The sequence below is a fragment of the Triturus cristatus genome, chromosome 4_2 (genome assembly GCF_964204655.1).
Source record: "Triturus cristatus chromosome 4_2, aTriCri1.1, whole genome shotgun sequence".
NCBI lineage: Eukaryota > Metazoa > Chordata > Amphibia > Caudata > Salamandridae > Triturus > Triturus cristatus.
The window spans coordinates 806048313-806336670 of NC_140586.1; the positions used below are offsets into that span (position 1 = coordinate 806048313).

At 46.2% G+C, this 288358-nt stretch overlaps 1 protein-coding gene across 1 annotated transcript; it reads right to left on the bottom strand.

Annotated features, from left to right (window-relative positions):
- Positions 1 to 25268: 25268 nt before the first annotated feature.
- On the bottom strand, positions 25269 to 156591 carry LURAP1 (leucine rich adaptor protein 1). The gene is made up of 2 exons (XM_085602753.1): positions 155491 to 156591; positions 25269 to 30980 (listed from the first exon to the last, which is right to left on the bottom strand). The coding sequence occupies exons 1-2, from the start codon at positions 155707 to 155709 to the stop codon at positions 30231 to 30233; spliced, it is 969 nt and encodes a 322-aa protein (XP_085458879.1). The 5' UTR covers positions 155710 to 156591; the 3' UTR covers positions 25269 to 30230.
- Between the last annotated feature and the right edge of the window lie 131767 nt (positions 156592 to 288358).

A 288358-nucleotide genomic window follows, 5' to 3' on the forward strand; every position in this document is an offset into this window, starting at 1 on the left:
CAGGCTCTCGCTGTCGGCGGTGTTGGCGACTTGATCGAAGCAAACAAGCCTTGGCAAAAGCAATTGTTGTGGAAAACGAAATAAGCTGATGGTTCTGACCAGCAAGGTCAGAGGGACTGGTCCTTTGGAGGGGAGCAAGGGCCAGTCTGGAGCAACCAGACCAGCGGTGTAGTTCTTGAAGTTCGTCGCCAAGATGGCCACTAGCCAGCGGGCCAGCAACCGGTTAGGCGCATCGAGTGGCAAAATGCAGAAGGGCCCCACGCAGATCGTGGAGATGCTGGAGGGCTCACCTTTGGTGCAGATGCTACTCGGGTGTTGGGCTTCTCAGATCCCAAAGCACAACTTGGAGGGAGCCTCGGTTGTTGCGCTTGCAGCTTGTCGTGGTCTTTTCAAGATGGCTGGCTCCACGTGTCTCGGTGCCTCCACAGGTTCCTTCTTTTCAGGGACTGTGGATCGGGCGGTGAGAGGTCTGGAGGTCCAGGTCTTGTCAGTCTCCGGGCTCGGGCTCCGGCGGGAGGCGGCGGTAAAGCAGGCGTTGATTCGCTGGATGGTGCTTGCGTTAGCAAGGTGGTCACTCCCTGACCACAGGGGAGATTGGCTTCAGTCCTCTGTGCGGCAGAGCGTCGAAGTTCCCGTCTTTTTCTTGTAGTTAAGTTGATTCCAGGATGTCTGAAGTCTTAGGACACAGCTCCTACCTTTAAGCGGATTCTAGGGGCCGGACTACCTGCTAGGTCCCTCCCTAAGGGTGGGACCAGGAAGGGGGGTGGTTACACCCCCAATCCTTTGTCCAGCTCGCCCCAGGCCCAGGACTGGTGTGCCCCAGGACCGGATTGAACTGGCATATGCACCGAGGCTCCTTGTGAGCCTCAGGCATGTCTGGTTTCTTTCAAGCCCTACCTGACCAATACACAAAATCCTGTCTGGGGTGGTGCACGCACCTCCCCTGGCAGGAAACCCTTTGTCCACACCTCCCAAGCTGGAAGGACTCCCAGCAGCAGGAGGACAGACTTGTGTCTGTGGTGGCAGCATCCATTTTGTGGAGCTGAGGCTATGTCTGATTTTACCTGGGTTTCAGGTACTGTAAATGTCGTGTCCCTCTAGAAGGGTGGAATGCTAACCCCGTCGCCAGAATTGGCGAGGGGTTAGTATTCCAATTCGTATGACACCTTACTCGACATGTTTTGATAAAGCCAAACCAAAGTTAGCATTTAACCGCGAGGTTGATAATGCACTTAAGAGTATATGGTATGACGATATCTGGAAACAGTAGAAGGAAGTGGTTCCGACCACTGCAGACAGGCTCAGCTCATGCAGAGCACCATGTCACATGGAACCAAGCACTCTGCCTTCAGGATTGTTAAGGCCTGCTATAGGAGTGACTTATAGGTTAACATGTGTCCCATTTAAGGTTAGGTATAGGTATACTACACCTAAGTAAGAGGTGGTTACACCAACTTACCCCAGCTGAGTGATCAGCCAGTTGTGTCAAATTTGTTAGGCCAAGCCTGGGGTGGCATAATACATGCTTCAGCTCCTGGCAGGCCTTAGATACACCAATGCCCTGGGTACCTAGTGTACACTGGTACAGGGGCTCACAGGGTGATCCACTTCCAATTGGTTATGCACCTAGGGTGCATAGTGTAAATTTAGTAGAGAGAACAGCAGGCTGGGGGTCTGATTGGCAGGCCCACAGCCTCAATATGTCAAAAACCAGTGAAGCAAAAAGCAAAAATTTGGGGTGACCATAGGATAGCAGACCCTACTCTCCTACACTCCCCTTCTTCTAAACTATCCTCCTCGTAGTCTAGTGGGATGTTCTCCCACTCCCCCTCTTCTTCTATTCTTGTGACCCACGTGTGCCTTGACTCGTGCAACCACCTGTCGATCATGGCCTCGGCTTTCCTTTTCTGCCCGCACCCTATCACCGCTGCCCTGGATGGCCCCTCTGCCCCTCCGGGTTGTCGCTCAGACGTGACCATCTCACTATGTACCACATTATCTGTGACAAGCTTGCGTGCAATGCTGCCCACCACAGCGTTGCCTTTTTGTCCGCCCACTGTCACTGCCGCTCTAGTGGGCACCTCCGCCCCACTGGGCTGTCGCCCTGCCGTGACCCTTGCAGACCTCTGCTCGTCAGTGCCACCATGGTCCCTCGACGTACTCCAGCTGGCCGCCTTGGACCCTGCCTTCACTTCTTCCTGATAGCAAGGAGCCGCATGCAACTCGCCAGCAATGTGCATGTCCCGCGCTCGCTGCTCCTGTAAAGCAAATGGAAGGTCCAGCATGCCATGGTTAGTGTCCCTATCTGTCTCTACCTGCCCGTGATCCGGGCACCACTGCCAATATCCCCCCATACCGTAGCCCTCCCAGGGAGCCTCTGGAAAACCCTAAGATCCCACCCCCACCCCTCCCCTGCCTGGCCCACTGAGTGTCCCCCCTTGTTGCCGGGCCCACCCCCCCTCCTTACCCCTTTACACCCATATACCTGGGACGGCGAGGCTCTCTCCCACCACCTCCCATGCCCCTCCTCTTTCCCCTCGCTCCATTCCAACAAGGAAACTGGCCCCCTCACTCCCCAGTCTGAACACTGAGGACTCTATCCCTCTCTCCCCCCCCAGGTACCCCACCCCCTCAACTGACCACTTGTCCCTCATCCACCAGGGGGCCCTGTCCAACCACCCTCTGATGTCCAGTGCCGCCACAGCTGCCTCTCAAGACACCCCTCACTGTCTTCCTCAACCCATAAAGCCCGGGGCACCCCAGACTCCCCCCCGGCAACCCTTGCCTGCCCTTAAACCTATGCCTCTCCCTACCCCCTCTTCAAGCCCCAGTGCTGCCCTCATGGCCCTACCAGCCTTCCCCTCCAAACTCTCCTTGCCCCCCCACTCCAGTGACACCTCCTGTTTGTCTGAGCCCCCCATGACCCCAGGCAGAATTTTGGCCATCTGTGGCACCCGCGGCGACAACCGCCGTGGGGCCCCCATTGCGCATTCCCTCATGCACTGCTCCACCCTTCCCTTCAACAAATGCCAGTGGGGGCGCCTCATGGTGCTCCCCCCACGTTTTCCCCTCTTCGCAGGGGCCGCCTTAGCTGTACGCCCCCCCCCCCACGTACCTCTGCACTTTTCTTCTTGGTGCCGCCTCGCGGCGACTAACAGGCCAAAATCGCAGCGGCCATGGCCCCCGCCGTGCGGCGGCTGGCTGTGCTCTCAACCGGGCCTCGATGAGGTCCATGCGGCTGACTTCTGCCAGGAGCCGCAAGGCCTCCTGCACCTTCGCGTAGTGTTGTGCCATGTTTATGCTTAGCTAATGGCAGATAAACTACCCTCAACAACGCTCTCCCTGACTCCCAAAAACTTTCCCTGTCTGGCGGTGAAAATTGGTAGCCGTGTCACCTTCCAAAATGGTGACACGGCTCCCGAGAAGGCCGCGTATATACCACCCGCCCCGGAGCCCAAATGCAGCCCAACGCGAGCCCAATTGGGCTCAGCCGCACCACTCAGCCCAAAAGCCCCGGGGGTGCGAGCCACCCTGCTGGTCGGCCAGCCCCCCAAAGCCCCATTGTACTTGGGCCAGGGTAAAGATAATTCAAAAGTGTAATATTTTCATGCTAGGCAACTCAGTCCCAAATTTTGTTCGACATAGAAAATATTAGAATAATTTAGATACAAAGGCACTTCTTCTTTTTTTCTTCTCTTTTCTTTTTCATCTTTCGTGTCCCTTGGTATATAATGAGAAGACAAATTTGTTCTCTTCCTCGCTGGTACATTTGGTTCTTCTACCATTAATCTCAATACAGGTGGCTTTTCACCTAACTAACTATTAACTCTCCTTCCTAATTGGCTCTCCATATGTTTGTCATTGTGACTTATTCAACCTGGATCCGACCTGTTTCGGACATTCCATTCCGTGTATTACCGAGTGATGAAGGCTTCATGGTTTTTTGGATTGGTTTTAATCTTAATCTGTTTGATTTCTTCTATTTTATACTTACGACATATTATTGTTTCCTAGCATTTTAAATATTGATGAATATATATATGCGGTAATTCTATTATAATACTGGATATGCTATCCCATACCTTTCGAAGATGGCGACCCCGATACTACATTAGTGATGTAGGCTTTATTTATTTTTTGTTTTTTGGATTGATTTCATTCTTGATTGGCTTTAATTTATTTACTGCATATTTACGACATATTATGAAATTTTAACATTTTGAGAATTACCCTACATATTGACAAACACATATATTTGAGATATTCCTCTTACAATATAGGATTTCATATCTCACACCGTTCCAAGATGGCGACTGGGAGAATACATGTTTTACTTGATAGTCCGTTTTCTAACTCTTTACGAGTGACGTTACTGCCGAGGGCAGGGCTTCGTATATATTTAGGACGATAATGGCGCCTGCTCGTTTACATGCACCCGATTTCAGATACTAGTCGGAGTACTCTCCGTGCCACAGGTATGTTAATTGGATTCTAGATGGTTGGCTGCAACTTTCTTAACTATATAATGCGTATTTTGGAGCCTTTGGGATGTGGCGATATTTTCCACTGTGTCCTCAAATTATAAGCATTTGAACTATGGGTAATTGAATCTAAAGGAATATTAAAGTGTTGGTCCGTATCATATCCGTTCGTTTTTTGCTAAACATTTATGTATAGACATTTTCATTATGAATTTTTGAAAGTAGCCTTATGTGTGTGCCCGTATATTGGTTAGAGTCCTCTTTTGTGTTTCGCTTATACTGAATTGCGGTATACATCATCTACCTAGAAGCTTTATGTAAGGAATACTATGTGTGGTGCCCCTTCTTTTTGAGTTTGGATTCTTTTGGATATCCTATTTATTTTACTTTATAATTTTTGTTTACATAATTTTTATTGTTACGCTGACCACTCACATTGATTGGGATATACTCCCGGAATCATACCAGAGGTATTTAACCAATTTTTTTTTTTTTTTATCTGATGTATCATATCTTAAGAAATAGTGCCTTAGAGGTTATTACCTCCGAGACATCTCTATATATGGGAAATTATGATATATAATTTGCATACTTGTTAATTAGATCGTGATTAGTATGTCTAATAAATTGTATTTCAGAATATACTTACCAATATTAGTTCACATTGATCTTGCAGATTACTTCCAATTTTTATCTGACATCACTTTGAGGAATCATGATTGAACTTTTATCCGATTTGTGACATTAATTTCTTGTCTCACATGCCACCAGGCAGAATAGATACTGTTAATGGTGAGTGCTAATTGTCGCCAATGTTTAGACGGCTTTACTTGTTGATATTTCTTTTGTGTGTGTGTATACACGTATATAGACTTTAACATGTTGACACAAGGGGACCCTAAGTTACTATCTGATGAATCCCTGTGTCCGTTTCGATAGCTATAGTCTATGTTGATCTTTGAAGTGTGACCTTAGTGGTCTAACCTGGTATAAGTTACTCTTCTCGTATCTTTCTTTGTGTTTGTAATTTGGTCCTGAATCACTCTTTTTATTATTAATTCCACTTTCCAATTTCTTAAATCCACACGTATCTTGATCATATTACTATATGGATTAACGATTTTATTCTTGTTACTTATATTCTTTTGTCTCCACGGTGGAGGTTCTTTTATTTGCACTATAGCGTTTATAATGTTACACAATAGGTGTTGACCTCTTATTCCATATTTATCCTTTACCCCTGAACCATTCTTTCTTGTCTGGGTTGTACTATGACTAATGACAAGGTTTCTGTTAAAACTAGTATACTTATCCGTTTGAGATGTGATTGTTAATGAGTGACACTCATGATACAAATTGAAACAAAGTTGTATGATCAGTACTTTTTCATCACTTTGTAGCCCTGAGGAAGTCTATTGGGTTATCCGCCCTTTGACGAAACACGTGTTGGCTGCAAACATCTATGATCAACTTGCCATTACGACTTACTATTTAACATCTACAACAACGGAAACAATAAAGAAGATAATCCACATACTCCTGGATGGGACTCTTTCTCTTGTGAATTGCTATACTTCAGATTAATCATTATTACGTTTGCTTGCTCGGGAATAAGCCATTGGTTGTGCATCTCCGTAGGGGGTTTAGGGGAGATCCAAGCTCTAGCTATTGCTAACCGTGCAGCTACCATCATTATTGTCAATATAGGGCCATTCCGCCAAGCATCTTCTTTATATCCTAGCATCCTTTCTGTTATTGAGAGCGTAAGGTCCCCACCTAGTCTATTTTGAATTGCCACCAAGATCTTATCCCAAAACACCTTCAAAAAGGGGCAAAGAACAAACATGTGTACAATACCTGCAGCATGTTGCCCACATTTAGGGCAATTCTGACGTATCCCTCCTTGAGTCACTCCCAATACAGTCCCGCCTTGAGACCATCTGGCAATCCTTTCTGGTGTATAATAGAGTAAGCACAATGTCCGAAATTGCTGCAACCGTAAGTTAGTCGAATGTACGGATCGGGCAATAGTATCTAAAGCTATCTTCATATTTTCAGTAGTAATAGCCTCCTCCAAGGTCTCACTCCATTTAAACGCAAATTTCTCACATCCTTCTGCCCTGTTTTGACACAGCATTCGATACGCCTTACTAATGGTTGCCTGCTGATTTTGAGCATATATAAGCTCCCACATGTCAGCCCCATTAACCCTCCGAATTTCTAAACTTCTAACTAAGCGGTCCCTAACCTGCAAACATTTAAAAAACAGACATTGGGGATGTTAAATGTTGCACGAAGATTCTCAAATGTCTTCATGCCATTACAATCATACAGTTGTCCCAAGGAGTGCACCCCATGTTTTGCCCATTGATGGGCCGTGCTGTCTTGGAAAAGTCCGGGCAACATTGGGTTTCCCCACAGAGGGAGTTTACTATGAATTGGGGAGAGAGAAAGTCTAGTTTCGATGCCTTTCTATATATGTACACAGTCCTGAATGGTCTTAAACCATACACGTTTAAAGTAGTTGGGGTCGTTAATACGATAGAGAAACATCTGGCTCTCTGCCCCCAAAACCAGCCAGTGCCAAAAATCTGTTACCTCAGGGTTCAAAAGACTCCGTAAACGCCCAACAAAAGCAGAAAAAAAAATAAAGTTTAAAATCTGGAAGGTCTAGACACCCTTGATTGTATGGGAGTTTCATTGATCCAATAGCCCGTCTTGCCTTCCTGTACCCCCATATAAAGCTACTAAGAATTCCGTCCAACTTCCTAAAAAAAACATTCGGGATATGCAGCTGAATGGACCTAAAAAGATAAAGAAACTTGGGGAGTATCTTCATTTTGATAACGTTGCATCTGCCCAAGATGATTAATGGGAGTTTATGCCACATCTTCAATTGTTTAGCAACTTTATTCAATAAAAAAACATAATTTAAAGAATGTATAAGCTCAATTTTAGAAGAAATTTGTGCCCCAGATAAGTAGCCCTCTCGTAAACCCCTTCAACTGATTCCTCAGGCTGAAAATTTAACAAAACTTGAGTTTTATTCCGATTTAATTTATATCCGGAAAAACGCCCAAACTGTTTTGCCTCTTTATCTTTATCTATGTTTTCTATAGCCTCCTTTGGTTTTTCCGTAAAAATAGCTATATCGTCGGCATATGCCGTCAGCTTAAGGGAACGCTGTTCAATATTCAGTGGGCAGATCAAATTATTAGCCAAAAGTGCTCAAATAAATGGCTCTATATAAAGAGCAAATAAAAGAGGAGAGAGGGGACAACCCTGCCTCGTACTGCGCCAAATGAAAAAAGGAATAGTTTGAACATTGGAATAATGTAGGTTAGCCCTCGGGTCCCAATACATATCCGCTACCAGCTTTCGGAAGTTTTCCTTAATCCCAAAAGCTGTAAGTGTTGTCCAAAGATAATCCCAGGCCACCCGGTCGAATGCCTTTTCTGCATCCGATAAGACCATGCCCAGTTGAATTTTTAATTTCCTAGCCGCATCAAGGGCAGCTATTGCCATATTTACATGGGAAGTTGTGTCCCTCCCAAAAATAAATCCATGGTGCTGGGGGGAAACCAGGCTGGCCATCATTGGAGCTAACCGGGTGGCCAATATCTTGGCAAACACTTTTGCATCTGCGTTGATTAATGAGATTGGGAGGTACGAGGCCCGTTCCTCCGGGTCTTTATCTTTCTTTAGAAAAAAAATTATATTACCCATGTTCCATGAATCAGGTACCCGTCCTGTCCTACCAATTTGAGATATGACATTGTGCAGTTCCGGGGGCGAGAAGGTTTTTAAAGCACTTGTAAAACTCCGCAGGGAGGGCATCATCCCCTGCTGCTTTCCCTAATGATAGCCCCCCAATTGCCTCCAAAACCTCTTATACTGTGATCTCCTGTTCTAGTAGGAGAGAATCTTTCCTCAATCAAGGTCGGTAGGTTACCCCGATGTAGGTAGTTCTGCATATCAGTTATATCCTAAATTTGGTAGGATGAGAGGCAATATATAAAAAACAAGTACATACAAATATGTAGAAACAAGCAGTTACAAGTAAGTAAATTCAAAATGTCTTTATTCTTTGTTGTGCTTCGCAAGATATGAACCAGCCAACGCGTTTCGCCCAAACATGGGCTTCTTCAGGGCAATGTGATATTATAAAGAAGCGTAATCGGTAGCGTGTTAATCCAGTAGATGCATCTGAGGTAAATCCTAGTATATATATTCAAAACTCATAAAAGAGTAAGGTTTGCAGAGTTTCATCATATAAAGACAAAAAATCAGTTATATCCTGCCCTACATCAGGAGAATCCAATTTCTGATAAAAAATAGAAAATTGGTTAGCTTTCTCCCCGGCACACCTATAAAGAACACCTCCCTCCCCTTTTATAGCCTTGATCTTAGTTTTAAGCCGATTATCCCTAAATTGATGGGCCAAAACTTTCCCAATCCTGTCCCCATATTCATACTGTAGTGTCTTATGTTTGGTAAAACACACTGCCACTTTTTCCTTTATAGCGGCCTTCTGCTCCTAAAGCAACAGATACAGACGATCTTGATCTGCTTTTTGATAGCGAACTGCCTCAGCATGCTGAAGTTCGCAAATAACGAGCTTTTGATAAGCAACTTTGGCTTGTCTTTCCCGTTCCTTATTCTGTTGGTAAATAAACTGCTGAATGGCTCCCCTTGTAAATGCTTTCATAGCATCCCAAACAGCCAAAAGCGAGGCCGAGCCCATATTGTCTGTAAAGTAGTCCGAAATTTGTTTACCAATAATTATGCCAAATTCAGAGTCTGTAGCCAAATACCTAGGAAACGTAAATGATCGAGCAATTTTGATAGCAGGTTTAACTCGAAAAGAAAAGACTATAGGGTTATGGTCGGATGTAATCTTAGGACAGATCTCTATGTCAGCCAATGCCAATAAAGTATCTGAGACCCAGGCCATATCAATTCTCGAATATTGGCGGTGTGGCACTGAGTAATACGTATAGCCTGGCTTGTTTGAGTGCAAAACCCGCCATGCATCCTGCAGAGAGTATAGTCTTGCTAATTGTAAGATAGAAGCTCTCACCTTCATCATTCTTGGAACAAGCGGCTGACTAGTGGAGTCTACACCATAAGTGATGACACAATTAAAATCCCCCATCAATACCATCTCCCCCTGCCATCCCACTAATTCTAAACAAATATTATCAAATATAGTTGGATCGTCAATGTTTGGGCCATATAGAACACAAAAAATATATCTTACACTATTAATTTCTAACTGAGCAATGGCCCATCTTCCCCTTTAATCTGCTAAGACTTTATGAACTTGGTACTCTAATGTTTTTGATACAAAAATAGCAGCCCCGCTAATTAACACATTCTGAGAGGTACATACAACAATCTCAAGCCCAAGTTGCTCAAGAAAGCGCTGGTCCTTATAAGCTAAGTGTGTTTTAGTTAAAAATACTGAATGGGGTTTATATGCCCTGAGCTCCTCTCGGACTAATTGCCTTTTAGATCTTCTATTCAGTCCAGATACATTCCAAGCTAAGCACCTAATTGATGCCATATCTGTTTAATATTTTCAACCTTCAAAAACATAATAGTATCCATTGTTCTCCCACCACCTTGAATACAACAGCCCCCCTTCTTTCGGACTTTTCCCCTTTTTTTTACCCCCTTACCCCCTTGGAGCATCCTCCCCTTCCCTCTTTAAGGCCATCCAGCCCATCCTCCCTGTTTCCCACAGAAGGAATCACCTCCCCCAACAGCTGCCGCTGAATATGGCAGCCAGCGTCTCAGCGCCCCACAGGCCCAACCCCCATCTGGCCCTCTATAAACAAACAGAAAAATAACTATGAAACGACTTACAACTTTATTATACACCTACTGCACCCCATAATATCCTAGCTTATTTTATAATAGAGTCCCGCTTAATTCCTATCTAGCCGCTACATCCCTACTAATCGTAAGAAGAAAAAAAGGAAGAAAAAAAAAAAGAGGGAGAACCTCGAATGAGTCGAAGGCAGAGCTAAACAATCAAGACAACCAATGTAGTTCTCCAGGTATTCATACTATTGATAATCAAACAGTCTGCCACTTTGTCAGCGCCAATTTGGCCTCCAAATCAGAGATAAAAAATAGTGGCTTTCCATCTTTAATAACTTTCAGTCTTGCAGGTTCCTGGAGGAACACTTGAGCCCCAGTTGCTTTAAACGGATCAATAAGTTGTCTCAGCTTTCACCTTCTTTCCATATTTGCCGGGCTTAAATCTGACCTAAAAATTATAGATAAAGAATCCACTGCCACTGGACCATTAGGACGTGCCTTAAAAGGCAACGCTTGTCTCAACAAAAAATTCCCGGAAAAAAAACAAAATAGAGCGGGGATATCGGGCATTAGCTCTTTGTATGGTTAGAGGAAGCTTATGTACCCTTTGAACTTGACAATCCCAGTCCCAGTCCGATAGATCGGGAAAAGCTTTCTGAAGGAGTTGAACCACAAAGCCTCGGGGTCTGGGTCTTCCTTGCCCTCCGGCACCCCAAACAATCTCAGATTATTGCGTCTTTGCCTATTTTCCAGGTCCTCGAGCTTAGCAAGGCACATATGGAGTTGTTGCTCGTGTGACTGAACAGTCTGTGCGACTGACGTAACTGTCTCCTCTGGTTCCGTAACTCTGCTTTGCAGCTCCATCACATCCTTCGTAACATTAGCGACTGTGTTTGTTACCTCATCAAGTGACATCTTAATACTTAAATAGTCTGCCCTGACCTGTGCGTGATGCGCCTGTGCCTTCCTTCTTTGTTCCTGCAGGGCTTGTAGTATTGCTGCTAGAGAGGGTTCCCTCCCTATACTTGAATCTCCTCCTATTTTTGTTTCTACCCTCACCGAGTTTGTCTGTACATTGCTAGCCCCCACCATACTTAATGCAGATGGGCGATCTGCACTAATTAGTGGGGAAGTCTGAGAAGTGTCTTGCTCCACACTAGCCTCCCTATTTTCACCAGAGGTTACACTTGCCATGCCTTGGGTCTTGATTAAACTAGTAGCAGACAGCCGTGAGATCATTGCTCTAACTTCCCCCTTGGCCTGTACCCATTTCCTTAATGGGCTATTTTCCGGTCCCTGGCGGGCACCCAGGATAGTACATGAGCCCCCCACTTGTGAGTCACTTGATTTCCTGTGAGCATTAGTATTTATAATGCCTTTTCCTCTCTTCTTTTGATTTGGTGCCGGTATATTATGAGCATTATATGAGCCCCTTTGTTGATTCTTTGACGTTGTGGGCTCCCCCTCTGGGCCAGGCTTATTTGAGCTTGTCTTCTGCGTGTCAGCTGTCTTCTGAGAGCGGTCAACTACACTATTCAGGTTGCCTTCATCCGCTTGTGTGTCGTTATTAGGCTGGCTTAACTGGCTGGTCTCAAGGCTAAAAACCTCACAGCTTTGATTAATGTTTCCGGGGCTAGCACAGTTACTCTCACTGTTGCTGGCACAATTACTGTCCGGCTGGCTAGAGACTAATCGCTCTCTAGCATTATCAGTCTCTGCCCCACTTTGTATGTCCAGACAACCCCTTTGAACCAGGCTTCCAAAGAGCTCCCGCTCTACAAAGGGTTCCTTTTCCCTCCTTTCAACAGTATTCACCAGCACCTTACTCCACACAGTGCCCGTGTCTTTTTCTTTTGTACTAGGGCTACAAAGTAGCGAGGCAAGTGCGATGGTATCAGCAGTCACGGTGCGGAGCTCACCCTCCACTTTTAGCTCTGCCACCTTACCTGCCTCTAGAAGCCGCGCTGCAGTCTTGCTGTTTTTAACAAATGCAGCTTTGGTCCCGTTCTCCGTGTTGCCTTCAGGATGTAGAGAAGGCTATAACCCCGCAAGGCGAGCAGCCCGAGTTGCTTTCAATGCATTCTTCGGCGGCGCCATATCCAGGCACGACCAATAGACCCCGGATGAGCAGGAGCAGTGGGAATACTAGACTCTCCACCAGGCTTTCCTCGAAGCCTGCCAAAGTCTACAGCTGAATATGAGCATCAACGGTACACAAAGCAGGATCCAAGGAATCGCTATAGGGGTGCGAATTACCCTCGGTTACTCCTTAAAGATAAGCGTCTTAATTACGGCATAGTATCAGTCAGTCAGACCGTGCGGGAGCTGGGAACCCTATGAGGCTGTAGTCCGCCATCTTCCTTCCCACTCCACCATCCTTTTCTATCAAAATAACAGACTAACATGTCCACTTATCAAATTTCATATGTCACTATACTTATTCACCACTAATCCTTTATGGGTTCTGAGTAGCATGCTACTCGCCGAAAAAAGCGCTTCAACACCTCATTAGGGGTAGCAGGCACTATATAAATGCAACCCTTTTTCCATCTTCTATCACTCCGCTATCCTTCTCAATCCAAATATCTGACATATACACCACTCAATTTACTTTCATATTTCACTATACTAATTCACCACTAATCCTTTATGGGTTCCGGAGTAGTGTGCTACTCGCCGAAAAGGCGCTTCAACACCCCATCAGGGGTAACAGCGCTATATATATATATATATGCAAATCTCTGTCCTTCTTCTGTCCTTCTGCTATCCTTCTCAATCCAAAAAAACGAGTAACATATCATCCACCACTCAAATTACTTTCATATTTCAGAATACTAAACCAACACTAATCCTTTAATGGGTTCCGGAGTAGCGTGTTACTCACCAAAAAAGCACTTCAACACACCAACTGGGGTAACAAGTGCCATATAAATGCAAACCTTTTTACTCTTCTGTCCCTCCGCTATCCTTCTGAATCCCAATAACTGACTAACCTATCCACCACTCAAATTACTTTCATATTTCACTATACTAATTCAACATTAATCCTCCTTGGGTTCCGGAGTTGCGTGCTACTCGACGAAAAAGTACTTTGACGCCTCATCAGGGGTAGCAAGCGCTATATAAATGCAATTACAATACAATTCAATGCCACACACCTAGAAGCATATGACTCAGCAGTCACAGTGAAAGCTCAGTGACAGTCTGATGACAGCAGGATTTTGTTCTCTAGTCCCCTCTGGAATAGGAAAATTAATCCATAACCTTTATGCTAGCTGACTGTTACGGCTTTTGTGAGACCATGTATTTGGATTTTTAGTGATAACTTGTCTTTATGTCATTTGTTTTTACATCTGGCATTGACTAACACCTTTTGTTCCAAACAAATACTTCCTAAAGACATACGTACATATACATATTCCACTCAGCCCTCTATTCATTGGTCTGCAGAAGTGCCAATCACATTTTGCTTCCACCCACCTCCGCATACAGCTTGAAGTGCAGTCAGCCCACTCCAACCATTAGATTAGCTCACTGTGAAAGGCAGCATGCTGGTTGTGCACAATAAACACATCAGCACAAAGTAATCCCCTTCAGTGACAGGGACTACTGACCCAGTGAAAGATACTAATTTAAGAATTATTTTTTCCTTTTTCAAATGTTTTTTTTGTTTCCTTGTATAATGGTCCTGCAGCTCTCAAGACACTGTTACAGAGTCCTAGCAACCACTTGCAGTGTGTCCATCCTGTACGCACACTGTTAGCAGCCGCAGTCTTGCAAAATAGCTTTCTAAACCATTTCAATATGGCCGCCCATGCATGCACATATGTGATGGCTGCCAGTATGTGCAAATGTCACTGCTCACAAGGGCAGCCATCTTTAAAAGCATTAGTAATAAAGTTTGCCCAAAACATTTCCACTTTAAAAAAGCATTGGCAAAGCTAGTAGGACTGCAGCCACCAGCAGGTTTATTGGCTTTGCCAATGCTTCCTTTATGTTTTTTTTCTGTATCAAATTAGGGTGAAGCACCACGTGGATGAGTAAGATCAACATGAAATGATATGAACACAGACTGTAATAGTTCTCAAGCAAAGCAGCATAGACCTTTTCCCAAGTGACTGTGAAATGGGATTATGCATGAGGTTGCGGAGCCGGGAAGCCGGGTCAGCCAGGGTGAAACCAGAAGCGAACGCCAGGCTTAAGTCCAGCTGAGCGACTTCTCTGGGCACAAATCTTTGTGTAAGTGGGCAGCCTGAAGTAGGAATGTGTAGGCGTTCTGGGGGCCCCCGGGACAGGGGGCATGTGCATACTGCACGGGTGGCAAAGGATACAGCGTCAGCGAGGGCACGTGGACGGATCAAATGCATATTGTTCTGCACATCAGTGCACAAGGCCCTACACAGCAAGGCCGACCCTTGGCACATCCTAAACTTGCAAATGACTTACTTTAGGAGACGTGAACGTCAAGAGAAAATACAAAAAAACACCAGACAATGAAAAGAATGCAAGAAAGTACATTTCCGGAGGGGAGTCGAGGGCGTCCCGTGTGTACTCAGCATTCCCTGCACCCTTGTCCCATGAGAGACGCCATTGAAGCTCCCTGCCCAATTAGCCGGGGACAGGCCTGCCTTTGTTGTGCGGCCCTTCAGTGCACATTCATCCCGAGTTTCCTCCTGCAGGAGAGAGCTGTTTGCAACTGCGTCACTTCATTATAACCAAACAAAAGCACAGAAAAACAAACAAGTAACTGTCTGGCAAAAAAGGGCTCTGGGAAGGAACTGTCGCAACGATAATTTTCATAAAAATGTACCTCATTAGGCGCGCCACAGCTCTGTTTTGCTGTGGGTTCAGCTAAGCTTTCCTGGCACAGTAAGTCCACGAGCAGGGATATTATTCACAGACTCCCCCTGCAGCCCTTTCCTGATCCTTTGAAAAACAAGGTTTGAATATTTTCCAAGTGCTAAAGAATTGAAAGCGGCCATTATGAAACAGATTAATTGCTCTATTTGTTTCCAAAGCATAATGATGCAGCGAGGGCGGCATGGACCCAATGCCACATGAGAAATGGAAGGGAAGCGGAGATTCCGAAAAGTAGCTCAGTGGGTGCAGCAATGCGCAGGACACACCCTCGAGTGCGAATACCAAGTGGTCCAATTTTTCCCTCTTCCATGGTTGACAACGGGAGCACAAATGATTCAGCTACACACTTGCCAGCATTCTGTGACCAAAACAAGATAACTTTTCAGGTTTCAAAACCACCAATTAGCATAATGATGATGACATGACGGAAATGACATCCTGCCACCTTAGGTCTGATGATGACATCACAGGAAAACAGACCCATGCCCCTGGAGCCAGGTTAAAGGAAGTGACTTTGTAGCTTTTGGTCCAGGTGACAATTCTCAACTTTTTTTTAAAAATACTCTGGTCCCAACTGAAAAAGAGTGCAGCTAATAAACAGTACTTTCGTTTGTGCACATAGGCTCTGTGATCAGATATTGCTGACGCTGGACATACAGTATTCAAGAAGCAGAGAGTAAACAAGAAGTGTACTATCTTGCATGCGCCACAGCTCCAGTGGCCTTGCATCATCGATTTTGAATCAAGGTATAGTGCCTATTAGGAATTATTTTTATTACATAGGTATTTGAAAGAAGAGAAGAAATATATATATATATATATATATAGACATATATATATATAAATCTTTCATTTTCTCCTCATATCAGCGTCAATATATGCTGGGTATTTAGAGAAGTCTGATCCGCTTATTCTTCATACGAATCCATCATCTATTTCAGGTCAACTTGAAAAGAACGTCTAAATAAGGTAGAGCCCTGATGTCATATTTTGGTCATGATCACAGAACTAGGAGGGAATATTTTTGTATTCTTATATTCCCCCTTCATTGTTAATATTTATGTATTTTGGGAAGACGAATACGCCTCTACCTTTGATTGACAGTGTATGGTATTAGTTAATTTAGCAGCCACATTGAGAGGAGATAGATCCCCTTATCCAATTTTGTCGCATCACCTTTCAGGTGGGTAGTAACCTTGAGTTACAATAATGAGTATGTGAAGGTATGGATGTGGAATGAGTTGGTTAATCTAATATTTTCACCTAGGCACTAGAATGGAACCAAAATTGTTATATAAATAAGTTTATTTTGTTCATGCAGTTATGAATTATTTTGTTCTTGTCATTTACATCTTAACATTGGTTAAATAGAAGCTGATATGTAATATATTTCATGTGCATTGATAAGAATCAATTGTAAAATAATTTTCCATACAATGTTTTTCGTAGATTGTGTTGGCAGATCGCTTCTGGTATCTATAAGCCTGAAGAAGGTGGTTTATCTACCAATCCCACCGAAACGTGTCGATTGGCTTTAAAAGTACATCCAAATCACCATCTGGTTTGATTAGGAGTAAATCAATTGTGGAACCAGTATTATCAACTTGAATATATATGTTTGTGGAGTACTTATACTTACTTGATTTGCCATATGTGTGATGTTCCTGTATATTTTCTACATTCTCCCAGGTTGTGTTTAACTATGTTTTTAATCAATGTTAATATCTAAAGTGTATTGACGTTATATTCATTGCTCTGTAAATCGCTTTTTTACTAGTGGTTTTATCTATTGAATTCGAATTGGATCTTTTATAAGAATAAAAAATATATGATACTTTTTATATTATATTGTTTTGGTTTCTATTCAGTGTTGGTGAATCGTATAGTGTACATGTGGTACCAATGTGTTTGTATGGCAGTAATAGGAATTTGTATGCTTAAAAGGAGCCCAACGGGATCTTACTTTTGCCAGGTGACAATAAAACATTTAAAGAGCAAATTAATACTTTACTGGAGGTCAAGGACGATTCTATGCAATAGAAACACCAAAGGCGGATATAAAACATTGTCGAAGACTTGAGTTGCACTCCAGCCTAAGGTCCAGCCTAAGGTCTGAGCAGTAGGCTCCTCTGTGCATATGCCAGCTCATACCGGTTCAGGGGCTACCTGTCCCTGCTCTGGCGCGAAACTGGACAAAGGGAAGTGGGTGTAACCACCCCCTACCCTGACCCTCTTAGAGGAGTGGTCCTAGAGCTAGTCCCTCCCCTATCTTCACTATAAGATAGAAAACTTTGCCATTGCAAATCAGATAATCCTGGACGACGCTCTACAAAGAAGAATCCTGGCCCTTTGACGTTCCACTACCTTTGGAAGACAGAAGAATCTCCCTTGGAGTCAAGGAGTGACTCCCCTGCTTGGCAGGCACCAAAATCAACGGTTGCAAACTTTCCCGCTCCCGTCGAAGTCCCTCCTGCCCCGGAAGTGGATTTCCTGACTTCTCGACGGCCATTGTGAGTCCCCAGCAGAGCTGTGGCGAGTGGACCACACGAGTGACGAGGAACAGCAATACCCGGGGACCGTGCACTATTGTCAAGTGCAATCCCTTCACGACGTTCAACGAACTTGTGCTTTGGACCATTTGTGGCCCAAGCTTCCAGCAGGTTTTGCAGCGAAAATCAGAGGCCTTCCCCATCCCGAGTGACCGTGGGCTCCTGTGAAGCATTTCCTGAAGAGGCGTCTTCGCGATCACTTGCCCGTTTGCAGACGGTACTCTATTTGTGAATGTGGCGGAGAACATTACGTCCGTCATCCTGATGGACTTCTGTCTACCAAATTTAGGGGTCACCTCTGGCCCAACGGTGATCTCTTTACCTTGACAGGAACTGCCATCAGGGTGGTTCCTGTCAAGGTACAAAAAACTTGGTGGATGGCCACCGTAGGTGATGCCTGGCCTCCACATTTTAACAAATGTTTTGTTTTGTAAAAACTAAATTACAGAGTAGGAATGGGTTGCTATAAAACAAAAAAAATTGTAACCTCTATACCAAGGGCGTTTAATTCCTTGGGAGTGGGGTCATTATTTGTTTATTTTCTGTCCACCGTAGGCAAAAAAAATCATAATGTCCACCAGAATGAGGGCAGGCGGTGTAATGACCTTCCTCCAATGGCCCATACTCCCTTGGGCCATCGGAGGAAGCTTTCCACCGACAGAAAGCTGACCGTCCTCCCGATCCTAAATGGTGCCATCATTCTAGCGCACGGGGTACTCCATCATGTTTGCTATGGACTATCCTCTCCGCTAAACTATAAATGCCCCCACCCCCAGGTATCAACATGTTATTGACAGTTTAGTGGGTGACAGCAAGATCAGGCTGGTTTGACACACTTGTGTGTCAAACCAGCCTGACCTTCAACTTGCGGTGCTTTATGGATTCACGTTATCCAGGCAGTTAAATCACAGGTGTTTGTATTATGTTATTTATGTTATGCCGCTTCTTTTACCCACACTAAAACATCACAGCTGGACCTGAGGAAGCTAGCAGGCCTGGCTCTCTCTCCTCTCCTGAGCATGGCGGACACACTCTAAAATCATTGCCACGGTCCAACCAGCTGCATGCGCTGCAACAAACTTTAAAACCTTGAAAGACTTTTCGGAAATGTTTTCAAAACAATGCTTTTTTACTTTTAACTAATCTACCTCTGATGCTCACGTGAAACAGGATTTGTTAGGCTCAAGCTCCCAGAGTTCAAGATATGCCAGTTCTTGTTGTTTACCTTACTGACTTCCATTGATATTGTACGGTAGGCCGGGCCACACATCAGTCTACGTGTCTCTGGGTTAGAGTGTGTGGTCAGTATTGCTTCCCTGTTGTTGTTCCTAGCCCTTTTCATCGTCTTGTTGATGGTGGCCATGGGATATTTTTACAACAAACTTGTTACTGAGTTGTTCTGCTTGAATTTTGAAATCAGATATCCTGCTACAATTTCTGCATAAACGTAGACATTGGCCAAATGGTAGGTTTCCTCTAAGGCAGAGCACGTGGAACCCGACAAATCTTAGTAAGATGCTTCTGTCTGTGGGTTGGTGATAAGTACCTGTCACTAGATGCTCATTGTCACAGAAGATTGTGACATCCAGGAATATGAACTCATGGTCACCGATAGGGTGAAGCTACGGCATGTATTCTGGGTATTAATCCAAGTCATGAAACCTTCAGCTCCACTGATTGTGCCAGCCATACAATAAAAACATCATTGGTGCATCTTTTTCAGGTACGCCTCTGTGTTTTGACCAGACTGTTGGTATCAAACACGTTTTGACTCAAAGGTGTGAATAGGCAATCCGGCTATGCTGGGGGCAAAAGTGCTCCTCAACAATGTTCTGTGCACCTAGAGATATAAAGTGCCATACAATTGAAAGAAATTGCATGTGAGTGCTAGTCCGGCACATTCTGGAATGAAGTGGCGAGGTGTCATATATTCCCATTGTTGTTCAGAAGGAATCTCCTGTAGGACTGCCAATGTTTCTTCTTGTGGAAAGCTTGTGTATAGAGCCTCTTTGTCCTGTCCAATGAGAAGGTCTTCCACGGGACTGAATGTGAGATCCAAAATGATGTTCAGAAAATCTTATGTGTATTTTAAAAACTATGGCTCAATGGGCATGACAGGCCTTCTGAACTACAACCACAGCTGTGCCTATTCAGTATATGAACTAATACTCAGTCTCCCAATAGCTGAGGAGTGCCCAGGTCTTCCAGTGTCCATGTCTTTCAGTGCTTGTATCTTCTATTGGCAATGCCCATGTCTCTGAGTGCCAGGTTTCCCAGTGCTTACATTTAGAGTTTTATAAAGCGCAAAATTGACCCGAATCGGGTATCAGAGCGCTTTACATAGCACCAGTTATGTTACATGAGGACAAACATTCATTTTGGTTAGGCATGGGGAGATTAAGTGATTTGCCCAGAATCACAGGATGTTCAGCGTCATTGCCGAGACTTGAACCCAGTTCCCCAGATTTGAGGTTGACCGCCCTAGCCATTAGGCCAACTCCTCTCCCCAAAAGTGTTTGTGTCTTAGAGTCTCTGGGTCCGCCAGGCTCATCCCCTCCCAGTGTCTGAATCCACCAGCATCAGGTTTTATCAAAGGTCATGTCACAATTACCATCCAGCGGTATTCGAATTATAGGAACATGGCCCTTACTTGAATGAAGATGGGAGAAGGGGAGTGTACAGCGCCTTCTTTTATTAGCTTTGAACTACCAGAGCAACATGTGAAGGTCAGAGGTGGATCCAATGGCCTGTGGAATGGGCATCACAGGCAGGAGATCAGAACAGACCATATAAAGAGATCTTAACATGAATGCAATTCCTGTCCATATTATTAATCAGATATGCTTGTAGTTTCACGGCACGTGCTATGGACTAAATGACTGGTTCTCAGTCCACCGATTCTAAATACCTCAAGTCAATTAATGTATCGTTTTATTGTGGGTCGCCCTGGGCAGTGATGCTACATAAAACCCTAAGCACAATGGCTATTAAAAGCTTTAATGTTATGTCATGGCAAGTTAAATTCTTTGTAGAACCACAATGCCAGTTTAACCATCTCTAACTGCAAATCATTTGCCATTGGAGGAGGACGACACGGCCCGCTTAGAAGGATGCTTGATGAATGGTAAGGTTTTTAGGTCTTTCCTTTTTTTTTTTTTATTGAACATCATCAAAACAAAATATATACATAAATTTACTTTAACATAAATATCTGATACAGCAAAATTCCTTCGGTTTAGGTTTTAATCTCTTAAAGTATATATAAAAATACAATATATCATTTGTATATATGAAAAGAAAAAGAAAAACATGGTGAAAGATCTTGAGAAGGAGACATAGAATCAGAGATGTATATAATTAATTATCGAGCAGTTTCCATATTCCCATCTAACACCATGTCTGTATGAGTATATGTCTACCCCCTTTTTTTTTAGTTTAGCCATCTGTTTTAAGTTTCCATTTTTCAAGTGGGGCCCAGATCCGTTTCCCAAACTGCCTTGTATTCCCACCTTTTTTTTTTGTATAGAGCTTTCTCTAGATTGTAAATAGCCAATAGTTTTGTAAGCCATTGTTGGAATGAAGGAGGGTTGGAATCTTTCCATGCCGTTGTAATACAAAGCCGGCTCAACGTCATTGCGATAAACAGAAATTCTTGATGGAGTATGTCCTGCCCTTCCTTTACCACACCAAGAACCATGATCTCATTAGTTAAATTAATAAAGATCCCCAATTCGTCTTTAAAGAAGTTTTCTATAGCTTGTTTAAAGGGATCTAGATTAGGGCAGGTTGCAAACATATGTATCGTGTCTGCCTCCAAACTCTGACATCTAGGACAAGAGATCCCACTCGTACCCCCCCAACGGGCAATTCTATACGGAGTATAATATAATTCATGCAGAGTTTTGTAATATTGTGCCTGTAAATTTGCGACTTTTAGAACAGTGTTTCCAAGTCTGAGTGATTTTTCCCCCTCGTTCCCAACTAAATTAAGTTTAGTTCTCCATTTTTCAAAAACCTTTTCTCTATCATCCTCCTTATATTGGCATAATGCACCATAGAGTTGAGAAATTGAGCATCCCTTCTCAGCTCGAACAAGTTCCATCAGGTCTATCCTAGTAACCTTACAATAGCCTGCTTGTTTTCTCTGCAGTACTGATCTTATCTGTAAGTATTTGAAAAAATCTCTCCGATCCAATTTATATAATTGCTGTGCCCTTTCAAATGTTATTAATCCTGACTGGTCCATAATATCTCCTATCATACCAACCCCAAGTTTATCCCATCGCCTCATAACTTCATCATGAAATACATCTGGAAGGAGTTCATTCAAGTATAAAGGGGTATAAAAATTCATTCTTCCTAATTTAATTTTCTTCTTAATAATTGACCATAGTGAAATGGCCGCCCCCAAAACCTTGAACTTCGTTCTTTTGTAGTAATTTTGTTCTTTATATGTAAGAAGTCCCTTGTTAGAATCCAAAACCAAAAGATCGTAAATGTCCGGAATACCCACGCTACTCTTCCAAATATCTTTCGTATTCCCACCGAGAAGTCCTTTACAATACTGAAGGACTGAAGCAAAATAATATGCCTTAAAGTCAGGAACTGCGAGCCCCCCCTGTTCTTTAGGGAATGCCAGCCTCTTTATAGCTCTTCGAGTTCTACCTTTTGCCCAAATAAATCGATTACACATCCCCTCTATTTCCTTGAACCAATTATTGACAAATAATAAAGGAATTGTGCGGAATAGATACAAAATCTTGGGCAGAAACAACATCTTTATAACATTACATCGCCCTATAATTGTTAGATGTAGATTGTCAATCCTATCTAAATCTAGTTTTGCCTTTTTAATTAATGGGGTCAAATTTTTCTCCACTGCCTTAGTTAGATCGGATGTTATAATAACCCCTAAGTAGACCGCAGACTCTATAACTCTATCATCATTAATTCTTGCAAATTGATTTAAGACTATTTGTGTTTTCCCTTGGTTCAATTTGTATCCTGACAATAATCCATATTTCTTAGCCTCCTTCTCAATTTCTCCTATTGCTATAGCTGGTGTTGATGATGTAATTGCTAAGTCGTCTGCATATCCCAAGATTTTGGTCTCATATCCATTCAACACAATTGGGGTGATATTTTTATTTTTTTCTATATGTCTAATAAATGGATCTATATAACAAGCAAAAAGTAGAGGGGAACATGGGCATCCTTGCCTGGTCCCACGCTCAATTTTTATTACTTCACTCAGTTCCCCCCCTACTCTCAATCTAATGCTTGAACTTTTATACAGGGCTTTTAATGCTCCTATACAGACTTGCCCAAAGTTGTATTTATTCAATGTTGCCCATAAGAAATCCCACGAGACCCTATCAAATGCTTTTTCAGCGTCAAGCAATATTAAGGACATAGGGTCTCGTGAGGCCGTCGTACCGTCCAACAACGTAAATACCCTTCTAATATGATCAGCTGTCCCCCTCCCCGGTATGAACCCATGTTGCCAGGGTGTTACTATCTTCCCAATTATCGTACTCAACCTGTTTGCCAGAATTTTAGAATAGGCCTTAGTGTCACTATTCATTAAGCTGATTGGTCTGTATGATCCGGGATCCATAGAGTTTTTATTCTTTTTTAAAAACACCACCATTGAAGCTTCTCCCCAAGACCCAGGAGGGGCAGCCCCATTTTGTATTAACCCCATTAGATTATTAATGTCTGCTTTTAGAATTGAAAAAAAATTCTTATAAAATTCTAATGGTATTAGGTCAGGTCCGACTGCTTTTCCTGACGGGAGATCCATGAAAGCTCTTTGTATTTCTTCCGGGGTGAAATTGATTTCCAGAGAGTTCTTGTCTTCTTCTGTAAGGTTATCTAGAGAGGAGGATTCTAAATATCCCTCGATTTCTATTGCTTCTGGTTCTCCATGATCCTTAGTATACAGTTTCTTATAGAAGTTCTGAAATACAGAGCAGATTTCCTTTGGTGTTTTTACTAGTCCTCCTGCCTCAGTAATCATTTCTGTTATCTGCCCCTGAGTAGCTGCCTGCAGGGTTTTTATCGCCAGGATTCGTCCTACCTGTTCGCTATATTCATGTTGCTCTTCTCTTCTAGCTAAGTATTTACCAGCTGCCTTTGCAGCATATACTTCACCCACTGCTGCTTTGGCTAAAGCTAATTTTTGCGTTGCTTTTGTCACATCTTCCTTCCCTCTTATGCTTCTTACCAGCTCATCCTCTAGTTTTGCTACTAAGTTTGTCTTCTTCTCCATAATTTCTTTTTCCTGTTTACTCCGTCTAAGAGAGTAACTTAAAGTTTCCCCCCTGATACCTGCCTTCATTGCGTCCCATACTATTTGAGGTGGCGCTGTATCCCTATTATTTTCCAAAAATTCTCTTTTTTAGGTCTTTCCTGAAGAAGGGGAGGGTAAACAGACATTCCATATGGTGGGGGTGGACAGGTATTTCCAAAGTTCAGAGGTCTGAACAGTGAGGTGGCCATCCCCATAGTCCACATAATTTGACAGTGAGACTTTGCGGCGCCTGTAGTGGGACGAGCAAAATGCCTCTGAAAGGAATGTACTAAGAAATTTTGCTGCACAAGTGTGAGATGAGGGGCAGTGGTGACAATACATCCACGGGTCAAACAAAACACTTTAAAAATAATTCTGAATTATAAATTATGGACTTCTCTTGGAGCGAGTGACCGCTATCAGACAACAGAGATCTGCAACTTTTCTATGCCGTAAACTTGGAATGTGCACTATGCGCTGGCGTATCCCACTGAATCGCAACATTTTTAATCTGTTAATTAAATATCAAGTTGATATATACAACTATTGCTTGATACACAACACTGAAAATCAATATGCAATTCAAAATGAATATCTTTAAGGAAGAGTCAAAAACCCTATGGTTGGCAGTGGCAAGAGCATATGATGGCCCTCTTAACATGAATCCTGAAAATTAGACTTATTTCACAACAGTAAGTATCAGCTACATACTATAATGAGCAAAGAAACTGTATCTTCCTCTAAAAAACACATACACAATGTTTTATCATCGAGTGCTTCATTTGTTACTTCAAATGTATTACTTTTAAATGGAGTAAAATTACTTTACATATTACCACATTTGCTGCTGGAAATACAGATAAAAACATATCGATCATTAATATTTGTTAAAACAAGTTTCTCTCATACATTTGGCGAAGTATTGCTAACAGATATGGAATATGTCTCATTACATTGAGATGCATTACATCGCGTGCTTTTACAACGCGGTCGTCACAACGACCGCGTTGTTACTACGTGATGCATTTACATCGCAAGTCATTACAATGACTTGTACTAGGGGGTGCGCTGGACTTAGAAATAGTATTAATTACTATTCCCACTCCAGTTTGCGCAACAGTAGGGAAGATGTTGGAATTCATTTCCAATACCTCAGTGCCCCCTAGTGCAAGTCGTTGTAATGACTTGTGATGTAAATGCATCACGTAGTAACAACGCGGTCGTTGTAACGACCGCGTTGTAATAGTAGCGTGACGTAATGACAGCGTTGTAAACACTGTTTAAACCAGATACGTTGTGTTCACTATTACACGAAAGAGAATTCAAATGAAATAGGAAGCAAAACTTATTTGAAAAAAAATACTAATTCTTAAGTCAAATGTTGATTCAAAGATGTTTTAATTTAATACAGACATCAAAGCTTTTGCTACCACAGCAAAGTACCTTTATTCCCCAGCAATGCCTACAGTACATTTAATATAGCATCCAATAGATTTCACAGTACTGGGGAGAAAGCGGAAATAACAAAGGCCTCAAAGCCAAACACCCCATCAATTTCCCTGTAATGTCCACAATGTTGGAGTCAATCACTGTTGAATGTGCTCATCCCAACCCTGACAAGTTGGAAAGATCCTAAGGGTTTAGTTTGCAAATACAATGTGAGTGGATAGGTTGAGGGTCACACAAACAACTATGAAATTCCTTGTAGTTACTTTCACACAAGCAAATGATTACTGTCGCTCTCAGAATCTTTGTTATGCTAATAATAAATATATTATTTGAGTAGGTTATAGGCCTTTCATGAAGAGAAAACGATTAGGCTTCGTTATCGGACCCTATGCAAGATTTGAGTATGCAGCATCAACACCGGGAAACTTAGAACTGCTGGTGGAAGTGGTTTTTAATTTGTCAAGCATAGGAGATTTTGCACAAAGAATGAGGTAAACCATGCAATAACATAAAAAGAGTATTCTTACAGGAAAGAACAGTCTGCAGCTAGTGGTGTATATTCCTATTGCCATGGTCCTCAATCACAAGCTGAAAAATGTTACTTTGATACATTTTTAGAGGAAGAATTAAATTTATGAAGAGAATCAATTTATATCCTTTCAAACTATTTAGTTCTCATTCCAAATTAAATAAGGTTTAAGTTTATCTGGAATGATGAGTCATTCATTTAAAGGAATCTTAACTAATAAATTTAATTAATTAAATGTCTTCCTGTACTACTGATAAAAAGACATTATCGATGTGATTTGTTTTTGGAAAGTAGCGCAATCAGGCCAGAGCACCGACTTGTCATTAGATGCAGACCTGAGGTACCGATTACACCTCAGAGTTGTGGCTTTAAAGAAGAAGAGATAACTTGGCCAGCGCACTTTATCCGAGAGAAGTGATATGGTTGAAAAAATCTCAATTGAAGCTCATCATTCTGTTCTTTGCGTTAGCCCAAGTACACCACTTTTATTGAAACTTGGTTCATAATTGAACCTCTATTCAAAGATCACAGCTTGGTTATATAGTTGGAAGGACACAGTGGGTGTTTATGAAGATAGTGGACAAAGGCCTGCATCTTAAGCCACTCCAGTTGCGTGCACTAGCCTGTATTTATGAAATCCATAAAATAAAGTACATCAGATAAATCTACACACAATGCATAAATACTGGCTGATTTGCTGCAAAATTGACCATAGAGATTCAAAGGTGTGCAAAAGTAGCAAAACATACAAAGAATCCATGTAGTGTATTAAAAAAAGTCAAAGTATTCACAAAGTGAATGATGATTCAAATGAAGGTTGAACCACAAAATCCACCTGGACACAAACCTAACCATAACTCAAATACAGGTATCACTGAATCACTTTTGAATTGCGATTATGTAACCTGAGCAACCATCAGAGCCCCGAGGAAGGCTGGAAAATGCAAATGGCACAGCATGCAGAGATATCCCAACCAAAATGATCAGATATTTATATTCAAAATGGCACACAAAGAAAATACTGATGCTAAGCAGAGGGAGAATTTGTAGGTTCACTTCGCCAAGCTGCAGCCGATGATGTGCACCCGGGCTACGGTCCATCCAGGGAACATAGCGCCATTTTACAAAACGTTACATTCTCAAATACAATGGACACACTCATCAACACAAATTAAGACCACGCATAGCAGAGCAAGTGCATTTCTGGATTGAACAAACACGAGGTACATACCAATGCCTCTAACTTGTAATACTTTTTCAGTCTCAATTTTTATAAAGAGAATAGACCCTCATTTTAGAACCATCTGAAGCCCCACCCACCCGTGTCGCCTTTTTATTGGTGAGTTATCAGACTCTTTGGAGTCGTCCATCTTGCAGAGTCTGGAAGTAAGGAGGAGTCCAGAGATTTCATCGCACATGCAGTCCTTTTCACCTGAGTATAGTAACAGGAATCCACCCAGCTGCGATACCCGTGTCATGACAGTACAAAGCGAATAATAGACACAAAAGATTTCAAGACAATAGAAAGTCCTGTTCTGGGTTCCAGTGCTTATTGTCATTTGGCAACCATTCATTTCATCTCCAGGACCATTTGTGCAATAACACCCTGAGATTCACTACTTCTACCAAGGAAGGCAAAATTATATATCATCAAGAATGTAATCGGAAATGAGCTTGTTATTGTCAAAGGTCTACGAGTAATACCAAGCAGCAGGATAAACAAGCATTGGCATAGCCAATAGGTCTCGCCTTTGGGACCTTATAAGTGTTTAGCCATGCAACAGTTGCATAACTAAATACTTATAAGGTCCCAAAAGCAAGACCTATTGGCTTTGCAAAGCGGCCGCGAAAGTGAATGTGATCGCAATCGCGATCACGATCAAACATGAAAGCGGCCACGCGGCCTCGAAAGTGAAAGTAATTGCGGTAAAGTGCGGCGCGCGCGCCCGCGCACATGCACGGTAGCTCTAGGCTGGCCTGGTAGCACTTTTTGGAGCCCTCTCAATAAGTCTCGCCAGACCAGCGCATGCGCTGGGTCAGGCGAGACCTAAAAAGCCTCCACCCCTACATCAACCAGCAACATACGCCTGCTGCAACAGCACATGTGACATATACTGCTAAAAAGAAATGAGAAAGGACCACAAAGCACACTGAAGCTTTTTCTTTCTTACACTGAAAATTGATTCAGTGGATAATAAATCTAACACTTGAAGAAAATTGAGATGTTCGAGACCTGCAACAGGGAATTGAGCTAAGCTTATAAGCGGGATTATCGTGACACAATTTCAATACTCCAAATTAGCCAATGATTAGAGTAGCCTATGAGGAATCTTGCCAGAAGGAAATGCCAACAATATTTTCAGCCTGTAAGGGGTCAATACTTGGAATAAAAAAAAGAGATATTTTTCTGTGGAGACCAGTGATGTGAAGGATAGCAAGAATTCCTCCATTGAGATACAAAATAATTGTTGCTGGAGGCAGGCTAATCCATGGGTTTTTCATTCAGAACATCTGTAGATGTCTCTGTTTGATTGAAACGCAATTTTTTAAAATTAGTGCGTGTGATGCGGGCAGATCATACAACTTAGTGTTCTACTTGAAGGACAATGTGGAGGTCATATAGTTTTGAAAGATTTCAATTAGCCCTGGATTTAGGGCATTGTAAGGGGTTAACGTCCCTCCGCCCCATGTAGAGCATATTCTGGTCAATTTATTATTTATCAGTTCTGTAACTCTTTCTGAACCACCTATGGAAGATGGATAGCAGAAACTGAAAGCATGACCTTTTTGGTGTAATGAGAAAAGGTCAGATCGCTTACTGTAACCATGGTCAGTACTGTGGGAGTACTATGTAGGCTTCTAAAAACAAAAATAGAAAGTTTTGAAAAGATTTGGATCTGAAAAGCGTAGCCACTTACCACCACCACACTGTGGCACAAAGTAACTGAGTATTGACTGATGAGAGAAAAACTGTGACTTAGAGCACGTGCAGCAGCACCAACCAATCAGATGGGAAGGACAATGTTAAAGAGAGATGTTCCCTGTGGCGCCAGCAATGCAGGTGGTAGATGAAGGCATTGCGATCATCTGCAATCCATGAGAAATGTAAGGAAAGCAGGTGGGGCCTGTAGCCATCTTGGGCCCCACCTTCAGATTAAAACCTTCAATATGTTTAGGCAAGAAGGGCTACTAGCCATGCCTCAGCACACACTGCCTATCCAGGGTACAGATTTTCCAACAAAGGTCGGGAATCAGGAAGACGACTTACTACAATGTGGAAGGGTTTCTTCCACTTTTAGAGGCCATCTTCCCAAGATGGATACCACCCTTGGTAAGTGCTGTGTGTGTTGCAGATGCACATGGAGATGCGAGCTTTGGAAATGAAACCAAACTGGGTGCATTTGTGACAAATGCCCCAAGCCTGTCACTAGCCACTGAACCTTAGGCAGAAGCTACAGTGTTTGTGTAACCCTTTGTTTATTGATGACAACGATTAGAAGCAAACACTGGTAGAAACTCCAACAATTCTGCTTCTGCCATTAAAACAGACATTACTTTTTGTTTAAACGATGCTTGATCAGTGCGCACTGCAAGAGCTTTCCAGCTCTATGGGACATCAGGGCTTCCCCATGCTTATCGATTCTCTTTCTGGAACAAGAAGAACAATTCAAAGGAGAATTAGGTCTTAGAACCTCTATTTTCAATTGGGCAGCATATATTAAAATTATTTTACAATGTCACCCTCAACACAGAAGTGTAGTCAGCTTCTGAAACACCTGGACCTGACCAAGAATCATTCTAACAACAATCGTTCCCTGCTTCACTTTCAATGTAGATTTATATTAGCGTTTAACACGTGACGCCATTCGCAAACTATAGCCATTTTGGTATGCATAATGTTACAGCGTCAAAGAGTCACCATGCCGTTTTGAGAGCCTTTTCTCTTTCAAATCCCATGGACATTGAAATATTTGAATTCAATTTTCAATGCTTGCAGAACATTTCCGCAGGGCCCGATGTCCTGCCTCCGGGAACTGAGCCTCAATGCACGGAAATCTTGGCGACATGTTTAGTTTAGCCATCATGTGTGCAATACGGACAGAGGCCTTCAAACATCCACCAAACAGGCGGGGGATGCCTGCACTGCTTTGAAGGTATTTCCAAGGCAGCAACCACCATGTTTGACTGGATTCAGCAGCCCTTGCATAAACAAATAGAGGTCCACCAGACCAGCTTTGTAAAATTTACAAGAAAGTTACATCATCTTGGGACTGCACCCATCGCCAGTGGGCATCGTATTCGAGATGCAGTTTACCGGTGTTGGGTTTGTGTTTCTCAAAGTCAACTTTCCCATTTTTGTACAGCTTTCCCGGCGGACTGCACCTGCCTGCCATTCGCACTACAGGTAACTTGGTGTCCAGGGCATGATCAAGAGCAGGTGCTGGCTTGCCACACACACCATTTGCTATGGGTGGTTGTTGTGAGTCATGCTTTGCTGTGTTGTTTGACTCCACTGGGTTTGTGTCCTTGATTGTCTTAAAGAAGTTATCAGGCCTTAAGAAGTTCTGGACAATACCAATCTTTTCTATCTTGGAAGCACTTCCCCCTGTCATACTTGAGCTGTTTCCATCTTTGTCTCTTTTCTCCAATTCTTGTTCAACATTTGTCAATGGAGCACCCGATCGGTTTGGGTTTGATGACATTAATGACTCCGATGTGCTGTGGCAATATTCGTCCATATCATCGGCAAGTGTGTCCAAGTAGCTGCCAATAGAAATGCTGTCTAGCCTCTCATTGGGGTCTTGCAAGCTGCTCCAGCTTCCACGCCTGGATGTCTCCTGACTTTCCACCAAACTGTACTGACTACTCGTCAGGCTGCTGCATCGGCTCGTTAGGGTCCCCTTCTCCTCCATGATCCACTTCACAGCCTCAATCCCTTCATTGACAGCCACCAGCTGCTGAAGGATCCTGACATCAATGGCTCTCAGGTAAGCCTAGAACAACAAAAAAGAACATGTCAAAAAACTGAGGAGAAATCAGGTCAGTCAATTCAGCTCTTCAAATGTCAAATAAACAAATGCTATTCAGGTTGTGTGAAGGATCGACAGGATTAATAACAACACTGATCCATTTACCCATAGAGCAAACGCTGTATGAGTGGCAATAATGCCTACAAATTGGATCGACCACTACTGGAGAGACTCGACATATGATCTAATTTGCTAGATTACTCATGCAAAACTTGTGTGACCGTGTTGTATGTACTCTGTATTGTATCACAGCTGTCATATTCACTCAGTTTATTTACTACCCACTGGCTTCTGACTAGCAAAGAGTTTAGAAAATATGATAGAATTTAGTTATGGAACATTTCATACAGCTTCTTCCTAACATTATGATAGAGACTATGGAAGAGGAGAATTATAAACATTAAGGGAAGGGATAATGTTACTGCATGCAGCAGGGGATGTTTTTCTTTCCTATTTACCATCAGGACCATCAGTAGGTGCTGGCAGAGGGCTCAATATTCCCAGGCCTTTCAACATGTCAGGGCCCTACACTTTTGTGGCAACATTTATTTATAGACTTTATAGACAAGCTGCCCTATTTATCAGTGTCAATCAACGAACACAGCTGATATGCTGGACCTATACTGTGTTTTTAGGTCTCGCCTAGGCAGCGCTTGCGCTGTCTCTTTGAGACATGCAGTATTCATGATTTGGCCATACAGTTCTGCCCAATTTCCGCCCATCTTTTTAATTGGCTCCTGTCCCTGTCCTTTGTAAGCGGTGGCTTTTCATTGGTCAATAGGCTTAGTACCGCCGTTTCTCTTCTTGTAACCTCCCGTGAGAACACCCCTTATTACATGTGTAGTTACTCCATAGGTTTATATTACAGCCTCAGAGCACTATTTTCTTAAAGGGCTTCAGGCAAGACACATGCTTGGTCCTAAGCAAGGCTAGCAGTGGTTACTTTACTCACTAGCACATCTCACAATAATAGGAGACCTTCTGTAAAATTCCCTTCATCAGCTCCACACAGAGTACAACCTAATCCAGAATGAATATTATAATTCTTTTGCCACATTTCATCGCTACTAATTGTATATATATGGACATAGCTATTTGAATGTACTCCTGGTACTGTCTTGCATGCAATGCATTATGGGTAGGGTGGATTGATCTTATGCAGGGTGCAATACCATATGTGACCAAAAGAGGTCCCATTGAACCTCTTTTGGCCACGGACCTCTTTTGGCCATATATGGTACTGTACCCTGCAACATGGCTAGATAAAAAACATTGGCATTTATAGTGTCAATAACTCCAACCTTGAAGGGTGCAGTACCATAGGTCTTATGGGACCTCTTTTGGCCGCATATATTACTGCACCCTGCTAAAAGGCTAGGTACAAAACATTGCCATTTATATTACCAATAACTCCAGCTTTGCAGGGTGCAGTACCATATGTGGCCAAAAGAGGTCATAAGGGATAAAAAACACTGGCATTTATAGTGCCAATAACTCCAGTCTTGCAGGGTGCAGTACCATAGGTCCTATGGGACCTCTTTTGGCCACATATGGTACTGCACCCTGAAACATGGCTAGGTAAAAAACATTGGCTTTTATAATGCCAATGACTCTAACTCCAACAAATGCAAGACCAATTGCATTTCCAATGCAATAGGTCTCACATTTGTTAAAGTTAGCTGTTGGCGTTGAAAATGACAATGTGTTTTACTTTTTTTTATACTATCAGCAATAGTGCTATGCAAATATAATAACTCCAATGAAAATAAAAAAGCTTTGTTATTTCAACGCCAACAGCTCTAACTTTAACAAATGCAAGACCTATTGCATTGCAAATGCTTGTTTTGTTTCCTGCAGGATATATCTAAAAATGTTGAAACAGGTCCTCGTCCTATGAAGGTCCCCACCACAGTTTGTTACTCCCAGCGCTCAAAACTCCTGAAAAGATGTTATATCATTAAAGGAGGCTGAAAGTATCAACTACAATATATTAATGAGCTCGAAAGAGGACTAAACAAGCCTGGGAATGATACAGGGATTTGAGAAGATGTCTTTTCGACCCAAAAAATGGGCTTGATGGTTGTCAATTGGAGCCTTTAAAATACTAGTTCCTATAGATTAAATGTTCTTAAATTTTCGAAAATACAAAAAGTCACTTGTTTTAAACAAACTTCATAGTCAGTCAGAGATCATCATGCAGTAGTGACGGTGTCCTTTTTCGTGAAATTGTGAAAAATTGAGTGCAGAAATTTACAAAACCTCGACTGTGTCCATGTACTGATGAAAATGGGGAGAGGGGCAAGAGGAATGCTGTTCAGACAAAAAGCTATTAATATCCAAAGTGCAAAGCCACACCTGCAAAAAACAGAGGTTTCTCTCTTACCTAGCACCTCTGCTCTTTTGGAGGCTCTTACACAGCCTGTCGCTTTTTAGGTCTCGCCTGGCGTTAGCAGCGAATGCGCTGCTTTCGCCATGCGAGGGCGTTTTGCAATCAATACGGATTCAGAAGGGACTTGAAGCCCCGTGCCTGTTTCCCATTGGCTCGAGTCATTGTTTATGGTAAACGGTGACGTGTGATTGGAAATCTGGCTTCTTGGTTACCTCCATGTCCACTTTTAGGATAGCCCATGTGGACAGGCCGAAACCATCTTTGTTCCCGTGACTAGGAGGGTCGCGCGCTTGCTTGTTTTTCTTTCTCTCTCTCATTCCCCTGCGAGCTCGGGTCGTTGTCCTAGATGTGGCTTTCCGTAGACACTGTTTATATATAAGTAAACATTACCAACCCAGCACCAAACTGATGGCACGCTCTGCGTGGCATTTGCTCTGGACAAAACACGGTTATGGATATGAAAGCGCTCTTACCAGGCTCACGCGTGCTGAATATAATGCGGAATGATAGCTGGCAACAGACGTTCTGGTTTATTTAAGGAATGTGTATCACCCCAGTCACTCTGTACGTGTGCATTTTGATTGTTATTGTCGCAGTGTTTTTATATGATACCAAGTTATTAAATAGTTTCATGTGTGAACTTCAGCGCAATCTTTCAAAATCATATCATGTTTTTTGTCACAATTTAGTTGCCCTGTGTGCTTTCACGTGCTTTGCGCTACAAGCAAATTTTCTCCTAAAACTTCTAAACGGGAAACCCTTTCCTGTAAGGAGACTTGAAATCCTACGACATGTTGAATATTATTATTGACTGGTGTACTCTTTCGCCTTTGTTACATATGTCTCCATAACACTGAGCGCCGACAACGTAAGAGGTGTGATACCCACTGTTATTTAAATGGCTAGTTTGTGTTTGAGGAATGTGACTGGACATTTACGCTCTTACTGCCAGAATCTCAAGACCGTAATCTGCTTAATATTGCACTGACCAGTAGTGGTCCAGGCAGGGAGGTCCCTTTGCTATCAGTTAGACATGATTAGCACTGTCCAATGATTTGGGCTGTTCAGTGAACGTTACGGTTGTATAATACATTGTTAGGTTTTGTTGTTATGTTTTTCGCATTGTACAGCGCCAACCCCATTGTGGCGCTTTTTTTTTTTATCTAGATGCTCTTTCATGCTGATTAGGGAATTCTGGTAATCACTCAAGAGGAATCATTGTTTGATAGTGTCTGTCATTTGTTGATGTTGAGGGTGGGGTTAAGAATTTTGACAGTTCTTTTGCAAACGCTTTGTGTCAGTTTAAAAGTAAAGCAAGCGTGATCTAATAAACTCTTTGTGGTGTATTATGTGTACTGCTTGGTATGCTAAAGGAGTTTATATTTTCATTTTGATTTTGGGCTATCATAGGTTTTTCGATTGCCATTTGTACTGCCAGAGAACAGTTCTAGTTATAAAAGTAACACATGGTAGGTTGGTATTCTTTGATGCCGAGTTCTGTTTATTGTAATAGCGTGTTTTTTAGGTTTATAGGTGGTATGTGACAATGCCATTTTTTTGCTGCCAACGTCTTTGGAGTTTTTTGCATGAAAGTGATAGACTTATGTCTGGTGTGTGACCGCATCATATTGCTTTTTTCTCTTTTCACTTTCAGCCATAATGCACAGCGGCAAGGCCAATACTGTACAGGAGGTCTTAAAATATGGGCAAAAAAAGCTTTGTGACATGGCCAATGACAGGGGGAGTAACAAGGACACATGAAGGGGTGTGAGGTACAGGGAAAGCAATAGGAAAGCGGAAGGTGTAGGATCAACCAACAACTATGTGGGAGGGGGTGGAAAGGACAGGGCAACCAATCACATTGCCAGAGTGGGTGGGAGGGGCAGGAGCAAGCTGCAGGTACTCTTTTTGAGTGCTAGCCTAATAATAACAAGCATTTGCAATGCAATAGGTCTCGCATTTACGCGAGTTTAAGCTATTGGCATTGTAAATGACAATGCCTTTTATTTATGTTTTTAAAACAAAATCAAAAATAAAAGGCATTGTTATTTGCAATGCCAATAGCTCAAACTCGCATAAATGCGAGACCTATTGCATTGCAAATGCTTGTCAGTAAATGCAAGTGAAAATGATGCTGTAGAAAGCACTAATGCACGTATGTTTTCAAAGTTATCTTAGGTGGAGAACCCCCTCAAAAATCCACTCGAGGAAAGCAGGCTCAGCGTCTTTGGCAGTGGGTGTGGCCGGTGGTGGAAATGGCCAGCACCAGGAGTGGAAGCGGACGGCGCCAGTGATGGAAGTGGACATCACCAGTAGTGGAATGGATGGCACCAGTGGTGGAAGTGGACGGCGCCAGCAGTGGAAGTGGACGGCACCAGAGATGGAAGTGGACAGCACCAAAAGTGGAAGTGGACGGCACCAGTGGTGGGAGTGGACGGGCCAGTGATGGAAGTGGACGGTGCCAGTAGTGGAATGGATGGCACCAGTGGTGGAAGTGGACGGCGCCAGTAGTGGAAGTGGACCGCACCAGTGATGGAAGTAGATGGCACCAGTGATGGAAATGGACGGCGCCAGTGATAGAAGTGGATGGCGCCAGTGATGGAAGTGGATGGCGCCAGTAGTGGAAGTGGACGGCGCCAGTGATGGAAGTGGACGGCGCGAAAAGTGGATGTGGACGGCACCTGTGGTGGAAGTGGATGGCGCCAGTGATGGAAGTGGACGGTGTCAGTGATGGAAGTGGATGGCACCAGTGGTGGAAGGGGTCGGCGCCAGAGGTGGAAGTGGACAGCGCCAGTGTGGGAAGTGGACAGCGCCAGTGTTGGAAGTGGATGGTGCCAGTGGTGGAAGTGGACGGCGCCAGTGGTGGAAGTGGACGGAGCCAGTGGTGGAAGTGGACGGAACCAGTGGTGGAAGTGGATGGAACCAGTGGTGGAAGTGGACGGCGCCAGTGGTGGAAGTGGGCGGTGGACTGCTAAGAAATTATTTAGGCACTTTCACCTATTTTTACACATGAAGCAACTTCATGGCTACAGACTCAGCAGCACACCAGGAGCCAACATGCTGTGGGAGTGTGGAGGACAACAGTGTTGCCTTTTTCATTCCACGTTAAAATGGAGCGAGATGAGGGAGAAGCCACCTTCAGCCAAAGTAGTGCAAAAAGTGGCTGACACTGTGCCTCTCTTTTCAACATGACAAAGCAAGTTTTTGCATCGAGCAAATCCTCATTCCACGCGGAAGCATAATGCATCCAATGTAGGCATAGGCAATGGGCAGAGAGCAGCTTGTCACCCCAACATGCTAAAAGGGTAGGGCTGGTGCTTTCAAAGCCGCCTTCCACACTTATAGCAGCACTTACACAGTTTACAAATACAGTAAGTGTGGGAAAGGCACAGCAGGGGCCTGTGAAATACTTTGTAAGTGCTACAACCAGTGTTATTGCCCACTCAAGTGAAACTGCTGTTTGAATATGTTGGATTTATAAAATCTGAAGATCAAAACATCAAATATAGTTTCATTGGCCCTAAATATTTCTATGCGCCTACCGGAAAGCTCACTATCTCATATTTTGAGATACACTTTTCGACACTGATATATCACAGTCTGCTTTGTGTTGTTAAATTCCACCAGACTGGGATGCAACCTGTTTGCTTGGCTCATGAATTTGCTAACTACTTCTACTTTCCACTTTCTCTTTGCCTCCTCACTCTGCCAACAGCACACTCCTCTCTCTCTACCACTCCCTCTCTACATAGCATCCTATTTAAATGATCCGCTTCCCAGTCCAGCAATGATACCAAAATACTCCAGATGACAGAGGAAGCTAGGCTAGAATCCAAGTGTCCGGCTGAAATTAATCAGGACCACAACTCCCATAATGCACACAGTGGTGAAATGAAAATCCATGACAACAGCAAGGTGCCAGTGGTGTTGCCTGGTAACCATACCTTCCTGTCTACTGTAACTCTTCTTCTTTGTGCACCTTCCTCTCTCCCACTCCCCGTCCTCAGTTTCCACCTCTGGTGCAGGATCTCATCAAACATCTCACTGCGCACATGTAGAACGAGCTAGCCTGTGCCTTCACAGACCTGATCCTGTGCCTTCAGAGACATGATCCTGTGCAACCACATTCTCTTATCCATCCACTGCCTTAGGCTGTGGAAGCAGTGCAGGACATGCCCGGTCCAATGTGTGGTCAAAACGTGGCTCAACCATTGTTATCCCGGATCACCATGTATGAGCCAAGAGTAACTATACTTTGTCCAAGAGGGTAGGATCAGAGAGTGGAGTGGCAGGATGATCAGCTGCTTTTGGGGTGGCTCCATCTCTCTAATGCCTCTCCACTCACCTCCACCTCATACAGATGAGGCACAGTAGGAAGTGGTGAAGTAAGAGAGATAACCACTGTGTGGATCCTGAATAATGCATGCTAAGCATATGGGTAATGCACAAGATGAGGGCATACATTATCCACTAAATAAAGGATGTGAATAATACACCAGTTAAGTGGTCTAAAAATGCACAGCATGGCCCAATTGATTTATCGGGCCATTAATGATTCACCAGATAGGAGTCTTCTCAAAGACTCACAAGTGTTGACCTGGTTATTAAAAGCGGATGGGTCTGGTTAATGCAAAAGAGAACACAATATCCAGCATGCACTGAGGCTAAACTAAAGCAATCACATGCATGTACTGTGGCATGAGGAAAGCATTCACCTGTATGCACCATGACCTGAAGAAAGCAATCACCTGAATGCACCAATGTATGTGGAAAACAATCAGCAATCCCCTACATGCAACAGAACCTCAGAACAGAAATCAACTGCATGCCCCAGGGCTTGAGGAAAGCAAACCCCTGCATACACAAACACATGGGGAAAGCAATCACCTACATGCAACAGAACGCCAGGGCAGAAATCACCTGCATGCCCCAGGGCTTGAGTAAAGCAAACACCTGTGCACAGAAACGCATAGGGAAAGCAATCACCTACATGCAACAGAACCCAAGGACAGAAATCACCTGCATGCCCCAGGGCTTGAAGAAAGCAAACACCTTCATGCAGCAAGCAATCACCTACATGCAACAGAGCCTCAGGACAAAAATCATATGCATGCCCCTGGGTTTGATGAAACCAAATACCTGCGTGCACCAATGTATGGGGAAAACAATCACCTACATGCAACAGAACTCCAGGACAGAAATCATCTGCACGCCCTGGGGCTTGAGGAAAGCAAACACCTGCATGCACCAAGCAAACACATGCATGCACCAAGCAATCACATGCAACAGAGCCTCAGAACAGAAATCACCTGCATGTCCCAGGGCTTGAGGAAAGCAAACACCTGCATACACAAACGCATGGGGAAAGCAATCACCTACATGCCACGGAACCTTAGGACAGAAATCACCTGCAGGCCCCAGGGCTTGAGAAAAGCAAACACCTTCATGAACCAAGACCATACAATATATATATATATATATATATATATTGTCTAGGTACATAGATGTGGAGTTAAGAATAGTAAATCTATACTTATCAACCTTCTTGATCCCCACCAATCGGGGTTCATAAAAGGCTATAGCACCGAGACCGTGATCCTCAACATCACAGACGATATCCTCAAATCCATTGATACCGATCAATGCTGCCTACTTATTCTCCTGGACCTATCGGCAGCCTTTGACACGGTCGATCACCAATTACTCCTCAAGGCCCTACAAGAAAGGGTAGGTGCTGATGAGGTGGTTCTACGCTGGTTCTCCTCCTTCCTGCACAACCGTTCGCAAAGGATAAAAATCAAAAACGTTACCTCCGACCTACACCCTGTCAGCAGGGGCGTACCCCAAGGTTCAGTGCTCTCACCACAACTGTTCAACATATACATGGAACCCCTCACCACCATACTTAAAAATGCCAACATCCCCTTCCACCTATATGCAGATGACACCCAGAACTATCTCGAAACCTCCTCCTTAGATGACATCCTCAAACTAAATGATACTCCCTAGACTCTAAACTCGACATGGCCAATCACATTAAAAACTCCGCAAAGAGTGCCTTCCCCAATCTGAAGCTACTCAACAAAATTAAATCATTCATCCCTACAAAAGATCTCAAACAAGCCACCCAATCACTGGTGCTATCCAGACTCGACTATGGGAACGCAACCCTCACCAGTACAACAAAATCCCACCTAGCTCCCCTAAAAACAACCCTCAACGCAGCAGCCAGAATGGTCACTGGAATCAGGAAATACGATCACATCTCACCAGCACTAAGAGAACTAAAATGGCTCCCAGTCGAACAGCGTGCTAATTTCATGACTATGTGCGTCACGCAAAAAGCCCTACACACAGGAAAACCGGAATATCTGGCCGCCAAACTCAAGAGGGCTGGTCAGACAAGAAACCTCAGGAGCTCCAACACCCTACTTCTCATCCCTATGAAAACAACACAAACAAAAAACCGCTGCAAGTTCCTTCGCCAGAAACGTGCCAAAAATCTGGAACTCCATCCCAGCAGATATCAGAACTATCTCGTCCTTCACAAAATTCAAAAAACACCTAAAAGCCCTCTTCCTCAACCGCTCCCTCACAAATGGATAACCGCCGCCTTAACACAAACCCCGACTCTATTGCTCTCTGACTCTGTATCACAAAGACCACTTACGTTCAACCAAAGACGATGTGCAATCCACGAGGTTACCTCAGTACTCACCACTACCTCAATACTGCACAACACACTTGGACATCCGAAGCATGATGTATAACAATGCTCTATTATATAACTCTTGCGATAAACTGTTGTAAAGCGCTCCGATACACCCGGGGCCGGCCAGCACTTTATAAAACTCCTTAAATAAATAAAAAATAATTCTATTTGCCTTTAACTTCTTGATATTTTGGTCCTCAATATTTTTGACACGATATTCGGTCCACATTATATTTTTGCTTCCGATGTTCTGTCAGTGAATCGAATTTGCTGAGCCAAACAGACCAACTCAAAAAAATACTATCTGGTGTTTAGTGGAAAAGAAACATTCTCCAGTTATTTAGAAACTATGTTCTCACCTTCAAATTTTGAAACAGCCTTGATAATGGAGACCCTAACAAATCAATATCTAAGGTGTCCATATCCATTCAGCAGGACCTGGATGTGAAACAACATGATCACATGAAACCTGTTCTAAAGGGGCTACATTCGCTCTCTAAAATGAAAGAGGAATTTTCTAATGTATTCACCATGTTTTACAGGGTTGAGATCACCTGCCAAAGTCGTTTGCTCTTCATCTTCCAACTTGATGTCTAATGTCTTCCAATCTTAACGATTTCGATCTTGGCGGATGGGTTAATCCATCACAACAGGGACAGATATCCTGTCTGCTGAAATATAAATCCCATTACATCCTGTGGCATTAATATTTCTGTGGATGAGATATCCATCATTGTTGTGATGGAGTAACCTTTCCAACAAGATCCAAATCAGGTCCGTAATGTCTATCTGTCAGAATAATGACTTATGTGGACGGCTCATCTCCGTGGGACTGTGATTTTCTCAAATTCATATCACTCAAAACCCATTCCTTTAACCAGAATTCTGGAAGCCCCCTGCCATGCCTGCCTCCATTCTCCTTTACTAATGCCTGTCTGTCAGATGCTTTGAACCAGTTTCTATCGCTTCATTCTGCAGACTCTCCATCAATGATTTAACACTTTTATATCAGCATACCAAGGCGATGGATTCGTTTAGTTGATAATACCACTCAGAGTGATGTTTGGTTGTTATTCAGAACCTTTTCCACTTGCAAGACTTCCTTGAATTTTCTGCTGCATCTAGAAAACACTGTGTGGAATCAGAAGGTTAGATTTTAAGTTTCAGTCTAATACAGTGTTCTGGTGCACAGGAAAGATTAGGTTTTTTCTAGATCTTGCTTTCATTGGGTAAGTTAATTAGACGGTGGTCTGACCAAGATAACTGCTGAGAGCCGATGAAGAGGTGTTGAGTGATCATGAAACACAGGTCAGGGCAATGTCATTTTGAGAGAGATGGGAGAGGGATGAGCTGGTGGAGGCCTTGAGTATCCATTTGTTCAATTGTGTTTTGGCTATACAAGTTGGGAGGGTCATCTACCAAGATATTCAGTAATGGGCTGACTCTATCAGCCTACAGCTGTAATTACACACTTCACTGGTGATAAAATGAACTGGGGCAGAGAAAGGGTGCCATGGGTCCTGATGACAGAAACAAATTCATCCCCACAAGCCAACGACTGAACATCAGACTAGTCCACCCACCTCTCAAATGCCTCACCCCGTTCTCTGCACCCCCTCCGTCTATTATGTCTCCTTTTCCCTCTATATTTTATGGGAACCAGATCACCCAAGACTTTGCCTTCCAGTATCCGGGCCAGACTGTTGTCTTGGCTTCACACCTCAGACTGACTCATTCACCTGACAGTTTTCAGAGGCCATTGCACGTAGTCAGCACGATCTCTGCTAATCTGTTCTGGTTTGAGTGGCCAAAATGGTCGAACTTCCAGGTCTTGAGATCCCCCCTAAACTGCTGGAGCGATGGGGAGGCTCTGAGGTGCAAGGGGGAGGTCGTTCTAGGCCTTGGCCGCCAGAAGGGAGAAGGAGCGGCCTCCACTGTTTGTCCGGCGGATGCGTCGGGTGGCTGCTAGGGAGAGGGATATGGAGCGGAGTTTCCAGGTAGGTTGGTGGAAATTCATTTGATTGCTGAGATACCCCGGTCCTTCGTTGTGTAGTGCCTTGTAAGCGTGGATGAGGCTCCTGAACTGGCATCTCTTAGCGACTGGTAGCCAGTGGATTTTTCTGAGGTGAGGGGTTATGTGCGATCATCTGGGGAGGTCAAGGATGAGTTTGGCTGCTGTGTTCTGGATAGTCTGAAGTTTAGTCATGAGTTGGGCGGTGATTCCTACGTAGAAGGAGTTGTTGTATTCAAATCTGCTGCTGACGAGTGCTTGCATGACTGTTCACCTGGTGTTGGGTGGCTACCTTTAAAACCACTTGTTACCACAGTCTTACAGTCTGTAACAATGTTAATAGCAGCTATGAGTACTGAGTTTACAGCAACAGGATTTTACCCCATCACCTCCCTGTTGTCCCACCTAACCACAATAGAAAAATTGACCACAAACGTATCTTACTAGCTGCACCAGCTGAACCGGTGTGTCTAATACTAGGCCGGTTTCAGGGGGTGAAGGCGCCTGCTGGGGGATTAAGGCACCAGATGATCTGTGCGCGTCCAGCACCTCTGGGTATATGCTTCCAATATTTTCCTCAGGTGGCTGATGAATGCACTTTCTAAAGAGATCTGTTAGTAACACCTGTTCACAAGTTGCAATAATCCTAAAGCATCTCTGAGAGTTCACTTCCTGCCTCACAGTAATGCGTGTAATCTGTGGATCACGTTCGAACCCAGAGCCGGGTTGCGTGGTCACCTAAGGCACTGAGGGAGGAGAAGAGGTGACATGTGGGACCGGGAAAGAGGAAATAAAGGGAACAGGATGAGGGATTGACAGATGCATTGTGGATCCTATTACGTCATCATAGGCAACAGTGATGCATAAGAGCACGTTGTGGGTGGAACAGCAGAAGTAGGTCAGCTGTGTTCATTTTTTACATATTGTTTTATACGAAGGGAACATAGCGAACTGTACTGCTCTACTCCAATGACATTATTTCACTGGTTGTCTGCTGCAAACAGAAACGCCTGCGGTTTCTCGCCCCTCAGAGATCCCACGGGCAAACATTCAAAGTTGCTCGATTTACAAATTTAGGGCACTTTTTATTAACTACACAATTTACACATGGGGCCACTTGTATTTTGGCTTCCGCGCCTTTTCTCTGTCCCAGTCCGACCCCGCCACGGTGGATTATCCTGAGGCGCAGAATAAATCCCTGGAGGTGAGAGATTGTTGCCTTCTAACGAGGTATAGTGCCTGTGACCTCGCACCACTGGGGTTACGCAACACTTTCACAAATAGAAGCAAAGTCTCTCATCTGTGGAAGCATGGCAGGGCCCGGGACACTGCCCCGTGCTCCGCGGATTATCGTGTGTTTGACGGACATCACAGCCAGGTCGGCGGGGGAGGGAGGGCTTCGGGGTCAATGGCCTCGGAGAACAGAGCCCTTCTTTTCATACATACTTCGGCATGTGGGTTTACATTTTTAAAAACACATTTTATATTAATGACACAAACACCGTCCTCTCGTGACAGGCTTGCGGTTTCGAAAGGTGTGGCGCAGATGCCCCGAATTAAGAACAAGGCACCGAGCAGGCACAGTGAGGAGAATTCTTATTTCGCAGTAAAATATCAGCATTGTGTGAGTCATGCGGCATGTCTGCTCTGGTGAATGACAGGCCAGCTAGCGAGACGCCACGTCAGCGCGGGTCTATGCTCCATTGAGCATGACGCAGCAACAAGCCAGGATCCTCTGCTCCTGCCCCCGAGGACCCCTAGTTTACTTCAAATGATCAATTTCAAGCCTTTTTGTAGAGATTCTGCGCCGCCACTAGGTGGCACCCCGAGGCTGCTGCATTACCTTACCCTATGAAGCACTGACCCTGCAGGGGGAAGCTTGGGACGAGGGCTGCAGCTGGAAAATATACTCCCGGAACTCGGCATCAATAGGGGAGCGTGACTGGGGCAGGACGGGGGGCAGTCCTAGGTTAGTTTATGATGACAGATACTGAGAGATGTAACTGCGTCCCCGGGAATATGTAATTCAGAAATCTATCACCTACAAAAGCAGGTTTCCATTGAAGTCTGTCAGGCTCTTAACAGGGTTAGCCATGTATAGTAGAGTTTTTAGACCCCTGAGTGACAATACCATCATGTCACAGCAGTGTTTGTAAACAATTACAAGCAATCGTCAGCATTTCTGCTATACCCTTAATGCAAAGCACCAGCGCTTCTTATCTAGACTATACTATGTTACTGGGGCAGAATAAGTTCTTCTCAACTGGACAGCGGTGTATGAGGCAGCCAGTACCATCACCAGTCAGCCGGGCTCCTGTACCTTCCTTCTCAGCAGGCCGGCTTTGCTTCACGCGAGGCACACCCATCCCTTCTAAGCAGGGCTGTCCATCATCTCACAAGTCAAGGTATGACATCAGAAGCCCCCTACTGTAAACACCCACAATAGCTCATTTTTAGGTCAAGCCTAGCGCAGCGCGCATGTGCAGCCCTAGGAAAATGACCTTTTGTAATCACTCTGGACTTTTCACAGTGTTTTTTTTTTTTGAGCATTTTTTCTATTGGGCTTTGCGTGCGTCTTTGTAAAAAGACAGCAAGCAATTGGGCAAAGGCGGGTGCATGTCCCACCTTTCCCAGGAAAAGTATCCACCCACGGCCTACGGCTTGCGGTTATGAGCAGGGGCGCCATCTGTTCGGGGTCATGTCACCATCTGTTTTTAATTAGCGCATTCGCCGCACTGCTGTGCTCACTCGCCCCCGCTTCTCTCTCGTGCCATTCTTTTTAACCAACTCTCCCTTCACATGCCACATGCACATGCACAGCCCTGCCAATGCTCTGTTTGCAATGAGAAACTTGTGCATTTGCGGTCATGCTAGGCCAATTGCTGTCGACTTGTAGAAGGAGGAAGGCAGCAGAATCGTGTTTGGACAGTGGTGGCCGAGGCCGAGGTAGCGAGGCCTCTGCTTACACACACGGCTCCTGATTTTCTCTACTGTGCTCGCTTTCCGATTTGGTACTGGCATTATATAATGCAATCTTAACTTTAAGGCAAGCACCATATTAATCTTATGTTTGACCTCACAACCGCAGGTTCGAACCCCAGTGCGTCTGCTCAGCCTTTCATCCTACTAGAGGCCGACGGACTAATTAACATTCATTTGATTGGCTATATATATACATATGTTACTCTGCACCAAGATGCAGCATACTCCAGCCCCGCCTTCACTTGCACACTGGGATAACTCACTTTCTCCTCCTTTCAATTCTGCAACTGATTTTCTCTACTGTGCTCGCTTTCTGATTTGGTACTGGCATTATATAATGCAATCTTAACTTTAAGGCAAGCACCCTATTAATCTTATGTTTGACCTCTTAACCGCAGGTTCGAACCCCAGCGCGTCTGCTCTGCCTTTCATCCTACTAGAGGCCGACGGACTAAGTAACATTCATTTGGTTGGCAGTAAACATCTGTTACTCGGCACCAAGATGCAGCACACTCCAGCCCCGCCTTCACTTGCACACAAATATCAACGTTTCATAATAAGTTAAGCACAAATATGGCTGGGGCCCTAGGGGCGTACCAGACCATATACTAAAAAAGAGGTTTAGGAATGTCGACTTGCTAGGGGACAAGGCCTAGGGCCTGTAGAATCGCTGGGGCTTCACTAATCCACCCAAGGCAGGTAAGTAAAAGACCCACGGGAGACACGTGCAGTGTGAGAACACAGCCGCGGGTTCCCTATTGATTTCAATAAAGCAAGTTGCGGTTGGATTTTTAAAGTTTTAGGGTACTTCGAGGAAGTCTACAAGCAAGTCACTTACATGGTAAGTAATTCGAGGGGCAACACACACAGGAGCACCGGAGTGCACGAGTTACCTCACCCAGGGAAGCCGGGTGCATAGGTGTCTTTTGGTGTCGGGTCGCGTCGTCGTTTTCAATGGAAGCCGAAGAAGTTTTGCTGCTTGTGAAGACTGGAGAAGTGTCCGGTGGAATCCAAGGCTAGATTCAAGATGAAGAAGACCTGAAAGCAGAAGCGACAGTGTTCACAGTCACTTACCAGTGACCCGGGGCCAGGAAGATGGATGCCCACGGAAGTCGGGTGATTTCAGGTGATCAAGGGTGTTTTGACTCTTCAGCCACGAGGTCCAGGAGGCATCGATAATGACCAGGAGCTGGATTCGGAGTGTCCCATGAAGTCTGCAGCTTACTGAGGTGTCGGCAATCGGATTGGAGCCAGCAAGCTTTGGCAACAGCAAGTCTTGTGGAAAATGAAGAAAGTCAGCGGTGCAGACCAGCAAGGTCTGAGGGACTCACCCAGCGAGGGTAAGTGAGGGCAGGCCTGGAGCAACCAGGGGAGCCCTTTGGTTTGATGAGAAAGTCTTCAGGGGACCCACAAGCCAACGGGCAAGGGATCGCGAAGACGCCTCGTGAGGATTCACTTAACAGGAGCCCACGGTCACTTGGGACGAGGTAGGCCTCTGATCTTCTGTGGAAATCCTGCTGGAGGCTTGGACCACACTTGGTCCAATGCACAAGTTCGTAGAACGTTGTGAAGGGATTGCACTTGAAAATAGTGCTAACGTGCACTATTTTCAAGTGCAATCCCTTCACAACGTTCTTCACGGGTATTGCTGTTCCTCGTCACTCGTGGGGTTCACCCTCCACAGCTCTGCTGGGGACTCACAATGGCCGTCTAGAAGTCAGGAAATCCACTTCTGGGGCTGCAGGGACTTCGGACTCCAGCGGGAGCGGGAAAGCTTGCGACCGTTGATTAGAGATTTTGGTGCCTGCCAAGCAGGGGAGTCACTCCTTGACTCCAAGGGAGATTCTTCCGTCTTCCAAAGGTAGTGGAACGTTGTAGGTCCAGGATTCTTCTTGTAGAGCGTCGTCCAGGGATATCTGATTTGCAATGGCAAGTTTTCCCTATCTTATACTAAAGGAAAGGGAGGGACTAGCTCTATGACCACTCCTCTGGGAGGGTCAGGATAGGGGGTGGTTACACCCACTTCCCTTTGTCCAGTTTCACGCCAGAGCAGGGGCAGGTAGCCCCTGAATCGGTTTGAGCTGGCATATGCACAGAGGAGCTTACTGCTCCCCCAGTGCAGGACTTCAAAGCACTCTAGGAGTGCACCCACCCAGCCCCAATACACTAAATCCTGTATGGAAGGTGGTGACACCTCCCTGTGACAGGATGCCTATTGTTGGGCTTCCTCCACTGTGAGTTTCAGTCAGCAGCAGGAGGGCAGCCCAGTGTCTGTGCTGGTGGCATCCATTTTGTGATGTCAGGGCTCTTTCAGATTTCTACCGTGTTGCCACAGTGGGTACATGTCGTCCCCTCTAGAAGGGTGGGATCATACTCCCACACCAGTTACTGGTGTGGGGGTATGATTCCAAGTTGTTTGACACCAAACATGACCTGTTTTGATTCAGTCATTCCAAAGTTAGCATTTACAGGTAGGTTATAATGCACTTAAGAGTATATGGTTAAACCGCATCCACAAACAGCCACAGAGAATAGACTCTGCCAGCTGCAGAGGGGTCCTGCTCATGCAGAGGCACCCCCTCACATTGTAAACCAAGCACCCTGCCCTCAGGATTGATAGGGCCTGCCTTAGGGTGACTGATAGGTTTATATGTCTGTGTATGGTGAGATATAGGGAACCTATACCTCAGTGAGGAGTGCTAACACTACCTCACCCAGGCTGCAGTAGCAGGCCTGTGGTGTCAGATTTAGTTTGCTTCCCAGGGGTGGCATAATACATGCTTCAGCCCCTGGTAGGCCTGTGAAGTACCTATGCCCGAGGTACCTAAGGTACCATATACTAGGGGTTCAAAAGGTACCACAGTATCCAATCACTAGTGCATCTAATATGCACTCCAAGTTGTTTAGAGAGAAGAGAGAGACTGGGGCCCTGATTAGCAGGGACCCAGCCTGACTATAGCTAGAAACCAGTGTTAACATCAGAAAAAAATTGGGGGCAACATAAGTGCAGATCCTACTCTCCTACACTACTGTTGCACTCACTGGAGTTAGAATAGTAATTATTACTCCTATACTATCCAACACTTACTTTAAATGCGATGTAATGGTATGCATTGTAAAGGTATAATGTGATGTAATGGAATGCGTTGTAAAGGTAGTTTCTGAAAATGTGAAGTAATGGCATGTGATGTAAAAGAATGTGTTGTAAAGGATGTTGCAATGTAAAAACTGCATTGTAAAGCCATGCACTGTAAATGTATGCGTTGTAACCTCATACATTCATTTCCAGACCTTGCCGCTTTCATTAGAAGGGGCGTCCCCTTCACCCACCTTCACAAGAGTGTGCTTTCATTTTCTCTATAACACAAAGGAACAGAAACAAAATCAATTACAGTGACATCTTACTTTTCAGCGGAATCGTCAGCACCGTCTAATGAGCGGGCCTTGGCCAACAAGCCTACCCTGGAAGGCAACAAGCAGCTGCTACAGTAGTTAAAGCTCCTTAAAGACCACTCATGTCTTGGGGAGGAAGGGAACAATCCTCGTGGGGTTTCAGTTAATAGTTACATTGTGATGCTTAACCATTTGTTGACCAGATGATCATGCTTCTGGTTAAACAAAACAGAAGAACGTTAGCAATCAACATTTTATCCAAACTGTTGTGGAGAAAAACCAAACATCTACAGCAGGCAGGGACAGGCAGTGAGGATCATAGTATTAGCTCTCAGCTGAGCCGGGAGAGCCGGCCCTTGAGGAATGTTTTTATATTGGATACTATAATATTCACTGCACTCTAGAACCTCCTCCCATAATCCTTTGCAGGGCCTTTGGTTGGGATTGTATTTTTGGGGTGGTCCTAGGAGGATGGGACCACCACCGAATCGTTCAGCATGATGTGCTCTTTGTGTTCAAGGCGTCGGCTTGGTTCTCTCCCTAGGTTAAGGAGGACCTCAAAATCATCACCTCTCTCACTGCTTGCTATATTTTCATTTTCACTTTTGTGAGTTGACTATATGCATTTTAGCATGTAGAGATAGAGATACTTGTTGTTTTACCAAAGGTATGTGAGGTTTCCGTTTTATTAATTGGGATGAGACGTTACGGAGCAGAGACGAGCTCCAAAGGAGTTTCGTTTCAGCAAATAGGCTTTGATCTTCTGTTAGTCTCCCTCTCTATAGTGTCCAACAACTCTATTAGATGTTCTGCTGTCACAGGTCTCCAGGCCCTAACACTGCCTTTTAACCCCTTCTATGCGGCGCAAATTCCGCCGCGGTGCTGACCGTTTCTTGCGCGGGCGGGCTCATGACGGAACGGTTCCGTCATGAGCACAGCTCAACCGACGCTCATGACGGAACCGTTCCGTCATGAGCATGGAAGGGGTTAAACAGCTGGAAAACCTCAATGTCGCCGCATCCTAAGATCGCTACATCTATAGGCAAGCACAACTCAATAGTCACATCAGTCACAGATTTGTGATCACTACGTGGTACAATCCATACCCAAGTAGGTTTTTGTGTTATAACAATCCATTGTACAACATCCCCAGTTGTGCAAAAAAAGGACTGCTCTTAGTCTAATCATCACCTCAAAAGCCAGAACTCGTCTGAAGTACAGTTCAACCAGGCAGCCAATCCCTTATCACTTGACAGTCCGGAAGATGAGGAGGGCCGCTATCCCAAATTCTTCTATCTCAATCTGCAAAGGACTGAGTCAGGCAAATGGCTTTTTGGAAAGAAACAGGCTTCTTTACCACCACCATCAACTCTGCTTCACTCCCTTTCAATAGTCACACGAGCCTGCAAGTTGTTTACTAAGAAAAACCAATAGACCTAGTTTAAGAGAAAGAGGCGACTTTCTCCAGCAGTCCCTCAAAGACCATTACCACAATGGTGGAATCTAAAGAAGTTGATCTTCCTTCACTAAACAATTTGCCTATGTCAAGGATCCTCGTGAAACTGATTAAAGGCCCACTGCTCCTCAGCTCATATAATTATTGCAATGGTCTGTGTGCTTCCAAGCCCTGGTAAAATCTTCATCTTGCTCAAGGCTTCAGAAATCACTCCAACCTTGAAGGAAACTAAGCTACATTTGGGAAATACCTGTCCAGTTTCCAGCAAAATTAAACCAAAAAATTGAACTGCTGGAATTAATGAATACGTGGCTAACACTCGTGTAATAGAGAGTGGCAACTTCATATGCCAAAATTAAGGTCAAATTATTTAAATTAATTCTGTGTAAAAACAGAATTTCTTCTAATCACAACCTTTGGTTCTCCACCATCCACTAAGCCATGGTGGATGAACCAGCTCAAGCCATTAGGGTTTTCCTCTTTTTTATGACTGCAAAATATTGAAGGTTCTCATGCAATCTGGAAGGGCGCACTGGCAAAGTCAGCACTGCACTGTAAGATGTACTTTTTTTAAAGAGAATTATAACTAGGGTCCCTCAAGCTGGTTTTAAACCTGGGTCTCAAGCAATGGCCTTTTTACATCCAGGAGACAAAATACATTCCTGACAGGTCCACCTGGGGATTCAGACTCAGTAGCTTCACGTGCATCCATCCATTGTGCATAAAGCATCCCAGGTGGAAATGGGAAGCCGCTGATCTTGCTTTAGCCGAAATCCAATGTATCGGCAGAGCGGGGGGGTGAACCTTCTCCTACATCGCAGCCAAGACCTGGAACAAACTCCCACTTACCATCAGACCAACTCCCACACTGCAAGCTTTCAGGAAGAGCCTCAAGACCTGGCCCTTCAGATGAGACAAAGCTGCGTGAAACCGCCCTCCCAAACCCCCCAGCACCTTGAGACCCTCGTGGGTGAGTAGTGCACTTCACAAATCCCTGATTGATTGGTTTATTGATTGAGAAACTGACCACAAAAGATCACAATTGAGTAAGCCGTGCTGAAACCCCCTGTATGAAAGAATCATAACATTAAAAAACACTCAAACACCGACACTAAACTAATAGATGAATGAAGTTCATTGCCACCGACCTGAGAACCACTCTAAGGTGCCCACCCTTGGCCTTCCTGGTAATACACATGTGTAATTTGTGAAAAGTTAAAAACACCTTTTGCATGATGATCTTTGGCCAGAATCGGATCAGGTAACTTTACAAAGGCGCCGTCTCTTAGCATCTAAACTTGCAGGTATATTTCTGCACCTATGTGCATACGATGATAGATTTTGTATATTTCTGCACTTGTGCATACGATGATAGATTTTGTAAATTTCTGCACCTATGTGCATACGATGATAGATTTTTTATACTTCTTCACTTATGTGCATACGATGATAGATTTTGTATATTTCTGCACTTATGTGCATACGATGATAGACTTTGTATATTTCTGCACTTGTGTGCATACGATGATAGATTTTGTATGTTTCTGCACTTATGTGCATGCGATGATAGATTGTGTATACTTCTGCACTCATGTGCATACGATGATAGATTTTGTAAATTTCTGCACTCATGTGCATACGATGATAGATTTTTTATACTTCTGCACTCATGTGCATACGATGATAGATTTTGTCTACTTCTGCACTTATGTGCATACGATGTTAGATTTTGTATATTTCTGCACTCATGTGCATACGATGTTAGATTTTGTATATTTATGCACTTATGTGCATACGATTTTAGATTCTGTATATTTCTGCACCTATGTTCATACAATGATAGATTTTGTATATATCTGCACTTATGTGCATACGATGATATTTCTGCACTTATGTGCATACGACAATAGATTTTTTTTATTTCTGCACATATGTGCATACGATGATAGATTTTGTATATTTCTGCACATATGTGCATACGATGATAGATTTTGTATATTTCTGCACTTATGTGCATACGATGATAGATTTTGTATACTTCTGCACTTATGTGCATACGATGATAGATTTTGTAAATTTCTGCACTTATGTGCACACGATGATAGATTTTTTATACTTCTGCACTTATGTGCATACGATGATAGATTTTGTCTACTTCTGCACTTATGTGCATACGATGTTAGATTTTGTATATTTCTGCACTCATGTGCATACGATGTTAGATTTTGTATATTTCTGCACTTATGTGCATACGATTTTAGATTCTGTATATTTCTGCACCTATGTTCATACAATGATAGATTTTGTATATATCTGCACTTATGTGCATACGATGATATTTCTGCACTTATGTGCATACGATTTTAGATTCTGTATATTTCTGCACTTATGTTCATACAATGATAGGTTTGGTATATTTCTGCACTTATGTGCATACGATGATAGATTTTGTATACTTCTGCACACATGTGCATACGATGATAGATTTTGTATACTTCTGCACTTATGTGCATACGATGATAGATTTTGTAAATTTCTGCACTTATGTGCATAGGATGATAGATTTTTTTTATTTCTGCATATATATGCATACAATGATAGATTTCGTATATTTCTGCACTTATGTGCATACGATGATAGATTGTGTATATTTCTGCACTCAATGTGCATACGATGATAGATTTTTCTTCGTCAGTGTTCCTAGGCTAATGTAAAAAAAATTATATTTAAGTCCATTTTCCACAGGGTTTTTGTGCTTTGAAGGGTATCGGTTGCACTTATTGGGCCAGAATCCATCTTAATTTTACTGCACCACTAGAAAGATAACATTTAAAAACCACTATTTCACGTGGTATGTGGTGTGATCAGTATCGGGTGGAACAATAGATTAACTTACAAACCTCTGAAGCTTCTCTGTTCCAAACAAACGATCCAACGTTCTAAAATAGGACATCTTTGAGTGGGTTTTTTAATTCCGTCTTTATGCGCTTCTGTTCCATGGCTCGCAAAGCCAACCACAAGACGGCTGCAGGTGATTTTTGATTTTGGTTTCACAATTGTGATTACACAATATCTGAGGGAAGACACAACAGGTTTTCAGAGGCGGCCTGGATCTGGTCTGAAAATGTGCAACTGTCAGGGCGCCCTAACTAGCATAAATGGGCCACTCTATCTTGTGACGTGTTTCTCTATAGTTCCTCCATTCTGACCTCACTGAAGGAATCTCTGAGTGAAGTGCTATCCTGGTCAGACACAAATCACCCAAGCAGCCAACAAGCACCCTTTCTAATCTCAAATTCCAGGCATCTTCCTCTTAAGCATAGAATGCATGCCCTTTTTAACTGATGAGGTGATTAATCAGAATCTGGGGGGGTCCACTCACTGAAAAGGCTCATTTTATGGCATCGGTGTGCCAGCACCTGTTGCCCATTTAAAGATCCTGTATTCAGTCAGGCTGGCAAAGCTCTGAGCCGCCATCCAGCCTCATGAGATGAAGATGCAGCAGCTAAAAATGGCTCCTTCTTCTCTTTAGTTTGAATCTTGCATTTTCCACTCTCCGGCACTACGCAACCACCACTGAACTTTGTGTCACTCATTCAAAGACCTCTCATCTCTCCGTCACAGACTCACCCTCACTTACCACCACTCATCTAGTTCACCTTCCTCAATCCTCTCCTCCACCTATTCGCTCCTCCTTGGCTCTTACCTATGCATGATCCTACATTGCTTCCCTTTTTTACCTCCTCATCTCAACCACCAGCTCTTACCCATTCCCCACACACTCCTCACCAACCCCACAGATACTACCCAGGGCTCGCCTTCTCTCTCACTCACCTCCAGTGCCATCGAGCTCTGTCCCTAACTCCCCCATACTCTCACCCCCTCCTCTGACCATAGCAAACAGTTAAAACACAATACAACGGCATAGCCAATGCAATCATCCGTGGAATACACACTCATACTAGGGGCATCAACTTCCAGCACTGAACCCTACCCTAACCGCATCAGAAAAAGCAAACATTAGAAACACAAAAGGCACCGCTATATAACCAGATCACAAACGCAATAAGCAGAACCAGGCCTCTCTTACAAGGAGCAAAACAGAACAAATTTACCAACCCCAAAACCGCCCTCCGTGACAGCAAAAAAACAGTCCTGACGCTTAGTAAACCAACAGAAACAACATAAACTTTGTCACCCTCATTCTTGAAACCCATGTGTAGTCCAATTAGTAGACAAACTTCTAACCAGTCTCTAAATATGGCCTTTGGGACAAATTAACTGCATAGGCTACTGCGACAGAACGTTTAGCCTTGGGGGTGCATCCTTTTTGAAACAGAGGGGCAAGTTTGAGAACTCTCTCCCGGCAACAGTAAGACCCCCTCATCACCTCCAGGAGTTCCAAGGAGTTGCAAAGACCTTGCAGGTCCAATACAAGTGAGCCAGCAATCCATGCAAAATCATCAACACAGGCTTCTCCCATATGCACACACCTCACACCCATGTGACAGAGAAGTGTTGCTCTATCTACCACACACCCTTCTGCTTTACTCCCATGCCTAAGCGCCACAACAAGACAACTGGAGCACCCCTCCAACCGACAAGGTCAGCACCCAACGCTACCCCCATTGATCACACAATGAACATACACTCACCCAACCGTATATGGCAAGGAGGGTAGCCTCTTGCCTGACTGGGACAGTGCTTGGAGGCAACACTAGAAGTACGAAGCGTTATACATATGGTACAATGCAATACACATTGACAAGGTATAGATACGTGCAGGAGCTAACACTCTAAACAGCCTAGAACTAATATGGCTATATCGAGCAAGCTTGCGAAAGTTTACACAATTGTCAGATGAGCTCTGCACAGGCACCGCTAACATCACAACATATTACTACTTTTCAGATTATTTTCAATAAACTTTTGTGATTAACAAGTAACTAAAGCACCATTTTTATAATGTTCTGTTATCTGCTGAATACTGTGCTGTGGAACTTCTGAATTTTCCCATAGTATAACCCAGCGCACATTACCCCACAATTTGTTCTGCCTGCCACATAATTTTTGAATGAGAATGTAACTTTAGATTGGCATGGAAATGGGAGCAGTGCTAATGGCATGGATCTTAATTAGCCCAGGGCCAAGCATCAGATCGTATTTCACCCAAGTCTTCAAATTCCTGTGACAATATGGTGACATTCACAGGCATCCCTTTAAAACCAAAAGACCCCGAATGCCTTAGTAGTAAAATACAAAACCAGAAGTGGGTTTTGAAATCTCACATTTTGGTGAGCTGTGAGGGGTTGTGAGAAAGAGGCTACCCACCCAGTATCCTTTTTTACTATTCTCTGATTGGGCCACACTGAAGTTGCCATAGTAACATCTCATCGTCCTGTGTGAGGAGGGGGGCGGAACAATAGACCCAGAAAGGCGCCTTCTAAGCATTATTGGAGATCAAGATGAATGAGTAGGCAAAGTCAAGACAGGTCAGGCGCGGCCGAGCCTCAGAGGAGCGAAAAGGCGCATTAGATACAAAAGCACCAGCGCGGACACACAGACACGGCCTTGGGGGAAGGAGAGGTCTTTTCAAGGTCATATACAATGTCATTTTGTTCACTCCGTTTTTTTTTTCTTTTACGTCTTTGAAGGCCCTTTTTGGCGGGTTACATAATGTGTTAATCAGCCCCATGATTTATGGGGCGAGGATCGAACCTGGGAAAAGAGCTTCATTTGTAAAGCTAAACTGGTGTGAATAATAGGATAATTTCTACAAAATGCACTTTTAAAACTATTATGAAATGTGAAATAAACACATGCACCTTGCTTAGACTCACAATGGGACATGCGTTCCAAAGGTAGTTATGTTTCCTGAATTCCGCAGCGCCAGACTTTAGGAAACAACTCATTTTGGCAGCAGTGAGTGTCACCCTGGCTATCCCCGTTCCTGCAGACATCACATCCTGGCTACAGTGCCATTTCCGGTGCCTGGTCTGCGGCCATTTTATTCTTGTGATTAACGTACTCTACACAAACAGAATTGTTTTCATGAACTATTTAGCATTTCGTGCCAGTGCTGGGTGAAAAGTCAGCAGCATATGGATAAAGGAAACGTCCCCATTGGTGACTGACGTCACTTAAAGTGACTGATCTTTTCACGCCTGTTTTATGGATTGAAGTGAATATCAGCCGTTCCTGGTCTGTGCATGCTTGTGTCTACGGTTTCCTGAAAGCAGTGGCAACCATACAGCTTGGCTGGCACACATCTCTTTGTAGTTTTGGGTGAGAGAGTGGCTTTTATGAAAGTGCGGGGAAGGGTCTAAAAAGAAGCAGACATGGTGGAGGATACAAGCTGCACACGGTAATGTTTAGTATGTCTGAGTTCCAGGCTTCGCTTCCTTGAGTTATCTCACTTATTTACACAGAGCTATGTCTCAGAGTAGGTGCCGCTTCATAGCGCTGCGTAGGAAGGCAGTGAAGGTTCTGAGGGGAAGATGGTAATAACAGAGACAATAACTAGTTAATAGTCAGATATATTCCAGAAGAATGTGCCCTGAAAGTTTTCTCTAAAGAGGAGCACCCCGCAGTGTGCTCTGTGACAGCTGAATATTTTTCCTTCCAGGCGCTATACTTACTATGGATTATTAGGCGTTTCTGGGGGGAAAATGGGTTTTGAGAGTCTATAGCACTGAGTGCACTCTAGCAGGCATCGGGGTGCACATTTCCACGAGCCTGTGGGCTAGGCACATGGTTTTGAAGTCAGTCCTGCTTGAGTTCTCTTAGTAATGGTGCCAGTGAATTCCTTTGTGAACATGTCATTCAAGCTGGGCGGCTGGTTCCCACTGTTTGTGGTTTATTGGGGATTTTTAGTAACCACAGGTACAGGGGGTTGCATTAAGCGAGCTTTGAGACTATGACGCATACAGTTTTCCTTTGTAGTGTGGGGATGAGAGCGCTAATATTTCTGGCCAGCCATGGCGCTTGGAGCGGTGTCCCAGGGGCTGGGCCAAGTCTAAGGATGGGATAACATTAGCTGCTCTGCCCACAGGTAAGGACTTCGAGTCTTCTTAAATGAATCTTGGTGTGACCTTAGAGGATGGAAATGTGCGGGTTTGTGGACTTTTGTAAAAGAGAGAAGGTAATGATGAAGCTGGACTCCTCTTAGGAAGCAGCAGGTTTGTGGAAGTCAGTCTTTCCAGTCAGATGACTTTGTTCCAGGAGAAGCCCTTGCAAAGAAAACTAAGTGTTTGAAGGATACTGCAAGGATCGGCGGGGCCACATGCTGCAGTCAAGCCTCTGAGGGATAGTAGAGACTGAGCATTTCCACCTGAGACAAGGAGTAGATGTTCCCAGGTATAATGGAGGGATAAATCTCAAAAAGTGGATAGGCTGAACCCCCAAATGTCAGATGTCCAAGAAACGACTTACATCAAGGTACTGACAAACTTAGAGCTGCTGCGGTGTACTCTCACACACTGAGGAGTAAGTGAAGGTTTGAAACTGAATGAGACTGACTGAGATCAGACGGTTCTATTGTTTAACACATTAAAATGGATGACGCACGGCCATCTTGAATCTTTAAGCTAAAGGCAAAATATGAGGTAGTTTGTTGTGTTTCCATGTGTTGCATAAAGCCCTTACGCACCACAATAAGTTCACTCTCAGCGCACGTCTGTCGCAGGCGCATGGCCTGTTTGTTTATACGTCATCAGGAACAAACCAACAGCGTGCAAACTGTAGGGTGGACCCAGGCATATATATGTGGCGACAACACCTTGAATAGTTATTATGGACATACCAGTAGTTCTATACACTTATCAGGAGCTGCAGCAGGAGACGACAGCACAAGTCAGAGCAGAAGCGGAGCCCCGCCCAGCCACTCTCACTAACTCTACAAAAATGGGATGAAAACTTGACAAACACAGACCTGTCTCTGCTTTTCATATCACTATAACCATAGCAGAAATTAGATTTTACTATGAATATAGCAGAAACTGTAGCAAAATGTGTTTTTCCATCTAAAATGCTGCACTGTTCTTCAACAGCACGCTCTTCACCCACAGGTAGTTTTTAGGTCTCGCCTGACCCAGCGCATGCGCTGGTCTGGCGAGACTTATTGAGAGGGCTCCAAAAAGTGCTACCAGGCCAGCCTAGAGCTACAGTGCATGTGCGCGGACGCGCGCGCCACGCTTTACCGCAATTACTTTCACTTTCGCGGCCGCACAGCCGCTTTGATGTTTGATCGTGATCCCGATCGCGATCACTTTAACTTTCGCGGCCACACGGCCACTTTGCATAGCCAATAGGTGTCGCTTTTGGGACCTTATAAGTATTTAGTTATGCAACTGTTGCATGGCTAAACACTTATAAGGTCCCAAATGCGAGACCTATTGGCTATGCCAATGCTTGTTATAATATGGTACTCTGCCCTGCAGAAGCCTGGCATGCATCCCACATATGGCTTTTCATATCCCAGATTCATTGTGCTCAAGGTCCTTCCTGTGAAATTTGAAGTGAATTCATGAGCTGAACTTGACTCTTGATTATCTGGGAGGCTCCATGACTCGCAGGCGGAGAACCATATGTACATCACAGGTGTATACATATATTCACAGGTCAGCTCCTGGGAGGCCCACTCAGACCTGGATCACAGGCACAGGAACAACTTCAGATTTTCTGTGATATTACCTCTCAGTGGAGAATGCACTGTTCTGGCTGATTATACAACCAATCTGCATAAGGCACTGCTGTTTGTGCACATCCATCCTTGTCCTCTGAAGTCAACAGTTCCGGCCTTAAGCTGGTGCCCATTCACCATCTGAAACTTCAGGTCCTCGGAGCCAGGCCCAAGTACACGGCCCACATCCGGCCCCACCAGGCATGCACCGGAGCAGTTACTCGGTACAGCCGTCCCAACAGCAGACACCCTAGGCGTACACCAGCATATGAAGTACTCCGAAGTCCCCTTGCCTCTGTGCCAGCTGTCCAGTGCTGCAGCAGCCTGCAGATGTGGTGCTGAGATGAGTAGTAGGAGCCGCGGGTGGGTGGGGGATCTCTATAAAATCCTCACAGCAGGAACAGTGCCTGAGAAGAAGAGGGATCCTTGGCAGACTCTTTCTGGTCACCAATTCCTGACAGACATTGCTCTCTGAACACATTTCCTGGCCACTCCCTACTTTCCCCTAATCTGGCAGCATTCAAGGGACCCGAGTGTAGTAGATGTTGACCCCCCCCCCCCCAGAGACAGATGCATGAACCCTGTCAATCTTAAAAAATGTAAAGAACAATACTGTAATTTTTAGGTCTAGCTTGACAGTGCAGTGGTCTCCAAGACCGAATGCTACAATTCTTTAAAAAGCACATGCTCTGCCCAGAGGAGTAATTCTCTCTCGCCTTAAGCTACTGGCTGCTGGGTGTACTGTCCCGCCTTCTAAGCAGTGGTTCCTTTGGAGTGCATGAAGGATTGCTTTACATCTAAAAAGATCATTCAATCATCAAATTGGTTGTCACATTCACTTCTTTATCTCCTATATAAATTCTAAACTGAAAGCAAACTTTTTTTGCTACTTTTTTCCTAGCACTGGTAAAGCCAGTAGGTCTGGCTTTCATGTGCTAAACAGAATTTGAGCATACATCGCATGAAAATAACCTTACTCCATGCCCGTCTTTACATGCATTTGTACATTAGAATCAGATGTATTGGCTGTGCCACTGCTTGTTTATGTATGATGTACGCACTTCCAGGCACATACTTAGCTAGTATCAAAATGTCCCAATGGGTCTGACAATGTTTCTACAGTCTTTATTGTTAATATCTTTAAGAATCTGACTATACTTCTATGCCGATGATATTCTCCTCACGTTAAAAGATCTCCCTCACTCTTTACTATTTAAGATCATTGATGGTTTTTTGACCCACTCTGGTTACAAAGTGAGCTGGGATGAAAGTGAGGCTCTTCCGATTTCTTCTGGTACCACAAAAGCATACATTGATGGGTATCCCTTTTGTTGGAAATCACCCCAATTAATATATTTGGGAGTTCTGGTTCATAGAGGTTTGTCAAATATGAACTCAGACAATATCTCACCCCTTATAATGCAAACTGAAACTGATTTTGCAAAATGGTCTCTCTTGGGTTTTTCCATGTGGGGAAGGGTGCAAGCCATTAGGATGGTTACTTTATCTCGCTTTAGTTATATACTTGGCATGCACCCAATTCTTGTTGCTTTATCTACACTTCGTAGAATAGATGCCCGAATTCGATCTTTCGTTTGGGGATCCACATGCCCTCATCTAGCTGCTTCTAAATTACTGGCTCGCCGCTCTGGGATTACCATCCTCAGAACATTATTCTTTAGCTTTACACCTCTCACAATTAGGTTACTTACCTCTGGATAGGATAGATCCTCCACAGTGTCTCACAACAGAACACTCCTTATTCAACCGAAGCGATGGCCTTTAGTTCCTTTATGGACCTAAAACTCCACTTTCCTCCGCCCCGCATCCAGTGGTGCAAGCTACTTACCAAACGTGGAAAAAAGTACTTTGTCTTCTCTGAGTCGCCCACCGCTTGCACTTTAAAGCTCCACTTTGGGGCAACTGAGAGTATCCGAATAAATGGTCAAGTGCTCCAATGGTCTCCTTGGAAATCAAGAGGCATCCAAACACTTGATCAAGTTATCCTAAACGGACAGCTCAAATCCTTTGATTGACTTAGTGAAGAATTTGACCTCCCATCACACCAGGCCATGCGCCACTCGCAGTTGCAGCTCTGTCTGAAAAGATGTCTTGGTTCTCCTCCCTGGACTTTGAATCCTTCACCAATTTTAGATTATCTTCTCACATTGGGTCAACATAAAAGGGTGTTGTCAGGTCTATATGGAGTTCTAATTCATCACCTATATTCACAACCACTTCTTAAAGCTCTCCAAGAGAAATGGCAAGAGCATTTACACATCACGATTGAAGAAGATGACTGGTCAGATTTGTTGGAAGCCCTTGACAAAGGTACCCGAGAGGCTCGGTGGATGTTCTATCTTTTCAAAACTTTGCACGATTGGCATTGCACACCTCTAAAATTGCAAAGAGCAGGACTACTGCCACACTCTAAATGTTGGAGATGTCCTAGAGTCAATTGTGACCTTCCTCATATACTTCGTGAATGTCTCTCCATGCAGTGTTTTTGGACATATGTAGGGGACACTCTGCAGGGTTTAATCTCTTCCCTTAGCACTCCTCTCACTCCTTCCATCATTTTATTACATGATTTTAGAAGTGTTCCAACCATTACACGTCTGCAACGTCGTCTTTTGCACACCGCACTTTCCACAGCTAAAAAATGCATTCAAAGGCATTGGAAATCGTCTAGTCCTCCCTCACAGGAAGAATGGATGGTAGCAATGATTCAAATGGATTCCCATGAACGTGTTATATATAGACTACAGGATCAGGAGGAAACTTTCCAGCAAGTATGGGCTCCTTTTCTCTGTGATCCCTGAATTCATCCCACTTTCCTCATACCCCTTCAACCCTATATCTCTGCTTTCCTCTTTTCTCTTTTTTCCTATATTCTTACTCTATCCGGGTAAGGAGTCTACTCTTTTCCCCCCTCCTTATACCCTATTCCGTTTATCTATATATATTTATATGCATATATATATTCTTTAATTTTTGTTTATCCATTTAAGAATTCTTTATCACATTCCCCTCCCTCTTTTAATCTTAAATTCATGTCATTCATTTTCTCTTCTATGGACTAAACTTATTGCCCCTTTATAATTTTCTTTCCTTTTAATATTGAATTATCCCCTTTTTATGACCACTCTATATAAATTCATGTTATTCTATGACATTATGATATTTTGTATGTACTCACGGTTTTCATGCATATTCAATTTTTCCCAATAAAAAATTATGAAACAAATGAATCTGATTGAACATGGCGTGTTGAATGAGAATCCTAAATTTCTACATGTTGTCCACAGGTAATGGCCGTTGGGGTGGTAAATAATATGTGAATGCCAATGCAGGTGATAATGCTGTTGTCTACCTTACTAGCGGGCAGAGTCACTGCCCTGTTCCTGAAGGAAGACATTTTCACTTTTAGAACCATGTTCCTCGAGGAAGCTGTGACCTCAGACGTGCTGTTCATGCACCCTCAAACGTGTGGCTGCAGACAGTGGACGAGCAAGGGCCTCTGGGAGACATAGTCCAGAGAGCAGAGAGGGCAAAATGTGGGAAGAGAATGGAATCCTGGGTAGATCAGAGGGAGAGCAGAGACCACAACTAATTTATTTGTTGTGTAGGAAAGGGAACAAAGAGCTGGTATTAAGAGTGGAGCGTGGGCTGGTGTACGGTCACACCTGTAAGCATGCGCGCTGCCGTGCTCTAAGAGCTGTAACCTTGTGGCCATGTCTACCTGCCTCTCCAGCACACCACGCACAGGTGATGTCTCAGATTTAGTACACATCTCTTCAAGCCACAGCACTACTCTGTGCTTTCCACACAGCCGCTGAACCACAACAACCCTGTCCTAGCAAGCATAACCTCAACTTCAGAAAGAAAAAAAATCTCCTGGGAAGGAACACCCCAAGACAACTTTTATTCAATCTTGAAAGGTATGTCTGTAATCCTACACCAAGGTTTAGGAGAGGGCAGCTACAAACGACAACACATTCAAATTGTATGCTCACTTGGGTGTCCTAACCATGATCAAGTGTGGCCGTGAACCTATCGCATAGCTGAAAAAAATCACTAGGGAGTGGGGTGAAGAGAGAAGACACACAGGGCATTTAAAGACACAAGAGGTTTGGTACAGAGAGAGGGTACAGTGACACAAAGGTTCACATGGGTAGAGAGGCAGGCAACGGGTCATTGAGAAAGAGACTGAGGGTTAATTAGTACAATCTGCTTGCCCGAGGTGTAGGACAGTGAGGGAGAGAGGAAGAACGCAGACCAATGAGAAGGTGGAGACAAAGGCAGTGAAAGGGTAGACAAAAGAAGATGAGTAGAATAAAGGATGGACAGATGGAAAGGGAAGAAGAGGGTGGACTGGTCAAGGTGAAGAGTAGGGAGATATATCTCATTAAAAAAATAATAGGTTCTATTTGACCTATTTCCCCATTCGAGAACACCCTTTTATTTATAAAATTGTCCTCAAAATTGAAGAATTCCCTCTAATCTACTTTAGAAATAGTTATAAACAAACAGTGATCCGGCACTTCACCCAGTGATACATATGTTTATAAAAGACACATTTTCAAAGACAAATCAGCAGGTCATTGTATAACTTCTTTATTCAAAATTCTTCTTTAAAAATAACACGAAGTAGCCAACGCGTTTCGTCCATACGGACTTCTTCAGGGCAAAAATATATTCTTGATGCGTCCCTTTTTGATCTTTAAATGGGTTTTTTTGAACGAAAAAAGGCGTAGAGATTGCGGTGTATCAATCGCTTCCAATAACTCCCTCAGTTGGAATTGTAAAATAGCAAATCCTGAGCACTATAATGGTAAGCTCAATGTTATCATCCATCAGTAATAAAGGTATGGTATTCGGACCTATCGTAACTTGTAAAATGACAACATTCCGGTCCTTGGCTGCCAACGTTCAGGCCGTATTTCGTGTGCTACTTTAGAACTAGTTAATGGCCGTCTAATAAATGTAACTACATTTGTTGTTGTTAATTTTCTTTGTGTGCAGATCAAACTCATGAAAGAGCTTCAAAGTAGAAGCAGTGGGAACGAAAACAGAAATAATTTTGAAATTGCATGGACAGCTAAAAAGCATGAATATAACTGAGAAAACAAGGGTTTAATGACATGACAGTTAAGTGCAAATGCACTATAAAATAAGCATTGGCAATTCCAATCAGTCTTGCTTACCTTTACATACAAGTCAGGGGTAGTAAGCGGAATGTAGAAGCAATAATAATGCAATACAATATATAACCCTCCCGGCCCTAATACCATAACACTCAGTGACCCCATAGTCGACTGTAGTTCATACAAACTGCATAATAATTCCCTTGTACTGCTTGACACTTATTCACTCGCATAAGTCAGAATTACTAAAGGTCATGTCCATCACCTAGTATTTACTGTACCAGTGCACAGCAATAAACGACCCACCACCAACTTAACAGGCATGGAATAATTGAAGAGATCTGCCACCCTGAGCTGGCCAAGGAGGACTTTAAATGACTCTACCACTGCAGGTCCCAACCCGCTACATATTATGACCGCTTCTTGACACCTCACGATTACAATCAGATATGGGAGGATATCAATCAAGTCCATCCCAGCAGCTCTCTCCACCATTTCTCCCTTCAACGTATGCCTGTTCAGGACCACAAACTTTAAACAAAATACCTCAGAATGGATGAACGTGATCAGCTAAATGGAACTATGATCATAAGAAATACCATAAACCAACCTGCAGAGCTGTTCAAAGCTGCCAGCTCACTGAAAACCATAAACGATGTGACTGTTTTACACTTCTTCACCCACCAAACTGCTAGCGTGCTGCATCCCATAACACGATAACCGCACCTGGGTGGGCACTGCGCACAACACGGACACTTCCCATATTGAATCAAAAGAGCGACAACACAGTTCCAGCCCTGCACCTTATAAGATGTTAATTGTTACTACTATAGACTAGTGCTTCAGCACCCCACATAGGAGTAGTAAGCACTACATAATTCTTGCAATCGATACAAGTGAGACCAATTAGCATTGACAATGCATTTTAATAGTAGTCTGTCAAGCTCAGTGTTATCATCCACATTTGTGCTGCAGTTTTTCTATTGGAGGCTGCCTGCACCAGCCCATTTCTCCTGTTAGCACTGCCTAAAACAGAATTAACTACTAACCATTAAAGTGGGGAGAGGATGTGGCGAAATGGCCAGAGCTACGACTTCGGAGCTGAGGAACCAGGTTCGAATCTAAGCATCGGCTCAACATCCTGAGATTCTGGGCAAATCACTTAATCTCCCCAGAAATGAATGTATCCTTAAGTGGTGCTCATTAAAAGCGCCATTGCTGATGATTAAGTGCCGTTGCTGAGCAGCGGAAACCACTGGCTCAAATTAAGGACTGCCAAGTGCCCACCAGGTGAAACTGAAAGGCAGCAAAGTGTTGTTGTTTAAACATGGCTCAGTTTGCAAGGTTGCATTTAGAGCAGGAAGTAGAGGTGGGCAAGCTAACAAATTAACATGGTGAAGCAAGCCAAGGATCCGGCTTGGTGCTAAGATCCGAGCCAGAGCCGAGCCAAGGGTCCGGCTTGGCTCTAAGAGACCGTACACGAGCAGTGCCCTGTTTCCTCTGCAGCACACCACAAGTAAAATATGATAACGTTTCTTGAAATTCTAAAAAGTGTATTACTTTAACATGTGGAAGCTTTGACATTAATATGTTACATTTTAGCACAGCCCTGAGAGGTACTTATTAACAGTTCCTCCATGGACTCCTTCCGTGGCGACAGTGCCTTTAGTGAGCTGAGAGGCAAGACAGTGGTCATGTGCACCCTGTATATGGACCCGATTCTTGACGACAGAGCAACATTAACACAATATGTTTTTCTACAGCCAGCGTCGGATTGGAGTCAAAACTAGGCCCTGGCACCCCAAAAAAGTGGCCCCATTCATGAATCACACTTTTTGCAAAACATTTGTTGTTGGTCAGTGTCACAGGGTTAGTTTTTGAAGCTCTATGGGGTAAAAGAAGAACCTGCCAATCAAAACTTTGATAAAGTGATGAACGTTCAAATCAGACTTTAGGGGAAAATCAAGCCTCCCTCTGAAACGGAGAGACTCGCCTGCCAGGGTGCAGAAAACATTGAAAGGGACGGTTCCACCTCTCTGCCCTGCGCTCAAACATCGGCCTGGTCTGTCCGGTAAGAAGGAAGCGAAGGATGTAGTCTGGCCACGCTACCTGGCTTGACCAGTAATAAGCCAGTCATGCAGCCAGGATGGATGACACAGAGCCACCTGGTCACTGCTTTTGTTTGCTGGCGAGGCTGCTCTGCTTTCCCCATCACACCTGTGCCCACCCAGCAGGGAAGGCAAAGGGCACAAACCTGTGATCCCCACATGCCTTCCCTTTAGTGAAGTGGGCTGGGCCCTCTGGACGGGCCTTTGAAGACGGTGAAAATTGCATAACTGCACAAAAATCGGACACCACAATGGGCAAAAAAATGGACCACACTTGACCCTCATGCACCAGCACATCACGCCCGACTGCCAGTGTTCCTCATGTGTTCAGCTCATACTCTGATCTCACATATTTGAAAGTGCTTTCATATGCAGTAGTGCAGAAAAAGGAGGGTGAGGAAATAAAATATTTGCCCAAGATCACACAATTTGGTTAAATGGGGAAGCAGGGATTAATCCCATGTTTTCTGATTTCACTTCTTACAAATCAGCCACTAAATCAGTATTTGTCTCTCCTCTTTACTTTAAATGTTAATGCTATACATTTAACTCTTTGTGCATGGGTGTCGAGGGAGGGAGAAAGGCGGGGGGGAGGAAGCCACATGAAAGCTTGGCTCATTTTGGGCTCAAGGTTCCAGGAGGACCTCGAAAGGAGCCAGAGCCAGGCATCTAACTCACGCCTGGCTCGAGCTTTCACTGGCTCGCCCACCTTGAGCAGGAAGAACAAACAATTCTATCGACAGTGAAACCAAAAAGAACCTGTACAGAGATCAAGTACAGAAAAATTGGAAAGCAACAAAATGAAGCAAGGCAACTGAGATTGATATCGAATCTTGAGAAAGGATTATGTCTGTGGAGTATGGTATACAGCTCTATCTCCAGAGAGACGGCTGAAGTTGCCAGTTGCGAGACAACAACAAAAAGGTTCTGTCCATGGGTGGCACACGTGTAGACTGACCCTGCCACTCAAACTCCTACAGACCTATCATGAAGGAGCCCACTGGTGAAGAGAAAAAGAAACAGTTCTCATTACTCATTCCTGCATCTCGAACAATCACCAACAATGGCCATTTCTAGAATATTACGTTGTGTGTTGGTGGCTGCTTGGGTTTTGTGATCTGTTGTGACCTCTCTCACTGGATGGCTCATATAAGACAGAGCTGGAGTTAACTGAATGATGCCTGAAGAGATTGAAAAACATAAGGCTCTTAAATGTTCTATTTCTAATGAGCATCTTGTACGTATTTTAATGTACCCCATTCACTTCATGCAGAGGACTATACCAGCAGGTGAGACTGGGACAAGCAGGGATACAGGAAGAGCATTAATGGACATGGATGGCCATATTGAAGCAGGTCTCAGCTCTGGTCATGAACTAAAGTGTGGCCCTCACGTTGGTACCTCCTCATAAAATGACAGCAATGGGTCATGTTGATAAAAGGTCATTGACTACCTTATAATATGTAAAAAAGAAAATAAGTGCCAGGGCTCTCGGCAGAAGGCCACTACAGCTTGTACCCATATTGCCCCTGCCAGCGCAGCCAGTGACAGCACCAACACAACTACTAAGCATCACATAGTTACAAGTGTGACATTTTAGACAATTCCAGGCCCCCAAAGCTAAAATAATGGCTTGGGTGGCAGATATTAGTATTTTTTTTAAAAAGTTTATTGAATTAATAAATAACTGTTGTTGGGCAGATCTCTAAATTAGACAAAAGATGCCACCATGTGGCAGACTGTCATAAGTGCCTGTGCTGACAATTAAGTGCCGGTGCTGAGCACCTGAAACCACCAGCTCAAATTAAGCACTGCCTCTACCACATGAGTGTTGATTAAGGAATGGGACAGACCTCTCTGAATGATATACGTGTTGCAACCTACTGCTTTCTCTACCAAGATTAGGGTTACCTAAAGTAATAAAATTTGTTGAAAGCTCAATTATCTTTTGTGTGGTGTGGGTAGATCTTAAGACTTCTTCCAGGTAATGGGCCTGTTTTAGACAAGGTCTGTGGCTATCTTTTGGCATGAAGTACACATCCTATGCAACAACGTGCTTAAGATTTATCAGCCAAAAGTGATTGACTGTTTTATTTGATCTTGGAGACAGAATGCTGTGAGCTCCACAGATGATGTAGTTTCCTGGCCGGGAAAGAAGGTACAACACTGAGTGCAATATCAAAATGTCACTTGGCTACTTGGTTCCTTAACTAAACAAGCATTTGCAATGTAATAGGTCTTGCCTTTGCAAAAGTTAGAGATATTGGCGTAGTAAAGACAATGTCTTTTACCGATGTGTTTTGGTTTGGAGTGGAGTGGACATACCAGAACTGAGATTAAACATATAACGTTTGGGCGTAAAAGAGGTCCGTAATAGACAATGTGCTTGAAGCAGATCCCAACAAAGATGGCGTATGCAAGCCACTGGCATGGCAATGGTGCCCTGGTCCCTACTGCAAGACAGGAATATGGCCCCATTCCCGAAACGAGAGGCGCAGTGTGAACGGGAACCTGAGGTGCAAGTAGAGAGCTAACAGGAAACAGAGCCTGGAGAAGGTAGGAAGCACAACTAGTAGAGGCTAGAACAGCTGAACAGAACACGAGACGGGACAGGGACACACTCAGTTCCAAAAGTAGAAACCTACCTTTGATGCACTGCAATACCAGTGGTAGCGCAAGTTAAATCACACACACGTGTTCCCATTATTTTCTAACAACTTAGCAGGAAGTGGCATCATATTAACTTTTACCACCAGCCAGTAATGTCATGTCCTTTTGACAATAGCGAAAGTGATATTATTGGGGAAAAAATAACGCTAGAAAAGCAGTATGAAAACAACAAAAAACTAAGAATGTGCAAAATTGCATAATTTTTCTACACAGTATTGCCCAAAATTACACTTTTAGAACAAAATGCAGTTTGTCTTTAATTTGGTAGGTTTTATTCCCATGAGGCATTACTTTGTGCAAAAAGTCATCCAAAATTCCAGCAGAAGCAGTTTGATCACAAAATATGCATAAGTTAAATATTTTCTGTGCAAACCATTCTTCAGGGGAAAAAGTGTATGTATAAATTATACAAGGGAACATTTTGGGAATTTCAACAATGCAATGCCAGGAATTTTCCCAACACAGTTTTAATTTCACCTAGGCCTATTGCACTAGACGGTTTCTATTTTGATGTCCATCCTATATTAACAAGGGAGATGCTGTAATGTGTTTGGGATGGCGCAGTGACCAACCAGGGGTATAAGCAGTGGTGGCTTGCACGGCTCACAGGTGGGGGCGGGGGTCACGCGTGGAGAAGGGGGTCAATAATAAAAAATAAATAAATTATAACCTACCTTTCGCCGTGTCAATGTCGTCTCTGCTCCTGCCTCCGACAGGAACAGGAAGCAGACAGCCAGGCTCCCTCCCCTCAGCTAATTACAACGATGCAGTGCAGCGCTGTGATTGGTTGGGATGGCGCCGGGCCAGGGGCTAGTGCGGTGGGCATGTTCTACTGGCAGGCTGCAATGCAGCCTACAAGGAGAAGGGCAGAATGCGCACGACTGGTTTGGGTGGCCCAAGAGGGCCAATCAAACAGTCTTTGCGCACTCAGGAGTGGGCAAACCACTGCGCCACTGCCCTGCTCGAACCCGCAATGCGCAAAGCAAACATAAAATGGTAATAACTGAAAGTTATTACCATTTTATATTATGGCTTTCTCTCATCCGCCCTAGTGGAGGGACCACCCATGGGCATAAGGTATGGTAAACCCAGGAAATCCTAACGCGCAGACACCGCCATCATAATGCCATGCATTATTTTTACTTCTTTTAGGTATATCATAACATAAGACCCATCATAAAATCATAACATAAAAGCCAACTCTAAAGAACAAAGTTTAATTGCAGTACGTGTATGGGACCCAACTGAAACAAGTCAAAACAAGGCTGTCCTTTAATGAAGCACAAGTGCACTAGATATCAACCCAAATCAAACTGAGATATCAGTAACTATGAAAACAATGTGTGCTGCACTTAAACACCTCTTCTTGTCATAAACAACACACATTTGTCGAGTCCTTCCAACACAAGAAGTTCAGCTGCGGTTAATACATTTTATTGTTTCGAGCTATGAGACGCCGCGGCGTCATATTAGTATATGTGTAACCTAAATCAAAAACATCAACTGGAATCCTGCTTCAAGTATTGTAAACTTCAAATTCAGCCACAAAGGTAAGGTACAGGATAGAATAAAGAAACAGTAATTACAAGATGAACAGTCTGTTAGAAAAAAGCGGTGCTACCGCATGACAGCGCAATTGCATTATACGGGCCTTGATGACATCACCTACGTCAACTGTATTCTCTTTCAATCGCCATTAATACCCGGACACATTGTTTTATCTGCATTCCACAGTGTCAATGCACTGCCTCCTTAATTATGCATTATTTACCACGACAGCAGGAGTGAGCCAGTTCCAGTATGGGTTTCAAGTTGCACCCTCGAAGGGTCAGGTACTGCACTTAATATTAAGTCTCTGCTTGAGCATTGGATGGGCTTTACATTTTTTAAGTGACTGCCAGTCAGCTGGCTGTGCCATTGCTTTTTCATTTTGGCAATTTTTTTGTAAACTAAGATACAAAAAATGTACAACATGATGGAGGAAAAGAAAATATCTTCAGCTGTCATGTAACTTTAAACTGAAGTCAGTATTTTCAATATATATAAATTTAAAGGTTTTATTTTCAAATACTTTTCACTTGAGAGGCTATGAAAAGAACTTAAAACGAATCTACTTTTTACAGAGCTCAGGATTGAAACAAGCGTAAGAGCCATTTGATCTTCAGCCAAAGCCCGGGGATCAGGTTCACAGGCCTCCAGGAAAAGAGACATCTTTTTCAGTCATGCTAAGTACACTTTCTGCCTAACACTCCAGATAAGTGAGTGCAGTAGCCAGCCCTTTCTCCAGTGCCATAAAAGCATTTGTGTGCCCAATGCCTGCACTTTCATGCAAAATGTGGAATGCAGGAGATGAAACCAAAACAGCCCTTAAAGTCTGCTCCATATTCGGTCTAGTGTCCCAAATATACCTGCTGCTATGCTTTTACACACACGCTGGGAGTAGGTGGGGAGCAACAATGAGAATGCGGTGGGTGTTTGCGGTGAGAAGTAGCAAGCAAGGAAGATTGCTAGAAAACACATGCACTCTCATTGAGCGCAGTGGAGGAATACAAGTTATCTAGTTGAAAAGATGGTAAAGAGGCTATGCTCTGGGGGAGAGACAAGCACAAGAAAAGGAAGGCAAACCACTGAATAAGAAGCAAGCAAATGAGAATGTAAATGACGGAAACTAATGGTAAGCAATGGGTGAGCTGTAAGCCCTCTGCAAGGTTTTGGTATGCTCCACAATGCACAATAGGTCTTTTGCAACCAGGCTCCAAAAAGTCGGCCAGTAGGGGAAACCTAATCAGCTCCTCCAAAAAGAGATGTATTTTATTTATTTTTGCAGTTTTATAAACGCAATCTCATACTGCTCAACATTAGCACAAATTACATTACACAAGGTCACATTCATTTTTTATAGGCATGTGGAGATTAAGGGCCAGATGTAGCAAGGGTTTACCGTTCGCAAACGGACCGATTTGCAGAATTGGCTCGTTTGCGAATGGTAAAAAGCCTTTCGGGATGTATCAACCCAAAAGGCATTCGTAAAATAGGTAATCGCAATTTTTGCAATGCAAGAAGTATTCTCAGAATGTGACTTTGCATTAGGGAATCGCAAATTACCACCAACTTCAAGTTGGTGGTAATTTGCAAATCCTTAGAAAAAAGCACAAGATTGCATTTTTCCAAGTGCCATGTGGTGCATACATGTGTGCACCACATATGCACACTTATCTTTTTTAGCGGTGCATCACGGGGCCTTATGTCCCCCTGGCACCCTTGCAATTGCATTCACAATTTGCGATTACCTATTTGGTCACTGCGAATGCCTTCCCAATCATTCCTATGGGCCTCTAGGCCCATAGGAATGAATGGGAAGGCATTCCCTAATTTGCGATTCGCTAATAGGGAATGTTAAGGATTCGCCCAAAAAACATGAAAATCCTACATATATTGCATTTTGCAATTCTAAAATAGCGAATCTGTAAAATTAGCTATTTAAGAATCGCAAAAGCAATTCTTGATACATCTGGCCCTAAGTGATTTGCCCAGAATCACGGGATGTTGAGCCGACGCCGATACTTGAACCTGGCATACAGTTCCAAAGTTCCAACTTTGGCAGCTCTGGCCGTAATTCCACATCCTCTCTCTTCCAGTAACTGGAAGCTTTAAACTTCATTCATCACTAAAGCAGAACAGTCATGACTAGGCTGCAATCCATTGGCGTTCCTCAGAACATAGCCATGTCAATTGCAGTGTGATGCTCTGACGATACCTTTATGATCATGCTAGAATTCCCTCCTCAGTGGGGAGGTATCTCCTCCTGAATTTTTACTTCTCTGCCTGAAAATATTTTATCGATTACACATCCAAAATGTTAATATCACAACCACGCCTGCACCAGTCCCAGGTGAATGTCACATGTAGAATTCACCGCTGCAAAGGAGGAAGCAGTGATGTCATGTGGGACAAGAGGAGGCACCAGCGTGGATCTGGCCACAGTAATGATTGGGCTTGTTCTGCATATTACTTGTCTAAAGTTTCCTGCCTTGTTAGTAATACAATTGAAACAGGCTGACTCTATTCCTCCTGCACTAAGACGAAGGCTTGAGCTTTGACCATGGAACATAATCAATGTCCCAAAGGGTTGTTGGTTCAAACCCTCCATCTTCATTAAAGTGCTGCTCATGCGCAGTAATCCTTACAAACAACCATAGCCTAATTGTAGCTAAAATCTGTAATGTCTTCGTGTGTCACCACCCTCCACCCTTTTGCTTAAGTTCCAATTAGATATGGGACAAATAGATATTTTTACCTTTAGGGTGACTCCACTACTCCATTCAATAAATACTTTTTGTATCATAAAACCGTAAAAGATAAAACAATCAAAAGATCAAATATATATAAATTGATTTAAAAAGTCTATTATATTAAGGAAAAATAAACATCAATAAAAGTAAATGAATGATCTGATCAGAGTGAATTATACAAACAAAATTAAAAAGCTAAAGAAGATCCCACATTGACAGCACATAAGAAAAAACAAACAACAGTTGTGTAAGTCTAGCAATCGAGTAGCATGTGAAGATAGATGATGGCTAGTCTGACCTGTCTAAAGTTGAACTGCATAAGCAAAAGAGTAGGATGCCACTTGCTCAGCTGTGTGTAAAAACTACAAAACATAATAAAGTGATAAAGTGCAAAGTGTTTTGAGGGCAAGAAGAGTCATAGCTACAAGCTCTAAGGAGGACACGGGTAAGACCAACATTTAGGAACAGACCAAAGAGAATGTATCAAATGTATCCTGGAATGATTCAATAAAAAGCAATGTCAGCTGTTTGGAACAAACGTCAGGTAAGGCTCAATTGAGGGTACAGTTTTTAAGAGAATAATAGATTTAACTGATAGTTTGTTACATTCTACTTCTTCTCGAAGAACTACACAATGTTTTAAAAAGGACATTCTGGCCCATGCCACGTGTGATTTAACAATGACATCTGGTTTATGAAAAAAACCTGGATGACTCAGTTCAGAAAAAGAAGAACAAATACAATTCAGCCCAGGGATTTTGTGAGGCGAGTCTAGAGTAAGGCTTTCCTTTATAATGTAACAAATGTATCCAGTATCAGGTATAAGCTAGATCGAAAGTGTGAGAAGTTGGCCTGGCATATGCTGGTCACTAGTTCTAGTGGCCACCTTGTACCAGTCCAATTCGACTGTTAAGGTGATAGGTTAAAGACAACCTTTAAAGAAAGCTATCCTAGTGATAGCTGTGGAGAGCAGCCTTCAGGCTAAGTCTTGAAGGATTGTTAAGCTTATTGCTTTACCATAGATAACCTCTTGAATAACCAAATGAAAGAGTAGTCCACACAGGTATATATATAAAATATATGTATTTAATTCTAGGAATAACCCCACTAGTCTCTTTATGAGGCTAGAGGTAAAGATACAATTCAAACAAGCATTGATAGCTACAATAAATAGCACTGGAATCACAAGGCCCCGGGGGGGACCAAACCATATATCAAAAAAGTGGTATAAGAACCACGACAATTCTACAGACAATGCCTAGGGCATTTAGGGTCGCTGGCCCCTTGTGAAACCACCCAAGGTAGTGAGGAAGGGGACCCATGGGAGACGCGTGCAGTGACTGAAGTTACTGTCGGGATCTCTATTATAGCCTATGGAGAATGTCGCGGTTTGATTTTACAAGTTTAAAAACACTTCTAGCAGGAGTTCAAGTTCAATACCTTAGAGTTAAGCTTTTGAAGGGCCCACACCCACGAGAGTACCGAGGTACCACTGTTACCTGCCCCAGGGACGCCGGGTGCATAGGTCGTTTTCGATGTCGGGTCGCGGGCTGATTTTCAATGGTAAACGTGAAGAACTGCTGCTAGCCACAAGCGTCGTCATTTGCGTGAAGAATGAAAATGTAGATCTTGTAGAGAAAAACCTGAAAGCAGAGGGGACAGAGTCTGGGTCACGGCACAGTGACCAGGGGGCTCAAGAGAAGGAGCCCTTCAATGTCGGGTGCTTCCAGGCGGAAGAGGTGTAGCTTGGATCGTCAGCCACGGGGTCCAGGAGGCTTCAAAGAAGGCCAGCTTCTGGAGGGCGACTGTCCCACGAAGGATGAGGGTTGCTGCGGTGTTAGTGTCCGGATTGGATCCACTAAGCCTTGGCAACCGCAACCCACGCAAGAAACACAAAGCAGCTACTGGTGCAGACCCACATGGTCTGAGCGAGGTCTCCAGCGAGGAGACTGAAGAGCAGGCCTGGAGCAACCAGGGGAACTCTTGGAATCGAAGATTGTCCTCCGCTAGGGCCCACAAGTCGAGAGACACGGGACCGCGGAAGGCAGCAATTTGTCGTGCGTAAAGGTGCGCCCACGGGTCGTCAGAGCGGACTAGGCCGTCGATCTTTGGCACAGATGCTGCAGAGAGGTTGGCTCAATAATGGGCTAAATCACAACTTCCCCACTGGTCGGGGTCGGGTGCTATGCAAGAGGTGGCCGGTGTCCTGGGGTATTGGGGATCTCGGCACCCACGGGGTCCACGGTGCAGAGCTTTGCTTGGAAACCCACCTCAAGGTAGGAAAGAGTTGTTGATGTCCGAAGGAGCAGCGAGGTTCCAACCGGGTCACTTGCAGTGTTTCAGGTGCCTGCCAAGCAGGGGGGTAACTCCTTTACCCCAAGGGAGATTTCTTCAGGTAGCTGTGTGGCAGCAAGTCGAAGGTCAAGACTGTGAAGTTCAAGAATAATCTGAGGCTCTGGGGACCCAGTATTCACCTTTATATAAAGATTAGGGGAGTGTCCAGATCAGGGTCCACCAATGAGAGGTCTACACCCTCTCCCCTTTGTGTGTTTCCCGCCAGGGCAGGGGACAGGATGCCCTTAAACCAGTTCCAGGCGGTGTATGCAGAATGTAGGCACTGGAGAAGCCAACGTGCAACTCTGAAAGGTATCCTATGGTGCACCCACCCAGTTCCAATCCACATAGTCTGTCTGGGGAGGTGGGAACACCTCCCTGCGACAGGATGCCTATTGTCCAGCTGCCGTGGCTGGAGTTCTGCCCAGCAACAGGCAGCCAGAGTCGTGTGGGTGGCAGGTAGCATCCATTTTGTACTTCGAGTGCACTTTTAAATTGGTGTCTAAATTCTGCCGCTTTTCCCATATCGCCCCTCTTGCAGGGGGGAATCATGCCCTAAGTCCCATGGCTGGATTTGGGGTATGATTCCTACATGTTTGACAACAAACACGATGTGGTTCTGTGTAACCATTTTCAAGTTATCACACTATCGCGATAGACTTATAATGCGGTTAAGAGTATATGGTATGGCTACACTACAAACAACCCAGTAATGATTTTACGAAGGTTGCAGAGGGGCCCTACTCAGGTAGGGGTCCCCCCTCACACATATCTCAGCACCCTGCCTTGTAGGATTAGCAAGGCCTGCTCTAGGGGTGACCTAGGAGGATATATGTGTTGTATTAAGTGGGATACAGGCTACCTATATCCCTGTAAGGGGTGCAAGCACCACCTTAATCAGACTACAGTAGTGGTCTGGTGGTGTCATTTGGTATGGCTGTCCCAGGGGTGGCACAATAAGTGCTGCAGCCCCTGGTAGGCCTCTGAGGGACCCATGCCCAGGGTACCTAGGGTACCATCTACAAGGGGCTGGTAGGGTGTCCTCAGTATCCAATTGGAAGGTACCTAGGGTACTCACATCAGTTTAGAGAAGAAGCAGATAGGCTGGGGTCCTGGATAGCAGGGCCACAGCCTGGCTAGTGTCATAAAACAGTCAAAACATCAGCAAAAAGTTGTGGGTAACTATGCAGTCGATACCACTCTCCTACAGAAAGTCAGGGTAAAAGAGGGTGGAGTTTGATAAGATTGATTTGGAGAACCAATCCAAGCTCTTTATGAATTTACAATAAGGATGAAATGGGTTGAAGGATAGAATATGTCTGAGGAACTGATTCTCCCTAATTTATATAACTGGTGAGTTCATAAAGCCCCAAATGTCTGACCAAAAAGAGCGATAGCAACACGTTTGACTCGATAGATTTTCAAAATGTCCACAATAGGCTTGTTACCTATCCTTGAGGTAAAATCAAAAACTGAGGACATAGATTCACAGAACAATTGTCTTCTATTAGTTAATAAATTGGACCATGAATTAGAAGGCTCAAAAAGTTCCTCCCAGATAATGGAAAGATCAAGCCTTAGTAATAAGGCGCTCCTTTATTTTTAACATTTCCGTCTCGGTAGATTTGGACCCCACAATTATTATGGGTAACTTTTTAAAATTTGCCCTAAGATCCAAATTGTGCATGAATGAAAGGAAAGAATCTAACAAAGATTTGAGCCCATCAGCTGTCCTGGACAGTAAAATTGCATCATCACCGCAGAGTGATGCCGGTCCAGATCGACCACTCATGACCAGTTAATCCTCCCCATCTGAGACCAGTATATTATCTCATTGATTTATGTAGGAAATAAAAAGACATGGAGCCAAAGTACATCCTTGTCGAGCTCCCCTCTTTAAGTTAAAAGAGCGTGCTCTCTACCTGGCTTTATCTTACACTTGCTGTGAGATCCAAGTAGATATCCTACAGGACACTAATGATGCTAGAGTCTACCCCTAAAGCCATCAGTGTGGACCAAAGTTTGCTGTGATTCACATGAACAAATGCTAAACCAAGGTCCTTAAAAGCAGATGTACAGACCACTGTTTAGCCAAGGGGCTTCGCTAGTCTTAATCCCAGGATCTCTGATTAACCCATGGGAAACGGACACATCTTGCTAAACTTGTGAGACCGAAAGCAATATGGCGCATGCATTGAATGGTCTGTATTTATGCAAGAGTAGTTGTTTATTTTTGGCCAGGAGCTGTGCTACCAAGACAGCTCATGAGCGTGCGAGTTGAGTGACCCAATTGATGGTAAAAGAGCTGGAGTGGGTGGGAGGTGGTCTTTATAGACTTGGACTTTGGAATTATGTGGTAACTGAGAGTCAAATGATGTGGTAGGGTTGAAAAATCATTTTGCCGGAAAAGGAACATTATGTTGTATAATGTGGCATAATCTATGACACTATCATTTCATTTTTTTTGACATTTTAACACTTGTTACTACTATATGGGCAACGATGCGCAACACTAGACCCAGGTCAAAACCTGAATACATCAACCAGTAAATGGAAAGGTCCACGCTGAACCTTGGCAGAGGGTCTGCATTACACAGAAACACATTCTGGTCTGTTTTTGGTGACTTTTGATCCATTTCAGCTAGGAGCATTTTTAGTGAAATCTGCATATTATGCAGCAAATAGTGGACAGTGAGGTACATGCGCCAAATCCATAACTATGTGGAAAACACCACAGCTGCAGATCCACATATTTCCAGTGGCGCTAGACACTGGAATGTGACTAGAACAAAATCACAGCAAAGGCGAAATTGAACCTCACTTTAGGAAGATGCATCCAAAGAATTGTTGCCTGCAATAGCCATTTGGTTATCCCTGTAGCAACCATAAACAAGCCCCTGATATGAATGCCCATTTAATGCCACTGATGCCCAAAAATAAAAAAAATAAAACAGCAGGTACCTTTTAGGAAAAAATTTGGCAGACACGATCAAAAGCCATTTTTGAAAAAAGCATTTGAAAAATAAATACAGTGGGCGGGATCTTTAAGAGTAAGAGACTGGAATAAAAAGGAGGCTACACACAATATTTTTCATTTATTTTAAAAGAAAGTTGTGATTAAACCCACTGCGGTCTATGAAAAGATATTTTAGGGGCGCTTCATGCCAGCATATTTTTTGCAGACTGCAGTTCATCATGAACAAAGCTCACTGTAGAATTTTTCTACTACACCTTGGAGAAAAATCACAAAATAATTTATGAGCACGGGAAATAATACTACAGGAGTACTTGTTTATGTATTCTTACATGCCTTAGTGAATTGGCCCAAATCGCTAAACTCCCTATCAGTAAAGGTGCAAAGATGACACTCTCCTTTCCATGTGTATTAATTCTGTATGAAAATTAAATTGTTCCCATTTTAGGTGCTCTGGGGCAAATTCACAAAGGTGTGTAAGAGTGTAAAAGAGTACCACAGTTGTACTTCTTTAGGTCATCCAAAATTCCTTTGTAAATATACCCCATAATTTGTTGACTCGGCTGAGATAACGACCAAACGGACTTCAACTTTGAAAAATCCCTGGCTTACCAGCCACTTGTACAGCACCTGTCGCAGAAGGCAATGCAACCCATGTTTAGCAAATAATGTGGTAAGACTGTAAACACAAGTAATTGATCTGATCTGGAGGTTTCATAAATGGCTCTAAATAAACATTTGAAATATATCAAACTTGAGAAGTATCAGATGTATTGTATTGTATTGTAATTGCTTTATATAGTGCTTACTACCCCTGATGATGCGTCAAAGCGCTTTTTCGTCGAGTAGCACGCTACTCTGGAACCCATAAAGGATTAGTGGTGAATTAGTATAATGAAAATATGAAAGTAATTTGAGTGGTGGATATGTTAGTCAGTTATTTGGATTGAGCAGGATAGTGGAGGGATAGAAGTGGGAAAAGGGTTTGCATTTATATAGCGCTAGCTACCCCTGATGGGGTGTAGATGTAAATTATTTTATATGCATCTCCAATATATTGACTATTGACAAGCTACTGTGATCCTTTGTATTCGAGCAAATTTGAGTCCACACTTGTAATCCCTCCTACCAAAGAGCTTGCGTAGGTGAGAGTTGTTTCTGAGTACAAACACACAAACTTTGGAATACACTACCTAAGAGGGTAAAGGCTATAAACAATTATCGAGAATTCAGAAAAGAAATAAAGGCCTGGCTCTTCCCAAATAAAACACAACTCAGCCCATGCCAAAGTCATGGGCTGGTTTGTATATGCTGCTTGTGATCCTATCTCCACACTCTTTGCTTGCAGCCATATGAGTAACCTGCATAGACAGGCTGCCGCACCACGTCTGGAGCACACTCTCTGGGCTTCAAATACAACACCAAAACTAGGCACTGGCAGACCCGACTTCCACCAACACCTTTCTTTCATACATGTCCTACAGATGTAGTAATTACTGCTTTGGAGCCTCAACAAGAGGTAGGAAAGCACTATAGAAATCCAACAATGCAATGCACTGTGATCTCTGGCATAATTGCCACTCTGCCAACATAAGACATAGGAAGCTACACCACCTGATCTCAGCAATCCATGCATCCCACACAGATATTGACAATCCTTCTTTGTGTTGCTATGGCTAACAGCATCACATATCACTCCTCTGGCCATTCATGGACACCCCGCAGCGCACAACTAACAACTGCCTATTGTCAAAATGGACAACACCCTAAAGACCATGAAAAGCATCTAGTCCGGAGCACCATCGGACCCATGCCCACATCGCGTTTTCCACAGAGCCGCCCCCACCATCACACCCGAGCTACGCCGAACCATCAGCTGCTCCCTCAAGACCGCCTCCTTCAACTGGAAACATGCAGAAATCATCCCACTCCTAAAGAAACCCTCTGCAGACCGGACAGACCGTAGGAACTTCAGGCCCATCTCCCAGCGTCCCTTCCCAGCCAAAGTCATAGAAAAAGCCGTCAACAACCAACTATCTGACTTCATCGAACAAACAACATCCTGGATATCTCCCAATCCAGTTTCCGAAGCAATCACAGCACTGAGACCATCCTCCTTGCCGCCACCGACGACATCCGCTCCCTCCTCGACCAGGGCAAAACCACGGCCCTCATCCTTCTGGACCTCTCGGCAGCATTCAACACCGTCTCCCACTGCACCCTAACCACTAGACTCCACGACGCCAGCATTTGCAACAATGGCCTCGACTGGATCCGATCCTTCCTCACAGGCAGAACACAACCGACAGAGACCAACTGCGGAGTGCCCCAGGGCTCCTCACTCAGCCCCGCTCTCTTCAACATCTACATGGCCATCCCTCGCAACCATCATCAGGAACCATGGACTCAACATCATCTCCTTTGCTGACGACACACAGCTGATCCTCTCCTTCACCAACAAACCCAACGTCTCCAGGCACAACTTCCAAGAAGGAATGAAAGCCGTAGCCACCTGGATGAAGAACAGCTGTCTTAAGCTCAACTCAGACATGACAGAAGTCCTCATCCACCCCCTCCGCATGGAATGATACCTGGTAGCCCCCTGCACTAGGAACTCCCCCCACCGCGACGGACCACGCACAAAACCTCTGCACCATACTAGAGGCATTACTCACTATAGACCGCCAGATCAACTCAGTATCCTTGGCCTGATTCAATAACCTCCTCCTGGTGCAAAAGACCCTCAGATGGATGCCCACCGAATCCAGAAAGACCGTCACACACGTGCTCATCAGCAGCAGACTCAACGGCAGTAACGCACTCTACGCCGGCATTACCCAGAAAAACCTCTGCAAGGCCCAGAATCTCAAGAACGCTGCAGTCAGACTGATCCTTGACCTACCCCGGCACAGCCACATCACTCAACACCTCTGCGAACTCTACTGGCTCCTGGCAGACAGAAGAATAACCTTCAAACTCCTCACCCATGCTTATAAGGCCCTCCATAACTCTGGACCAGTATACCTGAAAAGCCGCCTCTCCTTCCATGCACCCAAAAGACACCTCTGCTCCGCCCAACTCGCACTGGCCACTGTCCCGTGGATCGGCAAGACCAGAACCGGAGAAAACTCCTTCTCCTTCCTCGCTGCCAAGACCTGGAACACCATGCCCCTCCACCTCAGACTATCTCCCATGCTACCCCAGTTCAGGAAGGACCTCAAGACCTGGCTCTTCGAATGACTCCAGCACATAGACAGATCTGCTGCCCACCTCCCCCCCCCCATCGCCTTGAAGCGCTAACGGGTGAGTAGTTGTGCTTTACAAACAATTGATTGATTGAACGATTGATTGAGTAACACAGTGTGCTGCAACTACACAGTCTACTAGCTACAAAACCCCACAGCTCAACATTCTTCAACCCAGGCCCATCTGTCTCTGCCAAAGACCAACCCTAGGGCGCCCTTACACACTGCTCACCATTTCCAAGGCCTGTTACAAAGCCAGATCTCTCTCACCCCATCATGGGCCTACTTAGGGTTAGGCCAGCTTCATAGACACTGTTCCTCATGCCACAGAGCACTCTTGTTTCTGTAGGCTATCTGTGTCCACACATCCCAATGCTAGGGCAGCCATAGTTCTCCCAGCCTCCCACATATTCATATTTCTTTAAACACGCACTATGGTCTCAGGTCTCCAGAAATTCAATATGTGGCCAGAGTTCTCTACCACATTTGGATATATTATTATTTTTATTTATTGATTTTCAAATAGACAACAAAAATCATCCCAACGTGTCCTTCGTAAAGAGGTAATACAGGTAGGGGTGGGCGGAATTTGCGTAGTCGCGCTACACAAAGCTCTGCGAAACGGTAAAAAATCTCCGCGAACACGGAGAAATTCCGTGAACACGCGGAATTGCATGTTCGCGATGTTTTTTCCTGTTTGTGAACGCTGTTTGCGTGCTCGGGGGAAATATCTAGCGAACACGCAATTTGAGACCGCGAACAAGCAAAGAATTCCGTGAAGCTGCGGAACGCAGAATTTTGGGCAATTCCGCGTTCTACGCGGAACGCAAAATTACCCAAATTCCGCGAGCGGAACAGAATTTACCGCCCAGGCCTAAATACAGGTTCACCGTACATTAATAATACTGTATAGCATGGCACCCATTTAGCTTACGTAAGATGCAATCATAACTGGACAGTAACCCCTCCCAATATCTGCCCCGCATATCTCTGGCACCCTGAAACTCGGCCTGCAATGGTGAGGACACGTGTTCAGAAAGTGGGCAGTTTCACGTGCTGGGATGTATTGTCTACAACAGGATTGTGAGTGGTCATTCCCTTTGCAGCGGTCTGCCTTTTGGATATATTAATTTGGGCTTAAAAAGTGCCAAAAGAAATCTATGCTACCATAAGGTGGCAGAACTCTAGGGCCCCCATATATCCATATTTCTGTAACCCAAAGTAAGAAGCATATATCAGTAGGCCCACCAGCACACAGTCTGATAGGACACAGGCTGCCCTTATTTATTGAACCCCACCAATTATGTCTTAGTGGCACATGCCACCCACACAACCCAGATATCCGACCCTCTCAAACCCCCTGCGGAGGTTGTTTGCGCTGCTATCAAGACTTGTTGTTACAGGCCCTATGCAAGCTACTGCGCGGGCGACCCACGCACGAGACCTGCCCATCATCCAGGGCATGTCTAATTCTGCACGTCACTAAACAAGTCCACAAACTGATATTTTAGAGGCCAGGCACCCACAACAAACACAAGTCTTGCAGATGCTACAGCACAAAGCTCAGTTAGGGCATCCATGACCAATGCTGCCTGCCAGGCCCCTCGGGCAGAACCCTAGGGGAGACTGGCTGGCTCAACCACACATGTACTGTGACCAAATGAACACATAAAAATATATATCTGTATGTGGGGGTGCCAAGTGTTGACTGGATATTCCAGGGACTGGCACTTTACGCAGACAAGGCTATCCGCCTCACACAGGCCGTCATGGACTGCATCCCATAGTACAAGCCTGACCTAAGAATTCAGCTTGGAAAGGCATGCCACTACCAGGAAGATTGTTTGATGGCTTTCACACATTCCACTACCATGGAGAATGTATGATGGCTTTCACATATGCCACTGCCATGATGCCACTACCATGAAGAATGTGTGATAGCTTTCACTCATGCCACTGCCATGATGCCACTACCATGAAGAATGTGTGATAGCTTTCACACATGCCACTGCCATGAAGAATGTGTGATGGCTTTCACACATGCCACTGCCATGAAGAATGTGTGATGGCTTTCACACATCCCACTACCATGGAAAACGTATGATCGCTTTCACATAAGCCACTATCATGATGCCACTACCATGAAGAATGTGTGATAGCTTTCACTCATGCCACTGCCATGATGCCACTACCATGAAGAATGTGTGATGGCATTCACCCATGCCACTGCCATGAAGAATGTGTGATAGCTTTCACACATGCCACTGCCATGAAGAATGTGTGATAAAGAATGTGTGAAGGATTTCACACATGCCACTGCCATGAAGAATGTATGATGGCTTTCACACATGCCAGTACCATGCAGAATGTATGATGCCTGTCGTACATGCCAATACCGTGCAGAACGTATGATGCCTTTCACACATATCAATATCATGCAGAACGATTGATGCCTTCTAACATGCCAATACCATGCAGAACGTATGATGCATTTTACACATACCAATACCATGCAGAACGTATGATGCCTTTCACATATGCCAATACCATGCAGAACATATGATGCCTTCTAACATGCCAATACCATGCAGAACATATGATGCCTTCCACACATAACAATACCATGCACAATGTAGGATGATTTTCACACACGCCGCAGACACCTAGAACCCTTGTTTATGATACACAGGATTCTGTATAAATGCACAGACCATCTAAGGTGCCACTCACCACATCTGCACCATCCCTCCTTAAGAGCATACAAAACAATTCCAGTGCCCAGCAGCTTGCCAACCACAACTAACCAGTAGTGTTTTAACCTGCAAGACCCCTCAAGTGAGACGAATTGTGGCTCCAATGATGGCTGCCCATCACTCACAGACAAGTCAAACCAGACCACTTGCCACTTAGCAATAAAAAATGGGCTGAACTCCAACGTCACATGCCATCAAAGTGGGCAACAAGCGGGCCGTGCCATTCTGTACCAGGTCAGTGTCCAGCAAAGAAAGCACAGGGCAGGACAAGGAGGCAGGCATACACCTTGCATCAGGAACACAAGACAGCCGCTGCCAGGACTTTTTTAGGAACCCAAGGCCCGAAAAGCAACAACCCTCTTATTGTTAGCGCCAAGTACCAACCCGGCCTCCTCGTTCTCTGTTTTTAACGGGACGTTGCCAAGCTCTTTTCGGGTGGCTTTGGGTGGATGCAACAGAGAGAAGCGAATTACTGACTCTGAGGCGTCCACTCCACAGACATTTACATACCCGAACTCCCAAAAATATCATTAAGGCTCCCACTTTTCCGTTTTTACTGATTCTTACAGCTCAATACAGACAGAAAACAAATTGTTTCCTGTCTGCATTTATTTTTTTAAAATAGAAGGAAAAAAACTGAATATGTGGCTTCTTTGGAGTGACTTTCCATTCTATCTTTCATCAGTTCCAAGCCAACCTCTGAGCAGATAGATGGCATGGGGAGTTAAAAACAAGATGACATTTCCTTAAATAACATATGCCAACATTAATTTGCAGTATAATGCTAATATTTATCTGCACGTGTATTGTTATGTTAGATGTATCTGCTTAATTTGGTAAAACACAACAGGTGTCAAAGTATGACAGCACGTTTATTACTTTAAATAAACGTGAAAATATACCATTTTACAGCTTCATTTATTCACAGAACACAAAATCAGTAGGGATAAATACTGATGAGATGGCCAAAAATATAAATATGGATAAATCAGACGGAAATGTTAAAAAAAGAAATACCATAAAACTGGGAGCCCTAAATATAACACTATCCCATACCCTGCCTGACTACCCTAGCCATCTACGTAACTTCTCAAGACCCACACAAGGCATCCATGTCCCCTAGCAGGTTCTAATCTTTGGGTGAAGCCTTCCTTAAGCATGGGCCCACCCAGCCGAACAGCCGCATATCACACGCAGGCTTCGCCTCAAAACAGGCCATTCGCCTGAAATTCCGCCCCGAGAGCCTCCTCAAGGCCGGCGTTTGTTATCTTCTCAGTTAGTTAACAAGCGGTCTCCTCTCTCTGGAGACCCCCGCGCCTTCTCGGGTGGCCACTGTGTGCGCCCACCCCTCGCCCAGGAGTCTCGTCAAACTGCGGGCTTCTGACACCAGGAGGCAGTGCGCCACCACAGTGCCCGCATCTCTGCCCCATAAAGCGCTACAGCCGCAGCGCACCTTTGATGGACCTGCCATCCTGGGCGTGCCTAGTGTGGGTGCTAGTCGCAGGGACCCTAAAAAAAGAGAGCAGCCACCCCACCTTCCCCGCTTTATTTTTCACTTTTTTTCCATTTGCTTTTTCTCGAATGTGATGCCCCACTTGACTTGGTGCCCTAGACGACCGCCTAATTCGCCTCCATGGGTGGGTTGCCCATCACCAATTCCAAGTATCAACAAACCCCCTTTTTCCCATATGTCACTTTCGAGCCATGTGCCAAGGCTGACCACTTCAGGAGCACATGTGGCACACCCCTGGCAGAGGGAGGTCTGTGAACTCAATGCATGTTGAATTCCACGTGTTGGAAAAAATGAAAAAAAAATCAGAATAATTGCAAAAGTCGAAAATCGTGTCAATAAATTAAAATATTGTTCATGAGATTTGTTTCTTTGAGAGTGCCCCCGTCATCTGGCAAGATGCCCACCCACGGTGCGCGCCTTCTGCGAGGACGGACGTGGGAGCCCTGCTTAACTTAGTGAGGTCTGGAAATTCTTGCTATTGTTCACCGTCATTCGCCCATTCATCCATCAATCAATCGCTCCATTCATTCCTGGACAGCCCTCATTTAGGGAACTGATTTCAGAGACACTATAATGGAGAAGGGTCAGTGCCCAATTACACAATTTATTCAGTTTTAATCGTCTATCATTCCTAACATACTTGTCCCGTGCAGCGACTTTCAGCGACTGCTCTATCAAGGTTTACCGAGATATGGGGCCATTTTATCAGCGTGAACACATTTCCATGTACTGCGGCTGCAGCCAGGCCTCTGCGAGGCTGAGGAGACTTGGGATGTCTGAATGCGTCGCGTGCTTACTCGGCAAGCTGAACACTCGCGGCTGACACGTGCGGTGATTTACAGGTCGCCGGTTCGAATCCCACCAAGGCCGACTCAGCATTCCAGCCTACCAAGGTTACTAATTTGAATACCTTTAAATTGGATAACAATAACATCTGGTATTTACAGCTCTTACAAACTACATAAATGTGGTATGAGGCGCTACAAGAAAAGCTAGTAAACACATACTAGTTAGTATATTTCTATCGACTTAGGACCAGTGCTTGGAATGGAAATATAGAAGTGCAGGTACTCCCTGCCCCAGAGTTCCTCCTCCCTGCTGAGAAGTGCCTGGACTCTCCCATTAAAAGTATTGGAGAAGTGCTGGTACTATCTCTTCCAAATGAAACATGTGCAGGTACTGAGTACCTGATAGCACCTGCCCATGTAAAGCCCTGCTTAGGACAAGGAAGCTGAAGCTGCAATCGAAAGCTTAATGTGTGTTCATTTCTTACATGAAAGGCAATTGTCTCAGATCACAGGTAGTGCCTCTTTAACGTATGCACACTTCTAAAGAGAACAAAAAACTGACAGGAGCCGAATGATGACGATGTTATCTCCCTAGAACCTCAATTAGTGAACACTGTTATTGTAGAGCACATCACAAACTGAAATTCACATTAACTGCTAATACAGTGCACAACACAAACGGAATTTTTTCCTTGGCACGTGGATAGCTCTATTATCACCTAACTCGTTTAGTAAATATTTACATTTACACCGAAGAATGAAAAATCATGTCAGACCTGCGCATAGATGACGCTGTGGCACGCAGGTTGCTGACAGATGTGTGCAGCAGAGGATTAACCCATTGAGGTATCCCTGTATTTGAATATGCTTTCCCGCTTCATTAATTCTTCTCTACTGTTGCATGTCCCCTTCCCATTTTTATCATGGTATATATTTAAAGAACAGCTACCTCCATTTTTGCACCTACTCTTCTGGGTGAACGTACTCGTCTGCAGCTGGCACCGTACACTTCTCATCTGCGGAGTTACACAGGGATCCTGCCTGAGGCCGACCATTTTCTATGCATACATGATCCCTTTAGCCGGTATCATCACCTCTCACTGCATCGATGACCTCTGGTACGATGATGACACTCTCCCTCGCAGACTAGATGCCCAGGGCCCGATTCACAGAACTAATTTAAAACAAAATCCTAAACTTACTACCATTTTGGTATTCACAGAAGGCACTTACTCATTTCGGTATTCACAGAACTTAGGAGTCCTAACTTTAGGACTCCTAAATGCCTTCTGTGAATACCGAAAGTCTTAAAGTTAGGATGTTTCTCAGTTTAGGAGTAGTAAAGTTAGGAGTCCTAACTTTACTACTCCTAAACTGAGAAAAATCCTAATTTTAAGACTTTCGGTATTCACAGAAGGCATTTAGGAGTCCTAAAGTTAGGAGTCCTAACTTCACTACTCCTAAACTGAGAAAAATCCTAACTTTAAGACTTTCGGTATTCACAGAAGGCATTTAGGAGTCCTAAAGTTAGGACTCCTAACTTCTGTGAATAACAAAATGAGTAAGTGCCTTCTGTGAATACCAAAATGGTAGTAAGTTTAGGATTTTGTCTTAAGTTAGTTCTGTGAATCGGGCCCCATGTACCCAGATCAAGTTCAGCCCCTCCATGGCTGAAATTGGCCACTGGATGAAGACCAGCTGTCTAGAGACCAAAATCGTGATCTTCAGGAAGAGCAGTTCACTGTGGGCCTGCACCAGAGCTAGGACCAAAACCCACCCCCAACACCCACGCCAGAAACCTCTGGATCATCATTGTTAGCTAATTCGACATGTCTGCCCAAGTCAACACCGCCTCATGCAACCATACCCTGGTCACAAGCAATCTGGACTACGGGAACACCATCTAAGCCAGGATCAATAAACAACTCGGCAGAAGGCTGCAGATCATTCAGAACTCAGCAGCCAGAATCACTCTCAACCTCCCACACCCCACTCACACCACACCACACCACACCTGAAGGAGAACCACTGGCTCCCCATACACAAACAAGCACAAACCAGACTCCTCACCCACACTCTCAAGGCAACACAACACTGCCCCAGCATACCTCAACAATCACATCTGCTCTCACAAACCTTCCACACACCTCCGCTTGTCCAGACTCCTGCTTGCACACATCCCACACATACAGAAAACCAGATCCATTGGTCGTGCCTTCTCATACATCACTCCTAAAGCATTGAACGCCCTGCTGCTACACATCAGAGCCTCCTCCGCACTCCTTGAATTCTGCAAGAAGCTGAGGCACAGGCTTTTTGAGTGGTCCCACTAGGCCCTAGGTGGGCCTAGAATCACACCTGCCCAGTGCCAGGATACCCTCCCGGGTGAGAGTGCGCTCTACAAATCTGCATAACATAACAAACAACACAAATCAAAGCAGCCTTCCCCGTGACGTGGGATCAAAACCGACCCAGCTTCCCTGGTGGTCACTGTGGCTGCGCTGTACCCTCAGTCCTGTTCCCAGGGGTTCAAGTGTCAGCTTGGGAAAAGAAGAACTCTTACAAGGAGGATCAGCTGACCCTTGTTGGCTCTTTCAGCCAAGTACAAGCAGTATAGCACGGAGCATCAAAGACCCCTTTGCCCTTTAGTGACAGTGAGTGGGTGTGCGGGGATGGGCAGCCTGCACTCTGTGGTGAATGAGTGACCGTTTAATGACACAACTGCTGCCAATGGAGGCAGGAGACTCAAGTTCTAAACCCATTTAACCAATGGCTCAAGATGTGTCATCCTGGGCAAACAACTGTCTCCCGTGGACATGAGCAGGGCCACTGGAATAAAGCAATTTTGCAACCACATTGTTTTCCACATAACTGAATTTGCTGCTTTTGGCACATAAACCATCACCTGCTTCATAGTCTGAATATTTTAACAAAATTAATTTGTTGTTAGCGCAAATGGATCAAATGTTACTAAAAATGCAGCAACGTGTTGCTGAGTCTTGCACAAAGGTTGCCTGGTCATCGGTCAGTTGCTTATAGCGCTATGTGGAGGTTAAACTGGTGCTAATGGGTGAAGCATTTACCCACACAGTGTTGAAATGGGTGCAAATGACAAAATAATGATGTAATGCTATCAAAAAATGTGCTGCATAATTTAGTCCTTCCTTACTGCATAATTCCAGTGGCCCTGGCTATGAGTTACTTTACTTGCAAATCTCTGAGTCTGTTACACACAAGATAACCACAAACATTCCCTAGACATTAACACCAGAGTTCTACCTCCAGCAGCTTTCTCCAGCTCTACCTCCGCAGACCACTTGGCAGTGCTTAATCTGAGCCGGTTGTTTCCGGTGCTCAGCACCAGCACTTAATCATCAACACCAGCGCTTTTCATGAGCACCAGTTAAGGACACATTCATTTATGGGGATATTAAGTTATGTGCCCAGAATCACAGGATGTTGAGCCAACCCAGACACCCAAACCTGCTTCCCCAGCTCCGAAGTCCGCAGCTTTGGCCATTAAGCCACATCTTCTCTCAACTTTCATGGTTAGTAGTAGGTTCTGTTTTAGGCGGCGTTAACAGGAGCTAGTGCAAGCTGCCTCCTGACGACAGCCCCAGGCACTTATTTTTTTTTTAATTAACCACTGGTACTTGGGGGTAATTCAGTGAAGAAATCTTGGATTGGTTGTACCTTGTTTGCTCATTTTTTTTTAGTTAATAAAAGCATAAATCTGTTTTTAACACTTGTAATTGCATTGCTTCGAAACTGTAGTTTGCCACGGTTACAGTGAACAACAACACTTCATTATTTATTTTGAACTCATAGACTAAAATAACTATAGCAATCAGCACACCTCGGAAGATTTCCAAAGGTAATACTAAACAAATGTAATCATAATGGTTAGCATTTACTCCAACCGCTCCATTGTATATACCCCAAACCCTTGACCATTAACCATAGCCCTTTAACCCTACTCCTTTAACCATACATCCCTTAACCCAATACTTTTAATCCCTAAACCACAAACCACCAACCCTATAACCCAAACCGTATACCTGTACCTTTAACCTTGTATCGAATTCCCTTCACCTCAATCCTTAATCCCATATCTTTAACCTCTGTACCCTATAGTCTATGCCCCAACCTTCCACCCATAATACTTATACTTAAAAACCTATGAGCCCCTAACCTCGTACCCTGGACCCCTACACCTGTAACTCCTAAATCATAACCCTTTGCCCTTAATCCCCAACCCATATACTCATTCTCTATACTCAAACCCATGGCTCTATACCCGTGGTACTCGTAGTACGGCCCGCGGGCCACCAGCGGCCTGGCAGGACTTCCTTGGAGGTCCACAGACCTTCCAGGTTATGTACCCATGACCCCTGAGAGAGAGCGAGAGAGAGAGAGAGAGAGAGAGAGAGGAGAGAGAGTGGAGAGTGGAGAGAGAGAGTGGAGAGGGAGAGAGTGGAGGGAAAGAGAGAGAGAGAGAGTGGAGAGAGAGTGGAGAGAGAAAGACAGTGGAGAGAGAAAGACAGTGGAGAGAGGGGGAGAGAGAGAGAGAGAGAGAGAGAGAGAGAGAGAGAGAGAGAGAGAGAGTGGAGAGAGAAAGACAGCGGAGAGAGAGTGGAGAGAGAGAGTGGAGAGAGTAGACAGAGAGAGACTGAGCGAGAGACTGACAAAGAAAGACTGGCTGAGCGAGAGATAGAGAGACAGACTGATTGAGAGAGAGACAGACTGACTGACAGGACTTCCTTGGAGGCCCGCAGACCTTCCAGGTTATGTACCCATGACCCCCGAGAGAGAGCGAGCGAGAGAGAGAGAGAGAGAGAGAGAGAGAGAGAGAGAGAGAGAGAGAGAGAGGAGAGAGAGTGGAGAGTGGAGAGAGAGAGTGGAGAGGTAGAGAGTGGAGGGAAAGAGAGAGAGAGAGAGAGGAAGTGGAGAGAGAGAGAAATTGGAGAGTGGAGGAGAGAGAGTGGAGGAGAGTGGAGAGCGAGAGAGAGAGTGGAGAGCGAGAGAGAGAGGGAGAGAGAGAGAGACAGTGGAGAGAGAGTGGAGAGAGAAAGACAGTGGAGAGAGAAAGACAGTGGAGAGAGGGGAAGAGAGAGAGAGAGAGTGGAGAGAGAAAGACAGCGGAGAGAGAGAGTGGAGAGAGTAGACAGAGAGAGACTGAGCGAGAGACTGACAAAGAAAGACTGGCTGAGCGAGAGAGAGAGAGAGAGAGACAGACTGATTGAGAGAGAGACAGACTGACTGACAGGACTTCCTTGGAGGCCCGCAGACCTTCCAGGTTATGTACCCATGACCCCCGAGAGAGAGCGAGAGAGAGAGAGAGAGAGAGAGAGAGAGAGTGGAGAGGGAGAGAGTGGAGGGAAAGAGAGAGAGAGAGAGGAAGTGGAGAGAGAGAGAAATTGGAGAGTGGAGGAGAGAGAGTGGAGGAGAGTGGAGAGCGAGAGAGAGAGTGGAGAGCGAGAGAGAGAGGGAGAGAGAGAGTGGAGAGAGAGTGGAGAGAGAAAGACAGTGGAGAGAGAAAGACAGTGGAGAGAGGGGGAGAGAGAGAGAGAGTGGAGAGAGAAAGACAGCGGAGAGAGAGTGGAGAGAGTAGACAGAGAGAGACTGACAGAGAGAGACTGACTGAGTTAGAGACTGAGAGAGAGTAACTGACAGAGAGAGACTGACTAATAGAAACTAACTGACAGAGAGAGAGACTGACTGACAGAGAGACTGACTGACTGAAAGAGAGAGAGAGAGATAGAGACTGACTGACTGACTGACGGAGAGAGAGACTGACAGAGAAAGAGAGAGACTGACTGAGAGAGAGGCTGACAGAGAGACTGACTGAGAGAGAGACTGACAGAGAGAGAGACTGACAGAGAGAGATACTGACTGACGAGAGACTGACTGACGAGAGACTGACTGACCGAGAGACTGACTGACCGAGAGACTGACTGAGAGAGAGACTGACAGAGAGAGAGACTGACAGAGAGAGATACTGACTGACGAGAGACTGACTGACGAGAGACTGACTGACCGAGAGACTGACAGAGAAGGACTGACTAACTGAGAGAGAGACTGACACAGAGAGAGACTGACTGAGAGAGACTGACTCACTGACAGAGAGAGACGACTGACAGAGAGAGACTGACAGAGAGAGAGAAACTGACTGACAGAAAGAGACTGTCAGGGAGAGACTTACTGAGAGAGAGAGACTGACTGAGAGAGACTGACTGACTGACAGAGAGACTGACAGAGAGAGAGAAAGACTGACTGAGAGACTGAGTGACTGACAGAGAGAGAGAGACTGACAGAGAGAGACTGACTGACAGAGAGAGACTGACAGAGAGAGACTGACTGACTCGGAGAGACTGACTGACAGAGAGAGAGAGAGATTGACTGAGAGAGACTGACTGACAGAGAGAGGGACTGACTGAGAGAGAGAGAGACTGACTGAGAGGGAGACTGACTGACAGAGAGAGAGAGACTGTGATGGAATTGGGGTCAAAGTGTGTATGAAGCTATGCAATGCCTCTTAAGATTGCCATTGTCTGCTAATAAAAATGTATTATCAAAATGTGCTCTTTGTAGTTACATCTGTTTTTGAAATACAGCATTGTCCCATTGTCTAATGTTTTGAATCGGGCTTTATTGTTTTTCTCTAGGCCCGCCCACTCACAGACCCTGCCCCCATTGATCCCACCCCTACTGGTGCGGCCCTCGGCCACAAACCACACTGCAATTGCGCCCCCCCCCCCCACCCCTCGACAGAGAGTTTGTGAGTACCCATGCGCTCTACCTTCACCCCTATCTCCCTAACCTCTAGTCCCATATCATTCATCTCTAATCCCTTCACCGCTTCCCTACTTCAATATATTTTGGGCACAAAGATTTGTGGAACTGATACATTTTTGAAGTATTTATTTTTAGAGCTAATAATTTGGAAGTGTTCTTTTTAGAACTGCTATTTTGGAGGTTTTGCGGTAATCCCCTAATTTAACTTTGACATGCAGCCCTCACAGAGCCCTTCTCCCCTCACACGGGAGATCATCCCCTAAAGACGCTATGATCTGGGTTCTTATCCTAGCTTCACCACTAGGCCCAATTGTGTGATCCTGGGTGCACAGCTTCCTCCCTGGCCTGAGTCACTTTACGAGCAAAGATTAAAAGTTGTTCGAGAAGCAAGCGATAGTCACAACGTACAAAATGGACATTTACACGGAAATCAGAGGCCAGCGCTCTCAATTCAGCCGCTCTGAAGAGCATGGTTTCTTTATAGCGCTTAGAGACAGTATGGTCAGCCAGTACAATGTAAACGCAACAAAAGTCGACACATACATGTTCTCCCGTCTTCTCGCACCAAGCGCTGCAGGTTAGGAGAGCGCCGTTCTTAGCCCATATTGAGCCCCGGGGGTACTAGTGTGGTTAGCGCCATCCACATGAATTAATTTGAAAACATACTTGGGAATTCAATTAAGAACAACTTAAATATGTTTCGCACTGTGCCCGGCGGCGGGAGCATCTCTGTTATTAACTATCCCTTGAGCGCGCTGCCGTGTGGGGAACGGGATGAGCGTTGTTCCGCGCCTCCTGGAATCGGGGTGTGCTCAGCACTATATTTTTCTTTCAAACTCCGTCACTTCCACCTCATGAGGAGAAACCCCTCCCCCCACCGCCCCCGATAAATCAAGAGGGTGTCCTCGGAAATAATTGAAGCAAATGTCTCGTGGAACCCCAGCGGGGCCATTTGCCTGAAATGAGAGAGTATTTAGTTAAATCCCTTTCATGTGACCCGCGAGTATAGCCCCAGGCGGCCCGGGGTGCTGGCTTCCGTTCCGTCCCAAAACGTGTCCTTGGTTGAAGCCGGAATGATTAACCAAGGCCGTGGAATGGCGGCCTCTCCCGGACACACTGACCGGGCCCAGGAAGGGCGAGATTTTCAACACGTTCCTTCACAGGCAGAAACAGATGCGTTCCAGCCCTTTTGCTTCTAACCTGGTCTTTCTTTGCACCATTTGGAAATTACACAAACCCTTAAAAAACATATATTTATTGATAATGCCACGCATTAGGATAATTTTCCTACTACGCTCTACAAAATCATCTCTCCCCTAGCCTTATGGGGCAGCATCTTTTAATTCTGGGGGTGACGTTAGCTCATTTCCGAGTGATATCAATAATTTAAAATAATGTGCACTAGATCACACAGTTTGCTTACGGGTAAAAGTCGCGATTTCCCACTGATCCAACAGATGTATGTAGAGTCTGAAATTAGTATTGTCTGGTTTCAGGCGTTGGTGATTTCTTATGGTTCTTAGAGAGGATTTGTGTTTATTTGGAAGAAATAGAGGCGTGTGTACCACCTAATCCGAACAACCAGGGTGGCAGACCTGGTGCTAACAAAAAATACTTTCAATTGTGATTCTGATTGACAATTGTAATACAATTAATAACTTGCTTTCCGCTCTATTGTTTCTGTGTGCTGTATAGAAAAAGGTCACTAATACTGAAGCTGTGGTACTCAAGCATACGACCTTAGAAGGATGAAGGCTCGGCCTGCCCTGCCAGGACTTCGAGAGCACCACATTGTGTAAGAGGTGAATGTTCAGCTCACTGGGCCATCCCGCCAGCTTAGACTTCTATGGTTTCTCCCACAATGTTCACATTAAAAGTCCTATGACATGTTCAACTATGAGTAGGTTAGACTGACCCTTAGGGCCAGACTCAAAAAAGTACAAATATACTCCTGTTGATTTCCTCCTACAACTGGCGTATATTTATGATGCCATGAAGTTTATAAACAATTCCACAAACCCTCGCAGGAATTTGCGGAACATTCCTAAACTTGTTGTGGAATTCTTTTAAGGTTTCCAAGTTAGTTACGTGGGTTAACCTTGATGCGTGTGTAAACGTTTATATTATCAATGTGAAAATACTGTACTGTATCACTGGTGCTGGAACAATTTTTAGAGTGGGGGTGCGGCCATTAATGTTATATCCGTGTATTCATAGGTAGGGTGACCAGATTTTAAAAAGCAAAAACAGGGACTGGCCAGACATAAAAGTAGGACTAAAGCTTTTAACCTTACTTCTAGACCTGGCCTTCTTTGTTTCTATCACACATTACAAAAAAGTTCTTTATGTGTCCTTTCCTAACTGCTGTTTTAATTTGAAATATACGTATAGCTCATTTCCCTATATGTAAATGTTGCTGACACTTTCACACTCCCTGTTCCCCAGCGGGACTGTCATAGAGTTCTCTTTTACAAAATCCTCTCACTCTGAAGTCAGAGAAATCAAAGTAAACACCAGTTTCAAAACAAGCAGCAATTTGTCAGGAGACAGAGCCTGACATTTGACCTTTGTCTTCGAAGTGCATCAAATGAGAGATAAAGAGTTTGAGCCCATTCTCACGAGATGCCCCATAACAAAACCGCACGGGACTTGAAACTCGGCCTTCTCCGATTATATCTGGATGGGATAAGCACGTCCGTCTGTCCGTCCGCCCATGCATCCATTTTACAAATGGATGATGAGACTAGGTAATCCGTCCCCTAAAGGAACATGAGTCGGTAGTCACAGGAGCTGTGCCCCGAGGGCAGGGCGGGGGCGATCCCATCGGCCTCGACCAGTTCAGGAGAAGAGATACTGACTCGTGCATGCCTGCACGTGCGCGCAAAGCACCCCACCCGGGGCTGAACCCCCGATCCGGGTCTGATTGCAGACACCAGAGGTCACTGGGGGCATTTAAAGAACCCCCACCCGGGGCTGAACCCCCGATCCGGGTCTGATTGCAGACACCAGAGGTCACTGGGGGCATTTAGAGCACCCCCACCCGGGGCTGGACCCCCGATCCGGGTCTGATTGCAGACACCAGAGGTCACTGGGGGCATTTAATTGAAGGTGTTTATGGCAATTGATTAAGTAGAGTCTGGCTGCAGGCGCAGTCACCAGCCTCTGTTGTTATAGCAACGGAGGAAAGGTGAGCTCTGCCCCTCCCGCGTGCCAGGCTCAAGTGAGGGTCGAGTGCAGCAGACTGTATAGAAACTAGGGTCAGACTGACGACTCTTTAGAGTAATGAAAAATCATTATATGAGCAATCCTTAGTCAACCTGTTTAATTTCTATTAAGGAGGTCTAGAAGCCTGGAGAGAGGACCCTGTGGTCCTACAGTTATGTAGTGCGTTAAGGCTCCGCCCACCCTGAAGCATGAGTGTCCCTGATGTAGGGTCAGTCAACGACCTGCAGACGGGATGACCATAGCCAACAATGAGGTGAGATATCCCACAGGCCTCTTAGTCTCAGCCCTATAATGACAATAGGTTTGTCACATACTAGCAGTGTGTACTGTTCCTCATGCATAGCCAGGGCCACTGGAATGAGGCAATTTGGCGGCTGCAGCATTTTCCACATAATTATGGATTTGCCGCCATTTGCCACATTTTTAATCAACTGCGGCATATTATTCAGATTTTCACAAAAAAGTTATTTCGACCTCAAACGGATCAATAGTTACTAAACGGAGTTGGCACGTGTTGGTGAGCAGTGGAAGGCCCTTTGCACAGGATGGCTGGCCATCTCTCAGTGGCCCTGTACGCGGCACAGTGTATGTACAGCACCAGGTACAGCATCCTGCTGGTACACAAACTCTCTTTTACTCCTACTGTACTGGCATCTTTCCTACCCGTTGGGAGACCCAACACGCTTACTATCATTTTTCAGTTTGCACAACTGCTGTATTGTGCATTCCAAGATTGTGCACATCGACACCGCTGCGGCATAAACAGCTGTTTGCTCTGGAGAGAACCTTACAGAAGTACATGAAGGCCACCTGTGTGTCACAGGGCATTGAACAGCACACAACATACGCCTGCCCTTTCTACTGCGGCCCATAATGTGGCCACCATAGAACTCTGAGGTGTTCCACGCCCAATATTGGGCCCATCCCTCTGTAGACCATACCCTCCATCAGGGCTTTAAGTGGGCCGGGTCTCGCCGGTGCTGAGCTCCGGCAGTTTTTTAAAGAGGGCTTCACCACGGGTCACTATGGGGCTCTGTTTTGTGCCCTGGCACAGGCTGTCCATAGTTTCCGGGCCGCAGTGACAGCAGGCACATCATGTGCGTGCGCTCACACTGCTCCTTCTCACTAGTGGAGGAAATCCTTTAAAGAGAGTCATTTTCTCTCTGGATTTCCCTTCTCTTTTTGAAACTCAGAGCAGCAACGCTCTCGTGGTGTCACCAGGGCTTTAAGTGGAAGCTTTTTCAATATTATATACAAGCCATAGTTGCTGCTTATTTATCTTATGCAACTAACAACCATTGACAAAGCCAGCAGTCCAGACTTTTTGTAGGTATGATGTGACTTGTTGTATCATATATCTGGATGCAATGACAGAAACAGCAAAATACAAGTCGGGCGGCACACAATGCTAAGCACAGATTTTTAGCTTACGTGTTTTCAAGCCACGCCCTTAATTGCATTGGCCACGCCCCTTTGAGATACCCCCAGTTTTTTTCATCCCACTTAAAGCCCTGCCCTCAAGCTGATTTGTGCTGCTACCCCCTATCTCAGTCCTCTCTTCATGTGTTCCACCACCAGGCCATCCTTTTCAAGATTCTATGCTAGAACCTAAGGGGCAGGACCCCCAGACATCCCTAGCCCAGAGCTGATAAGGGGAGGAGGGGCAGAAAGATGAGGGATCCTGGACAGGGGAGGATCCAAGACAGTTTACACCTGTTGATCTCACAGGCTCCTGTTTTCCAGGCCTGCACCTGCCCAAGCGTGAGGCCTGCAGACCCGGCTCCCCTGTGCCTGCAGCTGGCTTTGGCACTTCTTTGGGGACTACTTCATGACGTCACAGGGATGAGCGCAGAGGGAGCCATGACTGTACCTAACTTAACTTTATTACTCTATAGTGAAACGAGGATCTGAGCTCATAGCCTGGCCCACCTCACATGCCTCTGCGTCCTCTAAAATACTGCTGCTTAATTATGTCACAGACAAGACAGCTCTTTATTTAAAGTGTCAGTGGGGGTCAGTATCACTCATTTATCCACCCCTTGACTCACACATTCATCCGGCACTCACTGATTTATACAGTATCATTCAATACACTCACTTGGCCTTTTCATCCATCGTACACTCACTCGCCCATTCAGTCTTGAATCAATGCAGCCACTACCAATTCATTCATGCAGACACTCACTCATCCATCACACACACAGGTCATTCAACCATCCATTCTCTCATCCATCTATTAACTCATTCTTGCATTCACCCACCACCCATCCACACACAAAGGGGCCAGTAATTTGAAAATCATTTTCACTGATTAAAAAGCTACACCCATTGCCTTTGTCAGTGCTGGTTTTCTTTCCAAGTCTGCGCCGCTCCTAGATTGGGACTCATAAATTATTTTATCAGAGATGTAAAAAGAGCGGAGGTATGATTGCTCCTAGCACCCAATTTTCCCACTGATACTGATTTTTGTTCCTTCTGTTAAAAGATGAAGTACAGATTCTTTAGTGGTAGTGATGGGCTTCTCAGTGATGGCAGTGTAAGTAATGGTCAGGGCCATTGGAATTTTATGATTGTGCGGCTATTTTGGCAAAATTATATATTTGCCACATAATCCATCATCTGCTGCATAATCTGCAGATTAAATAAAAATATGTTCCTAGCTCAAATAGTTCAAAAGTTACTAAACACACAGCAGCACATGTTGCCGCGCAGTGGAAGGCTGTCTGCAAAGCCTGGTGACCTTTCTGCAGCGTATTGCTACAATTAGGTGTTAAACTGGTATTAATGAGGTGCACCCAATGCTTAAACAGTGTTACCAAGTGTAAAAAGTACAAAATAATGAATACTATAAAATATGTGCCACATTATGAGCTTTTTCTTGCACCATAACTTACTCAACCCTGGTGCATACTTTGGCCCTCTACTGCCGCATAATTCCAGAGGCCCTAGCGATAGTCTATAGAACACTGGAATGTTGAGAGCTACAGTGAAGACAAGAGTGGCTCAGGGCCCATAATGGCTGGCATCGATTTTCTTCTCCAACTTTACAACGTGTTTTCCTGTTTCTCCATTTTTCATGTAGAACATTCTAAATGCATTTAGCCCTTCTGCCTCGTTAAAGGCCCTCAGCCCCAGTTTCAGGGCCTTTCGCAAATATTATAGTGCTCGGAAGTGGGCTAAAGTGGTAAATGATTAATGGTCAGACAAAGTCATGGGATTCCACTGTGCAAAACCAAGGGTTAGTGCAGGAATATTGAGTTTTAAATATTTTGCTGCACAAACACGAAAGCAGCAATATTGATGAGCAAAGTAGTGGCATGGCAAGTAAATATAGCGAGGTGTCGGTTTACTATACTTTACTCCACATACATTTACCTAGACAACATACATTTCGTTAGGATATGTGGATATGGAGCCAATAAGGGCAAACCTTAATTTGCCAATACATAGTTACCACCTCCATATTTGGTGGGTGATATTGTTTCTGTGATATTTGTATAGCACACTATTTTTTATAGTCCATACAGTGAACTACAACCCACGATAGAGTACCATGATATACTCAAATAACGCATATATTGGCTGTCATTTTTATGACCTATTTAAGCAGTATGTTTTGTGTTTTATGTGCGTCTGCCTAGTGCTTAGTAGCCGCCTCTGAGTGCCCAGGCACTGTAGGGATTCCTAGTCAATTTGAGGCAGGGGGACAAGGAAGCAACAACTCATCAGGGCCTGGTAATGTTCCATTTTTACAACAGTTCAACATGGCGGGTTAAGGGAAACTGGAGCCAGCCCTTAAACAGATATGGTCACGTGCTGCGTCAGGAAGCAGCTTTGCTTGCTTACTTTATTCGAGATGCTTATAAGAGAATCAATAAACGAACCTCTTTTCTGTCCTCATTTCTTTCGGTCAGCGGGGTTATAAATATACACAGAAGGTTGGAGTCCTCCGTTCCCAGGACCCTTTGCGGAATGCGCCCCTCTTGCACGCTGTCGCGGTGACGCAGGCGCATGTTTGGATTTATCGTCACAGCGCAGTGGTTTACAGCCTGGGAGCGTGCTGTATTCTCACGGCGAAGACTTATCCGGGGGTGGGCGCTTCTGCACCCTCATGGAAACCGCAGGCAATGTGTTCTCTCAGGGTAAGAAATGACAGCCAATAGCCCTCCACACTCGCACGGATGTCACTCCAGACCAATGATGTCACCCCAAGGCAATGGCGGCGGTCCATGGTACCAAAAAACGAGATTCACAATAGTTCAAAACAAAGTATCCTTGAAATTTCGCAAGGGTTGGATTTCCTTTAAGCTCTCGTCGGGTCCTTATGAATGGCCGGAGTGGGCGGTCGGGCAACATGACATTCCCAGGAGGATGCAGGGTCTGGGACTGGGGTCTTTCCCCAAAGTACTGATGGAGGGAGACCAGGGGTTATTGGCAGGAATAAGGGTGTTTAGTTGGCTGTAGCTCCAGACACAGTGTGTCTCCTCTGGTAATGACCCAGTGCTGCCGGCTTCCCTTGCTTTAACCCCCTGCCCCCCGAGCACTGTACTCCAGCAGAGAGCAGGGAGTGGAAGCATTTTAAACTCAAATAAATAGTCTTTTAGTTACATTTATTGTTGGTTAAAAAAGGTTTTTGTTAGTTTTATGAACACGCGTACTTTTTACTCGGAGACAACATCTCTTCAAAATTCAGAGCATCCCAGGCGTGGGACTCCATCCCTCAGAGTGCAGAGCATCCCAGGCGTGGGACTCCGTCCCTCAGAGTGCAGAGCATCCCAGGCGTGGGACTCCGTCCCTCAGAGTGCAGAGCATCCTAGGCGTGGGACTCCATCCCTCAGAGTGCAGAGCATCCCAGGCGTGGGACTCCGTCCCTCAGAGTGCAGAGCATCCCAGGCGTGGGACTCCGTCCCTCAGAGTGCAGAGCATCCTAGGCGTGGGACTCCATCCCTCAGAGTGCAGAGCATCCCAGGCGTGGGACTCCGTCCCTCAGAGTGCAGAGCATCCCAGGCGTGGGACTCCGTCCCTCAGAGTGCAGAGCATCCCAGGCGTGGGACTCCGTCCCTCAGAGTGCAGAGCATCCTAGGCGTGGGATTCCATCCCTCAGAGTGCAGAGCATCCCAGGCGTGGGACTCCATCCCTCAGAGTGCAGAGCATCCCAGGCATGGGACTCCGTCCCTCAGAGTGCAGAGCATCCCAGGCGTGGGACTCCATCCCTCAGAGTGCAGAGCATCCCAGGCGTGGGACTCCATCCCTCAGAGTGCAGAGCATCCCAGGCGTGGGACTCCATCCCACAGAGTGCAGAGCATCCCAGGCGTGGGACTACGTCCCTCAGAATGCAGAGCATCCCGGGCGTGGGACTCCGTCCATCAGAGTGCAGAGCATCCCAGGCGTGGGACTCCATCCCTCAGAGTGCAGAGCATCCCAGGCGTGGGAGTCCATCCCACAGAGTGCAGAGCATCCCAGGCGTGGGACTACGTCCCTCAGAGTGCAGAGCATCCCAGGCGTAGGACTCCATCCCACAGAGTGCAGAGCATCCCAGGCGTGGGACTCCATCCCACAGAGTGCAGAGCATCCCAGGCGTAGGACTCCATCCCTCAGAGTGCAGAGCATCCCAGGCGTGGGACTCCATCCCTCAGAGTGCAGAGCATCTCAGGCACGGGACTCCGTCCCTCAGAGTGCAGAGCATCCCAGGCGTGGGACTCCATCCCTCAGAGTGCAGAGCATCCCAGGCGTGGGACTCCATCCCACAGAGTGCAGAGCATCCCAGGCGTGGGACTCCATCCCACAGAGTGCAGAGCATCCCAGGCGTGGGACTCCATCCCTCAGAGTGCAGAGCATCCCAGGCGTGGGACTCCATCCCACAGAGTGCAGAGCATCCCAGGCGTGGGACTCCATCCCTCAGAGTGCAGAGCATCCCAGGCGTGGGACTCCATCCCTCAGAGTGCAGAGCATCCCAGGCATGGGACTCCATCCCTCAGAGTGCAGAGCATCCCGGGCGTGGGACTCCGTCCATCAGAGTGCAGAGCATCCCAGGCGTGGGACTCCGTCCATCAGAGTGCAGAGCATCCCAGGCGTGGGACTCCATCCCTCAGAGTGAAGAGCATCCCAGGCATGGGACTCCGTCCCTCAGAGTGCAGAGCATCCCAGGCGTGGGACTCCATCCCACAGAGTGCAGAGCATCCCAGGCGTGGGACTACGTCCCTCAGAGTGCAGAGCATCCCAGGCGTAGGACTCCATCCCACAGAGGGCAGAGCATCCCAGGCGTGGGACTCCATCCCACAGAGTGCAGAGCATCCCAGGCGTAGGACTCCATCCCTCAGAGTGCAGAGCATCCCAGGCGTGGGACTCCATCCCTCAGAGTGCAGAGCATCTCAGGCACGGGACTCCGTCCCTCAGAGTGCAGAGCATCCCAGGCGTGGGACTCCATCCCTCAGAGTGCAGAGCATCCCAGGCGTGGGACTCCATCCCACAGAGTGCAGAGCATCCCAGGCGTTGGACTCCATCCCACAGAGTGCAGAGCATCCCAGGCGTGGGACTCCATCCCACAGAGTGCAGAGCATCCCAGGCGTGGGACTCCATCCCACAGAGTGCAGAGCATCCCAGGCGTGGGACTCCATCCCTCAGAGTGCAGAGCATCCCAGGCGTGGGACTCCATCCCTCAGAGTGCAGAGCATCCCAGGCGTGGGACTCCATCCCTCAGAGTGCAGAGCATCTCAGGCACGGGACTCCGTCCCTCAGAGTGCAGAGCATCCCAGGCGTGGGACTCCATCCCTCAGAGTGCAGAGCATCCCAGGCGTGGGACTCCATCCCTCAGAGTGCAGAGCATCCCAGGCGTGGGACTCCATCCCACAGAGTGCAGAGCATCCCAGGCGTGGGACTCCATCCCACAGAGTGCAGAGCATCCCAGGCGTGGGACTACGTCCCTCAGAGTGCAGAGCATCCCGGGCGTGGGACTCCGTCCATCAGAGTGCAGAGCATCCCAGGCGTGGGACTCCATCCCACAGAGTGCAGAGCATCCCAGGCGTGGGACTACGTCCCTCAGAGTGCAGAGCATCCCAGGCGTAGGACTCCATCCCACAGAGTGCAGAGCATCCCAGGCGAGGGACTCCATCCCACAGAGTGCAGAGCATCCCAGGCGTAGGACTCCATCCCACAGAGTGCAGAGCATCCCAGGCGTGGGACTCCATCCCACAGAGTGCAGAGCATCCCAGGCGTGGGACTACGTCCCTCAGAGTGCAGAGCATCCCAGGCGTAGGACTCCATCCCACAGAGTGCAGAGCATCCCAGGCGTGGGACTCTATCCCTCAGAGTGCAGAGCATCCCAGTTGTGGAACTCCATCCCTCAGAGTGCAGAGCATCCCAGGCGTAGGACTCCATCCCACAGAGTGCAGAGCATCCCAGGCGTAGGACTCCATCCCACAGAGTGCAGAGCATCCCAGGCGTGGGACTACGTCCCTCAGAGTGCAGAGCATCCCAGGCGTGGGACTCCATCCCACAGAGTGCAAAGCATCCCAGGCGTGGGACTCCATCCCACAGAGTGCAGAGCATCCCAGGCGTGGGACTACGTCCCTCAGAGTGCAGAGCATCCCAGGCGTAGGACTCCATCCCACAGAGTGCAGAGCATCCCAGGCGTAGGACTCCATCCCTCAGAGTGCAGAGCATCCCGGGCGTGGGACTCCATCCCTCAGAGTGCAGAGCATCCCGGGCGTGGGACTCCGTCCATCAGAGTGCAGAGCATCCCAGGCGTGGGACTCCATCCCACAGAGTGCAGAGCATCCCAGGCGTGGGACTACGTCCCTCAGAGTGCAGAGCATCCCAGGCGTAGGACTCCATCCCACAGAGTGCAGAGCATCCCAGGCGTGGGACTCCATCCCACAGAGTGCAGAGCATCCCAGGCGTAGGACTCCATCCCACAGAGTGCAGAGCATCCCAGGCGTGGGACTCCATCCCTCAGAGTGCAGAGCATCCCAGGCGTGGGACTCCATCCCTCAGAGCATCCCAGGCGTGGGACTCCATCCCTCAGAGTGCAGAGCATCCCAGGCGTGGGACTCCGTCCATCAGAGTGCAGAGCATCCCAGGCGTGGGACTCCATCCCACAGAGTGCAGAGCATCCCAGGCGTGGGACTACGTCCCTCTGAGTGCAGAGCATCCCAGGCGTAGGACTCCATCCCACAGAGTGCAGAGCATCCCAGGCGTGGGACTCCATCCCTCAGAGTGCAGAGCATCCCAGGCGTGGGACTCCATCCCTCAGAGTGCAGAGCATCCCGGGCGTGGGACTACGTCCCTCAGAGTGCAGAGCATCCCAGGCGTGGGACTCCATCCCTCAGAGCATCCCAGGCGTGGGACTCCATCCCTCAGAGTGCAGAGCATCCCAGGCGTGGGACTACGTCCCTCTGAGTGCAGAGCATCCCAGGCGTAGGACTCCATCCCACAGAGTGCAGAGCATCCCAGGCGTGGGACTCCATCCCTCAGAGTGCAGAGCATCCCAGGCGTGGGACTCCATCCCTCAGAGTGCAGAGCATCCCAGGCGTAGGACTCCATCCCTCAGAGTGCAGAGCATCCCAGGCGTGGGACTCCATCCCTCAGAGCATCCCAGGCGTGGGACTCCATCCCTCAGAGTGCAGAGCATCCCAGGCGTGGGACTACGTCCCTCTGAGTGCAGAGCATCCCAGGCGTAGGACTCCATCCCTCAGAGTGCAGAGCATCCCAGGCGTGGGACTCCATCCCTCAGAGTGCAGAGCATCCCAGGCGTGGGACTACGTCCCTCTGAGTGCAGAGCATCCCAGGCGTAGGACTACATCCCTCAGAGTGCAGAGCATCCCAGGCGTAGGACTCCATCCCTCAGAGTGCAGAGCATCCCAGGCGTAGGACTCCATCCCTCAGAGTGCAGAGCATCCCAGGCGTGGGACTCCATCCCACAGAGTGCAGAGCATCCCAGGCGTGGGACTACGTCCCTCTGAGTGCAGAGCATCCCAGGCATGGGACTCCATCCCACAGAGTGCAGAGCATCCCAGGCGTGGGACTACGTCCCTCTGAGTGCAGAGCATCCCAGGCGTAGGACTCCATCCCTCACAGTGCAGAGCATCCCAGGCGTAGGACTCCATCCTTCAGAGTGCAGAGCATCCCAGGCGTAGGACTCCATCCCTCAGAGTGCAGAGCATCCCAGGTGTGGGAATCAATCCCTCAGAGTGCAGAGCATCCCAGGCGTAGGACTCCATCCCTCACAGTGCAGAGCATCCCAGGCGTGGGGCTCCGTCCCTCACAGTGCAGAGCATCCCAGGCGTGGGACTCCATCCCTCAGAGGGCAGAGCATCCCAGGTGTGGGACTCCATCCCTCAGAGTGCAGATCATCCCAGGCGTGGGACTACGTCCCTCAGAGTGCAGAGCATCCTAGGCGTGGGACTCCGTCCCTCAGAGTGCAGAGCATCCCAGGCGTGGGACTCCGTCCCTCAGAGTGCAGAGCATCCCTGGCGTGGGACTCCGTCCCTCAGAGTGCAGAGCATCCCAGGCGTGGGACTCCGTCCCTCAGAGTGCAGAGCATCCCAGGCGTGGGACTCCATCCCTCACAGTGCAGAGCATCCCAGGCGTGGGACTTCATCCCTCAGAGTGCAGAGCATCCCAGGCATGGGACTCCGTCCCTCAGAGTGCAGAGCATCCCAGGCGTGGGACTCCATCCCTCAGAGTGCAGAGCATCCCAGGCGTGGGACTCCATCCCTCAGAGTGCAGAGCATCCCAGGCGTGGGACTCCATCCCTCAGAGTGCAGAGCATCCCAGGCGTGGGACTCCATCCCAGAGTGCAGAGCATCCCAGGCGTGGGACTACGTCCCTCAGAGTGCAGAGCATCCCGGGCGTGGGACTCCGTCCATCAGAGTGCAGAGCATCCCAGGCGTGGGACTCCATCCCTCAGAGTGCAGAGCATCCCAGGCATGGGACTCCGTCCCTCAGAGTGCAGAGCATCCCAGGCGTGGGACTCCATCCCACAGAGTGCAGAGCATCCCAGGCGTGGGACTACGTCCCTCAGAGTGCAGAGCATCCCAGGCGTAGGACTCCATCCCACAGAGTGCAGAGCATCCCAGGCATGGGACTCCATCCCACAGAGTGCAGAGCATCCCAGGCGTAGGACTCCATACCTCAGAGTGCAGAGCATCCCAGGCGTGGGACTCCATCCCTCAGAGTGCAGAGCATCTCAGGCACGGGACTCCGTCCCTCAGAGTGCAGAGCATCCCAGGCGTGGGACTCCATCCCTCAGAGTGCAGAGCATCCCAGGCGTGGGACTCCATCCCACAGAGTGCAGAGCATCCCAGGCGTGGGACTCCATCCCTCAGAGTGCAGAGCATCCCAGGCGTGGGACTCCATCCCACAGAGTGCAGAGCATCCCAGGCGTGGGACTCCATCCCTCAGAGTGCAGAGCATCCCAGGCGTGGGACTCCATCCCTCAGAGTGCAGAGCATCCCAGGCGTGGGACTCCATCCCTCAGAGTGCAGAGCATCCCAGGCGTGGGACTCCATCCCTCAGAGTGCAGAGCATCCCAGGCATGGGACTCCATCCCACAGAGTGCAGAGCATCCCAGGCGTGGGACTACGTCCCTCAGAGTGCAGAGCATCCCAGGCGTAGGACTCCATCCCACAGAGTGCAGAGCATCCCAGGCATGGGACTCCATCCCACAGAGTGCAGAGCATCCCAGGCGTGGGACTCCATCCCTCAGAGTGCAGAGCATCCCAGGCGTGGGACTCCATCCCTCAGAGTGCAGAGCATCCCAGGCGTGGGACTCCATCCCTCAGAGTGCAGAGCATCCCAGGCGTGGGACTCCATCCCTCAGAGTGCAGAGCATCCCAGGCATGGGACTCCATCCCACAGAGTGCAGAGCATCCCAGGCGTGGGACTACGTCCCTCAGAGTGCAGAGCATCCCAGGCGTAGGACTCCATCCCACAGAGTGCAGAGCATCCCAGGCATGGGACTCCATCCCACAGAGTGCAGAGCATCCCAGGCGTAGGACTCCATCCCTCACAGTGCAGAGCATCCCAGGCGTAGGACTCCATCCTTCAGAGTGCAGAGCATCCCAGGCGTAGGACTCCGTCCCTCAGAGTGCAGAGCATCCCAGGTGTGGGACTCAATCCCTCAGAGTGCAGAGCATCCCAGGCGTAGGACTCCATCCCTCACAGTGCAGAGCATCCCAGGCGTGGGGCTCCGTCCCTCACAGTGCAGAGCATCCCAGGCGTGGGACTCCATCCCTCAGAGGGCAGAGCATCCCAGGTGTGGGACTCCATCCCTCAGAGTGCAGATCATCCCAGGCGTGGGACTACGTCCCTCAGAGTGCAGAGCATCCTAGGCGTGGGACTCCATCCCTCAGAGTGCAGAGCATCCCAGGCGTGGGACTCCGTCCCTCAGAGTGCAGAGCATCCCTGGCGTGGGACTCCGTCCCTCAGAGTGCAGAGCATCCCAGGCGTGGGACTCCGTCCCTCAGAGTGCAGAGCATCCCAGGCGTGGGACTCCATCCCTCACAGTGCAGAGCATTCCAGGCGTGGGACTTCATCCCTCAGAGTGCAGAGCATCCCAGGCGTGGGACTCCGTCCCTCAGAGTGCAGAGCATCCCAGGCGTGGGACTCCATCCCTCAGAGTGCAGAGCATCCCAGGCGTGGGACTCCATCCCTCAGAGTGCAGAGCATCCCAGGCGTGGGACTCCATCCCTCAGAGTGCAGAGCATCCCAGGCGTGGGACTCCATCCCAGAGTGCAGAGCATCCCAGGCGTGGGACTACGTCCCTCAGAGTGCAGAGCATCCCGGGCGTGGGACTCCGTCCATCAGAGTGCAGAGCATCCCAGGCGTGGGACTCCATCCCTCAGAGTGCAGAGCATCCCAGGCGTGGGACTCCATCCCACAGAGTGCAGAGCATCCCAGGCGTGGGACTCCATCCCTCAGAGTGCAGAGCATCCCAGGCGTGGGACTCCATCCATCAGAGTGCAGAGCATCCCAGGCGTGGGACTCCATCCCTCAGAGTGCAGAGCATCCCAGGCGTGGGACTCCATCCCTCAGAGTGCAGAGCATCCCAGGCATGGGACTCCATCCCACAGAGTGCAGAGCATCCCAGGCGTGGGACTACGTCCCTCAGAGTGCAGAGCATCCCAGGCGTAGGACTCCATCCCACAGAGTGCAGAGCATCCCAGGCATGGGACTCCATCCCACAGAGTGCAGAGCATCCCAGGCGTAGGACTCCATCCCTCAGAGTGCAGAGCATCCCAGGCGTGGGACTCCATCCCTCAGAGTGCAGAGCATCTCAGGCACGGGACTCCGTCCCTCAGAGTGCAGAGCATCCCAGGCGTGGGACTCCATCCCTCAGAGTGCAGAGCATCCCAGGCGTGGGACTCCATCCCACAGAGTGCAAAGCATCCCAGGCGTGGGACTCCATCCCACAGAGTGCAGAGCATCCCAGGCGTGGGACTACGTCCCTCTGAGTGCAGAGCATCCCAGGCGTAGGACTCCATCCCTCACAGTGCAGAGCATCCCAGGCGTAGGACTCCATCCTTCAGAGTGCAGAGCATCCCAGGCGTAGGACTCCATCCCACAGTGTGCAGAGCATCCCAGGCGTGGGACTCCATCCCTCAGAGTGCAGAGCATCCCAGGCGTGGGACTCCATCCCACAGAGTGCAGAGCATCCCAGGCGTGGGACTACGTCCCTCTGAGTGCAGAGCATCCCAGGCGTAGGACTCCATCCCTCAGAGTGCAGAGCATCCCAGGCGTGGGACTCCATCCCTCAGAGCATCCCAGGCGTGGGACTCCATCCCTCAGAGTGCAGAGCATCCCAGGCGTGGGACTCCATCCCTCAGAGTGCAGAGCATCCCAGGCGTGGGACTCCATCCCTCAGAGTGCAGAGCATCCCAGGCATGGGACTCCATCCCACAGAGTGCAGAGCATCCCAGGCGTGGGACTACGTCCCTCAGAGTGCAGAGCATCCCGGGCGTGGGACTCCGTCCATCAGAGTGCAGAGCATCCCAGGCGTGGGACTCCATCCCTCAGAGTGCAGAGCATCCCAGGCATGGGACTCCGTCCCTCAGAGTGCAGAGCATCCCAGGCGTGGGACTCCATCCCACAGAGTGCAGAGCATCCCAGGCGTGGGACTACGTCCCTCAGAGTGCAGAGCATCCCTGGCGTAGGACTCCATCCCACAGAGTGCAGAGCATCCCAGGCGTGGGACTCCATCCCTCAGAGTGCAGAGCATCTCAGGCACGGGACTCCGTCCCTCAGAGTGCAGAGCATCCCAGGCGTGGGACTCCATCACTCAGAGTGCAGAGCATCCCAGGCGTGGGACTCCATCCCACAGAGTGCAGAGCATCCCAGGCGTAGGACTCCATCCCACAGAGTGCAGAGCATCCCAGGCGTGGGACTCCATCCCACAGAGTGCAGAGCATCCCAGGCGTGGGACTCCATCCCTCAGAGTGCAGAGCATCCCAGGCGTGGGACTCCATCCCACAGAGTGCAGAGCATCCCAGGCGTGGGACTCCATCCCTCAGAGTGCATAGCATCCCAGGCGTGGGACTCCATCCCTCAGAGTGCAGAGCATCTCAGGCATGGGACTCCGTCCCTCAGAGTGCAGAGCATCCCAGGCGTGGGACTCCATCCCTCAGAGTGCAGAGCATCCCAGGCGTGGGACTCCATCCCACAGAGTGCAGAGCATCCCAGGGGTGGGACTCCATCCCACAGAGTGCAGAGCATCCCAGGCGTGGGACTACGTCCCTCAGAGTGCAGAGCATCCCGGGCGTGGGACTCCGTCCATCAGAGTGCAGAGCATCCCAGGCGTGGGACTCCATCCCACAGAGTGCAGAGCATCCCAGGCGTGGGACTACGTCCCTCAGAGTGCAGAGCATCCCAGGCGTAGGACTCCATCCCACAGAGTGCAGAGCATCCCAGGCGTGGGACTCCATCCCACAGAGTGCAGAGCATCCCAGGCGTAGGACTCCATCCCACAGAGTGCAGAGCATCCCAGGCGTGGGACTCCATCCCACAGAGTGCAGAGCATCCCAGGCGTAGGACTCCATCCCACAGAGTGCAGAGCATCCCAGGCGTGGGACTCTATCCCTCAGAGTGCAGAGCATCCCAGTTGTGGGACTCCATCCCTCAGAGTGCAGAGCATCCCAGGTGTAGGACTCCATCCCACAGAGTGCAGAGCATCCCAGGCGTGGGACTCCATCCCACAGAGTGCAGAGCATCCCAGGCGTGGGACTCCATCCCACAGAGTGCAGAGCATCCCAGGCGTGGGACTACGTCCCTCAGAGTGCAGAGCATCCCAGGCGTAGGACTCCATCCCACAGAGTGCAGAGCATCCCAGGCGTGGGACTCCATCCCTCAGAGTGCAGAGCATCCCAGGCGTGGGACTCCATCCCTCAGAGTGCAGAGCATCCTGGGCGTGGGACTCCGTCCATCAGAGTGCAGAGCATCCCAGGCGTGGGACTCCATCCCACAGAGTGCAGAGCATCCCAGGCGTGGGACTACGTCCCTCAGAGTGCAGAGCATCCCAGGCGTAGGACTCCATCCCACAGAGTGCAGAGCATCCCAGGCGTGGGACTCCATCCCACAGAGTGCAGAGCATCCCAGGCGTAGGACTCCATCCCACAGAGTGCAGAGCATCCCAGGCGTGGGACTCCATCCCTCAGAGTGCAGAGCATCCCAGGCGTGGGACTCCATCCCTCAGAGCATCCCAGGCGTGGGACTCCATCCCTCAGAGTGCAGAGCATCCCAGGCGTGGGACTCCGTCCATCAGAGTGCAGAGCATCCCAGGCGTGGGACTCCATCCCACAGAGTGCAGAGCATCCCAGGCGTGGGACTACGTCCCTCTGAGTGCAGAGCATCCCAGGCGTAGGACTCCATCCCACAGAGTGCAGAGCATCCCAGGCGTGGGACTCCATCCCTCAAAGTGCAGAGCATCCCAGGCGTGGGACTCCATCCCTCAGAGTGCAGAGCATCCCAGGCGTGGGACTCCATCCCACAGAGTGCAGAGCATCCCAGGCGTGGGACTACGTCCCTCTGAGTGCAGAGCATCCCAGGCGTAGGACTCCATCCCTCAGAGTGCAGAGCATCCCAGGCGTGGGACTCCATCCCTCAGAGCATCCCAGGCGTGGGACTCCATCCCTCAGAGTGCAGAGCATCCCAGGTGTGGGACTACGTCCCTCTGAGTGCAGAGCATCCCAGGCGTAGGACTCCATCCCTCAGAGTGCAGAGCATCCCAGGCGTGGGACTCCATCCCTCAGAGTGCAGAGCATCCCAGGCGTGGGACTACGTCCCTCTGAGTGCAGAGCATCCCAGGCGTAGGACTCCATCCCTCAGAGTGCAGAGCATCCCAGGCGTAGGACTCCATCCCTCAGAGTGCAGAGCATCCCAGGCGTAGGACTCCATCCCTCAGAGTGCAGAGCATCCCAGGCGTGGGACTCCATCCCACAGAGTGCAGAGCATCCCAGGCGTGGGACTACGTCCCTCTGAGTGCAGAGCATCCCAGGCGTGGGACTCCATCCCACAGAGTGCAGAGCATCCCAGGCGTGGGACTACGTCCCTCTGAGTGCAGAGCATCCCAGGCGTAGGACTCCATCCCTCACAGTGCAGAGCATCCCAGGCGTAGGACTCCATCCCTCAGAGTGCAGAGCATCCCAGGCGTAGGACTCCGTCCCTCAGAGTGCAGAGCATCCCAGGTGTGGGACTCAATCCCTCAGAGTGCAGAGCATCCCAGGCGTGGGACTCCATCCCTCACAGTGCAGAGCATCCCAGGCGTGGGGCTCCGTCCCTCACAGTGCAGAGCATCCCAGGCGTGGGACTCCATCCCTCAGAGTGCAGAGCATCCCAGGATCCCTCAGCGTGCAGAGCATCCCAGGCGTAGGACTCCATCCCTCAGAGTGCAGAGCATCCCAGGTGTGGGACTCAATCCCTCAGAGTGCAGAGCATCCCAGGCATGGGACTCAATCCCTCAGAGTGCAGAGCATCCCAGGCGTGGGGCTCCGTCCCTCACAGTGCAGAGCATCCCAGGCGTGGGACTCCATCCCTCAGAGTGCAGAGCATCCCAGGTGTGGGACTCCATCCCTCAGAGTGCAGAGCATCCCAGGCGTAGGACTCCATCCCTCAGAGTGCAGAGCATCCCAGGTGTGGGACTCAATCCCTCAGAGTGCAGAGCATCCCAGGCATGGGACTCCATCCCTCACAGTGCAGAGCATCCCTGGCGTGGGACTCCATCCCTCAGAGTGCAGAGCATCCCAGGAGTAGGACTCCATCCCTCAGAGTGCAGAGCATCCCAGGTGTGGGACTCCATCCCTCAGAGTGCAGAGCATCCCAGGCATGGGACTCCATCCCTCACAGTGCAGAGCATCCCAGGCGTGGGACTCCGTCCCTCACAGTGCAGAGCATCCCAGGCGTGGGACTCCGTCCCTCACAGTGCAGAGCATCCCAGGCGTGGGACTCCATCCCTCAGAGTGCAGAGCATCCCAGGCGTGGGACTCCATCCCTCAGAGTGCAGAGCATCCCAGTTGTGGGACTCCGTCCCTCAGAGTGCAGAGCATCCCAGGCGTAGGACTCCATCCCTCACAGTGCAGAGCATCCCAGGCGTGGGACTCCATCCCTTTAGAGTGCAGAGCATCCCAGGTGTGGGACTCAATCCCTCAGAGTGCAGAGCATCCCAGGCATGGGACTCCATCCCTCACAGTGCAGAGCATCCCTGGCGTGGGACTCCATCCCTCAGAGTGCAGAGCATCCCAGGTGTGGGACTCCATCCCTCAGAGTGCAGAGCATCCCAGGCGTAGGACTCCATCCCTCAGAGAGCAGAGCATCCCAGGCGTGGGACTCCATCCCTCAGAGAGCAGAGCATCCCAGGCATGGGACTCCATCCCTCACAGTGCAGAGCATCCCAGTTGTGGGACTCCGTCCCTCAGAGTGCAGAGCATCCCAGGCGTAGGACTCCATCCCTCAGAGTGCAGAGCATCCCAGGCGTGGGACTCCATCCCTCAGAGTGCAGAGCATCCCAGGCATGGGACTCCATCCCTCACAGTGCAGAGCATCCCAGTTGTGGGACTCCGTCCCTCAGAGTGCAGAGCATCCCAGTTGTGGGACTCCGTCCCTCAGAGTGCAGAGCATCCCAGGCGTAGGACTCCATCCCAAAAGGATGATCCTTTTTCCATCATCCTCCTTCCCCCCTTTTGGGTTTTTGCACTGGATGAACGTCTGTAAATAAAAAAGTGCTGGTCCTCAAAAATGAATTCCGGTAGGTCCCACCTGCAACCACCGGCTCAAATTAAGCACAGTCCGCAGACCTACACCTATTAACAGTGAGAATTCTCATGCGTTTTACTTTCACGGTTGGCCTTTATTGGCGGAGTTCACATTAGAGCACGCTAAACGTTAATAACGATGAACCATCTCTCAATGCAAAGAGGCCTCCATTTGCCATCTTACACTGACAGGGTTTCTTCTGTTCTCTCCAGGTTTCTGTAGGTAGCTGCGCGCTCTACAATGATCACTTTTACACTCAAGGTGAATTCAACATGAGAGCTGCTCCAAGCTGCCAGTCTAAAGCCATAAGCTGTGCTTTTATCGAGCACACTGCTAAGCACTGCATCCCATAACATGAGGCCCACATCCCGGTGCTCACCAGGCACACCATGGAAACACTTCCCACACAGGATCAAAAAACCAACGACAACACCCTTCCAACCGCACACCCTACACGGTGTATCTTGCTGCCCTTTTAGACAAGTGCTTCAGTGCCCCAAACAGGGGTAGTAAGTGCTATATACATGCTGCAATGCAATACACTACAATACAATCGGTGTCTGCTTGAGGCATGTACATAAAACACGTTTCCTACACACATGACCAGCCCTGTGAACAAGTTAAACAGTTTTTCTTCTCTTCTTCATGTGGAGGTTCCTGTGATATTTTAGCGAGCCACCAATTTTGTGTGTGTCCCTTTACACATAAAGGTCCAGGCAACTCAACTGGGCTGTGTGACCTTTGTCGCTAGGGCCATTGGAATGATGTGATTCTGCAGCCACAGCATTTTCCGCTTAATTATGTTTGCTGCTCGATTCCGAGGTCTGCAGACGCGTTAGGGGGACTTTGCGGAAAGTTGTTGGCGCCCTGCCTCACCTGCATGCATCTGCCGCCCTGAGCAAGGTGACTGTCTCCCTCATAATCGCCGCCACTGCACCCCAGAGTGAGGGGAGAAACTACACCTCCCATGCGCCTGAGCGAACGCTGACGCTACACACGCGCCCGGAGGCGCATAAAGATCGCCGCTTCCTCTGGAGAGCGGGAAAGCTCGAATTCCGAGGTCTGCAGAAGCGTTAGGGGGACTTTGCGGAAAGTTGTTGGCGCCCTGCCTCACCTGCATGCATCTGCCGCCCTGAGCAAGCTGACTGTCTCCCTCATAATCGCCGCCACTGCACCCCAGAGTGAGGGGAGAAACTACACCTCCCATGCGCCTGAGCGAACGCTGACGCTACACACGCGCCCGGAGGTGCATAAAGATCGCCGCTTCCTCTGGAGAGCGGGAAAGCTCGAATTCCGAGGTCTGCAGAAGCGTTAGGGGGACTTTGCGGAAAGTTGTTGGCGCCCTGCCTCACCTGCATGCATCTGCCGCCCTGAGCAAGCTGACTGTCTCCCTCATAATCGCCGCCACTGCACCCCAGAGTGAGGGGAGAAACTACACCTCCCATGCGCCTGAGCGAACGCTGACGCTACACACGCGCCCGGAGGCGCATAAAGATCGCCGCTTCCTCTGGAGAGCGGGAAAGCTCGAATTCCGAGGTCTGCAGAAGCGTTAGGGGGACTTTGCGGAAAGTTGTTGGCGCCCTGCCTCACCTGCATGCATCTGCCGCCCTGAGCAAGCTGACTGTCTCCCTCATAATCGCCGCCACTGCACCCCAGAGTGAGGGGAGAAACTACACCTCCCATGCGCCTGAGCGAACGCTGACGCTACACACGCGCCCGGAGGCGCATAAAGATCGCCGCTTCCTCCGCGTCGCGGGACGCGCGCGGGCGGCGCCGGGAGAAGCCCGGGACAAGGGCGGGACCGTCTGAGGCCGTCCGAGGTTGGACTAGGTTGGGTTGGGCCAGGGACCCTGCCTGAAAATCTATTTGTAATATTCCTGTACATACGAGCAGCTTGGTCTAATTAGGGTAATTATATCACCTATTTGATTCTTGTGCTCCAAGTGTACTGATTACCTCGGCCACCTTATTGACCTTACTCATGCCTGGAAAAAAACAAACCCTAGCTAATAATACTATAGATAATTATCTTATCCAAGTTGTGGCTAAAATTAACAGCGACAGGAGATCCTCACTGGGATTAGATTCATCTAACCAATTCCATATGGCCGATAAAGAGTATGGGGATTCCTCGGCTTTACACAATAGTTGTACATCTTGTGTGGCTCATGACCCTCTTTACGATACAAACCCCATTTTGCCTAGTGGCGTAGTTGTTCTTACTGAAGCCAACAGTGATAGCGAAGGGGTGTCAGTGACATCCACTAACATTGAGTCCCCTTTCTCTACTGCCCCTGTTCCAGCTCCGAGGGTTACTAGGGGTAAAAGTAAGGTTATCCCAAAACGAGGGGGGCTAAGATCTGGCAGAAACAAAATTGCAACCCCTTCGAGGAAAATATCAGAGGATGAGGAGGAGGAGGTTGATCTGCTCAGTGAAGCTCACGTTACCCTTTCTAACGCTCAATTTACTAAACTATGGAGCATGATGGACACAAAAATTAAAGGTATAGTTAAACCCCTGGTTAGTAAAATAGATAAATTAACCGCTGAGGTCAATAGACTAGGTGGTTTACTAGAGAAAACTTTGGCGAAGACAGGAAATATTACTGAAGTTGCTGTATCTAGGGTAGAGCCAGTAATGAGTAAAACAACACTTGTTGAGAATAGTGGATCTGTCTCTAATCCTGTACCACTGTCTAATGTACCTAGTGGTGCCCTTGTAGATACACCCCCTGTCTCTGCCACTAATAATTCTAACGTGGGGAAAGGGTCTTTTGAGCTTGTAGTTGAAGCCTCTCCATTAGTTCTTGTCCTTGCAAATGTCCCCCCTTTGGCTCCTGGGGAGGTCGAATCTGCCCCTTCTTTATTAAATAAATCTTTATCGTGGCTTACTAACAACATGGTAATATCACCTTGGGGGAAGCAACAATTATCTGTAGAACTTGTTAATGCCAGAAGGGTTGAGTGGATTGGTAATAGCGTCAAGAGGTTCAGAGGGTATTGTGTTATTCTTACCTTCACTGACCCCGAGGTTTTATCAAACATCTTGCCTAACATCTTGCCTCCACAGCGAAGGTCAACTTCAATTGTACCACTGACCCTGGACTTCTTTTATCCTCGGAAAGGAAGAGGTCCGAATCCTAGTATTCTAAGAACTAAATGGAATGTTGTGACCAATAGGAGTAGTAATGATGCTGGATTTCGCGAATGGGGTCTCCGTGTGGAAAATAGGTTTTCTGCCCTGTCAAACCTGGATGCTTGTGATTGACAACCATCCCACCATTCACCTGAGTCACACTGTATTGTTGCGCTAGGTCAACGAGTAGGTACTCGTCCTGAGATTGTTAACACGGAGGCCATAGCTGGTTTAATTACTGAAAATGTAAAATACAATGGTTTAAACGATACTGTGATGAATGGGCTTGACTCTAGCCCCAAACCTGTAATGGCACATGATATTGGGAACCTGTTATCCTGGAATGTGGCTGGGCTATGTTCAAAGCTGGATTGTGGAGACTGGTTTAGGTTTGTTAGCAATTTTGACGTTTGTATTTTTCAGTAAACATTGGCTTGTGACCCCGCTTTTGCTTTGGGGTACCTACATTTTCATGTACCAGCTTCTAAGGGCCCTAAAGGGCGACCGATGGGGGGCCTTACTATATGGGTCAAACAATCTTTAAAGGTTGTTGTAAAAAATATGGAGACTGGTCAAAAAGATATTCAGCTCATTAGACTTACGAGTAATTTATCCTTATCCATCGATATTTATAATATTTATGCCAGAGGTGGAAATGTAGGAAAATCTGAGGTTCTTCTTACCCTGTATAATCTCCTTGAGACACATTCTAGTGGGAAAAACATAATAATTGCAGGGGATTTAAACCGTACGTTTGAACCTCTAGACACAGGCGAAGCCTTCTTAGGTGCAGAGGAAGACAAACAATGGGACATCCCCTTACTAGATACTATCCCAGTAACTCGTTGGACAGAGGATATTCTGGGTTTGAATGCAATGTGCCTTGAACAAGGGTTAAGAGCTTTGAATGGAAGGACAAAGTCAGATAGAGTACCAGCTATGACCTTTAACAATGGGAGAAGCAAAAGTCGTATCGACTATATTATTTGTAGCTTTTCCCTTTGGCCAACTGTTAGAGATATGGTTGTAACAGAAATGCCAGAGAGTGACCATAATCCGCTATGTGTTACTCATAAATGGTGGCAGTCTGAATCCAATGCTTCTATTCCTCTGGAAGATTGCCTACCCCCGCTCATTGTACCAACAAATGATATGCGTAGGCTAAGATGGACAAGTGTTAGGACGGACCAGCAAGCTATAGAAAATATAGGAGTTGCGACCGATAAGGCCATTACGGCCCTAGACGGTGAAGCAGGGATCACTTCAGGTCAAGTCAACACTATTGAAGTACACGAGTCTCTTTTCCAAGAAATTAAAAGCTACTTTCTGAAACCAGTAAACTCTAAGGTGACACTTGTTCATAGAGCAGCTAAATGGTATAACCATGCTTGTAAGGTGGCACGAATTTCTTTGGGAGTTGCAATTAAGAGCAAAAACCTGGGGGCCATCCGCTCCGCCAGAAAGTTATATAAAACTTGTATTGCCAAAGCAAAAAAAGATTGGGACGAAGCCCATTGGGATAAGTTGAAGTGTGCTAGTGATCGGAAAGATTCTAGATTATTTTGGCATATTGTCAAATGGGGGCAAGAAAGGTCTGAAGAGGCTTGTAATAATAACGTCCCGCAGGATGCCTGGATAAACTTTTTTAGTGATCAGTATGCTACCAGGGATCAGATTGTAAATAACATCAGCCCTATCTATACAACTTCTGAGGACAATCTCTTCACGAAGGGTGAAATTCTGTTGGCCCTCAGAACTGTACATAGTGGACGTGCTCCTGGCATTGATGGAGTCCCAGCGGACGTTTTCTTAAATGATACTGGAAGGTGGTGTAAATATATTCACTTGTTGATAAACCACATAGCTAGGGGTGCAGCTATCCCGGTATCATGGCGGGATGCTGTTATTATCCCTGTGTACAAAAAGGGTGATCGTTCCCAGCCTTGTAATTACCGCCCGATTAGCCTAATCGATACAGTGCAAAAAATCGTTGGGCGAGTGATTGTTAATCGATTGCTCGATTGGGCGGAAGAATTTAATATTCTATCTCCCTTTCAGGCTGGGTTTCGCAGGGCCACTAGTACTGTGGACCAAGTTTTTCGGTTCCAGCTGATCCAGTGGAGGACTGTGGTGCTAGGTGGGGGCAGTCTTTATGCGGCTTTTGTCGATTTGCGGGCTGCCTTCGACCTGGTACCAGGGGCGAAACTGTGGGAAGTACTTGTGGCCTTAGGGGTCCCAGGAGTCTTGTTGACTATGATCATGAGATTACATGAAGGCACCTATGCTAAAATCCAATGGGGTGGATACGGTAAAGACACAGCCGAATTTCCTGTTGAGCGTGGGGTTCGGCAAGGGTGCTCAATGGCACCAACTTTGTTCACCCTTTTTATTAATGGCATTGTCCCCCGCATTCAATCACAGGCAGTGGATGCTCCCTCTCTTGCAGGTGTAAAAGTTCCGATTTTAATGTTCGCCGATGACACGTTAATTTTATCTAAAACTCCAAGTGGACTGCAAAAAGCATTGGACATTTTCGATAAGTTTTGTGGGGATCACGGACTGGAGGTGAATGCGTCTAAAACAAAACTCATGGTTTTTAATCCGTATCGAAACCTTAAACCTAACATTACCATGAGTGGACGCACTCTCGAGGTTGTATCATCGTTTACATACCTGGGGATCCTTATTTCTAATGATAATAGGTGGAACCAGCATTTAAATATTGCAATTTTAAGGCATAAGCAATTAGCTTGAACCATTATAAAGGAGCATAGGAAATCATTGACTAAACCGATCAAACCACCCCTGATTATATATGAGGCAAAAGCAATTGGGTCAGCATTATATGGGGCTGAGTTATGGGGGCATGAAAACCTACAGGAGTTACAAACCTCAGAGAACAAATTTTTTAGGAAACTAACGGGTACTCCACAGAGTAGTCCGTTATTGCCTCTGAGATACGAGCTTGGCAGGAAAGAAATCTCGGAAATGGGCAAACTACGACCAATTTTACTCACTATGCGGCCGGGTTCACTGACGTTATTAAAGCAGATTGCTTTAATAGAATTAGATGGTTCAAATTATTAAAACTTGCACTATCTGAACTAGGCCTGAATGCATTATGGTCTGACCCAGCTGGGGCATCATTTCCTAATAAGACAACCCTAAAAAATATTTTTGGGGAAAATGTTGCTAATAAAAGTTTGCTCAGTATCAACTGTGGGTCCATGACTGCTAGTTTTCTTGAGGTTAAACTGTACCCCATGTATGAATTGTATTGGGATTATATATCCAAACCTTTGGATAGGAAACTGCTTTTTCAACTAAGGGCGGGCTCTCTTCCTCTTCGTAACCTAACATCTAAGTGGAGGGAAGGAGGTCCAGCAACATGCCCAGCTTGTGGGGTAGGTAATGAAACACTTGGACATTTTTTGTTCTCCTGCAAACCATACTCTACTCCAAGGCGTGTTTGGTTGGCACCTATGTGTAGGAACCTGGGTACTAAAAGTAGTATGGTGGCTTTGCGCATAGTTAGATCGACTACATTAACTTGGATCATAATTGCCACCGCTAAGTATCTGGGGTGGGCATGGATAATCAGGCAGAGATTGCTACTCCGGTGACTACTCTCTACCTAGATGCTCAGAGACTGCTAGAGTACTGTCTATTCTCTGTTCAGTGTAATTTATCGTGTCATCTGGAAAAATTTTAAATGATTCTTTTTTAGTATAAAGATTTTACAAATTATACTTAATTGTATCACCAACATCAATGAACTTTACACCTGTGCAATGAAATTTTAAATGGTTCTTTTATTAGTACAAAGATTTTATAAACTGTACTTAATTGCATTATCAATATTAATGAATTTTATTCCTGTGATTATGTATATTACTTTTCTGAAAATAATTTGTATTCTTTTTAGAAAAGTGCGTATGTCAATATGACATCTCAGACTTAATTGTTTTTTATTATATGTTTGTATGTTTGCTTTTATGAGTAACACTCGAATAAAGCACTTTTTGACTTGACTTGTTTGCTGCACTTCCCACCAAATGTATCATCTCATAATTTTCAGATTTCAACATAAAAAAGTGTGTTTTTAGCTGAAGTGGATCAAAGTTGCTAAAAATGCAGCCACACATACAGCTGCATTGTGGGCAGTCCCTTTCCAAAGGTTAACTGCTTGTTTGTCAGTGCTGATTGCTGCATTTACGTGTTAAACTGACACTAATGAAATTGAACTTTTGCACAGATAATATTAAAATGTGTAATGATGACAAAATAATGAATGATGCCTTAAAATGTGCTGCATAATTTGCTCTTCTTTATTTTAAACCACATTTTTTATTGTTTTGTGTTTAGCATGATTGACACAAGAACTGCATCTAACAGCAACCACCACCCGGCCATCTATAGCTCATCCTGCCGTGCTGTGTATCACATCATTCAACTGCACCACCCCCCTCACCAAAGTCCGAACAAGCACTAGCAAAGTCAATAGGTCTTGCCTATACAAGAGCTATTGGCTTTGGCATGCATTTTTACCATGCTGTACACCAGTGTAGCTGCTGTTCAGCATGGCTAATAAGTGGCGTGGAGTGGAGCAAGGGGAGGAGAGTGTCATAGACTGGATTTGTTGGAGTAGAGGGTCGTAGAGTGGAGTAGGGGGAGCGGCCTGTAATAGAGGGGAGTAGAGTTCAGTGGCAAAGTGTTGTAGAGTGCAGTGTCATACAGTGGAATATAATGGGAAGGAATAGGGTGGATTGGGTTGCAGTGGACTGAGATAGTGGGGTGGAGTAGATTGGGATAGAGTGGTGTGGATTGGAGTAAGGTGGATTGGAGTGGGTAGACTAGCTGAGATGGATTGGATTGGAGTGGGATGGATTGAAATGGGGTGAGGTGAATTGGATTGGGGTGGATTGGAGTGGGGCATATTAGATTGACTTGAGGTGGGGTGTATTATATTAGATTGGTGTGGAATGGACTGGATTAGAGTAGGGTGATCTGGAGTGGGGTGAATTAGAGTAGAGTGGAGGGGTTGGAGGGGAGTGGATTGGACTGGAGAGGTGTGGATTGGACTGGAGTGTGGTGGGCTGGATGGATTGGACTTTGTGGGATTGACTAAACTGGGGTGGGTGGATTGGGGTAGAGTGGGGGGATTGGAGTGGAGTGGGGTGGATTGGATTGTGGTGGGGTGGATTGGAGTGGGGTGGGTTGGATGGGTGGGTAGATTGGATTGGAATAGAGTGGAGTGCAGTGGATTAGAGTGGGGTGGTATGGAATGGGGTGGAATAGAATGGAGTGGAATGGAATGGAGTGGGGTAGAATGGAGTGAATTGGATTGGCATGGTTGAGGTGGATTGGAGTTGAGTAGATTGGATTGCAGTGGGGTGGATTGAATTGCAGTGGGGTGGATTGAATGAGGGGGGTTGATTGGACTGAGGTGGATTGGTGTGGGATGGGGTGAACTGGGTTGGGTGGATTGGACTGAGGTGGATTGAGGTGGGGTGGATTGGATTGGAGTAGATTGAATTTCGCTGGATTTATTTATTTATTTTTAAAATTTATAAAGCGCAATGTATGCCCGTGGGCGTCTTGGCGCTATAACTCAGCTAATGCCTCCCTGATGATGGAAGCGAATTAAGAGATAAATGAGGTACAGAGAACATCTACTGGTCAAAGAGCCAGGTCTTCAGCAATTTCCTAAATTGGAACAATGTGGGTGTAGATCTGATCACCAAAGGAAGAGTGTTCCAAAGTCTGGCTGCGGTGTTAATGAAACATCGCTCTCCCCAGGTGACAGTCTTAGCCCGTGGCACCAGTAGTTGGTATGAATTTTTGGATCTTAGTTGACGAGTAGGGGAATAGAAAGAGAGCTTCTGTTTAAGAAACTCCGTCCCTAGCTGATGGAGGGCTTTGAACGTGTGACACAAGGTTTTAAATCTGATCCGGTTTTTGACCGTCAACCAATGATAATTCCTGATTACTTGCGTAATCGGTTTGAATTTGGGGGTCCCAGATAGCAGCCTTGCCGCCGCATTCTGGACCAGTTGAAGCTAGGCGACCACCCGACATTGAGCATTTGCAAGTAAACCGTTACAGTAATCAAGAGATGACAGTATCAATGAGCTCACTACAGTTTTTCTAGCACTTTCTGGGAGAAAAGGAATTATTTTTCTTAAGAGTTTAAGTTTGTAAAATGATGAGGAAGCTGTTTGGTTGGCATGATTAACAAAATGTAGGTTCTCATCAAAGATGACACCTAAATTCCTGATTGGGGTGAGGTGGATTGGAATGGGGCAGATTGGATTGGATTGGAGAAGGGCAGACTATTTAGGATTGAGTGGTGCAGATTGTTTTCGATTGGAGTAGGGCAGATTGTTGTGGGGCAAGCTGTTTTGGATTTGAGTGGGGTAGAATTGATTAGAGTGGCATAGATTGGGGAGGGTATGAGTGGGGTGGATTGGAGTGGGGTGAGTTGGGATGGAGTGGGTGGATTGGGGTGAGGTGGACTGGATCGGACAGGGGCTGCTTGGAGTGGGAGAGTTTGGAGTGGGGCAGATTGTTTTGGGATGGGGTGTGGCAGATTGTTTTGGACTGGAGTGGGGCAGATAGGAATGAAGCAGATTGAAGTGGGGCAGATTGTTTTAGATGGGAGGGGGCAGATTGTTTTGGAGTGGACTGGATTGGGGTGAGTGGTTTGGATCAGAGTGGGGTGGACTAGATTGGTCTGAGGAGGATTGGATTGACTGGGGCGGATTGGTGTGGGATGAGGTAGGGTGGATTGGTGTGGATTGGAAGGGGGGATTGGAGTGGGGTGGATTGGGGTGTACTGCACGAATATGTGTTAAAGCATCATTTCAGAAATTGCACATAACAAAGAAACAATGTCGCTTTGCAATAAAATACTCCTCATCTTTTTAGAACAGCGCCTACGAGCAAAAACAAAAGAAAACATGAGTGCAAAGTGAAACAAGCATTTGCAATGCAATAGGTCTCGCATTTATAAGAGTTTGTGCTATTGGCATTGTAAAATTACAATGCCTTTTATTTATGTATTGGTTTTAAGACAAATAAAAGGCATTGTCATTTACAATGTCAGTAGCATAAACTTGCATAAAAGCAGTGTGTGGAGTGCAGCAGTGTGCGGCGTGCAGCAGTGTGTGGCGTGCAGCAGTGTGAGGCGTGCAGCAGTGTGAGGCGTGCAGCAGTGTGCGGCGTGCAGCAGTGTGTGGCGTGCAGCAGTGTGCGGCGTGCAGCAGTGTGTGGCGTGCAGCAGTGTTTCGTGCAGCAGTGTGAGGCATGCAGCACTGTGTGGCGTGCAGCGGCGTGCAGCAGTGTGCGGCGTGCAGCAGTGTGCTGCGTGCAGCAGTGTGCTGCGTGCAGAAGTGTCGTGCAGCATGCAGCAGTGAGTAATGCAGCAGTGTGCAGCAGTGTGTGGCGTGCAGCAGTGTGCGGCGTGCAGCAGTGTGTGCTGTGCAGCAGTGTGTGGCGTGCAGCAGTGTGTGGCGTGCAGCAGTGTGTGGCGTGCAGCAGTGTGTGGCGTGCAGCAGTGTGTGGCGTGTAGCAGTGTGCGGCGTGCAGCAGTGTACAGCGTGCAGCAGTGTGCGGCGTGCAGCAGTGTGCTGCGTGCAGCAGTGTGTGGCTTGCAGCAGTGTGTGGCATGCAGCAGTGTGTAGCGTGTAGCAGTGTGCGGCGTGCAGAAGTGTGCGGCGTGCAGCAGTGTGCGGCATGCAGCAGTGTGAGGCATGCAGCAGTGTGCGGCGTGCAGCAGTGTGAGGCGTGCAGCAGTGAGGGGTGTGCAGCAGTGTGAGGCATGCAGCAGTGTGAGGCATGCAGCAGTGTGTGGCATGCAGCAGTGTGTGGCGTGCAGCAGTGTGTGGCGTGCAGCAGTGTGTGGCGTGCAGCAGTGTGAGGCGTGCAGCAGTGTGAGGCATGCAGCAGTGTTTCGTGTAGCAGTGTGAGGTGTGCAGCAGTGTGCGGCGTGCAGCAGTGTGCGCAGCAGTGTGTGGCGTGCGGTAGTGTGCGGCGTGCGGTAGTGTGCAGCGTGCAGCAGTGTGCGGCGTGCAGCAGTGTGTGGCGTGCAGCAGTGTGTGGCGTGCAGGAGTGTGGCGTGGTTTGTAAACAACAAGAAAAGCGGACATCAAAGGAAGGGTGGGAGGGAACGAGCATATGGGGTGTGAGTTATAACGAAAGTTAATTGTTGTAAGAGGAGATGCAGGAAGTGAGGCCGACCACACGTGCTGGCGAAAGCAGTCTGCTGCTTTCAAGTCCGATGCCAGATGCCAGCTTCGCGGCTGAATGCCTCACATGCACTGGCCATAAACCGCATTCCTACGGTCTTGTGCCCCTTACTAAATCTCTGTGAATGCGTGAGGCGGCGCACGCACAGGAAGTAGCTGGTGGCAAATGGAATGCGCGTGGTTGTGCGCGTAACCGCCAACCGATCCGCCTGGGAAGCCTTTGGGAGCATTTTCTGAAGCCCCTACATAAGTCTCGCTGAGCGTTCGCTTACGCGATAGCCAGGCGAGACCTAAAAAGAAGACATGGCAAAACAAATAGAAAATAAATCTTTGCCTTTTTATTTGTCCTGCTGGGTACGTTTTTGCTAGTCACACGCCTTCTGTTTGCGGGCACTAAAAGTTAAACAGGACAAAATAGTACCTCAAACACGTCGGGAGCAGCGTACAGCACCGATTAATTTGGATTAATCAGTGCTTGGTCCTTGCTCCACAGAGAGGGACGGAAATTATGTTAGGCCTGCCTTGATGAATTAGAAGGATGTAAAGAAGAGTGCCACACTAGCCAACAAATCGTAAGCAGCAGGTGAGCTCCAAGCCCTTTCATGTATACAACAGTGTCTCGCAAGCGAGATGCATGCGTTAGTCCATGCTCTCGCAGGCGCGACCCTAATAAATCCCCCATCTCTTCCCCATACGCTAGCATACTTCTTGGGCACCCTCTGGCCTGGTAGATAGGTTCCTCTAGTTGCGAGCACCAGTCTATTTATTTTGCCTTTGCTTAATGCATGATTTGGTCAACTGTGCTGGCAAAATGAGTCCTCCCTTTTCCCCTTATTCCAGTGTAACAGTTCCTAATCACTTGCTTCTTCTGGCACACCAGCTGCCCTCTGCAAGCAAAAGGGCCTTCTTTATTCCTGCTGGAGTGTGCCTCTGAATGCAGCTCTTAGGAGCTTTACATACCACGTAAGTGTAACTCCCTTCCTTATTTACTCTACTTATGCATGCGATGAATTGGCCACCTCGCATTCCGGTGTGTGTGTATCATTTACTTTTTGAAACATTGAATATAGCTGAATGAGTGTAAAATAACTTTTAAAGTTTACGGTGTATGAGTAAACAACATGTAAGTTCGAACCTATTAAACATCTGAGGCTTTACCATGATGAGCTTTGCTGGCTCAGTGCGGAGCGCTTGTTTTTATGCGCTTGCCGGCGAGTAAAGCACATACATGAACTCAATACTTTGTTTTCAGACAGTACAGATTAGAAACAGTGAGCAATATTTACGCTTTTTTTAAAATATGCTGTCTACAAATAAAGCACTAACTCTGAGAAACATTGGGCTTTTGAATTCTCTTTACAAGCTACAGTCGCATAAAAACAGGAGCCAGAGAAGACAACCACGATACAGCACCAGCTGTGAAGGTGAGCTGACATCTCAGCTGTCCATTCCAGTAGACAACTTCAAAGAAACCTCTTCAGAGGCTCACCTGGGATAAATGAGTTGTGTTCCCGCAATTCTACTCGGGGTTGGTGCCTATGAAAGACTCCTATGGTCAGGGATGGCTGGTAGGCTTAGAAAGTGGTGGGGCGAGCGAAGTGCCCCACCACTTCCCAAATACCTAAATTATACAACCCCCCTCCAAAAGCCAAAAGCATACCAACCACTCCCTCTAAAAGCCAAAAAAACAACTCCTCCACTTAAAGCTCCTAAATAAAGCATAACCATTAACTTAATCACTACACTTACATGCATTACACATTTCTAATAAATGACATTTAAAAAATTGTACTTCCCCCCCCCCCCCCAGGCTCCACGTCCTCCTCCGTGTTCCTCTGCCTCTGCAGTCTGATGCAGGAAGGATGATCCCCAAACCAGCAGCGGTCCGTGCATGTAACAATGGTGGGGTGTTGGGGCCGGGTCGGGGGGATTCCGACGGACGATGCAGAGGGAAAATTCGTTATTTATTTAATTTTCCCTCGGCATCATCCCTCAAAATCCCCCCCCCCCCCCCCCAACCCGGCCCCAACGCCTTTACCTGCACGAACTGCGGCTGTCCCTAACCAATCCAGATGCTGTTCTCATGCTGCTAACCAGCATGAGAGAATCAATAGGATTGGATGGAGAGGGTTAGCTGAATGCTCCTTCAAGCCCTAGAGGCCTGTGCTTGTTCTCCACCCAGCTGTCTAAGACAGCTGAGTGGAGAGCTTCAAAGTGTGCAAGCCACTTTGGCCGGCGCAAGACAGCCAGCCAAAGTGACATGCTGACTTTGGGGCGTACAGTCAAGCCACTGCTCCCGTCCTCTAGGCTGCCAATCGTCAGCAGAGGACACGCCCCCATTACTCCTTGCTGGGTGACAGGCTGGCGGCGCTCCTCAGTGACAAATATAATCATGTCATTGCCATTTTATTTTTCACGTTTAGAGCAGCTCACAGCGGGCGGGGGGGGGGGGGGGTGACACTCCCCCGCCCTCATGAAGAAGCTGCCACTGCCTATGGTTGGGTCAGAAGTTGAGATGTGTCGGTAAAATTAGGCAAGATTATGACTTTGCCTACTCCAACTTTGTCAGTTTATATATATATTTTTCAGCTTAAATAAATAGCTAGTGAAAAAACAGGTCTGCAAAATGTAGGAGAAAGTCCCTTCAAGCCACACTTTGTGCTAGAGAATGTTCTCTGTAACAAAATCGTAGTAGTAAAATTAAATGGCAAACTTTTTTCATAGAAAAACTAACCCCCAGTTAAAGATAGAGAAAGCAAACTTGGCAATTTAGTGGCATTCAAATATTATGCATTAAGCACCAATCTAGTGGTGGATTGGCAGAGTGACTCTCCTACCCTCCATCCACGCACGCTCCCCCCTGCCTCAGTCAACTGACCAACTCATCACTGAGGGAAGGTAAACCAGGGGAGACTCAAAATCACAACAATATCTTCAGGTATAAACTCATGCTTAACTTGTAAAAGAAAGAGTGCTGGTGCCCAGAGCTGTGCTGAGAAGACCACGGCTGGTGCTATTAAACGTTAGCGTGCCGAATACAAAGGCTGCGTCATTGTCCGGTCACCTCAGGCCTCTTTATTCCACTAACAGACACCTCCTTCCCCCTTACCTCACACTCTTGCCTGCTCCTGCTTTCTCCCTTTGTGACAGGTTTTCCGTCTTTCTCTTCCTCCTTCTTTCTCGTTTGTGTGTTGTTTTCCCTCTCTTGCTCTCAGGAAATGTCTTATCAGGAAAAATAAGTGCTGGTGCCCAAAATAAGTGCCCCCATCAACAGCCACCAGCCCATATTAAGCACTGTATAAGCTATTTGTAAAAGTTTCTATTTCACATTCTGCACAACCTAATTTCTGCAAACCAACCTGGCTAGATTTGTTTTCTGAAGAGATTGCCGGCATTTTCTGGTGCTTTTATAGTGTCAGATGGAGGGGAAAGCTGCTTCAAGGCACTCTGACCTGGAAGATGTAAGGAGACAAGTAGGGAGACAGGGAGCTGAAGAAGACCTGGCAAAAGAAGTGTGTCTTCAAAGCTCTGCTAAAGGCAGCTAGGTGGTTCACTTTGTTGTTCAAGTGTTTACCAGGCAATTTTGAAACTGTTTGTACTACTGATTTCGCAACAACATAACTAACAAGTGTATCCATGTCTTTCGTTAGACTTTCAGCCACTCTCAGCTATGTCAGTGGCGCTCTGCATTCTGGGGTATGTTTTGATTTACCCAAAAAGTGTGGGTTTGAAAACATCCAGTCTCCGCTGACCAATTGGCTTAAACACCAGGACTGGCTAAAGAATAGCGCATGCGGCATGGGGCCACTTAAAAGGTAACCAAAACCACAGTGTTCACTAATGTGCATGGGTGGCAGGTTCAACAAATTAATGATGACGCCTAGTTATTTGAGCAATTCAGTGGGTTAGTCAAACGATGAGCCTGCACCGCATGATGTCTTTGCTCACAAGCATGGTCCACGGAAAAGGCCCAAAAATAAAAGACATTATCCTAGCGCAAGAACAATAAGTAAGCAACTTTATTAATTAATTTTGTGTAGTACCAACTAACCAGTGCCAGGTGCTTGCCATCCCTGGAACTCCAAAAGCAGGGACCAACTTTCATAAAAAAGAGATGGGAAATCAATGGATCAGGGGGCTGTGCCACCACGGTGGGACCCGCAGACTGGTGAAGTCGGGATCGGGCCGCCAGCAGCTGTCCATGATCTTCATATTTCGTGTGCTGACCTGCAACCATGGGAAAGTGCGGCAAGTAACCATTGGTTACCAGGGTCCGGCAGGTCACTTGGGCGGGCTGTAGGTAAGGTCCTGCAGCAGTTCTCATTCGTCTTCCAGTGCACCGCATCATAATGGAGCTGGGGATAGTGTGGGAAAGGTGCTTGTACCAAGGTATGGCCTGGTTGCCCAAGCCCATCTCCTGACATGTGCCATTGTGGATCCCTCTTTGGGTTGGCACTGACATGGCTATTAGGGGGCCAGCTGACTTGCTGGTCTCTGCTTCCTCTGTCTTAGGATAGGATAGGATAGGATAGGATAGGATATATGCTTATAAAGCGCTCGTATGCCGTGGCGTCTTGGCGCTAAGGGGGGTAAGAACCTAGTAAAGCCAATAGCCTGTTACATGCAGCTATGTCCTAGAGAATAGCAAGGTTTTCAAAGCTCTCCTAAACGCCAATCTGTTAGATTGTAGTCGCATGGCTGCAGGCAATGAATTCCATAATCGAGCCGCCCGATGTGAAAACGCTCTACCACCCCATCTTGCCTTCCTGATCCTATCCAAACAAAGAAGATTTTGAGTACCGGATCGTAATGGTCGAGCCGGAATGTAGTGTCTAAACAGTAACCGCATAGCCCTGGCACCGCCTCCATAAAAAGCCTTATGGACCAAACATAAGGCCTTAAATTCAACACGATCCTGCATTGGAAGCCAGTGCAAGGTACGGATAGCTTCAGAGGTGGGTTTACCTCTGGGTATATCCAGAAGCAGTCGCGCAGCAGCATTCTGTAATGATTGCTGCTCTTCAGGGAGCTAGTGAGTTTGCCTTATAAATGTGATGCTGTAGTTAGCGCTACAAGGGCCTGCGGGGTGGTCAACAATGACACCTTATATCAACTGTTAAGGGGCCTGTGCAGAGTTATGTTCCTATTGTATTTTCCATGACGTGGTGCAATGTTGTAAATAGATATATGTATAAGGAAATGTTCCATGTTTTAAATGTCTTGTTTATGATGTGCAATAAATAAGGCCTGGGAATGTTACTCAAAAAGGCAGTGAGCCTCAGGACATTGTTGCATGCACAGTCCACTTCATGTCTGGGGCAGAAGATGTGTTCGACCACTGATGTCATTCAGATCTGACGCGCCTCGAGCTGGTCCCCCACCCGTAGCAAACACAACTAGATGATGGACGGAGCGCTGAAACTTTTCAGACACTGACCGCCAGTCACAGATCTGGGTTTAATCCAGCATCTGCTCACTAAGTTGCATGTCTAGCCACTTCATGTCTGGGGCAGAGGATGTGTCCGACCACTGATATAATGCAGATCTGACGCGCCACGAGCAGGTCATCCACACGTAGCACAGGCAGCGTGCACTGACGTATTTTCATCAAAATAACGACTGTCAGAACCTCATCACACCCTCGTTACATAGGTGAGGTTAAAACATATAATGTTGTATATTATATATGCCCGTAAAGATATGGTTTCAAGTACATATGTTCATTTATAAACCCCACGCAGGGGGCTAAAAAGACTATTTGAGCATTTGAAGAATAAACTAGATATTATCCCAAATGGAAATGTGAAAAGAACATGTAAGTTATTTTACTGATGTAAACCACATCCATATTTACTCGAATTGAGGACTTGACCTTATAAGATGGTCAAAATTACATTTTAAAACAAGGGCAACACTTGATTGGCAGGTTTAAAAAGGCCAGTTTTTCATTGCATGAAGTAAACTTTCTGCCTTGAATAATATAATGTTTGGGTGGTAAAAGTATGAGAAATGAGAGATGGCTTTGAATTGCAGCGGAGTGTCTCTGCCAGCCGACCTCTGTCCCATTTATAAGTTCTGACCACTCTTCCACACCTTACCTTTCTGGGGGAGGGCGCCTGGCGACGCTCGCGCACGTTCAGTCAGTAAACAACGCGAAAGGCCCTGGCCTAACCCATGAGCACTTAACATGCATTGTTGAAGCGCCACAGGCCCTTATAACCTGGCGCCTGTACTAATCCGTCATTGATTCCAGAACATCTCTGAAGTCCTTCCTGCCCCGCACAGGCTCTGCAGAGGAGCCTGCCCCTGGCACCGCCTGCGTTCACAGCTTGCACAACACGCGGCTGTGTAAACCTGTCCGCCTGCTGCAAACAAGAGGCCGGACATCAAATAACGTCGGGCTCCGTTCCTAGGCAATAATCTGCCGCCTCGCAGGTTCCTCCACGCTTGCGGTTTGACGGGGCCTGGGCCCGCGTTCGCTGCTCGCCTGAAGTAATGAGCATGTCTCGGCGTGAGGGCTCACACAGCTGGCTAAACAGGCCACCCGACCCGACCCCTGGGTCCCTGCCAGGAGAAAGTCCCCTTTCAACTCTGGATATCAAACATGGCCGCCAAGTGACCCCGTGTCACGTGCGACACTCTGGCTACCAGCAAGGGCTCATCAGGTTCCGGGGCAACAAATAACAGAGTAGTGAGACCTTCTCATCAAGGGTGGGCAGGCCATATGGGACACAGTGAAAGTCCGCATGGACCCCCAACCTGCTGAGGGCTTCACAATCCACTAGGCCCTGGAAGCCCGCCCCCCTGACACAGCAAGACAGACACTGTGCCAAGCCCTCGAACAATGGATTAACAGAAAGTTATCTTCAGAACTACCTGCTAAACCTAGGGCGTTTTCGACAGTATATATGAACATTTGTACCGTAAATTGAATCAGTTTGTCCTACAAAATGTTATCAGGGGAAACAAGTCCACCAAACTTCTGCGAGCAATGCAGCCTGAGCCTGCCTGGTATTATATGTCTTACAGGGGGGATTTTCAACTTCTGTCCTGTAATATACACTATGTTCCAAAAAAAAAGAGAAGGTGCTAGACCCTCACGGTGCTTCTTACACGTCTCCTCGCCATCAATAAAGATGTTTTTCATGAATCAGTTGCCTGGTCACAAGAGGCACGTGACAGGTGCCCCTGGAAAGTTAAGGTGCAGCGTTATTTGAAAGAATATGTAGCACTAAATCGCATCGCAGGACTTCTGGGTTGTAGACATGGAGAAGTACACAAACAAACTAGTGAGTTATCAACCTTTTATAACTTGACTGGTCCAAGTGCGGACAGACATTGGGCTCGCCTTCTATAGTCGGTGTAGTGAGCCACCTGACTACTACTATACATTGTATTCCACATACATCCAGAGGGCCGGTCGCGGACTGAGGGGTTAAATAAAGGGTGCTGCAATTCGGGCCAGAGCACATGACCACCCTACTAACAGTGTCTACGTTGCTGCATGCACGTTGTCCCGAAAGGGCCTTTACTGAAAGATTCACCCCCGATCCGACATTGGCGACAAGGCGGGCCCCCACTCCGTGCCAAAGCTGCTGGAGTGTGCCTACTTTTACATCAGCACCCCAGCAGAACTCACGGCTCTGTGGGACATTGTTGGCGCTGCGCACTATAGCGAGGAGCCCAAAGAGGCGAGTGGGCACTGTCGGGCTCGTGGAGCTGGCGGAAAGAACATATGGTGCCTGACAGTGAGCGCGGCTGCTACCAGCTCCACGGCTCGCATCATGGTGGCACACCAGGCGCAAGCGTCAGGTTGCGAGTTGTAGATAGCCAGAGTCCCCTGGGAGGACAGACATATGACATGCTGTCGGCAGCCCATGTTGGCAGCAGAAAGAAGCCAGCTTAAGTAAAGTCATTCATGGAGGGGTGAAAAGTACCAGATCAGAGTCCAGAAGAGTCCAAGTGTGGGAATGAAAGGCTGAGAAAGGAACTACTTCAAAACCAAGAAGAGTCCTGGTGAGGAGGGTCAAAGAGAGGCTTGTGTATTCACCAATACCAGATCACAGTGTGGTGGAGCTGAAACTAAGCGATGTATACAGACAACGGGCAAGCAAGCAGTTAGCACCAAGGCCATCCACTGGCATAAGCTGGCAGTAAGTGACTTACAGGTGCCATGTCAGCACCACCTCAAGCAGCAGCACTCCCTGCACCACAGCAGTGTACACATTCCCTAATCACAGAGTTATCGCTATTTAGTCAACTGACAGACTCTACAAAGGCCGTACCGCGGTGGCGTAAGTGGACTGGATGACTGCAGCATTATTTTCGCACCACCCGTGAGACAGACGGCTCAGTTAACAGGTCAGTGATGTTACACATGGGAGATGATGAGCTGTATGATTTGTTTGAGAACTTACCTAACATCGGGGCTGATAATGATGATTTCAACTCTGCAGTAGCGGCTCTGAACAGAAATTTTGACCCCTAACTAAATCCAGACAATGTAAGGTTTAAGCTCTGGCCAACACGGCGGGCGGAAGGGGAGTCAGTGGAAACATTCTTCACGCGGTTGTGCAAGTTGGCGAGCACGTGCACAGGTATTGATAAGCAGGAAAAATTTATGGTGCAGTTGATTCAAGGGTGCCGCTCCTCCAACCTCTGCAAGCTCATCTTGGGCCTCATGTAGGTAGCCAAATACCGGTCGGTAACGGCCGATTTTCGGTAATTATACCGTTACCGACCGGTATTTTGGCCATTGGTATGTAGGGGGACAAACTTTGCTTTCGGAATTTACCGAATCGGTAAAATTACCGATTCGGTAATAATACCGAATCGGTAATGTTACCGAATCGGTAACTTTTCCGAATCGGTAATTTTACCGATTCGGTAAATTCCGAAAGCAAAATCGAGATGTAGGGGGAGTGTGTGTGTGTGTTTAAGAGTCGGTATTTACCACCAACTTATAGTTGGTGGTAAATAATGAATGTATGTGTAAATGCATTTTTACGCGCGTAGCAGTGTGCAATGTGGCATACATACATGCCCTTAGGGCATGTATGTGTGCCACATGTGCACACATGGCCGAATCAGGGGTGCAACAGGGTGTCAATGTGACACCCTGCCACCCTTGTATGTGTTCCCCCCATTACCGAATCGGTATTTACCGATTCGGTAATGAGGCATACCTTCCCATCAATGGGAAGGTATGCCTCATTACCGAATCGGTAAATACCGATTCGGTAATTACCGACTAGTAACGATTCGGTAAAAAATACCGACTCATTACCTACATACCAGTTACCACTTCTAAAATACCGATTCGGTATCGTTCGGTATTTTAGAAGTGGTAACTGGTATGCTACCTACATGAGGCCCCTTGAGACAGCCTGGAAGGGTGCCTAGCACAAGGAAAGCCATGCCTCTAGTGTGGCAGCCTAAATCACTTTGAAAAAGTGTACCACAGCTCAGCGGCATAGGAAGGGAGGTGCGGTGGACGGGTGTCATCACTGAGGGGGCTGACAAAATGGCAAAAATATGTGCTTTAAAATAAAAAAAATTGGGAGGGGCTCATGACACTTAAAAAAAAAAATATATATATATATATATTATTTAAAACGAGATTAATAACTTCGTCTGACAATTAATTAACCTCAACAAGTCAACATAATACGTATTGAAACTTTTTAGTTGAGTCAACAAACGCTACAAATGTGGGGGGGAATTTGGTGACAAGAAATTTTCAGCACCAGATACCACCTGACCTTGCTATGCCACCTCCACACCTCCATTGCAGCGCCGGGGGCGAGCACGAAAGGACGGGGAAGCTCTAACATTAGACAGTTGTCGATGGAGGAGAAGGCTAAATGCTGAGAACAGCGCTAACACTAGCTGACAGGAAGAGGAAGACGGAGGGGAAGAGGTGTTCACCATATCCTTCACGGGCGAGATAATCAGAAGAGGAGGCCACTGCCCATGTGCCAGATGGACATTAGTGGCATCAAAATTACAGCCCTCATTAATACTGGGGCCTCAGTGAATGTAAGCAATACAGGGAAGCTCCTGAAACTAGATCCCCAGCCAGAAATATTCCCCACAAAGTCCAAGCTAAACACCTACGGGGGCACCGACCCCATCCCACTACAAGGAGTCATCAAACTAGTGATGGGCATGGAGGCACCAAGACGCAGACCAAGTTTCATATGACCAATGGCGACACCGGCACGGTCCTGGGTTGTCACACTGTGGCGGACCTCAGCCTGGTGTTCTTTGTGAAATAGATCCACCAGTCCCATGCGGATGACACTCTTGCAGATGGATTAAACCCTGATCTGTTGACTGGGGGTGAGTGCTTGCATTGTTCATCCCTCCGTCCATCATCCCCTTTGGTTTTGCTTTGTTCGCCCTAAGTTGGCAGGGTATGCCCAGACGTGGGTCACTTGCTCACTTTGCCACTGGATTCAACCTAGCCTGGATGATGACGGCTGATTAGCCAGAAACCGGTCCCAGGATGCTTGTTTCAGGTCCAGGGAAGACATGGCTTGGCAGTTCCGGCTGGACTGTTCCCATGAGGCACATGGTCAGACTGGTTTGCATATGGCCATGTCTGAACTGGGGTGGTGGAGTGAGCTAAAGAATGATGATGGATTAAACCCAGATCAGTTGACTGGGGGTGAGTGCTTGCAATGTTCAACACTCCGTCCATCATCCCCTTTGGTTTTGCACTCTTGCAGACTTCCCAGAGATGTTCAATGGGCTCGGGTGCTTGAAAGTCAAGCCCCACATCGATGTAACGGTCTGCCCTGTGGCATTGCGTGACAGAAGGGTGTCTTTTCATCTTCGACCATTGGTAAAGAAAGAAATGGAACAGTTGGAACAGGCAGGGGTAATAGAAAAAGTGACAGGGCCCACTCCCTGGGTGTCTCATTAATCATTGCCCCCAAACCCAAACAACCTAGGGCGATAAGGCTGTGTGTGGACAGGAGGTTGCCTAACCAGGCCAATTGCCGGGAGAGGCATATCACCCTGACCCTTGACAAAATTGTAGCCAACCTGAATGGGGCCCAATGGTTTTCTAAAGTCGACCTTAATTCTGGATAACAACAATTTATGCTGGAATAATCCTGCCGCTACATAGCGACCTTTTCCACTCACGTAGGACTGCAAAGTTTCAAGCGGCTCAGTTTTGGTGTCTTGACAGCAGCAGAGGTCTTCCAGGATGTAATACGAGAAGTCTTGTCAGGACTGGTGGGCATCATCAATGTGAGTGATGACATACTAACATGACAGCAAGGACTGACCTTTCATCGACAGAAATGCGAATTTTACACTAACTAAGTGGAATTTTTCGGGTACAAGTTCTCAAAAGAAGGGTTCCAAGTCGACCCTCAAAAGGGCTGAAGTAATCTGGTCTGCAGCTGTGTCCTGAAATCAATCTGAAGTTTGTAATTTCCTTGGAATGATCAACTACTGCAGGCGGTTTATACTGAATCTGGCCACTCTGTCTGACCTTCTTGGCGCACTGACCCGAAAATATGTTTAATGGCCGTGAATTGCTCTTCCACACAAAATGAAACTTAAAAAAATATACTGCTTTACAGGGAGAGTAGTGGTTCTTGCCAGCTCTTCGCCTTTCTTGCTGGTGCATTTTGGCTTGTTTGTTAGTGCCTTTTACATCGGTTCATCGCACTGCTGTCTAGACATTTGAAGCTACTCATAGGTTAAGTTTAAAATAAATTCGGCAGTATAATTTCCGTATTCCCCCATCCTCTCTCTACTTCTGCATTTTTACCACTGCTAAACATAAATTGCATTTTGCCTCACAGCACGACACTCATACAAACATTATCACTCAACAGGCGTTCACAATGTCAGACAAGCAGACATTGTTTCGCACATAAACACACACACGTAGTTCATGCAACAGATTCACGGACTGGGAAAGGTTCTCAAAACTTGGGTGGGTTTAACACCACCATAAGGAAAAGGAATATTAGTGACTAAGAATGGAATATCCAGAAACCTAACCCCGCGCTGGTCCTTTCTGAGTGCAGCCACTGAGTCACTCCAATTCTACAAACTATTGGTCGCATCAAAAGGTACAATTTTGGCGTCACCTCTGTCAACCTTCGCAAGGTCCTGGTGATGCTTTCTTTGCTGAGAATCTTTCTAAAAGGCAGTGGTTAACCCTGATAACCAGACACAAAGGAACCATTAAATAAAAATAAGCGGAAAAAAAAATAGAGCGCTCTGAGCTCTTACACAGGGCATAACTGCGCCGTGCAAATACTGATGACTTAGTGCACTTTGTTATCAAGCGTTTCTCACTTGCACTTTGTTGTCAAGAGGTCTCAGTTGAGAGTCTTATCTCTGTGAGTCCTGGCGTTTTTGCTAACAGCCGTTTGGACTCTGCAAATCTGCTGTGATGCAGGCATTTTCAGAACCGGAGGCAAAATTACATTTGACCATTTGTCATAGTATTTTCCATAATAACAAGGCGTTTCCAGGCAATTTGTTGCAGTTTTGCACCCCTTCCTATTCATTTGTGATAATGCTGTCAAGAAGCTGCCTACACAGCCTTAATGTAGATTTGGCCCATTAAACCCTGATAGTTGTTGTGTATTCCTTCCACAGCTCTAGTCAAGGAGGCCATTTGCATTGCCTGCACCAGGGCCAATTGTATCTACACTGCCATCACATGATAATACAAAATAAACATATATGGCAGTAAGAATTTCAATTGATCGAGTTGTATCTTCGGAGCACAGACCTTCCCCTTGGAATGATGTGGTTGCCAAATCTGCCAACATTCTGCTTGTTCGCTGGATCAGGCTGCACAGTATTAGATGTGGTCCTGAATGGTGGGGGTGCATGCAATGACCTTTTGGTGGTTTTCCCTAAAAAGGAAGTTTCCCATCAAATATCGTTGCATGACTTCAGTGGTTGTGGGTCATATTTACTACTCACGAATCTTAACTTTACAAAACCCTGCTAATGTTGTTTTACTGTTGGGAAAATTAGTTGTTAGCTAACACCTCAGGGTTAAACTGGTTGTCAAAGATGCTAAATCCCAACTTCCAGAAATTTTTGTGATGGGAGCCCCCGACTCCTAAAATGTTTGCCAGGTGGGGCCTTGGCCTAAAAAAGTTTGAAGACCCCTGCCATAGTGTATACCAGCAGAGGCCACAGTAGTGGAGGCCAGATATGCCCAAATATAAACAGAGGCGTTGGTCATTCGGTGGGTGTACAAACATTTTCACCTCTACCTACATGGTCAAAAGTTTAAATTGGTTACAGATCACAAACCACTGGTACCGCTCTTTGTGGGCACAGCTCAAAATGGATCCCTGAGGATCGAGAGGTGGGCTGTTAAGCTCCAGAAGTACTCCTTCAAAGTCACATACCGACAAGGGGTAAATAATCCTGCCAATTATTTATCGCGCCATCCTTTGACCTCTGATTCCAGTGCCCAGAGAGATGACCCAGGAGCCGAGGGGTTCATATAAATGGTCACGGAGATGTTGCTCCCTGTGCACTGTCCTTGAAGGAAATTGTGGAAGTGACTATGTTTGACACAGGCAAACACGAGAGTCAAGGAAGCACTGCGAGGACACCAATGGTATTTTCATGATGACATTCACGGGCTTATGGAGGAGGAGGGAGATGCCAGGACACAACTGTGGAGCTGTTGGGATGAATTGAGTGAAAGTGAAGAAGGACTCATTCTCAGACGCCAATAGTCATGCCTCGTGGAATGTAGGCCCGAGCTGTTGGATTGGCCCATTGAGGGCACCAGGACATTGCCAAAACAAAAGTCCACATTAGAAGCAAAGTGTAGTTCCCAGGGATGGATTCGCAGGTGGAGGAAAAAGTGAGGAACTGTCGGCCCTGCCTCCTCACAAGCGTGGAACCGTCTGTTGCTCCTGTGAAGCCTATGATTACAATGGATGGTATCAGTTCCTTTGGGTAAAGGGGAACACAGCCACTAATTATGTGGTGTTATAGAGAAGAGGGGTAGTCTCCTGGGATAGGTGAGTGTGTAAAGGAAGAGGAAGGTACTCCTTGGTTTAGTACGTAGTGCCCTCACACACCCTTTCGAGTGTATAGCATCATCATCGGGCAGTGTTGCTCCTGTGAAGCCTCCATTAAGCATGGACTTTGGAAGCTTCCCAGACCATCGACTCACACTAGTAGTCATGGACAGTCACTCCAAGTTCCCAGATGTGAAACTTGTCAAATCCACCTCGTTTGAATATGTGAGACCAGATCTAGACCAGATCTTTGCATTGCTGGTGTTGCCCGATGAAGTCAAAACACAAAAATGGGCCCCCGTTTCAGGGCAAAGAATTTAAGGACTACTTAGCTAACCTCAATATCCGACACCAGAGGATCACTCCTGAAGGGGCACGGGCAAATGGCGAAGTGGAAAGGTTTATGAGAGCACTTAATAAAGCACTCTGACTATAATAATTCCTGAGGGCCTGTCACCAAACTCCGCACAACACGACAGGGTGTGCGCCGAGTGACCTTTTGACTAAGCGGTCTGGGCGGGAATGTCCTACCAGCAGGTTCCCTGTGGAAACCAGCAGTTTTTGTTAGGTCGAGCCTAGCGCAGCGCACATGCGCTGCACTAGGAAAACAACCTCTTGGAATCACTCAGGACTTTTCACACGCTTGTGGGTGTGTTTTTTTTCCCGCATTATTTCTATTGGGCTTTGCGTGCGAAGACAATTGGGCAAAGGCGGGTGCATGTCCCACCTTTCCCAGTAAATGTATCCGCCAACGGCCTATGACTTGCGGTTACAAGCCAGGGCGCCATCTGTTCGGGATCATGTTTCTAAATAGCGCAGTCGCAGTCACCGCGCGACGGCTTTTGGTTTGTTTTTCTCTTGGCGTGAGCTGTTGTATGTTTTTATATCTGCTCACATACTCTCTTTGGTCTTAAAACTGAGTACGTGATTTTACTAAAAACGTGTGCTTTGTTTCAGCTCAGCAGACATTATGCGTTCTCTTAGCTGCGTCTTGCTCTTTCCTCCGTTTATTTAACTAACGGCGGTCCGGCGTAATGGTTTCAGAGTGCGTGGCTCGTATATGTGACACTGATAGTCTGTGCTGCCTGCTGCCAAGAGTTTATCGCTGCATTGCCACCAACGCCAGGCCTACTAGGCTCCAGACATTCCTTCTCCTTCCTTTCTGCTGAGTTAGAGTTATTTTAGTTGATTTTAAAAGCAAAATCAAGAAGCATGTCATATCTATGTCTGCTTATGAGAGGGCATGGCCTCCTAGTCCAATTCCAAGTACCCTGTGACCTTTAAACCAGACAGTGGGTGGCAAGGACTCCAATAGCCCGTACGCAAGGAAAAGGCTGCTCACCCACCAGTTGGATAGTAAAGGACAGAAAGAATCAGGGTGCACTGCCACCTCATGCTCTGGGGGCACAGCGCCACTGCAAACAGCAGCTGCACTGCTGACAGTAGCCTAGCGCCTTTATAACACGTGGTACATCTGGAGTGCCCTCAAATCGGAACCCTCTTTCTGCTTGCAATTTGATGTTAGTGTTACAGACTGTTGTATTCATCCTGGGCAACAGTAAACACAAATTTTAGCAGCATTTCTGCCCAAAACGTTATATCCTAGGTGACGGGGTCTCATGTCTTGTTCCCAACATTTGTACAGCTAACTGCTATCATTCTTAATCTCAGGGGATGGGTGCCAACATGAATGTGGGGCTGGCGCCAAGAAGGGTCAAGTTGCCCGCTCATTGGCAATGTGTCGCTTAACGGCTAGAGCGGCCGACTTTTAAGCTGGGGGATCAGGTTCAAGTCTGTCTGGAGACTCAAAACATCCTGTGGTTCTGGATAAATAACAATCTCCCCGCGCCTAAAAATGAATGCGTCTATCTGTAATGCAACTGGTGCTCATGTAAAGCGCTCTGATACCTTCGTGTCGAGTTTGCGCTTTATAAACCTGCTAAACAAATGTCTGCAGTGCGCTGCACAGTCATAGTTGGCGCTGCACATCTGCTGAGTGGAATACATCAGTTTAGCGCATTATCTGTATTAATGTAGCGCAAAATCACTTGCTGTTTATTGCATTCTGCTCTGTTGCCCGGCCTAATAAGGCTGCCTCGTTGAGCCGCATTATTACCAATTACGTACCTGCGTGCAGTGTTGTGTGGGTGGCCACGTGGCATGTTTAATCACCTTGCTCTAAATGGTTTGTGGGGGGCTGTGGATGTGCTGTTGAGGGTAAAAGGCAAGGGGCAACTGGTGTTTAAAAGGACAGTAGCTATGTCAGCCCATTACAGGGTTCGGGAACTTGGACTAAAAAAAACATGACTTACTTCATCGCCAGCACCTCACGTGAATAAAGCTTTGCCATGCCGCCTGCGAGGGGGCCATGAGAATTGAATTGTTTATTAAACTGCGGCCCTTTACTCCCAACACAGTGTGTATTGGTTTTGTTAAAGGCATGATCAGGGACTGGGTGTTAAACTGGTACAAAGTAGGTGCAACCTATGTCCAGACAGCGTTAACAAATGTAAAAAAAGACTGAAAAATTAACTAATCCTATCAGAAAATGTGCCGGATGATGCCACATAATTTTCCATTTCCTGCCACTTAATTTAGTCAACCCTGCCACATAATTTGGCCGTACCCTGTCGCACAGTTCCTGGGGCCCTGAATATGATGGTTTGGCACACACCTAAATCAGGAGCTGAGCCGAGTGTGTTACACTAGGGACTTGTCAACATATTAAGCAATGGGGGAAGCTCTTGACAGGTCCCTGGTGGGGGATTCTTCTTGAATACTTCACATGTTCTGGTTGGTGTACTTACAGTATGATGTATTGCCACCATTTGCACACGCCTGCATTTTACCACATGAGTGGAAGATATGTTTTTTACCAGACATCTCCACTGGTCGAACTGCATAGACTGATAGTCTGCACTGACTTCTGCGGCCAAGTGTTACCATGGTACATTACAAAGCAGGTTTCTGTCCATGACACACAGGGATCATGTCCTTAAACATCATAGGGCGTAAAATTGTGTGGCCGGATTATGAACAGGATAATGTGCTGCATGGCTAAACACTTATAAGGTCCCTAAGGCGAGAACTATTGGCTATGCCAATGCTTGTTTTAATGGCTACCCAACAGAAGAGACAACAATGAAAAGTTGAGCAGATACAGCAGAACTCCGAATCCAGGTGGAAGATAGAGTCATCATTTGAGATCGCCACCCGGGGTGGAAATATCGCACACCTTTCGAGACAGAAACTTGGGAAGTTGCCAGAGTCCGAGGCACCATGATAACGGCCGAGAGAGCAAGCATGGAAGTTACGAGAAATATATTGTGGTTTAAGAAAATTGCAGAGAGGGACACTCGTGTAATGGAGGAGGGTTTTGCAGAGGAACTGGATGATGTTGCCATTGAGAATGCTTCTGTGACCGGGAGGGAAGATACTACAACAAAATGTGCTAGGGAGGACCCCAGGGCAGGGAGATGACCCAGCGACCTTGTCCTCCAAAGATAACCCGCGTGGTCATCCGTATAAGCGGAGAGTCAATCACCGGCCCAGCCAGACAGATATTCTGTGTGCTGAACACTAAGCCATGGCATATAGTGCATACTGTGTTATTTTATTATTATTCTTTTTTTATTAAAGGTTATAAGGGATGTAGTGAGCCACATGGCCGCTACTATACGTTGTATTCCACATACATCCCAAGGTCTTTGCACAGCCCAAGGGTTTAAATCTAGGGTGCCGCAACCGCTCGGGGTTGAGCAGGTCACCACCCTACTAAAAATGTCCAGTGTCTGTGTTGCTGTGTGCACATAGGCCCAAGGGGGACTTTAACTGAAATATTCAATTGATCCGACAGCCGGGTCTGAGGACTGACTGCTTCCGGTGCAGGCGATGCAAGCAGCAGCGCAGTAAGGAAATGCAGTGGATGCAAAATGCTTTAAAGGTGACGCAGCAGTTGAGCGGAAGCCAAGCGTCTTCGGCGTCCAGAAGATGGAATCCTGTAGCCTCTTGCCAACTGTCTGTGGCTTTCACGCCTACCCAGAGAGAGCACATATGTTGAAGTGGTACTCAGAGGCACAGGGAGTTGGCACAGGGATGGTCGTGTGTTCCGACTTCCAGCAGTCGGCAACGGAGTCCGATGTAGACCCAAGAATGCAGGACCTATGTGAGATGTTCTAGAGAGCCACGGTGTTAATGGGGCCCATTTAGATTCATTGTATATCCAGTTGTCTCAATTGGGAATCCTGAAAATATGGCATGGATCTGGGTCTAGTTTGGACTCCCTCTCTACAGGGTAAGTCAAAAGCCCTCCACTGGTAACGGCTGTCTCCGACCACCTGGCCGGTGGGCAGCCATGAGGTCCCGTTTTCCTTTCCCGCAGTTGGGCCCCGTCACTCTTGCCAGGTCACTGCAGATATGGATGGTTTCAGGTTTTTTTGCTTTGTTTTAACTCTGGGCTGCTTAGGTTTTTGATCAACTGACGCACTGAAAAACCTCACTTCTTATACACGCCCCAGAAACAGCTGAGAGGCGGAGACAAAGAACGCAGCTGTTTGTGGGTAGCCAAACTTGCAATTAAGTCTGCTTTCGTGTCCAACCCCAGAACATTTGGTGCAAGATATCTCGGACTTCGAGGGCCTCGGAGAGACGAGCTGCCCCCGCACGTTCGCACACTGACAGCTTAATGCATCTGCCGCCCACCTGCTCTGGTATCCATTTCGCTGTCCCCGATGACGTGTTTGGAGCCCTCACCTCATCAACCAACCAGTGCTCACGCCACGCAGGTCTGACGCGCGTGCAGTGAACGTCAGAGGCCCAGGGACCAGGTTTACCTTGATGTGCAGTGCTGTGCCCCTATGTAAACACAGGACTCGGGTTATAGATACGGTTTACGATTTCATGGTGTTTATTTTCTAACATTTTCGTCTGAATTTATTTTCTGCTTATCTTTTAGGCACCGATCCGTATTTATTTTTGCGTACTGTGACAAAATATACTTTTTTGTTCAGTATATTTCCACATTTATTTAACCGAGAAAGGCGGTTTAACACTTGGACGTCTGTTGGAATGATCATGTTAGCAGCAAAAGCAGCCATGTGTAATACATGAATGCATTCGTTGTAATATTAGCATTGCGATGCAAATGTGCACATCTGCAGCTGTTGAAGAAAATTCGCATTTTAAACTCCCCGTGATTTCAATTTGCATAGCATTTGGCATCGCAGTTATGGCTGGCAGCCAAGACAGTGTTCAAAGGAAGGCCACCTGCTGTATTATGCCGTTTTAAAAAATATAAATACAGATAGGTCAAAATATTGCTTCCGTCTGTATTTATATGAAAGAATCAGAAAAAGTGGGAGGCTTACTTATAAACATTGCTCACTCATGAAAATCTTCAACTCTACATTGTCAATTAAGTCATTCTGTGTCCCTCAGTCGACGTAGTCCTACTTCTATTTTTATGTAAAGTCCATAAAAAAAAAAAATCAAAATCTGATCACCCTATTGTGTCCTAAACATGAACTCCTCCTTCTTAATTGCTAGTGGGCACAGCACGTAACTGCAAGCAGTGCTAAAAATGCAGGGGCTCCCTGCGGATCCCGGAAATGGCAGTTATTACTGAGCCAGATTTGAGACTTTTTTGTGAGCTCCAGTGAATCTGTAATAAGATTGTTGTGCTCTGCTCAGAGATTGTGATTGTGAAAGCAGAAGAGATTTCTGGTCTGGATGAAGGAGTGGAGGATGAACCCATCTGGATTCACCTGGACAGCAGGAGAGCGGGAAGTCTCTTTCCATGACCAGAGTAAGAAGGATGTAGTTATGACCTGAGCATCTAGTTTTAGCAAGCAGTGCAATGCGTGTCGGCTCACCTATTTTAGGGAAGGGCCTCTGGCTGGGACAACCAGCATTGGTGCTTCCTGGACTCTCAAAGCTAAAGAACTTAAACCTGAGAAAACCCAATGAAACCAACAACTGGGTAGCCATCAAATGTGACGTCACCGGACAACGAAACCTGCTTAAGAAAGTTAGATAGGTTAGTGCAGTGGTTCCCAACCTTTTGACTTCAGGGCCTTCCCCCGCTAATCCTTACTGCAACCCGGGGACACCCCACGAGCCATTACTCGAAGGTGCGGACCCCCAGACTAATCATTGTTAATGATTTGAACTGCAAAACAATACACAAAAAATACAGAAAAAAGCATTCATCAAACTAGTACACAAATGGGGAGAGGAGTTGGCCTAACGGCTAGGGTGGTCGACCTCGAAGCTGGGGAACCGGATCTGAGTCTCGGCAAGGACGCTCAACATCCTGTGATCCTGGGCAAATCACTTAATCTCCCCGTGCCTAACAAAAATGAATGTGTCCTCATGTAACGCAACTGGTGCTCGTGTAAAGCGCTCCAATACCCGATACCCTTGGGTCAAGTTTGCACTATATAAAACTCTGTAATATAAAAAAATAAAAAATCTACTTATGATCAATGAAAATCATCCCAAGCAACTAACAGTATTCATGTTTTAATAGTGACCACTTCCAACAAGATTACATTAGTAGCCACACCATTCAAGATTACTAGCCATGATCACCTCAGTGCATCACTCACAGTTTACAGCAGTAATGTAAAAAAGGCTTTGTCAGTTTGGAATGCCTTTACGTAGGTAATACATATTGGCTATAGCTTTGAATGCCACTGGCACTAAAGTAATACTATTAGTAAGCTTTAAATATATTTGGGAAATTCAACTATTTTTCTCCAAACAACAGCTTTTGAGCCCAGAAAATGTACTAATTTTCATCTTAAATACACAAGTTTTAGTATTGGTATAGATATACTAATTCAGCCAAGCCAAAGCTTCTAAATTAGCAGGCTGGGCCGGACACAGGAGAGCTACTTACACGTAGCTCACAAGCTACTCGTGGGAGAAGACTAGGTTAGACGGAGCTTTAACATTTTAATGCCGAAAACAAAGACAATCAGCTTGGCACTTCACGGGTACGACAGAGACAATCTGTAAAAATCAGTAAAAACGAAAGATGGTGAGCCTTGTTCATAATAACTCAGTCAGGTATGTTAAAAAGATTGGCACTTGCTTCCCACCAGGATTTCTCCTGCAGAGGCAATAGTCCACTAAACATACAACACAAACATAGGACCTGCCTCTTACCTGCTGTCTCTGCAGCAGGCGCATTAACCATCTCATGGATTTTATGATGAGTCATGGCTGCGACTAGGCTGCATACAGATCTCTCCTGCAAGTGCACCGAAGACCAGAACTATCTCACTCCTCTTATATCATACAACTTGCCGGGTAAATAAACATCTCTGCAGTAGATGCCTTACCCCCATATGCTGTTCTAAAATGAAGCATGTTTGCAACCATGAATTAAGCCAGGTCAGATTGACTATCACATTTGTTCTTGGTGTCAATTTCTTAGAGGCAAAGTTTAAAAAAATACAAATGTCAATTTGACGGTCAGATTCCAACCCCTTTCTGATGCCAGCCTTTTGCGCCCCCAAATGTGTCGGTCCCCAAAGTGGATTTTTTCTATTCCAGTCCTGACTGCAAGTGAACCCATGATTTATTGCAAAGAGCATCTGCAACAAGGCCCACGTACACTTTTGTGACATTTGTTGATCCACTTTGTGTGGGCATCTGCCTTGTCCATCTGAGAATCCCATAATTAAAGAAGACCGCATGCTGGTAAGTATAAGTGTGGACCAAGTAAACCCTTGCCGCAAAGTGAAATTTCTTAGACGAAGTTTTTAGCCAAAACAAAGTTTTCTCCCGGCTGATTTGCACACCTGGGCGTTTATCAAGCCACAGGACGTGGACGCAGATTACCTATGGGTAGAGAGAGAACAGGTAGGCAACTGAGCAGGGTTGCGGGGGGCTGGATCGTATGCATGGGCCTGGATCCATAAGGATGCTTTACATTGTGGGAAAGAGAAACGAAGAGCGGCTCTTGCAAAGGAGAGTGACTGGTGGGGATAAGACCAAGGATGCAGCTGTCAATGGTGCAGGAGGCTCAGTGGCTCTGGGTTCAGGGGCCAAATGCACTCAAAATAGCTCTTTTTTGCTGCCAATCCATGGGGCCAGTTTCCCCTGCTATCCTTAGGGCCCATGGTGCCTCTGCTGCACCACTATGTGAAACGGCCTCTTTTTAGGAGTTTTGCACTTGGCACAGCTAAGGTAGTTTACAGATTCCCGCTCTGCAGACCCCTGGGTAAGACCCAGCTAGAATTTACCCGCACAAATGAAGCGCTCAGTGCTCACCGCAGGGAACTGAACCTCTTGTGCGTCACCATCCACGAGTCAGACCTGTTTCTGAATTATGTTGGGCTAGAATCAGACAGTTGGTGGCACAGTGTCCCCAAAGGGATTTTCAAAATAATTTGTCCCATTAATTGCCTGGAATTATTTGCATTTTACCCTATTCATAAAAGAGCCAAGTCCTCACCCAGCAGATTTATACCTACGGCCTTCTTGAGTTATATATATTTGGGATTAATATTTACTTACGGTACTCCTAGAAATCTATGGTAGTCATGCATTTCTGGGTGCACACCTCCCCAATATTTACTCAGGTATAAACAAACACTTGCAATGCAATAGGTCTCGCAGTTGCAAAAGTTTAAGCTATCTGCATTGTAAATGACAATGCTTTTTTATGTTTTAAAAATCAAAACTTAAATAAAAGGCATTGTCATTTACAATGCCAATAGCTTAAACTCCTGTAAATACGAGACCTCAGGCACTTATATGAAGCCGTCTGGACTACTGCAATGGCTTGTTGATTTCTGCTAATGAGGTCTCGCTTAGCAGACTGCAGGTAGTCCAGAGCACGATTGGTCCTCAATGCACCTCCCAGGACTGCCTCCCGCCCCCTTCTTTGCCAGCTGCACTGGCTTCCTATACGCGAGCGGGTCAAGTTCAAAGTCTGTTGTACCATCCACAAGGCTTTATTTAACCTTGGCCCCGCCTATCTCTCCGAGAAATTCACACCTCATCTGCCTTCTAGGTCCCTCCACTCGGGATCCAAATCTCTTCCTGTGGTCCCTCGAGTCAAGAAAGCCAGATTGGGTGGGAAGGCTCTTTCCCATCTCGGTCCCCTATACTGGAACAAACTCCCTCTGCATCTAAGACAATATTCAGACCACCTACAATTTAGAACGCAGCTTAAAACTGCTCTTTTCCATCTGTGATGTTGCAATTCAGCCTCATGTTCTGCCACCCGTCCAAAGCGCAGAGATACCCCTTCGGGGGTCAATTCAGGCGCTATACAAACAAATAAATAAATACATTTAATTTCAAAGAAGCGGCCGCCATTTCCCTGGCTGCATAGAAAGTGAAAGCTCACATGGTGTGCTGAATATTGCAGGAAAGCAAGTTGTGTCTGCAGTAGGAGAAACTCATTCAAGTAAATAGTGTTTACAGACTAAATAAGACGTACTGTGTAACAATAGAAGTAAAAGGGCCAGTCGTCATGGGAGGTTACAAAAGAAGACAAGGCGGTACTAAGGAGGGAATAACAAGCCTAATAACTATTTAGAAGCCAGCATTCACGAAGGACAATGACACAAGCCAATGAAGAATGTAGGTGGAGAGTGGGTGGAGCTTCAAGTCCATACTCAAATACAGCTTGCCTCTCCACAGAAAAACACTGTACCATGTGGGGAAGAGTCTTGCACTCCAGAACCATAAACAAAATGAAGATAGGAATTTTCAAGCACTCTGAGTCTTATCCAAACTTACTTCACTTTTTTTTAGCACTAAAGTCATGATAGTAATAGGATTGAAAACGACATTCATAATGTCCATAAATACAAGCTTACAACTTTGTGGATGTTCACCATGGTGTCAGTGGCCACCTTCTCATCTGTCAGGAGGGCCCATGCTCCCACCTTTAAAGCCACGCATGACTGGAGAAAATCCGCAATCCTCACTTCTTTTACACAGGAGTAAGTAGAATGTGCAGATGGGAAATTCTGCATCGTGAGCCAGGATCTGGGAATTATGACTGTAAATTCCACTTTTTATGGTCCAGTATAGGACAGCAAAACAATTTGTCAGAACCCCGTCTTTTAACACCCTCAATTAGAGGGCTCCACACATCCAGTGGAAATAACACGATGTGCTAATAAAGCCGTCTCGCTCAGGAGGTATAGATTTATCCCAAGATGACTCCCTTGTTCTAACAATGTCACTGCCAGTTCTTTTGCATCTATGTGTGGGATGATGCGAAGAACAAACTTTGAACCCACCCACAAATGCTTCCTTAATCCAATGTCTGCAGATCTCTCGGTAGATGTCGGCTGTAGCACCTCCCGCCCCGCACACTCTGAGGGTAGTTTATGGGTGCAGGTCTTTCTTTCAGCAGGCCGAACTTTAGCATTTCACAAAAATTCTCCATTGAGAGGGTATTTACAACCCAGGGTACTCTGGCCACCACTGGACTAGGGCACAACACAGGGGTAGCAAATCTAAAGAGGTGTCCAATCCTCCCCCAAGCACTGGAATTCAAAGTGACAACTAACCAGAGGTTGTATGACAGAAGCACGCATGGCCAAACCAGAAGCATGCATGGCTCACCACGCGTGCCTCTACCACGCTGCCCCCAACAACCGATGCGTCTTAACAACACATTCCTTTACCACGCATGCCTTTACAGCACAATTTTGTGGTAAAGGCATGACTGCAAAGGGATGTGCGTGGTAAAGTTCACACTCCAGCCCCTGCCCTGAGCCCTAAAACCCAGCCCCACGTACTAAAAACGACCCGAACCCAGCCTTGAGCCCTAAAACTGCCCCAGCCCTTAAAACTCTCCCTTTCCTCCGCCCTGAGCCCTAAAACCCGCCTCCACATCCTAAAACCCTCCCCAACACAGCACCCCTGCCCTGAGCCCTAAAACTGCCTCCAGGCCTAAAAACTGTCCCTTCCCTTATACCGCACCCCTAAAAACTGACCCCACATTCTAAAAACGACCCTGAGTCCTAAAACAGAATCCCCACACCATAAAATTACCCTGAGCCCCAAAACCTGGCCCTCGCCCTATAAACAACCCTGACCCCCCATGAGCCGTTAGAACTACCTCCACCCTGAAAATCGAGCCCCCACCCCTAAAACCCACCTGCACTTACCAGACCACGTTCTCTCCCGAGCCTTACTCTTCCGGTGCCCTGTGCGTGGTTAAGGCAAGCATGGTTCCGCTTGCGGGGAAACGGCATGTGTGGCTCAGTCCACGTTGTAAAGGCAGATTCCCCGAACCAGACCTTGGCACCTTGACTCATCCTCAACCTCCCACACAGAACACACATCACAGCACAGCTCAGGGAGCTCCCCTGGCTCTCAATACACAAAAGCACTCATTTCAAATGCCACACACACACCTTCAAGAGTGCACACAACTTACCCCCACCTACCTGGACAGTCACCTCTCCTTCCGCCAACCACAGAGACACCTCCACTCTGCAGGACTCATGCTCGCACACATCCCATGCACACACACAAGCAGATCAGGAGGATGTGCGTTCTCTTGCATCGCTCCTAAAGCGTGGAGCGGCCTCCACTCCACCTCAGAGCCTCCTCATTTCTTCCTGAATTCTACAAGGAGCTGAAGACCTGGCTTTTCAATTAACCAAGCTACCATAGACCGGGCTGGGCACACACCTGCTCAGTGCCGTGATACCCTGGCGGGTGATAGTGCGCTTTACATATACACATAACATAATTGCCTGTTGGTGATAACAAACTGACTTTAGTGCAAGCAGCAGGGAAACAGCCTTTTTCAGTGGACTCCAGTACTCCCAGAGAGTGTGCATGCTTCTAAGGAGTTTCCAGAAGGGGGAGGGGGGCAAAAAAAAAAGGTCCTGTACTGATGCCTTGTCTGGTGTTCAGCAGGGACCTAGCTTCCAGCAGCCTGTAGGGACCACCTAGTTGCTACTTCCATTAATCAATGGCATCTCAGTGGCAGGCTTACATGAAGGTCTCAGATACCTTGATGTGGCTCGAAGAGTAGCCCACCTTCTGTGGTTAGCAGCTGACGTTTGGAAACTCAAGTCAATAGGATGCAAACAAGCAAGCTGGTAAGGAGGCATTCTGGGGCAGAGTGTTGTTATCGGCTTCAGGAATCAGGAGGGTCCCTGCACTGACCATGGTGGTCCATGTACGACATTCTGCAAACATGAGGCACCAAAGGGATGTGCAGGACGGTGTGCAGCTCACCCGCCACCACGTACAATTGATGAGGGTGATGATGATTTGGTTCCCAATCAAGTGAGCCAGTCATGAGCGAGTGCACAGACAGCACCCAGGCCACACAGAGATGGAAGCTGCCTCCTATGTTCTGTTCCCAGTCTGCAACATGTGAAGAAGTTCACTGACAGCGGTCTGTGGCCAAGGCGGTCCAGGGAAGTAAACTGAGGGTCTGAGCTGTGTCCTCACCAGCAGCTCACCTACTGGTGCTCACGTGCAGAATGTGCCTGTGCGGAAGGAGGAGAAGTGGAGCTATTCACATTGTGCTTTTAAGGCGGGGTAGCGGTTTTACCTATAGTCTGGGCCATTGGAATTATGCGGCTGGTGATAACCAAATTAAGCAGCAGGGTTGACTAAATTATGCAGCAAGAAAAGGCAAATTATGCAGCATAAAGCGGCACATTTTGTGATAGTATTACTTAATTATTTTGTCGTTTTTTTTCACATTGTAACACAGTCTAGTCAAAGACTTCAACTTGTTACTACCAATTTGACACACAAATACAGCAATAAGAAGTTGAAAGATAACAAAGGGCGCAAGAACCCTGGCATTCCTGGGGCCAGAGCCTGGAATAAGCTCCCAGCCCAGAATAAACTTTGTAACACTGAACTCTCATTCAGGAAAGCTCTTAAAACTTGGATCTTTGGCATCTCGGAGGACTGTTGTCTTTCTTTGATCTAAGTGCTCTTAGCAGGTCAATATCCTTTCCTTCTCATCACCGTACGACGTCAGCGCCAAGATACTCCTCGCGGAGTGATAGTTTGCTTTATAAATACAATCTCAATCAATCAATCAACCAGGCAACCTTTGTGAAGGGCTTTCCACTACGCAGGTGCACGTTGCCATGCGTTTAGTAACTTTTGATCCGTTTGAACTAGAATTTTGGGTTTAAAATTTGAAGATTATACAGTAGATGATGGATTATGTGGCAAACGCGTCAAAATCCATAATTATAACGCCACAGCAGCATAATTCCAAAGGCCCTGTCAACAGAGAGAATGTTGAACATCTGCATCATCAGCATCGGACAAGGTCAAAGGGTTCTATCGCTCCTCTTGATCAGATGGCTGAGCCTGACAGACATCAGTCATCCAGTGCTATGGGAGGTGAGGCCTTGCACCAAAGTGCAATCAGTTTACCAAGCACCGCCTGTTCTGCTGCAATCCCTGCGCCCATCGCTTCATTCCCTTAGCCCAAGCCGCTCCCTTTGGCTATGGTGATGCTGAGCCTGCCTGGGGCTCCAGGTCAGAGGGAGAAGCCATGCAAATCAGCACGGGAGGGCCTAGTAATATTTTGGCCATCAAATGTATTATGTGGCATCTCTGACTATAGGGTAAACCAACAATTGCATGTGTTTGCCAATCTGTAACCCCATGGATTTGCCATTCCCGATTGTCCAACTTTGGCAATATGGCCGCCTCGTCTGCCATTGTGTGACCAGCGTCCCAGGCATGAGTTGCCCATCCCTGTTATATAGTGGTCCTCCCAAACATTCAATGGGATGAGGGGCATTAACACTGGCAGCGTCTGTCCATGTGGGACTTGGCGAAAATGACAAAAACATATTTGTGTTCTAAAAATAGAAAGCAGGGATTTGAATGCTAAATTATGAAATTTTTCAACAATGACAAGCTAATGGGTAATGAAAAATATGATGATTTCCTAAAACGAGAAGCTGATGTTTAAGGAAGAGGGAGTTATAATAAAATGACATGCTGACGTCGACATTAAAATCATGCTTACTTGGGGGTGCTTAGGGCTGAAGTTGCCCTAGCAGAGACCCCACGCATCCGCAGAACCAGAGCGGGAGGAAGAGCCTTCTCCTACATTGCGACCAAAGCCTGGAACGAGCTCCCAGTCAACATCAGACGCTGCCCCACTCGGCACACCTTCAGGAAGAGCCTCAAGACCTGGACCCTTACCAACCCCCCCCCCCCCCCTCCCCCCCACCCAGCGCCTTGAGACCCTCACGGGTGAGTAGCGTGCTTTAAACCCCCTGATTGAAGTTGTGGCATCCTTTTACTGGGGTCATCAACAATTGGAGGCCTCAACCTTAGGTCTTAAATAGCTGCGGCATAGACCTCACGTTAGACCAACTTCCAAGGCTATCATAATAGGGGTTTTTATTCAATAAATCCAGAGTTTACCCAATTGTGTGACAGAGGTACACGAGGAACCAAGGGGATATGTGTGAGGTATGAAGGGCAGAATAAAAGGAGGATGTGATCACCCCAGAGAACACTGGAAAGGCACATTGAAGGTACCATGTTCCTTCTGCAGGCCACACCTCCAGAAGGCTCAATATTGAAGACAATTATGGTCTATATCAGAAATGCTACAGACAAACCTGTATACCAAATTCTGAAAAGGAGAAGACGGACATTAACTCCTACTAGGAGCGGCTTCCATTGGCTTGCCCTATGGTACCTCGATCTGTCCTTGCTACCTATAGCCACAGGGGTCACAAAGAAAGCAACAGGAACAGAAAGTAGGTACTTCAAAGAGCTATGCTTATTTGTTGTAGTTTCCACAGCATGCCTTGCCCAGAACCCAGCACCAAGCGGAAGGTATTGCGGGGCTAAGGGTCGACCATGTGATGTCGTTAGGGATTAAAGGGTACACGAGGTCAGCCGTTACATATATAGGTTTTTATTTTATTTTTTTTTAATAAAAAGACAACAGTGTTGAACCAGGATGTTCAAGACAGAGATGTTTGCCATAGAAATTGGATTTTAAATGTGCCAAAAAGACACATTCCATAGCTTTTTAACATACAGCCTGCTCAGCTGGACGTCTCTCGAGTTAATGGGGATGTACGGAAGGCTTGGTGGAACTAGAAACTGTTAGGGGGAAGCTTGAACCAAACCAGGTCAATTTTTTAAATATAGACTAATTTGAACTTATTTGTCAATAATGATCATTTATTTTTATGTAGCAATTCATACCACACGTATGCCATTTCTAAGCACTGTAAATAACAGATGTTACCATTGCCAGTTTATATGTATGTATATGTAGATATATATGTATGTGTGTATATATATGCATTTATATATATATATATATATTTTTTTTTTTTATTTTAAAAACATGAAACTAAGGTGGGCTTTTGCTTTCATTAACTATAACTCTTCGCTTCATGTGAACTTATATATTTTCTTTTTGAAAACTCTTCTTGCGTTCAATCGGATGTTTCCCAGGTGGGGCGCACTTGTTTACACCGGCGCACATAGCGCCCCTAGAGACTGCAGTACATAACAATTTTAATTGTAGCTATTGCATCACTGGAAAGCATGTTAGAAACAGGAACATTATGCATGCAATTGCTCACACGTTTGTGTTTCACTGCACTCAACGTGTGTCAACTACATCACACTTGTGAGTCCCAAACAAGGCGCATAGTGTCTGTGATTGTTGAACACATTTGAGAACTGCTTGACTTGGGCTGTCAAAGTCGAGTTTAAAAGGGCCCTGGCCTCAGACTGTGACATTACTGAGAACTTTGCTTAAAATCCTTTGAAGCTAAAAAGTGGGCGTCCCTAGTTCCAATCTACATAAGAGCCTCTGTGTATGATTGTCGGGTGAAATCTAAAAAGGAGACGGGTCAGAAAAAGACTGACCCTGCAGTACCGTGGTAGTAATAAGAGTGCATCATTTTATACCTGACAGTGGAGGGATTTGTTCTGTTCCGTTACTACGGAGCAGCCAAGGGGTCACACGTCCGATGTGACACGTCAGCCGCTCCAGATGTTTTAGCCAACATTTTAGAAGCTGAGATTAAAGCATCTATACTTAGATATAAACAACGAAACTGCATGTCCCAGAATGCATTGTGCTGTTGGCTGGCGGCCCAGCACGTGACACGAGTGTCACTTGGCAGACACCCCTTTTGCAACTGTTCTACCGTTTAAAATACATTTATGGGGCCTTTTTAGCTGCGGCCTTTTAAAGGAAATCTATGTAAATTTAGGTCGGAGCAGAGACTCCAGAAGTCCAATCTTTCTGTCCAGGCAGCCAGGGTGGAAATGCCGACGGGCAGGTGTAGATTGTATAGACACACGGACAGTGGAGTGTGTTGCACACTCGTCGTCGCACACTCACCAGTTCAAGCTTCAGCGCCTTGATCTTCTCCCCCAAGCCCTGGCTCCCCGGCAGCGGCGGCCCCCGAGCTCTGCTCTCCCCTGGACCCGCGAGGCTGTCCCCCAGCAGCTGCGCAGGGTCCTCGCGCAGCCACCGTAGCAGCCCCTCGGGGGTCTTTCTCCCCACTTTACTCTCCAGTGACTCCAGGTCCGGAAGGGTCTCACTCCAGACCCCCTCCATGGTGCGCCCCAGGCTGGGACGGGCCGAACCGCGCAGCCAACTATCCAGGAAAATGAACGCAAAGAATTTATATAGCGCTGCTTAAGGGCACTTGCAGCTTCAGAGCGCTCCCAAGTGCATCGGATACAGGAACCAACGAAACAGTGTTTCCAGGATCACACACTGCAGCTAAACGCAGAAGCCAGGATTAGAACGCGGGTCTCTCTAATGCACAGACCGCTGGCACTGGGGTGGGTACATGTGAGGTTACTTTCTCGGGTGGACCAGCACATTTCTCCCTCAGAGGTGGTCTGCGCTCTTTGAAGATTCAGCTGCGAGGAGTCCGACCTCCTGCAAATACATCACAAGACATGCAGCGCATGCAGAAAACACAGGCAGGGGAACATCCCGGCCAGAAAAAGATTGAGTGATGGGCTTAAATCGGAAATATTCCAGTGCTTCCCTGCAGTGAAAGGGTTAGCCGGCAGATATTACCACAGAAGCCTCGGTGTCCACCTCCCAGCTGCTGGATCAGCAAGTCTGGGCGCTTAGCGCACAGCTGCCCTTTAAACCGCAGCCTGGTGTCTTTCCCGTGCACAACCGACCACTGCAGCCGGGGCTTCTCCCGGGGAGGCTCGACCTTTTCTCCTTGAAGTCAGCTGAGTGAGTGTGCAATGGTCCAGGGTCGGGAGCCCCCGGCCGCCTCTGCAGTCCAAGGCACTGGCAGGGAGTCGCCCGTCTCCGAGAGGCTCCCCCTCCTCTCTGTTCCCTTCATGCAGGGATGCGCTCCCGGGGCGGTAATCCTGTTTGTGTTTGTGTGTGTTTGCCTGTTTGTTTGCTCCCAGGGTCTGAGCTGTGTGATCTGCTGCCCAGGCTTCAGTTGCGTCCCTCCTCCTCTTCAGATCTGGGTCCACCTGCATGAATGAAAACACTGCAGAGAAACAAATTGCTGTGACCCGCTCTTACCGTACTCTCCCTACTCGAAGGGACGCCGATTCCCCCTTACCTCACAATCGCTAGTAGAAGCGCAGACAAAATATATAATTGTGCTCTAAAACGAAATAAGCCCAAACAACAACAAACATAAATTAGCCTTTGGTTTCTAATATTTCTTCCAATAAATCTAGGGATATCCATGGGAACCGGTGACCGCTACAGAGTACCAGCGGCACCCCCATGGCTAATCGCTAAAGAACGAGTTACTGTTCGAGGTGCATGTTTACACATGCAAAAATACTTAGAAATGTACATTTACAATTTAAAAGTGCTTTTTTTCTTACACTACAGGTGTTTAACCATTGGAAAATCCACTTCCACTTCTCCCCCATCAGTTTTGGGAATCTTCCCGCCGCATTACAGACTTGGATAGGGCAATGCTAACATGCATGGGGTCAGAGATTAACTCATGCCCTTGAGAGGAGTTATTCTGTGACCATAACCAGGTTAGGACTGTGCCTTGAAAACGTTCGAGAATAGCCTCTTATTCAAAAGTTGTTTGTCAACATATTTTCGTCATGGACCAGCGACTCCTGCTATTTTGAGGAGATTCTTTTTATATTCAAGAGTTCTGCATATCCATGCAAATTTGCATGTAGTTGCAATTGCAAATTCATGTTTTGTAAATACCAAATATGAATTAACAGTTGAAAATCATGTCATTTGCACCTCTAAATTCAACTTCTATCCTCAAATGGCATTGTAAATTTGACTAAAAGATTTTTAACTTTTAAATGCCCTTTTAAATTCCATTAGCCCTTTCGGCAGGGTCACCCTGTTATTTTGCCTTTTTGCTGAAACCTATTTTTGCTGGCTATAGAAGTCTGTGCACTGTATCCCTCATAACCAGTGGTTAAGTACTTGAATTCCTCCTTTCAACATGATGAAATTGGTATAAACCTAATTGGCATATTTAACTTACCTATAAGCACTGCTTTAAATGGGCCGGTACTGTCCGGTACGGAGTACCGGCACTTTTTTATTTTGAGGGGGAGAGTACCGGTACTTCTCAAGAGAAATGGTATACTTTTAATTGGAGAGTACCGGCACTTCGCAGAAACAAGCAGGTACTCTGGTACAGAGAACCTGCACTTCTATTTTCCCATTTCAAGCACTGCCTATAAGTGCCTAGTATATGGTACAAAGGTGTACCCAGGGCCGATAACTTAACAGACACAAGTGGACTGCAGTTGTGCCATCCACTACAGTAAAAACATAAACCTCATGGCAGGCCTGCCACCAGTACCCTGGCAGTGCAGGTTTTAGATGCAAATGTTTCCTGACAAAATAAGCTCTACTGACAAGCTCAAGACCCTCCTTTTAAATATTGATGTCACCCCTAAATAAGCTTTACTGTGCATGGTATTTAAATGTAGGATATGTAAAGGTTAATGTTAAATATATTCTTATATTGACTAGCATCTCAAAGCTATTTGCACAAAGATACCAGGGTTGGCTGGTGTGTCGGAAAGCATTGGGATACAATATAATGTTTAATAACTTTTATCTCTGACTAGGAAAGACCTGCAATTTTCATTTTCGGAATTCTTGTAATATTTATACAAGACCGATTCACAGGGGAGGTCAGATTTGTAATAAATCATTTGGAAATATGAATTAAAAAAAATCACATTGTCCATGCCTAATGTCCCTGGAAGCGAAATCTACTTTTTTCTCTTTCGCTTCTGGCAGGCAGTAATTCGCATTTCAATGGGCCTGAATGAGGTGTGAACTTGCTCCTAGGACAGGGACAAAAGCCCATTGGTGTGGAGAAATGTTGTTGTGCCCTTAACAGGATGGCCTGTGGGCTGGGCCAAAGAACTTGACTAACTTCAAAGAGGTCTAGCAGATGTAGCTAACACCCAGGCATGCACCTTTCTATTGTCCCCCCCAGCCAGACTGACTTCCATCACAGTGGACATCTTGCTGACATCACTGTGTCAGATCCTGCTGGAGTACGAAAATAATTTATGTATTTCACTGTCTGGATGCTGAAATGTCAGCTATGTCCTACCAGACGACCGTCCCTGAGTTTATTGGGGTTACAGGCACTGCCTAAAACTGGATTTTATTGTTAGGTGTAGGAGGACACCAGTATTACCATAGTATAACCCCCCACGCACACCCAGCCATCAGTGCACAAGTTTAGGGTGATGGTAGACTTCAGCCATTTTGCAAAGTGGGCTGGGTTAGCTCCAGGAGCCTTACTCCATTGGTTAGGGCATCAAACTTGTGTCAGGCATACATGTGGCATCTCGTGGCATACACTTCAGAACATTACTGGACCCGTGGAAGATCAGAAAAGGACAGAACCAGCTGCCTGAGACCTGAGAAGAGTCATAAAGGAGTGGACCTGATGTCCCTCTTGTATCCAGGATATAGAAGCAGACTAAAAAAGTCATTAGGCTGACAACCAGTTCCAGCAATAGGCATAAACAAGCATTGGCATAGACAATAGGTCTCGCCTTTGGGACCTTATAAGTGTTTAGCCATGCAACAGTTGCATAACTAAACACTTATAACGTCCCAAAAGCGAGACCTATTGGCTATGCCAATGCTTGTTTTAACTGCTGCAATCTATTGAAGCCTCACGGAGAACATCAAAGTGGCCGTGCGGCCGCGAAAGTGATCGCGATCAAACATCAAAGCGGCCGCGAAAGTGAAAGTAATAGCGGTAAAGCGCTACGCGCGCGCCCGCGCTAATGCACTGTAGCTCTAGGCTGGCCTGGTAGCACTTTTTGGAGCCCTCACAAAATGTCTCGCCAGACCAGCGCATGCGCTGGGTCAGGCGAGACCTAAAAAACCTACAAACCTACAAAAGGCCTTCTTTGTAACTGTCCAGCTGATCAGTGGCAACTGGACCTGGACTGGACTCTGCCTGCCGCACTGTGAGTCTCTACGTGCCTCCCCCGAGGTCCTGGCGGGCTTTAGAAGCGTACGCCTGTGATGGCTTGGGACTTTAAGGACTAAAGTTAGAAGGTAAAATCTTTGACCATGACAAACATGGTTGGTGTATACGAACCGCACTCCACCGCGATCAACGTCAAATCATGCCTAGGTTCTGGGCTACCGTGACTATTGACTATCATTGGCACTTTGTGCTTCTTGGCACTAGTTCTATGTAAAACTTTAAAAAATCCTATCTTGGGTTCCTCTTATTAGATTTGTGTAATGATACTCTATTTTTCTAAGTTATTTTGGGATTTTTATTGTTTTGCATTTTGACTTTATTACTTTTTAGTAGTACATAAATACTTTACACATCATCTCTAAGTTAACCCTGTCTGCTCTGAGCCGTAGCTACCAGGGGATTCTTCTCAGCTTTATTTAGTGATTTTAGTTGTTCACCCTGACAAGGATTGTGATTAATACTTGAGGTGGAAACTCATCCCCTCAACTAATAACCCATTTTCTCATAATTTTGTTTCACGAAAACACTGATGTGGGAAGCTCCTAAAACCGTATGTCACTTGATGTTAGACAAGCGCACTTATGTCAAGTACAGCTCCAAATGAGCAAAGCATTAAAGAAGATACTGAATGCAATCTCCAAAGCAATCAGGTCCTCATATCACCTCCCCTTTTTGCTTACTTATTTGTCGCATTTAGAGACAAAATGTCTATATAAAGAAATGATAAAACACACGCTATTGATATGAATAGCGATTCTCTCGAGCAGTATAGTGAAAACAAGGGTTTAAATGGCGCTTGGGCTTCCACTAAGCAATGCCCAAAATGGAGGGGAGACCCCATGCCATAGCTTCTCTCTGCCCCTTCAAGGCCACAAATATCTTCACCATCAGTTTGAAGTGGGTGAGGATTAATACCCAAATGTTACTGTCCGTAGCCCTTCGTCCACCCAATGCCGCCTTCTGGCTCCTCTGTGGCCTTGATTTACAGGGCAAGTATTTTGCATCATGACCCAAAAATATGCCGGTGTCCTTTCTCTCTAACAACATGTGCAGTAGAAATCAAAATATTTAAAATATTTACTTTGTGATATTTCTCTTTTGGTTTGTATTTACACTTTTGTTTGCTGAGACAATATTTCATTTTGTAGTTTCGCGCTGTGCTTGTCAGCCCAACAAATGGGGAAATTCAGTGCAGTTTTTAGGGTTGCTGCAGTGAATACGTATCCGGGCAATAGAAATAGAAGGAATGTTATTACAGATTATTTTCAGTTTTGTTGGTCATTCTAAAATCCCAGTTATATTATCTGGTAGCTTCACAATTGTGAACGAGCAAGACTTGTGTGCTGGTGAAACAGTTAGAATTATTATACTAACTCTGCTGGTGTACGCCTTGAAAGAAAGGGAATATTCCAGTTTACAGTGGCCACATGCAGAATCCACCCTTTTAATAGTTTTACTGAAGGTGCTAAAGAAGTTGTATTATATGTGAATGCTGACGTCCCTTGCACTAATGGCTGTCCAATCCTTGCATTAGTATTTGCAGATGATGCCTGGCTGCAGCGCTTTAAATGAGCAGGTGGTTTCCGGTGCTCGGCACCGGCACCTAATTGTCAACACCAGTGCTTATGACAGTCTGCCACATGGTGGTGCTGTCTACCTATTTTAGATATGAGTGTAACAACAGCTGTGCATTAATTTCATTACATTAACGTTGACTAATACCTGCACCCAAGCCATTCTTATAGCTTTGGGGGCTTGGAATAGTATGAATTGTCACACTTGCAAGAGTGTGATAGCTAATAGTTGTGTTGGTACTGTCATTGGCAGCACTAGCAGGGTCAATGCGTGGTGCAAGCTGCAGTGGCGTCCTGATGAGGGCCTGGGCACTCATTTTTTCACAAATTAAGCAGTGCCCGACTGATTGCCTCGGCAAAAAACTCAGTGAAAACACTGGCTCAGGTATTTGTCGACAACAGTGCCAGAAAGAAACTCATGATTAATAAGCAAAACACAAAGGTAATGTATGTTGGACATCTTATAGATTTAAAACTTCAAAATGCACAGAAGGCATTCTAATCAAGTTAATTAGGATGTTTTATTATTCAGGACTTCGATTGGCTGTAAATCTCTGGCTAGGCCAAGGCGTTAAAAAAGTAAAGAATATATCTGCCCCTAGGAGCCAGGCTGTATTTCATTTCAATATATAGATAGGCATCCATCAGAGTCTTTAAAGAGGGCATAGGGGTTTATAGATCCAGGCCTTTATGGACAAGCAGTAGTGTGGGGACATACACCTAGCAACCCTTAAGAGCTGGCTGACCTTACATCTCTTGGGAAGCTAGTAGCATTGCCAAAATGTGTCCCACCAATCTGCGTGAGAGCAGAATCGAGGATAAAACCAGTTGACATTGGCTGCATACAGTTATTATTAATGTGGCTAATAATATGGGTTAATCTGGGGCATGGGGCAGATCTGGGGGCTTGGGGAATTTGTGAGGGAATATACAGAAATCCCGTCCGCCATCCTATAAGTGCCATAATGCTATAATGCACCCATCATAATGCCTAGGTGGCATCCGCCATGTTTGTGATGAAGCACCCTGACGGCCAAACTCCAAATAGGGCTGTAAGTCTAAGGTATGTAAAAGAGATGTGTAGTAGTCTCTTCTCTATCTTGTTGTTTATTCTATGTGCATGTCCTTCTCCATGATCACTGTGATGTCAGTGTCATGGTGATGGAGTGTTGTGCTTTGAATCGCCAGGTTGACCAGTTGGTTCCTGGAAGCTGTGGAGACAGACAGTTAATAAATGCTGTACATTACTTCAACTATATCTAGCATGGTTACTACAAATTTGGCGACGAGAACTGTCTGGATATCCACCCACGCGTGCAGAGGTGCATCCCTGGTGGTTTGTTACTGAAATTACAGCTCCAAACCTATCTCCAACGAGTAAATATCTGCAAATCTCATTTTAAACGAGAAGAAGATGACAGCGCAACCTTAGAGATAAGAAGATACAACACACGCACACCTGCATCATTCGACGTCTGGCAATGTCTGTCTGGAAAAACTTATACAAGCTCACGAGTGAAATTGACAAGGAAAAGTGATCCCGTCACCTTCACCGACCAAGCGATCATCCAGAACTGTGATGAACTGTTAAGGCACACCGTCTAGACCTACGTGAGTGTCTTCTTACATTTGTTGCGGAAGTTGTTTGAAATTGATCTCTGTGCGCTGTGTGACCCGTTCCTGCCGCTGCCGATGGGGAAATGATGACGTATTCGAACGTGCAGCAGGATTCAGCGAGGGCGGAGACGTCACAGACAAGCTAAAGAAGCGTTCTGGAGGTCTGTATATGCGCACGCTACGTTAGGAAGCTACGTGAAGGGGATGACAAGCACGTACTTTGTACCAGGAAGTGAAAGTGTGTAAACACGCACGGCCGTTACATGAGCAGTATAACACAGGAAGTAATTCAGTGATCCTCAGTGTACATGGGAAGAGGGCGTGTGTATAAACACGCCCGGCCATTACGCTAGTAGAGAGTGTAACATAGGAAGTAATCCAGTGATCTTCAGTGTACATCGGAAGAAGGCGCATCTTAGATTCAGCTGTGTATTCGTGGAATAACAGCAGTGGTAATTCTTTTCGGAATATTGCTTTAATATTGTAGGAATGGGGGCAAACATTTCGTGACTACATCGGAATTCCGATTGCTGGGTGAATGACTGCAATACAAGCTGAGACACGTGGGAGTGTGGCGAAGTAACCAACGTACTGTGTTTGAGTGTCTCTTACAACTGAAAGGAATGTTTGAATTTTGAGCATAACGACTCTTCTTCTAGACCATCCTTTGTGACATTTCAACCTGATATTTAGAGGAAAACTGATCCTGAAGTTTTTAAGTGCATTCTGCATTGATTAGGACATTCTCCATTATTATTATTGTAAAATACTTACTTTCAGTGCTTTTGATTTTCTTTTCCACAAGAGGACAGGGGACTAGTTCTAATTAAGAACCGCAGTTTTGTTTTAATTAATTTCTACTATATTTCAACATGCAGAATGTACAAGCCCCTCCTCCTTTTTTACAGCTTCCAGGAGATCCCCCGGTTAAATGGAAAATATGGCACAGGGCGTTTGAAAAATATCTTGGAGCAATGGGGGGCTCAAGATTCAGCGCTGAAAGGAAAAGGTTCATTTTAGAACATAATTTAGGCTTTGAAGGTCAAGCTGTACTAGAGCACTTACCTCCGATACCTGTAGTAGTAGGAGAAGAAGTTTTGAATGAATACGATCAAGCCGTGAGAATGTTAGAAATTCAGTTCGACATAGAGAGTAGTCTAGTGGTATCTAGACATAAGTTTTTTACTAGGGAACAAGAAAGTGGAGAAAGTATTGTATCCTATGTAGCAGCATTACGCATTTTAGCGTCTGAGTGTGAATTTGAACACTTTTGTTCCCAGTTAATTCGTGATCAGATTGTAGTTCATTGTCGTGATAGGAAGGTTCAGCAAAAACTGCTTACCTTAAAAAATCCCTCTCTAGAAGAAACAATTGGGATCGTGAAAAGTATAGAGTTGTCAGAGAAATCCTCTAAAGAACTCAAACCAGAGAAAAATACAATAAGTATTGTAAAAGAACACAGCGAGGACAAAGACTCAAAAGATTCTAATGATAAAAGTACTGATAAACTCAAAGCTAATAATGATCAGAGGAGTATTAGATTTCCTCCGAGTAAGTTTGTTCCCAACAAATCAGGAAAGAAAAGTGGTTATGCGAGGAATCTGTGCAATAAGTGTGGATTTCCCTCTCATTTTCCTGATGCACGAGTGTGTCCAGCTAAAAATGCTGCTTGTCGGAAGTGTGAAAAACCAAGTCATTTTGCCAAGATGTGTACCTCTCGTGGGGGAGTGTTGTGCTTTGAATCGCCAGGTTGACCAGTTGGTTCCTGGAAGCTGTGGAGCCAGACAGTTAATAAATGCTGTACAGTACTTCAACTATATCTAGTGTGGTTACTACAAGATGTTGTCGTTTACATTGATCGAATCTTGGATGTGGAACCCTTAACTGTAAGTAGCAAAGAGGTCTAGAAGTGTTCTTGATGGGATAGACTGTTTGAAAAGCAAAACTAACTGGCTCCTTGGAGTGTGTTGGTCACTATCTATTTGGAAATAAAAGTTTATAAGTATTGTCAATTTTACATGAGCGTCATGACTGCCCCACTTTCCACAAATGTGTTTGTGAAATTCAGGGTGAACATTCTGCCACTGGCTAAGTTTATAAACGAGCACTGACAAAGCCAATTGGTCTCACCTTCTAAGAGCAATGTGGACCTACTGGCTCTGCTAACGCTTTTTTGGGAGAAAAAAATGCTTGTTGCTGCTGAGTAGCATCAGCAAATATTAAAAGGCAATAAGTCTGTCTGTAATGTATCAACAAATGTACACATAGGCTTTCACAAATTCTGTTGGCATGCATTGTTTGTACAAATGTTGTTCTTTAAATTAAAGTCTGCCCTACTGTCTTTGCCAATGCAGGGAATAAAGTAGTAAAAAACATCATTTTCAGTGTAGAATGCATATTGGAGAAAACAAACTGAATGTGAGAAACAGCATAGTTGAGTTTACCTTTCATATTTAGAATAGTCGGGGGGCATGACGTGCTGCGATCGAAGATGACGTCCTAAACGCAGCACTCTGCTTCGGACCCCAAAAAAGCTACAAAACTAACAACATCCCGCTGTTGCTGACCATGGTTAACATGATCCGAGCACTCAGTACCGACTGGCAGTGTGGATGGTGCTGCTGACTGCTTCAGGTTATAACGTTTGCTGTAGAGCTTAAGCGGGCTGTAGACGCGGGCCAGTGATGATGGCGGCGGCGACTACGCTCTGTTAGGTGTGGTCGTAGTCATGGGCATGGCTGCAGGGGTCGCAAGTGTGAATTGGTGGCGTGGTTACTACTTATGGCCACCTGCCCCATTCACCTGCAATCCACCCTCTCACAAGAGGATTTGAGCGATTTATCGGATGTTCATAAATGGTCTTATTTTTGTGCCCAATTGGTAACAATTTCCATGATTTATAAATACACATAAACAAGTTTTACGTTTCTACACAGATTGTACTATACTCCTACCAAGCTGCAAAGGATAGATAATACTAGGTCTCATGATTGTCCCCGTTGTCACCATCACAGGCTGATTTCTTCCATCTAGACTCATACTTGATCGTCCATGCCGCACCCATATCACACTGCACCTCAGAAAGCTTCACTGGCTCCCCATTCACAAGCGCAGCCAATCCAAACTTCTCACGCACACATACACATCCCTACACAACACAGGACCAGAATACCTGAACAGCCGCATACACTTTCACCAGACACCTACGCTCTGCCTCACTCTCACTCGCACACACACCCAGATCAGCAAAAGCAAAACTAGAGGTCGCTCATTCTCCTACATCGCACCCAAGACGTGAAATGACCTCCCTCAACAGATCAGAGCCTCCTTCCCACTTACGAAGTTCCTCAAAAACTGAAGAAGTGGCTCTTCATATAAGCACCTTGGGACAACACACCTACATGCCTTGCCGAAGCACCTGGAAACCATCTTGGGTGATTAGTGCGCTATACAAATCAACATAACATAACAATATGAAAGTGCCAGTTTATTGTCGACTACTTTTGGGCAGTACCGAATGTGATATCCTGTGTTGTTGGGTGAGAGATTCCAAATACTACGGACATTGTAGTGCTGGGATAAGTTGCTAAAAGTCTTACATCTATAGGGCCGCCTGATGGTGCGGCTCCTACTGCTGGCCAAGAGGGAGATAGCCCCCTCCTCCAGATAAAAGGCCCGTCCCATACGGCAGAACTGGCTCAAGTGTTGTTGTTTGTAATACAAATGCTGAACTCTGCAAATATGCAGCCTGTTGTGTCCAGGAATATGCTCTTTTCATGTTGCCACATGTGCTGTGTATTATTTATGGCCAGATTGATAACCATGTTTATGTTGGTCTCATTTATGTTCTGACTCAGCCAGCATTCCTGTTATAAGCTGTATTGGTGTATGTGATGCACTGCGACACTGCCCACTGCTCTCAATTTGATTGCTGTATGAATGGATGCTCTGATTTGTATAATGTTTATTACATAATAAAAAAGAATACAAATAATTAGAATAGTCCCTCATGCATTCTGTTGGAGGCGCTTCCTAGAAGGCGAAATGATACATCACCAGCTGTTGGCCTGCGGTGAGAGATTAATACTCCTCTGGTTGGAGTTATGCCAAAGTCCACTCTGTGCCAATTTGAAAAGAATTGATAAAGCAATGTGCTGTGCAGACAGCTGTGTTGTCAAGTAAGACCTACAAAGAGAAGTATACCTTACACAGATAGGCCATTATTCCCACAAATGTATAATAGTCATGACCGAATGCTTGGTGATTTTTTTTATTCATGGCCATAACTGCTTTGGGGGTGGTTCAGAGTATGTGGGAAGCTAAACAGATCTGGTAAAAATTGTGGAAAGTTGTTTCAGTGCATCTAACTCAATTTTTACATTTCAAGAAAAGTACTGCGTTCTATGGGGCATATCAACAACAACCGGCGATAATTATCGCTGAGCGCACTTAGCGCTCGGATAATTATCGCCGGCTAGTGCCGATTTTTATCGCTGAGATAGCGTGCTATTAGCAACACATCTCAAAAGCGATAAAAATCCTAGCGCTAACTGGCTAACGTGAGATTATCGCTGGAAACCCAGCGATAATCTCACGTTAGCTAGTTGATAGGGACTCACAAACTTAGCCATGATATCCACCTTCCATAGGATATCATGGCTAAGTCAGTCCTGAAGCAGGCGTAAGGAAAGTAGCGATAACAGGGGTTATCGCTACTTTTCCTGACGCTATGCTTCATAGCATTAGGCTTGCTGATAGTAGAAATGTTGCTTAGCGACATTTCTCCTGTCATGCCAGGTCAGGAACGCCCACTTTGCATCTCATTAGAGATGCAAAGCTGGGCGTTAGGAATCCTGACGCTAAAGCAAGGTTTCACGCGTTAGCGTGACCTTGCTGATTAGGCGATAAAATTATCGCCGCTTTTCGGCCGAAAAAGGGCCGGAACAGCGGCGATAATTTTTTATCGCCTGCTTGTTGATATGCCCCTATGTCTGTTAGCACCAGCGAACAAGCAAAAGGCTGGAGTTAAATTAACACCAAAAGTTGTGGAACCACAAACAGAAACGTGCCAAACAAAAATGAATGTGTCCTAATGTAACACAACTGGTGCTCATGTAAAGCGCTCTGATATCTGATACCTTCGGGTCAAGTTCGCGCTATATAAAACTCAGGAAAAAAAGAAACAATGCTTGCACATTCATCTCTAAATTTGTGGTAATGTCACGATTACTTATTGTGGTAACACTGTTACTGAATAGTGATATAACAGCAAAATAACAACATTCGGTACATGACTCCATTAGCACAGCACAGTTCTACTGTATATAAACTGTAAAATGTATTCCATCAGTCTTGAAAGTGCTTCCACTGATGCCCTAATCATATTCTTCTAACTTTTCAAAGAGGTTAGATTTTTCATGGGCTTTTTCATGGGCCTTATAATGACGTTCCTGATAACACCCGATAGCTCCTCCCCAGAATTACCTCAATACCAGGTGCCTTTTTCGGTCTCGCCTAGCTATTGCGTTTACGCAATCGCTATGCGAGACTCTAGTAAGAGGGGCATTTCAAAGCGCTCCCAAAAGTGGATTGCATGGCGAGCATGCGCACAATCACGTGCATCGTGCCGCCATGCAATCCGTCTGGGGAAGCGCTTCAGCCCACTGGCACGTGCACGTGTAGCCACAGCCTCGGCATCATACTTCAAAGGGTCTGCTCCCCCGCCTGGAATGCGCTTCCCTTCCCCCGCCACAGCATGCAGAGAGATTGTTTCCTCATGGCGCCTCTCACAACTGTCCCTCCCCCACCACAGGGCTAGTCTCACGGACGCATTGCCATCCATCGATTTCACTTTCATGCCCGTGTTCTCTTTGCCTTTCAGCACACAGCCCGCCCTCCCCCTCCGTGTTTTCTTGCAGCTTTGCCCAGATCTGAGTCTCAAACAACCAAAATAATAAGTTTGCCCTGCACGCTTTCTGCGCTTACAAAGTTAACATATGCCGCGCTCATTCCCTTTTCATCCTTCTAAGGTCGATAAAATTAGCTCCATTAATTCTGCGTCTAAGGATTTAAATAACCATATGTTTTCTTGCAACTTTAGGCACTTAACACACACAGCCCCACTGCTCACACACACAGGCATCAAGACAGCAACAGAATGCTCTGAGCCCCACCAGTGTTTGCCACACACACATGCCTCTCGCATCTCGTGTTTTCTTCCAGCTTTGGCCCGTGTTCTCTTTGCCTTTCAGCACTCAGCTTCCCCGTAACCACCATTTAACTAACATCCTGCCACACTCATTCCATTTTCATCCTCGCTTTCACTTTCATGCCCGTGTTCTCTTTGCCTTTCAGCACACAGCTTCTCCGTAGCCACCATTTAACGACCATCCTGCCACACTCATTCTATTTTCATCCTCGCTTTCACTTTCACTTTCATGCCCGTGTTCTCTTTGCCTTTCAGCACACAGCTTCTCCGTAGCCACCATTTAACGACCATCCTGCCGTAAACACCATTTAACTACCATCCTTTTAGTTAAAATAAAAGAATTGCCTCTAAGGGTTTAAGGAACCATAGAAATACAAGGCAAGGCAGCAACAGAACGCTCTGAGCCCCACCAGTGTTTGCCACACACACATGCCTCTCGCCTACCTCCCCCCCGCCCTCCCCCCTCCGTGTTTTCTTGCAGCTTTGCCCAGATCTGAGTCTCAAACAACCAAAATAATAAGTTTGCCCTGCACGCTTTCTGCGCTTACAAAGTTAACATATGCCGCGCTCATTCCCTTTTCATCCTTCTAAGGTCGATAACATTATCCCCACGTCAGCCCCACTGCTCACACACACAGGCACTGATCACACGCACCCCTGCGTCTCAAACAACCCAAAAAAATAGTTTACCCTGCACGCGTAACAAATAAGCGCATTCTTAACAACAGCACTTTCGAAAGACACCGGCACACTTTTTATTACACAGCATAAAAAACAGCCACAACATTAAAGAAAACAAAAAAACAGGAAATATTGAATTTAAGATTCATTTATATTTTTTACATATTCGGAACACCTTAAAGGAAAATAAAATGTTAGTTTTATTTTTCAAAGGGATACATATTACATCACTAGAAACACACCGAATACTCTTACCTGCCACTACATCCACTCCTCTCTACTCTCTGCTCCCGTACACTGCACTATATAAAACCTACACTACATATACCACAAAATGCAACACAATTGCACGCCACAGATTTACACTGCACTAAATGCAACACACACTCCACACAATACCACTCAGCACCACATATTTATATGCTACATAATTACAATGCACACAATACGACAAACCCACAAAACAATAACACTCAATGCCATATAATTACACATCACAAAATTACACTGCACTAATTGCAAGATACACTCTTAATACCAGTAAATGCCACCTACTTACATGTGACATAATTACCCTACACTCAATTCAACATACAATCCAAATAGCACTCAGTTCCACATAATTACACTGTGCTCAATGCAACATACACTCCAAAAACAACTCAATGCCACATAATTACACGCAACATAATAACACTGCGCTCAATGCAACATACACTCCAGATACCACTCAGAGCCACATAATTAGACACAACGTAATTACACTGCACTCAATCCAATATACACTGCAAATCACACTCAGTGCAACATATTTACATGCCACATAATTACACTGTACTCATTGCAACATACACTCCAAATACCACACAGTGCCACATAATTACACACCACATAATTACACTGCACTAAATGTAACATACACTCCAAATAACACTCAGTGCCACATAATTACACACCACATTGTTACACTTCACTAGAGGCAACATACACTCCAAATACAACTCAGTGCCACATAATTACACGCCAAATAATTACACTGCACTCAATGCAACATACACTGCAAATGCCACTTACTGCCACATAATTACACGCCACATATTTACACTCCACTGAATTCAACATACACCCCAAATGCCACTCAGGGCCACATAATTATACAACAAATAATTGCATTGCACTTGATGCAACATACACTCCGAATGCCACTCAGAGCCACATAATTACATGCCACATAACTACAATGCACTCAATACAACAGACACTCCAAAAACCAATCAGTGCCACATAGTTACACACCACATAATTACACAGCGCTCAATGCCACATACACTTCAAATACCACTCAGCGCCACATAATTACACACCACATAATTACACTACACTCAATGCCACATGCACTCCAAATAACACTCAGTGCCAATTAATTACAATGCAAACAATGCAAGATACACTCAATATAACACTCAATGCCACATAATTACACGCCACTAAAATCAACATACACTCCACACAAAACCACTCAGTGCCACATAATTATATTCTACATAATTACACTCTATCTATCGCCCTCACTATCTATGTCTAAATTATTAGTTCTAAAAATAAATACTTCAAAAATGGATGAGTTCCACAAATCTTTGTGCCCAAAATATATTGAAGTAGGGAAGCGGTGAAGGGATTAGAGATTAATGATATGGGACTAAAGGTTAGGGAGATAGGGGTGAAGGTATAGAGCAGGGGTACTCACAAACTTTCTCTCGGGGCCAAATTTACAGTTTGGTTTGTGGCAGAGGGCCGCACCGGTGGGGGCGGGGGCAGTGTGGGAGGGGGCGGGGCTAGAGCAAAAAAAAACAACTGTGACCATGAGGTTGAACACAGGCCCCTGCAGCAGATGCCTTCGTCCACTGAGCCACCAGACCCGGCATTCACACATCTCTATCTATCTATCTATCTATCTATCTATCTATCTATCTATCTATCTATCTATCTATCTATCTATCTATCTATCTATCTATCTATCTATCTATCTATCTATCTATCTATCTATCTATCTATCTATCTATCTCTACATCACTCAAGGGCACCACCACTACATCAGTCAAGGGCACAGCATCACTCACCGCCACCACAGTATCAATCTGTACAACCATTCAACAACAACTGGCTCTAATATGTTCTCTCAATATTTAGGCTTTATTACAAATGGCACAAAAAATGATAATATTTAACTTCTGTTCTTGGATTTTAGGCGCAATTAAATACACTAAACATAATCTTCACAAGAGTTATTAACAAAAGGTTAAACGATTGCCATTATAATTTACATTAACTTTTATGTAAGTATTAATTATTTGCAAAAATTAAAAGCCATTGTTATTTGTAATATCAATACATCTAAGTCACGTAAATACAACACATATTGCATTACAAATGCTATAGGTGTCACATTTGCAACAGTTAAAACTATTGACATTGTACATGAGAAAGCTAGTAATTTCAATATTTTCAATACCAACACATAAATAAAAAATTATTCAATTTACAATACAAAAAGCTCAAACTTTCCTAATGCGAGACCTATTGCATTGCAAATGCTTGTTAACCATGAAGAGGGAGGCGATGTAGAAATAACACGCATCCCAAATGGGCCACGAGGATCACCTCCGAAATGAGGAATTACAGAAGTGATCAATAATTTGGTTCACGATTTTTCCAGGTATTTCGCGAGAGTGTATTCCTGTGGCCACTGTGAAGCTTGGACCCTTTCTCGCTGTTCAAGTCTACAGCTCCAGTGTCTAAAGAAGCCAAAGCATTCCATCGAGGAGCAACAGACCTTGACCTCGGTCAAAAGCCTGCACTCTCCCCGGCAGCTCCATTGCCTCCGACGTCACCGCTGAGCCCCCAGCCTGGCTGTTCTAGGCTGCTGTCTGCTGTGCGCGCCGCAACGCGGTAATTGTGCGTTTATCATCTCCTTGTCTCTCATTGTCATTTATTGTGTAATTGTGTCCCGATTTCTCAGTTTTTCTGCTCACTGCACCATTTGGCTTTCACTGTCCCATCTACTGCCCCTCTCTCATCCCCTCGCCATTCGCACCTCCCTGTTCCCGCCGCTGCTGGCCCGTGATCCCCCGCCTGCCCTCATCCGTTTTCCACCTCCCACCTGAGCGTTCCTTCCCTCCCCTACATAATGCCGAACGCTGCGGGGGAGCGCTAGTAAGACCTTGCCCTCGGTCACAGGCCTGCACTCTCCCCAGCAGCACCTTCGCCTCCGACGTCGCCGCTGAGCCCCCAGTCTCAGTGATCTAGGCTGCTGTCTGCCGTGCGCGCCGCAACGCGGTAATTGTGCATTTATCATCTCCTTGTCTCTCATTGTCATTGTCATTTATTGTGTAATTGTGTCCCGATTTCTCTGTTTTTCTGCTAACTGTATTGTGTTCTGCACCGTTTAGCTTTCACTGTCCCGTCTACTGCCCCTCTCTCATCCCCTCGCAGTTCCCACCTCTCTGTTCCCGCCTCTGCTGACCTGTGGCCCCTCCCCACTGCCCTCGCCTGTTTTCCGCCTCCCAGCTGAGCGTCCCTCCCCTCCCCTACATAATGCCGTCCGCTGCGGGGGAGCGCTAGTAAGACTTTGACATCGGTCACAGGCCTACACTCTCCTCGGCAGCTCCTTCGCCTCCGATGTTGCCGCTGAGCCCCCAGCCTGGCTGTTCTAGGCTGCTGTCTGCCGTGCGCTCCGCAACGCGGTAATTGTGCGTTTATCATCTCATTGTCATTGTCATTTATTGTGTAATTGTGTCCCGATTTCTCTGTTTTTTTGCTCACTGTATTGTGTTCTGCGCCGTTTGGCTTTCACTGTCCCATCAACTGCCCTTCTCTTATCCCCTTGCTGTTCCCACCTCTCTGTTCCTGCCGCTGCTGACCCGTGGCCCCTCACCCTGCCCTCACCCGTTTCCCGCCTCCCAGCTGAGCATCCCTCCCCTCCCCTACATAATGCCGACCGCTGCGGGGGAGCGCTAGTAAGACCTTGACCTCAGTCACAGGCCTGCACTCTCCCCGGCAGCTCCTTCGCCTCCGACGTCGCCGCTGAGCCCCCAGTCTGGGTGATCTAGGCTGCTGTCTGCCGTGCGCTCTGCAACGCGGTAATTATGCGTTTATCATCTCCTTGTCTCTCATTGTCATTGTCATTTATTGTGTAATTGTGTCCCGATTTCTCTGTTTTTTTGCTCACTGTATTGTGTTCTGCGCCGTTTGGCTTTCACTGTCCCATCTACTGCCCTTCTCTTATCCCCTTGCTGTTCCCACCTCTCTGTTCCTGCCGCTGCTGACCCGTGGCCCCTCACCCTGCCCTCACCCGTTTCCCGCCTCCCAGCTGTGCGTCCTTCCCCTCCCCTACATAATGCCGACCGCTGCGGGGAAGCGCTAGTAAGACCTTGACCTCGGTTACAGTCCTGCACTCTCCTCGGCAGCTCCTTCGCCTCCGATGTTGCCGCTGAGCCCCCAGCCTGGGTGTTCTAGGCTGCTGTTTGCCGTGCGTGCCGCAACGTGGTAATTGTGAGTTTCTTATCTCCTTGTCTCTCATTGACATTTATTGTCTACGTGGCACCCTTGCCTACAGACCCACGGGACCCCGCTCCCTGGCCACAACAGCTATCACCGACCTCGTCGAACCCCATGCCATCACCTCCACGGACTACATCCTTCTCAGAGACCTGAACTTCCACCTCAACAACTGCAGCGATCCGGACTCCACCACCCTCCTCGACAACCTCTCCAACATAGGACTAAAGCAGCTCGTCAACACCTCCACGCACAGAGCAGGACACACCCTTGACCCCATCTTCGCAGGAGGGTCTAACGTCTGCTTCAGCCACACCACGCAGCCCCCCTGGGCAGACCACCACTGCGTACATTTCACCTTCAACACCACCACCAAACCCAAGCCGGCCCCCCGCCCGCCACGAAGGAACTGGAGCAAAATCACAGAGGAGCACCTCAACACCACCCTCCTTCTAGACCCCCCCATCACCACGACCGATGCCAACTCCACAGCCAAAGAACTTCACCGCTGGATCTCTAGATGCGCCGACAAGATCCCCCCGCCAAACAACGCCCCCTGAAGGCCGCCTGGTTCACCACCGAACTCCAAGTTGCCAGGTGCACCTGCAGACGCCTCGAGAAAAAATGGTGAAGCTGGAAAACCACAGAAGACCTGAACAACCACAGGAGCGCCCTGAAGGAGTACCACCAGCTCATAAGGGACACCAAACGGACCTTCATCAAGAACAAAATCGACACCAACGCAACCAACGCCAAAGAACTCTTCAACGTAATACAGCAATTCACCAAACCCCCCCAGCGAAGCCACGGACGTCCCACCATCTCAGGAACTCTGCAACAAGCTCAGCTCTTACTTCCATCTGAAAATCAAGGCCCTCTACAACCACTTCAGCGACCAGACGCCGTTCACCACCCCTTCCCCCTCCGCTGACTACCAGCCGACCAACACCACCTGGACGCCCACCATGGTGGAACTCATCACCACGACCATGATGAAAACCCGATCAGGAGCCCCCACGGACCCCTGGCCACCACATATCACCACCATCGCCCCCGAACTAGGACGGACCATCCACGCCTCCCTCCAACCCGGCATCTTCCCTGATGACTGGAAGCAGGCGGAAGTCAAGCCCCTTCTTAAGAAGCCCACGGCCGACCCAACGGACCTGAAGAACTACCGGCTCATCTCTCTGCTCCCTTTTATCGCCAAGGTCACCGAAAGACTCGTAAATGCCCAGCTGACCGCATTCATCGAAGAGAACTCCATCCTAGATGCCTCCTGGTCCGGATTCCGCAGCAACCACAGCACCGAGACCGCCCTCCTCGCCGCCACTGACGACATTCGCATGCTACTCGGCCATGGACACACCGCAGCCCTCATCCTACTAGACCTCTCCGCGGCTTTCGACACCATCTCACACCACACCCTCACAGCCAGACTGCACGACGCCGGGATACAAGGAACCGCCCTCAACTGGATCCGTTCCTTTCTCTCCGGCAGAACCCAGAGGATCAGACTCCCCCCCCCCCTTCCTCTCCGAACCCAGTGAGATCAACTGCGGAGTACCACAGGGATCATCGCTCAGCCCCACGCTCTTCAACATCTACATGGCCCCCCTCGCAGCCATCGTCAGACAGCATGGGCTCAGCATAGTATCATACGCTGATGACACCCAGCTCATCCTCTCCCTCACGAAGGACCCCGAAGACACCAGGCTCATCTTCCAGGAAGGAATGAGGGCCGTCGCCACATGGGTGAAGGATAGCTGCCTGAAGCTCAACTCAGAGAAAAATGAGGCTCTCATTCTGGAACTCTCGAACTCCGCCTGGGACGACACATTTTGGCCCCCTGCCCTCGGGCGTCCTCCCAAACTGACAGACCACGCCCGGAACCTCAGCATCATCCTCGACTCCTCCCTCACCATGAACCGCCAGATCAACGCCGTCGCTTCCACCAGTTTCAAATGCCTCCGCAGCCTCCGAAATACCTTCAAATGGATACCCCCCGAACACAGAAAAACCATCTGCCATGCACTCATAACCAGCAGACAGGACTACGGAAATGCCCTCTACTCCGGCATCAACAGGACCCTTCTACACAAGCTCCAAACCATCCAGAATGCCACAGCCAGACTCGTCCTCGAGACTCCACGGCATGAACACATGACTCAACACCTTCAAGACCTACACTGGCTCCCCGTCGAGAAGAGAATAACTTTCAAGCTTCTCACCCACACCTACAAGTCCCTCCATAACATCGGACCCAAATACCTCAACGAGAGAGTCTGATTCCACACACCCAAAAAGGAACCTCCGATCCGCCGACCTCGCCCTGGCAGATAACCCCCGCAGAAGCAGAAGCAGAGCAGGAGGTAGGACCTTCTACATCGCAGCCAAGACCTGAACGAGCTCCCAGTCAACATCAGACGCTCCCCGAACCTGCACGCCTTCAGGAAGTACCTCAAGACCTTGCTCTTCGACTGAGCCGGAGCTGCCTACCCCACCCCCCCCAACCCAGCAACTTGAGAACCTCATAGGTGAGTAGCGCGCTTTATAAACCCCCTGATTGATTGATTGATTGATTGATTGATTGATCTGCTTTCAGCCGGCAGAGTCCCTCAGTGAAGGTTAACAGGTAGAAATCAGATTGTATGGTTCAGGGAAAGGAAGCATTCATTAAGGGTAGTACAGGGTTTTTAGGGCTCTGGGAGGGTAATTTTAAAATTACAGTATATTAAATAAATAAACTTAACTTAGCATTTAATACATTAAAATGAACGATTAAATAAACCTTTTGGAATTGAAATCTACAAAAATACTTATAAGCATCCCTGTGGAGTTGAGTTACCGTAGATGAAAAAACTGTGATGTAAAGGTACTCCCAATGTACTTACCTTCAAGTAATGACTCCCGATGTAAATGTTGACAACGTAAGGACTGACAGGATCGTGGGCTCAAATTTAGAGAAGTATAAACACAGAGGAGCCGAGGAACTTAAAAAAAGCTTTGATATGACTCTCAAGCCCATAAATCTTTCAACTAGGAATCAGAAAGAAAAAAACACCATTCTCTGAAGGAAGTACCACGTCACCTTTTCCCTGAAGTTGATCATGGGGAGGGGAGAGGGGATGGGTCTGGGACTGCAATATATCAACTCTTTGCTCCTGAGTGTCCTCCTCCAGTCTGTGCTGCTACCAGAGAACGATAAACTTCATACTTATCTAGGTCAGAGATATATAACAGTGCCATGGAATATGTATCACCTGGAGGGCAAGCTTTGTTAACACAATATGTTGACTTCATAAATAGCCCTGGCCTATGCCGTTTGATAAACAAATTATTACAATTGCTTGGAGGGTGAGCACTCTTTCTGCGGAGACACATCAGGACTAGCCACAGCTGCAGCATCTAAAAAGTATGAAGATGTGAATACTTGTATGTGGCAAGCAAATGTGTCATGATGATACAGCAGTCCAGCACAAGGATGTATATGCACGCATGCAGCACCACCAATATGCTTCCATATGACATGACATATCCCTTTTTTTTATCATTTCAAGATGGCGAACTCCTTCTTGGAGCATTAAAAAAATTTGAATACAATATGTGTTCGCATTAAGAGTAGGTTCTTAGCACCAACTTGCAGCTGCCTGGACTCCAAAAAACATCCTCAAAGCACCGGGGAGGAGCAACAGAGATGTCAGTGGGGGAGGGTAGTCAACACCGCTGAGCAGCATGAGCAGCACTGGCCAGAGGAGAGGAGGGGGGATTAAAAAAAAGCTGGTGGGGTGAGCAACATGGAGAATCAGAGGTGGATTTTGAGTGGTGAAGCAGCACACGAGCAAGAAAACACATGAACGTCTATGGAGTGCTAGAAGAAAAAGGAAAAAAGTAGTTCCCCGAATGCAAGCATCATAGGACAAAAGTCTTATAATCAGACAACAGTAAAGAAGAAATGCTCCGTGTTGGACTTGGCCCTCTCTGCAAGGTCACCCCCAACCTTTTTGCCTTCCTGTTTTCTGAAATTTCTGTTGTCATTAGGATCTGTGTACTTTACCACTGCTAACCAATGCTCAAGTGCTTGTTCTCTCTCCTTTAAACACGTTAAAATTGAATTACACCAAATTAACATATTTAATTTACTTGTAAGTCCCTAGTAAAGGCCTGTAAATTAAATGTTATAAATGGGCCTGCAGCACTTATTGTGCCACCCACTTAAATAGCAATTTTAAACATCTCTCATGTCCACCATTGCAGCCTGTGTAAAGTTTAAACTGCCAAATCAGGCCTAAACTTCCCTTTTTAATGCATTCAAGTCACCCCTAAGGTAGGCCCTAAACAGCCCACAGGGCAGGGTGCATTGTATTAGTAGTGAAACTCTCCTAAATTTGTTTCTCACTACTGCGAGGCCTACCGCTCATTTGATACATGTCATGTTTGGTCTTAAAAGAATTGTAATTGAAAATCCTCTTTGATGGTAAAGTTGGATTTTAAATCAGATTTCTGAAATGCCTCTTTTAGAAAATTGGCATTTTCTTGTCCTAACCATTTGGTGCATGCACCCTGTGTCCTGGATCACATGACTGTGAATAGTTGGCCTTTCTGTATTGCGAGACAATGGGGGACTAATTGTTGGCAGGATGGGTCATCCTGCCAGGATGGGAAGGCGGAACAGGCATCTACCCTACTTACATTTCAGAGGAGCTGCTTCCAGCACACTCACAAAGAACTTGACAACATTGTTTGTCACCCCAGTCCTCTTTGAGCCTGGATTGGGGAAGGAGGGAAACTTCCAGAAACCAGATGTAGAAGGGTCTAGAAGTTTCTCTCACTTCAAAGGCGTGCGCCAGGTATAAATATTGGACCCTCAGACCAACTCTTCAGTTCACTCTTGGACCTGGAGAGGACACCCAGAAGGACTTCCTTTTATATGAGAGATCTTCCCTGCTGCTTGAGGCCTGCTTTGTATCACAGGGGACTACCCTGCTGCTACCAGAGGGCTGGCCTGCTTCTTGAGCCTTGCCTTGTTGCTTGATTCCAGAATTACCAGAGTAACTCCAAGGGCTAGTTGTCTGGCCTCCTGTTGTGACCTACAAGGACATAACAACCTCCAATAACCTCTAACCTGCACCTGGACCCTGCCTGAAGTGTGTCCTGCCCTCCAAGTGGTGGGTGCCCATCCTGTTCTGGATCCTTGGAAGAAGTCCTAAATGTGCCCAACAGCCAAAAAAAAAAACTTGGAACTTAAAAAATGTTCCACCAAAACGTGATCTGAGAACCAACAGGAAACCGGGACCTACTTGCTCACCGATCCTCACAAGGTGCAGCCTGACTTCACAGTAGCTCCTGCTACGTTCTTCTCTGCAGCAGCATATCCTGTTCAGTGGCCTCTCTTGGGAAGCGTGGATGGCCTTGTGAAGCCCTTATTGGCTACAGCCTGCAGCTTCGTACCACTGGAGGTTTTCGATTTCCAAAAAAGTAACTAAGTCCAAAAGTGACAATGTGACAAAATCTTCACCGCAACTTCATCCAGAGGCTCCCTGACATTGACCCCTCCTCCTCGGACGCCACCGGCTGCCTTGCCCCACTGGACTTTACCTTCTCATACATTTTTCTTTGAAATTCCTTTTAAGTCCGAAAGTAAGCAGAGACCAGGTCCAATCCACCTCATATATCTGAACCGTGCTCCATCACGGTCAACTATTACTTTCGACTTTGCTCTGGTCTCACATCACTAGATGCCTGCAGTTGGCACTTTGATATTTTAGGTGCTAATTTTGACTAGAAGCTTTAAAAATGTGTACTCCGGTTTTACTGATTGGGTTTAATTTGCTGTGGTGTCAAATTGTTTATAAAAATGTTCTCTGTTTTTCTAAATTGTGGGAGTTTTGTTGTGTTGTGTTTTCACTTTATTAATGTTTTTGTGCTACATAAATACTTAACACATTGCCTGTAAGCTAAGCCTTACTGATTTTGTGCCAAAGTACTAGAGGGTTAAGCACAAGTCAAAATAGTGACTTCTGTGGTTCACCCTGACAGATATTGTGGGTGTTGCTTGGGGAAGGTTTTCATCCCCCTCAAACAAAAACCCAATTTCCTACACTCCAGAAGCGGGACAAACAAAGAACAGGAAGGTAAGCCCTTTAATAAGAAGCAGGGAAATAGATGAGAAGCCACTCAATCAAGGGCATTCTGGAAACGGATCTGAAACAGTCTCACACATTATGTTGTTCTGTCCTGGGTATGGCTGTGCCAGGAAATATTGGTTGCTCCCAGATTTGAGGGAACAAGGTATAAGATATGTACATATTGCATTAACAGAACTTTGCATGACTGATCAACTCAAAGTAATATATTGTGTTTCTAATTATGTTTTTAATGCCTGGCTGGTACGTGGCACATTTCTGCAGTAATAGTTGCTGTGCCATGCGTAGCGTTGGTATTTTGCACTAGATTATAATGTGCTTCTTGGTTATTCGTGTTCTTGGAGAATCGTATCATATTTGGGGGCATATTATCAAGCCAGGCGATAAAATTATCGCCGCATTAGCGGCAGAAAACTGCCGCTAAAACGGCGATAATGGGCTTGATAATATGCTCTATGAAATTCCAATTGAAGCCCATGTTAGATGTCCTTCACATTCAACATGGGCTTCAATTGGAATTCCATAGAGCATATTATCAAGCCCATTATCGCCGCTTTAGCAGCAGTTTTCAGTAAATGGTGCTTTCATCGGAAACTGTGATCAATTTGTTTCATGCAAGCATTGGACTTTATAACATTTTTATGCCATTCTTCTAACACTGCATCAAGCATTAACTCCTCTTGGTTCGTTGCTGCCCTGCATACTGATAAGTCGATGAGTATATGGTCCAATATAAAGATGAGTGTGTATGGGGGGATGATGCACCCAATATTTATCTGCCTCTGTAAGGTGACAAGGATTGCACTTTGAACCCCTAATACTGATTTGGGGATAATGTGTTGTAATGCAGCAACACATTTTTTGTGTGATGTGCGCCACAGCACAAAGCTTGGCAAGGCAACCAATCAGAGACATCTTAAGGATTTTGGGGGCCCAGACCAAATGTATTTTGGGGGTCCCTGTTCGAAACAGCTTTGAATGTATGATTCAATTTCAGATCTTTCATGCCCTCTTTGGCCATAACCTTTGTTCACATGCAATATTCAAGAATAGTGATGTGTGTTTTCAATGTTGCACCGCAGCAGCAGTTCAGTAATATTACTGCAAATAATATTTGGGACCCCCTCCTATTTCCCATATGTGAGGTCCTATTGTGATCTAAAATAAACTTTTTTATGGGTGTTCCATGAAACATAAATACTGCATTTCTCTGCAAAATATCTGTAATAGACTCTAACACATCCCCCACATTAAAAAAATGAAAGGAAAACGGTATTTTAAACAGTCTTTGTAATAATTATTGAAAGTCATCAGGGCAAGACTCTGCAGAACAGAGCTGGTTCTATCAGGGCCCCCTAGAAGGCTGGGGCCCTGGGCCAGAGCCCACTTTGCCCATGCCTTAAAACGTCTCTGCAACCAATCTCTCCAGGGCCGGACAGAAGCAGCCCTGGCAAAAATGCTCAAACCAGCCCCGCTCCCATCGTCTCCTTGCGCAATCTCTCTCTTGCCATCCAGCGATACTTTCTCTGTCCTCTCGTCTGTGATTGCTTTGTCTCTGCCTTCCCCATGCCTCCTTGCCCATCTTTCTCCCTGTCTTGAAGCCTCCCCATAAATGTTGCATTGCTTTCTTGCGATGCGATCCATCTTGAGTCCGCAGGGCTGACACCTAGGTGTTTCTATTTTTCACCCGCATGGCCAGTATTTTAACCCCTTCGCCACGGCACCAAATTTGCCGCGGCGCTGGAGGGGTTTGGGGGGTTTGCGGCGCCGCCATGCTCGTGACGGAACCACTCCGTCATGAGCCACGGGCGCGCTGTGCTCATGACGGAGTGGTTCCGTCACGACTCCGCCCACTTGCATTGATCGCTCGCACAGGCGGGGAATCAGTGCCGCGTGGGCGGAGCGGCCGCCCATGGCCGCAGCATGACGGAACCACTCCGTCATGAGCACACGGCACCCGTGGCTCATGACGGAGTGGTTCCGTCATGAGCAGGGAAGGAGTTAATGATCCAGCCACATAAAGTTAGGAAAATCACCTAAAGCCGACATTTTTCCCCTTATCAGTGTCAACGTAAACAAGTAAATGTATGGAGCAGAGCCCTTTAAAATGTGTCCTGGAGCTGCCTTAATGACCCATGACTGATAGTTAAAGTAAACCAAGACAGCAAAGCCACATTAAAACGGAATATAGACGACTGTATAAAAAGTCCTATTTAAGAATTATGTCCCGGCCTTTGCAGAATCTTAAAACATAAACAAACGGGCAGCATTTTTCTCTGGGAGCGGTGCCAACCCTTTGGGGTGGGCCTTATTTTTCATGGGAGGAGCAGCTTCCTGTGCTGAGAGCCGGTACTACAGGTAGGGGCATGACGGGATCCCTGTGAGTAGAACGGAAGCGCCTTGACTCTGAACTCTATTGATAAGCACACATCCAACATTTAAAAAAAACACTGTGGCATTGGAAGAAGATGGACTGAGAATATCCCTGAGCAGTACAGTGCAAACCACATTTCAAGGCTTATAATTACTGGTCATTTCCATTTTTGCAAAGTAAAATGAGGTTACATTTATGTCTGTGTTTCTATAAGTATTGGTTTCTATCTAACTTTGGAGTCTGGTCTCACTGTGCTTTATAGCAAGAGCAACAACCTAACAGAGAGTGAAAAGACAAGGCCACCCACTGGGATCTGGTGAGGACCCTTGCAAGTTATATAGTTTAAGCTACTTTGCAGTCTGGTAATGTAAGCTGTGCTTGTACTGATGTGATATTAGTTAAGGAACCCCCCTGCTTGATGACCACAATCTGGTCCAGAGCTTCACAGGGGCTTTTGGTGCATTGGTTCATGGTATGTAGGGAGGTTTCACAGCAATTGAGGAGAGATATCATGCCTTGGAGCCCGGATTGGTGGTAGGCCTGCCACTCTCCTATCAGAACCACAAGTCACTTGAGGACACATGCTTCAGGATCAATGACCACAGTGCCACAAAAAAAAAAAAACAACCATCTTGTGGATCCCGTGGCCATAATATAGATAATCGAGTTGAGATACGAAGTTCTGATAAAGATTGAGAGGGTGAATGTACGTGGAGGCTCCTATAACAAGCCTCGTGACCCAGACTTGCACTTGCTGGACTGTTGGGGAGCAGTGTCAAGACATTGCATATGGCTGGGTCCAAACTGGTGTGGTGTGGTGAGCAAAACAACGATGGAGTAAGCTAGATCTGTGACTGGGGGTGAATGTTTGATTTGTTCAGCATTCCATCCATTCCATCCATCATTTGTTATTTTTGCATTGGTCACCCTAAGTGGGAAGTGTATGCCCAGACGTGGGTCCCTTGCTCACTGTGCCACTGGATTCAAACTAGCCTGGCTTATGAGGGGTGATACCCTGAAACTCGACCCAGGATGCTTGTTTCCAGTCCAGGGAGGACCTGGACTGCCAGATCGGGCTGGATCAAAACTGATTTGCATATGGCTGGGTCCAAACTGGGGTGGTGTGGTGAGCAAAAAAACAATGGATAAAACCCCACATCTATGACTGGGGGTGAATGTTTGATTTGTGAAGCATTCCCTCCATCATTTGGTCTTTTTGTATTTGTTGCCCTAAGAGGGAAGGGCATGCCCAGACGTGGGTCCTGTGCTCACTGTGCCACTGGATTCAAGCTAGCCTGGCTGATGAAGGTTGATACCTCGAAACAGGTCCCAGGATGCTTGTCTCTGGTCCAGGGAGGACCTGGTCTGGCAGTATGGGCTGGACTGTTCCCATGGGGAGCAGGGTTAAGACTGATTTGTATATGGCTGGGTCCAAACTGGGGTGGTGTGGTCAGCAGAAAAACGATGGATTTAACCCAGATCTGTGGCTGGGGGTGAATGTTTGAATTGTTCAGGATTCCGTCCATCATTTGGTCATTTTGCATTTGTCGCCTTAAGTGGAAAGGGTATGCCCAGATGTGGGTCCCATGCGCACTGTGCCACTGGATTCAAGCTAGACTGGCTGATGATGGGTGATACCCTGAAACTCGACCCAGGATGCATGTTTCCAGTCCAGGGAGGACCTGGCCTCGCAGTTCGGGCTGGACTATTTCCAGGGGGAGCAGGGTCAAGACTTATTTGCATATGGCTGGGTCCAAACTGTGATGGCATGGTGAACAAAGAAATTATGGATTAAACCCAGATCTGTGACTAGGGGTGAATGTTCAGCATTACGTCCACAAATAACAGCATTAAGATTCACCAATATGCCAATGATACACAACTTTACTTGAAAGTCTCCTCTGCTTCAAACATTCAACGCCTCTAACTCTGCATACCCATCATCCAGTTCTGGATGTCCAGCACCTGCCTGAAGTTCAACCCAACCAAGGCAGACTTCTGGTTATTTGCCAAGAACAACAAACAAACTAAAGTGCAAACCTACTCAATAACATGGAGCTTGACGGCTTCGATCCTAATCTTTCACCGAATGCCAATCACCTGGATTCACCATGGACATCAACCTCACTCTAAATGACACGTTGCGAAAGCGTAACAAAAATCAACGATGACCTGGAACCAGCTCTCTCTCGTAAAGAAAGTCAAGCCATTTCTTCCAGAAAGCAACTTTAAAACTGCTGTTCAAGTCCTCGTACTCTTGTATCAGGTTGGTGGTAATCCCCTACTCTATTGCCTGCCAGATTCCTTACTGGCACCCCTTAGATGCATCCTATATGCAACAGAGCGTCTCATCTGCGGCCTTAATAATAAATATGACCACATCACCTCCATCCTGATGGAGCTCCTTTGGCTCCCCTTGCTGGTCCACATCATCTTCAAAGCCAGCTGCATCACTTACGAAGCCATCATGACTAACACAACTCTTATCTTGGAACACAAGCTCACCATCTCTGGAGGTTCTCAGCACACCAGCAGCCAGGACAGCATCAGACTGGAGAGTAAGAATGTAAAAAAACAATACAAAGAAAGCGGGCCTTTTTCATCCATGTACACAGAAACTGGAATAACATCCCGTATCCAGCAGGACTGCCTCAACATTTCTCCTATTTCTGAAAGGGTTGAAGCATCACCTCTTTACAGAACACTATATCTCAATGCATCCACAACCCAGCTATCTCGCCTATCACTTGTTGACTCTATGTTTGTTTTTGACCACACAAAGCTCTCTGCAGCCTCTTGACTAGGTTTGAGATATATAGATACCACATACGTACATTAGTGTACTTCACAACAGAACCAGACTATGTTACACACTTTTTAAGGCACTGTGAGATAATGTGATTTGTTCAGAATCACAAGGAGTTAAGCAGGGGCCGGGTTTCGAGTCTGGTTTCTCAGGTTCAAAGTCAGCAGCTCTAGTTGTTAGGTCACATCTCTTCCCATTTGTGTTGCATGACAGCCAAGATGGACAGCAGGGGCAGCCAGTGGCGCACCGGGGCCAGCAGGGTGTCAGCCCTGGGGTGCCATGCTGGGCTCAGGCTGTGTCAGATGTTGGCAGGCACAACACCAAGATTGGCTGCACTGCCAGAGAACAGCACCCCAGCTCCCCTGAAGGACAGAATAAGCATGCGCTTAGGGATGGACAGGACTTCGAGCCCACCCTTGCTCAAACTGGCTAGTCACTCCCATAGCTCACTCAATAGGGGGTGCAGCTCCTCTTGGGGTGTGGCCTGTTCCTGCCTGAGACGTTCTTTATAACCAATCATGTGCAGCATTTTAATGGCTAATGTACCTCCCACATACTACTATAAAGCACCAAAGTAACCCCAGAGGTGAGTAGTACTGTGTGATTGTGGAGAATGTTTTGTTTGGAATATATCTCTTTACAACGCATGCTTTAGATCACATGCCATTGCAACACGGTCTTTACAACAACCGCGTTGTTACAACACGAACCATTACATCACAAGTCGCTACAACGACTTGCTGTAGGGGGCGCACTGGACTTAGGAATAGTATAATTTACTATTCTTCCTCCAGTTTGTGCAACAGCAGCGAAAGTGTTGAATTGTAAATCCAACACCTTCTGCCCCCTACAAGTCGTTGTACCGACTTGCAATGTACTGGTTCGAGTTGTAACAACGCGGTCATTGCAACAACCGCGTTGTAATTTCATGCGACCTAAAACATGCATTGTAAATGCTGATTCCCTCTTGTTTGTGGTTACTGCATGCATGTGGTCCTCGGTTCATGCTTGAGTCTGCATTATAGCAGCTCAGTTACACAATGTCTTGGAAATAATAATTTGGATTTATCATCTGCATCCGATTCTAGGGGCCTAATACTCCGTGGAACATAAGTACCGGTGGGGTCCACCAACGCTCACTGGCACAAATTAACCACTGTTGAGATACTGTTATCTCCTGGACAACCTCATATTTGTTTCCGCTACACAGTAAAGGGACACCAGGCTTCAAGAATAAGGCTAGGCCCCTGAAGTACTCTTCCTGAGTACAGGTTAGGATCCTATGGAGGTACCAAGCATCAAACATGTGATCCTCTACAGCAGCAGGGGTGAGGACGCCAGGGCAACCCTTATATGGATGAGTTTACCCGTAGAATCTCTGGCATCAGTGGTAGTCAAGGAAGACGCTCTGGCTCCACCTTCCGAATGAGCCAACTTCCTGCTGACAACTCATTGCACATGTACATGCACCTAACATTCGCATCTGTCTTCACCTTCTCAGCTCTTCAGAAATCCCACACTCTAGTAATCATACATGCCTTCTCCATGTGATCCTCCCAACTTCCACAACGCATATGTTTCCTCGCTCTCTCTCTCATTTGTTAACTCCCACTCCCCCCTTCGACACCAGTATCTTGTTTTCACCCTCGTCACCTTCCTGCTCCGCGCCCCACTCCCCGTGTTTATCGTCTGGCTTGAGAGAGCAGCTATCGCTAGACAATTATGTGAGCATTACTAGAGGGTGGCTTTGGCGCCGCCCACAAGTTGGCAGCCAGAAGTACGTTTTAATTGTGCTTCCACTAAAAAGGGATTGTTCTCGAAGTAGCTATGACACACACATGGCATTGTAATGCTATTAAAGTATGTTAGAGAGCTAGATAATTTATGGTGTATTGCTCTTACAGCAGCACAGATGGGAGGAGGGCAGTCATTAACCTACATGGATGTTTAAGTCTGGCTTGACAGTGAAACCTTTTGACCTTTTAATCTACAGCAATATTGCTACAGTTCCTTGTTTCCACACAAATACATATCCATTCCCATGCTATTTACTTGTAATGCTTCACATCACCATACGCCTATTGGCATTGCCAATGCTTGTTTAAATGTTTTCTCTTACTGTTTATTTTTGTTTTTCAAGGGCCTGATAGCTTTCTAATGCTGCGAGACTGCTTAAATCCTTTTCAACAACGCTTGCTCCACGCATGTTTTCCCCTCCCTGTGTTTTGAAATTTTTAATTTATTTCTAATGATGACCTGGCTGCTGCCAAGTACTGCTGGGCCGCACAGGTAATTTAGTTGCTTTTTTAATTTTTACAATTTTATTTATTGTTCTAACATGGCAAGAAAGGTAATTGAAAAATTTCCTCCATGCATCATGGCACGTGCACATGCCTCAGCCTTTGTATGCACTTGTGTCACAACACAGCATGCATTATGATGCGCATGTATTACGGCGTATGGCAGCCATCTTGGAATGGTTTTTTGGGTTTTAGGAAGCCCATTTTCAAAACTGCAGCCATGCACGCAGATGCATTTGCATGCTAGTGGAGACAAGCATTGGCAAGGCCAATTACTTCGCTTTAAAGCTGAGACCTAGTGACTTTTCCAGTGCCCCTTTCCTCCTGAAACCAATAAAAGGAGTGATATATTATGTTACATTAATGATTATTTAATAAAGTTCATGGGTACTATAGGTTTCATGGCGCTGTAAACTGAAATGAAAACGATGACTGAAGTTGAACAAAAACTATTCCATGAAGGCCTGCCTAAAGAGCCAGGTTTTCAGGAAATTTCTACATTTATAAAGATTGTTCTCCTGTCGTAAGTACAGTGGGAAGGAGTTCCACGGTCCAGGGGCCACCACTGAGAAACTGCACCTCTCATTCTCGCCCTCCTACAAATAGCAGTGGCTAGGATATTCAGGTCAGCAGACCTCAAAAAGCGTGCTGGCACAAATCTCCTTATTGTATTGTTAAGAAATGGCAGCGCCAGACTATAGAAGGCTTTGAATGTCAAACAACACATCTTCAATTGTACCCTCTGTTTAATTAGCAGCCCATGCAATTTTTCTTAAAACAGAGGACAAATGAGACCTTTTCGGAAGTCTAAAAATTAGAAGTTTCGCCTCATTTTGAATGATCTGAAGTCTCTGAGTCATCTTAGCCGGAAGCCCCAGGTAAACAGTTCACATAACCCAACCTAGAAAGACTAGTAGCCACAAGGGCTTCTTGAGGAAGAAAGTTGGTAAGCTTCCTTATAGGTTCAAAAGGAAATTCAGCTGGCCAGTACGGGCTGGACCACAGATCGACCTGATCGTATAACATAACAATCTCAGTCTTGTCAGTGTTAAGTTTTAGCTGGTTGTGATTCATTTAATTCCAGTTGAATTTCATAGAGTTTTGGACAACTTCATGAACGGTAGACGACACTGACATGCTGAATAAGAGTTGAGAGTCATCTGTGTGGTTATATAAGCGGCAGCCTTTCCTGGACAGCTCACTGACGAGGGGCCTAATGCAGATGTTTAACATGTGAGGTGACAGTGCAGAGCCCTGAGCTGAGAAGACGCGTTGTACCACGTGCCCAGTCCTCAAGGAATTGCGTCATGCAGCTCAAAGCTGTGCCCGTCAACCCTGCCGCTCTTAGTCGATCCAGCAAGATTAAATGGCCCACTGTATCAAAAGCAGCCGACAGTTCCAACAGCATCAGTGCCATTATCATCCCTCTTAGGACTGACTTTAGCACTGGTGGCGCTAGTGGCACCTGGTGCGACAATCTTTTTTGGCACCCTTCCTGCCTGTGACCTGCTTCTGTATTACCTCATTACCACCCGACAAAAGTGCCCCTCATCTCGCCATAGCCTCTCTCACGTACATTTAATTTGTTTTAAAGCTCTGGTAAAGGCTGGTTAAACTAACTCAGATCTGCTTTGTGCAGCAGGCATATGAACCCTCTGAGCTACTTTATTGTGAGTCAAAACACCACTAGACAAAACTCCAATCCCTCACAAGATGTTATCTTGACATTTTTATTGCTGCCTGAAAGCTGAACACATAAGGAATTCTGCAGCAGAAGCTTTTAAATCATAAATTATTGATAAACACAGCGCCCACCCCTTAGGTCAGTGCCCCCTCCCCCCCCAGGTCAGAGCCCAGTGCGGTTGCACCTGTCACCCCGCCCTAAAGCCTGCCTTGATGCATCTAACTCAGTCCATCAGCGGTGGACAGCATCACAGCCTCCGTTCCATGGCCCGGGTGTAAAATCGAATCGTTGTGAGTGCCTGCACAGCACTTGCGCTATATGCGTCTCCAGATTTTTGGCAACAAGGGGTTAGAGCGATATTTTTGAACAATTTTCGGTAATCACTATTTTTTTTGCGAAGTCGAAGAACCACTGTGCGTTGAAAGGATTTAGAAACCTGTGCTTTAGTTAGCGATGTATTGAGCACTGTCATCAAGTTGGTTAAGAAAAATAGCCATTGTCTAAGCTAGTGGTAATTTGATGTGTATAAAATAAGCGGTCATTGTAGCATTCTGAGATAGGTAAAATGAGTAACCATTAAGGTTGGTAATAAAAGCGTCCGTTATCTACGCTCCTAGTTATAATATGAGGTATTTAATAAATGGGCATTATTACCCTTCTGAGATATATACAGAGTGCCCTTTAAGATGAGCGGTAATAGCATCAATTATCTGGGCGCCTGAAATAGTCTGCAGCGTTTAATATTAATTCTTATTATTGACCATTTTCGATCAATATAAGGAGTACCACTCGACTAATAATAGCGCCTAGTATTCCTGGACTCTCTGTGTAGTAGCCATTATTTTTTATTACAGTGGACCACTTCAAAATGACGGGATAGGAAAACGAGGGCATGTGCAGTATCTCAGGCCTAGCAATATGGAAACGTTGCACTTGGCGGTAGGTAGCACCCCCTGCCTTCAAGGCGCTATCATTTCTCTCTCGCTCCGCTGCCTGCTCCACACCATATGGCCTATAGCTATGGCCGTCCCGTCTGCCCGTCCCAGGCCGTTTGCATTCATTAGGTCTCGCCTGACCCAGCGCATGCGCTGGTCTGGTGAGACTTATTGAGAGGGCTCCAAAAAGTGCTACCAGGCCAGCATAGAGCTACAGTGCATGTGCGCGGGCGCGCGCGCGCCGCGTTTTACCGCAATTACTTGCACTTTCGCGGTCGCAAGGCCGCTTTGATGTTGATCACGATCGCAATTGCGATCACTTTCACTTTCGCGGCCGCAAGGCCGCTTGGCATAGCCAATAGGTCTCGCTTTTGGGACCTTATAAGTATTTAGTTACGCAACTGTTGCATGGCTACACACTTATAAAGTCCCAAAGGCGAGACCTATTGGCTATGCCAATGCTTGTTTTTAGGTCTCGCCTGCCCCAGCGCATGCACTGGTCTGGCGAGACTTATTGAGAGGGCTCCAAAAAGTGCTACCAGGCCAGCCTAGAGCTACAGTGCATGTGCGCGTGCGCGCGCGCTGCTTTTACCGCAATTATTTTCACTTTCGCAGCCGCACGGCTGCTCTGATGTTTGATCGCGATGGCGATCACTTTGGCGGCCGTACGGCTGCTTGTCTTTCTTCTATGTAAGGGGTTGGTCGGTCCTATCGGTTCTTTCTTTCAGGACCGCACTAATGTAATCTAGGCTAACTCGGGCAGCTTGTCTACCTTGACGTTTTTTTTTCCAGGTTCAACATCTGGCCATGAATGCACTTTAGCCTCTTCTAAATACATTGAGAGGCACAGAATCAATGAATCAAAACCACTTTACCAATCAGATTCCTTTGAGTAACCTATTACGTATGGGGAAATCAGAAACTGCAGTGCATTTCATTTAAGCATTATTGTCAATGACAAGGACCTCTCATTCCCTCTTATCGAGCACATATAAAAATAAAGTCCTTTCTGATGATACTACTTCACTAAAATAACATGGGCACCTAATGCATGCACTTTTTCAGTAGATTGAAATAAAATTAATTTAATTCATAGATGAGAGTCCTACTCAGGTGAACGCATTTTTTATAAAGATGAGACCAAAATTAAAATTTGACGCCTTTAGAATATGCAGTCAACTTAAAAAAATCAAACAAATCCCAGGGCATGTTATTTTGCTGATCTTCAGCACGAAAACAAACCAAGCCACAGGGGCTCTGCCTTTCTGTAACCAAGCACAGTCACATATTTGTTCAACTATCACAGTCTGTGTCATGTGAATTTACATTCCTATATTTTAATTTCCCTCACCCCCACATCATGGATCATAACAAATTCCTAATCGACAACTAACTCAAGAATCGTTTTAGGCAGAATTATTTGTGTTCAAAGTAAAAATACATATTATGTATTTACAAAAGAGACTATCTGTTGATGTCTGTGCCCAAGATTTATAAAAATGGAAGCACTTTCAGGACGCTTTTATATGTAACAACAGCGTGCAAAAAATGACCATGTTTACATTTAGGAATACATTGGTTATATTTATAAGTTTCTATCAATTGATTTGGTAACTGTCAAGCTGGCGGCCTGTTCTTTCCACAGTACATTAATAAGCCCCCCTCTCCAATATCATGACGTTAATCCTTTTTTATTATGTTTATTTTTTATTTACTTACTCTTGATCTGGATTGTGGATTTCTATTTTCTCTACCTTCAAGTCGGCCCCAGAGAGCTGCGCTCGAAGAGCAAGAGTCACACGCCCAGCACAGTAGGCCCATCCTTGAATCCCTATTGGTCACTCAGGACCCAGGAGCTAGCACCAGCAAAAGGCGGGAATAGTCAGAAGTCCAGAAACCTCAGAATTCTAACCCCGGCTATCCCTTGAGCCTTTTAGATGTATCCTCTTGACACACCCCCTTCAGCACAGGTTGGTATATGGAAAGGGATATTTCTTTGGCCAGCAAGGAGCAGAGTTGAGCCATGAACCTGTCCTCACACAACGGGGACCTGCCTATTTGTCTCTTGCTAGCGTTTCAGTGCATACTTGCAACAATTGTGATAAGGGTCTGTAACATAAAGGCACTGTCCTCTGAGGCAAGATTACAGGCTCAGCCACCATGGCTAGGCCATGATTTTAAATCCATTTCAAGGAAGCAAGGCTTTTATTACAACGGATCACGCTGCTAGGGCCGATGCTCATTCCTTGTGTATCTCAGAGGGACAGATTTGAAACTCTCAAATACACATTCACAATTGTAGTCTGAACAGTGTCTGCAGACAGCCTTCCCTGCTGTCTAAAATAGAGACTTTTAAAAGTTGCAAGTTGAGCTGAATGGAAGTCTGTTTGACTTTGCTGACTCATCTGAAAAGCACTGTAATTTGACAAACGTAAGATGCTAACTCTTGTCCATACAGACAAGAAATAAAACAAGTAATTCCTTACAATGCGATGTTGTGTTGCTAATTAAATCTCGGTTGCTAAGATTGTACTCATTATTTAGCAACAATTACTTCTTCAGATACATATGCTATGGAAATCTTTCCTGCACTCGATAGGTTTCAGACCTGTTTGTTTGGACTCCATTTTGCAAGACCTGTAAAAGAAACATATCCACCTGGCCACTTGGACCTCTGTTAGATACTCAAATTGGATTATAGCTATCCACTACTTAACAGTAGCCGATCACTACATCCTTCCCTACAGTGCCACCAGTGTGGCCTGTGAGTGTGTGTAGTGGTGCTATCAAAGCTGAAATACAACAAAACCTTTAAAATAAACTAAATTACCACACTCTTTGGGCAAGCCTCTGATGTGAAAACATTGTCAAGGGGACTCCTTCCCTCAGGGGCGATAGAGCTGCTACATCCTAATGGCATACCAGTGCAATTGCTAAATTTGAGATCTGTCTGGAATTAAAGTACTATTTGTAGATTTATTAGACTCATCTTTGTTGAACAAAACGTGTCCCGGTGAGAAAACTAAACGCTTACATTAATCAATGTGCTACCAAATATATCAATGCCTTACAACATGGAACCACAGCCATATGTCCATAGACATAAACATCATTCAATGGCTGTTCTGTCCCCCATGTGGGAAGATGCTACGGATAATAAGCAGGATTGTCTGTCCGCATGCTTATCTATTCCTCCAAATGTTACTGAATAAATGCCCATGTGAAAGTGCTTCTTTTGAATAATTGTTCTCCCATAATTTTAATGGACTTGAACATTCATGAGCTTTTGATACCCCTACTCACCCATCCGTGCTGCCAACAATACATGCCTTCTCCAGGAAACCTACCTTTTCCCAGAACGTGTCTGTTCTTAGTCCCTGCTAGTCACAGCATGAGTAGAGCTGGGCTTTCCACGCCTTTCTACTGGATTTATCTTTCTTTAGCAGTGTTACACAAGTACTTACGGGGTGTGGACGTGCACCCCTTAGCCCGTTTGCCCTGGAATTCTTCTTCTGACACTGCAAGCACAGTTTTGCTGCAAAGCTGATAAACCTGCAAAATGCAACACCCAGTCCTTGAATAGAGGTGGAGTGTGGGATTGTTTGAGTTTATCAAACATACAGTAAAAATCAAAGAAAATTCCCTCTTGCCTCTTAAGATGCTCGGTCCCCTAATCTATGTAAAACAAGCATTGGTATAGTCAATAGGTCTCGCTTTTGGGAACTTATAAGTGTTTACCCATGCAACAGTTGATGTTGTTGCACCAAGGATATTGTGCTGCATAACTAAATACTTCTAAGGTCCCAAAAGCGAGACCTATTGGCTATGCCAATGCTTGTATATTTTTGTCTCCCGGTCTTGGCCGAGGATGGAGTGACAACTGAGACAGTATTCTGAGGTGCTGATTGACAGGAACAGATTCCCTCCAATCCTAGACAGTCGTTGTGGCGACGCTGAGTGGCCGGTGGTAAATGGGACGTGAACGCACAGCCGCACCTGTGCTGAAGCAGGACAGGTGCTGTGCTCGCGGGAGCACGTGCCTTCACTGCAGCCGTAACTGGAGCCCCGGTGGGCTCGCGCCTGAAGCCGCACCCACGGCCTATGACCCCCAGAGTTCAAGAACAGCATTTTAAAAGCTCAGAGGTCCAGCGAGTCCCTGTCGTGAAATACAGCGACAGGGAGTCACTGGCCACTTCCATCCTTCCGAGGTTGATGAAATGAGTACCACTCAGTGACAACATCCATCTGTTTATAGTGCCAAGAAGCCCCTGAGGGTGAATTTGCGCTCTACATGTAAACTTGCCATTGTCGAAGTTCTGTAAAATGATGCTTGCCCCAAAGCCATGATTTGATTGACTGTTATTGATAGCAGCTTACCGTATCGATCACAAACAGTGCTTCCTTTACAGCAGATATTGATTGGACTGCGCCCTCGTACCACTGGGATTTGTGCAGAACGCAGCATTCTGCCGCTCCCACGTTTCACACTCCCTTAAGTGAGTGTTCCTGTTCCTAGTGGTCCTGTTCACCCCACTGTAAATTCTGGACTAAGGCAACAGAGAAGAAACACGAAGCCTGGACCGGAATAAATACCAGTTTCGTCGTGCAAGCTGGCATCCTGCTCACATTTTAACACTAATGTCGGCCGAAAACACTGTCAGGTAAATCAAATAGTCCAAAAAGTTTGAAGGGACCTGAGACCTGACCGACAAATTAAAGGATGCTAAAACATCCATGCTAAGAAACCGGTGCAAAGTTTAGTTACTGCAGCCAGGATGACTGTGTGACTCAGATGTAGCATTTGTTCATACATGCAGGTAAAGAGCCAGCAACAACTACATTTCCCACAACGTTTCTGCATTTGTGTTGGGAGGAGTCAATATCAGTCTTTGGGTGGTAACCTGCATTAGATTTCCAAGCATAAAATGGTATCATGACCTTTCGCTAATGCAGTAATAATGCATTACTGTACATAGGCCGTCTACATGATGTCTTTGGTTAGGTCTAGTTAAGTTTGTTTTGGAAATGATGGAACCACCCTTCTATGATCTATGGTTACCTAGTTATTGTGTTTGGAAGATCTGGATGCAACTAACTCCAAACAAGGGAGCCAAAAAAATGCATACACCAGCTTCAAAGGGGTCTCATGTGGGGGTCTTTGGGCAGTCAGGGGTTACTGGCGGGGTCGGACTGGGACAAAGAATATAATCCACAGGGCCAACGCTTAATTTAAGCCCGTGGTTTCCGGTGCTCAGCACCAGCACTTAATTGTGAACACCGGCACTTATGACAGTCTGACACATGGTGGCGCTGTCTGTCTAATTAACAGTTGTTTATAAATTTAATATACATTACAAATGGCTAATACCTGTTGTCCAAGCCATTTTTATAGCTTTGGGTGCCTGGAATAGTTTGAATTCTCACACTTGTAGGAGTATGATGCTTAGAAGTTGTTTTGGTACTGTCTTTGGCAGAGATGGCAGGGGCAATGGGTAGTACAAGTTTCGGAGGGCTCCTGATGAGGGACATGGCACTTCTTTTTTTTTTTACAAATTAAGCACTGCTGGCACCATAATAAAAGTGTACCCCATTAGTGAAGAAGGTAGCTAAAAAGAAGTGGCACCATCACTGAAATCAACCATAAAACCGGCCCACAACTGCTAAAAAAACAACGGCCTACACACTGGGCTGGCAGACCAGCCCACTGGGCACTGCCTGATTGCCCTATAGGCCAGTCCGACTCTGTTTACTGGACAGTGTTGTATATGGGTCCCGTTGTTTAGCATTCGTATTCAAGGGCAGATCACTGTTGCATTCCCTCTGGCACTTGATTGTAGACAAGTAGAAAGGGGAACAGTAAAGGTGCACTCAAGAAAGCGAAAGAGGTCAGAAAAGAAACACAGAATCTCAGCGTAAATACCAAAATCTCAATATCTAACTTTAGGGTCCAGCCAGAGCTAGAACGCCAAACAGCAATGCAACTTTCATTTACAGTCAACTGAAAGGAGCAGATCAACATAGGACATAGAGGGAAAGCAAGTGCTGACGTCTCCTGGATCCACATTCCTCCTCAAACATTGTACATCTCCATAGAAACAGGCGATAGATATTTAGCACGCTGACCCTATGGACAACATCATTGAAAGGAGCAGTGCTTGGTCCTACTCTGGAAACTTCATAACTGGTAGAGTCTGTCTGTATGGAAGGACCTTTCCATGGAAAGGGTGTGTTCTACGCTAGGCGTACTGATGGCATACTTCAGCATGAAGAGTCTGTAAAGGGATGCTGTGTAGCAAGCTGGGCGACTCAGTGGTTTGAAGCCTCGACAAGCTTCCAAACAGCTCAGGTCCACCCAGAAGGGTCCGTGCTGCAGTTCAGGATCTTTCGAGGCTCGGAGTCCAAGGTCCGTGGACATGGGGGACGATCACCCACATTTAGTCAGAACATAGTTCACTGGAGTCTAAAACAGTTAATGAAACTACTAATGTGTATTAGTTCAATGGGGGAGATGTAGTGGTCCAATGCCCAGAATGGAATGCTTTGATAATGCCCTAAATCCTAAATTCAAGGCTACAGGAGTCAAAATCGAATGTCAGTTTCTTGCGGTAGGTCACCGATGAAGTCGAGGGGACTTACTGACTCCAATGGCTTCACCAGCCTTGCTGGGTCCTGGGTTTTAGGTTTAGGTTTTACCAGCAACTTATATTAAAATACATCTGAAATTGTAAGGGTTAAAAAGGTGGTTCAGATGGTTCTGGATGCAGGGTGACGTCCCCAGCCAAAACAACTAGATTCCATGCAGGGGGTGTGAAGGCGTGCACATCTATAGGGCCTCTGGGACTAGGAATGACATGGGATGGGCTCTCAAAGAGAATGGGACACACTGAAAATGGTGCAGGGTCACTAGGTCATCAAAGACTGTTCACATTGTAGTTCCATGGCCCAGATGTTGCTTCGTTGGCTCTTTCCTTCTCCTGGCCAGCTGTGCTGTTGGAATCACGTGGGTCATGTACGACATTATTTCTTTGAAATATTCTCCTTACAGACACAGCATCCTGGGCAGATCTGTGTGGCACCAGGCTTTTGTCATTGTAGACTCAGACCATTCCCATTTTCAGGCAGAAGAGCCCTCGATCTCTCCTAAGGGCGATCATTCAGGACTTCATGCGGGAATCCAGGCTTTCACCAAGTCTGACAGGAAAGCAGGAAAGGAATGCTTCTGCCGGCATGTTTGCTCTGCACTGGTGCACAGAGTTCTCTGGGTGTGCAAACAGGCTCAAAAGGGCCCAGATGTATCCCACATTGATGATTAAAGTAGGGAGTGAGAGCTAACCAAAATGCTGCCTTTTAAAAAAAACTTTCACTCACTTTTCCAGTGCTTGAGAAGTGCGTCTTCCTTTTTAGATCAACTACCAGACAGCATAGGTGTTTGCTTGCGAAACACATATCATGGGCTTACCATGAACACACAGGAGCTTGCATCTCACCCATTGCTTCCCATTGGTTGGCTTTACTCTCACTCTTATTTGCTTGCTTTCTATTCGATGGCTGTCCTTGTTTCAGACTGTCAATCCTGGGTTTGTCCCTCTCATGGAGCATAGCCTCTGTACCATCAATTTGATATGCTGGCTTCTGTACTTCCTCTGTTTGCTTTTAAAGGGATCCACTTTTTTCCTATTGTTTAAGTACTCCACGAGACTTCTTTTGTTTCCCAGCTGTCAACCTCTAGTGTTCTTCACTCCCCCTTGCAATCTCTTCCCATGTATTTCTCCACCCCACCCACACCCCTATGGCTCAAACTCACCTGTGTGCTCCCTCTGCCCCCAAGCGCTCCACATTGCTCTCTTTCAACCGTGTTCTCTCTCTCTTCTCCCCCGCCCACTGTCTTTCTTCACCTACAGCCCCCCAACCAACCAACACTATCGATTTATTTTTAAAGGCTTTTCCCCTACATTTCAAAACAGCGCTTTCGCATTACTTTTCAAAATGTACCATTCCATTTCAAATGGGTGAATAAAAAAGGTGTTCTTTTGACATGGCATGACAGTTGCATCATCACGTCTTTTTTTAATTTTTAGCTTAGCTGCGTAGCAGTCATGATGCTGTACAGCATGGCTAAAAAAGCTAAAAAAAAATTAGCAAGTCCAATAGGTCTTAATGGCTAGACCTATTACCTTTGCCAATGCTTGTTAGACACTCTCTGGAGTACAGCGTGACAGACAATCCCAATTTTGATAGAAAAGGCTGGTTTTAGTTACCTGCAGGTCATACTGAACCCCACGCAGGCCTTGAGCTGCAGGAAGCCTACTGTAATAAAGAGAATTGCCCAGGAGCCTCGAACAACCAACAGGATGGACAGGTTTAGAGAGGGGGGCAGAGAATTGGGGTATGTAGGTGGACATGTCCACCCTGACAAAGACAGCATAAAAGAAAGAGTCACCATCTTGTGCAGCTAATACGGTGCCAAGAACTCCCCAACATTCCTTAATCACAAGGAAAGCTCACCCTCTTGCACACACAACTTCCATATAAATCGAACAAATGATCAAGGCACGTGACCACATTACCTGGAAAGAACCTATAGTCATGCTTTCCGAAGAGGGGAAGGTAAAAAATGCCCCTGCTCTAGACTACTCGTCGACTTCAGCCGCCACCACTGGTCACCACGTAGTCTGGCATGAGGGTTCAGTAGGCCCTCCCACTCAGATGGAGGTGTAATTGGGATGTTCATCAGTCATAAGAGCATACCTCTAATGATCGGCAAAGTCATAGATAGAGCACCTACAGCAAACTCACTTGATTGCCAAAGTCAGAGGAAGAAAAAAAAAAGCCTAGTCAGAAAGAAGCATGTGGACAGGAATGCGCTGCTTTTCCAAGCCATGGGAAGACTTTTGTCCCAATCCTGACCACGACCGGCCATTTTCAACATACAGGCCTCTAAAGACTGACACTTCTGGGAGTCAACAAAACGGTAGCAACCTGTTCCCGAGAAAGCTTGGCACCTTGAACTTTGTGGATGCGATCTGGAGCCATAATGGGTCCCCTGATTGCCACCTGTAATTCCATTCTATCCCACTGCAGCCAATGTATACTGGATGCTCCAATGCCAAAAGAAGCTGCCCAGATCTCCTTTCACCAACTATTAACACCTTTCCAGTGTGGTGGGACTTTACTAGGTTTGTTAAGACTCTTCTCATCAGTGTTCTTGTTAGGTTGAGGATTAAGACATAGGGTCAGGTGGTATACTTTGTATTAGAACATTGGAATGTGGAGCACTCCATTGTAGACAATGGAGTGCTTCGTGCTTCTACGGGCCGGTAAAGGCCCGCGGAGCAACATTCCAATGTTTTACAAAAGCCTCTCGAAGCTCGAGGGGATTTAAATCTCCTCGAGCTTCGAGAAGCCTTTGTTTAATTTGTTAGAACATTCTGCCCTCTAGTGGCAGAATGTTCTAATAGCCTTATAGCCCTTCGTAGCAGGGCTATACCACTATTAAAGTCCCGCTGCTTTTGTTAAAGTCCCTCGCCTTCGGCTCGGGCCTTTAACGCTGCAGCGGGCCTTTAATAGCCGGTATAGCCCGCTACGGCGGGCTATAAGGCTATAACATTCTCTCTCTCACCTACATTCTATCAAAAGTGCTCAATTGAAGACAATGGAGTGCTCTGGGCTTCTAATGGCCGGTAGAAGCCCGGACCTCCAACATTCCAATGTTGTCGTTCACAGTTGTTGCTGTAATCAAAGGCCTCATGGCTCCCGAGGGGAGTTCAATCCCCTTCGGCTCCGTAAGGCCTTTGTTCTATTTGTTAGAAAATGTTGCCCTCTAGTGGGTAGCGGAATGTTCAAATAGCCATATAGCGCTCTGAAGCTGGGCTATACCAGCATTAAGTCCCGCTCCCTTGTTGTAGGACCTCGTCTTCGGCTCAGGTCTTTAACCCTGAAGCGGACATTTAATGGCCGGTATAGCCCACTATGGCGGGCTATTAGGCTATATTAGCTCATTGGAATGTTGAGAGCTTCATTTAAGACAATGGAGCAGCTCCGGGCTCATAATGGCTGGTATAAGCCTTCTATTACATTCCAATGTTTGGCTTTCTATTTCTCTCTTTTTAATTTAGAATATTCGACCGTTAGCGAGTAAAATGTTCTAATAGCCTTATAGCCCTTCTGCCCCGGGCTATACCTGTTGCTAAAGGCCCTCAACCTCGTTATAGGCCCTCGCCTGCGGCTCAGGCCTATAACTCGGGTTCAGGTCCTTTACCAAGCAGTAAAGCCCTTAGCAGCGGCTATAAGGCTATATTAAAGAGCCTGGAACCAACTTCTTGCCTGGCTCTCTCTAGATTGAAGCAGAGCTCTTCTGTTTGGGCAGGAAATGCCTAAATTCCAATTATTGGTCGGAGCTGTCAAGCATGTCCGCTTAGGCATAGAGGCAACAATGCCTGCTCGGAGAGGGTGTGCCTGCGCAGCTGGGCGCACAATAAGGAAAGCTGACTGCAGTCACATTAATGCCCGGCCCTCCAGACCCATGACTCGCCCGCCAGGAGCGCATGTGTTTCCTGTCAGCGCGCGGCGCCCTCGTGGGGAGCAGCCACGCAGACAGGCGCCCCTCATCTCAATTGCTAATGAGTAAGAATTGGATTTGGCCCAGCGCACCGTGTCTAGTGTCCAGCTGGATCTGCAAGGTCAAAGGTCAGCTCCTGCCCTGAACCGCTGCCGCTGAGAGGGCGACAAACCTCCTCCCCGGAGCTTTTGACATTGATTACGAATATCTCTCTGTCAGAACTTCATTATGAGGGCCACGCGCGGGAGGAGGCATGCGGATAAGGACAGACAACCCATCCATCTGCTGTGTTCTGCCCTTCAGTCTGACAAATGGGGCTGTGGACGCCATGCTTCGCAGTGGTATGGACACGCCCTTTACCTTGTGGCACTGGGCCTGGACGCAGAGAGGCTCTGAATCCATAGCTACACGGGCTGTGCGCCGAGGACGGGTCGGACTGGGACAGGTAATTTACGCGGCCACCAAATCAAAAGTGACTCTTATTAACAAGCAAAAATGTGAGCTACATTTGCTAATCAGGGCAGTTGAAAACTTGATGTATAATAGGTGTTTTTCCAAGGTAAAGGAGGCTGCATGCGTTTGTGCTTGATGTAAGCAATGTATGTGATAATATCAGGGGAAATCAACTGCAAAACCCGGCTCACCAAACCATAAACGGTCCCAAAAACAGCCAAAAAAACCCAACCCATTCACTAATCAGTGAGACCAGTTCTTATGTCACTGCCTGATTGCTCGATGGGCCAGTCTGACACTGCGCTGAGAACTTCTGGCTTCAGGCGTCAGCGGCAGAATACAGGTAACGATATCAAAGCAGCTTTTACATTTTTTATTTTTTGCAATGTTATATTGCATGGGCAGTGCCCGGGAACATCGGAGCTCTTTTTAAGCTTACATTTACAACAATTAAGGTGAGAAAATATTTGAGATGCAGCGCAGAAAAAGTGAGAAACAGACAAAGAGTGTGTGGAAGATCATGGATTTAGCCCAGGTGTCTTTCAAAGAGAAGAGCCCAAAGTCCCTTTTTAGGTCTCGCCTGAGCCAGCGGTTTAGCGCTGCTCTGGCAAGAGCTATAGAAAGCGGGATTTGGAAGTGCAAACTAGTGCTTTTCAGGCCGCCAACTACAGTGCATGTGCGCTGGGCGCGCGCACCATTTGTCAGCCTGCTGATCACTTTCGCGGCCGCTTTGATGTTCTCAGTGAGCCGCGCGGCCATTGAGAACATCAAAGCGGCCGCGAAAGTGCTCACCATTTGCCAGCCTTCCCTGTGTTGCTTTAGCACTCACCGCCCACCCCCCCTTCCATGTTACCCGTGTGGCTCACTTTCTCTTTCATGGCCGCGCGGCATTAATTTCACGGCCACGCGGCCAATGCTTGTTTACTTTACCTCATTTCATTCCTTTTCATTCCCCATCTGTCTTCTTTACTCCCCCTTTCGACCTGTATCTCTCTGTTTGGTTTCCTGCGCGTTCTTTGTTTCTTCGATTAAGTCATGTTTCCTTTTTTAAAATATTGTGTACATTCTGCATATTATTTTGCTTTACAGAATGGCAGATCGATATAACATGCCACACTGTCTGCTGTCCAGGTTAATATAACACTGCTGCCCCTCTACCCAAATCCCGAACTAACTCGCGGTTTAAAAATATTTATTGTGCTGTGGCGGCACCCTGTGGCCTTTCGGTGTAGGTGTTAAGTCGCCCTGGAATTGTTCCTCCTTACATACAGCTTTGCTTGTGACTGATGCCATGCACCTCTGCTAAGTGCCCGCAGGAAATAAAACAAGCATTGGCATAGCCAATAGGTCTCCCTTTTGGGACCTTATAAGTGTTTAGTTATGCAACTGTTGCATGGCTAAACACTTATAAGGTCCCAAAGGCAAGACCTATTGGCTATGCCAATGCTTGTTAAAGGTGGCATCACATGGAGTTATACGGTCGGAGAGAGGGAGCTCCAGATTCTTCTAGCGCTATCGGAGAATGATTGGTCCATGCACTGTTCTCGTTTGCAGGTGGCACGCTTCGGGATAAGGAATTGTGAATCTCATGAACCCCGTTTTACACCTGAAATTTTCGATTTTCCAGTTAGGTGTGGAGGAATGTAGGGCTTTGTGTGTGGTGCAGGCAGTTTTAATTTTAGTACATTATAATAACAAGTGGTGCTTAAGAGAAGATACCAGACATCAACAATCTTCTTAAATGCTCCTTTCCCCTTCTGCTAGTCCTGAAGGGATCCTGAAGGTATTGGAAAGGTCTCCTCACCCACATTTCACTGTGGCATGCTTCATCGTCAGTGGCCCATGTCAGTAAATACAACTCTGGCAACTCAACCGATGTGGGAGTTTTTTAAATACATTGTTCCTGTACTAAAAGCGGGGGTCCAGATGAAAACTTAAAATATCTTAGAGTATACCCTTGCAATACCCTTTATTAAGTGGGTACCCAGGATATGATTAAAAAGTAATCAGATCATGGATACTTTGATCAACTTCAATGCTTCATCTATCCACTAATTCCTACCAACATGTTGCGGCTGATAATTAAACCTATACAGGTCAGCAGTCTTCTTCAGGGCTTCCTGACTCTTCGCCTACATTTAACATTCACCTCATGCCCATTTATGAGGCTTAAGGTCTTTTGGGTTTGTTTTGAATACCCTGCTCATGGTTGTATTGTAGTCTCCTGGTCAAGAGCGGAGGATACCTTCCCTGTAGTCACACATTTACCAAGGGGTAAGTGCTGCCTCTTTATCTTCGGTTCCCTATCTTCCATAATGGTCGCAATTTGACTCTGGAGGTTGTGGCGATTGCCGAGGATGATGCCGAGTGACTTGGCATTCTGAACAATGCAGGATTTGCATTCCAGGGCTGCAAGGGATTGTATCCACTCTTGTATAGGTAGATTGGATTTTTATGGCGATATAAGAATTTCTGGTATTGTAGGGTTGAGTTTAAGGTGGTAAGTGGACATTCATATTTGAATTATTGACAAGGTGTTGGAAAGAAGGGTGATGCCATCCGCGGAAGAGACCTTCAAGCAGATCTGGATGGCCTCAGCCTATAGGTGAAAGAGAATCCCAGAGTTCCAAAGGGTCTCACGAAGAGGCGGCAGATAGCCATTAAATAGGGTTGGTGAGAGCATCGAGCCTTGAAGCACCCCTTGTTGCAGTCTGAGTTGATCAGAGACAGAGCTCCCAATTTTCACTACTTCTGAACGGATCGTCAGATGGGAGGCAAAAAACCTACTCCTTCAATGTCCGTTCGATTTTTCAGGATGCTGATCAAAGCGCGAAGGGAGACTGCATCAAAGGCAGTCAAGAGATCGAGGAGAACAAGAACATGAGTTTCCAGTGTCAAGGATGCAAAATGTGTCATCCGTGGTGTGCAGAATTGCTGTCTCGATGCTGTAACCCTGCCTGAAGCCAGACTGGAGTGTGTCTAGGAAGTTATTTGCATGGATGTGAGACGATAGTTGGGAGGATAGGCAGCTTTCTATCACCTTACTTAAGAAGGGGAGGGTGAAGACTAGACAGAAATTGTTTGGGTCATTAGGGTCCAGAGATGGTTTTCTTTAAAGAGGAGAGATCTGGCCAACTTTTAGATGATTAAATACTTTGTTCGAGGGAGGATTTACCAGGGCAGATCTAAATGAGGGCAGCTGTTTAGAGCGATCTTTGCTGATAGAACTAGGGAAAGTGTCAGAAATGGGTTTTGATGGTTTCACTTAGTTATGGTCTCCAGCATTTCTGACTCTGAAACTGGGGCTAAACGGGACCAGGACCACTGCGCTTTGCAAGGTAAATTAGTCTTGCCTATGATGCCCTAGGTGGCTAGCAGGGAAATGTCTATGGTCTTACATTTTTTTGTCAAAGAATTCCACAAAGTCGCTGCATGGGGCCTCAGAGGACTTTGGTATGGTTTCAGATGAAGGGTTGTCTGCCTGCTCAATTACTTGGATCTGAGAGGTGTTGATTTGGCTCTGAAAATGTGGTCTTTGTAGATTTTTCTCGAGGTTCTCAGCCTAACCAAACTCAACCGAGGTGGTGAATGTCTCCATTCTTTCTCAAGCTTTCTGATGTACTTCCTTTCCTCATGAAGGTCTTGTGAAACCAAGGTAGAGAAGGTTTGTGTTTACTAGGCTTGTTCTTGAGAGGTACAAATTATTCAATATAAGTTTCTGTTGGACTTGGCCCTTTTTGCAAGATCATCCCAGAACTTTTTGTCTTCCTCCGGTATTTTTTTTTATGACCTGTTGTTGGTGGTTTTATGACTCTGGGCACTTTATCACTGCTGATCAGTGCTAAAGTGTATGTGATTTTTTGGTAAACTTGGTAAGATTGGTCTACACCTGTTTGGCATATTTAATTTACCTGTCAGTCCCTTGTATAGTGGTATCTCATAAACCCAGGGCCAGTAAATTAAATGCTATTGGTGGGCTTGCAGCGCTGCTTGCGCCACCCACCAAAGTAGCCTTTCAAACCTGTCTCAGGCCTCTGCCACTACAGGCCCTGCGTGCACAGTTTACTGCAGCTGTGACGTGGCACATAAAGTGGTTGCAACATCCATGAGTCCCCTTTTACTACATAAGGTAGGCCCTAGCTCGCCCTATGGGGAGGGTGCAGTGTAGGTAAAAGGTAGGACATGTGCCTTAACTGTGTGGCATGTCCTGGTAGTGACAAACAGCCTATTTGGTTTCTCACTGCTGTGAGACTGCCCTCTCATGGGAATGCATTGGGGATTCCCTGATATGTGTTTCAGTGGTAACTGCTAAATGAGCGGAAGTAGCGTGATCAAGTTTGGTATGTTTGGGATAGTGGTGATAAATCCTGCGTACTGGTGTTCACAGATTTATTATCACTATTTTAGAAATGCCACTTTTAGAACTGGGCATTTCTGTGTGCTATGTGTCTTTGTGCCTGCCTGTTGTGTATTGACTGTCTGGCCTTGGAGTGACAGGGGCTGGGGAGGTGCAATGGCTCCAGAGAGTCTGGGTGAGTCAGCACTAGGCTGAATAGGGCTGATTTGCATTTGAAGTGGTGGGAGAAGTTATGTTATGTTATGTTATGTTATGTTACGACTATTTATTGTGCGCACAGATACTCCAGCCAAGGAGCGTCCTGGCGCAAAGACAAGGTAGCACGTAACACAACCACAGGCTAAAAACAAAAACTAAGAAACAGCTAAAACAAGAAGGATTTAATAGCCCTCCGAAAGGTGAGAAGGTCCTCCAGCAAACGGATTTCAACAGGCAAGGAGTTCCATGCTGACGCAGCCATTACCCTAAACGAGCGGCCTCCCATGCGGCTAAGCCTGAATCTGGGAACCACCGCAAGGGCCAGACCCTGAGAGCGAAGGCTACGGGCAGGGACATACAAAGACAGACAACTCGACAGGATTTCCGGGCCTGTACCTCTCAAGATTTTAAAAGCAAGGCACAAGACCTTGAAAAGGATGCGCTTCCTGACCGGAAGCCAGTGTAGGGAGCGAAGGACACCTGTCACTGAGAAGAATCTGGGCAAGCCAACAATCGCCCTCGCCGCAGCATTCTGAACCCGTTGTAAACGGGTTAGTTCAGCCTGGTTAGCCCCAGCCAGGAGAGAGCTGTCGTAATCCAGGCGGGAGATGATAGTAGAGAGGATCACCAGCTGCCTGGTCGGGGCGTCAAAGAACTTGAGAACAGGTCTCAAGCCCCTCAGGAGACCGAAACAACAGGCCACAGTTCTTTTAGTATGGCCTACAAAAGAGAGGCCCGCATCCAGCCATACCCCCAGATTTTTCACTTCCGATACCGGGATCGGAGTAGGTCCCAACTCTGAGGGCCACCAGTGGTCACCCCACAGCTCCACTCCCTTCCCGACGACCATCACCTCTGTTTTAGTGGCGTTTAGCTGAAGGCAATTGCCTGTCAGCCAGCTAGCCACCGCCTTCAGTCCGGACTGAAACCTGGGGGCCTCAATCTCCGCATCCCCACTGAGAGTAACCGCCAGCTGAGTGTCGTCAGCATATGAGACCAAAGTAAGGCCCCACTGTCTAGCGACATCAGCCAGCGGTCTCACGTAAAGATTAAACAACGTGGGACTCAGCGAGGACCCTTGCGGAACCCCCATGGCCAGTGGTTGGTAGTTGGACTTGAAGGGAGGGATGGCAACACAGAAGGAGCGGTCATCTAAAAAGGAGCGGAACCATTGCAACACCTGACCGCCAATGCCAGTCTCCTCGAGCCGACGCAGGAGGATGCTGTGGTCTACCGTATCAAAGGCGGCGCTAAGATCTAACAAAATAAGCGCCGCCGTTTGCCCAGCATCCAACCTAGCCCGGAGATGTTCCACCATCACAAGTAGCGCAGTTTCCGTACAGTGCCCAGCACGGAATCCGTTTTGTGTGGGGTCGAGGGCATTGGTCCGAGTCAGATGTTCAGACAGGGCCAAGTTGACATGGGCCTCCGTGATCTTGGCTGGCCAGGGTAACAACGAAATGGGGCGATAGCTTTCAGGCTTGGAAGGGTCCAGGGTGGGCTTTTTAATGATCGGGGACACCACAGCTTGTTTCCACTTGGATGGAACAGTTCCCGTTTCCAAGGAGAGGTTGACAAGGGAGCATACGGCTGTACGCCCCATAAAAGCTTGGTCTCGGAAGAGAGCAGGCCTTACTGGATCGGATGGGGACCCAGATTTGACTTGCAACGCAAGTATGTCAAAACCATCCAAGGTGAGGGGGGGGAAAACAAGCAGTGTAGTCTGATGGTGGTCCCCATTTATACTTTCCTCAGTGAACCCTATGCTAGGGAATGTCCTATATATAGCTTGGATCTTCCCCAAGAAGTAGGATGCAAGGGATTCACAATGGGAAAGGGAGCTCACGGTCGTAGAGGTAGTCCGCTTCGCTGTAAGATCTTTTACGGCCTTAAAGATAGCTTTTGACGGATTCGGACTGTTCCGGAATACGGTGGCATAAAAAGCCGCACGGGCTCGGCAGATAGCTCGGTGGTAGAGCTTAACGGACTTGGCGTATGCAGCTTTTAGATCAGCCCCATAGGTTTTCCTCCAAGCCCTCTCTGCTCGTCTACAGGCACCCTTTAGGGCCCGGAGAGTGCCATCGTACCAAGGACTCGACTCTCTGGGATTAGTTTTAGTTGAAACGATGGGTATCAGAGAGTCCAAGGCCCTAGTCATCCATGAACAGAAGAGGTCATACCCCCTTTCCACATCCGTCAAAGGGCCAAGCGGCTCCTCTAATAGGAGACGATGAAAGTCCTCTAGCCGAAGCTTTTTCCAAGCCCTCTTCTGAACCCATCTAGCCGTAGAGATGGAAGGAGTGGCCGAAACCGGGCAGAGGATGGACACCAAGAAGTGGTCTGTCCATTCCACCGGAGAGCACCTGCACCTGAATAGGGTTGTGCCTACCTTCCACAATGATGGCTCCGCTCCCTGTAGTGTGTCTGGGCCAGAGCCAGCACTGACAATGGGGAGTGTTGTGCACTTGTCATGTGCCCCCCAGAACTTGTTTGGACTGGGTCCAGGGCCCTGTACCAGGGCAGAACAAAGACTTTATGGCAGATAAATATTGGGCTGTGACCTCATGTCTGGTGTGCTTTACTTTGAAAACGGAGGAAGAGGACTGCTGGGCGCCAGGAGGGACCGCCACGAAGGACTTCCCCTCTGCTGGAGGGCCCTGTGTGCTGGTCTGCCGGTGCCCAGCTCTTCCCCGTGTGACCTTGGACTCAGTGCAGGGTACACGCTAGAGTTTCACCCTGCATTTGGAGAACTAAGTGCCCTTGCCTCTGGGGAGCGCTCCCGGCATGAGAAGAGCGCTGCCCGGTCTCTGTGTGGTGTCTCCAGGGAGGAGACAGGCTGGGTGCTGCTGTGGCTGCAGAGAGCGCTGGGTCATTTCCCTCTGTGGTTGTGGAGAGGAGTGGGCCCCGCTGCAGTGGAGCGCATGGAGCGATTCACGTTTCCTTTTGTCCCAGGAATATATGAGCCCCTGGCGTGGGCTCATGATGCTGTGCCGTACGTGGTGAGCGGTCTCCACTTTAAGATCGCACTGCTGCCGGATGCACTGCGGCCGGACGCCAGGCAGAGGCTAAGCCTGGTTGTGGGCGGGGCCCTGCAGCGAAAGGGAGCCGCAGCGGAGACTGCTAGACAAGAAGCTGCAGGAAGCGTTGCCCAGCAACCTAGCAGTTTGCGGAAGCCAGGCAAGAGGAAAGGGGCGCATGGCCGAGCCTGTGTTGAGGGCGGGTCCACCGACCACGAGAAAAGCTGCCGGAGACTTAGCTCTGGGTCCTGCCCCTACCTTGAAAGGAGGAAGGAGAAGCCACGTTGACGGAGACTTCGCTCTCGGTAAGCACGAAGAGAGAGTCATTGCTTTGGTGCCCCGAGGCCTGGTGAGGAACTGCAGCAGTGCTGAATCTTGCGGTCTCCCACAGTTGCACTGCACGGTCGCGGGCAGCTGCATTTGAGGCCCTTTCGTTACGGAGGCTCCTGATCCTCAGTTTGAGATAGGAGCATTGAGGCCCCGATCGGAAGCGGTAATTGTGCATTCCGGGTATTAGCTGGGCAGATGGTCCAGTAGCCTAAGAGGCCGGAGCACCGTTACGAATAACAGGGGGCAGAGGCGGCTCCTTTGGGGTGCCTGACTTAACTTCGTGATCTCCACGCTAAGGGGTTATATGTCTGCATGAGGCTAAGGTGAGCTGGAGGTGCTCACAATACGCAGATTATGGCAAGTGTGTACTAAAGTGCACGGATGACTATGAAACTGGCATAAGGTGCTATGCTGAGTACTGTTACCTAATGGGTTTGCCTAATGTGTACCCTCTGAAAGTGGGTATGTACTACTTAGGTGCGCTGTTGCTGATGCAAGGGAATAATGTGTTCCTGCTGAGTGTACCCTTACCAGTAGTTACTGGTTGTCTTCACTAACTGTGAGTTGTGATGTTATGATAGTGGCCAGATTGGTCCTGTGGTGTATATAATGCCTGTAAAGTAATGACTAGTGCCAAGTGGCACAGTGTATATATGTGATTATGTTCTATTGTGTTTTATGGATAATATAAAGGCTATTTTTGCATAACCTTTTTGGAGTTTCTTTTGTGGTGTGCCTAGTGTGTTGCCGCTGTATGTGTGTGTGTTGCGCAAACACTTTACACATTGCCTCTGGGATAAGCCTGACTGCTCTGCCAAGCTACCAAGGGGGTGAGCAGGGGTTATCTTCATTGTGTAACTCCCTTGCCCTGACTAGAGTGGTGGCTTCTGCCTGGCTTAGGCGCATACGCTAGCCAACCAGTAACCCAATTTCTAACATTTTCCATGCAGTTGTTAAATGTATCCATGGCAGCATTTATATTAAGTTGGGTAATTACAGAGGTTCACTTCGGGTTATCCTAGTGTCCCTAAACAAAATTTTCTTCTTCTTCTTTAGTTGACCAGAGCTTTTAGTGCAGGTAAAGGTCTCTGTGAAAGAGATTAGAAGGTGGCCAGACTAATCTACCAGAATGGGATCATCGGCTATTAGGAGGGGGACTTTGGATACGATCATATCACCTGCAGTGTGTGGTTTTCTGGCAATGTTGCAGGAGATCATTGTCGCTGGGAAAGGAGAAGATGTCCATCGATTTGCTGCCCTTGCTATCCCAGTGACGATTGAACCCACCCAGGAAGCTAATTGATTGGGACGTGATAAACTCCATGCATTCTTGGACAAAGGAGTTAATTTCATCCGGAGGGTAGTAAATAACATTCATGCTGAAATTGGAAGCAGTGCTGGAGGAGATTTCCAGAGAGATGCACTCCAAGGAGTGAAATCAAATCAAGGTAAGCAGCCTACAAACTTAGCAAGTATTTGTGAAAGGCTTCTTACCCCCCACTGTGCCTGTCATCTCAGTCGCAGTGAAGAACGGAGTGTAATGGGGGTTGCAAAAAGTCTAGTATATTGCTTGAGGGCTTATTGAGCTACATGATGTCTAGATTGAGACTCATGATCGTTTCTGAAGTCTCAAGGCAGTGTTCAAGCTGCTGAGTGGTAGCTGTGGAGCAGGCATCTGAGAAAAACGATGGTCAATTTTAGGCACCGGGTGTCCGGGAGAGCGATGGGCACAGGGATAATGTTTGTGTGATTTTGGGTGGTAATGTGAGGTGGGTCGGGGGTCTGTGGTTCATGGTGATATTGAAAATGGGTAGGTAGCTTAGAGCTTGGTTGTGTGGCTGCTTTCAATGAGAGTGCCTAGGTCCTTACCATCGAGACACCAATACACCCGATTTGGTCTACAAAAAAAAGAGGTTGTCTTTTGGAATACTGATGCTCTGCGGACTCTATTTCAGATAAGAGTGATGATGTTGTTGTAGGCAACATCTACTGTTTGCAAGAAAATTGCTGAGTAGAGACAAGGCTTGTGTTACGGGTTGAGTTTCTTTGTCAGATGGGAATAAGAGAACCGGAGTTCAGAGATAGGGTGCATTTGGGACTCAGGAGAAGGTAGGGGTCTGTGTTGAGCTTTCGAGTCAAAGCTTGAGCTAGGCTTGTGATTCAGAGATACCAGTGGTAGGGAAACTGAGGAGGAAAAAGGGGAAGGGCTCAACATGGGAGAGGAACAAAAGGGGTAGGTGAGATATTGGGAGTGGTAGCTGCCGATTGGTGGAGGGTAGGTAATGTAGAGGGAGTGCAGAAGAAGGAAGCTGGCTAGTTTATATCGGGTGGTTGGTAGAGAGATGTCAGTGTGGAAAAAAGGGAAAGAGATGTTGGCTGGTTATTATTGGGACGTTGATGGAGAGGTGTTGGAAAGGGGGATGGGAGCTCAGAGAGTTAGTAGAAGTAAGATTGGTAGAGAGTTGGAGAGATGAAGCCAGAAAGGGCATTTGGAAATACCAGCATGTGGAATGTGGGTTGAGAGAAAAGGGTAGGAGGTGGGTAGACAAAAGGAAGGAAGCAGGGCAGGTATTGGATAAAGGGTGGGTGAGAGGGACATGTTGATTGGGTGAAGATAATATGTTGAGGTTCTTTTAATGGGGAAACAAGGGTGAAAGGGTTGGGATCGATGAGCTCCAAGGGAAGTGGGGTTGCTCTTAGAGGGAAGGAAGCCAGGAAGTGAAGAAGACGGGGCGAAGTGGTTAGGCTAGGAGCTGCAAAAAAATAGGGCCTGAAGGAGTTTTGAGCAGAGTAAGTGGGTTTTGCCCAGAGGGGGTCGTGAGTCAGTGGAGGAAGATCTAAGAGTTGGAAAGAGTTGATCAACCATGGACAAGGTTGTGTAATTTGCTTGAAACACGATTTTCCCATTGCTAAAGATGGAAATCGAAGGTTGCCCTTTAAGCAGTGGGATGATACATGTTAGACCTGCCACCTTGGCGTGGGTCTCCCTTCCATTTTTTGCTGTTGCCTCATGTGTTTTTGCTGGTTATAGATGCTTTCGGCACTGTGCCACTGCTGTCCAGTGCCACAGTGCAAGTGCTCCCTATGGTAAATTGATGTATGGATTAGTGACTCCATGATTGACTGATTTGGTTTACTTGTCAGACCCTAGTACAGTGCACTGAGTGTGCCCAGGGCTTGTAAATCCAAATGCTGCTAGTGGGCTTGCAGCACTGGTTATGCAACCCACAGAAGCAGCCTGTAAAGTGTGTCTCAGGTCTGCCATTGCAGAGCCTGTGTGCAGTCTGGTACTGCCATGTTGACTGGGCAAGTGCACCCACTTGCCAGTCCCTAAACCTTCCCTTTTCTGCATATTAGTCACCCCTATGGTAGGTCCAAGGGCAGGGTGCATTGTAGGTATAATGTAGGACATGCCCTGGTGTGTGTGGCATGTCCTAGTAGTGAATTACAGCCATTTTTGTTTTTCACTATTGCAAGGCTACCTGTTCCCCATAGGCCGGAATGTGCAGTTTGATTATAACATCTTATAATACTAACTGACTCAGGGAACTAGGTAGAAATTTGAATTTAGTATGCCTGAACTCAGAATGATAAAATACATATTTTAGTGAAGTGGGTTTTAACATTCTGTGTTTGAAAATACCACTTTTAGAAAGTAGGTATTTTCTTGCCTAACTATCCAAGCCTGCCTCTGCTAGGTTGTGTATTCCTTGTCTGGAGTTTGAGTGACAGGGGCTGGGGGATTCTAGGAGACCGGGTGAGTCAGCACAGGGCTGAATAGAGAGATCTGCATGTAGATGGGTGGGAGGAGTTGCACCTGGGACCTGAATAGGGCTGTGCCTTCCCTCCACAATGATGGCTCCACCTCCTGTGGTGCGTCTGATGTCCTTGGCCTACACTGTGAAAGAAAAGAAGGAGTCTTGTCGACAAAGTGCTCCAGGACTGACCAGAACTGGTTTGGACTAGGCAAAGGCCTCTCTGCCCTCAGAGAACTTTAGATCACTTTTGGGAAACAAGAAGAAACCTTTTTTGAGGAGAGGAACCAGAGAGACTGAGGAGAGTTTATTCCTAAGAATGAGGGACTGGCCTGCAGTGGTTGCCTGACTGCCAAAGAGAGGAGAAAGGACTTTTGTGCTACTTTCATTCAACTTGTGAAGGATCTCCAAGGGCTTGAGATAGAGCTTGCCTCCTGCTGAAGTCTCAGGGACAACAGACTTCACCAACCAGGTCCCCAAGAATTCTTTGGAAGTGCCTGCTGTTGTGTTGGGCTTTCTGAGGAACTGCATGTCGCAAGGAGCTGGACGCACGACTCACGAAGAAGAAGCTTGTCGCCGCCGCAGCCGCTGTCGTCTCAGCGCCGGAGAAGAGGATTGACGTCGCATCAGACGCCACGGCATCAACAGAGAAGCGTGTCACTGTCGCATCGCCGAAGCACCTCGCATCACCGGAGAAAAGGGATCAACGTCGCATCAGATGCCGTCGCATCACCGGGAAGCGTGTCGCAGGGCAAGTCGCGGCTCAGAAGAATCGTTGAGTCGTCGCACAGCCATTGGGCGTGCACTTATCGTGCCGCATCAAGAAGAAGCACCATCTTTGCTTCATCGCACCGGATCTTCATCGCATCACGGCGTTGCGGGTCGCATCGCCACGGAAGTGCAGTGAGAAACCGACGCATCACCTCTCCTCGCAGAGAAGAACCGACGCATCCCCTATGCATCAGTAGAGACCCGACGCATCACCGTTCTTGCATGTAAGGAACCGACGCATCACCTTCCCTGCAACACTTTTGTTGTATAGCGTTACGCATCCTAAGGTACATTGAACTCAAAGTGTCGCATTTTACATCTTAAGAGAACTGAGCTATTTCTACCATTTTTAAAGTACAGTATTGTGGATTTTTTTCATTTATGGTCTTGTGATAAGTCTATATAAAAATACTTATTTTTATACTACAACTTGTGTTGTTTCCATCTGTAGTGTTGTCACTAGGTTACTGTATGTGTTCACAAATGCTTTACACACTGCCTCTGAGATAAGTTTGTCTGCTCGTGCCAAGCCACCAAGGAGTGAGCAGGGGTTATTTTAGGAGTGTACCCCCTTACCCTGACTAGACGCAAGGGTCCCTATTTGGTCAAAGGTACCTACCTCTTCCAACTAGAGACCCCCAAATCTAACAATACACATTTACGTTTACGTCAAAAGGGTACATTTGTCAATGATATGAGTACATTCCTCTGTAAAGAGCTGGACCATAGGTGGATGTTGTGTGTGAAGAGGAAAAGATCAGTTTTGAGGGTTCCTTTCCGAGTGCAATGAAAATGGTTTGCAAATAGGGGTTCTGGATATTCTCTCAATAGCCTGTGTTTAAGATTTTTCATCAAGTATTTTGATAGATTTGGAGGATAGGTGATCTTAAATGTATTGCCTGATTATTTGGAGAAGCATTTTGCTAGCAATGTAATATTGCAGTTTGTCACCTTCACAGTTGATGGGTGAGAGTCTTGATTCAGATGGGTTATGTAAGCTGAAAAAAGAAAGAGGGGCATGGGTTTTTTTGAGACTCTAGTCAGCTCATGGGCAGACAAAATATTTGTGAGTGAATATTAGGAGTTAGAGGCTGTTTCTTCTCTTTCATTTGGGGGTGATGGGTGAAGTATTTGAGGCCAGGGATGGAACTAGGGAGAGACGAGGGTACCATGTGCGGTAATGCAGACATTTTATTTCCACTGCTGTAGTGGGATGAGTCGTGGGCAATGAGCCTCACAGTGGAGGAATTTGTTCAGGTCCACCAGAGTTCAGTGGTAGAAATATCAGCCACTATGACAGAAAGGCTGCTCAAAGGAAATTAATACAAAGTTCTTTGTACTGCAGCTGTGAGGCAGTAATATTGTCAGGAAAAGATTGTACAGCAAAAAGCTGTGTCCTCTGAATGCCTCTGCTAACCCAAAAGGCACATACAGACGCAGGTGGAATGGTCTCTGAAATGCATGGCCAAAGGACACTAACTAGGAAACCTTTACAAGAGTGCCTATTATATTTAAGGATTTGAACTAAAATGTGAACTAAAACCCTGTGCTTCATACAGCCTGCTACCAGATCAGTTTGTGAGTGTTGCACTGTGATTTTTCTATTAATGTATTCAGGTATACCACACAGTAACGAACACATGCCTACAACAAGCTAGGTGGATCAGATTAATAAGCAACAACAATGATTTTGTGAATAGTTAGAGCTGAAAATGTTTCAATTCTGAAATTATGAGAATATGAATTAATCGTTACTAAGAAACGTGAAAGGAGTAGTGGCCTTCTGAGTATCTGAATCTCTCATGTTCTCTCCTTCACTCCCCTTTTCTCTGCTGTCTTTCACTCTGTTTGAAACTTAGTCACCTTTTCTTCTGACTTCTTTCTGAAATCATCCATTTACATATCTTACATGTGATCTACCTCTTTTTCACTGTCTTTTCACTCTGCCCTTCTATTTATACTTAATTGTGTAAGATCCCCGGCACGCCCCCCTCCCTGAGCCTTTTATGGCTCTGGAGACTCCATCCCCTGGGGCCGGCTCTCTTGCTGTGCTCCCGGGATCCCACTCCAGGACACAGCTGTTTCCCTACCTGTACCAGCGTGGGCAGGAAAGCTTGTGTTTGCTCCCATCTGATGGGAGCATTTTTCAAAACTCTAGCCAAATGAGAGCAAACACTAATTTGCTTCCAGCGTGCGGGAGCTTTAAAAATGCTCCCGCCGGCTGGGAGCAGACTTTTTATTTATTTGCCTGCCCACAGATAAAGATATTGCTCCAGCCTGGAAGGGGCAACATCAGTAGCTGCTCCCTGCAGGCAGGTGCAATGCCAGCACCCGCAGTATGTGGGGAGCGGGCTGGGCTCTCCCACAGCCCCCAAATTTGTGGATGATGGGTGCCCTGGGGGATATGTTCCCTGGTCTGAAAACAACTTAGGGTGGGGGGCTGCACGGTCCCAGTGCCCAGTCCTGGGCGGTGGTTTCCCCAGGGTCTTCTAAAGTCTCGGGGAGGGGGGCTGCGTGGCACCCCTCCGTTTTAACTTAGTTAGTGGCACTGTGGAATGGGCACCCCAAGGCCTAATGAGGCTTGGGGAGGGAAGACTCATAGTCCCTTTAAAAAAACATAAGGCCCTGGGGATGGGGGTTCACAGAGCCTAATGTGGCTCAGGAAGGTGGGCTACTCAGCCCCTCTCCCCTTTAAAAAAAAGAAACCCCTGAGGTATGGGGTCCCCAGGGCCTAATGAGGCTTGAGGAGGGGGGCCATGGGGCCAGGTGACCCGCTTCCCTTTGAAATACTAAAAGCCCCATTTCCTAGGGCCTTAAGTATTTTAAAGGGAAGTGGCCCCTTCAAAATATAAGGCCATGGGGAATGGGGTCCCCAGGGCCTAATGAGGATCGGGGAGGGGGGTCACGTGGCCTCCTCCCTTTAAAATACTTAAGGCCATGCGGGATGGGGCCCGATGGCCTAAGGAATCTAGGAGAGGGGGCTACACAGCCTCTTTCCCTTTTCTATTGGTATGGTCTCGGGGATGGGATCCCTGTGTCCTAATAAGACTCAGAGACTGGGGCCGCATGGCCCTTTCCCCCTTTTTATTATATTTGTCCCCGGAGCCCGAAGGCCAACTCTATGCTACGCATGGCAAAGGCTGTGTGTGGTGTGAGGTTGGCAGTCTGCTAGGGTTTTAGCCACAGGGCATGGTGGCAGGACAAGCCCTCTGATCCACCCCTGCTACACATGGCCAAAGGCTGTGTACAGTGTGAGGTTGGCTATTTGCAGGGAGTTGGAAGAAGGGTCTGGCTCCAGCATAGACCCCATGCGCGAACAAAGGTTGTGTGAGGCGTGGGATTGGCACCTCTGAGTGATTGCCTGCGGGGAGGGGGATGCAGCTTCTGGCTACAAACCAGGTTCTAAGGCCAACACCTCTCCACATGCGATGAAAGGCTGTGCGCAATGTGTGGTTGGCTGCAAGTTGGGGGTTTGCCCTAGGACCCAGCCGTGCGTGACAGGGGGTTGGCTTTATGTATGGTAATAAAATATACCTTTAGGTTTAAGAAAAACTAGAAATTCACTGAAAAAAACTACGGTTAAAGTAAAGTTATAGTTAAGTGTGATAAAAAGATCTGTTTTGTTAAAACAAAATCAGAGAAATTCACTGAAGAAAACAAAGGTTAAAGTAACGTTATAGTTAGGTGAATATGTCAGTGACAACATTAACATTTTGTACTAAAGAAAACACAGAAATTCACCAGTTATAGTTAGGGGAGCTAACCATAACTTGCTCACCCGCAATGCACTGCTTATGACCTCACATATTACATCACTCAGGACATGTCCTATGACACCATTTATGATATCACTCATTACATCTCAAATGACATCATTGATGACATCACTGATAACATCATCTAATGAGTTTGTTAGTTTGTTTTATAGTTTACTTACTGGCGGGAAACTACTATATTACTTTTCTACCTCATTGTACACAGCCTGTGTCCACCTAATAGGTGGAAGTGTTTTGTAGGTGAATCTGTGTCATCTTTTTAGTTCAAAACGTTAACGTTGCCACTGGCTTCTTCACCTAACTTTAAGCTTTGTATATATATAAATATATAAATATATATTTACAGCTCCAAGGTCCCACCTTTGCTGCTGAACTCCTAGGGCGGGTGCTACCATAGACAAGGGCAGGATCTCGCCTTATATAAAACAGCTACAACCACACAGGTAAAGAGCACTCACAGGTAAAGATTTATTAAAAAGTCATTCTCCCAGGTGCGTTTCGGCGTGATGCCTTTATCAATGTTAGAAATGCTATTGCATGGTTCCGGTTCACTGATTGGTTTAAATCCTAAAACTACTGTTCTCATTGGTGAATACCAGGCCAATGGGATGGCTGCTTTTGCTGATCTGTCCCAGCATAATTGTCCTCTGGCAACGTTACAGTTACTGCGATCATATTTATCCATTTATGGGCCCAGATGCAAAAACAAAACAACACGATTCCCGATGGGCTGATTCTGTTGCTGATAACGCTGTATTGAATACAATGTTGATCCTCCTTAACATCCCTCTTTTGCCCCTTGATTAGGACAGTTTATCATGCACCATTTACCTCCTCGTCATCCGCTGGATGAAATACATACAATATCGCCGCAGGCATCGATTGAATGGCTCGGCGTCCTTAAGCTTACATAGCTTACAACCCTCGTTGGTCGGCGGGGCAATCTTGACATCGGCGGTTCAAGCAGTCTTTCAATAATTACAGCGCCAAGGCCCACCTTTGCTGCTGAACTCCTAGGGCGGGTGCTACCTTAGGTGAGGGCAGGAACTCACCTTAAATAAAACAACAACAACCACACAGTTGCGGAGCACTCACAGGGTAAAGATTTATTAAAAAACAATTCTCACAGATGCGTTTCGGCGAACCATTCGACCGACGCCTGCAGCGATATTGTATGTGTTTCATCCAGCGGCTGGTGAGGAGGTAAATGGTGCATGATAAACTGTCCTAATCAAGGGGCCAAAGAGGGATGATAAGGAAGATCAACATTGTATTCAAGAAAAGAGCCGCTTTATTCTACCAAGAATTAAAAGACAAACTCAAAGGTCTTTTGGCATCTATTGATCCACAGACCCACAGATGTGAAGAGTTGTTTGCTCTTACCCTACGACTAGATCATTGCCTATCTGACCGAAAAGGAGATAGGAAAATACCTGAATTTCATCCATCATACAAAATAAGAGAGAAAGCGTTATCTTCAAACCAAGACGCGTCCGAACCCATGGAAATTGGAGGCCGCCGAAAACCTCTTTCTTTTCAATAAAAAGAACAGTGACTAAAGAACGGTTTGTGTCTTTACTGCGGCAAAAAGGGACATATGGTAACAGAGTGCCCAGTAAAACCCAAAGGGTTCAGAGTTACCGCATCTCTTGCCAAAAAACAGGCAAACCAAATGACTCGAGGATCAAGCAGGAACATTCCAAGAGTGGACCTCATATACCTCTTTATCAATGTATAGCAAATACTTTGCAGTTCGCTGTTCCTCATCTGTCGTTAAGCATAGTCTTTCATTACTCAGAGACTATGGAACAAGTAGTAGTAATGGTAGATTCTGGTGCCAATTGCAATTTTATAGATTCAACATTCTGTACAAAATTAAAGATTCCCACAGAAACCAAGACAAACCCAGAAACAGTCAGAGCGGTGGACTGAACATTGTTAACTTCTGGACCAATAAACCATGCAACTATACTACTTGTCATGTCTTGTCAAACACCAGAACATGTCCACACTGAATCCATATGTTTTGATCTCATATTTACACCCCAATTTGGGGTGATCCTTGGCATGCCTTGGTTAACTACCCACAATCCCACCATCGATCGGGTCATGAGGAGTATCTCGTTTGCTTCTTAGAAATGTAACCACAAATGTATAGCTCAAAATCATGTTAACCAAGAAACTCCATCACACTTCATAGCAAATGCTGTTGAACATACTACAGATACCAGTAATATGCACCCTGCAGGTCATACCATCGCTACTACAGCTGAACAGGACACAGTATTACTTACTGTGTAGGAAGCATATCGTGAAGTTTTCAGTGAAAACAATGCAGAAATCTTACCACTGCATCATGCCTATGATTGTGAAATTGATTTGGTTCCTGGAGCTAAAATCCCATGTGGCAGAATTTATGCATTGACTGAACAAGAAAATCAACATTTTAGAGACTATTTAGATAAATAGCTAAAAACGGTGTTATTGTCCCTTCCAAATCCCCAGCTGCATCACCTCTTTTCTTTGTTCCAAAGGCTAATGGTGAGATGCGTGCATGTATCGACTATAGAGCACTAAATGTTATGACCATAAAGAACAGGTATCCACTACCGCTTATACCAGTGCTCCTCGATCAAGCCAAGAATGCCACCATATATACGAAATTAGACTTAAGAGGCGCTTATTATCATCTTGTATGTATTTGTTTAGGAGATGAGTGGAAAACAGCATTTATAGCCCGATATGCCTTTTCGAATACTGTGTTATGCCGTTTGGCCTCTGCAATGCTCCAGCGGCATTCCAGTTATTTGTTAATGATGTTCTCTATGAGTATTTGGATAGGTTCGTAATCATTTATATTGATGATATTTTGATTTTTTCTACATCACAATCAGAACATGAACAACATGTAAAAACAATCCTATATACCTTACGTCAACATGTGTTATATTGCAAACTATCCCAATGTGAATTACATACCTCAACAGTAGAATTCCTGGGGATTCATACTTTCACCTCAAGGAATAACTATGGCAGATTGAAAGGTGCAAGCAATCCAAGAATGGCCTACACCAACCTCAGTTAGAGATATCGAACGATTCCTGTGGTTTGGTAATTTTTATCGACGGTTCATTAACCGGTTTTCGGGTAAAGCAGCTCCTTCGACGCGACTATTGCAAAAAAAGGTGTACAATTCCAATGGACTCTTAATATCGAAAAGGTGTTTCATATGCTCAAACAAGCCTTTATGTCAGCACCAGTTTTAAAACATCCAGGTATTACCCAACAGTTAATTGTCGAAGCAGATGCTTCAGACATAGCAATTGGAGTAATTCTGTCTCAAAAAGATCCAAGTACAACACATCTACATACAGTGGCATACCTTTCCAAAATACTGTTACCAGCAGAATGTCATTGCACAGTGGCTAAAAAAGCGCTTTTGGTCATTCGTCTTGCATTAAAAAAATAACGACATTATCTTTAAAAGCCAAATACCCAGTCACAGTCTATACAGACCATCGCAACTTGCAGTTTTTACGATGTGCCCGCACCTTAACCCCTTGTCAATTACAGTGTTCATTGTTTTTTGCGGAATTTGACTACATTATCGCTTATTGGCCAGGAGTAACAAACAACTAAGCTGGCACTCTGTCACGTTACATGGATGAAACGCCTTCTGTAGCTAAACCAAGTCCACCATCTATTATACCATCACAGCAAATAATAGGAGCTACCATATCAAATCAATTATTTAATACAATCAGAAAACATATGTCGTTGAACAAGCTAACAGACTGGCAACAACAAAACAAAAAGAGATCCATGTTAGCAGCGTTACCTTTCCAAGACGATTTATTGTATGTTCCGACTAAACAATTACAACGACAAGTATTAAAATGGTGTCATGTACAACCATTAGAAGGTCATCCGGGTCACATGAAGACCCTAGAATTAGTAAATAGAAATTTTTGGTGGCCTAGCTGGAGAAAAGAAGTCTTTTCATTTGTGCAAAATTGTAAGATTTGTATACGAGTTAAAAGTGACTTTTATTTTTACAGAGTTTTATATAGTGCGAACATGACCCAAATCGGGTATCAGAGTGCTCTACAGAGCACCAGTTGCATTACATGAGGACACATTCATTTTTGTTAGGCACAGGGAGATTAAGTGATTTGCCCAGAATCACAGGATGTTCAGCGTCATTGCCGAGACTCGAACCCAGTTCCCCAGAGTCGAGGTCATTCCAGAAAGAAAGGAAAATTACTGCCATGGCCAACCCTAAAGCAGATTTGGGAATATATTTCCATTGACTTTATTGCAGACCTGCAAAGGATCAAGGCAAAAACACCATATTGGTCATAGTGGATCGATTATCGGATATGGCTCACTTTGTAGCATGTTCGGTGGTGCCTACAGCTGCTGAATTAGTAGAGCTTTTATTCCAACATGTGATACGCCTTCACGGGCTACCTAAATCTATTTCCTCAAACCGGGATTCACAGTTAACATCACAATTGTGGAAAGCCTGGTGTAAGTCGCTGAAAATACGCAGCAATCTATCTACCAGTTTCCACCCTGAGTCCGATGGACAAACAGAACGTGTGAATCAATGTTTAAAACACTACTTACATTGTTACCTATCATAGCATAATAGTTCCTGGATTGCTCTACTGTGGGAAGCAAAATTTGCTTATAACAATCATATTCATGCATCAACCAATATGTCACCGCTTTATGCCAATCGTGGTTTGCATCCTCATTTCATGCCTTTGTTAGCATCACAAACCGATTCTCCGTTACCACAGGTAGCAGGAATGCAGTCAATGAAGTGCCTGCTACAACAAATGCGTACTAATGAAATCAAGGCAAAAACCACATATAAACGCTTTGCTGATGGACAACGAATACCAGGACCTCATTATCAACCAGGTGACAAGGTTTAGTTGTCTACTAAAAACATATGTATCAAACAACTATACAAATTCCACCCACGATTCATAGGACCCTTTGAAGTGGTAACCATAATCAATTGAGTAACATTCAAATTGAAATTACCTAAAAGCATGGCAATACATCCAGTATTTCATACCTCTCTACTGAAACCAGTCAAAGCACAGGTGAAATCCAAGCCACCACCCATTATGGTAGGGGATCACCAAGATTAAGAGGTACAAGCAATTTTAGACAGTAAAAAGAGGAACAGAAAAATATAGTACTTAGTGTCATGGAAAGGATTTGGTCCATAAGAAGATTGCTGGGAACCAAAAGATGCTATACATGCCTCACGCTTATTGCGGATGTTTCATAAGCGTCATCCTGCAGCAGCAACATGAGATAAGTAGCACTATTTTTGAAGGGGAGGACTGTCAGGAACTCTCTGGCATGATGTGTTATCCATCCAAACAATGGATTTAGGCCCAGATCTCTGTACTGGGGTGAATGTATGACATTGTTCTGCATTCTGTCCATCAACTATTGTTTTTGCATTTGTCACCCCGAGTGGGTCGGGTATGCCCAGACGTGGGTCCTGTGCTCTCCATGCCACTGGAATCAAGCTATCCTGGCTGAAGAGGGGTGAAACCCCGAAACCGGTCCTAGGATGCTTGTTTCCAGTCCAGGGAGGACCTGGCTTGGCAGTTCGGGCTGGACTGTTCCCATAGGGCACAGGGTCAAGACTGATTTGCATATGGCTGGGTTCAAACTGGAATGGCATGGTGAGCAAAAAAACGATGGCTTTAGGCACAGATCTCTGTACTGGGGTGAATGTATGACATTGTTCTGCATTCTGTCCATCAACTATTGTTTTTGCATTTGTCACCCCGAGTGGGTCGGGTATGCCCAGATGTGGGTCCCGTGCTCTCCATACCACTGGAATCAAGCTATCCTGGCTGAAGAGGGGTGAAACCCCGAAACCGGTCCTAGGATGCTTGTTTCCAGTCCAGGGAGGACCTGGCTTGGCAGTTCGGGCTGGACTGTTCCCATGAGGCACAGGGTCAAGACTGATTTGCATATGGCTGGGTTCAAACTGGAATGGCATGGTGAGCAAAAAAACGATGGTTTTAGGACCAGATCTCTGTACTGGGGTGAATGTATGACGTTGTTCTGCATTCTGTCCATCAACTATTGTTTTTGCATTTGTCACCCCGAGTGGGTCGGGTATGCCCAGACGTGGGTCCTGTGCTCTCCATGCCACTGGAATCAAGCTATCCTGGCTGAAGAGGGGTGAAACCCCGAAACCGGTCCTAGGATGCTTGTTTCCAGTCCAGGGAGGACCAGGCTTGGCAGTTCGGGCTGGACTGTTCCCATGAGGCACAGGGTCAAGACTGATTTGCATATGGTTGGGTTCAAACTGCAATGGCATGGTGAGCCAAAAAACTATGGATTTAGGCCCAGATCTCTGTACTGGGGTGAATGTATGACATTGTTCTGCATTCTGTCCATCAACTATTGTTTTTGCATCCATCCTTTGGCAGCAGGTATCTTTAATCAGCAGACTCAATGAAAGACTAATGATAAACAAAAAACCTGAAACTTATCAGGGAGTCAAAGCTATGCAATACAATAGCAGGTCAGTGTTATGATGATAAATAGCTGGCCATTTGTAAAGTGCTTTACACTAATGCTGGAATCATTGTTCTATTTGATATATTATGCTGAGAGACATTGTCCATTACAATTAAAGCATCACTGTTTCCTCTGTGAAAGAGCATTAGGATAGTCTTTTGTGCTTATTGTTTTTCTTTGTTATATTGTTCTTCTTTAAGTTGCAGCATGTGTGTGCGCACGGGAAAACAGCCATCAGATTGCATGTTTTACAATGCATGCGATTACAACACGGTCATTACAATTTCCGCGTTGTTACATCGCAGTATCATTACAACCATTACAACGACTTGCTCTAGGGGTCGCTCTAAACTAATGAATAGTATAATTTACTATTCCAACACTTTCCCATTCTGTTGCACACACTGGAATTGGAATAGTAAATTATACTATTCCTAAGTCCAGCGCGCCCCCTTGAGTAAGTCGTTGTAATGGTGCTGCGATGTAACAACGCTGTCGTTGTAACAACCGTGTTGTAATCACATGCATTGTAAACGCATGCGATGTAAAAGGCTGTATTCGTGCACACAACATCTCCTCTGTAATCCTATTCAAACGGCCACACCCTGCCGCCCGGTGCGGATTATTGCAGTTTGTTTGACAGCTGCGGTATGCATTCCTAAAACCAGTGGTTCCCAAACGTTTTTGACCCCCGGCTCCCTTGAGCTATTGCCCGTTGGTCGTGGCTCCCTATTATGTTACTTTTTTTGGCAAGTGGGGGGATGTAAGCATCGCCTTAGGGGTACTTTCATTTTTCTCCCTGAAAATAATTGGGATGAAGCCGATGAAGGTATTAAAATCATAGAGTCTGTGAAAGTGTGTCAATGGTAGGCTATGATGTGCGTGACAGGTCGCGGTAAGACCTTTTTGGTAGTACATGCATGTAGTCATTTGACTCACAAATGAGTTGTGAAGAATTATTGCTTTTACACCAGACTTTGCATGTATGTGTTCATGCATGTGTGGTGCTCTGTCACTAACATATGTTGAACTATGCAACAAACTGCATTGTTTGCAAAGATGGGGGAAATATGGCATCCCGGCTGAATAGTGTGTATGATGAGGCATGTGAAATTCTGGAAGAATGGAATGTAGTGGTGGTAATAACAAAAGGGATCCAATTGGAGGTGCCATGCAAATCCTACAGATAAATATAAATGTCCAGACTTTACTAGTGTGGCTTTCTTGGGTACTAGTAAGACTGCCAGCACGAGCACTGATACTAGAACCACAGCTAGGAACGACAATATTGCCGAAAAACTATCCACGACCTTGCCACCCTCTTCCCACACTTTGAGGCCATTAGATGACCTAGCCACAACTAAATAAGTCACTTCTGCTGCTTTCCAGAGTAGCATGTGAAAACAGACTGTAGGAGTAGCACATGGAAACAGACCACAGAAACAAACTTTACAAAAGCACATTGCAAAACAGACTATCAAAATCTCCATATTATGTTAACATCTCCCACAAAAATGAATCCTTGCACCTCAAATGCATGTTGATTTTTCAGAGAAGCCGGTTTACATACGGGCCAGATTTTGGCAGAATTTATTTAGAAGACTCTGCAAAAGATATTTGAACAGATTACATTTTCACATGGGGCAAACACTGGTCTTTGCAGCCGTGCCTCACTATGGAAAGGTTGGTGTCCTTAAAATATGTTTCTGGAACATTCAGCATCCTGCGTGGAAGCGGGGGCCCAACTAAACATCTCTTTATCTCTTGAGGAATGCATTCAAGCGCATACATAAGAGTATGTGACATCTGAACACAAAAGCATGAAAAAGCAAAAAGCATCAGCGTTTTTAATGGTTTGTGCTTCTGTTATTTAATTGCCGAAACTTCATAGAATTCTCAGCTCACAAAAATACAGGTTAAGAGTGCACTGTTGTACACTGAAGGCTTCCGTTCCTAATCTGTGTGCTTGGTGCACGGCGCCCCTGGCTACTTTTCATGGCGCGCTGGGGTGCCACGGCGCACAGATTGGTAACCACTGCCTAAAACCCTTCCCCTCATCTCGCCATTCTGATCCTCTGTTTTTGTTCAGAGCTGCCAGAAGGTGGGCCTCTTGAGGGTCCTGCTCCTGAGGTACGTATCTGGTCTTGACATTTTGCTTTCCCTTGGTAGGAGCAATTTCAAATCTCCTGCACAGCGGGAGCAATCACCAAGTCTGCTCCTAGTGCGGACAGCAGCAATGCCAGCTCCTGCTGGATGCGAGGAGCCGGCTGAAGACATATGAGCAGGGGGGCTCCACCCGAGGCCCCGAACGCTAGTGTGCTGGATGCCCTGTGTGGGCACCAGGGCACGCACCCTTTGCTGGCCGTGACCCAGGAGAGTGGGGGCGCAGGGAGGGGGGCTGCGTGCTCCCCTGCCCTTTGCATATGGTGCCGAGGCCAAGGGTATGGGGTCCTTGGTGCCGAAATAGGCCCAGAGTGGGAGGCCGCAAGCCCCCTTCCCCTTTAATAGTTTGTAAGACCCAAATGCCATGTGCGGTGTGAGGTAGGCTGCCTCTGGTGGGGGGTTGGCCATAGGGTGTGGCTACAGGCTAGGCCTGGTGGCCAACACACCACTGGCCGTATGCAATGTGGTTGGCTGCATAATGGGGATTGGCTGCAGGGTCTGGCTCTGGCCAGACCCTGTGGCCGACCCACCGTCATGCATGGCCAAACACCCTTCGCAGCATGGGGTTGACTAAGTAATACTATAATTTACTATTCCAACACTTTCTCTACTGTTGCACACACTGGAGTTGGAATAGTAAATTATACTATACCTAAGTCCAGCGCGCCCCCTAGAGCAAGTCGTTGTAACGACTTGCATTGTAATGGTACTGTGATGTAACAACGCTGACGTAACGACCGCGTTGTAATCGCATGCGTTGTAAACGCATGCGATGTAAAAGGCTGTATTCGTGCGCACAACATCTCCGCTGTAATCCTATTCAAACAACCACACCCTGCCTTTATGTTACAGATTACTTTGGACAAAGAGCACAAACAATTTTGGACAAAGAGCACGTATTTCTTTTTAGGTAATTGTCACATGTACATGTTTACATATGTGTTAACTCTATGTCTTCACTTGTATTGAAAGTGACGCTTGCTAAAGTGTTGGAACATCTGTTTCAGGACTTCCTCCCTGCAGTACCATTCCTAAAACCCTTCCCCTCATCTCGCCATTCTAATCTTCCGTTTTTGTTCAGAGTTGCCAGAAGGTGGGCCTCTTGAGGGTCCTGCTCCTGAGGTACGTATCTGGTCTTGACATTTTGCTTTCCCTTGGTAGGAGCAATTTCAAATCTCCTGCACAGCGGGAGCAATCACCAAGTCTGCTCCTAGTGCAGACAGCAGCAATGCCAGCTCCTGCTGGATGCGAGGAGCCGGCTGAACACATATGAGCAGGGGGGCTCCACCCGAGGCCCCCAACGATAGTGTGCTGGATGCCCTGTGTCGGCACCAGGGCACACACCCTTTGCTGGCCGTGACCCAGGGGAGTGGGTTCCCGGGGCTGAAATTGGCGCAGGGAGGGGGGCTGCGTTTCCCCCTGCCCCTTGCATATGGTGCCGGGGCCAAGGGGATGGGGTCCTTGGTGCCGAAATAGGCCTGGAGTACGGTGCCCCAAGTCCCCCTTCCCCTTTAATATGTTGTAGGACCCAAATGCCGTGTGCGGTGTGAGGTTGGCTGCCTCTTTTGTGGGGGTTGGCAATAGGGTGTGGCTACAGGCTAGGCCTGGTGGCCAACCCACCACTGGCAGTATGCAGCGTGTGGTTGGCTGCATAATGGGGATTGGCTGCAGGGTCCTGTGGCCGACCCACCGCCATGCATGACCAAACACCCTTTGCAGCATGGGGTTGACTGCAAGCGGGCGTTGGCCGCAGGCCCTGCAGTCAACCCTTTGTGCATTACAGGGATCTGATTAACATGTGGGGACTTACCACGCTGATAACGCCGCCACCGCCAGGAGTCATTCAAAGCCGTAAGCAGCACCGCCACCGCCAGGACCCATTTGCAGCTGCAAGCAGCGCCGCCGCCACCACGGGACTTCAATTCCCGGCAGCCCCAGCGGCGGCGCGCTCTACCCACGCTGCGCCAGCGCCAGGAGGCGCATTTAAGCAGCGCTGAGCCCGGCGGAGTGGGGGGACTTACCACGCTGATAACGCCGCCACCGCCAGGAGTCATTCGAAGCCGTAAGCAGCGCCGCCACCACCAGGAGTCATTTGCAGCCGCAAGCAGGGCCGCCGACACCACGGGACTTCAATTCCCGGCAGCCCCAGCGGCGGTGCGCTCTACCCACGCTGCGCCAGCGCCAGGAGGCGCATTTAATCAGCGCTGAGCCCCGCTTCGCGGTACGCGCGCGGGACGAGCCGGGCAAAGGGCGGGCCGCCTGTGGCCGTCCGTGGCAGGGCAGGGCTACGGACTTTGGCGTTTGTTGTCAGGGTTGTTGCATGGTTGTGAGTCTCCCTTTATCACACCAATGCCAATTCACATTGTGTTTGGGGCACTAAATTAGTCCCATTGGCGATTTACTGTTTTGTATTTTGTTTTGTTTGTTGTGCTATTTTTGATAGCTTGGGTGCGTGATTGTATTACCATTTGTGCAATAGGGTGCGTTTGTAGCTGCAAGCATGTCCAAACAAAAACCTATCAAAACCACCGCAGTGCTTACTACACTAGATAACTATCTAGTGAAAGTTGTTAATAAAATGAACTACGAACGTCGACTCTCCCTCAGCCAGGGTAGCCCTCCAGCTTCTCCGCCTACCTTGTCAATTTCCCCAGGTGTACCAGTGCTAGATGTTAGTCCTGATCATGATCCCCAGCCGATTAACAGTGATGATCTAGTGTTATTGACTCCTAGTCAGCTGGTGGTAAATGACTCTTCTGACTATCCTGGAGATTCTGTCCCGGTGTGTAGAGCAGTTAGGGCATGTCGGAAAATACCTGTAAAACGAGGGGGGAGTAAAAAGGCTAAAAGAGTCCAATTACCTTCTACAGGTATCGTTGGAGGGGACGAGATTCAAGAAAAAGAGTGCCATGCCCAGTTGAACCCTGAGCAATTTAATTTGCTGTTTAGCTATATTGACTCCAAGCTGGATAAGGTTATTTTACCGTTGGTGGCTAAATTAGATCAGATCTCGGTAGAAGTAACTAGATTGGCTAATCTCTTGGATACCTACACCACCCGGGTAGGTATTCCAATGACTACCGATGTAAGTCACAACGTAAGGAAAGAGGTAGCAATTTCATCTGCGGAGAGGTCCAAGGCTAATCAATTAGAAGTACCATCTGTGGAGGGGACCAGGGTCATCCAAATAGCTGTTCCTGCCCAACTGCACACTGCGAGTCAAGAAAATCAGGTTACCTCGGTAACTGAAAGCAATGTGGGTTGGACTGAGCTAAGGAGAAAGGGTTTTGTTAACCTTCCCCCTGATTGTGCCCCTTATGTGGTGGTTTTAACTAATGTACCACGGGTTGATTCAACTATGCCCTTGTCTCAGTATGAATCTCACGATTCCCTGAAAAATAAAACTGTTGCTTGGTTGCATAAGCAATGTGGATTTCCGACGGCCCTCTCTAATGATATCTTAACTACAAGAAGGGTCAATTGGGTTGGTAATTCTAGAAAGACCTGTAAAGGTGACTGTGTTATTGTTAATTTTAAATATCCTCAACACGTCACTACAGTTCTGCTTAGATCAGCCTCCCTATCATTGCCCGATCACGGTATTTGTGTATGCCCCCTCGGCTTATTTTATAGCCACCTTATTAATATGCTCCCTAATGATCTTAACTCTTCCTGGCTACCCCCGCCGATACAGCAGCGGGGTTTAGCCATTCCCTTGCATAATCGATTTTATGCCCTCAACAGTTTGGATTCTAATGACTGACTTAACCCGGAGTGTCCGATTTCCCCATATAAGGTTATGTATAAGCGGGGCTCTGAAACTATTAATGTTAAACCGGTTCCGGAGCCGCAAATGGAGGAGGTTTTTACTGATAATAACTGTAGGGGGTCAGTCAATGAAAAACCAATGGAAAGAAATCCTCCAACTGTATTTACTACACCAGTTAGGGTTAATGCAAGCGGTAATGGAGTAATTATAGCCAGTTGGAATGTTGCAGGGTTAAAATCTAAGAGGAAGTTTCCGGGCTGGCAGAATTTCATTAATTTGTTTGATATCGCATGCTTCCAAGAGACATGGTGTAAAGATGAAATTAATTATGAGGGGTTTGCGTCATATAATCTGGTGGCAAAGGGTACTGGGCCTGGCAGAGCAAAGGGGGGTCTGTTAATATTAGTGTCAATCCATCGCCCAATCATAGTAAAAAGGTATATAACTGTGGGTGAACATGCCCAGATTCTCTGGTTGTTTGAGGAACACACCCATAATATCCTACTGATTAATTATTATAATAATATTTTTTATATTTCCAGGGACGTAGTCGTCCGCGATTTGGCTAGTGCCATCGAAAATATAAACCCAGAAGCTAATGTTTCTTTTGATTTCATCTGGGTTGGTGACTTCAATATCCCGTTATGTGAACTGTCAACTGAAAATGTTTGGGGATTTACCAACGATGTGGGAGTGGAATATCTACACTTTCGTCATAACAACTATGGAGATTCTTTAAATTATTTTTTAGGTTACTATGATTTGGAAATTCTTGGTCTCGCGAGAGAGGATTCGGGACAAATTATCCCTACTTTCAAGGGTCATCATTCTTGCTCAGTTATTGACCACGTGATTGTTTCCTCTTATATCGCTTCCTGTTGTGCTTCACCTAGGATTGAAGTAACTACTCTAAGCGACCACAACTGTATTATTTTGGAAACAACTTTTTGGGCCGATAGCCGTGTTGAAACGGGCATTGTGGTCTCTAATATTGAATCATACAGACCAAATGGTGTTCGTTTGAGATGGGTTGGGGATAAAGCTAGTGATTTAACTGGCCTTATTGTGAGGGACTGCTTACCCAGCATTAGTATTATTTTTGAAAATGTTATCGACGAATTACAGGTTTTAAATGCTTTTATGGACATTAATTTAACCATTGAGGCCAGATTTACAAAATCTAAGGGGGGCCAACGTAGCAATGCTCCAAGATGGTTTGACCATGTGTGCACTCGTTCATGAATTGAATTAAAATTGAATTAAAAATTGCGCTTGCTAAAAAACCTAGGGATACTCAGTCTATTGTAAAATTAAGGCTGGATTATAAGCTTGCTCTAAGGTGAAGGAAGAGAGAGTTACAGCAGCTGGCATGGGACTCACTTAATCAGGCAGCGAAATTATCTAACAGTACTTTGTTTTGGGCCACTGTCAATTCTCCCTTTATTAGGGATGAGAATACCCCAATGCTAACCTCCAATGTTTCGAGTGACGGCTGGGTTACCCATTTTTCAAATATCTTTGATTCTAACAGTTGTACTGACACTTGCCATAATAATTGGCCTGTCTTACCTCTAAATATTACTGTTAGCGAGGTTGAAGCCGGTATTTGTGCTAGCAAGGGGGGTAAAGCCCAGGGCCCAGACGGGGTCCCTATTGATGTGTATAAAACGGCCCCCGATATATGGAGCCTTCTCTTGGCTATAGTTTTTAACGCTGCCATATGTTCTGTGCCCCCCGTAACATGGGGGGAATCTATTATTATTCCTATACATAAAAAAGGTAGTAGGTCCGATGTCAAAAATTATCGACCCATCTCTCTTTTAGACTCGTCTGTTAAGATCATGAGCAGACTTATGCTCGTGAGGTTAGAGGAATGGGCCGAGCAAGAGGGTATCCTAGCTGATAGTCAGTACGGATTTAGAAAGGGTAGGGGTACACTTGATCAGTGTTTAAATCTTGACCTTCTGATCGGGAAATATATAGATGCTAAGCTAGGCTCACTCTACCTTTGTTTTGCGGACCTTAGTAGCGCATTTGATTTGGTTGACCATTCTATTCTATGGTCAACCTTGTTACAGTTAGGGGCGCCAGAGGGAATAATTTATTTTCTGGCCAGACTGTATGGGAATCTAAAAACATGTGTGCGCTTTGGGACCAAAGGTGAATGTTCTCCCAAATTCAGTGTAAAAAGAGGCATTAGACAGGGCTGCGTATTGGCCCCCCTTCTTTTTATTTTATTTATTAACGGAATCGACGCAATTTTAAAATCAATCCCAGCAGATGCCCCCTTGATCAAAGGTTGCTCCGTGCCCGTGTTATTATACGCTGATGACGCTGTCCTACTTTCTAGAACTCCATTAGGATTGCAGCGTCTGATTGATAGATTCTCTTCCTTTATTAAGGACAGGAGGTTGATTATCAACAAGAAGAAAACATATATTATGACCTTTGGGGCCAAAAGCGTAAAGAAAAGTAAATCTGCAAATTTTTCCTTTTTTATAGATAAGGATAAGGTGCTTCAGGTGGATACATTCTGTTACCTTGGTATTACCTTCTCTAATGATAGAAAATGGTTAAATGAATTTAAAAATATTCGTATCAAAATGGCCAAAAATGCCCATGGCGTTTTTAGATTTGCTGCGAAGGTTGGGGACCGACGTACCAGGGATATGCTTATGATTTATCAAGCCAGGTGTGTCAGTATTGCTCTGTATGGGGCGGGTGTTTGGGGACATTTTCCTGCCCATTTTTTGCAGTTAGAGGAAAATGCTTTTTTTTTAGAAACTCTTATCTTTACCACCCACTGCTTGTACTGACCTCATCCATCGAGAGCTTGATATTAATTTTCTTACTGACCAACTATCTCTGAGGCCACTTATGATTTGGCGTTCTATCTGGCTACAAGAAGAAAAAACCTTTAATAGACTGGTCATCGAGGACTGTCTCTCGCTGGATAAATTCTTAAATATACCCTGGTTAAAATATGTAGTCAGATGTTTTTCTGAGATTTTTAATTTAAACATCTTGGTGGACCCTAACGCAACATCTTTAATTACGAAAAAAGAGTTGAAAACTATTTTTTTGGCATTTACTGCAAGAAAACGGGCCATTGCTAACGGTTCTCTATCTACTGTTTTGTTTTATAACAAGTATAAGCTTGATGAAGGTTTACCCATTTATTTAGTATGTGTAACGAGGCCATCCCATAAGTTTGTGTTATCCAGACTGAGGTTTGGTATTGCTCATCATTTGGTGGCATTGCCAACACTAAAGAAATATCCGCAAGGGCCTTGTAAGTGTGATGGCATCTCTAAACAGAGCACTGTGCACTTTCTTCTTATCTGCAAACTGTATTTGAATTTTCGTCTTGCCTATTTAAAACCTATGTTTTGTAAATATGGTATACGTACAGTTAATCAAGCAATGAGTTTAGTCTTTAACTTACAAAACGCCGATATCTGTTTTTTTACTGCTATGTTTTTACTTCATTCAATCAAGGCCAGGAAAAGTATGTGTTTTTAAGCTTGTATCATTTGTTATCTGTAGCTTTTTGAATTGTTATTTTGCTGTATCTGATATTGTAGTGCATTTGTTTTATTTTTATGGTTGTGCTTTTATGGTCATTTTTCATGCACCGAATAAAGCTTTATGAAATGAAATGAAATGAAATGATTAACATGTGGTAATTAATTAATAGTTTACTTTTTTTTTAAACTAGTAATTCACTAAAAAAACTAAAGGCTAAAGTAACGTTACAGTTAAGTGTAATGTTCAGTAACAACGAAATGTAAACTCTAAAAACCACTGAAATTCACCAGTTCTAGTTATCTCCAGTAACTATGACTCATGTCCCAAGGTAACTATAACTCGCTCCCTCACTATGCACTGCTAATTACGCTACATATTAGATCGGTCATTACATCTTCTTTGACATCCTTGATAATATCACTGTGCATAGCGGGAGCGTGAATTTAGTACAACAATATCATAATACAACACAACCACTAAATAACACCACATTCTTAGACGTCTCAATCAGAGTGTTATGGGTAATGTGATATGTGATCTCATCTGTAAGACTACTTACAACACTAGTGATTGCATCTGTTACATCCAGGGTGAGGTCATGGACATTGATTTTGCCGTATAAGTTATCGTTTGCAATGCTGTTGAGCAAGTTTTGGACTGTGGATCCAAACATAACTTGCTAATGTCAGTGTTGTTTTGGTTTTGATTTGTCACCATAACTGTATTTTAATTGTGGTTTTAAAGGAATTTATAAGTTTTAAAAAACATGCATTAAGGTGTTATAACCAAAGCTAACTAAGTTCACATAAACTTCGTTTTTTTCATTGAAATATATATCTAAAGTTTCTCAGAAATAAACGCAACCTAATAAAAACCACTGAAATTCACTCGTTATGGTTAGGAAAGCTAACCATAGCTTGCGTCCCTGTAACACATTGCTACGACATTACTCATGATGTTAAATGCCATCATTGACATCAAAGTTGACATCTAAAATGATATCACTGATGACAATATCCATGATACTACTGTTGACATTCGTTTTTATTTTTTTAATGATGTGAATAGTGATTGTTTATGTTTACCATATATTTAATATGAGTAAAATTATTTTTGTGAAGAGTTGTTTTGAATGTACTCTGTTTGTGACAATATTTTTAAAAAAGCAATTAATAGATTTTTAGTGTTTATATATGTTAATTTGAAATATAATGGTGAATCTCTTTTTTTACGTAATAATCGTTGAACGTTTGTATATTAGATATACAGGAATATGTTCACTATGTGCGATGATAAACCTAGGTGGGGCATGACTTTATGATGCTGCTTTTGCACTTGAATGGTAATATATATGTTAATGTATGTTATTTGGTAATGGAGTGTATAACTAAATATCTGTTTATGCTTGATGTAGCCTGAGTGACTATACGTTATTCTTTATGTTTACATTTATCATTGGAGGTTTTGTGATATGATACTGGTGTACATTTTATAATATATGGGAGTCATGGAAGGTGTTTTGCAGTAATATACCAGATGTTTTACTTTTCGCAGCAATTGTGTGGCATATAAGAATGGTTGTGCCATGTTGTGATAGTACGTGTTGTAGTACGATTGTGGGTGTCTTTGTTGCTTCTTTTATGGTGGTTTATGACAGTTTCATGTTTTCTTGGTATTGCTGTATATTTTTTAAACAATGTTTTTTAATATGATAGTAGTGGGTCAGTATGTGAAGGAGAGTTAAAATACTGTAGCAGTGGTTGTAGTATTATTTTGTTTTAACATTTTTTGTTTTATTGCATTTTGACATACAGTACATTACAACTTCTGTACGTTCAACTTTTTGTAAAAACATAGCCATCCCTCACTATCGACACACAGCAGGAAATCCGTACAAGTAATTTAATGAGGACAAAAACATCACAATGGTAACCAGAGTCCAGTTATACTTCCCGCTTCCACTGGGTAAAAGATGTGTCGTCAAGAGTCGGAATCCAGTGCAAACCCCGTAAGGAGTAGGCACAATTGTGTAAATCAACTGACTTCTTTTCGTACGCCCTACTGAAAAAGACGTATCTCTTTTGGTGTCCTCCATTCTTTAACATCTTTTGTCCAACTCTGTTCCCTAGAACCCAAGAGACCCAGCAACGAAATGGCAACCCACCTTTTGCCAGTAGAAGGGCCAATTGCAAACATTTCAACTCCATTTTTATATCCTTTCGATCCTTAATGTTTCCCAGAAGACATTTGGTTGGGTCCCCATCTGATGTCATACCCTCGACATACCCCAGCCTTTGGACAACTAAGACCCAGAAATTGCACACCCAGGGGCAGTGCCAAGCTAAATGCAGGAAGGTAGCAGGGCCGACCCGGCACTGGGGATATGTCGTCTTAGTAGGGTCTATTTGGTGCAACAGGAGTGATATATGTAAGGTGCATGTAATTGAAATATACCAATTTATAGTGCACGTTACAAGTCCCTTGTTTAACCTGCACACAAATGCCCTTCCACTGCCTTTCCTCTAGCGGGATACCAAGTACCTCCTCCCGGGCCATTTTACCCCTAAATATGGTCCTTAGCTTGTCAGCAATCATTGCGTTGTACAGGTGGGATGTCAAGTTTTTACCCCCACCAAACTCTAGCAGTGCCCTAAACATGTTGGAGGAGGGCGAGACTGCTGGATATGTTGGCCAAATGTCCCATACTATGTCTACAATACTTGCGTATAGTAAGAACTGACCCTAACCGACCCCAAAGGCTTCCTGAGCTGCTTCAAACATAATGAATGTGTCACTTGGGTATAAGTTCCCCAGCGTCAAACAACGCCCCTCCCTCCAAGCAGTAACGTTTACCGTGGTGGTCAACAGCCGGAATGCGGGCAGGTCCCAGAAGGTAAACTCGCATGTGAAGGGGTCATGTTTCAATACCACTTTCACCCCTCGCTCCCACAGCAAGGCGGTATGCCTGATTATGTATGCACTGTGGAACTACCTCTCCCAACACAATGGAGCAGTGGCGACGGTACAGGTTCCCTGGAGTCATCTAGATGCCAATTTTCCCCATCCAATAACGAGTGTGCGGCAAGCTGCAACTGCAACGCCAAATAGTAAAGCTCCAGGTCGGATAATGCCAGCCCACCCTCCTCCATGGGTAGATGAAGAGTCTCACGGTACACCCTGTTCCTTCCTCCCGCACAGGACAGTGCCACCAGTAAAGAGTGTAATCATGTCAAATTAATGTTAGAGAGCGTATAGACTGCATGGCAAGAAAACCCTTTTCACTACTGCCACTCCTCCCATCAAGGACAGCGTGAGGGTGTTCCAAAACTGCACTGGTTTAGCTAGCCCTTCTGTCATATGGTTAATATTATAGTGTTTTTGTTTCTGGACTGAGTGTGCCAACTGTACTCCCAAATAACGAAAGTGGTCAGTCCCCCAACGCAACAGCAAAACTGGGAGTGCATTAGGGTCCAGTGTTGGCATCGGCCCAAAGGGGACACAAGAGACTTTTATGGATTGATTTGTAGCCCCGAAATGCCCCCAAAATCTTCCAGATGTTCCAGTAACAATGGCAGTGACTCCCTCTGAGCCGTCAGGTAGATGAGGGAGTTGTCAGCATAGAGGGAAATTAAATGGTTTACTCAGTAGCGGCTCCTGGAGGGAGTGCTGCGGGCGGCGGGGCAGGGTGAGGGGTATAGTAATCTCCGGCATACGGCCAAATCGAGGTAAGTACATAAATAAATAAATAAAACAAATTACATTGTGCACACTGCAATGCCAAATGTCGATGCAGCGTGCGCAATGTAATTTGTTGTATTCATTTATTTATGTACTTACCTCCGTTCGGTCATATGCCGGAGATTACTATACACCCACCCTACCACTCCCCCGCCCCACTGCCCGCAGAACTCCCTCCAGGAGCCACTACTGGGTTCACTTCTCCCACTCTGAGACCCCACCCTGCCATATCCCGTCGGAGCATTATAGCCAAAGGCTCCAGTGCTAATGCAAACAGCAGCGGCGACAAAGGGCACCCCTGCTGTGTGCCTCTCATCAGAGATACTGAGCATCTAGTGTACCCTGAACTAGTATGTAGCAACATTTAACATTCGCCTCCATATAAGTCAGCACAAAAGGGACTCCCGGGGCTATCCAGATTAACACCCCATAGAGAATGAAGAAAAGGTGGCATCATATGTCTGTCCCCTCCACTAAGGGTGAGTTTTTTGGCTTCCGTCTCCATCAGGTTGGTCTCCTGACGACATGCTGGTGCTTAAGGAGGGATAAGACTCGGTATCGTTTAGTGCATGTGCCGAGCTCGCAGGCATTCCAGGAAAAGATTTGTAGTTAGTAGTGACAGCCATTGTGTATCAAATATCTGGCGTCCCAATTGCAGTGAAGCGCACACGCGGAAATGGCTAAAACCCTGAAAAAATAAACCTATAACATTTTCCCTCAAACCCCCTCTCTCCCACCCAGGACAAGTTCCGCAAACTTGGAACCACGCACATGTCCAGATACATTGATGAACATGGCCTTGCAGTAGAATAGTCCCTCTAGGTTCGGACCTCGTCTCCATCCCCTATCCCCCCAATTAAGAAGATTTACTTCCCCAGTTCCTGGTACACTGATAAAGTGCAGTGCAGAATCAATCTCCATTAATACAGTCGTTATACCTGGAGCAAATGGTTGACCATCATGGTCCACAATTATGATCTTAATTCAGTGTAGACTCTTGCACTGCGGACCAGTACCGCCATCACCAGAGCCCATTGTCTGGACTCGGTCCAGACGATGCTCCTGCTGGTTGCTCATATGCCAGTATCCACCACCGCTTTCTCCAATTCAATGTTTCGCGTTGTGCCCTCTCTCCGCCGGATGAGACCTCCTTGGCATTTCCTCGATCGAGGGTGTAGCAAAAGGCACTGTGCCATCGTGCCATCCTCACAGATCATCACCAGGGCCTCGGCCGGTTTCTCCTGCAGCACCTCCACCCCCGTGGTCGTTGACTGTGGTTATTGTTTTCACTTCTGGTCATAAGCCAAGATTCCTGTTCCACCAGAGTTTTGTTCCCTGTGGGAATCATCTTGTCCAGCCATAACCAGGCCTCTTCTGGACTCTCGAAAAAGTGGAACTTTCCCACATGCAGAACCTTCAATTTTGCTGGATATAGGAGCATATATTGGGCACCCATTAGTCTAAGACGTTTTTTACTTCAAGAAAAGTCTTGCAATGTTCTTGGACTTTATGGGTAGAGTCAGGGTATAAGGCAACACTTCATCCCTCGAATTTGGGATGTTCGTAGTCTAACATCTCTGTCTTTGTGGTTAAGCACTCATGAAACGAGGGCCCGGGGTGGGTGCCCAGGCTGCGGCTTCAGAGCCAACGCTCTTTGTGCACATTCAATCACAAAAAAGGGGGAGAGTCCTGTTGGTTTCAATGTCTCTTTAATCCAGGGTTCTGGGAACTCTTCAACCACTTGTCCCCCGCTGTTTCATTGGAACCACCCTTCAGCATTCTCTGCTCTGTCTTCAAGTAGCTGAGTTACCTTTGTCATGCATGGTACTTGCGCTTTAAGGAGGCTGGATACAGTGTTTAGATTAGCTATGTACATTTCCGCTGTCCCCACTTTAGTACCATTTCCCATAGGGCTGCTCTCAGGAGGTTCACCTCTACTGTGACCCCCATGATCTGTTTCTCCAGTGCCACTCTCGAACTCTGAATTGCATCCAGGACGGCCATTCTTGTGGGTTCGTCTTGGCATTCAGGTGAATGGTCGTTCAGGTCCTGATTTTGTGGTGGTGCTTCGCTGATCTGCCTGACGCGGTGTAGCGTATTGCATCACTGCATTGCTCCTGGCCTGCTTTGACTGCTTTTCCTTTCCCATGGCCGAGCCCTGGACAACAGCCACCCTGCAGGGAGAATGTGGTTCCAGGCCCAGAGGAGTCTAGATACCCAACAGTGGGCTCACCCTCAGCGCCAAGTGGGGCCTAAGTTATATCCTCCAGGCCGCAGGCCTTGGTAGGTACATTGGGGCTGTGTTCACTGCAAGAGGTAAGGCCCAGCAGTGGCCCCCGGTGCGTCCGCAATGGCTCATCAATCAGTGCGCAGCCCTGTAAAGTTGGCCCCTGACTCCGGCCCTCCACAGGCCAAGTCCTGTGCCATGGGCAATCCTGAACCCAAAGGCTACTATGATCTGGGGGGCCCTAAGCAAACAACCACTCTTTTCCCACCCCCTCAGAGCGTTCAGATCTCAGCAGAAGAGGGGGTCCTGCAACGAGAAGGAGTGTCAGGTGTCCCACTACGGAGTTCAATCGCTTAGCCACCGAGGGACACAGGGTAATCCGGTAGGCTCTCGTCAGTCGTTCGTGACCTCTAGGATGTTGGTTGTGCGCACGTTGATCTACTTGAGGTCCCAGTATTATCCGCTGCGCTGCAGGCCCACTCTGTTTTTTGGCCTCATTCAACCAAGCACAGCAGCAGCTCCCCTCGGTGCTGCTGCTACCACAGGGCGTGCTCGATCGCGGTCTGAGCCCAGGGGCCCGACTGTCGTGTCTCGCTAGACACGTTCTAGTGTTCTGCCCGCAAGTGTAACACATTACACCCACCCACCACAGGCGTCACCAGTCAGGTGACCCCGTCAATAAAAGGGGCCTTCGCACGTGCCCAGGGCCAGTTCTGCACCATAACTACATGTGTCAGCGTGGTCCTTTATGCTAATATGTGAGCCTAGCGCCCGCCAGCTTTACACTGGCGATGAGAAGGCTAATCCCTCGTGTGCAGCTGCCTTTTTAAAGGTGGTGAAGGGGGAAAGTGTGTTGCCCATGCTAAAAGCACCCACTGTGTAGAGGTGCCGGAGGCGCCCGTGGCCCACGGTGCGTGTGAAGAGCCCCGAGGTGAAAGAGCTGAGTGGGAGCCCACGCCGCGTCGAAGAGTCTGCTGCGATCCCATCCGGCAGGGAGTGAACCCCGGTGTCGGCAGAGACGAAAGGCGAGCGCGGCTGTACTGCCACGGTGACGGCCATCGCCACAGACTGCCTCGAGGAGGAAGAGGCCTGATCTGACATCGAGCCAAGGTGAGCCCAGATGGCGGAACTTAAGGGGCAGCGCAGAGAAACGAATGAGGGAGGCTGGAGAGTAGAGTAGCTACCTACTCCCCCGCCCCGTGACGAACAGTAACTTTGCTCGTTATAGAGCCAGCAGTCTGTGGTGCCAGGTCAAGCCCGCAGCGAGCGAGACGAAAGAAGCTGCAGCGACTGCCTCGTGTGTGGGCGAAAGTGGAGGCAGTGTGTGAAGCTATGGCGTGACCCGTGCCGTCGACCTGCCCAGGCCCTGCAAGAAAAGAAAAGCCCATCCCGCATCAGCAGAGCCCCGTCAAGTGCCAGCATTCTGTGAGGTTCCAGTGCAGCCCGGAAAAATGAGACGAGTCAACAAGGGAACCGATTACTGCAGCCTGCCTGAGATCGGTGCCAGAGCTGGTGGGGAGAAGCAGCTGATTCTTATCCAGAAGAAGAGCAAGATGAATATTCGTAGGTGGCAGAGCACCATGAGCAAGAGGATGGTGTCAAGTGAACCTTGAAGGAAGTTTAAGGTGAAAAGGCAGCGCAGGAACAGTGACTGCAAACATATTAACAGTGAACAGGACATCGGCAAGAAGGGAACTGTGAGGACACAGTAAAGACTGCCAGGACATACAGAGACTGCAAAAGGAGAAGTAATTCAATGGATAGAAGTTGAAAAGGAAACACAGCAACAAGCAAGTGTGCAGCAGCGCAGGAACAGCGGCTACAGTTCAGGAGTGAAGGACTGAAGAGAAAGGCACAGTCGGAAGCGCACCAAACAGAAGTGACCAGGAAGAGGTCGAAGAGGTGGCTGGACAGACCACCAGGAACCACCAGGATCACAGTTACCCCGAAGAGGGCAGAACAGCGCCAAGCCAGAGGTGCGCGACAGACGACCCAGAAGCTTGACTTCATGGGCAGGCGCTCAGGAGAGCAAGACCTCCTCGAAGAGAAGGAGGCATGCAGAAGGCATCAAGGAGAACCACTGCGGTACCCCGAACAAAGGATGGCGCCAATGAAAATTCCCAAGAGGAAGTTCAAGTCCGACTGACAGGACAGATCTGAGACAGGTCCACGGGAAAGATGAGACCGTCCAATGAAAGTTCCCAAGAGGAAGTACAAGTCCTACTGACAGGACAAACCTGAGACAGGCCTACAAGAAAGGTGAGACCGTCTGGGCATCCAGCGAGGTCCACGTGACACCAACATGTGACACGCGCAGGACGCCACCTCCAAGAGAGATCCTGGTCGAATGAGAGAGAAGAGAGTGACATGATGCCACTCCACAGAGAGAGAAGGAACAGTGGCACAGTGCCACAGGGCAAATGACCACCACAGGCGTGCAGGAGGAAAGGAGCAGAGCGACAGGACAGAAGACTCGTATCACCACTGGAAGACCACACCCAGAGACACCCGACAGCCACCAGCCAGACCGACATCCCTGGAGACAGCCCAATGAGGAGAACATAAGCCGCCAGCGCGAAGCGAGTATCCCTCCAACGTGTCCCCGCGCAACCATTCAGTCCCAAACACCGAAGGGATAAGTCAGACGACATTCCTGTGTTCCACCGCAGATGACACAAGCAAAAGACAACCTCAGCAAGATAAAGGAAAGCTGCAAAGCCCCTCCAGTCCTTCTCGCTCCACAAACTCACCCAAGACAACAGACCGCCGCCTGTTGCCCAATTGAGAAACAACCGCCGTTCATCAACACCACCAAGGAGCATTGCACCACCAACGGGAATAAACACACTCTAGACAACCGGAGCTCCATGAGCGAGCCACTCAGGAACTGTCTGTGTGTGTTCCCGTCAATCTACAGCATACCGAAGTAGTGCGCACCCGGCCATTGGAAGATCCACCCCTGGAATCACGCAAGACTAGTCCGTGGCCCTAAAGAGAGTTCTGGAGTGACCCCTAAGCGGGCCTACGCAAAGGACCACATAGCCCACATGGTCACGTCGAAACCCAGGGGCAAGGGACCTCGGCGTAGTCCCCGTAAAAAGGGAGTCTGAATGGGAGAAATGCGTCAGCAGCAGCTCCTCGACACACACAGGATGCAGGGAGGCCACAGTCGAAGACCGGTTACCCGAAGACCAGGAGAGGAAGGCCTCACACACAGAGATCTTCCCGAGTGGACCTCACCACAGCTCCCAATGCACTGATGCTAGACTCTGTACATAGACTTTGACACTGCGAGACCAGGTCAGTCTAAAACACTTCGCCAAGGCCAACTAAAACATCATGACCATGCGGCCCAAAGCTCCCGTGAGGCCTGGCTGACGGCCTGAAGAAACTCAATTAGTGCTATTTGTTGTTTGTTTATTTTCCTCCAGGTTGGACTTTTGTTTCTTTTCTTTTTCATTAAGGTGGGGGGGATGCCGTGTCTAGCTAGACACGTTCTAGTGTTCTGCCCGCAAGTGTAACACACTTTACACCCACCCACCACAGGCGTCACCAGTCAGGTGACCCTGTCAAAAAAAGGGGCCGGCGCACGTGCCCAGGGCCAGTTCTGCACCATAACTACATGTGTCTGCGTGGTCCCTTATGCGCTAATTCGTACCATTTTACCCGCTCCCCAAACCGGATCACACGAGCACCGCACCAGATTTTCCATTGAGGTGCGGGGGGTTTATTACTGCCCATAATCGCGTATGTGAACAATGCACGCACTTGTGTCATCTATCTGCCATATAGGAAGTCAGCAATACATGTTGCAGAATTATATAGCGCGAACTCGACCTGAAGGTGTTGGAGCGCTTTACCTGAGCATCCTATTTACATTACACATTCCAGCACGGGGAGCTTACAAGATTCGTACCATACTAAACGATCCCCGTGCCAGGTCCATTGCGCCTGCCGCACGCAGCCCACTGCGTGCCCCCCCCACCCTCAACGGCAGCGTAGCCGACGGGAGGGGGGGCGATAACCTTAACCAGGGAGCGCCACAGGGGTTGCACTTTCCGCGATCAGCGGGGACCCAGGCAGCTCCCAGCCTTGCAGTGCTGGTGCATTGGGGCTGTGAACCCACGCTAGTCTCCTACCGGCTCCCACGGCACAGGGTATGCGGCTTCAAGCCGGCCGCACCCCCGTTAATTTACTTCGCTCGCGAGGGCGACCGCCATTGTGAGGTATGCCCCGCGGGCGATCACTAACCTGTGTGCTCTACCGGACCAAACGAAAGGTACGCCAACCGATACAGAATCAATGTAACTTGAACCTGTGACTTTGCGAGCAAGCGTCCCAAGGCAGAGGACCCACGCACGCTCATGCCCGCTCCCACCGTGCGCCGGGTGCGCGGGTTATTGGCCGTCCGCTCCCATACCAACTAACGTGCACGAGGTCCACCGCCAGCAAGCAATCCACCCCAGGACCTTAATGGAGCTTTCAAGAATCTATGGGACTTAAGGGATGGCCCCGGCTAGCAAGAGTCCCATTCCCTCATTCAAAACCGGGGATAAACACATATCACAGGCAACGTGGGGAGAGCCCACCTAGTGCTCCAATTGTGCATGTTTCAACAGCGCAAAGGTATCGGTAATTTGCCCCCTGCGCCACTTACACCCTTGTCCTGTCACGAGCGGGTTCTGTCGGTCAACCGGACACCAAGCACGATCTAGGAGAGAGAATGGAGAGGTGAGCGCAATTGAAACAAGGTATAGGGGGCGCTCGACCTGGTTCTGTCAAGCATGTCCCGATGGCCGTGCAAACGTACTCTCAGTACCCCCCCAAGCCTGCCCACGTATTGTAGCGCCGTCAGGCTCCTGAGGCGGAAGGGAGGTGACGTAATGTCCCGGGGACCTAATACGCCTTGTACGACAATGGCTACTTGAGAGAAGAGTTTGTACTTTTGCCCCCGCATCTTGGGGTCACTTGTATCATTGCCAAGCACCATTCAAGTGTTATTTATTTAATGTAGATTTATATAGCGCGAATTTACATCCATATTTAGGCACGGGGGGATTAAGATTAAGTGATGTGCCCCGAATCACAGAATGCGGCCCCGAGACTCGGAACACCAACCAGATTGAGATTGAGGACCTGAGCCTCGGTCCTTGTATACGTTTCGCTCTTTATGCATATATCCCGTAGCACCGTATTTACATACACATTGAGGCACGGAGTGATTAAGTGATTTGCCCCGAATCACAGAATGTGGACGCGACCTCGCGGCTCGCCCCTGGTTAAGTACCCTGTATCGTTGTCAGGGCCATTCGCTATTCAAATCACAACCCAACTATAGTTGTACATCGCGAAGGTCTGAAAGCGCTGTACCCGAGCACCGATGTAAAAGCCGACAGACGCATTTGCTCCCTACGAGTGGAATCAGGGTGGCCTATCGACTCGCGATGCGGACGCGGCTCCGAAGCTCTAAGACCTCGCACCCCCTGAGTCAGTGCGGCGGGGGTTAAGAGATGCCACGACAGGCGGACAAGGTCCCGCACAGGAGGACACACCATGGGACAGGGATGCTTGGGCCATATACGTTCGCTGGGGATGAAGGTGTCTGCCGAACCAGGGATCAACCCAGGCGCGTCACATTACACAGGCCCTAGTAGAATCAATGGCTGGCCTATCTCGCGATGCGAAAGCGGCCCGAGCCGCGAAAACACAAACCAGATTCGGACCTTGAAGCCATGAGGCGTGGTTCATGTCTAGTTTACGCTTTTATGCATATTTTATGAATCGTCTCCGCATTCGATATAAAAGACAATACCGACTCTCGCACCCTGGTCCCCCGCTCCGAGGTTGCTTGTTTCTTGTAGGGCACGGGGAGATTAAGTGAATTGCCCCGAATCACGGGATGTTTTGCCGACGCCGAGGCTCGAACCTGGTTCCTATTTCCAATGTCGGCAGCTCTGGCCGTTACGCCACAACCTCTTTTCTCCCGCTGATATTGGTGAAAAAGACACCGTTTTCGAGATTAGGGTTTAAAGGATCTACAAACCCCTGCTCGCCTCTACCCCTACCCCCAACTCGATACCAGGCAAGCGACACCATGGTGCGCGCCTGCGCCACACCAATGAACTTACTGTTGCCCATTGAGCCATTGCCCCCTATGTAGTGCTGCGTCGCGCGCTAGCTAGGCCCGACGGTACCTGCGCGCGTTAAATAACCCGTTATCGTGTTCGACCCCGTTCGATTCATAAGGCCTGTGATGTTTAAATATTGCGCGCTGGACCCGGAATTCTCGGAGCTCTGGGAGAAACGTTTCCGCATTCAATAAGCCTGTCGTATCTGCAACGCGCACGCTCGACCCGTAGTATGCGCGCGCGTGCAGGCCCCCCGCATGTAGGGGCGCTGTAGGCAGGGGGCGAAAGGAGACACAGGCCCAGCGCCTATGCCACCAGCCATTGGTGCCCCTGACCCGTGTCCGAGGGGAAGCCGAACCTAAACTGGACCTTCAAAGGGCAGCAGGCTCCCTGAACATACCCAGCTCACAGTGCCCGCCGACGCACACGCCCCCCCCACCTATGCGGAAATGCTATTCCCGCGCGCCAACGGTCGCAGCAGCTCTGACCGCTAGGCCACGAAACCTTTCCGCGTGGCGCCACTAATGTCCTGATGGGACACGAAACAATGACCATGCATGTTTTCCAGTGCCCCCAGAACTGCGTCCCTCCAGGTGCGGTGCAGTGCGCACTAATCGTTAGGCCAACCTCTAAACGGAGATAATTTCGCCACACGGAACAGCAGTTAAACATCACCCTGCTGAGGAGGAAACGGAACACGCACGCGCTCTAGTTTTCCATCAAGCGGACACGAAGTGGTCTCATTTAACATTAAAATTAATGCTGGGTTCTACAATAAATAGCAGCAGTGGTATTCAAAACCCACGTCTCCGTAGAGACTGAAACGTTTCCCCAGCGCCTTGGTTCTACCATAAATAGCAGCAGTGGTATTCCAAAAACCCACGTCTCCGTAGAGACAGAAACGTTTCCCCAGCGCCTTCGACCTCTCGACCGCTTTACCATATGCGCATTTGCCCCCTGAGCTGTCCTGCCTGCTCAGCCCTCTCGCGCCTCGCTGCGCCGTAAGTGCAGGCTGATATCCCCCGATCAAAGCGCCAACATGCCCCGTGAGCACCCGCAGGGGCAAGGGTGGGGGGGGGGGGGGGCGCACCCGGAGACCGACCCAATACTCTCAACCGGCCGACAGTTCCCGCACACGAGGACGGGCAAAAATCCCCCCCCCCGGCCAAGCCCCAGAAGAGGCTAGCCACCCAACGCTAAGCAGACGATGCTTATCAGCAATGTTGAATCGGGGTGGGGGGTGTATGTACGCGCACGCCACGGACAACATCCCACACAAATGCCCTGAGCCACCGTGGCCCAACTTGCGCCCTCCCCGCCCGCGGCCATCCGGGCCACAGGGCCCCGTCGACCTGGTACTGCCCAGGGACGGGGCCGGGGCGAGAAGGGTTAAGCAAGACTCACCTACGTATTGCAAATGGTGACGGCGGGACCCGCGTGGCGATGACGACGGACCGATGCGGTAAGGTCAAAGGCGAGGTGGGCGACAAAAGAGGTCGCCAGTGAGGGTGGGGGAAGGCTAAATAGCCTCCCCCTCACACCTGGGCCCGGAAGTGACGCGCATTGCGCGTCACTTCCGGCCCTGACATGGAGGGGGGCACCAGTCTGTGTCCCTGCCCCCCCCCCCCCCGAAGGAGGGAGTGGGGAGGGGTGACCGGGGCCCCGGGGCCACTAAGGCGCCGACCGCCGAGTGGCCCCCTGCGGGGGCCGCGGTCAGCGGCAAATATGGGGGCCTAGCGCCCGCCAGCTTTACACCGACCCACAGCAAAGACTCACTCGTTGTCTCCAGAAGGGGGGCAGGATCCGTGGGCACAGCGGCTCACGTGCTCAGGATCCTCCTAGGCCCCACTCCGTGGGCTCGGCTGCAGGGAGGTCACCAAGACCAGCCCCGCCGGCTCCCTTGAATATTTCTGGCCGATCCGCCCCTCTCACTCAGTTCATAGCACTGGTCCCACAGGTTACTGGCCCCCAGGCACCACCGTCTTCACCACCGCAGCCCCAGGGCCGCCATATTGAGATCCTCTTACTTCAGGATCCCCATAGGTCATATAAAGCAGAAAGTCAGCCGGGAGCTCCCCCGGTGTCACCACGTCCCCAGGAGAGGGGAAGGCCGCACTCCGTCCTCGCTGTGTCCCAAGTTGTCTCCATGGTGTTTTCAGGACCCACAGCACATGGCCGCCACAAGCTCAGATCCTCACCGTGCACCTCGAGGCACACGCTGCACAAACAGCCACAATCTTGTAGGCTGCCGGCACAGCCTCAGTCCCGTCACTCCGCGAGTTGTTACCAGGTCATACCGCACCGAGGGCCGCCCATGCGATGCTGGCGCCTGCCTCAGCCATCGCTGCCCCAATATTCTCCAGACATAAATCACTCAGTAACCCCCAGTTCCCACTTTCATCAAGGTCTCTTGAGGCAATTCTTGTACAGTAAGGCGCTGCCTGAGTCAGGATGTTGGAGGAACATGGAAATGGGGAGCCAGAGCTCTTTAGAGTTTGCGACCTGTTGGCCATCTCCGGTTATAGTATTATTTCATGCTGTATTCATAGGTGTATACATAGGCAAGGGGGAATGGTGGGAAACATTGCGACCCATGCACACCCTCCCTTTCAAAGTACTAACATAAATAATGCCCTGCGCACCAGTGGCGTAACGAAAATTGAGGCCCCCCCATCAGCAAGGTACATGGAGGGCCCCCCTACCAGGAGCTCTCCGGCCGAAGTGCTGTGCTGAGGGGGCCCCCTGGAGCTTGGGGGCCCCCCGCACCACGGGGGCTGCGGGGGCCTGTGTTACACCCCTGCTGCGCACTTATTGTGTTAGTGTTCATGGGTGTATTTGTTGTGTATTCAAAAGAGAGTTATGTGGATTAACACTTTTGTAATGAGTATCATTAGTTATAATAGTATTTTAGGTGAGACACTTAGGGCCTAATTGTGATGTGGTTAGGATCGCAACTGGCAGCTGGTTGGTTGCGGTCCGAACAGCATCTACTGTTGTGGTCTGACCGATGCATTACGATGCGTGCAGTCGAGGGCAGCAGTCGGAGGGACCGACTGACGCTTTCCAACGAGGATCGATCAGAAGCCCAACATAATCCCTTAAGGACGGCATTTCCGCTGTCGGGATTATGATGTCGGTTTCTGATGTCCGCCTTTCAGACATGAGAAGACTGTCGGAAAGCAGCATTGGGGGCCCCTAGCAGGGTCCATTTACCCCTAACCCTCCACATCTGGACATAGGCTGCACCTATGGTACCCTCCTGAACATCCCTGCACTGCACGGTGCCTGCCACACGGCACAGGGATGTTCACAAACTCCCATTTCTCAATGGGAGCTTGTGCTGCAGGTGGTTTCCGCCTGCATATGCTCCCATTGAGAAGCGTGGTTGGATCGTAATTTGGTGTGCGGAACCACCACCCAATGGTCGGACGGTTCCTCCTACAAAACGGTGTCGGTCAGAGGCAACTCCGACCGACAACGTAATCAGGCCCTAAGTATTAATATATTTAAAAATAAAATTTCTTAAAGGAAATTAGTAGATTAATAGTGCCAAAACATGCTGTCATTATTTAAGATGTCTTCAGTGATGTCATCAATGATGTAACTCAACATGTCATGAGTGATGTAATATGTGAGGTCATTAAGTAGAGCATCACGGGGCAGGAGTTATAATTATTTTACCTAACCAAGGCTGGCGAATTTCAGTGGTTTATAGCCTTTGTTTTGTAACTATAAATTCACTTCAAATGTGTATTTTCATTGAATTTCTGAGCATTTGTAAACCTTTAATAAGGTGCTATAACCAAAGCCAACCATAACTTCACTGCTGCTTATGTATTGAATTGTTGGTGTTTTTGATCATATACCACATCTAACAGTTTCCTGCACCCAGCTACCCCACTGGTGGTCCAGCCCTACTGTGAATAGCCTTCGGTCAAGTACGGCGGGGATTAGTTATGTTATGTTATGTTATGTTATCCAGTTTTTTAAAGCGCAAACAGCTGCCCCAGCAACGGGGCGTCCCGGCGCTAACCCAACCAGTACCTGAGGGGTGAAGGAGGATAACCAACAGAGGACTAGATAAGGGAAAAGAGATGCGTTTTTCATTCTTTCCGAAAGGCAGTTAAGTTGGTTAGGGTGCGGATGTGTAGAGGCAGGGAGTTCCACAATCTTGCCCCCAAGACCTTGAAGGAACGTCCACCCATTCTACACAGCTTGGAACGGGGGACTGTCACAAGGTGTTGTCCTAAAGAGCGTAGAGTACGCTGAGGGGTGTAGGGAACAAGGAGCGGGCGTAGGAGTTCAGGGCAGTCCGAGTTAAGAATTTTGAATGCCGTGGTGAGGGTTTTAAAATGGATGCGGGATTCAATTGGCAGCCAGTGCAGATTGCGGATGGTAGCTCTGGCCGAGCACCTACGTGGGAGGCCAACCACTGCTCTGGCGGCCGAGTTCTGAATACGCTGCATCCGTGCTAATTCTGCTTTATTTGCCCCTAAGAATAGCACATTAGTCGCAGGGCCTAGCCTGTAGACTGGCACTGCATGAACTCAGACTCTTGTAATAGCATGCATAACATATTCTCAAGTTGCAGCCAGCCAATTAAATAGCTTTGCGCTGCAAGCCTGTCTTTGGGTTGACGTATCGGAAATAAAGGACAAGAGAAACAGCTCACATGTGCTTTAGAGTTGAATATTTTTTAAATTCAGGTCCACGAGTGGTCTGCAGACACAGGTTAGAGGACAATTCACCTATTAGCAGCTAGATAAGTCTACTATTTTACCATTTCAAGCCCACTGAAAATATTTTAATGTTAATGTCTCAAAACTACTGGACTAAACTAAAACAAGCAAAGGCACTTCCTACAGAAAAGTTCTCCTTTTATGCCAAATTTGATATAATTGCATTCAATTGTTTTGCCATATTGGACAGCAAACCGTCCTGTGGGAATTAAATTGGCGAAGGTCACCCCAATTTCCACTATGGACATATTATTCTCTATTTGATGTTAAGACACTGCATTATCATACTCACCTTATGCCATCTATATTTGGGGATATTATTTACTTTCCGCGATAGAAATCTATACTGCTTATAGATAATTGTAACCAATAAACTGGAATATCCCACTATTTGTGATTACATTGTTTTGCTTTATAATTTTCCCATAATGCTATGTCTCCCTTTTAATTATGAGGATTTCCCGTTATTATATAAGTGACTTGTTTAACAGTGTGTTATATTAGTTTGGTAATATCCTTCTCATAGATAGCACATTATATTGTATTGTATTGTAATTACATTTATATAGCGCTTACTACCCCTGATGAGGCGTCAAAACGCTTTTTCGGCAAGTATCACGCTACTCCGGGACCCATAAAGGATTAGTGTTGAATTAGTATAGTGAAATATGAAAGTAATTAAAGTGGTGGATAGGTTAGTCAGTTATTTGGATTCGGAAGTATAGCGGAAGGATAGAAGAGGAAAAAAGGTTTGTATTTATACAGCGCTTGTTACCCCTGATGGGGTGTTGAAGCCCTTTTCTTTTTTTTTGAGCAGTAGCACACTACTCCGGAAACCCATAAAGGATTAGTGGTGAATTAGAATGGTGACATTTGAAAGTAATTTGAGTGGTGGATATTAGTCAGTTGTTTGGAGTGAGAAGGATAGCGGAGGGATAGAAGGGGGAGAAAGATTTGCATTCATATAGCTCTTGTTACCCCTGAAGGGGTGTTGAAGCGCTATTCTGGCGAGTAGCATGCTACTCCGGAACCCATTAAAGGATTAGTGCTGAAAATTAGTACAGTGAAATATGAAGTAATTTGAGTGGTGGATATGTTATTCAGTTATTTGGATAGAGGAGGGTAGCGGCAGGATAGAAGAGGGAAAGAGGTTTGTACTTATATAGCACTTGTTACCCCGATGGGGTTTGAAGCACTTTTTGTTTTTTTAGTGAGTAGCATGCTACTCTGGAACCCATAAGGATTAGTGTTGAATTAGTATAGTGAAATATGAAAGTAATTTGATTGGTGGATATGTTAGTCAGTTATTTGGATTGAGAAGGGTTGGGGAGGGATAGAAAAGGGAAAATGTTTGTATTTATATAGCGCTTGTAACACTGATGGGGTGTTGAAGCGCTTTATTGGCGATTAGCACGCTACTCTGGAACCCATAAAGGATTAGTGTTGAAAATTAGTATAGTGAAATATGAAAGTAGTTTGAGTGGTGGATATGTTATTCAGTTGGATAGAGAAAGGTAGCGGAGGGATAGAAGAGGGAAAAAGGTTTGCATTTATATAATGCTTTCTTACCTCTAATGAGGTGTTGAAGCACTTTTTTGGCGAGTAGCAAGCTACTCTGGGACCCATACAGGATTAGTGGTGAATAAGTATAGGGGAATATGAAATTTGAGAAGTGAACATGTTAGTCTGTTATTTTGATTGAAAAGCATAGTGGAGGGATAGGAGAGTGAAGGGACGTCATAGCAGTAGGAGGAGGCTTTTAGATGAGTAAAAAGGGGTTGTGGAGGGGAAGAGTCAGAGGGAAGAGTTTAGAAAGGTTTGTTTTGGGGATCGGTATAGTAAAAGAGGTGTCAGATGATGCAAGGAGGGGTAGAGTATGGGAGAGTCTAGAAAGGGTTATTTTGGGGATCATAGTAGTGGTATGGGGTTTGGGATAAATGAGACAGTGGGTGTAGAGGATATATTGATGGATGTATAGGGTGATAAATAGGGTAGTGCATAGGATATGCTGAATTAGAAGAAAGTGATAAATATATAGATCCATAAGTACATTGAAAGTATATAGATGGATAAAGGGGGTAGGTATATGTATATTAAAGATATTGATAGAGGTACAGGATGAGAACTAGGGTAGTGCATTGGATATGCTTTTCAGGAGGCAAGTAACAAACACACAGATCCAAGTACATGGAAGGTACATAGATGCACAATGGAAGGAGAACATGTAGACCAAAAATGCATCGGATAAACTCAGTTTTTTGTGTTTTATTGTACTTTAGAGGTTTGTTTTGTTTTTAACATAATTAATCTATATGTTTATACAACGCAACACACAAAGATAGGTACATATTTATAGTAAAAATAAATTATTATATACAGAGGGATATGCTGTAAATTTCTGTTTGTGTATGGTGCTTATGTAGGGAAGAGCCAATTCTTGAGCAGTTTTCAGAAGATAAGGTGACTGTCTGTGAATCTTATGTTGGGGGGTAAAGAGTTCCTTAGTTTGGCTGCTTGAACAGAGAAGGATGTGCCACCCATGGGTTTTTTCTTGTATCTTGGGATTTTGAGGCGAGGTGCCATTTTAGTGTGGAGGCTTCTTTGTTGAATGTGTTTGCTGATTTTATTTCTGATGAAGAGTAGTCCCATTCCATGTATTGTTTTGTGGGTGATACAAAGTAGCTTGAACGTGGATCTTCTGGCAACCGGTAACCAATGCAGGGCTTTCAAGGCAGGTGAGATGTCGTCTTGCGGTTTGATATCCAAGAGTAGTCTGGCAGCCGAGGTCTGAATCCATTGTAGTCTTTTCATGGTAGTTTAAGGTGATCCATGGTAAAGGCTATTGGCGTAATCAAGTTTGGACAGAACAAGGGAGATGGTAGCTTGGACCTTGTGTGGAAATCCCAAATGAGGGAAAATTTGTTGCAGCGCTTTTATAGTGACAAAGCTTGATCTTGCTAGTTTGTCCACTTGGGCATTCAGCGACAGCTTGGAGTCCATGGTCAGTCCGAGGTTTCTTACTTCCTTCGATACTTTGGGTGGTGATACCAGTTCATCAGGCCAGGCGGCCAGGTGGCAAGGTGGTCATAATGTTTCCAATCGCCACACGTGAGTATTTCCGTTTTGGAAGCATTCAATTTGAGGTGGCTCCAAGTCATCCACTGATCCACGGCTCTGAGACAACTGTTAATTGGGGAGTTTCCAATATCTTTGGGGCATTCCAGTTGAAGGAGTATTTGTGTGTCTTATCTGCATAGTTATAGCACGTGAGGTGAAATTGATTGATCAGTACCGGTAATGACTTCATGTACTTGTTGAAAAGCATGGGCGAGATGATAGAGCCTTGAGGGACCCTTGCTTTTTGTGGAGTATGGTTTTGGATACGAAAGGTGGGGTATGAATGACATTAGTTCTGTTTCGAAGGTAGGACGCGGTCCAGTCTAGAGCAGTTCCCTCTCTGCCGGCTCCATAGAGTCTTTGTTTCAGAGTGTCATGGTCAACCGTGTCAAAAGCAGCCGAGAGGTCCAAGAAGAGAAGCACAGCAACCCCGTTGCGATCTACTGTATTCTTCAGGTCATCCCAGACGGCAAGGAAGGCAGATTCTGTGCCTCTTCCCGGACGGAAACCTGTTTTGGATGAATTGTGACATCTGGGCGAACGTTGCTCTTTCTATCAGTTTGCCCAGGAAAGGTCCATTTGTAATGGGACTGTAGTTGTCAGGGTTCAGCGAGTCCAAGTTTATTTTCTTCAGTAAAGGGCATATGTATGACTTTCAGAGTTCTTCTGGAAATATTCTGGTAGTTAAGGAATCGTTGATGATTCTTCTTACTGGAGTGACAGCAAAGGTTGTTAAAAGAATTGTCTTGAAAGTTTGTGGTGGACACGGGTCAGAATGGCTGCCAGCAGGATTGCTTGCTTTGACCAGGGCCATAAATTCATCATGTGAGATGTGTTGGAAGGAACGGAAAGGTTGGGTTGAATATTCTTGGATTGTTGTTTTGTCAAACGGTTAGTGCTTTTTCTCTGTTTTAAGTAGGAGTCTAACGTGTCTGCTTTGTCAGTGTAATGATTTGCCAGTTTGTCTGTGAAATCTTGAGTAACAGGATGAGTTCCTTCGGTTTGCGAAATTCATTGAGTATTTTATAGAGTTCTTTATTTGCACATTTAGCATTTTGAATTCTGTCTAAATAGTGCCTTTTCTTAGCATTTTTGATAGCTGACTTGTATAATCTGTTAATTTTCTGTAGGTGAAGTTTGTCTTGTTTGGCGTTTGTTTTGAGACAGGTACGTTGCAGCTTTCTATTTTTTTCCTTATGTCTTTATCTCTAGGTTTCTCCAAGGTGCTTTTTTTCTTTTGTTCTGTTGTGTGGTTTTGAGTAGTATCAGGATGTCAAAGGCTTCCTGTCCCACTCATATAGTTTATGAACAGAATTTATTGTTTTCAGCTTTGTACTGGATGTTAGTTGTGTTTCTAAGTGTTCAAAATTGAGTTTGTTCCACGGTCGATAGGTGGATGGATGTAAGATAGTTTTAGGTGAGTCGCTTAGTGTTGTATTATGTTGGAAAGCAAGCAAGTGGTGGTCTGACCATGTGACTGGAGTTATAGTTTGAAAGTTAACTAGTTCGGTATTAGCAAAAATGACATCTAGGATATGTCCAGCGATGTGTGTGTGGGTTTGTGGGCAATCTGATGCAGGTTTAGTGCGTCTAGGCCTGTGATTATTGTTTTTGGATGGGTCATATTGGGTTTGTCAAACCAAATGTTGAGGTCACCCATAACGCATAGGTTGGAGTGTATTGTTATCAGGTTTGAAACTGTGCCTAGAAATGCGTCTGGGAATGTCGCCTTGCTAGATGAAGGTCTGTAAAGGAGCAGGAAGTTACAGGAGGAAGACGGAATTCTTTATGGTGATGTCGTCAACTAGTGATATGTAATGTTTGCCTAAACACAACAGCTAGACCACCTCCTTTTTTGCCTATACGATTTTGGGTGATCGTTTGATAGCCTAGAGGAACGGCTTCATGCAGGACTGGAGCCATATCATCTCCCAACCAAGATTCAGCTACGAATAGTATGTCTGTTTTTGCATCGGTGAGAAGGTCGTAGATGTGCTATTTGTTTTAAGAAAGAGATCGAGCATTTATTAGTAGACAGTTTAGAGAATGGGCTTTGGTGATAGTGAGACTTTGTTTTGTAGAATTGTGTAGGTTTGTAGCAGGTGTGTTTTTAGTGCTGGTATTAGCTGTGTTAGGATAGCAATTGTGTAGCTGTTCTGTATCATGATCCTCATCCAGCATGTTAAGAAGGCATTTTGATGGGTCTGCATGTGTAGGTGGTGGAGGCAGTGTTTGAGAGTGAGTTGGTGTGCTGTGTTGTTTTCGTGGTGTAACATTGTTGTGCAGTAGACATGGGGATGCGAAGTTGTGAGGTGTGGCAAGTCGCTTATATTGTTTGCATGTTGTAGGACCGGGGGTTCCCAGGCCCTATGGGGGTAGCATGGCGCGAGCAGGTAGGCATCCAAGGGCTTACGTGTAAAGTGACCATACAGCACATACATCCACTGAGACAGGAAACGCACGCAATAATTGACACCACACAGTAGGTTGAATAAAACCAATCAGTTTTATCTAGATCAACATTAGGATCAAAAGCATTTCATTAGGAATAGTTTCGCAGTTCGCTAATACATCAAAACCTGGCATTGAATCAAAGCGCAACACCTGGTGATCCTGGGGAGCATCAAACACAGCGTTTACGCAGAGCGCTGCCCATAGCATTTCAATAGCGCTTCAAAACCTGGCAATTAAGCATAGCGCTGCACATAGCAATTCAATAGCACTTCAAAACATGGCAATTAAGCATAGCGCTGCACATAGCAATTCAATAGCGCTTCAAAACATGGCCATTAAGCATAGCGCTGCACATAGCAATTCAATAGCGCTTCAAAACATGGCATTTAAGCATAGCGCTGCACAAAGCAAGTCATTAGCGCTTCAAAACATAGCATCTAGGGATAGCGCTGCACATAGCAAGTCATTAGGAGTAAATCTGGCATTCAATTATAGCCCTAAACATGGCATATCATGGCCCCGCTAGACAGGGTATTCAAGCACCGCCTTCCACTGGGGCATTAAACAGTCAAGCAGGGATATCACCTCCTGTCAGGTAGGGTCACCCAGTGTCTCCAAACGGAATAGCTTTGGCGAACCTTATGCCCCCAAATATCCTGTGGAGGAGGCAAACACTTAGCCCTTCACAGGGCGCGAGTCAATGGGGCCATGGCTGGTGCAATTTCTCCCCTTCTCGGGGCAGTGGGGGCCCACCGCACCAAACAAGAGACGTCCCCGGGGGAGGGGCGGGTCCCGGGCCTCTCCACGGCCTTCCGCCCTCCTCCCCAGGGGTTACCTTGATCTTCGGCCTCACACCGGGCCCTTGTTTCGATCCTCGGCCGGGCGGGGGCTCACTCCTTATGGCTGCCACGGAGCCCCTTCCGCCGGCCGCGTGGGTCTCCCGGCGATGTCCGGGCCGCAGAGGACTCTGCGGGGCTCGTCAATTCCTCCTCCGAGGTTCAGGGGAAGGCGCGCCCGCAGCCGCTAATGGCAGCACGGTCTGCGGGGGCGCGGCCCGTGCAGCCAATGGCGAAGCGGCGGGGGCGGCTGTTCAGAGTCCGCCCCCGGCAGGTGATGTGGGACTTGGCTTCAGGGCCTAACGCGGCCCTTGCTGGGTGGCTTCAGGCTGGTACCTGGTCGATCCCCCAGCAGTTCAGTAGTAAGTTTTAGGAGGTCGTCTTCGGCGCCTGTTGGTTCCTGCGCCCTTAGTGGTTAGTTCCTTGGGGGGGGGGGGGTATTTTAAGTTGGTGACTGTAAAGAGTTCTTAGTCAGGCTAAGTAGGTTGTCCCTGGCTTCCCCTGCCGCTGGGCCAGATCAGTGGGCTAGTTCAGGATCCCTCACTCAACTTAAAAGGCAGCACCTAAGCCCTGTCACTTTTAGTGGCATAGGTCCCTGACTAGGCCCTACCGCCTAAAACTCCTGCGTAGGTTCCCCCAGGTCTGCGTCGCCCCAACTGACTAAAAAATGTTCCCTCCTTTCCTTAAGTAGCCCTAGGTCAGGTGACCACCCTCTAAGACGGCAAAAGCAAAACCCCACCCTTCTTCTAGAAGGTTCCAGCAAGTTCCAGGAGCTTCCCCACTCTAGCTATAGGACAAAAAGGCGGGCTGGTGTTGCAGCATTGTTGTAGGGTCCCAGCCAGCTCCTGGCAACTAGGGTGCTACTAAAAAGGCCACTCCGCAGTAGCAGGGGCCTGTGGCAGCCATCTTGGGGGAAGAGAGCACCTGCACCTTAACACTGATTAGCAGTGAAAAGGCGCTCGGAGACCTAAGGCCAACGAAAAAGAGGGTGGAAAAAATGAGGCAAGGGCACAAATACAGGGAAAGACCACCCTAGGGCTGACAGGTCTAACACATGTGTTTAGGGTGGAAGGTGTATGAGTCAGGGGTTGTGGTGCAGCATGTGCGTCATGTAGTAAGGTTCTAAATTTTCCAATGAATGAGAGGCGTTTGGAAGAGAGTTGCTGTGGACACTATGGACATATTGTTCTCTATTTGATGTTAAGACACTGCATTATCATGCTCACCTTATGCCATTTATATTTGGGGTTATTATTTACTTTCCACCATAGAAATCTATACTGCTTATAGATAGTTTTAACCAATGAACTGGAATAATCTGCTATTTGTGATTATATTGTTTTGCTTTATAATTATCCCATAATGCTATGTCCCCCTTTTAATTATGAGGATTTCCCGTTATTTTATGATAAGTGACTTGTTTAATAGTGTGTTATATTAGTTTGGTAATACCCATCATCTCATAGATAGCACGTTATATAATGGGCACATTATATAATGGTGCCACTTTTGTATGTTGTTTTCACAGTCCTTTCTTTATGTTATCACTATTCTGTTAAAATACGTTGTCTCCACTGGGGTGGTCATGTGATCAAGTCCCCCTGAGGCCGAAATGTGTTGTGTGTTTATGGTGTAATAAAGTGTGTTTATCCTTGTGAGCTGAGTGAGTGGTAATCTTCTTTTAGTTGGATTCATTATTGCTACCAACCTGCTCCGTCGGACTAACCCTTTACCCCTGTACACACACACACACACACACACACAAACAAATACATTGATATGCTAACTCATAAAACGAATCAATGGGAGAGGCAAATGTTTTGCCCCCCTGAGGCCAAGGGTTGCAAAGGAAGTGTCAGGAGAAGCAGAAAGTAACTTAGAGGTCGCAGCTGCAACCCCCAGGTAGCCTCAAATTATGTCCATGCTCTCTCCCAGACCAAGAAGACCATCAGGATGCAGATGAATGCAGATGTAGCCCTGTCACACCCAACGCTTTCTGTGTGATGGCTGTCAGGAAAGTATGGACAAAGTTTAGCTGTCACCCTGGCCTGGCTGTGGAGTGGAGTCAGGCTGCAAGCACACAGAATCATAAGCACAGAGAAATGCCCACTTACTAAATGTGCTATTTCTAAAATAGTAATGTAAAATCCAACAAAACCAGTAAGCAGGATTTATTACCACAATTCCAAACATACCAAACATGGGTCCCCCAAACATGGCTACTCCTTTCAGATCAGGAATTACCAGGTAAACGTATACAAGGAAATGTTTGATGCTAGCCTATGAGAGGAGAAGGCCTCACAGTAGTGAGAAACAAAATAGGGTGTTTGTCAATACCAGGACATGCCACACAATGTAAATGTAAATTGATACTTGTATAGCACACTACTCACCCGCAAGGGTCTCAAGGCGCTTGTACAAATACCGCTGTGGAAACCATCCTGGCTTTCCCTGTGAGGCATCCGCTCCTTGGCACCCCCAAGGTGGAGGCCAGGAATCCTTAGCGTTTTGGGGGCCGTTGTGGAGATTAAGCAAGCTATTGCCCAGAGTGGGACTCCATGATTGGAATAGGCACCGAGGCAAGAATGAGCAGGTCCGTGGAATTTTTGAGCCCAAGACCCGCCGAGGCGGGGAATTGAACCCTGGTCCCGGGCTAGACCTCTGCATCAGGGTCTGCCGCTCTAATCATTGAGCCACACTTCTCCACAATAAAGGTACATGTCCTACCTTTTACTTACACAGCACCCTGTCCATAGGGCTACCTAGGGCCTACCTTATGGGTGACCAATATGTAGTAAAAGGGGAGTTTAAGGTTTGGCAAGTAGTTTTAAATGCCAAGGCAAAGTGGCAGTAAACTGTGCACGCAGGCTCTGCAGTGGCAGTCCTGAGACAGATTCGAAAGGCTACGTCTGTGGGTGGCACAAGAAGTGCTGCAGGCCCACTAGTCTACACAACCGCCAACTGTTTTGGTATTTGATTGTATATAGGGGTCCATTGTGGTTGCAGGTAAGGGCCCAACCCCCTATTGTTGTTTTTTGGCCCACTAGTAGCATTTCGTTTACAGGCCCTGTGTATATGGTTTACCACTGTACAAGGGACTTATAAGTAAATCAAATATGCCAAACAGGTGTAAACCAATTACATGTTTAAAGGAGAGAGCACATGCACTTAAGCACTGGTTAGCAGTGGTTAAGTGCCCAGAGTCCTAAAGCCAACAAGAAGAAGGCCAGAAAAATAGGAGGAAGAACGCAAAATGTTTTGGGATAACCCTGTACAAAGGGCCAGGCCCAACAGTTAGCTAAATATTTGGAACCTAATGTAAGATGCTTACGATTAATAATATACATACTGTTGGAGACATATTTGAGTTCCACTGGTATGCGTAGTGTTGTTCAACTCTGTCATTTAGTTGGTTGGGGTGACTCATGCTATAGTGGATGCCACGGGTCTCCGGGTTCCGAGGCGAGATGGCACCTACTGGGAGTGACAGGAGAGGAGACATGGACCAGGCACATGAAAATATGGTTCATGATGGCCTCTAGAGTGGCAAAGAGGAACATTGCGAGGGCATGGGGTGTTGCCGATTCCCCTAGGGTAAGAGACTGAGAGCATGATATGGACTGGTGCCAGCAGGTGGAGAAAGTAGTTGATCTGAGTAGGGAATGCCCCAAAAAATTGGGAAAAGATTTGGACCCCTTGGGTGGAATACAGAACCTAATTGAGAAGTATGTGTAAATGTACTGAAGCAACCGGGGGACTAGGACCTCGAGACGCAGGGGGCGACACTGTGGGTTATTACCATCAAAGGCTTGTTGCCTATCACTGTATTACTTTTCTCCCACCCCAGCCATTGCATTGTACCTCTGTCTCTGCAGTATTTGTAATGGTGCACTCAGCGACTGTTTAGTAACAAGAATTCTTTAAAACAATACAACTCTGTCATTTAGTCCTGTATGCCACGTGCTTCTGTTGTGTTGTAAATGTGCTTAAATGTATTGTCTTTACTTCTCCCTTTCTTCGAAGTGTGCCATTAAAGTAGCATACATTTTAAGATTGTATAGGCTCCATACGTTGCTGGTATGTCTCTGTATAATCTAAAATTCCTGTTTTGGGTTTAAATTAGAATATTTTTAATGCGAACACCTTTGTAATGCTTGTTAAATTTGAATTTGTACATTAAGCTCACTGTTTGTGCTCTAGTTCTGTAAACACAACCTTGCATTTTTATTATTTTTAAACATGTAAATAACACAGGCACCTTAAGTACACCCCTGCCATTATTCAGATAAACAAAAAGCTATGAACATAAAGTGTCCATTTATGAAGATTAAACATGCATAAGACAGGAGGCCAAATATAGGTCACAGCTGTCGGGCTGATGAGCACAGAGCGCCTCTTGTCCTCTTTTTAACAAGCTGGCGTAAAAATATGCATTTCCCAAGAGGCATTGAGCGGACCTCGATCAGCTGCTGCCTTCATCACGGGCACGGTAGTCAGGTTTAATGTGTCTAACAAGATGGCTCAGTGAGTTAAATGTTTATTAATGGAAAATACTTGCTAAATGATGGTGAAGAGTATGAACCTGGCAAGGCCGACTGAGCCATTCATCTGTCTGAGGTCGCTAAATTGAGAATCATTAAGTTTTGTAATAGCAACGCGTAAAAACAGCGGAAGTGTAATGTTAAGCAGAATGGAAAAATAAGGTATTAATAAGGTATCAAACACTCTCGTGACAAAAATTTGCCTAGCATTGCAACAGGGGACCGAAAGCCGAAATACACCATAAAATGATGCTGTCAAATGAGCAGTCGTAAAACGGAGGTCAAGACGCCTGCGAGATTCCTACGCAGGCCACAGAGCCACGCGAGGGCAGGGGTGTCTGGACCCGCCCATTCCGTGCGATTTCCGTGTGTCCTTCACAGTATGGAGAATCGCGCGGAGGCCGGTGCGACTCTTTACTAGTCTTTACGGTAAATGGGTTTGGTGCTGCGTAATTTAGAGATGAGCGCAGTTTGCGCTGGCGTTTTGCACTCGAAGTTAACTTCGGCTGTAGGATGATTGAAAGATGTCAACATCAAGTACAACACAAGCCCTAAACCCGTCTGGATGAGTTCTGGGACCCGACGGCTATAAATAGCTTGCAGGTCTCAGGTTGTAAGTACTACCGGCCTCCGTGGGCTGCCGCTTCATATAGCATAATGCGTTGGTGCTAAAAACTGAACATTATAGGTGCAAGAAACATCGTAGAAACGATTGCAAAAAATGGGTGGAAGTGTGTTTGTATCCTATTATGCACTTTGGCCCAGGTTTACTAGGATGACGCTTCCCTGCATCCACCCATGCATTTTGATGCAAACCGAGATTTGCATTGGCTTGTAAACTCGGGTTTGCATCTAGAATGGTGCGTTCATCTGATAAAGGTGTAATGAGGAGAAATAGCTTCATTTCACCTTGTTACTTCCCGCAGCACACATAGAAAGAGAAATATGCCTCCAAGGATTGTTTTTGTTCAAGAAAGGAGCCTTTCCTGTACAAAGACGGCCCTGTCTGTAATTCAGGCACCCCTGCATCCCAGTGCAAGGGTGTGTGTGTTGGCACTAGGCAGCCTCAAGTGTGCGGGGGGGGTAGGGAGCGAGCCGAGGAGCGCCATATGTTAGTAGAGCTGTTCGTCTCTTTCCCTTTCAGCCAGCACACTGCAGCAGCTTTGATTGCAGCCCTGTGTTGTGTGAACTTTTGATAAATACTCCTATTTGTATTTACCTGTGTAAGAGTCCCACCAGGCACTCACTTAGAGCAAAGTCTATTATTGGCACAAAATCTCCAAGATGTAAATAACACTTCAAGGTGTTGGCTGAGTTTTTTTGCCTGATTGACATTTTTGCTGGAAAAAAGCAGTCACACAAGCAAACTGTTTTAGTGCTTGTTTTCAATGCATTATTTCTACATTTTGCTACATTTCACATTTGGTGTGAACACTAGCTAATAGCTGGTGTTAAGACAGACAACAATATGCTCTACTCTAGCATTCATTCCTCTTAACATCTATACAACAACCCCGGGTGAACTTCTCCAAGTACTTGGCATCTTGTTTCACCAATATACAATGGGCATGTAGGTTTACCTTGGAATCAACTCGCTTGAATTCATTTCTGACATTAAATCATCGCTTTAAACCATTCACAAACGTATGGGGCAAAAGCATCTCCACCGAGTTAAAGACTGAAGGCCGTAGACTTTGGCAAGCAGGGTACTTCATCAAAGCGTGGAGGGCTATTCCACCTGCCGTATTACAAGTGCCATAGGCTACAATGCACATGTAGCATGGCGGCGGATAGGACACCCGCCATTTTTGTGGCAGAGCATCCCAACATCTAAACTCTAAGGAAGGCCCAGAATTTCTTCTTCTCATCCCAAATCTGGCCTTACCACCAATCGTTTGTGTCTTGAACCCTTGAAGTTGGGCGATATTGCTCTAGCAAATACTTAGGTTTCCCACCCCCACTATCCTCAGAAATCTATCCACTCTATGAGTAAGTCTGACAGCCCCCACCTCCACAGTCTCAAGAAGCTAAAACATATTCTGTTCCCCAGAATGTGAAAACCTGGAGGTCAAGACCATGATAACATCATGTCTTGACTAGAGTTTTTAACTCTTCATAGGCACACAGAAATAGATTACTACCACGCAGAAGTAGTTCTAAATGCCACTGCCAGGTTTGTCACAGGCCCTAAAAGGACAGGAAATATTACCAGTGATTTCGCCTACCTCCCAATTGAGACCTTCTGCACAATGAGAACTTCCTGCCTTACTTACAAGGCCCTCAGCCTCGGTTCCCCAAAATATGTCGCCTAGACACTTTCCTTTCACGAATGATCACACTTACTCTCCAGCAAAGATGGAAGATGGTTCTCTGCTACATTTAAAAAGTCAATGCTTTGCAGATCCTTCCCCGGCAATTCTTGATGCACCTGGAATGCCCTTCCTCTTTCTCCGGCAATTCTTGATGCACCTGGAATGCCCTTCCTCTTTCTCCGGCAATTCTTGATGCACCTGGAATGCCCTTCCTCTTCACATCAAAAAGGACCCCCAAGCGTTGAATCCCTTGTTAAGAACTTGCTCCTTGAGAAACACCTACACCAAACAATATGATGCCCTGATGCACGCGGAACCCTTCTCATTGCCACCTACTGCCTTAGCTCACTGTCTCCATGACTCCCAGTGTCTTTGGTAACGCAGTTCTAGGTTCCTTACCTTCTAACATATGAATGTTGTGTCTTATTTTTTACTCATGCCAGTCTTGGTTAATGCTTTGCTTTGGTTTTGTTTCTTATTCTTTTTTTTAGTTCTGGTTAGTTAAATACTGCAATCTCCCTTATCTCTGTAAATAGTGGGACTAGTGTACTTTTTTCAACACCATGCTTGTTATCTTGCCATAGTCACTGTGTGGTTAACATTCTGACTCGCTTCACATCTTCTCTGTACAGCAGTTTGCCCCCTTGTTCAGTGGAGTCCTCACTTTTTTAGGACCACAAAGACATATCAATAAATATACAACAGGGTCCAAAGAGTGCTCAGCTGTAAATTTGAACGCTGTTAACAATGGGTGTGGACATTTGTTTGGCCTGATCTGATCCCCGTGACTAACTCTATAGGAGGCCAATAAGGTTGAGACAACTGATTAACATTACATTGGAACATGTGTACACTTGACAGGTAAGTCAGAAACATGCATTTTTTTCAAAAATACCAAATTGTGTTGATTTTGAGCGATAACCGAGATCACAGCAAACATATACAGTTGTAGGGTTATTACACAGGGTCAGTCGCAAACTAAGTTATGAAACGCCTATTATTTACCCCATATTTTCTTTTTTTCCCTGTTGTATCCAGCCTCCTACTGAGTCCCATGCCTTCCTTCCACTCTGTTCTTCTCCATTGTAAACCAACCTTTGGTGTACCCCACATTCAGCTCGTACCCACCTCACAAATTCCCATAACCATTGCTTTCATGTGGGTAATCCTTTGGACATCCATCTTAGTGCTATACACTTCTTTGCCACAGTGAGGCCTACAATACCTTCCCCACATCTATAGTGTGTTTATTATGAGTGATTAGTCTCAAATATGCGTTTCAATGATCACAGCAAACCCTGCAGACACAAACCTCTGCCTTTACTTCTGTCGTTTGCGATGGAGCCTGTTGACATCTACAAAGGAACAGTGGTTAATTTGTAAAATAAGGAGGCATCGCTAACAAGAGAAATGTGCTGGTGCAAACTGCTTCCTGAATAGAGCCCCGGCACTTATTATTCCATAGAGGACTTGTCCTAATGGCTAGAGCTGACGATTTTGGAGCTAGGGAACGGGGTTTGAGTCTCGGCGTGGCTCAACATCCTGTGGAAAATCATGTGCCTTCCAAATGAGTATGTCCTTAACTGGTGCTATACGCACTGGTGCTGAGAATTAGGTGCCGGTGCTGAGCACCGGAAAGCACCTGCTCAAATTAAGCACTGCAAAGGAAACCATTATTTCTTGCTCTGCAGTTCTAAAGCTTTACACAATAATATGGCCTGGTGGATCTTTTTTAACAGTCCCATATCAATAAACATACAATCTTGCCAATTAAAAGTCTTGTGTAATAAATGTATCACCAATTTATACTGTGGCAAAGTCTCGGTGGCCTATCCAAAGATAAACAAGAATTGGCAAAGCTGGCAGGTCTGGCTGATAACGGACAGTTCCACGATGCTTCCATCCATGAGGTCACTGGTTTATTTGTCTTTGTCCCCACCTGTTTAATGCTTAGCTCCCTCCAATTCTTAGGGCAGTCCAGCTGTTAGCGTGGGACGGTCGCTTAGGAGCAGCCATGCGCTCTACAAATACCTTTGTATTGTATTGTATGTCCCCTCATCTTATACTCCCATTCACTATAAAGGTGCATCCACCCCTGCTTTGGAAGTCCATGCACTTCAGAGCTGGAGGGATGAGTATTGTAGGATGGATTCAGACATCCACACCTCCTCTTTAACTAAAATGTTTATACAATGCAAAGCTAAAGTCCTTCCCCCAAAAAGGAGCGCCCATACTACCCACAACTTAGACACTGGGTCACTAACCAGCCGCTAAAGATACCACTACACTTGAGACACTTTTTCCTAAATTAGTGGGTAATATAAGTAGAATTTCCATGTTTTCCCAGGCGCTGTTAGCGCAGGAGGCCCCACAGCTATGGAAACACAACTAGGACTGGGCATGTGGAAGGAGATCTCACAAAAACAATGGAAGAGAAGAGGTTGAACAGAAAAATGCACTCTTCATCTACGTCAGTACTAGGCAGAGACATTCATTACTTGTTACAGATGGCACTACACTCCTGTTCGCTTGCATTGGATTGTCCCAAGCGTGACCCCCTAGATGCTGTGGGGGATGCATTGCACGTCTGGTAGGAGGAGGAAGAGCAGCAAGATGGCGCCAGTCTGGGACGTCCGAGAGATGGAGGACTGAGCCTGCCGGAAGACCCGGTAATCAGCCCAAATATCGATGGTGACGGCAGACGCAGCGGCTGCAGGAACGGAGGACAGACCTTGTGAAACTATTGACAACATCCCAGCAACCCCCAGCGCCAACAAGGGTGCCCGGGAGCATCCCGTCATAGAAGGTGAGCCGTGGTGTGGCCGGGGGAAAAAAAGCACAGGCTATGCAGCCATGGGTGCGTTCCTGCTCATGCCACACGCGATGCCTGCAGTAAGCGGGGTGAGGTGAGCCCCTAATTAATGCGCCCGAGAGACATTTGGGGAGGCTAAAAGAAACCTAGAGCACAACACCAGAACAAAGATATCGACTTTGCCTGACCCCAAGATGGCGATCTCTTGGGAAAAACGAGCGAGTAGGGAGTGAATGATCACACAGGGAATGATGATTTGACAGGCAGTTTTTTGCGGTGGAAAGTGATGAATCTCAGTTGGCAGAGAGAAGCATAGGCGAGAGAGCAACCATAGAGGAGTAGGAGAGGAGCCTTTCGGGGAGGTACCCGCCTGACCCTAAGATGGAGACCAGGGTCCACGAATCACTGATGATCTGCCGACTACGGAGACAAATTCAGCGCAGCAGATGCCTGGTGCTGATGTCTGGATGGCAGTGGTACCGGGGAGTACGCAGTTTCAGGTCAGCAGGAGAGATGAATAGCAGTGGCCGACGGCCATACCGCACAGAGGGTATGAATACGTCAGCACCTATAGTGGACTTCGACCAGACCTCCCTCATTTACCCCACCCTCCACCCCCATCCGACTCACCCATCGTGATATTGAACCTGTGATTCTTGCCACCGACCATGGAGACTTAGCATTTTTGGCCGATGCCCGGTGGAGCTACCTTGATAGCTATAGAGGAGATGGGCTGTGGACTTCCCCCTCGGCCGTCACCTACCCAGCCGGACATTGGGCAAACTTTTCCTTCGTCTCTCTGCCGTATCTCCCTCCTCGTTACCCTTTTACATTACCCCCTTTACCCTTCCACATGCCCTAACCAACAGATGTAACTTGTAACTGATGTATCTTTTGTAACAATGTATAACTTGTAACTGATGTAACTGTCCTCATGTAAAGCGCTCTGATACCTATGGGTCTAGCCAGCGCTATATAAAACTCAAATAAATAAATAAATAAAAAGGGCGCCTGGGAGCCCACCCCTGGGACCGAAAATATATAACGTGTTGGGGGCCTAAAAAGGCCGGGTGGGGAGCACCCCCAGGGCCGATTCTTTTTAGGGTGGGGGTTACACAAATTCCCTCCTTGAGTCACTAATGGCCGGGGTGGAGGACGGGACAAGCTCACAGGGGCAGGGAAACCTGTGTTTGCTCATGGTTGGCGGGAGCAAATCAAAGCTATCTGCCAAGCAAGAGCAAACACAAAGTCTGTTCCCAAAATTGTTAGTGCTGCTAACTAGAATTGGTGAATCTCTGTTTTGTTTTTTAGTTCAAAACGTTAACATTGTCCCAGAGAAATTCATATAACGCTACTTGGTTTTTTTCAATATATATATATATATATATATATATATATATATATATATATATATATATATATATATAGAGAGAGAGAGAGAGAGAGAGTTTATATATATTTAATAAAGCAAAATTCCAAGAAAAACGCTCTCAAGCAGGATATCTCCATGTGGTGCTTATTCAACTTGCGTGTTGTAAACTGCGTTGTACAAGGCAAGTTAGAGTTGCACCCGTTTTGTACTGAAACAAGCATAGAAACCGGACTGAACCACGCAGGCAGTGTTGGGTGCCATCTTGGAGTGGAAGACACTTCATCAGTAGTGCCAGAGTGGTATGCTTGAATTATATATACACAATTAAATCACATGCAGCACATCAAATTAAAGTACCAAATTAAAGAACACTTGCATAACTATTACCCAAAATATAGTTCTATAAAGTTAGAATCATTGTTGTCTTGATGTAAGGAGTCGGTTCCCTACTACATACTGTGTAGAAGGTGATCACGTCCAGATGATACGACCTCTATATGGACATGCTCGCCATAAAATGTCTCCGCTTGCTTCACCCCGGAATAACTGCCAAGCAATTATGGAGTTCTTTTTGGAATGATGATCTCCAAATAGTGCGTATTGTCCCGAATAAAGAGTAGACGGTTAAACCAAGTTTCCATAGCCTCCCTAGCAACGATCCCCATTGCTGGTTCGAGAGTCTCTTTATTCCTCCTTCTGGGGGAAAAAAAGAGTAAGAATTGTGCGAAAGAATGCAGGGCGGTAGGGCTATTGTGTGGCAGGTTGTTATTCTGAGCACTGACTGAGACCAGGGCCATTGGAATTATATGGCAGGGGACGAATAAATTATGCAGCAGGGTTGACTAAATCATGCAGCTAGAAAAGGCAAATTAGGCAGCGTAACGTGGCATGTTTCGTGGTAGTATTACTTCATTATTTTGTCATTTTTACACCGGTAAACACCAGCAGCGGCTCCTCCGCAATGGCAGAGAAGTGTTGCCCCACTGCTAAAAGCCAGCAGATGAAAAAAATGAAATGATAATAAAACAATTTATTTTCATTTTATTTTTTCCCTGGTTAAGTCCGCCGAGTGTCACAAATGTAGGGCGGACAGCAGCAGGGAGGAGGAGTGGCACTGTAAGTGCGCATGTCAGTTTGGGCAGGCTGTTTTAGGACATCCAAACTGCCCAATCCCGGGCCTACTTTCATGCTGGGTTATAGCCTGAGAGCAGAGTCAGGATTGGGTGTGGAGTCTGGGAGCTGGACTGCGCTCGTGGAAGAAGCTGGACCCTGGCAGTGCATCAGCGTCCGCGCCAGGTAAGTCCTTTCTCTAAAAATATTATTCCCCTCCCTACCCCCCCCCCCCTCCCTACCCCCGTAACCCCACTGCTCACCACTTTCAATTGGAAGCAGCCGCCACTGGTAAACACTGGTTGGGAAAAGGTTTCATCTCATTAGTACCAGTTTAACACCCAAATACACAATAAGCAACAGAAACGTGACCAGTCAACTTTTGCAAAGGGCCTTTCACTGCACGACAACATATTGCTGTACTTTTAGTAACTTTGATCGATTTGAGATAAAAACAACAATTTGTTACAATCTGCAGATTATGCATCTGAGAGAGGTCATGTGGCAAATCCATAATTGTTTGGAAAACCCAGCGGCTGCAAAATCACATAATTCCAGTGTCCCTGACTGTGCCCTACACCTGCCCCCCAGAAACACAAAGTAAAGCTTCTGAGGCTGCCCTGTTGCCCAGTGGAAGTGAAAAACAGTATGATGGGCTTCGGCAGCGCATCCCCACACTACACGAGCTAGAAGCCCAGCCTTTGCATAGGTTCCAGCTCGCCCAGTGTTGCACCATCGACTCTACACTGGACTGGGTGACTGTTTGTAGACACCCTACATCATGTGATGCACGGAGTGCGATTCGGTAGCACCTTGTGAGTTGGCAGGTCTGTTCTAACACTTCAATAGGCACACATCTCCCACATTTGAAATGGACCTCTCACACGCATTGCTACGGGTCTATGCCTGACGCAAACACATTCTTGGACTACCCCCGTGTGGTGAACTAGAGAACTGCCGCTGCATCTGTTTACGAGTAATGTAACCAGCATACTCCGTTTTATTTAGAGGAATGTTTGCGGGAACCAGTGTCATTATGTTTTACTTAGTGCTCAAGGCCCACTAAAATATTGGCTTCCTGGGGGAAATTCGACTTGACCATTTCAAAATGGTTCTACTTGATGCTGTGGTGGCCCTGTGGGTTTTTGGGCATTGCACCCAATGTGACCACCCGAAACACAAGAATATTACATGCTCAGAGTCCCATTTGCCGGGTCAATTATAAACCACTTGCGGTTGGTCACTTTTGATGTATAATGACCTACAACCGAGAACTTTTAAAATTAAATACAGGTGCTCCCCAGAAAAGGGTAACTGTGTCTAATTGACTCTATTAATTTATTTTTTAATCAGCAGAAGTCACTGCACTGGTCCCGGAATGTACAAATACATTTGCAGGAGTGTGTGCTTACAGAAGGCATTGGTGGTTTTCTGGAGAGCACGGCCTCCTTTTTTGCGTTGACGTGGGTTTGATATTATTCTTTTACATCCTCTGTATATCAAACAGTTCAGGGTCATGGGGTGCAAAGAGCACATTGACCCCTTTCCCAGTAATGGTGGATGTAGGGAGATAAATTCAGTTCTATAATGTTCTTCTCTTACTGTGGTTCCGATCAAGCAGTGTGAAAAAAGGGTCTCTATATAACTGAGGGCTGGAGAGAAACGAGGGGGGGGGGGGCGGGTGTATTGTTATAACAAAAGGCTTTAGGTTACATATCTGTATTTGGCAGCAAGTCAGAGAGAACATCAGAGGATAGACCCTTGGTACGTTCCTGCTTTTTAGATCCGGTCGCCAGAGCTGTTCTATTCTAAAACACAGAGTGGGGTGTCTGAGGAGTAAATATCGCTCACCACAGCTGTTGACTGTTTGGTGCATCATTTGGCCTACTTAGGAGTGTATTTATTGCAGTGTATGAGGGACTATGTTATATCTAAAGAGAACAATGTAACACTTTTGTCACATTCATTCCATTATCTCATAAATGCATTCCATGCAGAAAACAACCATTTTTTAATTTCACTCTAGAATATTTTTTTTAATGTACTTGTCACTGCTCAAGCACAAGTCTGACACTAATAATACTGCCTTATGGTGTTTTGTGCCCTTTGACATCAGAATATCTTGACCCCATGATGGCTGTCTATGCCCCAAAGTCTTGAAAAATTGAGTACAAAAGCTGCAACCTTCCGGGACTTCTGGCGGCCATCGTATGGTCAAGCATTCCTGTTCTGAAAGAGGAGATTATCCCACAGCCAGTACATGTGCACGCTTTTGCCATCCCAGTACTCTTAAATGTATCGCCATAAAGGGCACATCACAGTGTACTGTGTATACCAGGCTTCTCCAATGAGTGGCTTGTGGGTTACTGGTAGCTTTTCTACTAGCTAGAAGTGGCTCTCCTGTGTGCAGCCCAGTCTACTAAATTAGAACCTTTTGCTTGGCTAAATTTATTATATAGGTGTACTAACACTGAAACAGGTGTACCCGAGATTAAAATGTGTGTATTTTTAGAACTCATAAACTGATATTTAGAGCAAAATTGTTGATTTTCCAAAATATATTTATAGCTGATATACGGGTGATAAATGATGATTCATTGGGGAAGATCATTACGATTAGTATTATCTTGGTGCTAGGGGAATTGCAGCTGTTGCTGTCATGTATCAGCGATGTAAAGGCATTCCAAATTGACAAAGCTTTTTTTTACATTATTGCCAGCAACCCTGCCTGATTTACTCAGGTGCATCCTGTTGGTATAATTGGATAAAGTGGGCATTAATGTAATCTTGCCTGATGTGGCCACTATTACAACACTAATAATTTTAGTAGCTCAGGACAATGTCCATTGAATATAAATAGCTCTTATTACAGAAAGGGTTGGAGATGCCTGGTGTATACTCTATGCTTTCTGTGGAACTCCCTATTTTGAGTTTATTAAAAATCAATAAAATTAACTACATTTTCTAGGATGCATTGTACTTCTCTCTAACGTTTTATTCAGATGAGCTACTAACGTTCTTATGTATTATTCCGATTCGCATAAGGGAATGCAATAGGTTGCATCGAAAAATTGTACTTTCAAAGGGGGTCTCACAAAATGACTTCCCAAATTAATATTAATTAGGCAGGTCAGTTTGTGACCCCCTGTAATTGCCTATAAATGTACCGATGGAGGCCTGCAGGGGACAGCAGACCTCCGTCCTTGCATTTGAAATACTTTGCCACTAGAATTGTGGTCATAAAGAAATCGTGCATTCATCTCCAAATTCCCTACTCTTTTACAGCAACTCTTTCTTATAAGTGATTTGGAAAGATTCGCAAAAGCAGTTTCATGAGTCAGAATAAATTTGCTGAATTGTAGAGGGGATTTTGTACATTAAGAAAATCCTTTGATTTTGCGAATCGTATGGTTGAAGTGCTTTAATCCATTGTCCACGTAACCTTGCCGGTCAGTAAAACCCACACAGCTGGCGAACATACTGAATTGGGATAATTGTATCACTTTGATAACAGAAAAGCGATGAATGAGAAAACTACTTGATATTTCAACTCTCTCGGTATATTTCTAGCCCTGCACTACACTCTAGTGTTCACTTGTATTATTACATGGGATTCAAAACGTCAACCATATTAGCTAATTAACCCATAAAATAAAAGCATTGATCTCAAAGAACTATTTTGTCTAATAAAATTATATAAATTGTTGTGAATTCTAGAACAATAACAACAGATCTGCTTTATGTTGTGGAAAGTGGAAGGGATTTAAAAAAGAAAGCCGCAGTCAAAACGTTCAAGTACAACAGTGCATATAACATTCAATTTTTCGAGTCTTTGTGCAAAATATGTTTTTCTAATCTCTCCGCATTTTTCTCCGTGTACCCATTCAGTGCTGCAGACGGCCTTCAGCCAGGCCCTGCGCCCTGCTCACCCCGGCTCTGCCCTTCTGAGGCTGGCACGAGGGCTCGCCTGGCCTTGCACCGAGAGAGAGCACTCTGCCAGCTGCCATATTCCATGAAGATTCACCAAACGCCGACACCGTACTTATTAGTGAATGAAACTTTCACGCTCTCACCTCCCCGCGATGTCTGCTCATTAGTTCATGGTCATAATCCCAAACGTGCAGCCTGTGACAGCTCACTAGTACCACAGGCTGCTAGTTTGCTATTGTGAGCTATTCTTGTGATCCATGTCCGGAGCGCAGGTGCCAGGGCCCCGGCTGTACTCCGCGGCAGTCCTTGCAATGGTGGGTCCTCGCCAGCCTTCAGGGGCTAGCTACCAGCACCGGCTCACCGGGACGCCGGACCATTGACTGATTTGTAGATACAGACACTGGAGTCGCTGCTCGCGTTGCACACCTGGCACAGAGGGCGTCCTGCAGTAACTGACACACACAGGCATCCCACATATACACTGATGTCCCCTTTACCCCTTCTGCTGTCAAAGCACGTAGTAGAAGACGGGCCCACACATCTCACAGTTGACCTGGCATCTCAGCTGCCATTAATAACATAGGGCGAGAAAGCAAAAGACACACAATTGATGGATGGAATGCAGAACAAATCAAAACATTCACCCCCAGTCAAGAGATCTGGGTTACATCCATCATTCTTTTGCTCACTATGCCACCCCAGTTTAGACCTGGCCATATGCAAATCAGTCTTGACCCTGTGCCTCATGGGTACAGTCCAGCCCGAACTGCCAAGCCAGGTCCTCCCTGGACCGGAAACAAGCATCCTAGGACCAGTTTCGGGGTTTCACCCCTCTTCAGCCAGGATAGCTTCAATCCAGTGGCACAGTGAGCCCGGGACCTATGTCTAGGCATACCCGGCACACTTAGGGCGAGAAACCAAAAAACACACAATTGATGAACGGAATACAGAACAAATCAAAACATTCTCCGCCAGTCAAGAGATCTGGGTTAACCTCTTCAGTGCCCATGACGAGTTGGACTCGTCATGGGCCGCGGTTGCGCTGTGCCCATGACGAGTCCAGCTCGTCATGAACCCCGCCCGCTAATGTAACGGCCGGCACAGGGCGGGGAAAGGGCGTGGCACTGAAGGGGTTAAATCCATCATTCTTTTGCTCACCATGCCACCCCAGTTTAATAACATAGCACCTCCAGTCGCTGGGCACTTCCACGGTCGTCCTTACCCATCAATACCACGCAGGAGAGGGTGGTTCGGACATCTGAGGTCTGCCCTGCTGTCAGCAATGACACCATATAAGCTGTCGGATGCCACCGACCTTGGGCAAGGCAGGTGGGTGTGTGGGAGAATCATTGTGGAAATGACACGCATAATAGAACTCTGCTCCCATCGATGCGGGAGAGTGGATTGGTTAAACAAAGGGCAGTTTTTGACCGTGCGCTGGAAAGGGCCTCTTTGAGGACCCCCCATGGGCAGCGTCAAGGCGGGCCACGTTCTCCTTCCCTCCCAAGTCTTGAAGCAATTCAAGTTGTAATTTTGAATACATGCAAATTAGGAAATGAAAAGTGGAACATATAAGGGCACATCTATGGAAGAGAACTGATGAATTAAAATGTATATTTCACAAAGTCTTGAAATCTGTACAGACACTCGCATAGTCGGTACTTTACCAGTTTCGAGCAGCTTCAAGCCACATGCAGCCAAATCTCCAACATTATAATTTTGGCATCAGTGACAGTAGGGAGAAATATTGGCATAGGTTTTATACAGAAATGTAGCAGTGTAATACACCAATCATTTAGTACGGGTGTCAAAACACTTCATATTTGCTCCCACAAATAGGTTCATTCAGTTTGCAGACTTCGGAGCACATCTGCTTACCAATGCTTATTCCAGCCTCTCTATCCCATTTTAATAGCGGGTCAGTTATAGAAGAACTTTGAGAGCCCTGATATATAAAATGGCGGCCCATACCTGCTAATGGTGTGTCTGTTGTAAACATATTGGCCTACTGTGAAGGCTTCTCCAACTAAATAAAAAAAATAGAGCTAAACGCACGTAGGATCTGGTTGTAGGAACAGCGTAACCCGTACTTATTCTCACTAGCCACGGGCTCAGTCTGGGCACAGGATCTCTACTACTTTTCTAAAGTCCAGTACATAAACCATGTCAATATTCTCAAATCTTCTAATAGCCAGGCATCCAAAAAACATTCTATAATCCTGCACATTGGTTTAAACATGAACCACTGGGATTTTGAATGTTGAAAAAAATCCCTCCCATCCTTTTTAGCAAAGTATATAATTAATAACTTATATCTAACTTTATTTAGGCGTTGAGATGATTTCAGTATACAAGAAAATCGAACTCTACCGTCTCCGTGAAGACTTCTAATATGGAATTCTCAAGCAAATTTATATTCTTGGAGGCCAATATACTGGTAGTCATATTGGCAAAGGCAGCATAATACAATTTAAAATCTGGCAGGAAGAGACCTCCTCCTTCTCTTGATAGACACACGTTGCCTTTTATTTGCCTGCAAAAAGCACTTGACCATATAGTTGTTTAATGAATTTTGAATCCAGGACACATGGAAAAGTAGAAACAAATAGGGGAGCACTGACATTTGAATCGAGGTCACTCCTCCTATTATGGGTATTGGAAGACCATGGCACCTTGCAAACAAGGATTTTACTTTTTTCTAGAAGAGGAACATAATAAAGCTAATAAAGCTCTTTATATTTTTCTGTGGCACAAACTCCAGATGTCATTTTCGCCTACAAGAATAAATATCACACAAGGCACCCAGCAACATCTCAGGTGCTGAGTCATACAGCACAGTGTCAGTTTTGCTATGATTTCTTTTATATCCCCTTATTAAAGTGAATTGCTCTACATTTTAAGGTGTGTCCATTCCGCAGCTGTTCTACGACTACATTTATAATGTGGTTTACTCAATGTGCTTAGAACGAAGAACCAGAACAGCTTAGAAATGGCCACCAGGGTAACCTGATAGAGAGAAGCTCCTAAGAGGCAGGGGCAGAAGAGCCAGTCAATGGCTCCCAATCTCCCTTGTTCACGCTGCCGGGTATGGCTCTGTTTCAATGCAAGTGGAATGCAGAATTCATGGAGAACCGTCCACTTAAGTGAAGGCTTTCTAATTCGCTAAGGAAGAATTTCAGAACCATTTTAAAAAGGAATGCAATACATTTTAGTGAAGACACTGAGAAAACCCAATCACTTATTCCAAACAAGTAAAATTATCACAATATTGCGTCTTTTTAATTATACTTTCTGCCATTGCTTAATTATTTTCAATGAGCTATTGAAATATGTTTACTACATGCTGATAATTCTATTGTACCATTTGAAAACATTATTTTTCCATGGTTTATTTCACACTATCTTAATAGTCTACTAAGCACGTCACTATTCAAAGATGGCTGCGCCTTTGGTATAAATGCGTCTCAAGCTAGTGCTACTTGAATATTGCTTGAGAGTTTGCACAGGCATGGGAAGGAGCTCGTGGGGTACTAGTAATTGAGAAGAAGCTAAGACTTCCAACCTAGAGATGATGAGCTCACTATGACCCTAAACAGACCCGCTGTCAAACGCCACATACAGGACAGCTGAAACCTGGCGTGGCGGTGCAGGGGGGGGGTGCGCTGTGAGAGGGTGGCCCTTAAAAGAAAAGCTTTGTGGGGTTAAGGAGAAAACATCGAGCAGGAGGGGTGGGTGGGATAACCCTAAAGAAAACTGTTTCGGGGATGGAGGAGGAAAAAGGGACCTCTCCACCCTGATAAATGAGGTGTGAGGTTTCACTCTTGAGAGAATGGGATGGTGCTTTTTATTGGGGGGCTGGTTTTGGATACCATTCCCTTCAACAAGCCCAGTGAGACGAATGTCACCTTTAGCCAGCCCTGTTTTCCCCAACATAAAGCATTAAACTTGCAGTTTCATGTTTCCCTTGTAAGAACTGATCTGCCAGTGACAGCTGCTGCGGAACAAAAGTGGTGTGGCAGGGGTGGTGTGAGGGGGAGGAAAAAAGAAAAGTTTACTTGGCGGCCGCCGCCTCTCCTCCATCCTCTTCTGTTCCTGTAGACTTCCTGCAGCACACAGACTCCCAGACACTCCAAGCCATACACAACGCTGCTGTCATGCTGGTAATAGTATTACTAGCATGACAGAGCGTTGTGATCGGTCTGCGTGGCCTGGTTTGCCGCTCAGATAGTTCATGGGAGCCTGGGACTGTTCTCCACCTGGCTGTGCAACACAGCTGGATGGAGAAATTCTTAGTGCGCATGTCAGTTTGGCCATCCTAAGACCGCCGGCCAAACTGTCATGGACACTTATAGTGCCCACCACTCCTCCTCCCTACTCCGTGATGACAGCCCAGCCCCTCCCTGCCCTAAACTGGCTCAATACTGAAAAATAAAACTATGATGTTGTGATATTAGTATTTTATTTTTCCTTTTTGCACTGCTCAGAGAATATTGGGGTGACATTCCTCCGCCTCAACGGAGGAGCCGCCGCTGTGGTCTGCAGATCCTGGCATGCTTAGTGCTGTTGGCTGAGTAGCTAGGACTATCACTCTAAACAATTTGTTGACTCTTCATTGATGGAGAAGTCATATGTTCATAAGTGATTCCAGTAAAATCAATATTGATTAAGGGCCTTATTTAGAGTTAGCTGAGCAATACTTGCTAACAAACATGGCGGATATCCTGTCCGCCCTATTACAGGTGCATTATAACCTATTGTACTTGTAATATGTGAATGGGATATCTGACACGTTTGTGATAGGGAATCCCATCCGTCAAACTCTAAATAAGACCCTAAGGGCCTGACTCACACAGGGACTCTGCACGGGTGCTGGCAGTCCCGCAGTCATGGGAGAGTCTCCGCACCCGGGCAGAATCTCCGCAATGAGAATCCTCATTGCGAAGATTCTGCCCTGCGTGCGGAAACTTCCCCACGACTGCAGGGCCTCCGCCACCGGTGCAGAGGCCCTTTGTGAATAAAGTCCTAAGTATTTACTGAGAGTGGTGCAGGTTTGCAAAGACGTTGATCGAATTAAAGTCTATGACAGCAATTTGCTTGTTAGAATAAAGATGATTAAAAAGCAGACAGCAGCAATACAATAAAGGTACGTTAGAAGCTTTTTCAACAATGTGTCTCCATCTCTCTTTCGTGATCTCTGCAAATACTCTTCCTTTTCTAATCTATTTAGATAATTGGTTTTCACTCGACTTGGATGAAGCAGGAGATGCCACTAACTGTGCCAAAACTGGCACCCCCCCGCTCCACAACTCCTAATGGCAAAGAGGAGAGGTGCTTTGTGGGTGCAGTTAAGGATTTTGAGGAGAGAGGCAATTTCAGAGGCACAGAGATCCGAGGGAGACTTTGGAGATTTAGGATCGAATGTCAACTTGTTTTAAGAGAAAAGGTTGATTCCCAGCCCTCAGGCTCCATTAAAATCAATGCATCAATTGAGACTGCGTAAAAATCAGAGTGTGCTCCAAGGTGCATAAGACTTGAGGTGGCCAGACAAGTCAGCTGTAGATGGAGGGATTAGACAACACTAAGGTGCAGTAGCAGGTGCTACAGGGCAGTGGTAGTTTGAGGAGAGGAAGCGCGGGGGTTAATAAAAATATAAAAATTCACTTACCTGTGCTGCTGGCTGCAGCTTTTTGTCCGTCCTCTTTGATCCAGCAGGATGCAGACTCTTTTATCCAATCACGACGCTGCTGTCACCATGACAGTAGCGTTGTGATTGCTCTGAGTGCCGTAGTTCGGTGCTTAGACACACAGTGGGAGCCTGTGTAGGTTTTCCACCCAGGCTGTGCATTACAGCCTCGAGGAGAACATGCTGAGAGTGCAGGACTGTTTTGCCAGCCCAAGACGTCCGGCCAAACCAACATGCGCACTTAGAAGTGCTCACCACTCACCCCCCTGTTCTGTGGGCAGCCCAGCCCTGCATCTGCAGAGCCTTCTGAAAAGTGAAATAATAATAAAGTAGAGTTATTATCATATTTTTTTCCAGTGGGGTGACACTCCTCTGCCTTAGCGGAGGAGCCGCCGCTCCTAAGGTGGTAGGGTGAGGTTATGGTATGGATTTGTAACACATATAAGATAAACAAGTGCCACAGGGAGGAACTGCCGAAAATTATTTGTGCCACACAAGCACAAAACGCAAAGGGTTTCCCATGTATGACCCTATATGCTAAGGTCGGTGAATATTAGTATGACTATTTGGCATGGAGTCAAATTTTGGACACATATTCTAAGTATTCTTAACAAAGGGTCAAACTTATGGACAGAAATTCTCTATAAAAGGTCTAGTAAACATGCACTGTAAGCAAAAGTTGACAGCGGACACAATGGTAAATCACAGATCACAGATCTCTGCCTTCTTAGTATCAATGACACTTTGAGCACTGCTCCATATTTGAAGGTGAATATTGAACTGACAGTCCTGAAAAGATTTGCCACCGAAGTTCAGAGATCAACATTCAGGTTATAAAAGATGGGTTACTTTTTATCCATATTACAAACTACTGAACTAGGTCTTAAACATCTACTGAAGGTAGGACAAACTAACAATCAATATTCTGGTGAGGGTGACCAAAGGTGCAATTGGTAGCTTGGGTGACCCAATTGCAGTATACCTCTCAAAGGATTCTCCAAGGACAGTGAAGTCAGGTGTTTGTGGTAAATAATGCCACTGACGTTAGTCAATGTAGCTTCACATTACTTTGGAGGATGATGACCCACCCCCTGTCCACATCACCAACTATGATGTACGGGAAGCGTTTGGCTAGTTAGGAGGGTAAACAAAAAATGTTCAAGGCAGGAGACACGCCATCAAAAGAAGGTTAGTTGTAAGGTTGTTTGCTGCTGATTTAGTTTCATCCATTATATAAGAAGTTTATTCAAGTGACCACTAGAAAATATGTGGTGTACACTTCCTTGCAGCACATTCTTGGCAAGTAGCTCCCTTATCTTTGCTTAAGTGGGCTAATTTAATTATGCCACCACTAGTACTATGTTTTATGATTACTGTATATCAGAGTTGGCAGACGTATTGTTTCCAAATCAAAAGGAATACAATTTAGAACCTAACTTTCATATTAACTTGGATTTAACCTAATCCTTAAAAAGGTCAACTTCACATCCATTTGATTCTTTTGGGAATTTTGCTCTTAGTTGCAGCATTACTTCCTGGCCAAACAACTAACTTAAAAAAAAACAACGTGAATTTAGATGGTACCTTTTGAAAAAGCGAGTAACTATGTCTGTACTGGAGTACATTTACAAGTGTGTAGTGGCATTTTGAGCTGTAGTAACTTTAGAAGTGTGGTTTGTGAATAGTGATGGGCTTGAGGGATGGAAGCAAGATGGCAACCGCTTAGGTGGTTTTTAGCGGCACACTGATAGATGCTGGCTGAAAAAATAAGTAGCAACTGACCTGGGAGTAGCAGATGGTTTTTCCCATGGAATGTAGAGACTTGGGTGTGATAGGAGGCTGCCCTATGATGGTGTTCATCATAGGAGGCTTGACGGTGTTGCGGCAGCTCGCAGCCTTGGACCATTCTGGCTGTGTTGCCTGTTCCTCGGCTTCCACAGCGATACTGGAGGCAAGGACTATGGGTCCGAAACCTGCTGCTGGTGATGGAAAGGTGAATGGCGGTTGCCCCCATGTGCAGGCCACCCAGGGTGAGAACGCAGGGGGATCAGGCCGAGACCCAGACGCCGCTGCGTGCAGGACCAGAAAATCCCACAGGAGGAGAGGGGAAAGGGTGGGCCGCCGGGAGCTCCAGGCCGGCCAGCCTCACGGTTACTGATCTCCTCCGAGGCACAGCAGCCAGGCAGGACTCTCAGCTACAGGGCTACGGAGCCACGGATTCTGGGGAGTGGAGCAACAGCCCTGAGAAAGGACAGAAAGCAAAGAAAATTGTCGAGGACGGACCCTCTGGAAAGCAACCTGTAGCTGAGTATTTTTTTTAAGCAACAAGAAGAAGATTTGCAGGGTAATTCTCACTCTCCTCTTTTGGTGAGCCTCAGTAGGGGGAAGGATAAAGATAAGGAACCGCATCGCGCTCGAGAAAGGCTGACACCGGGACTACGTTGCCCAGAGGGCCTGGAGGTGCTGGAGCAGAGTTTTCAGTTTGAAAATTCAGTGGCTTTTGAAGCTCTGGCATGTCTATTCGTTGTACTAATTAATAATTAATTATTTGTCTTGTGCAAGTGCGTTTATATTAATCAATCAGTTTGTCCTAACAAGAGAGAGTTACACGTGGGTGCGCATAAATGTGCTGTTTAAAAAATAACGTGCGTGTTTTCATGTTTAAACGTTGCTATGTGCTGTTTATTTTTGAGCACAAAATGCTTTCCGAATTAATGCTTTTCTATGTTGCAAGTGCTAGATAAATGCATACACATAAGGGTATTAGTGGGGTTAACACTGTTTAATCACTATGCTGTGGTAACGTTGTTTTTGTTTCTTTTAATTAAGATGGTCTATTGAGGCCTATGATGGCCTAGAAAAGATGGCCGATTTGTAAGCCTGGCTGTGATTTATAATATGAAAACTGTGACGAGGGAGACCCCTGCTGGAAATGGTCCTGAAGCTAACTGACCATGGTCCTTGCTTGCTTGTTTGAAAACTTTCCATGAGGACAGCAGCAGTTTTGGGAGATCTCCAAGTGAAATGAAAATGTCCTTGGCAGCCTTGGGAAACAAAGGAGCCTTAGAGAAAAACTCTGAACCGTGGCTCGATTGCCGAGGAGAAGTAGAACTAATATGATACATGTTTTATTTCTTGGTTCCTGTTCCGTAGTCTTTATTATGTGAACTTTTCCTGAGCGGAGATTTTCAAATGTAGCGATGTTACATCCTTTCCTTCTCGCTCTGCTCAGCAGGTCCGGCGGACATTACAGTTTTTTCTATGTTTCCAATGTATCTTTCCATTGTTTAGAAACTATAAGAAATGTTAGCCTAGAGAGGGTTTTTGCCACTTGCCATTTTGCCTTTGCCGTGTACCGAATCTGCGTTGCTGAGGATTGGTGCTGAAGGGACTTCGTCTTGAGAGACATTTACCGAGAGACTTGTCCTGACCCGTTCTGACATTTAGCTAGAATAGGTAACTATGAGAAATGATTTACTCTAATTGATTTTCTTTGACTAATTTTAGATAAAGCAATATAATTTTAAACATGGTGTTGGATATTCTTTCTTGTCAATTATTGGGTTTACATTTTTGATTATTGCTGTATATGTTGTATAAATTATGTTTAAGGACAGTCACAAAAACCAGGTCTTATCGACCTCGATATAGATGCAGGGTGATTAGGAGTTTTCCTTCCACAGGTTTATTGCTGGTAGAGTATTTGAACGTATGTTAGTGTAGTGAAATGGGCCCTAGCGTATGATGTATGCACGTGCGTGTAACTGTGAGATTACTCTGTCCGTGGTAGTGGGAATATTATACACACCCTGATCTCTATCAATTTCCTGGTAGCAGAGTTTGATGGTTTTTGATGATTGTCTTGATCTGATAAGATTGCTTGTACATTAGTTTATTGATTATTGATTATTGGTTCATGTTGGTATATGTACTAATACTATATGTTGGAGTCGTAATGTTGAGTTATATGTAGTGCTTCTGGAACTTGGAAGCTGTAGCAGTTCCGTAGTAGGGCAGAGGGAAGTATATGCTGCTCTCGGGAAAGACGGAATTGTGAGGAATAACGTGTGACAATTGAAGTTGCGCGTCACATTGTCTGGGTTCGGAATCAGTGACATCGTCGTATGTTACTATTAGATATTTCTGGTATATAAGGAGTGTGTATGATAGTGAAGGTTATCTGTGAAACTCTGGTCTTAAGTCCCAGGGATCCGTAAGGATTTCCGTTAAAGCTTATCGCGGGAGGAGTAATAGGTATTCACTGAGCTTGTTTGAAGAACTGGGCAAAGAAAGCTTGCTTAGTTGGTGTATGTTATAATTCTGTAGTGGAGCAGATTGTCTGTTCTCGGGAAGCAGGACTCTGTGCGTATGTACTATATTTCCTTGTATGAATATGCGTGAATGTTTGTACATTTAGTTGATTGTAAGACTCTTTGGACAAGTCCTAGAGGAAACAGTTAATGAATGTATGTTAGTAGGGCAGAGTAGAGGAAGTGCTACTGTGTCAATGAAAGGTCTCTTATGAAATAGACTCTCTTTTACTATTCTGTGGTTAGCGAAGCAGACAATGGAGATGTTTTTATGTTGTAACTAATAGATTTTGTAGAAATTTTGACACGAAGTCTACTAAAAAGATTTTGTAAAGGAGGGGTAGACGAGTGACAGAAGACAGGAGACAAGCGGCTGCAGCGACTGTTGACGTCAGAAAGACCGCGCTCTGATTGGATGGTAGATCAGAATAGTGCTCGCGCTAGGATTGGTGCGTTAGTGTGAGCCACGCAAGGATTGGAAGGGCTATTTAGTGACGTAGACGTTCCAGGATTGGTGCGTTAGTGTGAATCGCGCTGCAATTGGTTGAAAAATTCGTATTGTATATTTATAATACGGAAAGAGTAGAGAGTTTTTTGGTAAGCGCTAAAATGTATTACCAAGAAGAGAAAAAGAAGAAAACATTTTTTGGTAAAATTAAAAAGTGGTTTAGCAAGGATAAAGATGTTAAAACAAGAGAGGGTGAGTTGTTACCTCCACCCAAAACACCTGCATCCTTCATGGCTGCAAGACATGGGTTTCATACCTGTATATGGTTGGAGAATTGGGTTAGGTATACTAAAGAAGATGGTGTTCTAGCATTTCCAGAACATGGTTCATTTAATCTGGCCGTGTTGAGAAATTTACGGGAAAAGATGCTATGTCTAGACCCGAAACCGAGACCTACACAGTTCGAGGCTTTAGTGGAATGGGAAGAGGAAGTACATGAGAGAGAAAAACAGAGATCTGGAGGGTACTATAGGTATATGTTTGGGAGGAGACATGATCGTGAGACTCATCATGATCGAATGAAAAGGTGGCGAGATGTTAGTATGTCAGAGGGATTATATCCGATGAGAAATGAGAAAATATGGAGTTAATGAGTATGAGGATGAGGTCTTGAATGACATGATTTACAAGAGACCACCTCCATATAGACCAGAACCGGATAAAAGTACACCAGTTGTTTCTCCGATAAGAGATACAGTTTGTGTTAGTGAGACGGAAAATGAGATACCTGAGGTAAGAAGTGATCATTACCTTGATGAGAATGCCAGACAATTAGCCAGAACTACAACAGAGTTGACAGAGAAGATTAGGGAGTTAACGAAGAATTTAGAAGCTGTTACGGTGCCTGTAACAATAGGTCCGGTTATGCCTGTGTTTGATAAACAGAGGACAGGTGAGAATGGACTGGTGATTCCATATGTTGGGAATAATCTGACAAATTCAGTTGGTCCTTCAGGAGATTCAGGCAAAAGAGCAGAAAGAAGTGACCTGAGACAATCAAGACATGACACATGTAGTGAAATATTGGATGCTAGTGAAGCTAGTTGTTCAGGGATGCCAATTTTAGAACCGCAAAAGAGAGTGGTTCCAGTGAGAAAAACTGCTGAAATAACAGTTGATGATTTGAATGATTGGATGAAGGTTCTACAGAAAAAGGATAAAGATTCACAAGTAATTGATGTAGCTAGGTTACGTGTAGAACTAGAAGAGCTTGTTACAGGAACAGTTCCAACAGAGATTTTGAAGAGTCATCATGATGGTGAACTAATGTTTATGTGCAAGAATGTTACCTGGAGAGCAAGAAATACACATGACAGGCTAAGAGCAATAGCAAATGAACAGGGAGTTGACATTGATAAAGTGAAAGCTTTACAAAGAACTTACAGGATGGATTTTACAGAGAAGGATATTGAGAATTTGAATGCTACTGGTAGAACAGGACAGATTAAGGAAATGGTAGCATTATTGCGAAGATGGGGTGATGTAGAAAAGTGGAAGGATAGGTGGTACAAGAAAAGAGATGAGGCTGAAGATAGAACAACTTATTCAGCATTTCCAGTGAGAGAAAAGGAGAAACCAGTGGATAATTATCCTATGAGAGAAATACCTGGAGGAGGATATGTTCATGTTCCATGGACCAGACAGGACATTTTATCATTCACGAATGATTTCCCTCGATTGAGAGAAAAGCCCGTCGAGTGGTATAGGCAGGTAGATAGGTTTGTGAAATTATCAAAAGTGCTGTGGGTTGACCTGAATAGTCTGTTTGATATAATTGTTCCAGCAGACTTGTGGACTGAGTGTAAAATAGTTGTGAGTTGGCCTACTGAGGAATATCCAAGAGACCCAAGAACAGGGGCACCAGATCCAGAGGTAATGAGAAAGTATGATCAGGTGATGGTATACCTGAAGAGTAAAGTTCCTGCAAAAGAGACAGACTGGGTAAAGATAGATCGAACACAACAGGAAGCGAAAGAATCAGTTCATGCTTTTTACGAGAGGCTGATACTGGCATTTAAACAATTCAGTGGAGATGAGCACCTGGGTGACAAAGATTTGAGTCATTTTGTATACAGATTTGTATATGGCCTTAGACCTGAAATTGGTGAGAGAATTTGTGAGCACACAGTGGATTGGCAGAGTAAGAAAGTAGATGAGATCCTGAGACATGCGAAATACTTTAGTGATGAAATTGAAGCAAAACAAAGAAAGCTGAAAGAGAAAGCAATGTGGGCACAAGTGAAAGTTGCGGAGAGACAGGAAGCACAGTTAGTGGAACAGGCAAATAATCCAGGAAACAATGCAGGGAATAGACCTAGATATGCAGGGAAAGGAAAAGGAAGTCTTGAGGAAGCGAAGAAAAAGTTTCCTTGTCACAACTGTGGCCAATTGGGGCATTGGAGATCGGAGTGTCCTAATCCACCATTAGTGAGTAATGAGAATAAATCCTTAAATCAACAGGTGCAGAACGAAGGAAATAATCAACAGCAGCAACAACAGAAAGTTGTGAGACAGCAGAGTCAAGAGCCAAAACCGCCCTTGCCGCAGAATAGAGGGTTACAAAAGTATAATCAGGATTCTACAATGATGAGCAGGTAAACAAACCAAGACGTTCTAACAAAGTACAACAGTACTTGTTAAAGAGTGAAGGGAGTGAGTCTGAGGGTGATTATTGACGGTGCCGAGGAGAGGAAGAAGAGTGCATACTTGGTGCAACTCTAGAAATAGACCAGGCAGGACCATTTGTGGATGGGAAAATAAATGAGGAGAGTGTTACTTTTTTGGTAGACACAGGTGCGACAAGATCAACTGTCAGGTCAACAGATGTTAGAAATCTTCCTCTCTCGGATGAAGCAATCCAAGTAGTTGGTGTAGCCAATACGCAAATCAGAACACGTCTTACTGAACCTGTAAGAGTACAGATAGGGAAATTTTCAGACATGCACAGATTCATTGTCTGTGACACGAGTCCAGTGAACCTGTTGGGTAGGGACTTGTTGTGCAAAATGAACTGCACAATTTTTTGTACACCGGATGGAATAGCCTTTGAGACACCAGATGAAGATGTTTTGTACTGAGTGACTCTAGAGAATAGAGAAAGTGAGTTAATTGGTGCATTTGCTGTGTTTAATCCGGAGGATTTGCCTCGAGAGCTGAGAGACACAGTGAAAAGGACAGTTTGGGATTTTACTGGAGAGGATGTGGGATTGATGAATAATGTAGATCCAGTGAAAATTGCAGTAAAAGAGGGAATCACATATCCTAACATTCCTCAATACAAAATGACACCAGAAATAATTGAAGGGATAACTCCTATAATTGAGAAAATGATTCAGCAAGGAGTCCTGAGAGAACTACTGAGTAGTCCGTGTAATTCACCGATAATGGGACTAAAAAAGCCCAATGGGAAATTTAGAATCGTACAGGATTTGAGAAAAGTTAATCAAATTGTGGTGGCATGTTGTCCTATTGTGCCAAATCCATCAGTGATCCTGTATCAAATTCCACATGATGCTGAGTGGTATACAGTGATTGATTTGTGTCATGCGTTCTTTTCAATTCCATTGCATCATGATAGCCAGCCGATTTTTGCATTTAGGTTTGGCCAGCGTATCTTAGCATGGTGTCGTATCCCACAGGGGTATACGGAGAGTCCTTCGATATTCAATCAGTTATTGAAGAAATCGTTGGAAAGTTTGATCATGCCCGAGAGTTCAGTGCTAGTGCAGTATATTGATGACCTACTGGTGGCATCAAAGACACGTGAAGCTTGTGAAGTAGATACCATAGCTTTACTGAATCATCTAGCAGATGGAGGGTTAAAGGTATCTCCAGCCAAATTGCAATTTTGCAAGAAAGAGGTGCATTATCTTGGACACAATATTGAAAAGGGTCTGAGAAAAGTGACTGATGACAGGATCAGAATAATCAGAGAAATGAAAGCTCCAAAAACCCAGAGAGAAGTGAGAATGTTCCTGGGTATGGTGGGTTATTGTCGTCAGTGGATAATTAATTTTTCCTTGATAGCAAAGCCACTGATTAAACTGACAAAAAGTGAAATGACAGATCCATTGGATCTAGATGCAGAACAAATGGCAGCATTTGAAGAGCTCAAGAGTAAAATGTGTGAGGCTCCAGCTTTGGGTATGCCTGACTACGAAAAGGAATTTGAGCTGTACTGCAGTGAGAGAAATGGATGTGCACTTTCAGTGTTAATTCAGAAGCATGGATTACTGAGAAGGCCTATTGCGTACTTCTCATCGACACTTGACCCTGTAGCTGTGGGTTTACCAGGTTGTCTGAAATCTGTGGCTGCAACATGCAGACGCCTGGAACAAAGTGAGGGAATCATAATGGGATATCCTGTAAGGGTATTCGTACCTCACAATGTGGCAATTCTTTTGACAAGAAGCAGAACTCAGTACATGTCACATAGTCGGTTGACTAAATATGAAAAAGTGATTCTGGGAGCATCAAATGTGACTCTCGAGAGATATGTAAATGTGAATCCAGCGACACTTTTGCCAGATATTGAAAATGTGGGTGTGAAGATGGAAGATGATCATGATTGTTTGGATGTGCTTGAGTACTGTACAAAACCGAGACCAGACATAAGGGATCTACCCTTGAATGAGAGTGATCATGTGTTGTTTGTGGATGGATCATGCCTGAGAAATGATGATGGTGTGCTATGTGCAGCATATGCGGTATGCAAAGTTTCAGAGGTCATGGAAGCATCACCATTGAAAGGAGTGAAGTCTGCGCAAGTTGCTGAATTGGTGGCATTGACAAAAGCTTGCGAAATTGGGAAAGATTTAAGGACAAC

Excerpts from the sequence above, each read along its gene's own strand:
- LURAP1 (XM_085602753.1), bottom strand. The coding sequence starts at position 155,709 with ATGGAGGGGGTCTGGAGTGAGACCCTTCCGGACCTGGAGTCACTGGAG. Across the intron at positions 30,981-155,490 it reads AGGCGCTGAAGCTTGAACTG|GCTTACCTGAGAGCCATTGA; the intron begins GTGAGTGTGCGA and ends TTGTTGTTCTAG.